Raw genomic sequence first — 283,079 nt, 5'->3', positions numbered from 1 at the left:
TTCACAAATACAATGATTCACTTAACAAATGTGGCAAGAAAAGTCGTAAAATAGAGCAAACTCCCTTAACAAATGTTTCACTTAGCAACACAAATTTTGGGCTCAATTATGGTCGTAACTCGAGGACTATCTGTACCTGCTTCTTACACGGCAGGGGAATGAGCGTTAGAGGATCAGTGCAAGAGATTGTTCAATACTTATTTTAAAAACATCCATGTGTCTTGGGGAACGACAGCCAGGTAACTTGTTCTGATGGATAAGACTTTACACGTTGCCTCCCTTACACAACAATCCATATGTATGTGTTCTAATTAATTAATTAATTAATTAATTAATTATATTTCTATACCGCCTTTCTCCCGTAGGACTCAAGGCAGTGTACAGTCAAGAAAAATATAGATACACAAACATCATAAAATTGCTAATTAAAATTATTATTATAACATAGTTTGGCCCAATTAAATAGAACCTAAAATTAGATAACATTTTAAAAACATTCACATGTTCATATGTTTAGCCCCGCCTGTTGGAACATCAGGGTTTTGAGGGCATGGTGGAAAGCACGGAGATCAGGGATATTTCGTATCTCAGGGGGCAGTTCATTTCAAAGGGTTGGAGCCCTCACAGAGAAGGCCCTCCCCCTGGGAGTCGCCAGTCGGCATAATTTGACTGACGGTACCCTGAGTAGTCCCTCCCTGTGAGAACGAACTGGTCGGTGGGAGGCTATTGGTAGCAAAAGACAGTCTCATAGCTACCCAGGTCCTAAGCCATGGAGCTGCGCCCATAATCACCCGCGCGGCTACATTCTAGACCAGTTGGAGCTTCCGGGTGCTTTTTAAGGGGAGCCCCATGTAGAGAGCATTACAGTAGTCCATACGGGAGGTGACTAGGGCATGAGTGACTGTGCGCAAGGCATCCCGATCCAGAAAGGGATGCAACTGGCGGATCAGGCGAACCTGATAAAAGGCACCCCTGGCCACGGCTGTCAAATGATCTTCTAAAGATAGCCGTGAATCCAGGAGGACACCCTAGTTGCGGGCCCTCTCTGTGGGGAGCAAGATCTCAGCCCCAATTGTCAGTGATGGTACCAGCTGACTATACCGGGACGCCGGAAGCCATAGCCACTCAGTCTTGGAGGGGTTGAGTCTGAGCTTGTTTCTCCCCATCCAGATCCGCACGGCCTCCAGGCAACGGGACATCACAGCAAGGGCATCATTGGGGTGGTCTGGGGTGGAGATGTATAGCTGTGTGTCATCAGCATACTGATGAACACTCACCCCGAAACCATGGATGATCTCACCTAGCAGTTTTACATAAATGTTGAACAGAAGGGGTGAGAGGACTGACCCTTGCGGCACCCCACAAATAAGGTGCCTCGAGGTCGACCTCTGCCCCCCTGCCAACACAAACTGCAAACTAATGAGACTCGCACCACTGCAATTATGAAATGGGACATTTGTTTTCCAACCATTTATTCAGCTTGCTTGGAGCCACCCAGAACATTTCTGGACTTGCATTATGCAGAAACTAAGAGATAAGGTTCAGAAAGTGAAAATAGCTTCTTCCAACTAGAGATTTTATTTGTGTCCCATCAAGTCATTTTCTACTCCTAGCTACCATATGGATTTTCTCTGTGACGATCTATCTCTAAACTCTTCTTTCAAGTTTCTCAGTGGTACACTCATTGCCACCCTGAGTCCATCCGCTTGCTGTTGGTTGTCCTGTTCTCTTTCCTTCCACCTTTCCCAGACAGCTGGATTCTTCACATTATGTGTCTGAAGTAGGATTGTAACTATAAAGAAAGAGGAAGCTAAATTTCTCCCCGCCCCCACCTCCCGCCCCAGCTGCTCAAATCAGAATAGAATCACAGTCCTTACATTTCAAAATTAAAAACATCGGCCAGCTTTTGAAATCACTTCTTTTGCTCCTAAATATAGGACAGTCTATTCGGTCTCATACTTTGGAATCCACTGCAAATCTGCAACATCCTATTCTCATTAATCACCGTCAGGAAAAGGGTCTCAACTGCCTTTGGTTCTGCCAGAAACTTTTTTTTTCATATTGATAAAGCAGCTGGCCAACCAGAGGAATTGGCTGGGGCATTTACTGTCTCGTGGCTCTTCCGAAGTTAAGTAAGGACACTCTATGATCAGACAGCATCTCAAAAGGCTGGAATCCTTGTGCCAGAGGAAATTGCAAGGTAAGGACTGAACTAATTACAGAAGGAAGTGAATTATACAATAGTAGGGGTGGGCCAGGACAAGGTTTTTCCAGTTTTCTACTTTCCTTGCTTTTGTGATCTCTCTCTCTCTCTCTCTCTCTCTCTCTCTCTCTCTCTCTCTCTCTCTCTCTCTCTCCCTCCCTCCCTCTCTTCCCCCTCCCTCCTTCTGTCTCTCTTTACATATTATTATTATTAGTCCCAAAAGTTAACAGGTCATTTTGCAAGACCCAGATCCTCAAAAAAGAATTTCAGTAACTATGTGACCTATCACTGAATTAAAACTGTTTTCCAGTTGACCTCAAAAACTGTGAAAAGATTAGAATGAAACAGTTATCCTGGCAATTGTCACAGCTATAAAATTATGTATTTTTGCTTCCCCCCCCCCCCCCGATAATTTGGAATGTTGCTTTTGGTGGGGAAACAACATATCCAGAAAAATATCAAAACAAAACAAAACAAACAAATAACATACATCCAGAAAAATATATAATGACTACTCTTCTACTCTTTTAACATTCACAAAGGATGCAGTAAAGGACCTGAGATTGTTTTTTTCAATATTTTCTCCTTTCTTTAGTGGCACATTCATTAATGCACTATGCATAAATATCCATTAATGCTGGTAAACCTGTTGCACTATAATGTAATATGAATTAGACCTAATAAGTACACAATGTACTCTAAACATGATGCAACAATTAGTTCTTCCTGGTATTTAACTTTCAAGCCAGATCTTTTCCCTCCCACACCTACACAAAAGAAAGAATCATCAGGTGGTGGAGTTTCAGAAAGTGTGTGTGTGCTTTTCTTGTTTGCTTTTGTATGAGGATACTAACGAAGAAGACAAACAGATGCAACAGCTGGCCTTGTGTAGCAGCAAATGTGCTGTGGAATTGATCACAATATGGTCTGGAGGAAAAACCTTTTGAACAGGCTTCACAAAGTGATCTTAAAAATTCTGTCAGTTGTCTCCCCACTGACACAACTTCATTATGGGAGATCATTTGATTGAAAACAACTTTGAAATAGGGTACCAGATGTCCCCTATTTAAAATATAAATAGAAGCCATTTATAAACACAACATCTTCATAGAACGCCCTGTAGCCTGCTGATTTATCTTCATCTGATTGGAACTTTTAATATAAGCTAAAGTGCTAGCTACAAAAAACAACTCGCTTGCCTGAGTTCATTGAATGCTCCCTGAATGGGAATTTTATAAAAAAAAAAATAGAAAGGAATTATCAACTTTAATTTTTGGTGTAGATGAGAAAATAAACCACTTCAAATTGCACTGAGAAATCATGAGATTGGATCACTTATTTTTAACCCTATAAAGTATATGGAAAAATAGATAGGTTTATGTACGTGAAAGAATAATCAGTTGAATGAGTAGCAAACATGCAGACCTACCAGCTGAACTCTTAGACTAAAGATGATGTTTTTGATAGTCACATAAAGGTGTTTCTCTCCTGTCATAGGAAATATAGAATTATAAATTGTGCTGGTCCAAGAACCTGTTTTTACCATGCCTCCACAATGAAACTAGGTAGTGCGGCTGCTCTCATCCAATTTAATGTGGGGAAGGTCAAGATTGCGATTAGTGGATTCTCTGCCAATTTTTTAACATACTTACACAATGTCATAAAATATAAGAATTTGCTTTTCTGAATATGTACTTTGGCAGGCTTGGACCTCCAAGCCTTAATTTTTACTTTTGTATGCTAATTTTGACACAACTATTGATCTCTCATAAAACTGATAGTCCTATGAAATTACTTTCTGGATGCTGAAATCTACAGGTTATCAGGATTATTGCAGGGCCTGGGAGTTTTGATAGTTCTCTTAAATAAATAGAAGTTTAATAAACCCATATCAAAGAGGCCCCCTCCAGAAAAAAAAATCTGCCTGAATTATCAGAAGACCTCAGAAATCAGAGTTCCTGCAATATTCTTCAGCCCTATGTCCCTTTCTTTTCTTTCTTCATCTCCCTCTTGAAGTCAATTTCCCTGGGGTTCATTTTTGCTCATGTGAATTTTCTTAGGATTGTATGTCCTATGTACTTTCCATACTTTAGGAACTTTCCAACACACACACACATTCGCGCGCGCGCACACACACACACACACACACCAGTGTGGGATTTTAAGCTGTCAATGCTTAACTTTACCCGGATCTTCTGAGCTTTTGAGAATCAAGTGTAAAGAGAATGGTCTCTCTTGCAGTTAAAAATACTTGCCGGGCGAACTGGAGTTTAGTAGATTATTGTCCCGTCATTTACTTATTTAAAAACTTATGTGGCCAACTATCTTACAGCAGATAATTCAAGGCAGCTCACATTAACACTAAATAAAAAGAGCAAACCAACCCAGCAATCCCACATATCTCAATGCTCAGCACTATATCATCATATAGTCACCACGCTCTTACATTTGCTGGGCTCACTTCTATCCTAGTTCAAAACCTGGGTGAAGAGCCCCCTGAAAGTTAAAGAGAGGACTCTGAATCTCAGGGGGTGAGGCTGTACTAAAGGGCTGGGATAGCCACAGAAAAGGTGTGTCCCAAGCTTGTCCTCAAGACTCATTAGATTGTCCTCCTAGGACATTTTGTGCTGGGAGAAGAAAAACATTCTTTCCAAACTAGAACAATTAAAAAGGATTCTGGGCTGCCTAAACTGAACAGAAAGTTAGGGGTTTTTTTCACATTGACAGAATACAGCTTGATAAGAAATAGCTGTATGAAAAAAAAATTAGCAAGAGCACGATCCAGGTAAAGTTAAGCATTTTTGCTTGATTCCAGTAAGAAAGTTCAGTACATTTAAATTATTTCTACTCAGCCTTAAAAAAAAAAAACAACCTCTGGTCTGTGATAGAAATATCTGTCTATCAACCTTAAAACAAATTAACTTTAGATATTCTCTTTAAATTAAATAAATATATTCTGTTTAAATATATTCTCTTTAAATAGAGAATATCTTTTTGCTAACAACAAAAACATGATTGCTATGTTGTTTTGTTTTGTTTTGTTTTGTTGCAAATGTTTTATAAATATCAGCTCATACCGTAAACTAGTCTTAAATTGATTTGAATGAAATAATCCAGAATCTTATTGTTCCATATTTTATAGAGTTTGTGCAAACAAACAATAAAAGCTTAACAAAGGCATGCCATGATGCGGTTTGGAAGACACAGCTTGGACTGAATTTATTCATACATTAATATAGCAATATATAAACATCTAAATGCATTTTCAGTCACATATTTTTTCTAAGAAGCTGCAGATCGAGCCTTGCCAGTTTCAACCAAAATCTCAGCTTGCATGTATTAAGTGTCTCAGCTATCAGATACAGCAGTAATCAAGTGGGAATATTAATGACTGCCCATGGGCAAAAGATTCTAGACATGGGAGTGATAAAATTCCCTCGTAAAGCAAAACTCCAGTTGCACAGGAGCAGCCTAAAATCATGCATCCAAATTGCAGCCTAAGATTTCAGCTCAAAACACTTGGGAATGATTCTTCGGGATTGCTCTGAAAGTAACTATTTTTTCAAGTTTGCAACCAGTATTTAGCATCCTAAGAGTATTAGTTGAAGGGTTTCAATTAAGAGGAATTAGTATTTGTGACAAGCCAAAGGCAAAAGGATCAAAATCACTTATATCAACAAAAATTCAACTAAAGAATGGGGGGGGGGGAGATAGTGGTTTGTTAAGAAAAACTGACAAATAATTCTGAGTGATTATGCTCCTAGGATCAGGATGTCATTTTTTTAAAAAAATTGATTTATATGCCGCCCTTCTCCGAAGACTCAGGGCGGCTTACAATGCATTAAGCAATAGCCTTCATACTTTTGTATATTTATACAAAGTCAGCTTATTGCCCCCACAATCTGGGTCCTCATTTTACCTACCTTAGAAAGGATGGAAGGCTAAGTCAACCTTGAGCCTGGTGAGATTTGAACTTGCAGTAATTGCAGGCAGCTGATGTTAATAACAGTGCTTTAGTCTGCTGCGCCACCAGGGCTCATGCTTTTGAGACATTTCGTGCTCATATTTCTTGATGTTCCATCATTTCAATTACATTAATTTCTTTAAAGTGTTTAAATTTACAATTGTGCTTTATTTAGCTTCCATCAGCCTATTACACAAACACACACACACACACAAATATATTCTCTCTCCACCACTGAAAGTTCTGAAACTGCAGCAAGTTATAAATTAAAACAATCAATTTGGAGTTGGAAATTTAAGTAGCAGTCTTACCTTATGTCAGCCTTCTGGCTGATCTTAATCTATTGTCCATCTCATATGTGGGTGGATTTCTGAAAGACTTGTATTGAATTGGCAACAAATTTCCAATCTTAGATAGGAATCATTACCAGTTGTCCAAAATAATGCCAAAGACTCAGAAGAAGACTCTTTTCAATACACACACACACACACACACACACACACACACACACACACACTCCTCATTGTGCTACTGATCCAGTAACACTTAGGTTGAATTTTAAAATACGGTAATTGTCTCAATTATTTATTGTGATGGTGGCTGTTGCAATCAGACTAACATTTCTTCCTGGGCTGGGTTGCACAGTATAATTTTACATGAAGATGCAGCAAAAGGAAAACATAGTAATGCTTATTGTAATGCCATAAAGGGTACCTAATGACCAGTGGAGGGCTGCTGCCGGTTCGGACCGGTTCTAGTGAACTGGTAGTTCCAACCATCAGCTGGCCCCACCCATGCGCCCCTGCCCTATCCTGTCCTATATTTCCTTCTTTCTGGCTCAGCTGATTTGTGCAGCACAGCTGATTTCCACGCTTCCGCTATTCTACTGACCGGGGCTGCCTTAGAAGGTAAGCACCTGAGCTTCAAATTGCTGTATTTTGAATGCTGTCCGCAAGCGCGCTAGGTGCGTGTGCACACAAAGTGTGCGTGTGGGCTCAAAGCGCACACTCACAGAACCAGTTATTAAACTGTTTGCAGCCCACCACTAATGACATAATCATGAACGTATCTCAAAATGTATTGCAACTGACTCTTGAACAGTCCCACAAATACAAAGAATAATGCAACCCCAACTGATGGCTAAAGTACAGACAAGGGAAGAACATTACAGAACATTTCTGCTGGCTGACTTCCAATGTTAGCATGGGTACCCACATGGGGCCAAAAGAGCAACTGACATGACATAATCTTCAATAATTTCATGAATGTTGACATGTGACATTACTGTATCATGGCTTTTACTGGGCATCTATGATTGCTAATATGCTTTCTTTCTCGTCATCTCTCTACCTTTAGGTATTTCTATCATTCAATGGCTTTTGTACCCCAAAGAAAATAAAACGCAATGAAAATTCCCCTAATAGAACATCAGAGAGATGCTCCACAAGTAATTGTCCAATTCACATAGTAATGCCCTTGTACCAGTGGTGGGTTGCTTCTGGTTCCGTCCGGTTCTATAGAGCCAATAGTAAAACTGGCAGGAGGCTCTGCCCACCCACCCCAACGTCATCATGGGTGATCTGTGCATGCGCAGAGGCGTGCGTGCGTGCTCCCGTTGCAAACCAGTAGTAAAGGTAAGTGGAACCAATCCCTGCCTTGAACCTTGACTGACTAGCAAATGGGAGGACCAAATGTTAGGACTTGGGATCCATGCAACTACTATAGTGACCCAAAGTAGAGTCTCTACTGTTTTCATGCTAATCGATATTTTATTACACATCATCTGATTGAAACTGTAAAATAGGTTGATATTCTGCACTCTAAGGTAACTAAAGAATGGTTACTCAGACTGCAATAGACCTGTTTGGGACGCAAAACAAAGCAAATCAACTATACATATAACTTTTATGATACGAAGCTTTTAAAATGCTACACAAGTGTCTAATTCTATTAAAGTTTCATCTAAAAACAGAGCCAACCTCAACCTCAATCCTACAAACTAGGTTTAAATTGCAGTTGAGCATTGTAAACATTAATTTCAGAATGGAAGGTTGATAGCGTTACACACTTCTAGCTATTCTAAGCAGAGAGAAACTTCAGGAGCTACGTGCATCAAGTTCAGGTTTTTAGAAGGTCGAGTTAATAATCATATTCTTTGTTTCTAGTTTTGTTTTTTCTCTGTAGCATCATTTCTATACCCCAAGATCTGCAAGCTATGGCTTTATAAGCATCTTCATCCCGAATCCTCAGAATAGAGAAGACAGGCAGGCAATGCCAATTAGCCAGAGTTCCCACTGTAAATGTGGAAAAAAACAACAACATTCCGTCATTCCTCCCAAAACACACTGCAGAAGCAACAAAAATCTGCTTATGCCCCCTCCCAAACAAATAAATAAATACCGGTATATGGCACATTTCCAGAACATACTGTGTGTGTTTGACCTTTTGCAAAACAAACAAACAAACACCTTTGCTACGAAAGAGTAGCTACCAAATACATGAGCCACCATTTCCCTCTTGCATTTAAAAGCCCTAAATCTACTGTTTTTCTGGGGAGACAGTCTCAAAGCAGTAAATGGCTCTTCATTCTTCCTTGCCACATGGCTCCTGCAGAAAGAGGATATAGTATTCTGATCAATTTTACTCTAGCCCCTCTTGAGAATAGTTGTGGTGCTCTGCAAAATGAAAACACGGCATCTCTTTTTCCCTTTTGGCATACATTATACTTAGGAATTTTGGGAATGGGGTGAGCAGGAGAAGATATACCAAAGTAGTTCTTAGCTTAAAACAGTGCCCGCTTTTCCTTTTCTGTAGGTGACTTTGCCCAAGAATAGGTCAGATTTGTTGTATGAACCTAGTCTCTGTGCTTCATTTGAATCATGCCCGAATACAGACAGTTGGATTAACTCAGCAACTTAATCACATCATAACACAGCCATGGTAGTCTTTTTGTAATTTCTTTAACAAAAAGTTGCAGTGGACAAACTTGATCCGTTGAACTCTGTGACTTTTACTCATTTATTTTACTCGTATCCAAATCTTAACACAGTTATTCAGGGTTTGTAACATCATGACCAAAGCAAATTTTCTTCGTTGCTTACTAAGCAAGCCCATCCACTTTCAGACAAAATTTGATTCAATGGAATTCATTCCAACACGGATGAGTTTAATAGTGTAGGTCCATGATAAATAGTGATAGACCATTAAGGATTGCCCCAAAATATTGCAGCATGGATTATCTCCTCCTGTTAGTATGCCAACCGGGGTGGGTTCTACTTACCTTTACTACCAGTTCGCAATGGGACCGTGCGCCAATAATTTTGTTGAGGACTATGGACTATTAAACCCTGGCATTTTTCACTGGATCTGAACGTGATCCTAGAGTTCCCTAGATAATAAATGAATTGAAAAAAATAATAGAAATTCAATTTTACCAGAAGAGGCCTAGAACAAAGATCCAATCTAGAAAATGTACATTTTCAAAAGACAGGACCTTGATTCATTAATGCCTTAATCTGAGCTTGATCCAACAAAAGTGCTGCTGTTTGGCATATGAGAGAGACACTTTGTAAATGGCCCTTCAAAAGGCTTTGTTCATAAAAACAAGAAATGTCCTCTGTGATGGAGAGGTGGCAAAGGTCAGACACCTTGTTATGTTTAATAAGTAATTTGCTCTAGGAAGGCTTATGGAACTGAAGTCAGTTTAGGGATCAATGTTGTATTATAACAGCCTGCTGCTTTCTTTTTCTTCCCCCCATCTTGGTCAACTGGGAGTTATAAAATGTCCAAACAGTTTGGTTTAAGGTGACACCTGAAGAGTCCAATGCCTCTTTTACAATGTTTCTGCTTCTATATTTCACTGTTTTATTAAATAGGGAATGTTTTCACTCAGGGCTGGTTCGGAGGCCATTTCAGCAACCCACACACAAGGATGGTAAACCAGACAGAGAATTACAAAGCCAGCTAGCAAAGTCCAAAGCTTCAACTTTGTCTGCCTTGGAGGCATGTGGAATTCTAGGTCTGTTTACTCTGCTGTGCAATTAAACAAATGAAATATTTTACATGTGAGTCACCCCTAAGTTACACACGCAGGTTCTTTTTTTTTTTTTTAAAGCTATTCTTGCATTGAAATCAGAAGAAGACCTTATTCATTCCTTGACTGTAGGCACTGCTGCTTCTGTGCAAAAGGTAAGTCTGTCCATTAACATCTGGATGATTATGTTACATGTCTTCTATGTTTTAACAATGGACCTCAAAGGTAACTATGATATGGCTAGAAGGTTAATAATAAAAATGTGTGATGATGGTCATAAACCATAATTAGTAAGCTAAGTGAGGTTGATGGCCATCATCTTCCTTAGTATGGTAGGTGAAGTTTGTGGAATGATTAACACTTGGAGAGAAGATCACTGTGAAATACTACTGCTTTAAGCTAGTCTGGAACAACAAAAGATATCTCAGAAGGGAATGGTAAATCACTTCCCTCTTATTGCCAACAAAATTGTATGGATGTCTTCCTGAAGTCGTGAAAGTTTACATTTTTTTCCTCTGAGAGCATAGTAATTGGGATTGAAACAGAGCATTTGCAAGGCTGATTAACTTTGAGCTGTTCATTTCTATATAGACTGTGCAGAAAGAGTTCCAATGTATATTTTAATAAATGAAACAGAAAATTGTCCTTGAAATGAGCTCTTATGTTTACTTTTCCATATAATCACCACCTTTTGCAACATAACTTCTGCAACGATGGATAAGCTACGAAAAGCTGTGATGAAAGAACTCCACACATTTTGTCTCTTCAGCCAAGTCCTGACAGTCATTTCCACTTTTTCATTTGAGTCACAAACAGGTGCCCATGGTTCCTTGAATTCTGGGAAAGGGGAACTCACATGGCACCAAGTCCGCACTGAAAGGTGAATGAGGTAAGATAGTGAGAGTCAACTTTGCAATTGCCTCCTGGGTGGCTTGTGGGGTGCAAGGCTTAACTTTGCCAGGTCACAGCAAAAATTTCCTGTTGTGTTTCTAAAATCTACTTAATCGTGTTTTCAAAGTTGCAGGTAGCACCCTGACTGATAGGGGTACCAGATTCAAGAAAATCCACATGAATAATACCCATGTCTCAAAAAAACCTGACCATTCTGCTGAAGCCTGGGTTTTGAATTTTGTTTTGTAGGAGAAACTTTGTGATATTATTCCATGGATTGCCACTTCATTTCTGGTTACAATGATGAGCCTATGTTTCATTAGCGGTCCCAATCCTTACCTTGATTCTCGTAGCATGACAACTGGCAAAGTTCGGTTAACTGGCAAATTTCAGCTTCTGACGCTTTCATGTCTGCTGCCAGCTTGCAACAAACCAATCTTGCCCAAATCTTTCAATGTGGAAGAAGATCGATGTGGCCCACGTGTTCCTGTGAAATATCAACCTGCATAGCAATTTCATTTTGAATGATTATCCTGAACCAGTTCACCTTCCTGTTATGAAACTCATCAGTTGCTGCTTTATTCTTGATCATACAAATCAGCTATTCCTGATTCACCATCTTTATATACACACAGTTACACAGGCCAACAGGATTAGCATAAATAGCTTACATTGTGTGGTAAATTTCAGCTGGAAAAACTCCCACAGTTAAAAAAAAAAAAAAATTCCAGTATGGCATGTTGCTTAAAGCATTGTGACAAGTTATTACAGGCTTCTGTTTCACAAACAATAGCAACACAATATTTTCTTGAAACATCTCATAGTCTCAAATGAAAGAACAGATGCTAAAGAACATGTCAGATTTTTTAGCACATCAGTACTGCCACCTGTTGGCAATTTATAACATTGGAGGCATTACTTTTCATTTGGTCTTCATAAAATCTTTATAATATGGGAGGAAGGTCATTTGGATCATCATTATTTTAGCCCCAATATGTATTCACACGCACATAGGCATATACAGAAAATCAAGTGTATGATTCTCTACTCACCACCCCTTATGATCGTGACACTAAACCTGCTCTGGTGGTAAGGATTTGATGTTTTAAAGGTCAAGGATATTCAAAATATTTTTATTTCCCCTATGGATAGAAACACTGGTTTATTCTATGTTGTTTCTAGCAGAGTTTGATTTCACAGTCCTCTTTCAGCATAATCTTTCCTATTCATTCCTAAAAACACTGCAGCACTTCAGTATATATATTTTTTAAAGGGGCTGTTGTGTAGCCCGGATTATGTAGTAATTCACTATTTATAAGCTAGTGTGCCATTTTAAGGTTAATGGCTACAATCCAGAAACCACTAACTACAAATAATCCAGATGGCTTCTCTAGTGAATAGCTTGTTTCAGGCTTGCATACAGTATTTGTAGAACTGCTGTTAAGCCTAATAATTAAAATCTGTTTCATAAGTAAACTGCACAGAGATGTCTAGGAATGACTCAGGAAATATTATTCATTTTGCATAGTATTGAAATTGTTTACTGACATAGCACAAATTTGACTTGAGAAACAAACTAGGGGTTTGCATTCCAATAAATGGGTGAGGCCAAGACAAAGCAATAGGTAGGGTAGTCAATAGATTAGTCAAAAGAATAGTCAAAAGTTAATAGACTAGTCAAAGAAATAATAAATAGTCAATTTATTTAAAATGTAAATATGTTGTTCAGTCGCTGGGTTGAGTCCTACTCTTTGCAACCCACATGGACCATAGCACACCATGCCCCACTGTCCTCCACTATCTCCCAGAGTTTACCCAAATTCATGTAACCTTCTCATTCTCTGCTGTCCCCTTCTTTTGCCTTCACTCATTCCCAACACCAGTCTTCCAATGAGTAAATATGTTAATACAATCTATATGGTATATTTGCAATATATTTAATGTTTTTCCTTCTGTGGTGTCAATATAATACTTATCATGCAGCAACTTTAGAGGTGGTTGGAAACCAGACCAAAGGCTTTGAATATCGTATGTGACTGTAGGATGTTGTTAGGATGCACATAATGAGTTCTATGCATTCAACTTTTTTTTCCAGCTGAGTAAGAATACAGCACTGCATACAAAATATTTATTATATGGCCACTTTGGGGGAAAGGGGGTTAAATAAAAGGAGCTGCTTAATTTAAAAACAAAAGGAAAAACCAAATATGCAGTAAAAAGAGAATTGGAATTCAGAATGGAGGGTGTTCTCTAGCTGAATATAGTGGGCTAGTAGAAACATGGAGTAGATACAACAGCAAAACAGAAAGAAAGTCTAATTTTTCCCATTGGCCAAGAAAGGAGTAACCATAAGTTGCTAATTACCCTTGATTTGCAGGGGAAAAAAGCCTCTTACTACAGAGCTAAAGAGGACTTTTCAAGTTCTGTAAATAAAACTTGGTCCCACAACATATTCAGGTCAGTGGTGACATTCAAATTTTTTCCCTACCGGTTCTGTGGGCATGGCTTGGGGGGGGGGGGGTCCTGTGACTGAGTGAGCGTGGGCGTGAGTGACATTGAGTTGGCCATGCCCACTCAATCACAGGACCCCTCCCCACCAAGCCACGCCCACAGAACCCGGTAGGAAAAAATGTGTGCATGAGCACGAGAAGAGCTCATAGTGAATGCCGGGGCAGAGAGAAGTCGAACTTTTCTCCCTCCATTCACAGTGGAGCTGCTGCTCTCTTTATGGTCCCCCCGGTAGTCCCCCCGGGGACTACCTTAAAGGGATAGGATGCAGCAGCTCCACTGTGAATGGAGGGAGAAAAGTTCGGATTCTCTCTACTGCAGCATTTAACATTAAATTATGTGGCAGGGAAAAGCCGAACTTCTCTCCCTCCATTCAGAGCGGAGCTGCTGCAGCCTATCCCTTTAAGGTACTTCAACCCCTGGGAGGCAGGGGGTCAGGGGGGACTATAAAGGGAGCAGCAGCTCCACTGTGAATGGAGGGAGAAAAGTCTCACTCTATAGGGTGCTGGTGGGTGGGCAGGTCGAGCGGCCGGAAGGGGTGAGCGGTGACCGGGTGAGTAGGCAAGTGGGCATGTGTGGGTGGGGCCAACCAGGGGTGGTTTTTACCAGTTCAGTGAACCAATTCAAAGTGTCCCTAATGGTTTTCCCGAGCCGCTCCAAGCCGATCGAATTTCACCCCTGATTCAGGTATTCTTTTGGGTGGTATTCCTACAATTCAGTCTGGTACTTTCCAGATTCCTTGGAATACACTCCCTGAAGCTCCCTTTCCACTTTCTGTTTGAATAGTTATCTTCATATGATCATCTGTATGTTTACTATGGCGAGACCTTGGGTGGGAAATGATAGCAAGACATGCCCTGTTGGCAGAGTTGATTTCTCAATTTTATCTTGGGACATTTGTCATGAGAAAGCTACTTTCCATAACATGATTGGGAAGGAGAGCTGTAGAAGGCAGTCTCAATCAGAAGGTTCTGTAGCAAGGGAAATCAATGATTTTCTTTGGAAGTTCATCCATAATGCCATCCACCCAAAAGGAATATCCAGATACTACGATTCTCCAGAGAGACTATAATAATACCCTGTTTTCCCCAGAATAAGACATCCCCTGATAATAAGCCCAATCGGGCTTTTGAGCGCATGGCAATAAGGCCAAGCACTTATTTCAGGGTTCAAAAAAATATAAGACAAGATCTTATTTTCGGGGAAACACAGTAATAACTTTATGTCATTGTACACAGTATACCCATACAATGAAATTCACTTAACACACAAAGACCAGGTCCAACACACATAACAATCCCCAAACACACTCCCACCCACCGCAAATTCCCCACCCCTAATCCACCCAAACATCCACACAACAGACCAAGTAATGCTGTCCAACAGCTCACTGATGGTGGCCCTTTAGTTCATTGTTGAGTGCAATTATAGCTCTGGGATAAAAACTATTCAGAAAACATGTGGTCCGAGTTTTAATTGTTCTACATCTTCCGCCAGAAGGCAACAGTCCAAAAAGATTGTAAGCAGGATGGGAAGAGTCTCTGAGAACATTATGCAACTTCCTCAAACAGCTAACAGACTAACCTTACGCATTAATTACAGGAGGGATTGAATGGCCTGAAATGCTTAACTTAAATGCATACCAAACAGTTTTAATCCAGGAGAGACATTAGCTGGAACTAGGATTTATCTTTACAGTCATATTTGCAGAGTTCTACTGCACATCTACACAGCTTTTACCCTCCATCTCTACAATTTGAAAGTAATTTGGCTTCAGGAATAGCTAACACAATCCTATAAAGGAGAGACTTGAATTGCACTCCCAAGTACACAGGGGGCACCCTCTTCAAAGCAACATGGTAGGTTTAAATGGATTACAAATACCTTCGCACGTGGCTTAAGAGATGTGAGAATTCCCTGCCAACCAAAGACCAATAAGAAAAACCCAACTCTTGCTACTTTACTCTGGCTAGCCTTCTGTTCAGCTTCACACCTATAGTATAACGCTCTACTGTATTCTGCTTGTAGGCAAAACTATGTGATAAGGGACAAGTACTGCTTTGCAGGGTTTTTTTCCTGATTCAATATAGTTGCATACCTGTGTGACTGATGGCCCCCTGTTTGGGCACCTCTTAGCAGGTCAAAGCCTGCAGGTCTTGAAAGGAGGAATCCCGGAGACAGACACACACAAATGCATACTGTCTTAGACAGCTTAAACCTGTTCAACCTGTTCTGTAGCGACTACTCACTGTTAAAGCAGTCAGGTAAAACTCCAAGTGAGAAGAGTCAGGATTCTTCCATATACCCAGCCATTTGATTAGCCGGGTCTACTTTCACAATTAAAATGCAGCAGAGATAGAATAGGTTTTCTCGCCGTATTCTTGCTATATACTACTAAAACTCTCATGCTTGTTACCTTTAATTGGGAGAAATGACATATCAACCCAAGTACATCAAATGGGCTAACTTATGGAACGCATCCAAAATCCAGAACCCACAACTCTTGTGGAACTGAAATTTGGCAAATGTTATAAAACTTTTTTATGACATAAAAATAAAGCATGAAACATTTCCTGTGGTCAGCTGCTGATGTTTAATTGTGCTATACAGATACATCTCTGAACATTATATACCCTGAGGATCAGGGGTGATATTCACTTACTTTCCCTATCGGTTCGCAAATGTGAGCACAAATGTGAGCTCCTGTCCACGCATGCACCCGGCCTTCCGTGCATACGCCCGGCCTCAAAAATGTGCCTAAGTAGGATGGCATAGAGCTGGGGTGGGTGGGTCCAAACCAATTGAATACCACCTCTGCTGAGTATATAATAAATATTTCCATACTACACATCTGCCAACTTGACAATCAATCAGAATATGACTTTCATAGATGTCTCAGCCACTTGTTTGTTCAGCTACTGTATAGCTAATAACTGAGTGCTTCACCTCACCTGTTTAGTTTTGCATATAAAAATAAATTCCTTCCCTCTCAATCAAATAGGAAAAGAGTAGAAATAAAGTAAAATGATGGGAGGCATTTCCTATATTTTTTTTGCCATTTATCTAGGCCTGCCAACTTGACATCATGCTAAGAGAACAGCCATTCCGTTTAACCAACGTGACCATCTTAGATAAACAAGTGAAGCAAAATTCAGGCATTTCTGTGACTGCAAATGGTTCCCCATTTAGCCTGGTAAATAATGCTACAGTAGAAAAGAGAGAACAATGGCATCACCATGTTGGCTGTGAAATTCTGGGAAGATGAAACCCACCCATCTTAAAGTTGCCAAGTTTGAGAAACACAGGATTAAAACTTCCAAAGACACCATAAAGGAGAAAGGTGTATTACTGTATTCTTCACACTATAAGATGCACCAGACCATAAGATGCACATTAGCTTTAGAGGAGGAAAACAAGAAAAAAAAATCTGCCTCTGCCTCCCAGCATCCATCCGGTATTCATCTGGCTAGCGTCCTTGCAGCAAACAGCCTGGTCAGCTTCAGCACGTTATCACAGCCCCAGCATTTGGCTCATCAGGACTCTGCTCCATTGTGCCCACCACTGGTCAACTGAGCTGAGCTGTTGCCGCTGCCGCGGAACGCTGGAGCCTTCACTGCCGAGCAGTTGATTGGCGGTTGGATCAGCCTCCCGGAATACAACTGATCAGCTGTTCTAGGCGGTGGAGATCAGCGGCAAATAGCAATGGTGAACGGTGGCAGCGGTGACAGGCAGCGGTGGTGGTGACACCAACCCCCATCCCCCCACCACAATATTCACTCTATAAGACGCACAGACATTTCCACCCACTTTTTGGGGGTGGGGGGAAAGTATGTCTTATAGTGCAAAAAATACGGTAGTTAAATCCCTACAATATATTTGTTAAGAAAGCTTAGTAAATACAAGGTACAGGTAGTTGAGTCAAAACCATTCATTTAATGACTGTTCGAAGTTACAATGGGACTAAAAAAAGTGACTTATTACTATTTTTCACACTTACAACCATTGCAGCATCCCCAGGGTCACACGATCAAAATTTGGATGCTTGGCAACTGGTTCATATTTATGACAATTGCAGTGTCTGGTGATCCGCTCTTGCAACTTTCTGATCAGCAAAGTCAATGGGAAATCCAGATTCACTTAACAACCTTGTTACTAACTTATCAACTGCAGTGATTCACTTAGCACATTTAGCAAGAAAGGTTGTAAAATAGGGCAAAACTCACCTAACTGTCCGGCTTAGCAACAAAAATGTTGGGCTTAATTGTGGTTGTAAATCAAAGACCGCCTGTACGCTTGTATTGATATTGTATTATTTTTATTACTGTATTGTATTAAATAGTGTACGTTTGCTAAGATTAAATGGTTAAAAAGTTCATTATTCAGAATATTCCAAATAGAAATATGACATTTGTAAGATTCTGGATGCATGTTTGTGGTGGGGGGAAACAGTGGTTCGGCCCGGTTCTGCCGAGCTGGTAGCGGTGACGATATGATGTCACTGAACCGGTTCTCTTTGTTCGGGAGCTGGGCTCTCCTGCCCCCCCGTGTTATTCTTATCTTTTATTTGGCCCCGCCCCCAATCTATTCACTGCTTCCCGAGTCCCAGCTGATTGGCTAGAAGGAAAAAAACTCTTTAAACTCTTGCCATGGGGCTTCAAAGGGCCGCCCTACAGCTGATCAGTGTTAAAAGGCAGTGTGGTGGTAGACCAGTGCGCTCGAAAAACAAATGGGTAGACCAGTGCCTCCAAAAACAAATGAGTAGACCGGTGCCTCCAAAAACAAATGGGTAGACCAGTGCCTCCAAAAACAAATGGGTAGACCGGTGCCTCCAAAAACAAATGGGTAGACCAGAACGCTCCAAGAATAAATGAGTAGACCAGTACAGCTCTGCAAGCAGTTAAAAGCCTGGTAGACCAGTACCTCTGCTAAATCCTAAAGAATTGTCACATGACCATCAAACATGCCCACAAAATAAGCCACGCCCACAGAACCGGTAGTAAAAAATTTTAGAACCCATCCCTGGGGGGAAACTCTTACCATTGGGTCATCTACAAAATTATTGTGGCATATACAGACATAAAATTTTCAGGGCAGCTTCACAAGCCTTTCAAAGGCTGTAGCTGCTTTAATGCTTTAGAGACGGATGTCTTGTAACATGCTTGCCCTTGGCAAAGCATGGCTTTCAGATGCTTCACACAGTACTGAATTCCATCTACAATTTCCATCTTGATTTCCATTCAGAATTGTTTCAGAAATCCAGCCCAAATTTTGGAATTTCTCATTTCCTCCTGCTCCCCTGTCTATCGAGATTCTCAGTCATCCAGGTCATGGTTGTCCCAAAGGTGCTTTTTTCAATAGGCAATCAGACTTTCTGGTTTTTCTTTGAAGAGGTTTTGCTTCTTATCCAAGAAGCTTTTTCAGCTCTGAGAAGTAAAACATCTTCAAAGAAAATCCAGAAAGTCCAGTTGCCTCTTGAAAAAGATCTTTGAGACATCCTGTTCCCCGCTTTTTGTAATATTTGATTGTTGAAGAATTCTACATGTGGACACCTGAATATTCTAGAGAGGCAGTTTTAGAACAAAGGTATTTCATCAGCAATGGATTATGGTTTTGTTTACATTGACCAAAATTATTACAATCCTTTATAATTAATACAATTATCTATCTTAAATAACTCCTTTATGGAGCAAAGCAAGAACTTTAATCTGCTTCTTCTTCTAAGTAAGCTTACTTGATCCAATGTAATTCCCTTTTTTCCCTAAGAATAGGCAGTCATGTTCCATGGTATGACTTTCAAATCACTAATGGGAATATTACAGACTCTGAAAAATTGATACTTGCAAATTCTTGTTCATAGAATGACTTACGAAAACCAAAATGAATTCCTTTAATGAACTGCAGAAAAGCTAGAAATAAATTCCACTAATAGTTTGTTTATGACACTTTATAAGCTCTTAATCAGCTAAAATCAACTGAAATGTGCTAATTAATCATAAGGACTAAATTAGATCCATTATTCACATTTGTAATCATACTTTTAAAGAAGCTAATATGAAAAAGCTGAGACAGACAGTAGTATGGATGCCTTAACACCCACATGCTCCAATCTCAATCAGAGGCCTTGTTATCTGTAGTGAGAAAAAAGCTTCTGGTGGTGTCTAAATTCCACTGACTTCCAATATGAATCAACTACAACTAATGTAATTTGAGCCCATCCCAACTATTTATTAATTTTGAAAATTGCTTTAGGTGTTTAAGCAACATGACCTGTCATTATAGACTTGTTATGAATCTGCTGAACAATTAATTATTGCAGTTTTGCAGTAATACTGTACACCTACAAGTCTCTTCCATACTCCCAGCTATAATTTCTGCTGAGCATTTCTCCCAATTATTCCATCAAGAGATTCCCCACTATCCTGTCAGAACTGAAGAAGCTTCTTGGATGAGAAGCGAAATGTCTTCAAAGAAAAAATAAGAAAGTCCAGTTGCCTCCTGAAAAGCACATTTGGAACCATCAAGAGAGGATACCACTGGGATGTCCTCCTCCTCCTCCCTCCCTCCTTCTTTACCCACAGGCGTAGAGCTTTTCAAATCAACAAATGCCATAGTTATGTCCACGTTAATTGTGTCCTGCCACCTTTGCTTTGCTCTTCTGTGTGGGCATTTACCATTGATGTTAAAGTGATAGGTGGTACAGATGGCGGTATGGGGTGCTACTTGTAGAATATGGTCAAACCACTATAGGCAGTATATAATTATTTTACTACATATTCTTTGTTTTTTCCCATATTTAAGAGATAAGGTTCCAAAAGTGTCATCACTTGCAAGCATTGCCAATATTCAAGGATGGTAGGGACTCTAGGCCAACAGAGTTGTCCATACTTGGCAATGCTTAGAATACAGAATGAGAAGGATCTCACATATACTAAAAGCAGATGTTTGTAGCACATTATGCTTATTGTGCTTCAGTGTTCTGGATCCCCCATCTGCTGCTTCAGTTTGGAATATTAGCCAAATGAAAAGAGTAGGAGTTGTCTCCTCCCATCATGTTCCAATTCTCTCCATTTTTTGGTTCTTTTCCCACATTCCTTTCCTACAGATCAACTAGAGAAAAGAGTTGAACTGCTTGCTATGTTTACCTTGTTTCAACGGCTGCTCAAACAGACAAATGGTGAATTCTTTGCAAGGACCATAAGCATAAATCCAATTGATAAACCAGTAAAAGGAAGGAAGAGATGTTTTCTTCACACATTCACCTATAGAACAGCAAAAAAAAATCATTATCATCATAATTTGGAATTTTAAAGAAATGTTTGACAGGGCAATTACCGTAGTACGAGCATTCCAACCACTTAATATCCCTTATCTTCTCTTGGGGAAAGAGATGAGAGTAGCACATAACAAATGGGTCCTAGGTAAAAGTAGGAAATGCATCTTCTCCTTCAAGGAAATTATACTATGAGGACTAGGGGGTGACATGATAGCAGTATTGCAGTATTTGAGGGGCTGCCACAAAGAAGAGGAGTCAACTTATTTTCCAAAGCACCATAAGGCAAGACAAGAAACAATAGATGGAAACTAATCAAAGGAGAGAAGCAAAACAGAATTAAGGAGAAACTTCTTAGGGTTAGGGTTAACCCTAATTTACCTGTGGGCTATATGTTCACAGCTGAACATATAGCCCACAAACCAAACAACCTGATCAAAGTAACTGCCAGAGCTGCTTTAGGGGTATCGTATTGGTTTACATTTAAATCTGATTAATGAGGAAAGCAAAGAGGTCTTTATCCAAACTTCAGCTTATTAGCAAATGTTAGCAGAAGACATTTTGCTCCCTGAGGCGATGGGCAACATGGCAAATTCCAGGTAGATTTGCAGCTGAATCTTCCTTACACATTGGTGATATTATTCACCACTACACTATTTTCAGGAACTCAAGAGTTTAGAGTTTATGTGGTCCATGCAGCTTTGTCATAGAACATTCAGGAGCAATTACTCATGTCTTTTAGCATCTAATGTCTGAAACAATGTTTTACTCTCTTTCCTGATACAATGGCTTTCTTCTTGGATATCAGCATATTTTCCCAGAATATGTATGTGTGTTTCCAGCTTATATTACATTTAGCCTTGGCAGTTCCATCATCACAGAAACACTCTTCTTCCACATGTGAGGGAAATTTGTCTCATCCTGAAGAAGAATGTTTTTCTCAAGATTTTCCTTTGAGGAAAAATAAAAGGTTGTTTTAAGTGCATGGCCTACAAAACCAGAGAAGGAGCAGATTCTCAGCAAATAAAGTTTGAAATAAATGTTTTGATGCAGCAAAGGAAATGTAATTCAAAGCCTCTGTCAACTGTGGAGCCATCTTTGAGTGTCTTCAGGGTTGCCACAGCAAGGCTGGATGAAAGGGATTTTGACTAAAGTAGATAGTGTATATTCTTCAAATAACTACAAGCTCAAAGGTTTGGTGCTCTGTGGAAGAAAAATGGTGAAGTATAGATTATTCTTGGTTGTAATTTATGAATCCTTTTATTAATATTGGTGTTGTGTTTGTGCTTGGTACTTGCCTTTTAAATTGTAACTAAATTATTTGATGGGCTGTTCACACCTATATAGATACGTTTGATTTTTTTTTCAATGGATAGATATTTCCTCTTCGGTGGTATGATATGAAAGAAACGGATTTTTTTTCAGATTTTCAAAATAAACTTCTAGACCAGACTGGACATTAAAGATTTGAACATTTTGATTGGTTTTTAATGTAAACCTATATTATACAGATGTGTGTGTATGTTTTTAATGTACTGACACAAAAATATGCTTCATTAATTCATTACATTTATTTTATGCTTTCAATATTGTAGACTGCTTTGAAGATTTTGTATGTTTGGGAGGATAAAAAGATGTTTTATACGTAAATGAACCTTGTACTCCATGCTGAAAGCAAAATGCAAATAACAAACTAAGGCTGGAAGAGGCTTGAATCCCAAACACTTTTTTTTTAACTTCCTCAAATGGATGAAATCTAAGAGTTAAATCCAGTGGTGGGATTCAAATAATTTAACAACCGGTTCTCTATCCTAATGATTTCTTCCAACAACCAGTTCACTAAGCTGCTCAGAAAGTTAACAACCGGTTCTGCTGAAGTGGTGCGAACTAGCTGAATCCCACCACTGGTTAAATCATTATCTATACATATTTTTTTTTCAGTTAAGAAATGCAAACATGGCTGTTTGAAATATATAAAAGACATTTTAAACAAGTGGCTAGAACAAATAAAAAACTTAGCAGACTGTTAAGCAAATTTCTGGGTCATACTTGCATTCAAGATAACCCAGTTCTTGGAAGAATATTTATCAAAAGTAGTATAGGTATTTGCATTATTAAGATTTTTGAATTGAATGGGAAAATATTAATGCAGTAACCAGCACCCTCTAGTGGAATAAATTTCCTCCTAACGTGCTCCTAACAGTTTGGGCCATATTATGTAATATATTTATTCATTTATCATTTTTAATTTGATCATTTATTATACTGCATTTCATCTGTTGTAGAGCCAATCTGCCACAGTATTCAAAGTCACTGTAGGTTCAGAAGCCAAGTGCAAGTGTGTTGCTGCTGAACAGGAAAGAGCAATTTAAAACATGCATTTTCTGGTAGGTTATGTAGTCGATTGTCCCCATCTGGTTCAGCCGGTCATCTAACCAGAGACTTTAAGATACAACACTTTCTCAGTTTTACATAGAGATGCAGAGGATTGAACAAGAAATCTTTTCCATACAAAAGATATGGACTATTAACCAATTTCTAGCTTAACAATGTTTTCCAGAAATTATTTTTTGTATTTTGCGAGGGAAGGGAGTGAACAGTTCATTTTCAAAGTTGGCAGGTAGATTCTCATTGATCCCCGAAAGAACACAACAATCCAGGTTATTTACTACATTTATTGTTCTCTGAGAACCCGAGGAGAGCATCTGTCACTTCCAAATGGGCCAAATGCAAACAGTTGGCATTTCTGTACAAGCCAGATTCCCAGAGTTAGAATGCTTTCATCTGGCTTCTTTTTAGCAAAGGCATATGCTACATGAATGAGCACTACTTTTACAGACATATTAGCAATTCAATTTACTCTTGTTTAACAGCTCCAGAGGGAGAAGGAATTGGGCATTCATGCAGGAGGATGTGCTTCCGGTAGGAAAAAGGGATTTGTTACTCAGTAAAGTGATCTGTTGCATTTAGAACAGTTCTTGCAGTGTTTTTTAAAAGGTAAACGTGATACTCCATCCCCAACTTTTGTTTAAATCAATGCCACAAAGAATATATCATGGGTGCATTTAAAGGTTTCTTTTGTTCCCAGCAATTACATCCGCATATATAGTCTCAAATATAGTAAACACTGAAATGTTTTCCCTAAATCATCTGAAAAATTGAATAAAGTTAATGGCTAAGTGAAACAGTCAATCTTTTTTATGTTTTTAAAATAAATTTCAGAAGAATCTCCTTCTAACTTATTTTTGTATTGCAGTCCAACACAGAAGTATCCGGTTATTATTAAAATAGAATTTACTTCACCTTCCTTATTTTTAGATTGTATCTGAGAAAATATCCAATTATCTGTCAGAAATCTGGATCATTTTTTAAAGCTATTAAGATATTTAACGAGGTATTAACCTTTAGTCTATTTGTAACTTTCTAAAATCAACACTCTGATTGCCCCTTTGCTGTTAATTCCAAATAAAATAAAATAATAAAATAAAATACCCTTTCATCACAAATTGAAGGAAACTCACCCAGTGAATTCCTTGCAACTTGCTGTTCCAGAGTTTTTTAATACTTGAATTAGAATTACAGTAATTTCTCTCTGACCCATATAAAAACTTTATTTAAGAGGAATCCAAATTTCAAATGTGATACATATGTATAGAGTTATAATCCAAAAAAGATTTCCAATTTGAGTTAATCAGTTACTTTTGAAATATGGTATTATTTTAGACATCATGGCATACTCCCAGATCTTGGCCATTGTTTTGCAATTACATTATTCCTTGAAAATACCAAACATCCCTTTAAAAAGTCTATTAAATTATCTGAAAGCACTTATATTAACATTATCTCTGAATGTTGTCACTGTTCTTGTATATCATCTAGATTCTAGAATAATTGAAATTGATGCAGTTTATTAAATAAATGAATAAACAAGATAACATTTCACATGAAGATCCAGCTGGATAATTTCTACCTGTTTAAAAACAATTCACTTCAAAATATAGAGGTACAATATATATAAAAACACACATCAAAAGTATGGAAGAAATAGTCCCTGGTAATGCTATATATCCATGTAATTTTCTTTGTCAATCAACAATTGAAGCATCTTAATCCTCCTTCTATATATAATTGTATTTCTATTTCATAAAGAATTGTATTCCAAAAATGGCATATAGTATGAAAGAAGTTCTATTTCATATACCATCAAAGTGGGACCAAAGTTTATTTTATATGCAGGCATATAAAAAGGGGAGAAACATCAAACATTTTTTTCTAATTACTTGAAGTGCCCATGAATGTTCCATCCATGGTTTAAACAGAAAAACAAAGCTTTTAAGACTGACATAACTAAAAAATAAATTTGGAAATATAATAAGAAAAACTACAACTTAAAAATCAGAGCTTGGAGATATTTTGCAGAGCAAATAACCTAAATATAAACTGAAACAAAAATCAATAGAAAGCCTTGAGTATACCATTGTATGAGTTAATTCATACCATGAGAAGTAGCTCTGAAGTTCCTAGGATATAAATAAGGTGCAATCACTTTTATTTCTTTAGAGATATATTTTAGTACTTTTATCAAAATTGGCTAAACAAACTTGGGATAATTATTGGACAACAGCAAGTCAATTTGCAATATAAAACCAAAGGAACAGTATATAAAATAAATAGGTTCACAGCCAGAAATTCTGTGTAAACGTCAAAAATTTGATCCATGATTGCAGACCAAGACAGGTCTCAAGGGGAAAGGCAAGTGGGGTTTAGGGAAAATCTAATTTAAATCCTGTTCACTTACTATCGTGAGAATATTTTCTATCTCCCTAAAATCATACTTTCATTTGTATGGCTGTTAGACTGTTTCTAGATTTAACTGATTATACTGAACTCCCTTGGAAACTATGAAGGAAAATATTTCTGAATTTAAGTATCCAAGTTATCACTAATTTAACTTATATACAATAAACACATTTGTTTAATACTACAGAGAAACAGTTTCAGTTACAATTTCAATCAGTGAAATTTGTAATAAATGTACCTTTGACACATGCAGCTTTATTTTAAAACTATTTACAAACATTTCAAAACAATTCATTTTCACCACAATGCAGTTAAAAACTCTCCCTCCCCCCAAAATAGCATTTTTATTAAGAAAAAATCTATCACAATAGTAGTCCAATAAAACAATTATTACATTTACATTTCACATATCATCACTGTTCATGTGTAGTACTTTTCATAATATTTGCTTATTGCTCCAAATATTAATCTTTAAATGCCAACAAATTTATATTTTGTATGTTAAGGTTCATAGTGTCACATGAATCTGTCTTAAACAGGAAGAGTATATGACAAACTTCCAAAGTCTTTATGAACAAAAATACTGTATTTACCACAACATGTTTAAAGAGTTGTGTTGCAATTAAAAGGTTTCCACTAGAAACATTTGCATTAATAGACTTGACATTTACATCAAACATCAATCAAATCAGAACTTTGACAACTTTGATTGATAAATTCATCAGTCTTTGCCCAATTCATCATTGCTTTTTCTTCTTTGGCTGCTCGTCAGGGTTTAATTTGCGTTTCTTAACTGAGCTGGGTTCATCTTTTTCACCATCTTCAAAGAAGAGACAGTGTACGTAAGCCAAAGTTTTCAAAAGCCACATGTGGAAAATATTATCAATAGTATCAGCTTTTGATGATTACATTGGCCTGGCATCCATGCAGTCTTATAGGCATCAATACAAAGGAAGTTCAAAGTTGTTGCCATTTCCTGGATTCCACCCCCCCAATGACCAAATCTAGACTACAGATCTGGGAAGTTTGTAATAATCAATCATCCAAATATTAATCAGGTCCAATTCTTCTTAGCCTCTTCATCATTGAACTGCTTTTATGATTAAGAAGTTACAGGAATGGAGATTAGGGAAATTTCCTTAGCCATAATAGTAGTCCAACTATGAATTCAATGACTAAAGGCTTTCCATCAATGGAAAGAGGCTAAACAGATAGCTCTTGTGGATATTTGAACTAAGGCTTCTATAACTTGGCTTACAACCTGATGCTTTCCAGGTATGTTAGACCAATATTTCTCAAACTTGACAACTTTAAGGCATGTAGACTTCAACCGTGGGGTTAAAGTCTACATGCCTTAAGGTTGCGAAGTTTGAGAAACACTTTGTTAGACTTTAACCACAGCCAGGGGCTGAGACTGGGAAAGGCTATTCTAGCACCGAGGTGGCATGAGCTTTTGAATCTTCCCCTTTTCTAAGAACTTATTGTTTCATTTAATCTTTAAATACTGTTCCTGTTTATTAAAAGCATGTTCAATTTCAAATCATTCATCATCTTTAGACACAGGTAGATAAGGCTATTCTTAGACATTAAACAGCAAGAAATATTATTAGTTGTTAGTAAAAAAGTCCCTAGGAATACAGGAATTTCATCTAGGGGATTGATGTATAAAATTGAATGCAATAATCATGCTAATCAAAATACACATAAGAATGTGCAAAGAAAAATTTTGACTTTCTACATTTCGTAGGAAGCTGCCATCAAGTGTAGGATTAAATTTAATACTACTAACATTATAACTGGATTCAAACTATTCTACATAATTTATGTAAGAGATGCCAATCTTCAAATAGAGAAATATACAAAAACAGCTAACATTATTTATTTTGAATGAAATTGAATACTGTTACCTGATTCAACAGTTTCTTGTTCTTCTTCTGGTAAGAAATGTACATTGTTTACATGCCTTGGAGCATCATCTCCATTATCTTCATAGATATTTGACCATTTGATTGCCATATCACGTTCAGGAGGAGGTGGAGGTTTTTTTTCTTTGATAGTGTAAGTCTCAGGGGGAGGCACAGCATTTGTGGTCCATGCCTTGAATTCCTTAGGAGGCTGTTGAAAAAAATATGAAAAGACCAGTACAGGAAATATTATATTTAAAAGGTATGACTCTAACAGATACAAATTATTCTTACTTTCTGAAAATGTAGCCAAGCTGTAATAAACATTTAACATTTATGCTAGTTCTATTTAGGTGTATAAATAGCTTAAACAAAATATTCACTGTAAGAAAAGTACTCTCTGTAAGAAAAAGTGAAAATAATACTGTGTTTCCCCAAAAATAAGAGTGGGTCTTATATTAATTTTTGTTCCAAAAGACACATTAGGGCTTATTTTCTGGTTAGGTTTTATTTTGGGGAAAATATGGCAATAGATGCATCCATCTGGCTGACATTCTTAACTGGGGCTTATTTTGGGGGTAGGGCTTATATTACAAGCATCCTGAAAAATCACGCCAGGACTTATTTTCTGGTTGGGTCTTATTTTTGAGGCAACAGGGTAAGAAATATTAATGTAAAAAAAATAATACTGATTTCTGATCACGTAGCAGCTAACTAAGGTCACTAGAATGGAAGGCTGATGGTGCCAAGCTTTCTTTCCTAGAGATCTGGCCTTATCACATTCTTTGCAGCTGTGATTTGGTATGTCCTGTGTTGACCATCTTTTTTTTCCTGGGGGGTATTCTATTTGACTGACATCTTCTATCCCTAGTGTTTGAGAGGGAGATGGCACAAAAAACACAGTCATGTACTAATTCTCTAACAATTAAAACGTCAAGATACAAAAAAGTGGAAATAATGTCTGTCGTGCCGTATCCTCATTATGTCGCATGGAGGTTGGTAAGTAAAGTGTTTTAGGTCTTCCTTTCCCCAGGATTGTAAATCAATCTCAAAACAGATAAGCAAAACCAAACTTTATTTTAAGAAGTAGATTAAAAAAATAAAAACTCCTTTAAAAATTTTAAATATTAAAATGCAAACATGCAATGTAGAAATATATAAATGATAATTTTTAAAATTACAATATCCTGGATTCAGAGATCACTAAACTCTTCAGTTCACCTAATCTTTCATGAAGTTTCAAATTGTTCACCCACTCCCACATATTATATGAAAATAATATAATAAATATTATTGTAACAAATAATACTACAAATGACAATAATAACAACAATCCTTAGGGGATGATATTGGCCACTTTAGGGAATACCACATGTTAGTGTTGGCAGCTAAAAATAGAGAGGATTCTCTCCAAGTAGAGAGTTCAATATCTCACAGGTCCCAAGAAGGTTCTGAAGAAAATATTGGAGACTTTTTCTGTCTCCAACCAAGGGAAGGGATGAAGGAACCTGGCTCTATGTATGATCAAGAGCCATGTCTCAGGAATGATGTTTATTGTGACTGAGCTTGTGCCTTTGATTGAGCGATGGGTGGCTATATATAAATGAAATAAAATAATCTGACAAGCAGAGAATGTTCACCTCACATCCTAAATTGCATTAACAGAGGGATACAATCAAGATCAAATGAGGTACTAATACCGCTCTATAAAGCCCTAGTAAGACCACATCTAGAGTACTGCATCCAGTTTTGGTCACCACACTACAAAAAAGATGTTGAGACTCTAGAAAAAGTGCAGAGGAGAGCAACCAGGATGATTAGGGGACTGGAGGCTAAAACATACGAAGAACGGTTGCAGGAACTGGGCATGGCTAGTCTAGTGAAGAGAAGGACCAGGGGAGACATGATAGCAGTCTTCCAAAACTTGAGGGGCTGCCACAGAGAGGAGGGGGTCAAGCTATTTTCCTAAACACCTGAAGGCCAGACAAGGAATAATGGATGGAAACTGACCAAGGAAAGATTCAACCTAGAAATGAGGAGGAACTTTTTGACAGTAAGAACAATCAACCAATGGAACAGAAGTTGCCTTTGGAAGTTGTGGGAGCTTCATCACTTGAGACTTTCTAGAAAAGATTGGACTGCCATTTGTCAGAAATGGTGAAGGGTCTCCTGCTTGAGCGGGGTGTGTGTGTGTGTGTTGGACTAGATGACCTATAAGCTCCCTTCCAACTCTGTTAAATCTTTCACATCCTGTAAGATTGGAAAGTTTCATGTCCCATAACCCACACAAAGTAATAATACTGAATGGAAAAGTCATTCCAATTTATTTAGCGCTTTGAGCTATTCAAAAATGTGTGCCACAGGGTCAATTTTTTTTAGTGTGGGCTGGGCCTTCAAGAGAACGCCAGTTTGGTGTAGTGGTTAAGGCATCAGGCTACAAACGGGAGATCTTGAGTTCAAGTCCCGCTTTAGGCACAAAACCACTATGTGTTTCATTGATGCCTGAAACGGAGATGCACGAAAACCTATCCCATATTACATAGTTAACCCGGGCTTAGCCAGGTCAAACGCTTTGGTGTTTCTGCTGCAATTGGCTAAGAAGGGGCAGCCTTCTCTCAAGCCTACCTAATCCTAGGGGCTTCCTTAACCATGATGGAGCCAGGCGCCTTCCCTGCCAGGAGAAACACGGAATAGAAGAACCTTCGCTAACCTCTTCGGGAGCTCGCAGGACCCGACTCTCCCAATCGATCTCCTTATGCAGCGGATTATAAAGGAAAGCCGGTCGATTCACGCTGCGGAAGAGCTCGTCGGGCCTAGGCAAGCGCGATTTCCCTTCGGGGGTGCCGTTCTGGGACTGCTGCGAAGACCCTTTGGTCCCCCGGCCGGAGCCTTCCTCGTCCTCAGCATCCGAGCCGCCACTCGAGCTGTTGTCGCTACCGTACGCCGCGAAGAAGCTGAGCGGGTCCTTCCCCTCCGCTGCTGCCATGGCAGGGACTCGTGCAACCGAAACACCCGTCCTCGGGAACCGGCGCACGCCAGACGGACGTTCCGAGTTCGTGGCGTATGCGGGAAGCCTCTCTGGTTCCTTCCAGCCTGTACTACCTGCCAGGGGTCCCCCCCCCCCGGCCGGATTCAGTGCCTCCGCTCGGAAGAATTCCCTTCTTCTCGACCATGGGTTTAGTACGGACTTAGTTTGAGTTTAATAATCCATTTATATTTTAATTTTAAAGAAAAATAATAAAGATTACTCTATCTTCTTTCCGAACCTTCAGTTCGATCGTTCCGAAGGTGCGTTTATCCATTCTAAACGTCGAAAAGCATCGAAACAGGGCTGCCGTATATAGGCGGCAGAAATCCGGACGAATGAAATGAAACGAAATTAAAACACAGATTTAAAATTCTTCATCGCTCCTTGTGGTTGTCCCTATTTTTGGAGCCCGGATGACAGCCCAAATTAAAAAGTATGCAGTCAGTTATATTGTTCTACGCGTATCTGTAAACGGTGGAATGAAAAGCTCCCGCCGTGTAGTCAGTCATTCGTTTGAGTAGAACTGAAAAAATCCCCTTGTTCCTTTACAATATTTATCAATAAGATCCTTCCATGTATGTTTACTCGGGAGTTGTGTTGTGATTAAAGTAGGAAGTGCTCAAACTTAGCCGCCTTGCGTGGTTAAGATAAAATACAGAGAGCACAGACATAGACAGTGGTCGAGCTCTATAACCGGATTAGAAGACAAAACAGAAAAGTAATAGTTTCAAAGACTATCTATAGAACTACAATATAACATTGGTTTAGTCATTCTTACTGTATAGCGGATAAACAAATACAAAGGAGTGTGGAAGCAGCAAGGGATGGTGGTCACTGTCATTGAAGATAAACTTGGATAGTAAGCAATAAGAAATGAAAGCATACCCACACATTTAGGATAAGTCTGTGGTGCTGAATTTATTGCACTATCAAGAATGAGCAAGCAATTATCAGTTGCCATTTTATGTGGATGCAGCAATAAGAGAAAATTCAGAAATTTCCAGAAAAGATATAATTCTAGAACAATTTAATTTTGTTGCTCGTTTGCCTGCTTAAATGCCATCAAGTCAGTGCCAATTCTTAGTGACTGCACAGTGATAATTCATACTTTGACAGTGTCGTAGCCAATGACATTCAAGACAAATCCTGTTGAACTTCTTCCTCAAAACTTGCCTTAGCAACCACATAGGTTGGTTTTCTTTAGGATGATTGCTGCCAACCTGGTTCTTCTGATTTTCCAGCAGTGGACCTATTACCGCTTTAATTGAATTCACCCACCTTGCAGCTGATTGTCTTCTTCTCTTTACTTCCATTTTTCCTAGCATGATAAAGTTCTCTAGAGCACTAGGTCTTTGTTGAATGTGTCCAAAGTGAGCCTGATCTTTTGTTTCATACAGAACAAGTGGAATAAGTCAAAACACATAGACTTGAGTAAAGCATATATACATAAACCTCAACAGTTAAAGTGATAAGCAACAAGACTTTGAATACTATGGCAACTTCTTGTAAAGAAAACTTATATAAAATGTTTTATAGATGGCATTTACTACCTGCTAAGTTAGCCAAAATGTTCAAAAATATGTCTAGTAAATGTTGGAAATGTAACCAAAAATCTGACACATATTTGTAGTGGACTTGTGCTAAAGCAAAAATATTTTGGGCAAAAATACAAATGTGGTTAGAAAAGATGTCAGGAAAACATGTAGATCTTAAACCTGAACTTTTTTTTTTATTACTGGTAGGTATAGTACCAGAAAAATTTGATTAATAAAGTGTATATTTAATATTGCATGTATTAACAGCAGCGAGGATTGTATTTGCGCAGCATTGGAAAAATGAAGTAATACCACTAGATGAAGAGATAATTAAGAAAATATTGGACTGTGCAGAAATGGACAGACTTACATTGAAGATTAAACAGAAAGAAGATACAGAATACTACTAAACATGGAATTTATTTTATCAGTGGCGGGAAAAAAGGGGCAAAGATTAGGAATATAATTTGCATTGTTAAGCAAACAAAACAACCCAGACAACATGTTTATTAAGCACTAATTAAATGTAATAGTAGAAAATTAATAAAACTTTTATTTAAAAAAAGACTTTGAATACTACCAAATTACCATCATAGTCCCCTAAATGATAGCAATAGCATTTAAGACTTATATATCACTTCCCAGTGCTTTACAGCCCTCTTTAAGTGGTTTACAGGTCAGCATATTGTCCCTAACAATCTGTGTCATCATTTTACTGACCTTGGATGGAAGGCTGAGTCAACCTTGAGCCCATGGGAATCGAACTGCTGGTAGTCAGTGCGATTAGCTTGCAATACCACATTCTAGCCACTGTGCTACCACAGCTGGTCAGTGCAGATTGGAATGAGTTTAAGTCCATTGAGCAGAACCTTGTGGCATATATACTTTTCTGTGGAAAGCATCTGCTAGTAAAAACTAACGTTAATCTTGGTTCCCTGCACCTAGCAAGGAATAAGTGCAGGAATGTGGACTGCCAGCCCTGATATAGTGGGCACTGCAATAGGACATAAGCTATTGTTTTGATGGTTGCATCTCAGCATATGCAATGATCTATTGACCTATTCCCTCAGCAGATTCAAGAATAGAACATGCCTACTTAATATAAATACTTTCTTAAAGTATTTTTAGGATAGTTTAAGAATAAGGGAGTGTACTATAAATCAGGAATCTCCAATCCCCAGGCTGCAGACCGGTACCAGTCCATGGCCTATTGTGAACCAGGCAGTGAAAGAGGCGAGTGAGCGAACCTTCATCTGTGGGATCTAGGTTGCGTGCAAAACCATCTTGCCCTTGGTCCTTGGAAGACAATTTTTCATCCAAAACATCCATAAATTACGAGGTGACCTGCAACAAAGGACCTGTTCTGAATATAGCAATAGCACTTAGGCGTATATACTGCTTCACAGTGCTTTTTTACAGCCCTCTGTAATCAGTTTACAGAGTCAGCATATTGCCCCCAACAATCTAAGTCCTCTTTTTACCGACCTCAGAAGAATGGAAGGCTGAGTCAACCTTGAGCCTGGTGAGATTCAATCAGCCAAACTGCTGGCAGCCGGTGATCAGCAGAAGTAGCCTGCGGTACTGCACTCTAACCACCGCGCCACTGCAGCTCTTAATGTATTTTTTAATATATATTTTAAATATATTTATAAAATACTTAGTAAAAAAAATTGCTTCCTAATAGTATAAGTACATAAAACTATTGAAGAGAAGCCAAGATTAGGACATGACATATACTGAGAAAACTATTTTTTAAAAATCGTTTAAGTTTATTATACAAATGCTTCACAGATTGCCCGCTTGTAAATATTTGTAAAGCATTAAACAGCAACCACAAACTTCCAAATATTTTTTTCAATTCAACATTGCTTTATATAAAGTATATACTTTTTAAAAGTATGATTTAAAAATATAATGATTTTCAAAGACATTCATTTAATAGAGCAGTATGTTATTTCTCAATATGTACCTATTATTCTTCACACAGGTTTTGGCATACATGAAATAAAGCACAATAGAGAGAGAGAAAAACCCTAATCTAATTTCAATACTAAGGCACTAGAATTTTTTTTAAAGAAAATATGACAAAGTAATAGGGACAATCAATCCATTAGTATGCAAATACAGTATTTTCTTATAAATTTGGCAACATCTGCAGTTAGTAATCAAACAGGGAAGTTCATGCTCTGCAAAAACATCATGGAAGTTTGAGCTGAGGTAGCATTTGAGTTAAAAAGCTGTCAACAGAAACTGTCAGATTACAGGAGACCCAAGACCTAGGGTTAAGAGAAACCCTAACCCTTTGATTGTGGCTTGACACAGTTCTGTGTCCTGAAACATGGGCAGTGCACTGTATAATACAACCTAGCACCAATTTGAATTCATATAGAACAGGTTTCGGCTCTGGACAGCTACTAACATGACCTCAAAAGGTTATAAACTTTCAACATTATGTGATTTATAAACATTAAGTATATATTTTATATTTGCTCTAAGACAATTCCTCTTCACTCAATGGGGCCCAGGCAAACCAAAAGGCTGATCACCCATGATATAGTCTTCTTAAAATACTGGGCTGTAATCTTATGCATGTCTAACTGGGAACAAGTTCTACAGAACTCAGTGAGATAGCTTTCTAAATAACAAGTGTAAACACAAAGCTACTTATTTAATTAATTTAGATAACTGGCTGCAGTTTCATCCAAAATGTTGTAGAAGAACATTTTTTTAATAAAACCTTTGCTGTTCCAGAAGCCCCACAGAAGTTGTTTTGCTTTTGGCTAGTAAAATTTGAATTTAATCTAAAATACTGTTATTTTAGATTACTGCTATGGGCCAAGAAACAAAAATGGCAAAAGATAAAGATGAAGAGAAAGAAATGCTTTTATGCTACCTAGAAAATAAATATGCTTTTAAGTGAATCTCTTCTTTACAGTGTTGCACCTCAATCAAGCCATGAGAAAAAAATAGAGATGATTTTATACTCCCTGAGATGGCATAGTAGAAATGATTTGTCCAACACAACATTGTTTCACCTTGAGAAATAAGCATAGAAATTGAGAAGTTTCATTTTAGAAATATTCTCAAAATTGTAAAAGTGCAAACTTAACATATATCCATTAGAAGTAAGCTCCACTGTGCTCAAATTGACTGTCAAGTAAGCATGCTACAGATATTTTAAGCTCCAGTTCTTAAAGAACTGTATACATTTAATGCCTAACATCTTATAAACTCCCTAATTCAAAAAGGATTTCTTAATGGCTATAGTTTTCCAAAAGTGTACTTGGAGAATTGAATCATTCAGAATAAAAGATAGTCCTTGCTTAAAAGCGGAAATTAGGACTTTCCATCAAGTAATGCTGGAAGGTGACTGCAGGGGTGCCACAACAACCAGAATTTGATGGATTGGTTAAGTACCACTCTACCAGGTCAGTGAACAAGCAGTTATTAAACTAGGAGCACCTATATAATATGAGACCAATCAATCTTCATATAGTCATAATGCTGTAATTCAGAAGATATTTTTCCCTCTTTGCTGAGGTACTCATTACTTCCTGATCCTTCTGTTCAAACAGAATACAATATTTTCTGAACATTAAGTGTTCAATTGAAAACTTTATTCCAATGTAATAACTGTAAGAGAAATAAGTCCAAACATCAATCTGGAGTTTCTCTTATGCTAAATAATTGTCCTTGTGATTGATTTGCATAATTAGATAAATCTAATCAGGAATCAGGAATCTATGTGACATAATTTCTGCAACTATTTTGTCTGCCACTATGTAAGAAGAAAATAAGTTGTCTGACATTATGAACTGAATGAACATAGTAAACTTTTTACTAAATGTAGAAATATATTAAATCTTTTAAGTATTCCCAATGTTTTTCAATATAGCAATCCACTATTTACTTACCTATAAATCCCTTTGAAATCAGTGGGGCTTACTTCTGAATTTCTATGTACAGGATTGTATTATTATTATAATATAATAAAATTATAATAATAATAAAATTATTATAATATTATAATTTGCATAATACAAGCAGCTTCATGATTAGTTAAACATGAATATTTTTTGGAAAACACCTACTTTCAGTTTTCAAAAGTAATGTAACCAAGTACAATAAGAAATTTTAAAGATGAAACATTTTTTGCAAAATTATATAAGGCAATATCCAGCATATTATCTTTTCAAAGTTATTCAAGAAAAGCAACTACTACGGAAGAATTGAGCGGGATCGTAAAGGTAGAAAGGGATTGTCACTGGAAGTGGTGGATATTTCCTCTTGCTCACTCTGCAATTCTGTTGGAACAGGAGGCGCTCCAGGATCTCCAGGTCCCGGAAGAGTAGAGAAAACTGAATTTTCCATGTTTCCAACCTCTGTAATAGGTAAATTCATTGAACAAAGAGAAGAGGCGGATACAAAAGCAGCTGTACTATATTCTTCTGGATGAAGGTATGTGTTTTCTCTGTCTCTTTGTTTTTCAAAAAAATTAGAGTCATTTGACTGCGATCTAGAGAGATTGTTTGCTTGCTCACATATTGAAGCCATGCAGTTGTTACAACGTGATCCTGTAAAAAATATATTGGATTGCTTAGTTATGATACTTGTAAAAGATATTTCAACCATTGCTATAACTTGCATCATTTTGACACATTTTTTATCTATTTAACTTCATTGCTTTTTTTTTGAAGTTTCAGATTTACGGGTATATAGAATTTTTATCCCAAAACTAATCACCCAGACTCACTTGACAATGAGGTGCGTGACATATAAATTTAATAAACAAAATTCATCTTAAGAAATAACCTCTATTATTAGAAATGCGACAAAATAAATAAAAAAAAAATGAAATGATTTGGAAAGAAAATGTCTGGAAACCCCAGTTATTATCCAGACTGCCCATATAGTCCTGTGGATCAGGTCGCTAAGTATTCATAAAAAATGCAACTTTGCTACCTCGAAGTTATTAATATAAAATCTTGTCCATGTGGAAAATTGGCGACCAATCCAGATCTTTTAACTATAGAGTTATACATAGCAACAATTTTGGATGATGCTTAAGAGGAACACCATATATAGCACACTGCAGTAATTAATATAGGAATTTACCAGTGCAAGGGGTAGAAAAAAGCCGTTTATGTCCAAGAACAGCGGTAGCTGCCATACCAATCAAAGGTTATGGAGTAATGAGCTTTATGTCCTTGGCATCTTAGAAACAATTAATTTATAAACTTTTCCTCTGCTGAACAGAGACCAATTCCACCAATGTCAGGAAAACTACCAGTATATTTTCAGGAACTTGGAATTAAGCATCCATAAAATTTTCATTTTAATAAAATTTAGATCTATCACTGTCATCCAGTTACAGACATCTCAATGTCTCTACAGCTTCTTTTGAAAGAAAAAAAACTGATTTCATGCCATCAACAAAGTGGACACACTGTGCTCCAAATGTCCTGGGGACTGCCCCAACTGACTTAACACTGGAGAGAAAATGTGTCAAAGTATCTTGTGATATTTCTAGGCAAAACTGCCAGAAAATTCCAAAACACCAACTAAGCCAGGGGTGTCAAACTCAAGGCCTGGATCCGGCCTGCGGAGTGTTTAGATCTGGCCCATGGGTCCACCTTGGAAACAGGGAAGGATCGGCCCGCAGTGCCTCTGCCAGAGAAAACAGAACTTGGGAGGGCTGCGTGTGACTCTCTTGAGCTCAGTTTTTGCTGGCAGAGAGTTGCAGGAGGCCATCACAGCTGAAAATGGAGCTTGCGATGGATGTGGGCGGCACTCCCACACTCTGTTTTCACTGGCAAAGGGTTGCAGGAGGCCATCGCAGTCGAAACAGAGCTTGGGAGCCTGTTTTCACTGGCAGAGAGCTCTGGCCGCCACAGGCGCCCCAAACACGAGTGACGTCAAGCTGGCCAGACTCACCCAAAGGTCAAACACAACCCTGATGCGGCCTCAATAAAATAGAGTTTGACACCCCTGAACTAAGCTAATAGGATTGCACTCTTAATGCTATGTTGTCTATTTGGGAAACCAAAGTAAAAAATCAGACCAGAACTCACATTGAAATAGATGTAGATAACCAGTTTCCTCTAAGAGTAACTGAAGCTCAACTGCTATCACCATTTTAATATCTTGTGTCCAAAAGAGATATGAACAACTGAGAATATCTTACTCAATTTTCTAAATCCATTGATCAGTGATGCACTTATCAAAATCTAGACCTATGCAATCTAGAGTCTGCATCTAATTACAATTAGCCATTAAGGAGAGGGACTGAAATGTCAGAAGGTTAATTTTACAACTCCAAGGATCTAAAATCTTATTTCTGAAATCTGTCCTTTTAGACATGCAAATATTTTTATTTTTGAAGAGCTCAATAGACTTTTTATAACTCTGTTTTATATATACATATATATCATCCCTGAATGTTAGTAACCTTTGAACCATTCAAATTAAAGCCACGATATACTACTAGTAAATGCAACAGAGGCAACAAAAGAAGGCTTCTGATTTAACTACTGTCATACAATAAACTTAACCACTTGTGACAAGTGCTCTATCATTGTCTAATCTACTTCAACATTCTCAATGCTTGAGAATCAGAAATATTCTATAAGGACATGATAATAATATATCACACCATTTCAGTACACAATAAAGACCTCAAGGGACTGAAACTAGGTTGTCAATCAAAGCATGATTTTAAAATCATTGTGTAGCTCTATTTGAATGATATCATTATTCCTAAATTTCTGCTCCTTCATTGATTCAAAGGCAAATTATTTTGACTTACCTTGTTTGTGACTTACCGAATTCATAGCAACATACTTAAAAATAAATAGGAATAGGAATAGGCTATGTAGCTACATATTTTATAAGCCCTTTTAAAATATACAATATTCAGTTATTAAACAATACCTTTAAGACTTTCAAGTTTTTCATTTTTTGCTTTCAAGACGGCATCAGTTATTTTTTCTAACAGGAAGTTTTGTGTTTTTTCACATTTGATAGATTCTATCAATGTGTCTAGTCCTTTTGGATGTTCTGCTAAATAATCCAGCAGTTTCCCGGCCTTTTTCCTACTTGAGGTTCGACAAGAGATTTCTTCAGTATCCTCTCTACTCAGTATTTTCTTTGAACGTAGGTAGTCAAAGTGTCTTTCTGCAATTATTTTGTCGCACAAATAGCGGCGTAATCTTTCTAAAACCTAGCATAAAAATAAGAGCATGTTAATAAAAGATTAACTTTATCAATGCATAAATTATTCTTTATATTACTATGAAGGAGCAATGAATCAAAAATAATCCCTGACAAATAAGTTTTAGTTAGAATTTGCAGTACTGTATCTTATCAAGAACGCGTTATTCATGTTTTGGATTCAAATTTTAATTCTGTTCATGAGATAATTTTTTTCCTGGTACTAATATAAGGATTCCTGAACTAACAATCAAATATCACAAAGTACTAACACTAAAAAGAAATGGAAGTTCACAATCTTTGGTAAAGACTACTAACATACTTTATATTATACTATCCTAGCTATACTCTCAATTCAGTAACATTTAACTGGGTGAAATGGTGCATCCTAGGGCAACAATTTTTGAACTAAGGTTCCTCAAATGGACTTACAGAATGCAAAACATGGGACAATTGCCATGGAACTGAAATTTAGCAAATTTTACAAAACATATGACATATAACATTTATGACATAAAAATTAAAACAATTTATGATACAAACATTTGGTATATAGTTTAACATGATGCATTTCTAAATGTCTTCCAACTTTTCCAATTCCTTTGCCAAACTAAAGCCAGTCTGTTTCACCATGCTGTGTCCATACAAAGGCTTCCTGACCCATATATAGGTTTTACATGAGGAGATGTTCTGGGATTCCTATTTTTTTATAGGCACATTCCACAGATTGATGCAATTGATATGATAAAGGCCTTTGAATAAACAATGAAGTACATACTGACTTGTATTTATTGGATTTCTCAGTTTTCCAGTGTGCATCAGTGACAATGTCTCATCTTTCTTGGCCTTTTTAAAAGCTCACTTGAACATCTGGCATCTCCTTCCCACATAGAACTCTGCATTGGATGAGCCTAAGCATTATTTTGCTAGCATGTGAAATTAAGAATATTGTGTGATAGGTTGCATGCTCAGTCAAAACTTGTTTTATTCAATTAAACCGCCTTCATTCTCAAAATTTGCTGATGTAGCTTGGTTAGAACTTTTACTGATTCTTTTTTTATTAATCAAATAAATTGGAGTTCAATGTATTATTTAATGTACTTAACTGTTTATTTAAGATGTAATGTATTATTCTCTGAATACAGTTCCAATATAAAACAATAAATACAATCTAAAAGATCACAAGAGAAATTAACTTATGATTGTGAGCAAAAAGTGAATATTCTATATATTGTAGATCTATACTTTTTGCTAGAAAAATAGGACAAAGGCAAAATCAACTTCCACTGATTCATTCATGTGCAACATTCAGAGATTAGGAAGGGGAATTCCTATAAACACTACAGGACAACCTGCTGTAACAGAAAAGCAGAATTTGGAGGAGACTTTTATCCATTAACGAAAACAAAGGCACTTGGAAGAACATGGAGAATGAATGGAACATTAAAAGGAAATCTAGTATGGTATAGCAGTTAAGATGCGAAATAAAGATTGTGGAGACCAAGAATCAAATCCATCCTTTGCCACTGAAGTTCCCTGGATGAGTTTTGAGCCACTTGTTATCTTTTATGTATTATCTGAGAAGGACTCAATTGTTATATGAAAATCTGAGGAGGAAGTGCTATAAACACCATCTGGAACTTCTAGGATAGGCTTACTTAAACTGTAAGGTGTTCATACCTTAGGGAGGGGTAAGAGAGAATTCAGGAGAGGTGTGAAGAACCTCTTTATTCTACATTATTACCATAAATCCCCCTTTCCAAAAATACTAGTTTCAAGTGAGTAACATAGTGACAGAGGAGGCAAAATCTTTTGTTTTAAACTTTGTAATTAAAAACAAAGTTTCATTGCATTGTTTTCTTTGTCCATTTTGGTGGATTTGGATTTTTATGGGCGGCGCATACATTAAGATTACCCTAAAAGGAGCTGTGATGGCAAAAGATTTAGGAGCCCCTGTTCTAAGAGTACAGAGGGATGGAAACAGAGTCCATCCAGTAACTTTTGAATGATTTCTTTGGTTGTTAACTGATGCATTTAATTAAAGTTTCTGGGAATTCAAACTGGGAGCTCGAAATTTATGTTGCTAAATCAGAAATTTGTCGAGTGAGTTTTGCCCCGTTTTATGACTTTTCTTGCCACATTTGTTAAGTGAATCACTGCAGTTGTTAAATTAGTAACACGGTTGTTAAGTGAATCCTCATTGACTTTGCATGTCAGAAAGTCACAAAAGAGGATCACGTGATCCCGGGATGCTGTGACCGACATAAATACAAACCACTTGCCAAGCATCCAAATATAAATCACATGACCATGGGGAAATGCTGTGATGATCATAAGTGTGAAAAACGGTCATAAGTCATTTTTTTCAGTGCCGTTGTAAACTTCAAACGACGGTCACTAAGCGAAACTTTGTAAGTGAGGACCACCTGTATTAATGTCAAAAAATAATAATAAGGTTCCCTCCCCAAATTGTAACATATTCCGTCCTTCTCCTGCCAGCAGATGGAGACAAAGCAGCATCCCACCAAGCGATGCTTGAAGCTTTCCAGTCAGAAGGGAGCCCCCACGCAAGGCAGGAATGACGTCACAGCGGCAGGAAAGGCCACACCTGGCGGAATTCCCCGCGCCAGCTACACTCGCCAGACCAACCGCCAATCCACCGCCATGCGGAAACTTGATGCGCCAACGCCATGGCAACCACGGCGCTTCCAGCCCCCCTCCCCTCCGATGTCTGCAGGACCCGCTATCATCACGGAGGGGGCGCCCCCTTTCTCCCAAACAAGGAACTCCAAGCCCCCTTAAGCCAAGCGCGCGCCCGCCAGCCCTAGTCGCGAGCTCGCCGCCGTCAGAGCAACTCCCCCCCCCCCCGCCGCTTCGCCTCTCTTACTTCCTTTTTCACCTCCGCCATTTCGTCTTCGGTAAGCGACCTCCCGGCCGCCGTCGACTCAGCGTCCGACATGGCAAAAATAGCAGAGCGCAGGAAAAGGCCACGAGGGAGAAGCGACCCTTCCGCGAAGCAAGAAAGGCTTGGCCGGAGGTGAACTCCCTCGGGAAGAACTCCACTTCCTGTGTCTTGAGGTGAGCGACGCCACGCCCCTACTGGCAGGCCCACGCGGAGGTGGCGTGCCTAGTATCGCGCATGCGCTTTCCACAGGAGAAGGCTCCCTTATTTGGCCGTGGATGTGGCTTTCCGTTCCAGTTTGTCACTCAGTCCTAACTTTAGAATTAGATTAGTAGTATCTCAGTGCTTAGTGTCAGAGTACTGTCTCTCTGTCTCTGGCGGGTCTCGGAGGCTAAGGACAAGGGAGATGATTATTCCCGTTGATAACTTTGGAGCTAGCCCTTTAGATTGCTTTATTATAATTATTTGAAGAGTGTGGCTGAATTGGTTTTACTTAACTATTAATTAATTATTCATAAAGTAGTAAGATGAAATGAGATAAGATAAGATAACCTTTATTATCACTTTTTTTCTGTGAACACACTGGCACACATTAAAAAATGAAATTCTGATGCCTGCTCTCATACATACATATATACATACATACATACATACATACATACATACAGAGTATGTGTGTGTATACACACACACCCATGTAAAGAATCTACAGTAAAGATAACTTAAGAAATCTTTTATGTTTCTTTTCTTTCCTAAAGCTGCTGTGCAGTTTGCTTCAGCATCCATGCATGCTTGGCTGGAGAATTCTGAGAGCTGAAATCCACAGGACTTAAAATTGCCAAGGTTGGGAAACCCTGAACTCCGTGGATGTGACACTCTTAATTTTTTTGGCAACATGATTTATTTATTCATTTGTTAGATTTATATAGCTGCCAATCAGAGACTCAAGGGAGTGTTTGCTTTGAAACACTACTAAAACAATCAGAGTGCAAACAGTGTAAGAAGTAAATAATGCTATGAGGAAGTGCATAAAGAAAAATTTCAGTCATCCTTGGTCGCTCATCAGTATGAGTAAACATTTCAGTTTATGGCCTGTATGAAAAGCTAAGTGTTGAGGCCTTTCTACTGCTGAGAGGGATGAGTTCAAATGGAGTTCTGGGAAAATAGCATTCTAAGAATGGCAACAGAGAAGGCACATGTCTGGGACCTCACAAGGTAGCATTGTTTAAATCGTGGGTGTCAAACTTGCCATGTCACGTTGCTGTCACATGACATTTTGCGACGTTTATCCCCTTCGCAGAGCTGGGGCCTGCACGTGATATGTCCGGCCTGAGGGCCATCAGTTTAACACCCATGATTGAAGGGACCCTGTCAAATCTTATAAGGTGAGCAGAGACAATTGGAGAAAGGCAGTATTGTAGATAATCATGTTGAACTTTCTGAATCACAACTACCAGTTAGAATTATACCTGGATTATCACTTGTAACTAGTGGACTCTAGTGAATCCACTAGTTACAAGTGAGCAGAAATATTGCATGGAAATACTAATGTACATCCTTAATTTTTTCCTTGACCACATTCTGGAGCAGCTTGTAAGGTCTTATTATACTGCTACTTTCACAAGATGAAAGTGTCTTCTCAGTTGCTGTTTTAACATCCCAATCTGCTTATCTTTCACACTAAGATCAAGGTTAATTGCTGCCAGCATTTAAGGCTTGTTTTGCAAACCTACAACTGTTTTCATGAGTGACGTTTTGCAATCTCAGTGGATGATAAGATTAGATTTGAAAAATAATTTAAAGCAAGCACAGGGAAACTGAACTCCCTTGGGGCCATGCTATTTCTGAATATTGGCAGCCAACTTGTCTTGTGTCATAGGCTTCTGTTTCCAATATAAAGGCTTAAATGAAATATGTGTTTTAGTTACAAACCTTAACACATGGGAAATAAGAACAGCCTAAAAATGATTACGGCTTATAAATAAATCTTGTCTTAACATTAAGTAGAATAATTCTGTTAAGTATTGCTCCAACATGTTTAAAATAATTAAGAGTTTTTGGCATATTAAAAAGGGATAAACAAATAGCTGTTTTTGGATTGCATTTGTCTCCAAGGATTCCAAAAGTTGTCATTTAATTAATTTCTTATTGTTATATCCTTATTTTTGTTCAGGAGCTCAAAACAGAATACACAGTGCTCCATCATCCCAATTTTATCCCACAAAAAATCTTTGAGGTAAAGAAGGTAAAAAAAAGAATGACTGGCTCAAAGTCAGCCACCTAATTAACAATCTTAGCGGAAGATAGACTAGACTCGAGACTCTATGCTAGTGCAGCACCTGGTAATTGTTAATGTGGCAGAATATTGGTATGGAATACCAATATGGAAGCTGGTAAGCTGGTACTGGGAAATGATAGTTGTTTGGGAAGGAATAGTGAAAATGAAGGAGTTTTGTCACTGGTGGAATTTGGGCATGTTAAATTTAATACTGGATGCTCTTTTAGTGAAGAGTGGATGAGCTGTTGGGAGGGAAAGTGGAAAAGAACAGGGGAAGAACAGAAGGTGTGAAGTAGAGGAAAAGATGAATGGGAATGCCAGTATTTTTCCTTGGATCAGCAGATTTGCTGTATTAATTAAAGAACATTGACGATGAGAGAACGAGTGAGCTGGAAAAGTTAAGAGAGCATTAGATGCTTTGGGCAACGTGCCGCAGTAGGACAGTATAGACAGTGGGATTGGGGTTACACATGTTTAGTTTTGCCCCTTGAGTTAGTCTCATTGCTGACATAGCTGTCATCTGATTACTTATGACTTTCCAGGAAAAAGGGAGAGCAAGAAGATGGCCATTCTGAGATCTGTTCTGGGGAAAAGAACTCCATTCAATTAAGGAGTGATATCGGAAGCATGGTGGAGGGTGCTCCAAGCACCATTGATGGATTCCGAACTGCCCGAAGAGAATGAAAAGAAAACTTGTGTCTTTCTGAGGAAACAGAAGAGTTGAAATGGAGTTTTGAGAAGAATGTACTTGGTAATGAAAGAGCGACATCTTTCTCCAGGTAAAAAGATGGATCATCTGAACAGAGTTCCTGGAGTGAGGGACCAAGTAAATCCAGGTGAGAGTGGTGCTTAGTGGAGCACAATTGGGGATTTTGGGGAAAGATGTCAGGTAATCTGGAAGGAGTTTGAGCCTATTGAGCCTAAGAATGTAGGCAGGGTTCTTGTTGTTCTCCTTTTGACAGCATAACACCCACTTCAAAATGGTTCCAATGAAACTAGGATTTCAATAAACAATCTTAAGCCACAGATGTTCCAAGAATTCTTATTGGAATGAGAGAATTGGTCTGTTCTGGAGAAAGCTTTGTTGGCTTGCCTTAGTCCTTCTTTAAAACATCATTTTGTATCATTGTGATGTTATATGCATCTAATTTATATCCCCTGCCTTGAATTCTAATGAAACCAAATTTAGTTTTTGTCTTGACTTCATTTACTTTTGGAATGGTGATCCCGTATACGTCATTCAAAACTCAAGTGCTGTTTTCTCCTGAGAAAAATTAATACAAGTTCCTTGCCTTAAAAAGGGTTAACCCTTGCATTGGGGCATACAGTCTAGGGAAGTTATGCTAAGATATCTTTCTCTTTAAACCACTGCTAAATGTTGGCTTGCCACTAGAGGTCTCTGCAGTTGTGTATAAAGATTTTTCCCCCTCCAGTCCCTTTGCCAAGTCATTTCTACAGTAGCAGAACTGTGCAGTGATCCAGATTAAAATAATGAGCATGGGCACACAAGTGGCAGCTATTAGCATTAACTTTTTATAAAAGTTGGGTTTTTTCCCTAGGAAAGCACATTTTGTTGAAGTGGTTGCCAACAGGTGCTATTTGCAGATTTAATTCTTGTAGCAATGGGTTCTTCTTCCTGTACTATACTAATTGTAGTGTAGTGCTATTGCTATTACTATACCATAGTTTACTACTTTAAGTTACTGAATTTTTAACGTAAGGTTAAAGAATTTCTGATATACAAATAAGGGAAACATGAGAAGAAAGAAAGATGTATCACTTAGGGTGCTTTTTATAACTTAAAAAATGTATTCATCTCAACTCCTGGTGCAGCGTTACAGTTTTCTTGGCAGCAGGATGGAAATCATTTCCTATTATCACCTTCTGGGACAATTATTGACCACCCAACTAGCTCATAATTTTCTTATGCAAGTGATACCAGGTATAACTTATACCAGTTAAGTAATGCTTGAAACAGCAGCATAGGTTGGAGATATGTGATGGTGTTTTATTTTTGGATAAAAGTAATATATAAGTTATATAAAGCTGATACTTTCAAATTTATCAATATATATAGATAGATATATAAATGGTAGGAAGATTGGATATGCGTGAAACTCCCATTATTACTTGCAACAATATATTCTGTTTATTTTAAGCATAGCTGCCTACGTTTTTAAATATTAGACTTTGGCCACTCTATATAGAAATTGGCACTTCCAGATAACACTCTGAAGCATTTACTTAATGTTCTGTTCCTTGGGCAACTGAGCTGACCGGGTCATTTTTCCCACTAAGATGCTTCTGCTTTTTAGTTTAAAGGCGCAAACTCTGGTGCTTTTTGCAGCCAACCAGATTTTTTTTTTTTTATCCAGTGAGGCACGAATGGGAGAGGGGAACATTGGCCATTTTTCCCTTTTATCATTTTTGCAAACATACCCAATTCTAAATAATAATAAAATATTAATAATTTAAATCAGCTTATTAAATTTAATTATTAAACAACAACAGCAGTATAGTAGTAAGAAGAAAATGAGGAGGTAGAGTTGGAAAAATAATCCCAAAACAGAAAATGCTTATGAGATATATAATATTTGAAACATCTATATTCAATATTTCTGTGAAGAATAGAGTTGTACACAAGAGCAATCCATTAGAAGAAATATTGTTGAAATAACTAAAATGTTGTGATCAAATCTGATGAAATGTACACCCCTTTAATAGCTTTTTGCTAAGTTTTTGGTGCTTATAAATGCTATTGAACAATGCCTCTTATAATTTGATTTTCCAGTATTTTGCATGAGCAACTAACAACAAGGTCCAAATCAATTTCTTATGCGGCAACAATTTGTATGCATTGGAAAACAGACCCTATGCCAGTTTTGTTTTCTAAGAAAACTTATGGGGTGGGACCCAAAGGCATACTTGGAGGGTAAAAATGAGGCTGGGAGGTGATGCATTATTTTCCAACATACTGGGTTTCTGTTTTTAAAATTAAAAAAGTCAGTTTTTAAAGGAAGTCAAATGGAGCTGGAAAGGTTTTATAAATGAAGCAATACATAATCCTCATTGTGTATTGGTTCCTATAGGATGCAATTGTTTTAATAATAATAGAATTCGGTCCTCACAGCCTATGAGATACTCTACATTTGTATCTTTCCCAAAGCTTCACCTGTGCACTCTCAGGCATGATGCGTTTCAACAGAAATTGTTAATATACTTCAGAATAAGGAGCCAAATTCTTTTGCGTTGACGAAAGAAAATACGTTGGACTCCAAGCATGCAAGATGCCCTAGTATTGTGCCTGGCTATACAGCTAGCTATAGCTATGCTTCTGTGCAAATCATTTACAAGGATGTTGAACCAAATTTTAAATCTGAGTCACTTATTCTTATCCATGGGTATAATGGCAATTTTTCTGGTTTATCTTTTACACACTACCACAGTTGCCTCAGTGAGATGGGTGTCATAGATAGATAGATAGATAGATAGATAGATAGATAGATAGATAGATAGATAGATAAGAGTATGCAAATGGCTACATGGAAGACCATGTAGCACTTCAGTGTCAGATATATCATTCACAACTGGTTACCCCTCAGAGTGCTTGAATGAGTCCTGATTCTTCCCTACCCCTTGTCTAAACTTAAGTCCATGTTATTTTTCTTTTACAGGCCATTGCATGTCAGTTTTTATTCCTGAAGAATGATTTGTATTTTCCACTAATATTAATGCTGAGAGTAACTCTTAAACTGAATTGTTCATCATGAGTGGTGTGTGTGTGTGTGTGTGTGTGTGTGTGTGTGTGTGTGAGAGAGAGAGAGAGAGAGAGAGAGAGAGAGAGAGAGAGAGAGATCCATGAACCACTCTTCACTGTACCTTTCTTCACATTTTCCCTGGAGGTTCAAGGTTTATTTCCATGGCATTAAAATAATTTGATTGCTTCTGGAAAAAGCCATACTTTCAATTCATCTTGTCACTTAGGAATATAGGAAAGAGTCTTAAGGAAAATTACATTGCGGATGCAAATGTCTGTCTAAATACATGTCACATTTTTGACCTTTGTCTGTTCTGCCAAAGATATTTTCTTGGAAATGTGGTAACAGCTTTCATCTCTGCGAATGTCATTTCTGCCGCATTAAATTTGACTCTGCATCATAAATGAACCATCTGTTTTTTATTTCCTCTCTGATGCAAAACTCATATTTGTACAACTAAATAACATACCCTTTTACAGCCATATATCCATAATGGAAATGCAGAAAGTGAATCCATAAGCACAATTTTCCTCAAACCTTGATTTACTGCTTCCATCATACTCAAGCTAGCTCACCAGATCTAGAGCTTATTGGCATCCCATTTTTCTTTTGAGGTGATACTGAATATTTAGTGGAGATCTTCCATAAATTACAAACTAACTATAGTCTTAACTATTGTATTAAACCCAGTTTAAGTGTAGTTCAGAGGAATGAAGTTTGGGGTATTAAGTTTAGTGTGTGGCAGAATAGATGACGTAGAACAGGAAAGATCCAAGACCATATTTGCTACAATGACCATAGCTTCCTTTTTAGCTTTAAATGTTATTATTTTCTTAGAAACTCCTGAATCCAAACTATTTAAAACTTACATTCTGAAACAAATAACATTTTTTATATATATTCCATTTTTTGCCAAATAATAGCACTAAATAATAAAAATATGAAAAGTATAAAACAGAAATGTGACCACAGAAATCAGTAAAATAGATCACATGCAACCAATTAAGCCCAACATAGCAGTTAACCAAATTGACACATCAATATGTGGAATGCTAGCAAGAGAACAGCTAAAAACAACTACTTTCTTAGTGAAAGAAGCACATTTAATATGTTTGGGAAAACATATTACCACACACAGAGGTCTAAAATAGAGCTAGCCTTATGAATATCTCCTTAAATGCAATTTCTGTAATGGTGAACCTATGGCAGATAAGCATTTATAATGCCTGCCGATCAAAATTTCATATATTCTTAGCAGGGGTTCCTGCATAGACCTTAGTCAAACACTTCCTTGGGAGTGTACATTTACCAGCAAAGTTGGTGATTGGCTACAGAGACTAAAGTAAGAAACAGTACCTTAATACAGTTGCAAGAATACATTGGGGGCCAAAGTAAAGGGACTAAACACAATACAATTCCTAGTCATAAATATTCATCACAAGAAAGATACATTCTGGGTCAGTTAAAGAAATTCTCTTTAACTTATCATCCAGATGTCCATTACAGGATGTGGAGAACTTGGGCTGAATTTCTAAGACCTTCCCCCTACAAACAGTCCTTCAAAGCGAGTACCGTTTGTATGACCCTACATCTCTCTTTGTCCCCCGTCCCCCCAAAATCACTACCAGGCAAAAGGCAGCCATTAATATCTCCAATTTTCCCTTCGGTTTATATGCTGCCACCCAGTCCTCTCTATCCAGGATCATATTCAGAACTGGAAGTGCAGAGAATAAAAACTGAATATAGATCTGGATGTCACTGGCACTCTTCAGAAGAATCAATTCAGTACTTGTCACTTTCCGTACAAAGCAAATAATTCAGTCAGAAAAGCCACCCAGAATTTCTTCCCAACGTGATGCATTGTTCTGGAAGTGAGCAAACTTTTTATGTATTTACGACAAAAGATAATAAATACTTGGCTTAGATGGGTACATTCTTTCCGTATCATTGGTGTGTTCTTTCCTTACGATGCATGTCCGGGAACACAGTATACGCCTCTCATAGTCCGATATTGCAAATGTTGTAATTTTCAGAAAAACTTAACTAAGAGCATTACTTTCCCAGCATATTTTTCTATTATTTAAGTTTTTCTAGCCAGTCACATTTTTACTGGTATATTTGTTGGAAGCCAATTATTTTTAGCAGCCATATCCAATTATAATTTATTGTGCAATCTTAATTTGGTATTCTTACAAGAATCCTCCCTTTATATTTTTCACCATTATGTAACTGGTTTTAATTTCTTCATTCTAAGCCTTCTAAAAACGCATGTTTAGATTGGCTACCCATGTTTTGCTAATAAAAGAGCCAAAGAGAGTACAGCTTTGCAAAAGATGTGTATCTGCTAATGCTGAGAAAGGGAGTACATACATATTAATCATGCTTTCTTTCCGGAATCAGCAAAATTGAGATTGGGAATAAGAATTAGTATGCCAATTAAATTAATAAATTAATAGTATGCCAATAATTAATAAAAAGAAATATATGAAACAAATTTATATCAATAGTATTTGCTGTGATTTTTCTATAATTTTTTTATCCTTGAAAACCATCCTTGCTTTCACCATGTCCAGTTATTAATCTTTTGTCTTTTAAAAAACCTCTTACTTCTACCAGTTTTATCCGCCTTTCCCTTCATATCAACAGATTCTCTTTTCCTTCAAATATTACTTTTGAAATGTAATCTTAGTGCATTTTCTCTATATGACTAAACTAATTTCTGTTTAATTAGTTTAGTCATATAGAAAAAATGCAATAAGATTAAGCTTCAAAACTAATATTTAGATATTTATTATACTGTACTGGTCACATTCTCATCATTTAGTGGAGAGTTTGTTTGTTTCCTGCCTTTATTATTTTTACAAATAACTCAAGGCAGCGAACATATTCAGCATATCTTCTTGCTCCTATTTTCTCCACAACAACAACCCTGTGAGGTGGGTTGGGCTAAGAGACAGTGACTGGCTCAAAGCCACCCATCTGGATTTCATGGTTAAGGTAGGATGTGAAGTCATGATCTCCCTCTTTCTAGCCTGGTGCTTTAACCACTACACCTAACTGGTTCTCTAGCAGTAACATGCAACTGCCAGTAACTTATAGGTTCCTACAACCCACCTAAACACCAGGTCATATTTTCTGACGCATCTTTAAACTCTCTCATTCATAATTAAACCTAATTAAATAATAATAAATCAATAATAATAAATCAATAATAAATCAATAATTAATAATTAATTAATAATTAAATTAATAATTAAAGTTCCTTGAACTTATCTATCAGTTTTACTCCACTGGATTAGACCATTTTTATTCAGATCACATTTAACATTTTTCTCTTAATTTCACAGACACAAAACATATCTTCCTTTTTCCTTCATGTTTTTAATTATTCCTCCACCATTAAAAGTCACAGACTTTCAGAAACGGTTTTCATCAACATACGTGATGATGACCATAGTTATTGACTTCTGCCTATGACTTTGGTCAACTGAGATTTTATATAACATTTTTATTAATATAGAGAAAGTATGTAGTAGGTTACCAACCTCAACAATGTAGAAAAACATAACTGCTTGATGGTTTAATCATACTTGCATGTCTGCCTTAGATTACACATTGAAAAAAATAATTAGCCACCTGCCTTTGCTTTCTTTTATAGGTGACAGTATAAATCAAAAGTCCTAATTTACAAGAAGTGCTATTTTTGAAGGACTGACTGGTTAGTCCAATTCCAACCTAAAGAGCCATAAGAAGAGAGAGTGGGAATCTTAGAATTGCCCACTGCCCATCAAGAGTTTTCTGATTCATCAGGCACACAGAAGTCATCTTGTTTGCCCATATAGAGACCTTTAAAGAAATGTTTTTGTATTAATACACACTTCCAGTATCATCTCACATTCCCCCTATTTGGTGAATTTCAGACAATAGTATAGCTTGTAGTACTTTGATTAGAGATTCTAGGTTGCCACAAAAGTGTGAGTATGTTGAAGTAAAGCTAGACCTATTCCACTTCTACCTTCTACTTCTATTTCTAATGGATTACTAGCCAAAATGTGCCCAAAACTGGTATTGTCCTTGCATATGGAATAGTGCATATGGCACAAGAAAACACAGCAAAAATGCCAGCTATATTTTATACTCGAATAGCTTGTGATAATATTTACATCAGTGAACACTAGATGGCAACAGATTGTTACCACAAACATCTCTTTCAAACATATTATGTTATTTTTCATATTTTAGCAGCACTTATACTGTATTGCTCTTTTTGTGCTCCTACCACATGTTGAATAAATTTCATTGGACTGAGATTTCACTCCAAGTACTACATATTTCTGGACTTGATTGAAAACGACGCTATAGAGCACTGCACTCCAGAACAACTAGACAGAAGAACAGTTTTTTCCAGAACGCCATCACTCTGCTAAACAATAATTCCCTCAACACTGTCAAACTATTTACTAAATCTGCACAACTATTAATCTTCTCATAGTTCCCATCACCCATCTTCTTCCACTTATGACTGTATGACTGTAATTTTGTTGCTTGTATCCTTACGATTTATATTGATATTGTTTCCTGATTGCTTATTTGTACCCTATGACTATCATTAAGTGTTGCACCTTATGATTCTTGATGAATGTATCTTTTCTTTTATGTACACTGAGAGCATATGCACCAAGACAAATTCCTTGTGTGTTCAATCACACTTGGCCAATAAAAATTCTATTCTATTCTATTCTATTCTATTCTATTCTATTGTATTCTATTCTATTCTATTCTATTCTAAAAGCTGCAAAGGCATGTATACTTAAATAAGTACAAATTCTCTCTTCCAAGTATATCGTACAGAGTTGTATATGCAAAAGCAAATGCTCATAAAATGCGATAGTTTTGTTTTCTATTTTATCTTATGTTTTCATTTAAATACAGGTAGTCTTCAACTTACAACTGGTCAGTTAGCAACCATTTGAAATTATGATGGATTGCTCGAAAGATACTTAAGACTGGGTTCTGAAGTTCTGACAGCTGGGTCTCCTTTGCAATTACGTGGCCATATTTTCGGTACTTGGCAACAAGCCTGCATTTATGGTTATTTGCAGCGTCTTGCAGTCACATGATTGCTATTTATGATGTTGCCAAAACCAGTCATTTTCTTCTGGTTTTTGGCAATAGCACCCTAGCAAACCCTGTAGTGAACAATGGGTTTGTTCAACAATGATGGATTCAATTAATGACTGCAATGATTTATCTATCCTGCAAAACAAGTCGTAAAATGGAATTAGTCATTTGGGTGACCCTCTATATAACCATTACAATTTATAACCATAATGACCATAAATTGAGAATTACCTGTATATTTTATGAATATAGCCATAAACTATCTTGCAAAAGCATATTTTTAAAAGGTAGCAATAAAGATTCTTATGTAAATAAACACATTATTTATATATGTAGTACATCCTTCTTTTCTTTTTGTGCATTCCCTTAGAATTTTTCACAACAATCCTGAATAGCCATCTTGGGATTTTTATTTTAAGTCCTTTGTTTCTCAAAAGCTCTATTTGCACTGGAATAACTTGGTGATCGGAATCACTTGGTGATTGCTGAGAATATGGGAGCAAATTTACTTTCAAAGGGAAAGCTTCCCTTTGCAAGAAAGCTTCCCTAGTAAGGCAGTTTGCAATAGCAGCTCATCATACTCTTATAATTGACTTTAATTGATTATAATTCGTTGTTTTCTAAACTTTTTTTGGATCACAAAATATTAGCAACTAAATTGAATTAAATAGAAGATCCAGAATGAAACTATAGTGAAGTTCTTCAAATGTTGTGCATCTTTGATAAAGTCCATTCAATTTTTCCTACTGAAATAAGAAGTCTGCAAAGCAGTGATATAGACTGCAGGCAGTAAGTCTCTGTGTTAGCAATGACAGTAAATTATAAGTAAACATCTATATGTTCCTAGATGATAGTTTAGAGTTCATCATTTAGAGAAGGAGGACATTCGAAGCAATGCCTGCTTCATACATTACATCATGGTATTGGTTTTAATCTTGAGTTTGATGAACAATTCATAATGATCCTATACACAGGTAGTCCTCAATTACAGCAATTTGTTTAGTGACTGTTAGAAGTTACAACAGCACTGAAAAAAAGTGACTTATGACTGTTTTCCACACTTATGACTGTTGTAGCATCTCCACTGTCAGGTGATCAAAAATTAAATACTTGGTAACTGACTCATATTATGTTATGATGGTTGCAGTGTCCCAGGATCATGTGACCAGCTTTTGGGACCCTCTGACGAGCAATATAAATTGGAAATTAAATTAAATTAAATATCAATGGGGAAACCAGATTCAATTTAACAACTGCAGTGATTCATGTAACTGTTGTGGCAAAAAAGATTGTATAATGGGGCAAAACTCATTTAACAACTGCCTTGCTTAGCAACAGAAATGTTCTGCTCACTTGTGGTTGTAAGTTGAGGACTACCTGTATAATAAAGCATACATTGCAATAAATATGATTGAAGGTATTTCATAAGTCTTTGAAACATCAGCCATGGAGCCGGATTAGATTTAAAGTTACATATTCTGTAAGGAGAGTTTAAATCTTTTGCTCTACATGCAGTGGCAGTTTTGTTCTTAGTTCCAATAGAAGGTTTCCACCTGGAGAGTCTCATATGTCTTGCGGGGGTGTGGGGGGAGTGGCTGAGATGGAGTTCCAATTTTGTTGGATCAATTACGTGGGAAAAAAATCCTGTTATTTTGATTCCAGTCCAGCTTTTTTCCCACCTGCTTGTATATGAAGTGCATTCACACTTTTGTCACTTACCAGTGGCCCATTGGTAAATTTCTGATTGGAAATTCATTTTCAGCATTTATAAAATGACCTTTGGGAAGTCCATCGCCACCACCCTTATCTCAGACATCGTGGAAAAAATAATGAGCTTTATTGTTTTTGCAGATTGGCCAATGGCTGTAATAAAATGTTTGTTGTAGGAATATTGATTTCCTGTTGGAATATTTCCTATTTGGATAAGAAGTTTATAAGGAATGCCCTGAGATAATAAATATAAACCACTATGAAATTTCCACAAGTTGCATACTTAATATGCTATTGATATTAACTTGCATTATTTAAAATAGTTTGGGAGTTGGAACTATTAAGCTACATTGATTCTTTTAATCATGGATTGAGTCCAGTTGGGCAGAGTGGTCTTATCTTTCCTGAACAGCTATTAGATGGAAGTAAAATTAGAATGAAAGTGTCCTTAGACTAGCAGACAGGAATCCTCCTATCATGTGAGCAGGATGCCCCTAGTAGATTTATGGAAAGTCTTCAGTGGCACTGAAGAATCACTATCCCAGGGAGGAGATAGGAGAGTGGATCTCAAGTCTAAAAGGATCTAAAGCTGATAACTGGATTCAGTACTAAGGAAATCATGAAGACTGATTTTAAATAATACCTGAGATAACTAATGCCCCTTTAGTAGCAATGGCTTTTTAGAGAGGTTCAGTAAATTAGCAGGGCTTGAATGGACAAAACCATTAGTTCACTCTATCCTGGCCTGCAGTCATGCTTTCCTTTTCGAAGTAGTGTTTTCTGACATGTATTGGTTTCTCTGCTGTGCTTCAATTTGATCTCAATATTTGTGCTCCTATTGAGCATTGTACAGAAATGCCAGCATTTCCCTTCCCTTTTGGTCACTGGGTGGACTTTCCACAGCCACTTTGGGGGATATCTACATCAGAGGACAGCAATGTGCAAATGTAAAACTTGAAATCCTGCCCTGCTTTCAGGGCAGTTTCAGGCATTACATGGGTTGTTTTTGTAACTCTGATATGTCGTGCTCAGAAAAATCAGTTCACGTGTACCTATCTGCATATGCACTTTGTGAACCAGCACCTAGGCAAGTGATAGGTAGCTGGTTAAAGAGAATCATCACTGGGTTGTCTAAGATTAATTAGACAATCAGTGAAACAGTGATGAGTTGTTTTTTTTTTCTTTTTAACAGATGAAATCGACAAGTTTCCACTTTTAACCCTAAAGAAAGAAGAGTAAACTAAGGTTTTTTTTCACAAGTCCACTGGTGAATATGCTAGACAGGAAGGGGTCAAATTTGATGGACTCTCAACAAAGAGTTAGAAAAGGTCTATTGGGACAACATGGTCTCCAAAACCTACTCGTGGAAAGTATCTAGTGCTCACTTTCTTGTCAGAGAAGGAGGTGGAGGATAAGGCTTAGGAAATTCCTCAATTAAAGCCCATAGTAGCCACTATGTGGATAGAACATCTGAGTAGCAAAATGGTCAAAGCTCAAGAATGGATTGAAATCTAGACAGCAGTATCTTAAACCAGCTTAATTTCTAGGCAATTTCACCATGTGAGACTAGTAACTTAAGGTTGCCATGCATAAGATCCCTTGGTCTAAATTCACTTTTTTAAAAAGTAGCAGCAGTAGCAATCATGCTTCATTTCTAAAAAATATGGTACAGTGAGAAAAATGAAGTTGGATCAATGAAGCAAAATGTATGAAAAAGAGGAATAAGTTGCTTCAAGTCTTATTCTAAATAACATTCATACAGTTTAGCTTCAGCTGACACTTTATTCGATAGTGATGGGTGTACATAATGTTAGAAATGCACAAGACAAAATTAAGTAAAATAAACAGCACTTTTTCCAGTGTTAACAGGTTATGGAATTTGGCAAGAATTTTGACACACAAAAAAAGTAGTTGGATATATTAAAGATAACACATTTGAATTCTGTGGTTAGTAGCTGCATGTTTGAAAACAAGGCTAAATACATTTCATATGTGACTTGAAACTACATCCTACATCACACATTTACAAGAAGCCTTTCTGGGAGTTCAAGTGAGGTGCCTCATATTTTGTTCCCAGCCACCTTACAGATTAAAAATGCTGTTTAAGAACTGCCTTTCATCATTAATGGATATGTACCAGCTCCTTAGAAACATTTGATTCAGATTAATTCTGCTCTTATGTTTCAATAAACAAGAGTTAACAGGTTTTGTTGTTGTTGTTGTTAAGGGAGAAGAGAGACGCATTTTGGACAGTTCTGTACCTAGCTGAACATGATGTTCTACAGGAGTTGTGATCAAATCTCACAGAGGCTGTGTTCCATATGTCCTTAAAATCCACACCATACTTCTAAAACATGGCATCTGTGAAAGATTGAACTAAGTATATACTTTGCTGTGTGGGAGGGAGTGGAAGGATGCCAAGTATAGCAGTATAAGGTACAGCATGTATAAACACTTCTCATTGGCACGTGGAAAGGAACCTTAGCTGACACTGATTACATTTTGTCCAACAAGGAAACCCATATATTGCATCACTTAGTTCACGCACACACCCCATAAAAAATCAAAACAATCTAAACAGCTAGGGATCAAATAGGGGTATCTATCTCTGGCTTCCAACTTTTAAGCTTTGAGACCAAAAGTGTAGAATTATAGAATACATCAGTGAGAGTTTTGCCTAGTGAGCTTTTCTCTTTAGTTAGATATTTTAAGTATGGAACTGGAGAACACGAAGGAAACCCATTTTAAAGATGTCAGTAATTTCAAGAGTGGTCTATGCCATCACAGAAGTGCTGTTGTGAATTAATATCTTTATTCCCCATTCTCTGCACATCAAAGAACATATTATATTTTGCAAGAAGGACAAGTTTATCCCATCTGTTGATATGCTACTTTTAAATACAGAGTCACTGCACTACTGAGGTAGTATTAGAAAAGGCTTTACAACTTCATAGAACTGATCGTATAACTTGCCTTTGGTATCCATGCTAACAAAAATTTAGATAGCATTGTTTAGGCAGAGGCTCAGTATCTAAGGCTGAAATATGATTAAATTTGGGGCATTATTCTTATCTTTTTTACATGCCTAAAATACCCAAGGACACTTAATTCGATGAAATTTCTTTAATTTTTATGGTCCTCCAGACAAGAACAGGGCTACTATAAAATAAGGCTGCATTTTCAATTATATAGTTCCAACCTAATGTAGCATTTTGATATTGAATTACGATTTGTAAATATTAATTCAGAAGTACAGATTGCATGAGAATAGAACAGAAAAGGGCACAAAATTCAAACTTAATAAAAGATTCACCAGCTCTATACATGTATTATGTACGTCAGTACAATAACAGTGATTCTTACAGATCACTGTGACAAACATCAGGAAAACTAAAAACATAATAGGCACTGCAGATATTTTATGCATAAATATAAACTATAAGCTATCCTGGATATTTAGAATAGTGTAGAATTCATTAGCACATAAAATTGCTGGATAGCTCAGCAGACTAATGCATTGTAATTTAACTCCAGCTGTCTGCAATTAGTAAGTTCGAATCTTGCCAGGCTCAAGGTTGACTCAGCCTTCCATCCTTTCTAAGGTAGGTAAATTGAGGACCCAGTTTGTGGGGGCAATAAGCTGACTTTGTAAAATGTACAAAAGTATGAAGGCTATTGCTTAACGCATTGTAAGCCGCCCTGAGTCTCCGGAGAAGGGCGGCATATAAATCAAATTTAAAAAAAAAAATGAAAAAATTGTCTGACACAGCCAGCAAACTATCCACTAACAGGTGACACAATTTACAATACTTCAGGTAGAAAAATATGCTTGGTGTAAGTCTACTGACAATGCAGTTGTCACAGCAGACACAAAACAAAGCAAAATGTAAAATCAATTTTACAAGTATTTTCTGGCTTTATTTCATTGAATGGTGGCCAACTGAAATTAGTTTAACATTCTTGATTAATGTATTAATGATGTAAAAACAAAGCAGAACATATATTCTTTGGGCTGTGATGTTAGCTTAAAAAATGAGCAACTACTGAAGACTTAAGAAGTGAATTCACACAACCATTCTTGTTATTTTGCAGAGCTTTTCACGATATCTCTAAAACATTTCTATTATTTTCTGTTATGAATTGAAATCCACATGGTAAAACAAAACCCTCATTTTCCAACTACATTTTTAAATATTTCCAAACTACCGATTAAGAATACGAATAGTTTCTTCTATTATTCATTAAGCAAATTTTGTATAAACTCATTACGCAGTTTTCAGTGGAATAAAATAAGAATGTGATCATTTTAGTGAAATAAAATAAGAACATGCCAGGAAAATAAATAATTTTTCATTTTAGGAGAAAATATTATTAAAGAAAGGAAGGGTCAGAAAAATAATTATAGAGTTTTTAAGTATAATTAATCCAGCTAAAAGATAATCAAAAGTTACATATGACAATTCCCATGTTGCATTTCCTGGATTCTACATATGTTTCCCTGTGTTTCTTACATATAAATAATTTCAACCATAGTTTTAATGTAATTGGTTACTTGAAGTTTGTGATACTCTACATTAGCCAGTTACCAGAAGTAGTGCCCAAAATGGAGAATTAATGGGAAACTGATAAAGGCAATGGCAAATCTTGACGAAAATTTACTTTGTTTAATTTCATCATTGTTAAAATGATTGAATAGGTTTTCTGAGAATACTACTTTATATTCTTGTTATATATATATATAAACATTTAAAATTTGAGAGCTGGTTGCTTAAGTATATTGCAAAATTTGCCAAAATAAACATTTCTTTCAACTGAATTACAGTTTAAATAAAGATATCCATTTCCAGGCACAGCTTGAATATTTAGACATATTAGTAATGGGAGTCTCTTGGAAGACATGGATATATAGAACAGGGAAACAACAGGACCCAAGAATGCTACCAAAGTACATTTTGTAGTTCTATCTTTTCTTAGTTTTTTTTCTCAGAAACAATATAAATGAAATTAGCAGCAGGAATACATAGGAGATTTACAAGTAAAAGGCAAAATCATCAGGGTCCTTCTGCCCCACATGAAATGTTATAAATGAGACAGACCATTGCACAGTAGAATATCTGGAAGAATCTAAGATCCCTTGCCATGTCTTGTTTACTATTTATGTTTTTCAAAAAGTTCAGCATTTGAGTTTGAATAGAAAAGAACTCTGCTAATCAAATGAATATTTAAAACCATAACAACAAGTACTTGCATGAAAGTACAATATGAGAGGTGGCAGTAAAATAAAGTGTTTTATTAATTTGTTAAAACTTTGTGAATCAAAACTTTAAAATATGTAGAAATTTTAACTTGTGAACAACCTGAATATCTACTGAAATAAAAAAGTGCAAATAAACAAACCAGCATTTTGGACACACAACTGCCTCAAACCTTCACAGTAATCCATCTACACTTTGTAATTAATTTCATTCACAGTTTTCTTCCAAGGCACTAAAAGGAAAATAATTTTCTACAATAATTAAAATTTGTTTTACACTACAGTTGTTACTAAAGGAAGAGTCACTGAATTTCCTTTTGGTTATCTATAACTTAGAACTCTAGAAGAGAGCTCTCTGCCCCCTCCTCAAAAAGCAGAATGCAGAACTAAAGAAGGGTGACCGAAAGTCAGACTAGATTAAAACTGGGCCAATTCCAGTATTACTTCTAAAATCCTCCAGTATTTTCTAAGACATTTTTGGATCCATGTTAACTACTCAAGCTACTTTCAACAACATTTTCATATAAGAGGCTGTTCTATTTAAACAGATGCCTTATTTTTGTTAAAGAAACACATATATAATATGGGCATTATCCTGTGCAGATTTCCCTCTCGTGTTCTAATCTAATTACAATTAACTTCCCCAAAGCAAGGAAAAGAAATTATTTGAGATGACATAAGAATAAATGCATGAAGATACCGGTATACGTCTCTGAGCCCTTATCTTCCTAATAGCCCATATTTGAAGACTAGCTACTGTGGTATTGTAAGCACTTGTAATTTTCCACTTTTATGCATTTTGCAGCTGGTAAATATTTGATGACTTATCAATGTCAATCCTGGAATTTATGCAGAGCAGTGGAAAAGCAGTGGATAAACTCTCCAGGGAGCATTATAAAGTTCCTGTGCCAAAATCACTAGCATTATAAAAATAAGTGTCTTACTCTTTACATCGTGGTGGAAAGAATTTGTTGATGACAAATACATAAAACGGATTGTGAGGAAGTCCAGTATTACATTTTGTATGGCATTTGGCCATATGTCTTCAATGACTTGATTTTAAAGTCAAGTCCTAGGATCTCAAAGTAAGTTATAGGAATGTTCAGCATAGTAGATATGCATCTAGTTGTTGTACCCCAGTCAAATGTGATGCTAGAAGTGGCCCCTACTTCTGCTTCTGAGATCATTTTACATCTACTACATAAACCATTAATTTTCATAACAATTTTTTGGGAAATCCAGACAAACATGCTTCAAATCTTTATATGTCAGGAAAAAGCATATACACGCACCTTAATTACGAGTGAAGGGGCACCATTGTAAACAAAGGTCAGTAGCACAGTGGTACAGTAGATTGTCAAGAAAACCAATACAAGTGAAATACAGATTCATTTGCCTTGCATGTACATTATTGCCATATACAAGGAAGGAAATCTGTAAACTCATAATTGTGAAGATTTATTAATAAGGACCGAACAACAAGTGAGTGCTCCATCTACTTTTTCTAGCTCGGTGTTCGCTATAGGGATCAACATGTGGTCCTTCAGTTTTTCAAATACCTATTAGGAAAGAAAATGAAAAGTTGTTACATTTATGAATCTTTTTTTTTACTGAATCTTTATCATTGGTTTAAAAATGTTCAGTCAGAATTTTGTATATCTTAGTAGAAAACTCTTAGCAAATAGTGGCATCTGACTGACCTTTGTGCTTGGAAACTAGCAAGCCTAGGTCTGAACAATCTTTGAATGTATTGGCACCAGGGCATCCCAAGGCTGTCAGCTACATTAAGACACTAGAAAAATATCCTGGAAAAAGGCCGTGGGAAATCACTTCTATTCTGTTGCTAAGTCGATTCTATTAACGTATCCATGCAATCGATAAGAGTCAAAATCAACTTGAAAGGAACCTTTTTAAAAAAAACCTTAGTAAAATAGTTGAGCCTCAAATTGGATTCTCTGGTTCAAAATTGGAACACTGGGCATTAACAAGACTGATAAATGTGCTATTGTGTCATATTTTAGTTCATAAGTCACTGATATGTCATATGGACTGAGTAATGCTGACTTTGATTTCTAATAAAATTATGTCTCAAGTGATGGGGAATATGTGACAAACCAGTCTCATGATTTAATGTCTAATAACAGCCTGAATAATGTTTATCCCATGCTTACTTTCTTAAGATATTATTAGTGGAGTTGGGGAACAGAGTGTTTTATGTGGTCACACCACAATTCTGTACTTTTGCTTCAGATCCAACATGTTGGGCAATAAAAATTGTCAAGCATAATGTTGCATATTCAGTAATATCAAGATTAATAAAGACCTTAGAGTAAGCTTTGAGTCAACCCAAATTATAAAGCCAAAGTTCAGGAGAAATGTCAAAGATTTACATTTACCATATTTGTTGGGGAGTGCCAGTAAGACAGGGGTCTCCAACCCCTGGGCTGGCATGTATGTGTGCACAGCTTGACTCACACCAGTCAAGCTGCACACACACACAGGCCAACCTACTGCTCACACAGCCTGGTTCCCCTCTATCGCTCAGTCGGGCCACCAAGCCACAGAGGTTGGAGACCGTGGAGACCACTGCAGTAAGGCACAACTAAGTCAATTTATACACATGGGATATCTATCTATCTATCTATCTATCTATCTATCTATCTATCTATCTATCTATCTATCTATTCCCCCCTCTCTCCCTCTCTTATCTAAATCTGTACAATTTATCCAGATATCCAAATAAATGTTCCCTAGAAACTCACATAATATGACATCAGATTAAATGCTTCACTTGGGCCCAAGTCATTTCCAAGCATATCATACTCAATAACACTAAATGATTGCCAGTGAATAAGAAAAATGGGCATGTTCAGCTTAAAACTATGTTCTGGTCCATTTGAATAATATACTTAAAACTCAGAGAGTGGCTCCTCTGACATGCAGTAGCATCACAACCAGACCAACAGAATACTGAAGTGCACAGCATTTCTATGCTAAGAATAGCACAAGCATACACGCATATTTCTGTATAACATAATTTGTTGAATGTCCAAGAAAACTTTTTTCACCTCAAAAAACTCAAAGCCAAAACAACAAAATGAGAATATGGGAAACCAAAGAGTGAGAGCCAGCTTGTGAATAAAGAATAAAAAAGTAAAGGTTTCCCTGTCAGTCATGTCTGACTCTAGGGCATGATGGTTATCTCTGTTTATGGGCTGAAGGAACCAGCATTGTCCAAACACAATTTCTGTGGTCATGTGGCTAGCATGGCTCTATGCCAAAGGCACACGGATCACTATTACCTTCCCACCAAAGTGGTACCTATTAATCTACTTGCATTTGCATGCTTTCGAATTACTAGGTGAGCAGGAACTGGGGTAAATAATGGGAGTTCACCCCATTGTGTGGAGCTCAGACTGTCAGCTCCACTGAGAAGCTCAGTGTCTTTAACTACTGAGCCATCCCCACCCTTGAAAAACAAATGAAGAATAACCAACAAAAAATCTGGTAGCTGAAATGGAATTGTTCTTAATCTTAGATTAATTCAGAATCTGATAAAGCAATGGAGAGTTGCAAATTACAGTTTGAATCCCTTATCCCAAGTAAAAGTTTAAAGTGATGGGTGACATAATAATTGTAAATGGTCTGTCAAGGAGCAAGGACTTGATCAGATTTCCGGCACTCTTGGGATCGAAAAAATAAAATATACAATATATTTTGCACCATGACATGTTTTTGAGAATAGTTGTTTTTATCTTTATCCAGATTATATAAAAGTTCTGTGGGGAACAAAGGGTGAGAGGGCAAAAAAAGGCAAGATGGTGGAAGCTTGACCCATTTTAAAGTGCATTGTAACAACACTTCTACCACCTAACCTTTTTTTCGCCCACTGTCGCCACCGGACAGTGCTGGTTTCTATTTATCAAATTGTTTAATACCATGCATCCTCAAAGTCCACCAGTATTATTATTATTATTATTATTATTTGCTACTTTCAGTAGAAGCAATGTTTGAAAAAAAAAAAAAGATTACAGATTCAATGCTTCTCTCCCAAGCAATCTTAACTTATAGCTGATCAGCATTTTATAAGAACAGGTCTAGCCTTTTTGCCGTTACCTTTGCACTTTCTGGATACTCCTCAGGGGCTCGATGCAACAAAACATGACCTTTGCCAGGAATGTTTAAATACACACAGTTTGCTGCTGCATCATCAGGAACTGTAAGTTTATCATAACGGTGGTCACTCATCTGCTGCATTGTCTGTTACAAAAAGATAAATAGGGATTACATAAAGCAGGGCTTCATTACTCTTCAGAAAATAGGGAGAGAAATAGTTTTATTTTTTAAAAAAAATCATATCAAAAACTGTTGATATGTGTAACATGACAGTTCCCAATAAGAAATTCATCTTATACAGGTTACAGGAAATAAAAGGGATATATACAAAAGGGTTTCTTAACACAAATTCCAAGATGCTCAATGTTTCTGAAAGGCAAGCATGTTACTATCTGGAATATATTAATCATGTATTCAAACTCGGAGTTGTCACAACTAATATAAATTTGTGCATCCTTTGAAATATTTACCTATAAAATTAAGGTACATAAGATCAGCCATTGTGAGTAATTCATACTATTCTGCTTTATTTAGCCAGAATTGCTAATAGAATCAAATAGTCCTATTAACAAACTCAAATTTTCATTTGTGAAAGGCATCATATTTGTTCCTAATAAACAATTTTGTTTTGTCCTATTTTGTTCTTAGGGGAGGAACATTTCAAAGTATCCTACATTTGTCATATTTGAGATTTCAGGAATACATCCCCTAAGGAAAAAGTTGGGCATGGAATAAAGGAATTGATAAAATTTATTCTAGTTTTATTTTAATTAGATTTGTATGCCGCCCTATCTCCATAGGACTCAGGGCGGCTCACAACAATTAAGATATACAATCTCAATCCAAGTAAGAAACATGTTAAAATACATATTAAACGCATATTAAAATACATTAAAAATCAAAACCCCATCAGTCCAGGCTGGGCAATTTAAACAGCCATGTTTTTAGTTTTACTTCCTAATTGAAGTTTTAAAGAATAAACAGTGTTATTGAAAAAATATCAGGCTAAAATTTTGGCTCAAGTTAGTTTTCATTAAAATTAAATACCAAAACTACTTCTAGACCTCCAGTGCACTATTTAAAGGGAAAGGCAAACAATGCATGTCAAGAATTCAGGCAAAAGGGAAAAAAAAATACCAGAAAGAAGACTTGCAGTACCATGGACAGAGCCTTAGGTGCAAGAGATTTGGTGCAACTAAGACAGTGCCAAAAAGCCCCCCTCCTATTTCATATTCCATTTATAGAGAAGGGATGTGTAAGTGCAGGAGATATGTTCAAAAATGATGATCACAACTAATAAATTGCCATCTTTAATCACAATCAGCATTTGCTGTTTGAGGTAGATGCCTCACTCTTCCAAATGGTAAGGCTAATTCTGCTTGTATTTCTTGCATGAAGACAATATACACATTTATTAACAAATATTATGATGTGCAGCTTAATTCACTGGATGACAGTGTTTAACTTCTATGCCTTTTGTATACCGGGTGTATATTTGTGTGTACATGTCTTATGGGTATAAATGTGTATATTGCACAATAGGCCTCTGGGAATATCTGTACCTGAATGAAAAATGGCATGTAATCTTTTAACAATACCATGGAATTTCTAAACACAAGAGTCTCATTAGCCACATTGGAGACTGAATCATAAGTATCCTGTGATGACTCTTAAGCAATGTCTTACATTTCTGAGGAAATGTCATCATTGTAATAGAATTTCATGTTTTGTTACTAATGAAATGTTTGTGTAGTTTTCCTACCATTGAATTTTAATAATATCTTATAATGTAAACATAAAAAATATAATCCTCTCTTTTACAATAATTTCCCAAAATCGCATAGCCTGGAAATTTCAGATTGTCCATGTGTGTTAAAATTAATAAAATATGTGCATATAAACATATTTTATTCCCAGGCAGAAAAATCTTAAAAGAGGAGATAATTTTTCCAGTATAATATGCACACATTTCTTTACAGTGTACCAATTCTGAAGATAAATTATTGATGATACAATGCCATCATTAAAGCAGAGCAGGCGTTCAGTTTCAAATTTAGCTAAAACAAACCAACATCACCTTTTTTCAGATTTTCTTCTTGCAATTCTACTCTTCAGCTAATGCTTTAAACATATTTGCTCTTTCAGATGAGCAACAGAGGAAGAAGACTATAACAACCAAAAAAATAAAATAAATTGCATGTAAGCATTTGTCGCTCAAATATTGCCTTTAATTCTCTGCATTAGAAAAGCAGTAGTTAAGTTTCCCAGTCTTGAGGTTAGTGGCAAAGTTGGCGTTCAGTACTGAAGGAGAAAAAAGCCACACCAGACATTATATATTGCAGTCTTTGTCCTTTGTTTTCTTAGAAATGAAGAGATAATTGAAATAAAAATGATCAGTGTATGATACTATGTATAATGACTTTGGAATAAATTCAGCTGAACTCACTGGGGTTTGCTTTGGTGTTTATGTAAGTCCTGAAAATATATTCCCTTCAAGTTTCGTGCTCTTATATATGTTGACATTTTCAACAGTAGATAAATCCAAGAATCATGCAACTAGGAGGATAAATTATGCAAAGTTTGCAAATATATGGAAATGTAATTTCTTCACATAATGCAGGATCCAATCTGGATCATTCACTGGATCCAATCTGGATCATTCACTGGACCAGAGATTTAGTCTTCTGAGCTTTACTAAGGGAACTTCTCTCTACTGGAATGCTTACATAATTATACAGATATTCCAAATTTTGATTCTTGGAGCAAAATCTGAATTGGCTTGCTTAATTCATAAAGGACTATATTAGCTCTGTCCATAGCTCCATTCATCTAGGCTCTGCTTATAATTTATGGTAGCATAATACTAATGTATCAATTCAGAAAAAATAATGGTGGGGACAAACTAATTATAATGCTCCCAAAAAACCCCAACAGGAAATGTAATCCTTCTCCCCCCCCCAAAATCTTTCTGTCAATCAAGTAAAGAATAGTTGTAATAGACTGGAATAATGTTATACAAATACATTGGGATAAAAAAGTTTGATCACAAGTGATTAATTCAATGCAAATGTCAACAGAACAAAAACAATGAACATTCATTTTGCCAGATCATGCTATTTGTAAGCAGTACTTTGAGGAAAATTTCTTTCTTTCTAAAGATTATAAGAATCACAAATTCATTTTATGTGAGTCTGATTTCCTGCCCAGAAAGATCTTTGCATGACGGATTACACTAGCATTTCCTGCATATTGATTATTTCTGGGAATTCTCTCTCTCTATAAAGAATCATTTTGCTGCATATTCACTAAAGCCCACTCATGCTTTTCTGATGTCTAGCAAATTAATCTGCAAACTCCCCAATCTAATTTTTCCTATTGTGTTTTGCAAACTATATTTTGACATGAAAGGTTTTGAGTAACAAGTAAATGCATTAAAATGTGATTAGGAAAGTTCCTAAAATAACCATCATATTCCTCTATCAGTTTGTCATCCTGGCTTTCATTGTGAGTTGAGACCCATTTCAGTAAGATTACTGAACAATATTTTAATTGAGAAACGAAATACAACCACAAAAGATCTTATTTAAGCTATTTTTTTCCAACAAAAGGAGGAACATATGAACAATTTGCTATGTGAAAAATATAGGGAAATTTTACAACTTGATTAGGCTCCAAGCTTGGACAGATAAATTAAATAATATTTTCATTGATATGAAATATTAAAAGCAAACCTGTATTGCTTTGGAAATATCTATATTATAAAAAAGTTAAATTGACTTTTAATTCAACCACTAAATGTCAAATTTAGTGACCTACCTGTATCAAAAAAAATAATAATTACTGAATTTAAAAGCTGTCAGATATCAGCGTAAAACAAATCACATCACAAAATACAAAACAATGAAAAGCTCACATAACAAACCAGTTGCATTAAAATGCAAATCTTATGAGATCAAGAACAACCAAAACATTTGATCTGATGCTCAGAAAGCTTTATTTGTTTCCTTTTCTCTTTACTATTCAGTTTCAGGCACTAAGCACCAAATACAATGTATGACCACAATTGAGCCCAAAATTCCTGTTCCTAAGTGAGACATTTGTTATGTGAATTTTGCCCCATTTTACAACCTTTCTTGCCATACTTGTTAAGTGAATCATTGAAGTTGTTAAATTAGTAACACAGTTGTTAAGTAAATCTGGCTTCCCCATTGATTTTGCTCATCAGAGGGTCACAAAAGTTGATTGCATGACCCCAGGATACTGCAACTATCATAAATATGAGTCAGTTGCCAATTGTCTGAATTTTGTTTATGTGACTATGCGGATGCTACAATGGTTGTAAGTATAAAAAATGGTCATAAGTCACTTTTTTCAGTGCCATTATAACTTTGAACAGTCACTAAATGAACTGCTGTAACTCAAGGACTACCTGTACTTTATTTTCTCATCTGTAGGCAAGAGTACCATACTTATTAATTTGCTTTTCCTGGAGTAGCCAATTCCAGAATGTGAAGCAGGGAGATTACTTCTCAGTCCTGGGTATCTTAAATTTGGGATCTGCACCTTCATTTTCTGAGATTTACTTGAATAGTAGGAGACAGGGCAAGCACAAAGACAGATTCACATGATGGTTGGCATCCTGTCCCACATCCACACCCACACCCACACCCACACCCAAAGCCTTAGGTGACGCCTTAGCTCATATTTCCTTCTTTATATTAGACACTTCTGAATAATATTTAAATATTTTTATTAGGTCCTGAATATAGGAAAAACAATTTCTCAAAACTGACATCAAGCTGTCTGGCTTTGACTTCTACCAGAATAATAGATATTGCTGCTTGTTTTTATGATCTATAAAAGTATATATTTCCAAAATGAAGACTTCTCCAGGAAACACACTTTTGTGCTCTTTGCCTAGATAATCTCTTCAGACAGAGTATTAAAAAGTCTACTATATCCTTATACACCTCTCATCTCCTTCCTTGTCTCCTTAGATTTGCAGAAATAGGCATTTTTGTGGTAACAATAGTTCTGCAGTACTCTTAATATGCCCTGAACTGCTTTACCTGATTCAAATAACCTTGAGCCAAGGTCACAGTAGTTACTCAGCATTGACTGCTTCATAAGAAGTTCTGCAAAAAGAAAAAGCCTATCCAGGAAAAGGCTCAAGGAAATGGCTAAAATTGTTGTTCTGCTGACAAAACTTAAGAATGAACATCCTGTTTCTTGGAATATGCACAAGGGAAGAAATAGGAAACTGATCCTCAGAAAAGCAAAGGAAAACGAACAAGAGAACAAAGTTCCTATTTACGTAAGTCAAACTGACAGCTACCTCCGCTTTAGATGCTTAAAGATGCGTAACTAAGAGGCTTCCTGAATTCTTTACATTCTCACAATAGTTGTACTTTGGAGCAGAGCAATGCCTATATCAAACCAAATCTGTATTACGGTCATAGATCAGCATTGGGAAGGTGGGGTATATTCATTAAAAACATAAAGGATACATCAAGAATAAAAAAAATTAAAAAGCTAGAAGATATAAAACATATAAATGAAAAATTACAAGTATGTATACAAAGTGAAAATCTAAAAGAAGGAATAGAATATTACATATATGTAGGGAATTATAAAGGTTAGAATGTGGAAGACTGTATCACATTATGAAACACTCTAATATTTTTTAGTTTTTAATGGTTATTAATTGTTTAGTTTTTAATTTGTTAATGGGTTTTAATTCGCACTGTTTTAATTCGGGCCAAAGTATATAATTCTTTTAATTAATTTTAAATTTTGTATTGTTATGTATTTTAGTTTTGGCTGTGCACCGCCCTGAGTCCACTAGGAGAAGGGCGGTATATAAATTGAATAAATAAATAAATAAATAAATAAATAAATAAATATTCTGTAGCATCCTAGGTGCTCATTACATCTAGTACAGGGGTGGGCAATTGTGGCTCTTTTACAACTTGTGGACTTCAACTCCCAGAATTCCTGAGACAGCTTGGTTGTAAAAGAGCCACAATTGCCCACCCCGATCTAGTATATAAAGTTGAGCCCCAAGCACAGATCATCATTCAATGAATGGGATGTCTATATTAATTACCACATTTGGAGTGTTGGTTTACAATTCTATATATTATAAGGGAAAGAAAATATTTTTTAACCCAATGACTGAATTAAAGATGTTATGCTAACACAGCTATTATTTATCTTACTCATTACTTGAGCCTAAAATTTATTAGAATTCTAGATGGCTCCTTAAGAGGGAGAACCACAATCCCAATACCTATAAAGATCTGTCCAAGAATACAGACACTTCGATTATGCCACATAGTATATTTAGTTTTAATAAATTATAGCATGAAGTGTCTACCCTTCCACAACTTTCACAAAATCAGATATAAACTCAATTTTCAATTAAGATAATCCATGTATATAGGTGGCCAAATGTTTCTCTGAAACATAAACCATGTACATATTCCCAGAATTTAAGAGCCTTGCATCAAAATAGTAGGAATAGCACTGTTGGATCAGGTTTCACTTAGGCAATGTAGACTTAAACTTCTCCCACTATTGTCCCTGCACAACTGGGTGTGTGCTGTCCTCAGCTCAGAGGTAGCCCTGAGACATCAAGACCCATATCCCTTGTTCTCCATGCACTATTTACTTTTATCAAGCTTTATTATATAAAGTCATTTCCAAACAAGACTGAGTCCAGTTAAAGAACAATGGCTTATGTACAGAGCCATTAACATGTTGAATGAAAACAATTTTTCTGAAAAAGTTCAGGAAGGGGAGAAAGAAATAGCAGCTGCATGGAAAAGTCCTATTCAAAAGCAATTAGTCAGGTCCTTTACACTTTTACCTCATTCTTCATAATTACATGTTAGGAGAAAGTAGTAATTTCCTGCACTTTCTGTTTATTTCCTGTTTATTGTTCCTTTTACCTTGGTAATATAGTAGCTATGTAACAACGCCTACACACTACCATGGCATTTTAAACTAAAAGTTACACCTTTTGGTAAGATGTGAGAAGAATCTCAATAATTTATTAAGGATTATGAATTCCAACACTATATATCTATATAAAAAAAACCCCAATAGATAATTCTCACTCTTGAAGTACATTAAGTTAAGGATATTTCCATGGGAGTACTGTATATCATTGTACATTTCTTTAACAGTCATTTGCTTATATTGTGTTTGGATAAGGATAAATCATGACAGGAATGGTTCAGCTCTGGCTGGAGATATAGCTATAGTTAAGATTTGTAACTTAAAATTATGCTAAATACTCTGCCTCATTAGCAATTTCACAGTCATGGAAGGATTTTTTGTTTATTTGGTTCTTGCATCTCTTATTTATGTTTCATACTTCATGGCCATCTTATTATCATACTGTAAAATAAAATTGTGAAAAATTGTGGCCTGTGAAAAATTGTGGTTCTTACAAATTTAGAAATGGTATTACTGAAATTAGCATCTTTGGCAAAAGTCTGTTTAGAACATACCAAAATAGCAGTAATCAACCACCCCCACACTGAAGTATGCTACAAAATTTATACATTATGGATAAATATCTTACATATTTCCTGGAGGAAACATCCTATCTAGATCCGTTCCAGTCGGGTTTCAGGCCCGGGCACAGCACGGAAACAGCATTGGTCGCGTTGGTTGATGATCTCTGGAGGACTTGGGACCGGGGTTGCTCCTCTGTTCTGGTCCTGTTAGACCTCTCAGCGGCTTTTGATACCATCGACCATGGTATCATGTTGCACCGGTTGGAAGAGTTGGGGATGGGGGGCACCGTGTTACGGTGGTTCTCCTTTCTCTCCAACCGGTTGCAGTTCGTGTTGGCAGGGGGGCAGAGGTCGACCTCGAGGCCTCTTATATGTGGAGTGCCTCAGGGGTCGGTCCTCTCGCCCCTCCTGTTCAACATTTATGTGAAGCCGCTGGGCGAGATCATCCGTGGCTTTGGGGTGAGATACCACCAGTACACTGATGACACCCAGCTGTACATCTCCACCCCAGGCCACCCCAACGATGCCCTTGAAGTGATGTCCCAGTGCCTGGAGGCTGTGTGGATCTGGATGGGGAGGAACAGGCTAAAGCTCGACCATTCCAAGACTGAGTGGCTGTGGCTCCCGGCATCCCGATATAGTCAGTTGACTCCATCACTGACTATTGGGGGCGAGTCGTTGGCCCCCACAGAGAGGGCTCGCAATCTGGGAGTCCTCCTGGTACTCAGCTGTCCTTGGAGGAACATCTGACGGCTGTAACCAGGGGGACCTTTTGTCAGGTTCGCCTGATTCGCCAGTTGTGGCCCTTTCTTGATCGGGATTCCCTGTGCACAGTCACTCATGCCCTCGTCATCTCTCGCCTTGACTACTGCAACGCTCTCTACATGGGGCTCCCCTTGAAGAGCACCCGGAGGCTCCAGCTGGTCCAGAATGCAGCAGCGCGGGTAGTGACGGGAGCAGCATGGCGCTCCCATGTAACACCGCTCCTGCGTGAGCTGCACTGGCTCCCGGTGGTCTTCCGGGTGCGCTTCAAGGTGTTGGTTATCACCTTTAAAGCGCTCCATGGCATAGGGCCTAGCTATCTTCGAGACCACCTGCTGCCACCGACGACCTCCCATCGACCCGTGCGCTCCCACAGAGAGGGCCTTCTCGGGGTGCCATCAGCCAAACAGTGCAGGCTGGTGACCCCCAGGGGGAGGGCCTTCTCTGTGGGGGCACCTACCCTCTGGAATCAATTGCCCCCAGAGATAAGGAGAATCCAAGACCTCAGTGCCTTCCACCGTGCCCTTAAAACTTTCCTTTTCCAGCAAGCCGGGCTGGCCTAATTTTTTTAAGTGTTTTTAATTGTTTTGTTTATCGTTTTTAATTAATGGGGCCAAATTTATATATATTTTTAATTGTATTTTAATATTTGTACTTGATGTTTTTACTTGGCTGTTCACCGCCCTGAGTCCTCAGGGAGAAGGGCGGTATACAAATTCAAAATAAAATAAAATAAAATAATAAATAAATAAATATCTTATATACCTCCCTAATAAAAATCTTGTCAAGCAATAGCAATAGCACATAGACTTATACATAGCTCCATAATGCTTTACAGCACTCTCTGAGCAGTTTACAAATATTGGCATATTGCTGCCAACAATGTGGGACCTTATTTTACCAACCTCGGAAGGATGGAAGGATGAATCAACCTTGAGTTAGTCAGGATCAAACTCCTGGGTGTGGGTAAAATTAGCCTGCAATATTGCATTTTAACCACTGGGCCATCACAACTCAGTATTCAGTACTGTTCTTGGTCATTAACAAGTCTCTATTTCTTCATCTCTCGTGCCAAATATCTAGACACAGGACTGATGATAAATGGAAGATAATGTTAGCTGAATCCTGCATAAAGGTCTATAAAGGAGGTAAAAAAAACTCCTGTGGAATAATATGCCATGTGTTATTCTCTGTTATAATAGCTTTATTTTTCTATGTATTTATTTTGTTTGATGCTGCCTAGAGATATTTGATGAGGTGGCAAAAATATGGAGAATAAGTAAAGTAATATAGAAGAACAATCCAGTAGTGGAAAACCTAATGATCTGCACCAGCCAAGCATTTCAGGTGTAAAATGTATCACTGTTTCAATTCTCATAATAGCAGCTGATGAACTAGAAAATGTCTGTTAGAAAGTATTCTACCAAAGAGGCATGAAAATATTAATTTTATTTGCTGGCATATAAATATATAGTAGTTCTTAAGTCATATTGGAAATGTAGATTGCAATACACAAAACCCTAAGTGTTTGAAATGACAGGTAGCTTGCAGCAAAAGGGATTTGTTCATTAGCATCATTTCAACTATTGCTTCAGCAGGGCTCTACAAACTACTAAAAATGACTCTAGGATCAAAACACAGGATAGAGTGACCATGTTAGGTAAAACATTAGCCTGGTGAAGAGATCTACTGACTAGCATGACATCTCTGTTTAGATACTTTAGAGCCCGTGAGAATGGTTGGTTTGCAAAAAAGAGCAGTGTGAAAAGAATTAGTCCCACTATAATGCAGGCTCTTCTGAAGTTAAAAAAAAAAAGATTTCTTACTCCTGATCTATTTTTTTTTTAAATTTGATTTATATGCCGCCCTTCTCCGGAGACTCAGGGCAGCTTACAGTGCGTTAAGCAATAGCCTTCATACTTTTGTATATTTATACAAAGTCAGCTTATTGCCCCCACAAACTGGGTCCTCAATTTACCTACTTTAGAAAGGATGGAAGGCTGAGTCAACCTATTCAGATAAAAGAATGCAAGTTACCATACACATGCAATCAAGGCACAATCATTGATCTGGGATTAAAATATCTCCTTATATACTCTCTGTATATCGACATTGAGTAAATGTTTATTCTTTTTCTCTCCATTCTATCTTTCTTCCTTAACTAAAAACAGTATGCACAATTGTCTCAGTTCACAACTGGGCAAAAATAGCATCATGAAAGCTGAATATTAAATGAAGCTAAGAATTTTAAGAATTCTTCTACATGTTTCTCCAACCTAGCACTCTCTGCCTGTGGGTGGAGCCACAGCTTCCAAAACTGCCAAATAAAAGCCAACCTGTGTGCAGGAGTTCAAGTTAAATTCTGAACATTTCAACTTTAGATTGCAGGTATAAGTCATATTTTAAAGCTCTGCCTTGCTATACAGTAATACTGTTCTAGAATACAGGTAGTTCTCGGCTTACAACAGGTTTTTTTAGTGACCATTCAAAATTACAACAACTCTGAAAAAAGTGACATGATGGTTTTTCATACAACCATTGCAACATCCCCATAGTTACCTGATCAAAATTCAGACACTTGGCAACATATTTACAACCTATAAATAAATTTTGGTCTCAATTCTGGTCGTAAGTTGAGGACTACATGCACCACATCAAGGAACAAACACACGTATTATGGAGTATTTCATTGGCTATAAGCAGAAGGAAAAGGCAAAACAAATGCTTGTGTGCATCTGTGAAAAATACAATTTTCATAAGAACTTTATTCAGCCCTTTCTGTTTAGGAGCATTTGTTCAACTTAGCTGAAAAACTCTTTCAAAAACAGCTATGGGATACTCTACACTGGTCAGTCACTAGATGGAGCCATCTATATTAGTTCTTATTCTTGTGAAATCTGAACGCAATCTTTGCATTCTTGGGGCTAAATTCCTTTCAGTCAAAGGAGGCATTATTCAGACCTTCAGGCACTATTCCTTGCCACACAATTTGTTTCCACATTTTGTGGATGGCACTTTCATCCAAAAACCGTCATTATCACCACCACCACAGGGCTGTATATTTATTTGTATACCCTTAACAAACAATAAAATGCTGATTCCAAGTATGCTTTCGTTAGAAAAGTATTTTAAGCTGGAACGTTGTTTCAGGGAACAGTCCTCTACATTTTTGTGAATGAAAATATTACTTCTGTTCTATCTATTATATGGAGAAGACTTTCATCTTGCCTACAGATAAATGCAGGCTGGTGTTAGGGGGTCCATTATTTCAAATATTTCAATTCCAAGCCATTTAGAGCCCTAGAAATAAGCATCATACTTTGAAATGGACTTTAAGCTGAACTGTCAACCAATGAAATCTTTCAGAACTGATAAAACATGACTGCAAACTAGATTTGGCTAGCCAATTTCCTATATTTGATACACTTTTAAAGCCATTTTAAAGACATCTTGCAAAAAATGCATTATGGTAATCTAATTTAGAGACTTTTCCAGGAAATACTGAGGCTGACAACCTAATGACACAGATCATTCGAAATTCTAGTCATAATGCAGAATCGAGGAGTAACCTAACCTGTACAACTGTTCCTTCAGAGTGCAGTGCCACCCAGAACAGACCGTAGACTAACTTCTTGAAAACAGTTGTTACCAATACACAATGCTTTCATTGTTATAAAATAATAGAGATAGAAGGGACCTTGGACGTCTTCCAGTCTATCCCTTGCTACAATTCTGGACCAATGACTATCCAGTCTTTTCTCAAATATCTCCACTGATGGAGCACCCACAATTTCAGGCGGCAGGATGTTTGTCTGTTTGCTTGCTTGTTTAATAGCTCTCACATTCAGGAAATTCCTCCTTAGTTCAGGTTTGGATCTCTCACCTTAAAAGATTCCACTCACTGATTTTTGTCTTACCCTTAATTTTAGCAAGAATAAATCTTCATATAACATGTGTCAAAAAACTGTTATGTTGTCTCCCCTTGGTCTTCTTTTCTTTGAGCTAATCATATCAAGTTCCTTTCACTGTTCTTCATAAGATTTAGCCATCATGCCCTTTACCATCTTGTTGCTTTTCTCTGAACTCTTAAAGGTACATTTTATAGTTCATCTGAGTTCTGAATATATCTCCATTAATCCCTAACACCATCAGAAAGTGGGGCACAGGCAGATGAACACAGATTCTGCAGCACAAGTATATCAAACAAAACTATCTATAGTACAAAACGTAATATTTCAGTTATCACTTCCGATACTTAATTTCTGCTCCAGTGTAACCACACATAGGATATACAATATTTTGTTGCAATGAGAAGCTAACCATGTTATTCTCTTCTCCTGCTTTTTCTGTTGCATTACCCAGCATAATAGGGTGGGTGCACTTCTGAAACAATGCCCTCTGATGAGAGCTATTAGATATGCCTTTTCTATTGTGGAGCCTTCAGAAATGCGTAAAAATCTGACTTTTTTCTTGGACTTTGGGCCTGGGTTGAATGGAAAGATATGAATAGAGTGATATGAAAGCAATTTTCTGGTTCACCTATTGATGCTTTGAATTAGACTGAACTTGTTTATTTTGTTTATTTTTATTTATTTATTGTACTTCACCCAATTTGCAATATTCAAGTTAATACATTGTGTAAGTAAATATGTAAATCAGCATTCCATTGATTTCACTCCCAAAGCAGGACTGTAATGTTAGATTTCCCCCTCCCCCTCATGACTGCAACCAGGGAGATTAGATTTATTCTCCATGCTTGCTGCTATTCTAATAATGAACAGCTTCCCCTCCCCCACATTTTGTGATTTTATTTATAACTTTAGAAACCTGCTTATTCATATAAACATGCATTGAACCATATCAGGCTGAATTTGGCGTGATATTTCAAGTTTGTGGAGACCAGATTTTTTATATTTGCAAGCCTATAAAGACTGTTTTTTTTAAACAGAAAATACTGCTATATAAACAACACACAGGCAATGTCCATCATGTTTACCTTGAGGGCTTTCTGTGCAACTTCACTTGAACCAATAGCAATGAGGTTTGGTCCAGCCATGCTGCAAAAACTTTTCAGATGCAAGGAGTCAGCAACAGGGACTGTAGAAACAGCATAATCCTGCATATAAATGAGGTGTTTGCAAAAGAATTGTTTAGATTAATCGTTCTATAAATTACCTAAATTAGATAGATAGTCCTTGACTTACAACCATTCATTTAGTGACCATGTGAAGTTACAGCAGCACTGAAAAAAAGTGACCTAAGACCGGTCCTTGTACGACAAATCATAGCATACTCATGATCACATGATCAAAATGAGAGTGGTTGGTAACTGGCATGTATTTTCAGTGTCTGAATATCTTCATATATTTTGGAGCTAAATAAACTCAGTTCTACAAACACAGCACATTTCACTGAACAATTATCTTTTGTATGTCATCATTATTTCAGAAAACAAATAAAAAATGAACAATTTTAAGAAAAAAACCCTGTACATTTACAATTTATATGAATTTTACTAACATCAGCTAAAATAACTATATCACAATATTGGAAAGCATTAAAAGCACCTATTCTTATGAACAGGAACCAGAAAAATTAGAAATCAGCATCATTTGTAAAACAAACTTATTGACTTTCTGTAAGTTAAAACACTTTTTGGACACTGTTCATCCTAGAAATTTCCAGTGAAAATAAACTAAATTCAGTAAGTTATATTGTTAGAATAAGTTTAGTATGATAATATCCTGAAAACCTTTGGTAATTTTGGATGATAATTTATTACATTTATTTTTTTTAAAAAGTAAGCATATAGCTCCTGGGTATTTTTACCTTACATCTGTAATGGAATCTTATTTAAAAACCATACTAGCTTATAGCATCATGTAGCACATTGCTTATTTTTTATCCTGCTGATAAATCAAGATAGAATACTGGCTTGGTTCACACATCACAGTAATTCCTAATTATTGTGTTCCACGATAATTCCTAATTATTGTTTGGCTTTAGTTTAATGTGAACCCAATGACAATTTTTGATACCATTGTATATGGCTTATGATGATGATGTGTGTGAATATATTTAATAAATCCCAGTTGGTTAAAATAAATCATACGATGGTCTGATATTGGAGAGCAACCATCCCAGTCAGGAGGCAGGCTCAAGTGGGGAATTGTACAAATCCCCATGCCTTTATACCTATATATCTATCCCCAGAAAGAACACTTATAAATCTGCTAACCTTAAAGGTGTCTGCCAGAATTTCTGCACCACGATGGTTGGTCCGTTTTGAAAGACCCACGAAAAATTCCCGACCTTAAAAGCAGAAAAGATACATTTAGCTTAAAAGCAGCATGGACTAGAAGAACCAAAGATCAATGTCAGAGGAAATTTTTTTATATCTATCATAATACATAACACGTAACACATGACATAATACCAGTAATACATTATATCTGTTCTCCTTCACTTGTTATTATAACAAGACCAAATTTTACCTTAGAAAAAGATTTACTATATTGAAAATCTAATATCAATGATAGGAAAGCAAATTTACTAATTTAATATTGTGTTAGGACAATTTGCACATATTATAGTAAGTGAATATGCTATAATCAATCTGTCTGCAGAATTCAAATATTAAAAAGATTTTTAACCTTACTATACCTGTAAATAAAACATCTCCTCCATCTAAGGTTGCCTGGTCATCTGTCATCTCTACAATATTCAGGCTAAGACTGTTAAGTGCTGTTTTCATTGCTTCAACCTGTTTGAAAAAATGAAACAAAACTTTGATTTAGTGATGCCAGCTTAAAATATCTGCACACTTCTGAACTTCAGATCTACTCTAACTGAACCACACTTCTTTAATAAGTCAGCACTGTTACTGATCCAAAATTCTACTTCATGTATTCTGGTTACAATAGATTAAAAAAAAAGACAAATTCAATAAACTATTTAGGGAAACATTTTTTTTTAAATGGTTCACTGTAAAATTTACAATGACTGTCTGAATTAGAATGCTGTCTTGAAGAATAATGATAATCGCATATTTTTGTCATATTTTGATGACAATAACGTCCCTGTGTTTCTGTTATATACAGCTTGACAATTTAAAATCTCTAGAGAAAATGTAAAAATGTAATGTGGATATCAAAGAAATATACAATTTCTTTGATATCCACATTAAAGTACTGCAGGTATTCTGACTCAGTTATACATTTACCCTGGTTTTGAACTAGAATATTTCTATGCCAAATCATATTTGAACTGTTTGTTTAAAAATGTCAACTATGTTAATGTATGGAGATATAAAAAAGAGCAGTACGTACAATAAGTAACTAAGTAGTCCAAGCTGCCCACTCATCAATAAATATAGAACTGCTTTGCTATAATTTTTGTATCAAGTCTAGCAAATTATTTCTTGAACTACAATTAGATATTCAATACGGTCAATCTTAGATGCTTTGGTGTGACTGTTACAACAATATTTGCCACTTCACAAAGAATAAATGGTTTTCAACTGTGCAATATTCTTCAATAATCAGGGATGTTAATTGCAGCTATATTACACAATATAGATTTCTACTACGCTCACAGTTTATATAAACTGAAAGGCAACATCATAAGCAGTATCCAAATTTTGTGTCTTTCATTGGATTGCATCCACACTGGACTGCATTCAGCATACTAAACTCACAAGCTTATGAAATAGTTATCAGGCTAACATAAAATGGGTGAAAGCAAAATTAGAGACAAATTTTTGTGCTGGTACATATACTGCAATGTCTTCTAATGGAAAGCAATACCAAGAGATGAGAGCATGCTAGTTTAGTCTGTTAATACTGAAAAAAGGGGAGACAAGAAATAAGAAGATAAATGGCACTTTTTAAAAAAAATGCTAGCAAAATTCAAATATGGAGCCATTTTAATATAGATTAATGCTGAATGTAAGTATATTCCTATATTAATCAAGTACACAGGGTAAAAAGCATTAAATTTATATTTAAAATGATCAAATCATCAGCTTGAGGTCTATCAACAATATCTTAGATGCACTATATCTAAGGATACACCTTCATTTTCTATTGGGCTAAACTAGATGTATTAAAAAACAGATATCTTATTTTATTCATTTATATTGTGTATGTTTTTTTTGGTCTACCCTTTAGTTTTATTAATTATACATATATGTATTTTTATTGTACTTTTCTTTGATGTAAAGGCTTTAGTAACTATGCAACAATAGTGGGAGGCCATGAATGCAACATTGGTAAAAAGGATTAAACTTTTCCTCACCAACACTGTTTACTGATCAAAATAATCAGTTCCTGTAATGCTTGTTCGTTTGTTTGCTTGTTTGTTTGTTTCAGTTTAGGTGTTTGCTTAATTTCAAAATGACTCTGGGCAGTTCGCAATATAATAAACCATAAAACCACAATGCAAAGCACAACAAGATGGGATTTGGTCACTCTTATTCAAAAACACAGACCAAAGATTTCTAGCAAGGAATTCCATTCATCTTAACACCTGGGACAGAACCAGATCTTTGAGGTCTTACAGAATGCCAACAGGGTGACAGAATTCAGATGGGATCTCATTCCAGAAGGCAGATATTGCAACAAATAAAGCACACTTCCCATTGTTTAATTAAGAGGCTCTGGAGCAGTGGTGAAATCTAAATTTTTTTGCTACCAGTTCTGTGGGTGTGGCTTGGTGGTCATGTGACCAGGTGGGCGTGGCCAACTTGATGTCACTCACGTCACTCACTGTTAGAGCCAGGACCTGCACATTCTGCCCTTCTGAAGCCCCCAATGCTTTGAGTTTCCCTCTAGCTTGACTGCCCAAGTGAACCTTGGAACCTTCTCTTGTCCCGCTCACCATCCCAGAGGGCCGCACATCCCGCCCGCCAAACCTCCATACAAACCGCCTGCCCCATTTCTGCAAAGGCAGAGCCCCCCCTTGCATGGTGATCGAAAGAGGGGAGGGGGATGCTGCAGAAAAGGCCACCTTCCACCTGGGCCTCCTCCTGCAGCCAAGCGTGCCCAGCCATGCATGCCCTTTCCTCAACTGGGCTGTGCATGGGGCACTTGGAGAGAGAGAGAGCAAGAGAGTTCTCCAACCTCTGTTTGTGTTTGTGTGTGTGTGTGTGTGTGTGTGTATGTGTGTGTGTGTGTGTGAGGGAGCGATCTGAAGTCAAGGCACCCAAATATTTGGCAGTGGCAGGGGCGGCTTCTGAGCAGCCCTGAGTCAGCGAGCTTCGCCTGACCTATTTCCTGAGTCTCGCCATTCTCCTTGCCCCCACCCCATTCAAGCAGCCGCAGGCTCTGCGGGAGAGCAGGGCCTCTCATTTTTCCCACAGCGCAGCATACGCTTGCTACCTCTGTTTGTCTGCTTGCAAGCAGCGATCTTCTCTGCTTCTCTGAGGACACTGGTACAGGCACCATCGTTGCATCGCTTGTCGGGGCTGAGCAGGGAAACCCGTCATGCCATTCCCCCTCGCTTCCCTGAGTGCAGAGCCGAGGCCGTGCGCTTCCTCTCCGGGCTGGCTACCGGCAAAGAGCCATGCAGCTGACAGCCGCTCAATGCCCCGTGCGCAGCATCACCCAGCCACCAGTGGGGACAGAGCAGCCAGCCCAGCTTCGGCTTGGGCTGGCTGGTTGGAGCAGCCCTGCAGCCTAGGCCTCCGTGCCAGCATTCACCAGCGAGCACAACTTTAGTCGGACCATTCAAGCCGCCATTGCAGGGCCAGCCGCCTGGAGCAAAACCTCATGGTTTTTCTCCTCCTCAGCTGAAGGAAGAAGGAAGAAAGCGAATGCTGGTGCCACAGCACATGCACATGTGACCTCCTGGAGCACCATCACCACCACTCTTAGCTCCATCTCAGCATCTGCATTTCCACCAGGGGCTGCCTGCCCACCCACTGGCTGGGCCGGGCTGGATGCCGACTTCAGAAGGCGGGTGTGGGTGTGGGGGACCACTGGGAAGGCAGCGTGGAAGGCAGGCAAGCATGGCAGGGCTGCAGGGAAGGGAGTAGGCTGCTAACTCCCTTCCCTGCAGCCCGGCCATGCTTGCCTGCATTCCATGTGGCCTTCACCACTTGCCTGCCTTTGCAAGCTGGCCACGGGGATGCCAGGAAGGCTGCATGGAAGGCAGGGAAGCATGGCAGGTCTGCGGGCCATGGACCGGTTCAGTGGCGTGGCCAGCCAGAAGTTTTCTACCAGTTCGGCGAACCAGCCCCAATCTCTGCTACCGTTTCACCCGAACCGGTCAGAATTGGTAGCATTTCACCCCTGTTCTGGAGCATACCAAATCTGGTAGCTACTATTAGATGGGTAGAAAACATGGGAGATAGGTGGCCCCTCAAATAATCTGGTCCCATGTCATATAGGGCTTTATAGGTATTGACCTTGAATTTCTCGAGAAAAATGCAGGCAGCTGGTGTAGCTTGTTAAACAGTGGTGTCACATGGACATACTGAGGCGTGCCTATCACTGCCTGCACCAATGCATTCTGGGCCAGTTGAAACTTCTAAGTGGTTTTCATGGGCAACCCAATATAAAGTGCTTTGCAATAGTTGAGTCATCAATGACTAGGGCTGTGATGTCGTACCTATGGCACACGTACCAGAAGTGGCACACAGCACCTTCTCTGTGGGCACGCAAGCCATCACCCCATTTCAGCTCCGCTGCGCATGCATCTCCAACAGCCAGCTGGTCTTTGGGTTTCATGACGCACATGGGGTGGGGTGTGTGTAGGGAGCCGTGTGCACATGTGGAGGGGTAGGGGATCTGTGGGGGTGTGCACACATGCACGGGGTGGGGCACATGTGGGGGATTGTGTGCACATGCATGGGGCAGGGGGCATGTGGGGGGCATGCATACAAGGGTCCCGTGTGCATGCAGGGAGCCCACGCTCATGTGGGGGGGCAGGGGCATGCATGGGGACAGTGCATGCATTGCATTTAGGGGGTTTGGGCGTGCTTTGGGCACTCGGTCCAGAAAAGGTTAGCCATCACTGGACTAGGGCATGCATACTGTATGAAGAATCGCCCAACCCAGGAAGAGGCATTACTATGGGATTAATTCAAGCTTATTTTTTTCATTAAATGTAGACCACATAAACACATATTGTTCCATCCAGGAGGATAAGAATATATGGAATAAGTGAGGAAGACTTACACTGTGTACTGAGCCAACATCCTAATACAGAATCTAAATCCATGATATGTCTAAACCCAGCTCCTTCAAGACTAAAATCCTCAAGCCTAGGTGCACCCATCCATCACCAATACAATGTACTGTATCTATTAAGAAATCATAAACAAGGATGATATGCTAGGTTTTAAAACACAGGACTACGCTTTTACTGCAGTAAAGCCTGAAATCAGGCTCAGAAAATATGAAATGTTTTAATTAAATAATTTAATTAATACATAATAAATACTCTGTGGAAGTTGTAGAAGTTAAAAGTTTAGGTTTAAGTTCTTTATTTTAAGTTCTTTATTTATTAGAATCTCAACAAGTGATTGAATTACCTCCTCTCTACCTTGTGATGCTGTCATCTACTGATAAGAGTATACTTTGGCAAAACTATGTAGAAAAAGGAATAGTAGGATAGGTTGGCTCATTGCATCCTCAATTCAGTTCTGCTTCAAATTCTGGTATTTTTAAGGCAACCTGATTAAATATCTCCAGATCTAATTTTGAAACTATTCCTTCTCAGATGTCCTTGCACAAAAGGGAATTGCTATTCATTGTTTAGGCTTCTAAACAATATTATAAGAAGTGTAGTTGACATTTTTGATTAATTTTTATAATACTTTTTTACATGTCAGGAAATACTGAACAATGTAAACAAATTCCTTTTTTGATTTTGACAATTAAAGCTTTACATATGCAAGACAATGGAATGATGCTTCAGCAGCCAAAGCAAACAGAAAGTAGTTCTGTTTGATTTGTTATCAATGGCTACTTTCATAGGATAATTGCTTTATACAGTGTACATATCTTAGATGAAGTACATTTTTTACTGTTTCTCAGTTTCTTGTGTTTAAAAACCATTCTTTGGTAGAATACAACTTGGCTTTTAACTTGTTATTTTGCAAGTCTTCAGTCTATATTTGACTGAAGATAAACTACAGTTTGGATGTAAACTCTTGTCATTGATTAAATGAAATCAATGAAACTTCAGTTGTGAATAGCTTGTTTCATTGATACCAATAGCTTGACTCTCTGTTTCATTAAATGTGGATGGTTCTCTAACATTGTAGCTTTTAAAAAAATATGATTTCACTTTGTGGACTTTTCCCACTGAAATATCATCATGCTGACCCCCACATCTTTTTCAAGTCCTCCATTGGAAGTGAAAATGCACATTTATAACAGCAGAGAAACTGTGTCTACCATTCTCTAAATGGTGCATCTGTACATATCCTTTACATGAAAGCTGCATATAGTCTCAGCTTAAGATAAAATACAAATATTTTCTAATAAGCATTTCCCACTGATATACCAAGCGCTTGAATGGTTAAGCCTTTATTGCTTTGTTCCCCGTTTCCCCTCCTTCCTAATAAGCACATTCCTGTTGTGAGATGGAATGTATCTAATCCATAATAAGTCTGGTTGAGAGACTCTGGGTTTAAGCCAGCTGAACTTTGTTTGAAGGAAAAGAATACTAAATGTATTTGATGGTATTTGTAAGAATCTGGCTTCTTCAATCCCTGGACTTTAAAAATGGAGCTCATTAGTCACTGCACAGATGCAGTTCATCATTTTTTTTTCAACTGCTGCATTTCAAATACCTGTCTCCTCTATATTTGTGCCAACATACTTTAAATGCAAGACATTTCTTAGAAATTATTTCCCGGTGCTCAGTTATCACAGCTCTGGCAACTAAACAAATGTTTTTCAACTGAAAGGAAATATGACAGGTTGATAAGCAGAAGGAGGAGAGGAAAATTAATACTTCACTGCAAATAGCATAGAACAATTTACAAAACGGGTTTGTAATTGTAATGATTATAAATATGTTTATAAAAATGTGGATCTACAATCAAGATGCTCTAGTTTCCTTTGCATGAATTCTTTGAAATGGTTAGCGCAATAACTCTATTGTAACCCAACCCTGTTGTAACCCCAACTCCTAAAAGAAATCTGAAATGCCATTTAATGGGGAATAAATTTGCCAGCACATAATTGCTTTGTCTGATACTTACTGATGCACTGCAGAATTGGGAAAAGTATGTGAATATCATCCTCGACTCCCAAACCACAGGTGAAATCCAGCAGGTTCTGACAGGTTCTGGAGAAACGGTAGTGGAAATTTTGAGCAGTTCAGAGAACCGGCAAATACCACCTCTGGCTTGCCCCAGAGTAAGGTGGGAATGGAGATTTTGCAATATCCTTCCCCTGGAGTGGGGTGGGAATGGAGATTTTGCAGTATCCTTCCCTGCCACACCCACCAAGCCACACCATGTCTACCAAGCCCCACCCACAGAACCAGTAGTAAAGAAATTTGGATTTCACCACTGCCCAAACAATTTTCAAAGAAGTGACAATGCAAGCTAGCCTATTAGTAACAAACACCACCAACAATAAAAATCAGCTTTATTTGGAATAAAAGGCAGCTTTACTTGGAACAGCTTACATCCTGAGACAATACATCTGCCTATCCCAGGTCCTTGGAAAGGACTCAATAGGTAGACCAAATCCTGTCTGAACATCTGGCTGAATGTGCTACTAACAATGACAATAATAGAAAACTGGTGAAGCAAACAGATATGTAAGCTTTTTTTTCATCATTATATATTCTAAAATGTTACCACTATCCCCAAATATGCTCCTTCCTCTAATTCAAACAGATATCACAACAGATCTACAGGTTATCCATTTAAGTTTTTTGGTGCTTTGAATGTTCTCATTTATAATTAAAAATCATATACATATGTATTAGCGCACAAACATGGATCTGAATACTACCCAGATATGTTGTCCAGTTTAAACTATCACCCAGTACACCATGCAGCACTCTGGACTCAGTTACAAAAAATTGTTTCAGAGTGTGCCCTTTCTGGAATCAAATCTAAAGTGCTCCATGAACTTACTACAGACTCTGCATTTTCCAAGAGGCCAATATGTACAAATGGAACTGTGCCATCTGGCTCATTCAGAAGGCATATCATACATGCCCAATCAATCGTTCCGGAGCTACATTTCTACATATCGATACATTTTTTTTCACATATTGCTTTTAGGCATGTCCTAGTACAGTAGGCTTCAGCCTTGTAAAACAATTAATCCTTGCTTAAGTACCCTAATTGGGACAAGCAACTCCATCATTAAGCGAAATGGCTGTTAACCAAAACACTTACATGACCGTCCTGCTTAGTGTTATTCCAGCAGTCCTGGTTGCAGTCATTAAGTGAATCATTCATAGTCATAAAGCAGCCAGGAAGGTCACAAGTGGCAAAATCACACAAATGCATGATGATGTGACTGTTATAACTGTATGACAGTTGCCAATAGCCCAAACCATGATCACGTGACCCCAGGGAAGCTGTGAGTGTTGTAAATGTGAGAACTAATCATAAGTCACTTTTTTCAGCACCATTGCAACTTGGAACAGTCATTAAAAGAATGGTTGTTATGCAAGGACTACTTAAATGATCATTCTTACCGATGGGAATCATTTCAAGGTCTAGCAATAGAAAAAAAAGGAAAAAGGAAAGTCTGCCTCTCTGTTTGAAGGAATGAAACAGCATCACAGAGGAAAGCATAATTATTAAGGGGGGGGAATTAACAAAAAAGGGAAAATTGTTTTTTTTTCATTCAGCAATGGTACTAATAACAAGTTAGTATGTAACATAAATACTGCCAAGACTTTTCTAAAGGGTCCAGGACAGTGGTGGATTCCTCCCGGTTCGGTCCGGTTCGGCCGAGCCGGTAGCAATGATGATATGACGTCACCGAACCGGTTCTCCCCCCTGCCCCCTCCACCCCCCACCCCCCCTACCCACATTATTCTTACCTTTTATTTGGTCCCACCCCCAATCTATTGCTGCCTCCTGAGTCCCAGCTGATGACTAGAGGGAAAAAAACTGTTTAAACTCTTGCCGCGGGGCTTCAAAGGGCCGTCCTACAGCTGATCAGTGTTGAAAGCAAACAAATGAGTCAGGTCGTAAGTGCGAGGACCTTCCAGAAATGACTCTGACCAGCTAGCCATGCCCACCTAGTCACATGACCTCCAAGCCACACCCACAAAATAAGCCACGCCCACAGAACCGGTAGTAAAAAAATTTAGAACCCACCCCTGGTCCAGGATACAGTAAATTAGTACCTTTTTCTAAAAGAAAAAAAAAGCATGCTTGTCAACATTATGAACTACAGAGAGAGAGCTATAATTAACAATTTTTTCTTTTTAACCCATAGAAAATAGTAGCAATAATGACCTGCAATACCATGAATGCAATTTTAATATATGCATAACACACTAATGCGTGATATTGCATTGTGTTTCTTGCCATATGTCCATGAGCAGCAATTAAATTGGAACAAATACTACCATGATCATAGCATACATAAAAAAGATATCATCCAAGTATCAAGAATGAAGTCACAGTCTCCACAGATCATAGCCAAACTAGTAATGTCAGTTTTATTTTCTTCTTCTTTAGTCATTTTTAAATATCTTCCAACAACAAATGATTGTTACAATTTATAATACATAAAGAGTGATCTGATCTTTAAACAAAAAACCAAAAACAGCACCTAGTTGCGTTACATGCTGTCATTAGTTTTCAATCTGTATTGCAGTGATGGACTCCAGATGTAGGCATGTATAGCCCTGGCCTGTATTTGAATGATAGTCAGAACAGAAGGCATTGCTCTGTCTGAAGAGGTTCTCTGTTTGAAGGATTGATCTGTTCAAACAACGACCCTGTGAGGTAGGTTAGGTTCAGAAAGAGTAACTGGCCTCCAAATCACCCAGCTGGCTTTCATGCCTAAGGAAGACCTGGAACTCTCAGTTTCCTGGTTTGTAGGCCAGCATATTAACCACACACCATACTGGCTCTCTTATGATGAATTATACTCCATTTTTATTTAGTGTTTACTTTATATTTTATGCATATTTTCTTCCTCTTTTGCGTGATGTGCCTCAGTCTGCAGTTATATATTTGTGCACACAATAAGAGAGAAAATTTCCATTCAAAACTGTAATGATGCAGAAGAACAAGAAAGATAGAACTCTAAAGAGTATCAAGGTAAGTTATGGAGAAACATTAAGGAAGTATAGAAACATTTCATGAGGTTCATTATCATACTGCAAAAACATCGGTTAAAATTGATTGAATAAAGATGATGGAAATAACAAAAACAAAAAATTAAGCCAGAGTCATGTATGCTGACAAAGCAATATTTTGAATACCTTTCTCTGCACAAAGTAACAATTGGCTATTTTGCAAGATGTCGAACTAAAGAGGCATAATCTATTCTGCCTGGACATGCATGGCAGGCCAAGAATGCACCTGCATAAACCAAGCATTCATTATCTTTTGAGACACCTAATACTAGAGTGACTGCTAATTCCAAGTGCACCATTGACCACATGCCATGTGCCTCCCCCTTTTGGAGGCAATGAAAAGTATTTAAAATTCATGAAGCTTGCTGAAAGCTCAGCTATCACATTCTACTCATTCCAAAGTGCATGGGAAAGAGAGAACATAATGGACATTTCAACTAGAGCTATTATTGTCCATGAATAACCAATATTCCATTAAATTGCTAATAGACCTGCTTGAAAATGTTGATAACAATCAAGCCATGTAAGAACATTCCTTTTTCCTAACAATGAGATGTTCTACAGTTCTGTTGTTTCTGGGTTGTTTGTTCAGAGCTTGACACAAAATATTCAGAACACTTACTCCTTTTCAGAGAACACTAGTGACTCTATTTTAACTGCCTGCTCTTCCTGCTCCTAGAAACTCTTCATATTGAGTCCTCCCTTTTAGTTACCATTCTTATTTAGAAAGGAAACTTTATAAAATAAATAATAAATAAGAATTCTTATGTGTAAAGCCAGACAGTAAGCATCTAGCATGGACATTTATCAAAAGGAAAACATTTTCTAAGATTAGCAACAACAACAAAAATCAGTGTATTGCCTGAGTTTGGGATTAAAATGATAGAATGAAGAATATGAACCAAAAATATTCTTCACATCTTAAAGATTTAAAGGACTCTTTCTCTAATCTGTATTTCATATCCAAGTTATGATTCATAGGAATGCATAACACTATCCAATACTGAATGTGTTCCCTGTGTAGATTAAACAGTACTCGCCTGAATCATGAAAATGATTCACATCAACTGACCAAGTGATAATTAATAGTTGTCAAAGACCTAAAAGGAAAATCTCGTAATATTAAATAACTCTTCCACTTTAATGACAATTGAACAGAATTTTTGGTTACAAAAATTACCAAGTTGGCAGCTACATATATTTGAAATGGATGTAGGAACATACTATGGTAAATATACTAAGACAGCCTTCCTTAGCAAGTTATCCTTCAGATGCACATACTGGATTATAGTTCCCAATGACTTCAGAACACATAAATGGAAGATGCGGTTATGTGTTAGGCCTGCTTTTCCAGAATCAGCATACATTTACCGTATAAATATATGGTAATTATAGTATAATTTGGTTGATTCTCTAAATGGGACTGAAGTACCAAATCTATAAAACATTTTTGTAGCATTGTGACAAATGATACTGGTCTGATTAAAAGAAACATGCTTCTGATCTTATCCACATTTGTCTTACATTCCAATTTAAAAATCAGCTAGCTGAGAATCTCAAACATGCATAAGACTGATTAAATGAGGTGTTCTAACTGGATTAGTTTTTTTTTTTTTAAATAGAAAGAGCATATAATGAATCCAATGGGTTTTTAGCAGGAGAAATAGATGAAAATAATAGAAAGGAATTTAACGAGAATCTAGACAAATGAGGAACAATTATGGTATGAAACATCTTATTTGAGAGTCTTTCCTATGGCTCGGTTAAAGTACTACCCATTCATTCTTAAGTCAGCAGAAAACTATATTGGCATAACATTTTGGGTTTCCACTGACAATTTTTACCCTGCCTCTATAGCCTCTGTTCTGGCTTGCCACCAAATGAAGGAGTGTCTATGGAGATTCTCAATCATCCAGGTCATGGTTGTCCCAAAGGTGCTTTTTCAAGAGGCAACTGGACTTTCTGGTTTTTGTTTGAAGACATTTGGCTTCTCATCCAAGAAGCTTCTTCAGCTCTGACTAGATGGTGGGGCATGGAAGGATTTATACTCCTTGAAGACAGCTAGTCATTTGCATTCTTTTAGCGTTAAGGCCACCTTTTATCTGTGTCATCAGGGTCACCTGAGTAGTGCAAATGGGTGTGGAGCCTTCTTGGAACTGTTAAAAGGCCTGTTTGTAGACGAGATAGATGATGTTGTATCCCTCCCCCTCTGTTGAGAGAGGGCTGTTCAATTTTGACATAGATGGCCTCTTTGACCCGTCTTTCAAACGAGTGGTCCTCTCTGTCCAAAACATGGACTTTGCTATCTTCAAAAGAGAGGCCTTTGTCTTTTAAATGCAGATGAACTACTAAATCTAGTCCTGATGGGCTTGTTCTCCTATGCTGTGCCATCTGTTTATGAAGTGGTTGTTTTGTTTCCCCAATGTACAGATCTGCATATGGCTCACTGCATTGTACTGCGTATACCACATTGCTCAGTTTGTGTCTGGGTGTTTTATCCTTGGGGTGGACACCTCTATCATATCTTCTCTTCCCTTTGTTTGCACAGAGCAACACCAGTTGAGTCATTTGAACTTGCTTCTCCTTGCCTGCTCAGTACTTGAGCCGTTGGGTGGGTTATGAGCTGTCAAGAAAACAGAAAATCCTTTCCACTTTATTGTATAATTCCCTTACCCAATGGAACAGCTGTAGATTTGGGGAAGGAGAGATGACAATAGAATATTAGAGCTAATTAAGATGCTGTGGTGGATTTATTTCTTTTTCCCACTTAAGTACAGGGCTTAAGATTAATATTATTTAATATTTATAAGGGCAGTATTTCCACAGAATCTTTCAAGTTCACTGAATCATGCATATTAGTGGAACAAAATATTCTGAAGCTTACTTGGAATGCTAAATGAAGAACATCCTTAATTCAGCACAGATCAAAGCCAATGCAAAATCCAACATACTATATGCATATACTGTAGAAAGAGACAGAGAGTCAGGCAGCATTAAGTGTAACAAACTATTACGGTGATGGATACATTTCCTAGTAATATATTTCAACAACCTGCTTAGGAGCAAAATTTGATCCTACCAAAACAAAACACATTAGAAAGTAGATCTTGCTACCTTATGTAAACCTCATAGAAGTAAGGCTTGGGGAATTTTTCTCTAGGATTGTGGTGACCGTCTTGATTTTCGAAGTAACAGTAACAGAGTTGGAAGGGACTTTGGAGGTCATTTAGTCCAACCCCCTGCTCACGCAGGAGACCTATACTAGGGATTCGAACCACTGACCTTTCTGATTGACAAGTTCAGTGTCTTAGCCACTGAGCCATCTAGGGAGCCGCCCATTTTAATTAATGAAAGCCAAGTTCAGACTCAAACAGCTTCTTGCTAGTTTAAACATGAAAAAGCAGTGAGACTGCTAAAATGAAGCTCAAGATAGGAAGGAAGAAGAAACAACACAGAGTCAAGCATTTTTTCTTTAAAGCAGTACCGGTATAAGGGCAAAGCAATATATTTCTTTTAACCTTGGTTAAAGAAGGTATATAGATTATAGAATTTTACTGTTGTTTGCAATTCTTTTTATTGTTTTAGAAATATTAATGTTTTAATGTTTTACAGCTTTTAATGTTGTAATCCAGCTAGAGTCACCTTGAGGCAAATAAATCTACTTGGCACTTAAATAAATCAAATAAATAAATAAAGATAGATAGATATATAGATAGATAGATAGATAGATAGATAAATAGATAGATAGATAGAATTTGCTTCCATTAGCAGATGGGAGTTTAAATAGTGAAATTCTACATGTTTATTCAACAGTAAATCTTACTAAATTAAATGAAACTTGTCTAGTAATGTGATTAGGATTATAAATGATTTTTCTATGTATATGTGTTGCCACAAAGGATTTTCCTAATTATAAAATTATTTAATTAATACAATTAAACCAGTGGTGGGATTCAAAATTTGTTACTACCAGTTCCGTGGGCTTGGCATGGCATGGCATGGCTTGGTGGGCGTGGCAGGGAAAGATACTATAAAATCTCCATTCCCACCCCACTCCAGGGGAAGATTACTGCAAAATCCCCATTTCCTCCTGATCAACTGGAACTGGAGGCAGAGAATAGATGGGGGCGGGACCAGTCAGAGGTGGTATTTACCGGTTCTCCGAACTACTCAAAATTTCCGCTATTGTGTATTTATTTATTTATTTATTTATTATATTTCTATACCGCCTTTCTCCCGTAGGACTCAAGGCAGTGTACAGTCAAGAAAAATATAGATACACAAACATCATAAAATTGCTAATTAAAATTATTATTATAACATAGTTTGGCCCAATTAAATAGAACCTAAAATTAGATAACATTTCAAAAACATTCACATGTTCATATGTTTAGCCCTGCCTGTTGGAACATCAGGGTTTTGAGGGCATGGCGGAAAGCACGGAGATCAGGGATATTTCGTATCTCAGGGGACAGTTCATTCCAAAGGGTTGGAGCCCTCACAGAGAAGGTCCTCCCCCTGGGAGTCGCCAGTTGGCATAATTTGACTGACGGTACCCTGAGTAGTCCCTCCCTGTGAGAACGAACTGGTCGGTGGGAGGCTATTGGTGGCAAAAGACAGTCTCGTAGGTACCCAGGTCCTAAGCCATGGAGCGCTTTAAAGGTGATAACTAACACCTTGAATTGCACCCGTAAGACCACCGGGAGCCAGTGCAGCTCGTGTAGGAGAGGTGTTACATGGGTGCAACGAGCTGCGCCCATAATCACCCGCACGGCTACATTCTGGACCAGTTGGAGCCTCCGGGTGCTTTTCAAGGGGAGCCCCATGTAGAGAGCATTACAGTAGTCCATATGGGAGGTGACTAGGGCATGAGTGACCGTATTGGTTCTCCAGAACTGGTCAGAACCTGCTGAATACCACCTCTGAATTAAACATGCTTTTGTTTTATTTATTCTTTTCAGAAAATATTTTTCTTTTTTAAATAACTGGGTGGAATATATATTTGGAACGGGTTAAAATAAATATTGTCATGATTCTCACTACAGGTAGTTCTCAGCTTATGACCACAGTTGGAATTAAAAAAACCCTTCATTCCATATCTCATCCCTTATCAATAAGCAAATTGCAAAAATACATCATTCAGTCCTTATCAGCAAAAGTCTATTAAGAGCAACTAGAACTATTAACATACATATTTTAATCTTAATAAAAAATCAATTTTCTAATCCAAATGTATCACTTTATCTAAAAAAGAAAGCAAAAACATCTCTCATAAACAGATCTTTAGAGTCTAGTCATTCAGTCCTGGTCAAAGGAAATCTCATTAATAACTGCCATAAACCACAACATACACATTTTAATCCCAATCAGATTCACTTTACAAAACTTTAGTTTTATTTTTAAAAAGCTTGATCTTTAGTCTCATCAAGTAGTGTCCCACATATTGATTTCTTATCATTTACTCTTTGTCTCTTTTCAGGAACAGCTTGGATAATTTCTCTTTATCTCTTCCCACAAAGAGTCTCCTTGGTTTTACACATTCCTTTTATAAATCCAAGATAAAAAGGCTTTCCAAGTCACTCTTCTTGATTTATTATTTGTATGTCCCGTTTAATTATTAAGACATCAACAGGTTTCATTTGTAAATTCATTTTGGCATTCTTTTTCATATTACACTCTGGAGGTTTTAAATTGATTTTCAGATCCACACACCCTCTTTTTCCATATCACTTTTGTATTATTCATTTTTAAAACTGTCAGTCCGCATCCAAATCAGTCTCAGTCTCTCTTTTATCCAATAAAATAAAATCTTTGTCCTTTTACTGTAAATTGTCGACTATAGTACCAAACAATCTTGCAAGTAATTTCTGGGTATATTGTTCCCAAACAGCCTTAATTTCTTCTATAGCCAAAATGTCCTGTTCGATTGGTTTTCAGCTATATCCAATAATTTTTTTCAATCATCAAAATCTTTGCCACATTATCTTCATATTATTTATTCAAAATATTAAAGCTTTACTTTCATTGTTAGCATTTGGGAGGGGGGGTTATCTATAGGTGGTCCTCAACAGTGGTGGGTTCCTCCCAGTTTGGCCCGGTTTGGCTGAGCCGGTCCCAGTGACGATATGACGTCACCGAATCGGTTCTCTTTATCCGGGAGCTGGGCCCTCCCACCCGCCCCCGCGTTATTCCTACCTTATATTTCTTTATTTTTAGCCCAGCTGATAGGCGCGGCATAGTGAATTGCCACACCACAGCTGGGCATATTCCTAAAGCGCTTGCGCGGAGCGATCACGCGCAAAGTACGTGCATGAAGAGAACCAGTAGTAAAGCCGGTTAGAACCCACCACTGGTCCTCAACATATGACCATAATGGAGCCTGCTTATTACAGACATATGTTGTGATGATAGAAAATAGGCCAAACATGACCAATCCAATTTTACAATGTTTTTTGTGGTGGCTGTTGTAAAGCAAACAGTGCAATCATTAAGTGAACCAATGTTCGCTATCAGTGCAGTTATGTCAAAAACTGGAAGTAAGTTCTGGTTTTTGGCAAAACTATTGTAAAATGTCATCATGTGACATGGGAAGCTGCAAACAGCTATAAATGCAACTGTGTTGCCAAATGCATGAACTTTGGTTACGTGATTATGGAGGTTGGGCTGATCTTTGGAACTTTGAATCTGGATTGTAAGTTCTCCTTTTCAGGGCACCTTTTTTCGCTAAGCGACTGATCATAAGTCAAACACCACCAGTAATTCTTCTTTATCTACTGTTGAATATTTTTTTTTTGTAATCCAAGATATTCTCAATAGTTTTCACCAACACAACACAAAGGTATCCTTTTGTCTTCATTCAGGCTTTTTGAGGGGCCATTTTTCACAGCTTTTCTTATGTTACAATTGCGCAAACCATGGAATCAATAATGCATATCGTTGTCATTGTGGCTTCCCCTGCACTGTAAACTCTGCACAACCAACCAAACAACCAAGAATAAAGAAATGAACATTCAGACAGTCAGTACACTACCTCTTGGAATAACAATAATTCCTTACCTCACTGCATACTAACCCCCCCCCCCCATCTCTGGCATATTCTTTTGCCTTTTTTCTAAAAAAACAAATGCTAGAAACTACTTGGACCTACTTCAATATTTAACTTTCCACTGAACGCCATGCAAATGGAAGAATGCTATAGTTGCACAGCCCATTGCTTTCCCCAAGTATTAGAACAATGGTTGTAATGTAGAATCTCCCTTGTTCAAATTTATAATCGTTTGTTTAGTGAATGTTCAAAGTTATGACAGTGCTGAAAAAATTATTTACCACTGGTCTTTACACTTACAAGTGTTGCAGTATCTCCCCAGTTACATCAAAATCTGGGTGTTTGGCAACTGGTATCATTTACAACAGTTGCAGTGTCCTGGGGAGTTGTCATATGATCGACATTTATGACCTTCCCAGGAGGCTTTGAAAAAAGTCAGTGGAGATGGATTTGCTTAATGACCACATGATTTACTTCACAACTGCTGTGATTCACTTAACATATGTGGCAAAAAAGGTCATGAAATCAAGCTCAATTCACTGAATGACTGCCTCATTTAGTGACAGAAGTTACAGTTCCAATGATGGATGTAAGTTGAGGACTACCTAGGGCGTGCAGCAGGGAAAGTACGCTGGTAATTTCCTTAAGCCTACAGGCTGAGAGATCTGGTATAGCAAGATTCCAAGCATGCTGCTTATATAAACAAAAGAGTCAAGTTCAGCTGTTTTTATTTTTTAACAGAGATTGTGACATTTGTGAAAGACTGACTAGAAGAATTAAGAGTGGCTTCAAAGCAAGACTGCCTGTGGAATCTCCAAGTTCAGGTGGCAAAAGATGCAGTGAGGAAAGAGCCTTAATGAAAGGGGAAGCTGCCTATTCCCAAGTCATATGGATCAGTGGTGAAATCCATTTTTTTTTTACTACCGGTTTTGTGGGCGGGGCTTGGTGGGCGTGGTGTGGCTTGGTGGGTGTGGCTTGGTGGCAGTGGCAGGGGAAGGATATTGCAAAATCTCCATTCCCACCCCACTCCTGGGGGAAGGATATTGCAAAATTTCCATTCTCACCCCACTCTGGGGCCAGCCAGAGGTGGTATTTGCCGGTTCTCCAAACTACTCAAAATTTCCGCCACCGGTTCTCCGAACTACTCAAAATTTCTGCTACCGGTTCTCCAGAACCTATCAGAACCTGCTGGATTTCACCCCTGATATGGACCTCCAGCATCCCAGATTGAAACATCAGAATGATGGGAGGGGAGATGAGTTCCAGCAAACTATGTTTAGGCTTATCTTCTCCAGGTAAATGACATCCTGTGAACAGAGCCTGTTGGTTTGTTAGTTTTAAGGAGGTAACTATTTCAAGGTGTTTTTAGGAGCACATTAAAGAAATTTTTTTAAAAAGTTTTAAAGCCACATTTTCCTATTTCTTTTCTTCTGAAATAAATGGAATACCCAAACGTTTTCTTATAGAACAGCAGTATTGGGCCATCTTTCTAGGAAAATCTAATTCAGGTGCAGATTTTCAGAACCAATGTGCAATTTCTTCCCAATATCACCATTCCCCTGTTCTTTATCTCAACAGTCTGTCTTCTTCTGGGTGGGCAGAAAAACTCTCATGCCCCTATTACTTATTTTAATGAAAAATCTTGGAGACATTTCTTATTAAAAAAATGGTAGCAACTGTTTTTTATTTGCCACATGTCAGTTTCATATTGTATGTGTATGTGTATGTGTATGTGTATGTGTATGTGTATGTGTATGTGTATGTGTATGTGTATGTGTATGTATATTCAATTCAGGTTAGTTATATTCAGTGGTGGGTTGCCTCCGGTTCGCACTGGTTCTATAGAACCGGTAGTAAAACCGGCGGGAGGCTCCGCCCACTGACCCCAACATCATAAAAACGCATGCGTGCGGCCCCGCTGCGAACTGGTAGTAAAGGTAAGTAGAACCCACCCCTGGTTGTATCACTGGAAATACCCATAGGCATCCTTACCTATTGCAATAAAACTCCCTTTTTATGACTCTGTAATCCCTATTTAGGGTAGAGTTCGGGTGACTGGATGGAGCTGAGCATTTACTGGCCAGATGCCCTTCCTGACACCTATGTGGAGTTTGCAGCAGATATTTTTTCATTACACGTAGGTGAGAAATGTCTGCTGCTACTTAGGATTGTACTCTCAATCTTTGGAGTATGAAGCAACCAGATTACCACACTGCTCATCTTACCTATTCCAATAGGAAACTGGGAGAAAAAGTGCTGTCCTAAATGGAGTAATTGTTTTTAGTTGCAGTTCTGAGTAATATGATTTGCAATGATATGTCTCTACAGATGTATTGTCAAGGTCAGCTCCAGGCTGTTTGTTTGCAGTTAAAATGTTGCTAAATTTGTCTTCTTCATAAGAAAGTAACACCATAAAGTGAGACATCAATCCAGTTTGTCTATTTCAATCATTAATTCCGTTCTCAGAAGTTTATCTCACAACCAAAATGTCATTCTTTGCATAAAAAACACATAACATGTTGTTTCAAATTAATTTTTTTCCTTCTCAAAGCAGGCCAGAATTAAAACTTCTTTGAATATTTTATAACATCTCAGCAATTAGAATGGAGCCAAATGCATGATTTATAATTTTGCTTAAAATGCACAGAAGCTTCTGCCAAATGATCTTGATGAACTCATATTGCTACACATTATGGTAATATGTACCCTTAATTCCTTTAAACTGTTATGTAACAGAAAAGTGAACTATAAATACTTTAACAATTCAGTCAATGCCAGAAAATACAATTCATCATGAAAATTCTGATTTTATGAAAAGCAGTTTACTTGATGATAGTACATTTCTATTATTTTGAATAACTGTACCTCTATCTCAGAATATCTCTGAACTTCTGCAAACTCTGAAGAAAGGAGAAATTTTGAAAATAGATTACAAGTAAATTGATTCAATAGAGGCAGTTTTATGGCTCTACTTAAATAACTCTGAATCATTAGGAAGATAAAGCCACAGTAAACATAAAATGAGATTGCCAAATTAATGCTGAGACCAAATGTAAATTCAACAATTTCTTTCTTTTCTCTTTTGCAAGCCATTGTAAGCAGCTGTAAAAGTAGATCTCAAAGCAACATTGAGAGAGCAGAATCTTGCCTTCCTAAAACAACCTCTGTGCTTGGGATCTGAATCTATAGGGACATAAAATGGGTTGGTACACTTTAAGAGGGCTGTAAATCCCAAACAAATGTCACAAATAGGCTATCACATCAGATCTCAAGATGTATCCTCCCTAAATACGTATGATCTTATTGGAATTCATAGAGATGCATATTTTCAAATCAACAACAAATCATTATTGTTCATGTATAACAAAACAGAGACAGGGAATTTATGGTCTACTAGATATTGTTGAACTCTAAGTCAGACTGCACTTTATACCATTTATGCAACATGCAGTTGATCTTTTCTAAATATTAATAGAGGAAATGTAAGCAGGGGAATTAAATCTTGTGGTACTTTATAGATTTGTGTTTTCCATATTTAGCAGTCAAACAGGAAACTAAAGCATCTTGTAACAACATCATAAAAGACCTAAAATCAACAGAACTATTTGACCACCTGTTTTGATTGGGGGCAATATTAACAGAATAACAGAGTTGGAAAAGACATTGGAGATCTTTTAGTCCAACCCCCTGCTCCAGCAGGCGATCCTATACCACTTCAGACTAGTGGTTGTCCAATCTCTTTTTGAAAACCTCCAGTGATGGAACACCCATAACTAATGGACACAAACCATTCCACTGATTAACCATTTCCTTTCCTTCTTTACCCAAGTCTCCTTGGGGTAGACTTTCTTTTCTATGGATGTCTCCACATAGCCATGAGCCTTTATTTTATTTTATTTTATTTTATTTTTTTGATTTATATACCGCCCTACTCCCGAAGGACTCAGGCCAGTGAACAGCCAAACAGTAAAAATACATAGATACAAAATTTAAAAAACAAAATAAAATCGAATTAAACAATTTGGCCCAGATAAATTAAACACCCCAATCATTTAAAAACCGATTAAAATGGGCAAGGCTCAAAAGAGTTTGAGTCTTGCCCTCAAACTCTTTGCAGTATTTTCAGTTGCTATGTCACTGTCTATGTTCCTGTACTTCATTTCCCCATGGAACTCAATGGTTCCTCCAGCTGGCCAATAGAAGGGTGAAAAGTCAATCAATGCATGTCCTTCATGCTTTCTTCACTGTTTTTCATTATGGAGAATTGGAGGGGAGATCCCATTTGGGTGCTATATAAATGAAGTGGCTCTGGAATTAATGGTGATAAAAAATCATGACACTTCTGGTAGAGAGAGGATTCCAGGACATGGAAGACAAAATGAAGCAGAAGTTCTTGCAAAGAGAAAACCACCTGCCCCACAGGAGAAACACGAAAAGTAACTAAGGCTCTTTCCCAGTGACTATAGGCCAATAGAATCTAGATAAAGAAAAACAAACTACAATAATCTCTGCACCCAACAGCTAGTCGGTATGAGAGGCAACAAATACTACTAGACTTCCATTTTTGCTTCTAGAGGGGATCATGCTTCTTAAGCATAGCAGAAAGATAGAAAAAGAAAAGAAAAAAGAACGAGAGCAGAGAAAGAAAATAAGAAAATCTACAGAAGTCTGCATATTTGTATGTAATGTAGTTTATATATTGTGGTAACCTAAGTTTTTTGAACCATATTTTATTGAACAACTCACAAATTAGCTGGGATTACTCAAATGACTAAATCAGAATTTGACAGAGTGACCTGATAGCAAGGAATCTAAAACTCAATGCTACAGTTTGGCTACAACCAAAATTATTTTTTTTAAAAAAATATACCAGGTTTAAAAAGAACTGCATCTATGTATAAGACAGTGACAGAAGAGAAAAACTATATACATTATTTGTTTCTGACTTCATAAATCATAGTAAATAACAATACATCTAAACTGCACTTTGACTCAAACTCAACTTTCACAGGTCATGTACAGTATGAACAATTAACATACTCAGAAGAAAAAGAAAGAAGTTTAAACATTATTAATAATTACAATGTTCTGCTGATACACTGATCTTTTCATCTATGCTACCAAAATGGATCATATAAAAGCTGAAGGAAAAGCAGAAAGGAGGCCTTAAAAAGCAGCCCTCCCTCCCTCCCTCCCTCCCTCCCTCCCTCCTTCCTTCCTTCCTTCCTTCCTTCCTTCCTTCCTTCCTTCCTTCCTTCCTTCCTTCCTTCCTTCTTTCCTTCCCTGGAAGATAATTTTATAAACCAGTCTCTCTTTTTTTTGCAACTATAGAGATTACTTCATAACTAAACTCTGAATATGAATTGCAACATATTGTGATGATCAGCTGGGGTTTGGAAAATCCTTCAAGAAATTCAAAATAGTCTGGCATTTGTAACAAAGCTGCTGAAAAAAACCCCAAGTTTAACATCTGGAATTAACATATTTCATGGAAGCTGAGGCTTGAAAGGCACAGAACATTTTCTCCTGCAGTAACTTCTAGTCTAATTAATATAATTAATCTTAAAGGATAAAACCAGAGCTGTAGATATACAGATGTTGAAATGTTTCAATTACAATAAATTATGCAACATGGGAATTTAAATCCTGTTTAATAATCTGAATCATGGTCACCAAAGGAAGCCTATTCTCTTGGATCAATACAGTTAATTGTGATTAATGAGTCTCATTAATTTCAAAGGTATTTATATACTGCTCCTGGTTTTGATAAAATTGAATCAGATCAATTCAATCTGCTATTCATCTGAATTCAATACACCAAGTTAACATGTAGATTGAAGAAATACAGAGAAATACAAGATAAGTTTTGAAAGCTGAGACCTGGATGAATGTTTAATTTATATAGTTTCTTATTTGTACAAAACCTCCCACTTGATAATTGAAAGTGCAATATATGGATTTATATATAGGATATATATAAATCCCTGTTCACATGTTATTGATTTAATGAAGAGAGATGTGAAGAGTGTGATTTAATCAGGAGTGTGCATACAATAACAACATATGGTTTGCATAACAGGATGCAAATGTTAAAAAATCTCAGAATTCTCTATCTCTATAGAAGAAGTTACATACCTACATAATCTCACTCTTTCATATAACCCAGCTGCAAGGCATTAAGTATTATTTTTTTTGATGCCAAAGTAGGTATCTATCAACAAATACTGATCCATAGTAGTCTAACTCCCATATATTCCTGAGAAAATTATGGCACTGCGTGAGTTCCACTACCATTTTCAAAACATTATTGAAGGGGGAGGTGTGTTACTAATCATATTCTCCCTCTTCTTTGATGGAAAGCCAAGGAAGTTTTTCCTTTCCTTGTACCAGTGATTACAGTGATACCATATATTCTCTTTTTGAACAGTACTATCACAATGTTATATATCTCTATATAATTGTTGACAACAATAATTTAAATAATTTAATGTTTCTGAAGTCAGAAATAAGATTTTAATCACCATTGCTTTCTAGTGGAACTTTTATCACCTAGCCCACCCAGATTAGAGTGTGCCAAAAGACAGCTCAGCAGGAAGAAGTATAATACCAGAGGAATAAACTACTTAAGCGCGGGTAAATGTAGCAAAGCAAAGTAGATAATTCAACATTAGCAAGCTGTGCCACATGTTATACGGAAAAGCAAAAGCACAGGAGCCATTTCTTTAAAAATGCAAAAATAGCACAATTTTTACCCTTTTACCCGCTGCTTTTTACATTTCCAGAAATACTGCATTCAGTTACATTCTTTGCTCTCTAATAACCAATAACAGGCAAGCCTCAAAGCTAGCTGGCAATCTCAGAAACACAGGATCTCACAAGAATTTCCTGCTTCTGGTTGGGCCAGAAAACAACAGACACTTTTGTGGTATTCTGGCACTTTTCTTCTGCCCTTATTTGTTCAGGCCAAAGCTCAGTTTCAATGGAAAATTTAATAAGTTAATTTATGATATTAGAATTTCCTTTTTGCCCTATTTACAATTTTATTAAAAGCTACTGTGTTGTGAAATTTATGGTTTCTGTTTATTATTAAAGACTAAGGAGAGGCGTGTCATCTAGAAAGCAGTTCAACCCTGTGTTTCATAACCACATTCACAATAAAGCTATTCTAGCACTATGATATTTAAATGTTGGATTCCTTAGCAGGCAGTTTAGGTTAAACTTATATCCGATTTATTTATTTATATCCAATTATTGATCCATTACAGAATTAACTCCCATTGTCTTCAATGAAACAATGATTTTTAATTAGAGTTAATATATTAATATAATACAAAGAATGAATAGTGAAACTGCTTCAAAGAAGTGCAGTGTACTCTTAACAAGCAAGAAAGAAGCTCTACATATATTTATATTTTTGGAGTCAAACAGAACATTAGTTAACAACCAAAACCAAAGTTACTAACACATTTATTTACAGTGCTTCATTGGTGGGTTGCTCCTGGTTTGGTCCGGTTCTATAGAACCAGTAGTAAAACCAGCGGAGCTCCGCCCACCCACCACGACATCATTATGGGTGATCTGTACATGCACAGAAGCGCGCACGCTCCCGCTGCGAACCAGTAGTAAAGGTAAGTGTAGGCACCCCTGTAGTGCCTACAACTCTTCTTGGACAAGGAACAGCTGACATTCATAACGTTTCATACTTAGGGATGTGCGAAGACAATGCCATAACTACCTTCCTCCAAAAGAAACATGATGCAGCATATCACATATTGGATCCTTTTAGAGCCTCAGACATGAAGGAGAGCATACGTGTGTGTGACAGGTTAAAAAAGAGCATTTCCATTCACATTTGGATGAACAGGAAAATGTATATGCTATTTTCCTTCAAGTATTTGGTTCCTTAGTTATGTCCTGCATATTCTGACTTAATATGTAATCTGTTATACATTGGAGTCATCTACCAATTATCCTTGGAGACTAGTCTTAACCTCTGAGTTATCTACCTCTCCAACAAACCAATAAAGTTTAGCATATCTAAATATTGTGTATATTATACATACAGTATATTAAGGCTGTCCTGGGCTTTGGAAGGCAAAAAGATTTGTCTGTGTCTCCTTAAAGCAAATGGATATTTTGCCAGGATCAAAAATCTGCTCTTCAAAGCTGCAGCACAACCCTGTATGTATCTGATTTATGTACTCACAGAGGTGGTAAGAGCACGCTCTCCCTCATATTCCAAAGCACCTTTCTGCCCATCATCATAACACACCCTACTTCCACCCACCATCATTTATACAAATCCATCCCCTTACAGGTAAGCACACTGTGCAAACTACAAAATACCCACTGTGCAAACTACAAAAGAATTAGCAAAGAAAAGAAATTAAAGGCATGAGAAGTGCTCAATCCATTTTGTAATTAAATCAGGCATTTGTAAAGATTAAAAGTTGCAATATAAGACATAAGCGGATTAACTTAAAAGTATTTCTAAAATTTAACATATATATATATTCAATTTGTCCATTATTGATTATTTTTTACTTTTTAGCTTTTCTCCCTTAACCCAACTCTTTAGTTTAATAATTAGTGTTAAATGTGAAAAAGAAGGGGAGAAAGAGACTGTCTAGGATTACTGGTAATGACTTCTCTCCTTTCTGGAAGCAAAAATAGTAAAGAGTCTTTTTTGGCCCTGTGCTGCCCACTCATAATTGGTCTTTACAAAAGCTACATCCAAGAGCTTCCAATACAGGAATCAGTACATCACCAAGAAAAGGAAAAAAAGTAAACAGACATCAATCAAGCATTTTTCCATTGGGTTTTCATAAGTTTCAGAAATGGGCTTTGCTTGAAAGCTTTTAGGAATAAAACTAAGGGAGCCTCCCACCCCCATGTAAACTGCTTTGTTCTAAAAGAAAAAAATATATAGGACATAAATGCAATAAATAAAGACATCATAATTCCTCCAGACAGGTTGGATAGCTCTGAAAATCCCTTCTGGCTACAGAGGGTAGAAACTCTACTATAGTCCATTTTAATTTTTCTCATGTCTCTGAATTAGATATTAGAGGGAACTATGCAGTGGTGGGATTCAATTTTTTTAACAACCGGTTTTGTGGACGTGGCTTAGTTGGGGGTGTGGCCTGGTGGTCATGTGACTGGGTGGACATGGCTAGCTTGTCATGTGACTGGGTGAGCGTGGCCGTTGCAGCATTCTTAACAACTGTGTCAGTCATTTCACCACTACTTCTTTTCACCACGGTGACAAGATAGGGCGCAAAACCTAAAATGTGAGGACAGTTGTAAGTTCAAGGACTGGTCAAAAGTGCAAGGACCGGTCAAAAATAACTTTTTCAGCCCTCTGAGTAGTCCATATGCACATAGGGACTACCCAGAGGGTTGAAAAAAGTGATTTGTGACAGGTCCTCGCACTTTTGAGTGGTCATCATTTATGCCCATTGCAGCATTCTTAATTAAATTAATTAAATAAAAATGACCTGCTGGAGCAGTCGGAGGCAGTCCAAGGCGGGCGTTCGGGCCAGCTGCAGGGCAAGGTGATACAACCAGGGTAGGTAGGCCGCTGTTGCCCAGGTGGGAGACAGGCACAGGCCGACAGGGCTGGCTGCAGGGTGAAGCGATTGGATGGGGAAGGTCAGGGGTCTGCAACCTTAAATACTCAACCTTAAACACAACCTTAAACCTGGGTGGGCATTGCCAACTCCATATTTATTTATTTGTTTGTTTGTTTGTTTGTTTGTTTGTTTGTTTGTTCAACTTGTATGCCACCTTTCTCCGAAGACTCAAGGCGGCTTACAATGCATTTAAAAAACATATATAAAAACATTAAAAATTAAAACATTAAAAACAATTAAAACCCATTCACACCATTCATGGCCGGATCTCGCCAGATCGCAACAGCAAGATCAAAGGCCCCAGGCCTGACGGAAAAGCCAGGTCTTCACTGCTTTTTGGAAGGCCAATAGGGTGGGGATGGTCCGGATCTCAGGAGGTAACTGGTTCCAGAGAGCTGGGGCAGCCACAGAGAAGGCCCTCTCCCGCAGGCCCGCCAGCCGGCATTGTTTAGCTGACGGGACCTGGAGGAGGCCAACTCTGTGGGATCTTACCGGTCGCTGGGAGCTATGCGGTAGAAGGTGGTCTCGAAGATAACCTGGCCCTGAGCCATGTAGGGCTTTAAAGGTAATAACCAACACCTTGAATTGTGACCGGAGACCAATAGGGAGCCAGTGCAGCTCGCAGAGAATTGGTGTAATGTGGGTGTACCTAGGTGCACCCACAACAGCTCGCGCGGCTGCATTCTGGACCAACTGTAGTCTCTGAACACTTTTCAAGGGTAGCGCCATGTAGAGCACGTTGCAATAATCTAACCGTGAGGTGACAAGGGCATGAGTGACTGTGAGAAGAGCCTCCTGATGCAAGTAGGGTCGCAATTGTGCACCAGGCGAACCTGTGCAAAGGTCCCCCTAGCCACAGCTGACAGATATCACTTACTCCCACCCAGGTTTTGTGGCTCCCAGTATTTTCTTTTAAACAGGTATCTCTGGGTGTCTCATCTCTCTCATCTTTCTTTCTCCCCTTCATCTCTCTTTCTCCCCCCATTTCTCTCCTTCATTTCTCTTTCTCGCCATCTCTTTTGCCTCTCCCCCTTTCTCCCCTTCAACTCTTTCCCCCTTCTCTCCTTCATTTCTCTTTCTCCCCCCATTTCTCTCCTTCATTTCTCTCCATCTCTTTCTCCTCTCCTGTCGCGGCAACGAACTTACCGCACCATCGGGTCGCCCCTCGGCTTGGAGGCGGCATCTTAAACCTGCTCCCTACTGCTTGTGCGCCCACCCGGCTGCGCTTGCAGCCGGCTCTTGTTGCTCTTACTGAGCTTCGCAATGGGGCAGACGGTGCTCCTCCTCCTCCTGGAGCCCATTATGATGCGGAGCTTCGGCTGCAGCCTGGGCAGCCAGTCAGGGGTGGGTTCTAAAATTTTTTACTACCGGTTCTGTGGGGCGTGGCCAACTTTTTTTTTAACTTTTACTTTTAAAAGCATTTTTTCTACAACCTTAAGAGGTTGCAGAAAACAATGCTTTTAGAAGCTTCTGACGATCAGTCAAATCTGCTGGGATCGCCAGAAGCTTTTAAAGGGATTTTTTTTCCTACAACCTCCTTGGCTGAGGAGATTGCAGGAAAACATGCTTTTAGAAGCTTCTGACGATCACTCAAATCTGCTGGGATCGCCAGAAGCTTTTAAGGGGATTTTTTTTTCCTACAACCTCTTCAAAAAATCCCTTTAAAAACCTCTGACGATCCAAGCTGAGCTGCCTGATCCTCAGAAGCTTCTAAGAGCATTTTTTTTCTGCAACCTCTTCTGCCTTTTCAAGGCAAAAAAGAGTGAGGGGGGGGACACACACACATGTGGCAGTGAAATATTCCGCAGCTCAAACCTCCCCCCACCGGAAACCTGGGAAGGTTTCCTGTCTCTAAACAAACAACTCCTGAAAATTGAGTGGCAGGGGCAGGAAAGTCTCGCCCAGCGAGGAAACAGACTGGATTTCGGAGGAAACACAGCTCAGTTTAAGGTTAAGGCAGGGCAGAGGGGCTGAGATGGCGATGGGGGGTAGGGGGGCAGCCTTTCCAACAAGCAAAGTCAATGGGGGGGAGCCGGATTCACTTAACTTAACAACCATGTGAATCACACCTTTCTGCCTAGCCTAACACAACACACACATACATATTCAAGAGACCCTCACCCCAGATGAGAGAGACCCAACCCTGGCAGAGCCAAGACAGGCAGGGAAGCCAGCAGCACAAAGGTTTGGGCAACCCATCCTTTTTTTGGGAGGGGGGATCTTTGCAAAGAAAAGGAACACAGATAAGGCAGGTTTAAAGACCTTCAGGATTCCCCTTGAAATTGATCTGGCTTCTCCATAGACCAAGAGTCACGGTCACATGGCTTCAGAGATTTTGTCTTAAGTTAACATCCCGATCATGCTTGATAATAGAACTTGTACAATTTCAGGTTTTTAGGCTGTGGCAGAATTCTTCAAAAATGTAGCTTCTCAGTCCTTTCTTTTCATTTTTGTCTTTATACAATGCCAGAGAACATTTATTTATGTTTTCATTTGCAGGCACTGAAGCAACTTAGGGGAAGGGAGACTTGTCAATAGAAAAGCAACATTATGTTCCATTCCTTCCAGAGGCTGGGCTTCTCCTCAAGCCACAGACTCAGCAATCTGATACTTTATGGTCGGTAATATTTGAAAACACACTGCCAGCATCAAGCCATAAAAACTGTTGCCTGTTTGAAACGTAATAGTGAAGTTATTGTCACTTGCATTACTATATTTGAACCCAACAGTCTAGCAGGAAATAATATGAACTGGATAAAAATTAATATTGTTTAAATTACTGCTTATGAGCAAACTGCTTATGAACATAAGCAGTAATTTAAATAATATTAATTTTTATCCAGTTCATAAGGCCATTATTTCTTTTTCAGTTCTTTCCACTATTTAATTTATGTTCCACCTTCTGTTCAATTTGAGCACTGTGCTAACAATTAACAACACAATTTTTCCCAACAATTACTATTATATTCAAAATACATTTTAATATAGTAGATAGTCTTTGACTTACGACAATTGAGCCCAAAATTTCTGTTGTTAAATGAGTCATTTGTTAAATGAGTTTTGCCTCATTTTATGACCTTTCTTACCACAGTTGTTAAGGGAATCACTGCAGTTGTTAAGTTAGTAATAAGGTTGTTAGTGAATCTGGCTTCCCTTTTGACTTTGCTTGTCAGAAGGCCGAAAAGGGGATCATGTGATCCTGGGATACTGCAACCGTCATAAATATGAATCAGTTGCCCCAGGCATCTGAATTTTGAACACGTGGCCATGGGGATGCTGCAATGGTCATAAGTGTGAAAAACGGTCAAAAGTCACTTTTTCAGTGCCATTATAACATTATAACTGTCCCTAAACAAACTGTGGTAAGTCAAGGACTATCTGTAATCATTTTTTTCTCTGGCCCATTTATGTAGCAGTTTCTATTATAACAAATTCTGTAGATAACTATGTGCTATTTAATTCAACCTCTCTTGCTTAAAATATTGCTACAAAGCCAGATGAGGCATTATAGTTTGAAACCTCACAATCAATGATTTATTCATAGAGAAATCCGTACATATCTATTAATCATTAGGATGAAACAGAGCCTGCAGATTTAGAGCCTGCAGTTTGAAATGCCCATAATTTTGGATGCAATATAATCAGAGGCTGCATCTTTTTTATTCCAAATAAAAAGGCACTTCCATATATGTTCTCTGTAAGTTGTTTTACCATTTCAGGAAGAGAACTATTATTTAAGAAGTTACCCAAATTAATAATAATATTAATATTACTCAATATCATGTAATCAGTCTGTCACTAAATGACTAAGTCTTCTTGAATGTGTATAAAAATAGTTTATAGAACAGAGACTGGAACTACAATGACAGTACCATGTACAACCTCCAAACCCTTTTTTCAATTCTCCTTGCTATTATGTTGATTTTTGATTATGTAATTACAAAAAGTGGTTTGTTTTAAGAAAATCCTTGACACGCCATTCCTAAAAATATCTATTCTGTCTGTCTTGTCTATCTAATCCATCCATCCGTCCATCCATCCATCCATCCCTTTCTCTCCATAGAAAATCACACTTCAGATTCCAAATACTAAACGCTAAATATAGTTCTTGCACCACAAAAAACTAAACACCCCTTCTATTTAGCAATGTTTTAGTATCTTTTGGTTTAAGAGAGTGAAACTTTAACACAGAAAGTGTTGGTATAGTTAGAATAGAAATTAGATGCAAAAACTTTATTTAACTTAGAGGATTTTAAAAACTCCTTTTCTTGTTAAAAATATGAAATACAAAAGAAAAATGTACAAGGAACTGTCATAATTTAAAACAAAAAAACCCCCTAATTGTTATGTTGAAAAAATTAAATACAACAAAAAATAGAATAAAAATCCATAACTAAGTATAAATATCTATAATGAAATTAATTTAATTGTTAAACATATTAAATCTGTATCGTATAACAATCTAATGAGTCATCTTCTCATTTACAGAGCACAGAAACTTTTCAAAAATAAATAATGAATTAATATCCTGGATCCATTACTTAAAATCAGAACAATGACTCCAGTTATATATAAAATTATCTTCTTTGCTAAACCTCATCAAATTATCTTCTTTTCTATACTTCAAGCTCAGTAAAGTTAAAGCTCCTTATTCCTTATTTTAGGAATAGAATTCAACATCATATTTAGATCTTTCAATAATATATTTGATTTCTGTCTCAGCTTTATGTCATACAATCCAAGATGTGTACATAATTTTTCTTTTACTATTTTGCACAATAACCCCAAATGTTGGGTTGGGCTGAGAGTCAACCAATTTCCTTGCCAATGTTTTTGCCTAAGGAAAAACTAGAACTCATGGTCTCCTAGTTTCTAACTACAGAATTACAGTCTAACACTGTAATTAACTACACCAGATTGGTTTTCTTCTTCTTCTCTAAATTATATTAACATAGACATAAATTTGAAGCCAACACAAAACTATGACCAAAAAACCTAAATTTGCTTATAAATGGGGGTGGCATCTAGGCAGATCCAGTTATTTAGATAGGAGCAACAGAATTTCATTAGAAGAACAGAAGAATTTTAGTGAAAAAAAAGCCAAAAGCATTTTTTAGGATTTGTTCCATGATCTTTTTATTTTTCCTTTCAGCATTATTTCCAGCTATATAGCATTATTTGTTGAGGTGTCATGTTCAGAAGGCTTCCAAATATAGTTGTATCATGGATTTGTACCAATTATAAGAGATAGTTTTGTTGGGATGGGGCTCCATTTTACTTGTTATTTATATGTTTAGAAGTTTTGATCTAATTATAATGAATTATTTTCTTATGTTTATTACTCTTTTTGTTGACTACGGTATATAACTTGAAAGATACCACCTGCGCTAGTGTTGCCATAGGACGTAATAACAGTAATTATACAAACTTGATCTTTTTATTGCTTAATGGTGCTTGTTTTTTATTTTTATTGCAAACATGAAATCACTGCCTGGCATGTCTTGATCTTGCAAACTTCTGTTAATGATGTGGAATCTCAGTAGTTTGATTTTGTAAATCCTTGCAATTAACAAAGATGTAAATAGCTACCGGTAGCTGTTTGAACTTCGACACTACTTTCAAGATGCATAAATTTCAAGATTATTTTTTTCTTTACACCAAGGTAGATTTATTTGGCAAGTTAACTACTTGTCCAGAACATTTTCATATGAAGAAACAGCTACAAATAAATACTCCTCAAAATCAAGAGTAGGAAGATGATGATCGAGAAAGGATCTAGAAGGCTTTTGTTACACATTTTTAATAGACAATTCTGACACATTCTAATTAAATGTGTTCATCATCACATATCTTAGTGAGCAGGAGACTCATTTTGTGCATGGACACGTGACGGCTGCTGTATGGTCATGCAAGTGTGTAGGTTACACTGAACATCAATTACCAACAATATACTGATGATACTTAGCTCTGTATGGTCATCTCTATGTCAACTGGAGATGCTGAAAAAGTCTTGCCCTGCAGTTTGGAAACTAATAAAGTCTGGATAAGTAAAAATAAATTGAAACTGAACCCTAGCAGGACAGTTCATTGCAGTTTAGTTCAGGGGTGGGTTCTACTTACCTTTACTACCAGTTCACAACGGGATCGCTAATTCTGTGATCCCATTGCTTCTGCACATGCGCAAATGGTCTATGATGACATCCGGGTGGGTGGGCGGAGCCTGCCCCTGGTTTTACTACCCGTTCGCAAGAACTGGACTGAACCAGGGGCAACCCACCACTGATTTAGTTGCCATATTAGATTGTAAAAGATGGGTAGTTACTCATTCCATATCATCACCAATTTCTACATTGTAGTCTACATGAAGATGCCTTTAAAGTCCACCCAAAATAAAATGGTGCTAGTTACTAAGGTCATATTACAGATTTTCTACAAGGTCTGCACTGGTTACCAGGAGGTTTCTGGGTTGCAATTCAAAGTGCTAATTTTGAGTTTAAAGTTTTACATGGCTTGGTACCAACATAACCCATATAACTGGAACTCTGATCAGAATTGAATGTGGTATGTCCAATGGTACCAGTGATTGAAGTAACTACCAGTTATATGTCTACTTCAGGAGGAGGTTTTGTTGTTTGTTTATTCAACCATGTGAGTTGCAAATTCTGTACCTGTTTTCTTCTGTACATCTGGTTAATGTATCAATATATACTCCCTACAGTGTATGTATGGATCTTTCTTTAATGTTTTAGGTTGTCCAATTTTTTGTAGATCAATTAGTCCAAAAGAGAAGTGTCATGTTTCCACATGATGATTACAACTTGTAAACAGCACAGTGCCATTCACATTGCATGATTGCTTGCATCTCTTCTGAAGTTATATTTATGTATTTCAGATTCTCCCCCCCAGTTTCCAATAGAGCAAAATATACAATTGGAAATTGTGGGGACAATCTGAAATACAGATAGTCCTAGAGTTACAACCACAATTGAACCCAAAATTTCTGTTGCTAAGGCGAGACAGTTGTTAAGTGAGTTTTGCCCCATTTTATGACCTTTCTTGCCACAGTTGTTAATTGAATCCTGCAGTTGTTAAATTAGTAACATGGTTGTTAAGTGAATCTGGCTTCTCCATTGACTTTGCTCATCTAGGACCCTAGGACACTGCAACAATCATAAATACAAACCAATTGCCAAGCACCCAAATTTTGATCGCATGATTGTGGGGATGCTGCAACTGTTGGAAGTGTGAAAAATGGCCATAAGTCACTTTTTTCAGTGCTGTTGTAATTTTGAACAGTCACTGTCAATGTTCCAAGTAATAGCCCCATAGAAAGCAGAACTCCAAGGCAGGTAGATTCCTGAAAGAACAGTTTATTGGAGATATCATATTGGCACAAACTGGTGAAAACTGACTCTGAAAGTTCCCGCAGTTTTCACCTGATTGAAAACAGTGAAAGTTCCCCCTTCCTCCAAATAATCAGTCACATTGTCCAATCAAGGTGCTAGCCAGTTGCCTGGGTACTTCACCCCTCCTTCTCCAGCCACCTGTTTGAATGTCCTCGGTTCCCACAGGAAACTATTTTGTTTTGGCTACACCCCCCCCCATCTAACTATGTTCGCCCTCCCTATCCCTTCTTCGCATTGTGGCAACCCTGTAGCCTCCAAAATGGCCCCAGCCAGGTGCGCTTCAGAGTTGACAGTCACTATATATGATTGTAAATTGAAGACTTCCTGTACTTTAAATTTTAATTATTAATTTAACGATTTTTCTTAACTTCAGATAGAATTGTCTTCCTCATCAATAACTAGCAATAAAACCAATTCAGGCATCTTTTAACAGTTCGGTACTTGGGTGCATAGACAATTTATGTTTGTTCACTGCAGTTTAGTTGCCATATCAGATTGCTTTTCAATGGAGTGGTCCATAGTAACAGCATTTGGTCTATAGCAGGGTTCCCCAAACTTGGCAGTTTTAAGACTTGTGGACTTCAACTCCCAGAATTCTGGAAGTTGAAGTCCACAAGTCTTAAAACTGCCACGTTTGAAGACCTCTGGTCTATAGTTTTCTGCCAAACTATCAATGCAGAAGCTACTCCAGAAACAAATAGGTTGTAAACCACAGGTGTCAAACTCGCCAAGTCACGTTGCCATCACAGACATTTTGTTACATTTTTCCCATTTGCGGAGCTGGGGTGGGTGTGGCCTGCACATGACACCTCTGTTGTAAACTCTTTGTATGAATTTTGTTGTACATCTTGGAGTTTCCATCCACAGTGGAAGGGATTACAAAAATATCCTTGAATCGAGGCAAAAGATATTGCTTAGCATGTAATAGTGAATCAAAAGCAGCTTTAAAACCACCACAAAACTCTGATTGCTCATTCATGCCAACAACAGGTGCCACAGGTGTAGCTGAGGGCTCCAACAATAACCTATAATAAGAAAATCAGCATCCATCAGATCTAGTTCAGCTTCTATGATGTAGATGGAACTCCCCTCCAGTAGCAACTTGTTCAGTCAATTATGAACCCAAAGGGCAGGCACACCTGCTTACTACAGGTTGCTGATTGTTGTAGTGCTAGAGTTAAGGAAATCATTCCAATAGGAATGTCTTTTCCCATGTTTGTTTTTAACTATATTTCTGATGATTTCAGATCAACATTTTTTCCAATATAACAGCTACTATGCTGAGTTCTTTCTCACTATGTCCACTCTCCACGACCAATTCTATATTATTATTCTTTTCATTTGTTATAATGCTTTTCCTTCCTGTTCAGACATAACGCAAAACCCACTTTTTAAAAACTCAATTCCACCATTGTTATAATTGCTGTGTCTTCTCTATTCATCTAACAAGTAAAACTAGAGACAGGAGTAGATTATTTTTTGTTCTTTTGTTTTTCTTGCTACTTGCTTTATCGAAATTTTTGGAAGAACACAACTAAATCTGCACGAATGACAATGTATACTGGCCTGCTGACTAACAGAGTAACAATACAAGTTCACAGGAACAATTAATTTATCAGCAATAACAATAATCTAATAGACCACAATACAGCTTGATAGTAACAATTCAAAGGGACTGAATATAGTTTGTTGATTGGTCCCCTCACCTTTGGAAGCTTATCACACTCTTTAAAGATGAAATTATTTCATACACAGAAAAAAAAAAGAATTTAAGAAGACCTATCGCTGTGGAGACATGTACACAATTTTTGTGAAAGTAATTTTTATTTGACCACCAAAAGGAAAGAGTGGGGAAGGGAGAGAGAAAGAGAAAACACGACTTTGTTTCAGATTTCAAACAAAAAAAAAGCAAAACTATTCAACAGTAAAGCAACAATCCTCAACTTTATTTTTCATTCTTTCCAATCTAATTGCTAACTCTCCATCGAAATGCACAGAACACAGAAAATCTATTTTAAATCAGCAATGTAATGAGATATGTTCCAGTACTAATGTAATACTTTAAAAGTCCATTATTTTCATTAAATCATAGTGAAATAGCATATGGTCAACACTTTCAATAGTTTTTCTTATTAACAACTTTTATTGTTAATTAACATGGAGCTTTCAGGGCATATAATGATGTCGTTCCAGTGGCATTTCATATATCTCAATATCCCAGGCCAGCATAACCCTGCTTGTCTTTTGCAAGGCAATAAAGATCTGGCTGTTACCCTAAATATTTGAGTGAGGTGGTTAAACAAGCTTTGCTGGTTCACTGGCTTTATTGTTATTCTTTTTCTGTTATTAAGTTGGAGAGAGAAAGCCATGGGTATATATTATATGGAGGATTTATTTCATTGTCATTGTTTAATTCTTGTAGACTGTCCGGAATCTTTGCTTTGAACTGGATAGACAAATAAATTGTTTAAATAAATAATTAGAAGGACAAAAAATAAAAATCCTACATACCAGTAGAAGTAGATCTTTAATGTTCTATAAAGATATACATTAAAAGGCTAATCTTCAGAGGTATCCACCAGTGTCCCAAAGGCGCTTTTCCAAAAGGCAACTGGACTTTCTAGGGATTTTTTTTTCTTTGAAACCCTTTCGCTTCTTACCCAAGAAGCTTCTCAGTTCTAACACCAGTGATAAGTATACCTATTTCCATTTCCATTACCACCATTATTTACACTACTACCCAACTACTTGTCTTCTATTTTTCGCAGGGAATGAAGGATGACTCCTCTTTCCCCTGACATACAACTAATTATGGGATGGTAGCCTAGCAGTTAAGATACCGGGCTTGTCGACTGGAAGACTGCAAGTTGTGGACCCAAGTATTGTATGATAGGATGAGCTCCCATTCTTGCCCCAGCTTCTGCCAACTGACCAGTTCGAAGGTATGCAAACGAAAGTAGATAGTTACCACTTTGGTGAGAAGGTAACAGTGTTCTGTGTGCCTCAGTGTACAGTCATGCCAGCCACACGACCATGGAAGAGGCTTTGGACAATGCTGGTTTCCTCAGTTAGTAAAGGAAGATGAGCTAGTGCCCCCTAGAGTTGCCTGGAGAGGAGAAACTTTTACCTTTACCTATGGAAGGGAAATCTAGTATTTTTTTGTGCTTTGTAATAGCATGTGGGAATGACCCAGGGAGAAGGAACAACAAGATCCAGTCAAAGGAATCATCAGATAAAATGCAGTTTAGCCTGTAACAAAGATGTGGATGAGGCAAGAACTGTGGTGGCGAAATGGTTAGAAGGCAGTATTGGAGGTTAACTCTGCTGACTGCTAGTAATTCATTCCTGTCCAGCTCAAGGTTGACACAGCCTTCCATCTTTCTGAGGCCTGTAAAATGAGGACCCAGATTGTTGGGGCAATATGCTGACTCTGTAAATCACTTAGAGAGGGCTGTAAAGCACTATGAGGTAGTATATAAGGCTAAGGGCTATTGCTATTGTAGTAGTCTTCCCTAGTTTCTTAGGCTGTAAAGGAGGGGGTGAGAGAGAATTACTTTCAGACTTTGCAAGATTCACTTAATATAACGTTACATAATATAACCTTAGAATTAGCTAATCTGGTCATGTTTCCTGTATGCCTGGTAAGCCTGACATACATATTCATATTGCCAATAATTTATTCCTCGTAATTATTGGGGTTGTACGATATTGAATTGACAGTGCCCTTATACATACCCTAAGACTGATCATTCAATTCACTGAGATCACTAATCTCTAGAATAGATTGAAATATATTTAAAACTAATAGATCATTTACTGAATCTGGTGATATGATAATCAGAGATACATAAGATTAGTCTGAATTTGGGTTCATTGCTATAAATCTAATAAAATAATTACATGATGTAACTCAAGAATTATTCCTAAATACTGATTTATTTTAAATACTTACATACAGCCTTTTGATCAATTAAGATGTCAACAAATGCAAACAAATAAGTTTAATAGAAAAAAGTATTTTAAACATATGATTCAACCCTTCAATTTACATTGTCCAAAAGCAAATTATCACATGTAAAGTCTAAATAGTGTACTCTTTTTACTTCCATTACTTTTTTCCTAAGGCTATTTTAATTTTCATTTCTACTGCTCAAGTGAATTATATGCCTAGTTTCTTCTAATATATATATACTTAGGGAATAAAAGCATACTTGGATACTTATTTTTACAGCTGAGTGATCAATTACTGTCATTGTTATGCTAATATTAAACTGGGAAAAACTAGTTTATTTCAGCTTCAGAAAAATAGATATTTATCATACAATTTCATGCATGCTTACACATCCTTGCATTCAAAGATAGACCATTAATAGATAAATGGTCTAACTCATTCTGAATCTAACTTTCCTAGAACTTCTGGAGAGATTAAATTTTCTCTGAGAAGATAACAGACCTAAAAATTAAAAACGAGACTTTAGGTGGAGAGCTTTTGCTGATGATCTTATAGGATCCTTTGAAAGGTATTGAATTTTTCATGAAAAAAATTGAAAGATTTTGGTGTATTAAACCGTTTTAAGATTAATAAACAGTAAACAAAGATGTTGGTTAGCAATAGCAGTATACAAGATCAAGATGGTATGATGAAGAAATATAGTTTTAAACCTAATAAAAGGTAAAATATTTGGGTGTTACTTTCACTAATATGAACTGCATGTTTCAAAATAACATCAATGTATGCAATGAAGTATAAAAAGATATGCTAAGATGGGGAAAATGGCAACTGTCTTCAATGGGAAGAATTTCTGTGATTAAAATGAATGTTATTTCTATTTCAGAAATGCTTATATTGACAACTGGTGTAATATTTAAGTAGTGGCAAGAAGATATTTCTAAATTTGTTTGGCAAAGCAAGAAAAAATAATTAAACACAAGCTGCTGTAGGATGCTAAAGAAACAGAGCGGTTATGATTACCAGATTTAAAATTTGCAGCTTCTTTAATTTGGATGAAAATGAGTGACATTAAGAAATACATGGTTATTGAGGTACCTGAGAAGAGGACCTAAAAGATTACAATTCTCGGTTGGGGAAATGAGTCTTCATCTTTTCCTTCTCACTGTTTGCTTTTTAAGAACTCCTGGTATGAACTACGCTTTTTGATTTTTTTTTCTTTTGGTTTTTACTTTCAAATATTAATCCGCTGGTTGAATGCTGACTTAATTTCACCTCCTTCTGGATCTTAAAATGTCTCTTTTTATGCTTTTTATTGTTTTATTAGCTGCCGTAAACCAATTCTGTCTTTTCCCTGTTGAAGCCATGGTAACTCTGCGTAGTAAAAGAGATCTGTTTTGATTTACATTACTATCATATTTTCACTACAGGGATTTTGCATTTTATAAATTTATTAAGAAAATTCTGTCTTAACTTTTCTTAATTTCTGATAAAAAATATCTTTTATCTGTTGAAAGCTCCTCACTGTTTTTTGAGCTCAATTTGTTACAGTGCTTTTACTGTCTTTGAGAGAAGCTGTTTACGACAAGTTGCAAAAGTTCCAGTTCTAGAAGTTTTACTAGTGAAATATTTTGGACTATGTTTAAGTATAGTCAAAATGCAAGCAATATACCAAGACAAAGCTTATTGGGAAAGCTGGGCAGAAATAATATTTTCCAGCTTACAAGTTCAATTTGAAAATTTGGATAAAAAGCTTGATAAAGTAACAATGATCTTAGAAGATGGTAAACAGACCCAAGTAAAAGCAATGCAACAAAATTTACAACTAGGTGGATTGAAATGCAACTCACAGCTCACAGCTCTAAAAGATGAGGCTGACTGGGAAAATATAAGTTGGTTAGAGGACTCTGAAAAAGGTACGGATTGTAAAGATTCAAAATTGACAGAAATGATCAGTGGTGAACTTCACTTTTCTAAGAAGATTGAGGAACGTATCTATTATACCAGTGGTCCCCAACATTTGCAGCTTGGTGGCTTGGCTGGGGTGGGGGAGAGACGAAAACTAGGCCACACGAGTGGCAGGTCAATATGCGAGCACATGCACACAACCCTTATGCAAGGGGTGGCTGGCGCACATGTGTACAGCTCAATTTACACGAGTGGCAAGCCGACGCACACATGTGCAAGTTCCCACCAGCCTGTTGCTCACGTGGTCCAATTCCAAATAGGCCATGGCCTGGTAGTGGACTGCGGCCCGGGGATCCCTGTATTATTTTCCAATCGGAAAATAAATGTTAAGACATGTTATCTTATAGGTTATAGGATATTTCTTTATGCAACAAATGCTGTGGAGATATACATAAGAGAGACTTATGACTTTGAGGGATAAAATCCAATTGTTAGAAAAGATCCCATTTAATATCATAAAGAAAAGTCCTATTGTTAAGAATCAACTGAGGATATTTGATCATGGACGGATCAGAGACAATGATTCCTATGACTCATTATAGATCAGAAGCCATGGTGGACTTTCTGTGAGTGAAATATAATAAACAGATTGTTAACAGATTGGGTTTAGAAGTTTAATTCTGCTCTTGATTTTACCTGTTAACTATGTTTTCATATATTACTATAGATGTCAGACTAAGTGATTTGGATAATATAGTATTGTAAAAGTTTATAAATTGTATGCCTGCTTTGCAAGGGGGGACAATTTATGTATATGCCTGTTTTGTTTTGTCTATGTACTTTTTTGGTGGTTTTGTTTAGCTTTGTTTTGTTTTTGTATTTTTTTTCCTCCTTTGGGGGAGTTTGTATTTTAATGTTTTGAATAAAATAAAAAATTGAGATAAAAACTATATGGTTATTGGAATTAGAAGGACATGATTCAAAATTTGATTGGCAGAATTATTTATGGTATGGTAAAGTTAAGGTTCATGTAGATTTTTTAAACCATTTTATTAGACGTGCATACTGAGGATTTGGAAGAGATATAAGGCAAAAATGTTTCCTAAAGTCCTTTTATGTCTGGTACCCAAAGAAGTCTTTTTTAGAAGGGAAATGATTAACCTATGGTTAAAAATGGTTAACCTATATTGATTTGCTGATTTTTTCCCAAACTTAGAATTTAAGTTATAAACAAGAGAAAACTTGGAGTTGGAAAATTTTACATGCTACTGATTTCCTAATGTTCAGCTAATGGAAAGATTTAAGTTGGATAAAAAGAATTATGAATTTGAAAATGCTAAGACTGAATTACATGTGAAACTCTGTACAAATGATAATCATATTATTTCTAAGATGTATAAACTTTTATTGAAAATGGAAATGGAAAATGAAAAAATTACAGATTGTACGATAAAATGGGCAAATAATTTTTGGATACAGTGTAGCCTTAGACCAATGAGAGAGAACGTGTGAGAAAAGGGTTGAAATTTACATTAAATTATAATCTTAAAGATACCCTTTATAAAATAATGTACTGCTGATACATGACAAATGGTCAAAAATCTATAAAGCAATTTCAAATATGTGTTAGAAATGTAATCAAACCCCAAAGTACTTTTTTTTTCATTTTTGGTGGACTTGCAAAGTCAAAAATATTCAGACCAAGTATGCATTCTGATTCAGAAGATTTTAAAATGAATGTACAATTGAAACTAAAGACTTTCATTTGAGGTCTAATGGATAAACAAATGGAAACATCTTATGGAACTTTGTTTTCATATACGTCAACAGCAGCAAGGTACCACTTCGGTGGGAAGGTAACAGAATTCTGTGCGCCTCAGCATATACTCATGTTTGCCACATGACCATGGAAGTATCTTCGGACAATACTGGTTCTCTCTGCTAAAAATGGAAATGAGCACTGACTGCTAGAGTCGGACACTACTGGACATGGGAGGCCTTTGCCTTTTTTTACAATGGAAGAATAGAAGGTGAAGGTGATAGAATTGGTGGAGGTAGCAAAATTGATACCTTTGATGAAAGAAAAAAAATTGTTTAATTTTATTTCTATTTGGAAACCACTTTTGGATTTTTTGTAAGAAACTGAAAGAAATGAAAAGTTGATTGTATGGAAATAATGTATATAGTTGTAAACCTCAGATGTATTCATATCCATACCAAAAAAAAGTCTGAAGTCATTCTTTTTCTATCTTTATTTGTTTTCTTTTCTGCACTTTTTTCTTTTTTTGAACATTTTTTTTTAAAATCCTGTTTATTTATCTTTAAACCTGTATTTTTATGAAAATCAATAAAAAATATACATATACTGTAGATGAGATGAACTTTTCTTAGTACTTTGCTCCTGAATCCCTGAATGCATGATATTCAAGTATTTTACTTATAATGTTTATATTCCATTCCTCCTCTTAAAGGTATTCACTCTTAATACCAGGGATTACATTTTGTCTTTGCAACAATGGAGCGAGCAACTTCTCGCTCCATATTAATTTCCAAATAAACCTCTGAGCTGAATAAGAAAAAAAATCAAATTAGTAAACCCGTATTCTCCACACATACTACTCTAAAACATTCCAAATTAGGTTTCACCTGTCAATTAGATGCAGTCTGGTTACATCTGAATCACTATGTATATTACCACATGTTATAACAAATTGTTTGAGCATCCTTAGTGAAAGAAGTTGATTTCTTGCTTTCTCTTTGAATAAATGACAAAGTTGTCAATATTGCACCAAACATATTTCCTTAGATTCTGGCTAAGTTCCGTTGTGGTACAAGCATCAACTGAAAGTCAGTGTACCCTTATAGAGCAAATTGTTATTACCACATTCTACAGACCAGAAAGCAAAATGGACACAATGTTTTTGCCAAGTTTCCTTGGTTTAAAACAAATCTTAACAGGAATCGGGATAAAGGCCTTCTAGATCCAAGTCCATCTCTTTTTCCAATGAATGCTTGGTCAACATGGCCATTCCATTAATGCTTTACCCAAAGTTAGTCTTTTAAAAAACACACTTTGAATAAAGCTGTCTTGTATTCTTTAACTATGGTATGTAATTTATGCTAATTACTGACCATCTCTTTCTTCGCCTCACCTCCGGCATCCAGAAGGGCAAACAGAAAAATTCAACTAACATATGAAAAATCAGGGATAGTTCCCAGCAGATTTAGTGAAAGATCTTTAGAATTTCAGCAAAACCCAGCATGATCTGAACATGTAGATTACTAGAAATAAATTACTGTGATCACTTATACCTGTTTATTAAATGTTTATCTATATTCCTTTGAAAAAAATCTTGATATATTCCATTGTGTAACAAGCACAGTGTGTTTAGGCTGATGCTTGAAATTTATAGAATGACATTTGTATATGTTCTGATTAGTATAATTATGTTATTTCAATACATAATGAACACAAATGGAAACCAAAGGATTATCTAATTCATAAACTACATTCTGTAACATATACAAAAGGCAGATTACTATATCACTCATTTAATTTCTTCCATTTTACTTTGGTTTTCATTTTTTCTTCTCCTTTGCTTAAGGCAATATTAACTGAGAAGACAAAATCATTAATCCATGAGCAAATAAGCCACATTTACATTTATGTTATGTAACATTGATTTGGCTTTGAAAATATGATTTAGTTTGCATAGGTATAAATGTAGCACTTACTGAGAAGAAATATAGCTTTTTTTTGCAGAATTATTCAACAAACTCAGAAAAAGATGCAGCTGGTTTAAGTGATTCCAACAGGTACCGTACTTTATGTGCTACCCAGAAAACTGTAAATCACATTTAAACTTCAAAGTTGCTACTAAATTCTTCTTAATTACAAGTAATATGATTTAAAATTCAAAAATAAGCCTTTCCACTTTTTATTTCAATAAAATGCAATTCAGTGCCCACTTTGGCAAATCTCTACTACATGTTGCCCGTGATCTCAGGTTGGGCTCTTCTGCTTTTAAAAATTAGATATGATGTAGATTCTAGAGGTATGACAGGTATCTACCCCAAACTGTTGTGTTTTATAAATGATATCTATTTCCCACCCTGAGTGAAGGCACTGAAGCATTGTTCTGTGTATCGCCACTGATTGGAAGTCAAATCAGAACATCTGAACATAAATTGAATTGAATAAATAAATAAATCTGATTGAGATACAGCCCCAATTCAATATCTAAAGTGCCTGAATCAATACATTATACCTGTTTCTATAGTTGCCAAAATTATGACCAAAAATTATCCCATTTTTAATAAAAATATATGACATTATTATAGATATTGATTACAGATCTTGAAGCTAATTGAATTTACATTGTATGTGAAAGTGAATAAAATAAATGAGTGTGTATGCGTGTACATATGAACATACTTTAGACTCAAAAGACTTTAATACGTTTTTTAGCATCTAAGCCTCTTGTAACATACTATCACATCCAAAGTATAGAATATCCAACCAGTAGAAGCAACATACCATAAAGAACTCAAAGTAATTTCGTTAATATTTGAAATCATGATAATTCAGTGAGACTTAAGTCCATTTAATTTTTCCAGGCTGTATTTATACACTTGTTTTTCTTGTTCTATGTCCAATTGTATTTCATTTATTTTGCTGTTGAATTATTAGGCAGCTTATTCTTAGTTAGCTATTAATCTGTTTTGGCTATGACCAAAAGTGCTGACTGCTTTTATTTCATTTTCCAGTTCACTGAGCTTATCTCTGTATGCCTGAACCAATTACAGAGTGGGTTCTGACATGTCCGTTTCTGTCTTAAAAGCGTAGACCATTCAGTATATCAACAAGCTGAAAAAGGTGAAACAAAATGAGACATATTTAAATATAAAATGATTTAATATTAACAAAATTGATTGCAAAAGCAAACTTTGAACATGTACATGTACCACTCATAAAGATTGAAGTAATCAGATTATTGCCCACTTCATTGCATCACAAACAGAATAAAGGAAAATACACATGATTTCTACAAAAATATTGGAGAATTTTCACCATGTATCTTTTTGCTTACAAAAATAAATAGAAGACTGAATTTATGTAAGATAATCAATGGAATAAGAAATGAAAGAACTCCTGTATACATAGTAGAGCAAGGATATTAACTATGTATAGCTAATTGTAATTCAACTAAGTAACCCAACCATTATTACTATTGACATTTGGCATATATAGTTGACCATGATGGGTAAAACCTACTTCTATTAAAATAAAAAGGTATACAAAAGTTTTCAAAACTGTGCAAGACTTATATGTTAAGTTTGCAATTTTACAAATACTTACCTTCGAATAACCCTTTCAGCATAGTTTATGAGCTTTGTACGTTAATTTGACCTAAGTCATTTTATTTGTAGTAATGTTAAAGCAGCTTAATAGGCTACAAATTGTTTAACAAAATCCTAATTTATTCCTTCATTAAAGCTATACCGGTGTAGTATCCATTATTATTCCTTTAAAGACTTGTATTTTAAAGGACATACTCAGAATTTGAAATATGATCTCACCAACATCCACGCCTAGTTTTCTCATTGTGTTTGCTAGGCAGATTTACTTACTACCAAAGATTCCTAGCGTCTGTAATAATGTCTGATCCCGCTTCTTTAAAAAAGAAAAAGAAAAGAATTTTACTGGACTTTAATTTGAATCCAGTTTCTCCTAAAAGCATAACTGACCCTGCAAATTATTTAAGATAATAGGGAGGGAGGGAGGGAAGGAAAAGGATGCAAACAAGAGAGGAGTCAGACCGACTAGACAAAACATTTCAGAAACAGGACACCATTCATCTAGGCTCAGCATTGAAATCTGGCTCAGGTAAGGAAAGGGCTTAACGCAGACAGACTTTTTCTCGGCATCCCAATTCGCCCAGAGTGAGCTAAATTGAGGAAGGTTGGTTGAACTGTTCAAGGCGGGGAGATGGCATTTTCTCTGAGCATCTTCCCTTTCCCATCACCTCTTCCGCCCTCTCGCTTCTCGCGCATCCTTCCACCGCCTTCTAGCACAGCTGCCACGCCTTACAATAATACCGCACTCCACAGCCAACGGGCGGGGGGGGGGGAGAGACTCGGGCTTTCCACAGACAGAGGCCTCCGGGGCTGCCCCTCCCCGTATAAATTGGGCCGAGCCGTCCTTTCAAGCCCCTACCTTCGCCTGGGTTCCAGCCCTTCCAGGCAAACCGTCCCTGTCAGTGGAGCAGAGGGAGACGCGGCTGGAGGTGCCTGCCAACCGCGCCGTAACCCCATCCAACCTGCACCCCTCTGCGCGCGCGCGTGCCGCCCGCATTCCCGAATCTCTACGGCGGGAAGTTGCTCAGAACACCTTCCCCAACTGCGGGAGGGAGAGAGAGGCAGAAGGGAGAACCCCCCCCCCCGCCCTCCGGCCGCCAACCAACATCGGAGGCGCCCACCCGCTCCTTCTCCCCACCCCACCCCACCCCGCCTGCCCATCTGTACCTCTTTCCTCCTGCTGGGCGCCCCCGGGCGCGTGAGGAGAGCGGTCTCTTCGCACACCACGACTACATCTTCCACAAAGACACAGTCGGGCAAGCTCTCGTCGCCGGGCAGCTCCAACACCTGCAGCCCCAGCTTGTTCTTCAGCACCCCCACGTAGAGCTGATGCTCCCGCTCGGCGCGCGCCAAGTCCACCTCTTTCGCCTTCTCCCGCCTCAGCGCCTGCTGGCACAGCGACTCCGGCAGCGCCCGCACCACGGCGTGGCTGCACCGCCCGAAGCTGAAGGGGCCGCCGCTCAGCCCTGCCATGTTCGCAAAACAGGGGGGGGGGGTTAGCCGGGAAACTCAACCCTGCCCTTGCAGTGTCTGGCTCCGCGCGCTGCCCGGCACCGCCGTAAGGAAGCGCAGCTTGCTGCCAAGCGTCCCCCTCTCTTCCCGGAGCCAGCTGAAATGGCCTCCCTTCCCTCCCAACAGGAGGAGGTGGTCGCGAGCGCGCTTAGGAGCCGGAGAGGCTGTGGATTGGCCACGCCTTGCTATATAGTACCTACATCATGCTCCGTGTTCAAAGAAGCGTCCATTGGCCGGTTATTTGGGTTGAGATACCTGGTTGGTTCAAACTGGTCGAAATTACCTCGCACCGATTTTATTAGCCTTGGAGGAACCTTGGCGAAACATGCTGGTTGTTTAATTGCATCCCGGTTCGGTGGCCCATCGGTGGCAGATGCGATGCCTGGGCTCGCCCTGATGGATGTACAAGAAGTATGAATGAAATGCATGAAAGTCTGTAGAGATTCTCAATCATCCAGGTCATAGTTGTGCCAAAGGTGCTTTTTCAGGAGGCAACTGGACTTTCTTGTTTTTTCTTTTGAAGACATTTTGCTTCTCATCCAAGAAGCTTCTTCAGCTCTGACAGGATGGTGGGGAATGGAAGGATTTATATTCCTTGCAGACAACTGGCCATTTGCATCCTTTTAGAGGGTCCTTGAAGCACTTGGAGGTTTATCCAAGATCCAAGATAAACAAGATACCTCCAAGATACAGATAAACTTCCAAGTGCTTCAACAAAAGGATGCAGATGACCAGCTGTCTGCAAGGAATATAAATCCTTCCATTCCACACAGGGGTGGGTTCTACTTACCTCCGCTACTTCTGTGGATGTGCAGATCATCCATGATGACGTCCGGGTGGGTGGGCAGAGCCTCCCTTCGCCGTTACTACCGGTTCACAAGAACCGGACCAAACCGAGAGCAACCCACCACTGCTTCCCTACTATCCTGTCAGAGCTGAAAAAGCTTCTTGGATGAGAAGCAAAATGACTTCAAAGAAAAAACAAGAAAGACCAGTTGCCTCCTGAAAAAGCACCTTTTGGACTTTCAAATGCATGTTAAGTTCTTCCTCAGCATAACAGTTTAGCCAGGCTAAAAAGAGATTGTGTACTCTCCTCCCTGCCTGGTTTCTGAAGATAGTTTGAAGGAGAGCTTGTGTACAAATATCACACTTGTTCCTTCTGGTAATATCACACTTTACAGATTTCTGCTTTGTGGGGTTTTTTAATTGGAAAGGGGGAAGGGGAAACCCTGCTAAAAGTGAACCGGAATGTGTCCAGATTGTCTTAGTAACTTGTGAAGAATAAAAATAAATTAACATCTGCTACGTTTGCGTATAGAATGGATGAAAACCAGCCTTTTAATCAACTTAATCAATGTTGCCAATATTTAAACCTGGTGACTTCTATTAATATATTTTTGTACTCTGTTTCACTATGAAGTGACTCATAAATCGTTTTATGTTTTAATTAAATTGTCTTTGTTGCTTAATGATTTCCTTTCCTTTCCTTTCCTTGCACTGTAACAATTCAGCATTATGTACATATATTCACACATACATCCCATTAAGTTCCATAGTTCAATTTCCAAATAACTACATGTAAATTTCAGCATTAATCTGTGTTTGGAAATTATGGACTTTTTATTTAAATTTTGAAGGTTGAAAATTGCCACCCCAGAAAGGGCTTTTTCTATAGTTTTCTGTAAGTGAATATAGAACATGTTCTCTCTTCTAAATCAATGTGTACCAGAGAAAACTAGACTAAAGAATTTTGCACTTCCCTGCTTTCATTTACTGGAAAACAAAATTGTTAGGTTATTTTTTTATTGTCCGTTCTGGCATAATATTCTTCAACTCTTTAACTCTTTATCTTTTCTGGATATACTTCAAAGGAACACATAAGGTTAACTTATAAGGATATTTTCATATAGTTCATTCCTCAACAATGGCAAGACACACAAAAAAAGTGATGTGTAACCCTAACATAAATTTTAAAAATGATTTAAACATCCCTATTCCCAAGAAAGAAGGGGAGTAAATTCAGGTCTCACCCATTAAGATGCAGCTCTGCAGACTTTGTGCTACCACTTAAACCACCATGGACTTAACCCTCCCTCTTCCCAATGTTAATTCTCCCATCAAAAGATTGCCCGTTCCTTGTTTATAAGAAATGTATATTGCATGAAAAGCCAGGATTCTAATCTTTGCAAGAAAAGACTAAAGTGGAACGTGCGTTGCAAGATGAGATCTAATTAGAGAACTTGTGACCCATTGAGTCACCCTTTCAGAGGCATTTCCCTACATAAACAGAGAAACTGAAAGTCCATAGGCAGATTGCTATTGTTTTTGGTTTAAAACCAAAGCAATAGCAATCTGCCTGTGGTCATTCTGTTTATTTAACTAAGGAAATGTCTTTGAAAGGATGACCTAGTCCTAGTGGATCATGGGTTGTCTTGTTAAATCTATTTACCCCTTTGTTTATGAATTCTCTCTCATACATCCTGACATTTGATATTATCTCTTGACCATGACTTCCCCCTTTCTTTCCACATGGTGTAATTTTGCTGACAATATTTATTTATTTATTTTAAACACAGTGCTGCACATTGCCATTCTCAACTCAGAACAGTTTAGAATCCTTGCCAACTTCTCCACTGAATTATAGGAAGCTGTCAGAAGAAGTTTAAAAATAGGATCATGTAACTTTCTGAGGGCTAAGGCAGGTCCAATCTATCTGATCTCTGATGGCCAAAGGAAGGGGCGGGCTACACTCAATTTTGGAGTAGGAAGCAGCTGATAACTGAAGCAGGATGGGCAAAAACTAAAGTATACTGGCTGATATACTTGATTGACACTAGAGAAGTCCAGTTTCTACTCCATCTGCAGCCACAGCTGTTAACTTGGTGACTTTCAGTCTAAACTACCTCACAAGGTTGCTGTGAATAAATATAGGAGGATGCAGCTCTATGTATGTGCCTTGAGTCCCTGAACAAAGATGGGATATAAATACATGTATATGTTTGTGTGCCAGAGAAGGGGCACATAAAGCAATAAAAAAATATCCAGGCTTTCTTCATGCACCTTAAACCTGTTGCTTCTTTAAGAGCCACATGATGAGTTAATTCTTTCCAGTTGGTGTGAAGGCAGGAAAGAAGTAGGGATTGCACACTGGTTGGGAAACTTCACATTGAACACTGAAAATGAAAGATCATGTGACTGCAGCAGTATCCAGTAGCACTAAAACAGCCACAACATTCCCAAATAATGTGAACGTTCCTCGGGAATAATTGGTCCTGGATTTTAGACACATTCTGTACATTAGCCCATCTGAGTTACATTGGTTCAAAAACTGCTGCCCTATGTCCAGTTAAAGGTCATGACAACAAGATTTTTATACGTGTTTTATATTCTTGGACCCAAGTCACAGAACTGGAATTGTGATCTGACCTAAGGCAAAAGCAGAACCAAAAAGAAATGTTCATTTCTTTCTCTGTGGATGAGTTCTGAAGTACAATAGCAGGGTCAATAATGCTCAGCTTCATTGACTGCAAAAATGCATGGCTGCTAAATTTGTTTTGGCTCCACAAACAGAAATTGAGAAGGTTTTGTGTTATGGTGAGAAACAGAGTCAAGAGTCTATAAAGGAGCATATCAAATCTATTTTACATAATACATATCTTGTGCATTCTTGTTTCTGAAATAGTGTCATTATTGGCTTTCCTTTCAAATATAGTAAGTTCTAAAAGAAACCATTTTGCCAAAACATGTATCTAAACATGAATAATAAAAATTATATGGGCTTGCTGGATTCTGCCTGATCTTCTGCCCACCTTTCCACCCTCATCTGCCTGGCCTTAAAAGCTACTTTAACTACAGAGACTCTATATGGGGCACACTCCAACCATAACAATCATTTAACAAAATATTCACAAGGTAACCATAAAATGCTGGGGGCCATATCTACTGTATTTTTCAGACTATAAGTCACACCTTTTCCCCCCAAAAAAGAGGGTGAAAATGTGGGTGCACCTTATACTCCGAATGTAGCCCCACCCAGCTTCTCAAACGGAGGTTTCAGAGGCTAAAAAAAAGGATGAGAAATGAAGCTTTAGAAAAGAAGCCCCCAAACAGAGTTTCAAAAGCTTTTTTTCTGAAGCTCTGTTTCAGAAGTTTCAGAGGCAGAAAAAAAAGCAAAAAAAAAAAAAAAAAAGCAAGGCACAGAGCTCACAACCAAGGAACCTGTTGCTAAAATTCACCTCTGGGAACAGCTGATTGGGGGTATTCCAGGAGGCCGATCCACCTGCCAATCACCTTGTTTCTTATTTTCCTTCCCCAAAATTAAGGTGCGTTTTATACTCTGAAAAATATGGTACTTTAGTTTCTGAAGACCTCTTGAATCAACCAAGAATTAGTAGCCTTCCTGAACTGTAAAAGGTTCTAAACTGTAAAAGGTTGGGAGCTGTTCTAATCCTAGAAGTATTCCAGAAGAATGAAGTTGTTACAAAGAAGTTTCATTTTCTTTAGGAGTAGGAAGTGTTACCAATATAACATTTTAAACATATGCTTTCAGTAACTAAAACATTCTTTTATTCAAATAACTCATTGTTAGATGCTGTTTGAATATCCAACAGGACTCTCTTGCTACTACACTGCTCTAGAATTAAACCTGTTCCATGCACACACACTGGTACATTCATGAAGTGATGGAGTTGCCACGGCAGTTGACAGGTTGATCCAGTTAACATTTAGGTCAACTGTTGATTCAGAAGATCCAATATCAGTCTTGCAGTATTTCCCTTGGAGCTATCAAATGGGCAGTTTCCTATTGACAGGATGCTGAATCACATTGCTGCCACCAACAATTCAGGTCAACAGTGTGACTTTCCGCATATGGTTGCCAAGTTTTATTCATTTTTCCTGTAAACATAGAAATACATTTCTATTGTAATATTAGCACCTTAAAGGAAAATAAATTATATTTTACAATTTGGATCCATACTTAATTTAATAAATTAAATGTGATTCAGTAATTCTAACAAGATTAGATAGAACAAAAATATTATTTCAATCTTTATTGTAAGAAATCTTTCTTTAGTGTGCTTTTTATTAGTTATGTCAGTTTGCAATTTTATATTGCTACAAAAAACAAGCTTTTAAAATTAAAATAGTACAATACAAAAAACAATAATATTAAAAAGTATAGTGCTTATACAATGAAGAATGAAAACCTAAATATATGACAGCGATTAAGATAACTTGATCATGTCCAAACCCCCCCCCCAATTAACAGAAAAAAACTCCACATAAAAAGTTGGAGCTAACAATAAAAATTAATTGAATTCTTAAGCTTATCTTGACCATATAGAAGCATATTGTATTATTTTATTTTTAGAATACAAAGACATTTCAAAAATAGATCACAAGTTCAGTTTCTGCATCTATTCCTTAAAAACAGAAGATTAAGTTTCTTTCAATTACATAAAATTATCATCTTTGTTGTGTCCCAAGCTTAATTAAAAACAAACCTTTTCATGTAATGACAAACTGCACATTTCAGAAAAATACCTCAGTATTGTATTAACTCAAGAGGACCAATCTGCTCTAGTTAAGAAAATTTCCTCAGCGGTCAAACCCCCTTGTACAAACCAGCAAGATACTTATGTCATATAACCATTGCCAAATTCCAGAGAATATTAACTTTAATACACTTCAATGCTCTCCCCAGAGTAATTTTGGACAGCCCATACAAAAAAGTCCCTTATCAGCTAAAAGCATGCTACTGTAGACAAGGGCTGTGAGCTGAAACTACAGCTCATATTCTGTTGCACTCTATTTTCCATAAGGATCCAGAACCCTCTATCTCCTTACCTGGTAAAATACCTGGGAAATTCTAATCTTTTTTATGTAGTTTTCATTATCATCAGTATGATTCGGTCTCCTTGAACATAGAGAAATTTTGTTATGCTGCTGTAAAATCCGATTTTGCCCATTGATGAACCTACCCCAAATTGTAATTTATTTTTATCCTGCCTTTATTTTAAATGTATTATTATGTATTATTTAAAATGTATTTTTATCTGTAATTTGGGCCTTTAACCTTAATATGAATACCGTAATTCTTCCCCTCATCTACCTCCTCCATAATATTTCTTCAAAAATTGTATTGATAGATAAGTGATTTGAAACCAAAACAGACTAGAGTTGGCAAGGTGAGATTATGTGAATTAAATAATCTGTTTAATTTTATACCATTAAAAAAATGTAATATCCATCCTTTTTAAAACATTCCTGGACGATCCAATTAACAAGTCATTCTGACAAATGAATTTTATTTTAAATCAGAAGTATATTTCACAGTTGATAAAATTTGTACCTATTGAGTCTCTAAAACTGGATATTCTAATTCTTTACTTCAGAATTGAAATGTAAAGCAAGAAAGTAGATTTCCTTTTTCTTTTTAATTCCTTATAACATTTAATTGTTGCTTTTCAGTAGATACAATTCTCCTGCTTTCCATTTTTTTAGAAAAAACAAGTTTTTGAAACACTGTTATCTAATTGAAAAGTTTTGAATTAAGATAAAATACCCCAGATTGTTGATAGTTTGCAGAATATAGTTTAGAGAAACAGCTGAAACAGCTATGTTTCAGGAATGTTCTTAATGGGGCAATAAAAGTTAATTAGCACTATAATTAGAGATATTTATTATCCCAAAAATAATATATACTTTTCCATTGCATTATTCATATCACTCTGAGATACAGACTATAATAAGACTGTAGGAATAACTTTGATGAGAAGAAAGAACAGCAATCAAAACAACAATCAGATAAAATAAATTTGAGTCTGAGGTAGGAATGTAATTTGAAAAAATGCCTCAGGTCCGACCATCCCAAGTTACTTCTAAAGGAAAGGAGAGGACAGGTACTTCCAAATTTACAAGATTTTGTTACTGTAACTATAATAAAAGTAGTATTAGTACAGGTTGTCTTCAACTTACAACCACAATTGGGGTCAGAATTCCAGTTGTAAGTCATTGTGGTTCTTACTCGAGGCATCACATGAACTGGACCTGATTTTTCAACCATTTTTTTTTTTAATTTGATTTATATGCCGCCCTTCTCCGGAGACTCAGGGTGGCTTACAATGCGTTAAGCAATACAATGCGTTAAGCAATTTTTATGGCAGTTGTTAATAAATCTTATAAGTCTAAATCCACTGAATGGGTATTTTTTGCCTTTCAACCAGAAGACTCCAAACCCTGCGCCACGGACAAGTCCGTGGCCTATTAGGAACCAGAACGCACAGCTGGAAGGGAGTGGCAGGCAAGCGAGCAAAGCTTCATGCAGCCGCTCCCCAGTACTAAAATCACTTCCTCAGATCTACCTCAAATTATTAGGCATCAGATTCTCATAGGAGCATAAACCCTTCTGTAAACTGTGCATGTGAGGGATCTAGGTTTCCTCTTCCTTCTCTTCTTCTTCCTCCTCCTCCTCCTCCTGTTGGTGGAAAATTTGTCTTCCACAAAACCAGTCCCTGGTTCCAAAAAGGTTGGCGATTGCTGCATTAAATGACTGGTCATAAGTCAAGGACTACCTGTATTCATAATTTTGGATTCCTAGACTGGTCAACCTCAAATTCCATATTAATTTTAAAATTGTTAATAAACATAATGGTTATACACCATGCTGTATTTGAGTAGTCACTATTATAGGTTTCCCCTATTCTAAGCTTCAAATGTGTTGTTTGACACTTAATGCTATCTGTAATTTTTCCAACTTGTTGCAAATTGGTCCCTTAATTTATTTTTATTTGAATCCATTTACAATGCAACTGACTATCTGAAGTACCAGATTTTCAGGTAGATAAAATATTTCAAGGTTAGTTTTCCAGCAAGACAGCCATTTTGTACTGTAGTAAGCATATGAAATTGTGGATAAATACAGCATAAAATATAAGATGGAAAAACTTTTTGGCTTAGGCTACTGTATGTCCATCTTTCACCACTCAAACCCTGGGAAGAAAGCTGAAAGTAGCTTGTAAATTCATAGCTATTACTCATTAGAAAAGCACAAAGCATGTTAAAATTCCATAGCAGCAAAGGGGTTTGCAAATCTTTTGATCTTACCTTCAAGAGTGAAACAGAATACAATTTCTTTCAAGTATAGGTACCAAAATACAAATCTTTCTATGAATATAAAGAGAGATACGAGTAGATTATAATTTTATGTTCATACAGTTTTAATGAGGTAGCTTGTCTTGAAGGTTGTAAAATATGATCTCTAATACTAGATACCTGAAATTTAACAATTACAGGTACAAATATCTGTGGGAGATTGCCTCTTGCTTTTAATCTGTAAATGTCCATTTTTCTTGTTTAAAATCAGCTGGCAATGAGATTTCTTTCATGTACCGTTCAGCAGACCATGTATATTAATTATTTTTGAAATATTTCTGAGCCCCCCCATACTATAAGTTATTCAGTTTATAAATGTGTAATGAGTGTACACACACACACACACACACTATGTTTTCCCGAAAATAAGACCCTGTCTTATATTTTTTTTACCCTGAAATAAGCGCATGGCCTTATTTTCGAGGAGGTCTTATTATTTTGGGGCGTGTGGGGCAAGATGGGGCTCCTCTTGCCATCTTACCTGATTTCCAGCTCTGTCTCCCTAACCCTAACCAGAGGAAATGGCAAGGACCGGCTGCGCGTGCATTTAAATATTTTCGAAGGGGTCTTATTTTCGGGGAGGTCTTATTTTCGGGGGGGTATTTTGAGTGCATGCGCTCAAAAGCCCAATTGGGCTTCTTATTGGGGGAGGTCTTCTTTTCAGGGAAACAGTACACACACACACACACACACACACACACACAATCTATATATGCACTTTGAAATCTTTCTCAAATGTCAAGACCCAAACTCTCATGCTTTTTAAAAGATGTCCCTGGAGCCCAAATACGCCAGTTTTCATAGTTGTAATTTATTATCCATCAGCTTACAAATGGACTGAAGTTTGACCATTAACTCAAGACTAGTTATTTGGTCTTGCTGAGACAGCAATACCTCAGGGGTTAATAGAGCTCTCTTTAATCCATTGCTCTCTACTCTTTATGCAGAATTTCAATAGAGTAAATTCACCCAGCCTTTTTTCTTGGCTTAAGATGTGCAGAGAGGAGCCATCTTCTTCATTCTATGAGGCATATTGTAAAAGTAGCATTATCTCCAAGTTATTTAAGACAAGCTGAGAAAGTCTGGGCATAAATCTCTCACTATTCAATTAACTATATAAGAAATTACATCTACGGTGTTAGAGTTGGACAAAGAGAAGCAATTGCCTGAAAATCATCATGAAATTAATCAGTAACCGGATCAAATATTAATGTTACCAAACATATTTTACAATACACCTATTCTTTTTCTTTGAAGGATAAAAGCATGAGCCATTTTTAATTGAAGCAATCAGATGTCAATTTGTTTTTTTTAATGTCAGCATAACCTGTTCCATAATTCTTTCTTATGAAGGTACAGGTTCTCATTTTAAGTTGCTGATTTCCCTGAAAGCTGAACTACTTGAGACTTGGAAGCATCTACATGTTTTGTGCTTGCCAATTACTCACAAAAGGTATTTATTGCAGTCATAAATCCGTAACACTAAGACATTGCAAAGTGCAAAATTTCTGCTTAGGAAATGAAAACATGAAAGCATACTTTTCTTTTTTCTTTTTTAAAATTATTTTTATTCAACATTTACATCTTTAAAATCGTAGTTACACTTTAACAGCTTTCCAATACCGGCATCTTTAGTAATATCCATTTTATCCTTTGGCCAATTATATACATACGCATTTTGTTTGTTATATACTTATTCATATAGTCACTACATAATATACATACTTACTACACATTAAATATGATCTTTTCATTATAGTATCTTCTCTTAACAATCATGATACATTGATTTTAGATTTCTTTTCCAGCCAATTATACCACCTACTCCATGTTTCATAGTAAATCATTTTCTCTCTCTCTCTTTGAGTTCCATCATTAATTTATCTGATTCTGCACACTCTAGCACCTTTTTTATAATCATCGTGTTTGAAGGAGCATATTGTTGTTTCCAGTTTTGGGCAAATGAAATTCTGGTGGCGGTAATTATGTGGAGCATGAAGTATTGAATATCTTTACTCATTTTCTCTTTTATAATCCCCAAAAGAAATAGTCCTGGTTTCATGTCAATTTTTTGTTCGGTCATTTCCTCCAACCACTTTTTGATTTTTAGCCAGTAATCTCCATCATAAATCTTTTTAATATTTTGTTTGGATCTGTAAGTAAGGCCACCAATCTATTTTGATTCCCTGTTCTAATAATTTTTGCTTAGATTTCAAATTCCCTTGTCCATCTAATAACTCTTTATAGGTTACCATTTTATTTAAGTCAATTAAATTGGGGTAGACCAAGGCTTCTATCATTGATACCCATCTGGGAATTTTTGTGTAAAAATTCCTTTTTATCTTCACCCAGATTTCTAACAAAGCTTCTCTCACCAGATGTCTCTGGAAGTATTTGTGGACTTTGTCCTTTCCCTCCCAGATAAAGGCATGCCAACCCCTCTGTAAATCGTGTCCCTCAATTGTTAATAATCTTCCATTTTTTAGATTTATCCACTCTTTGAGCCATGATATCCCTGCTGCCTGATAGTAGAGTTCCCAATCTGGGAGGCCAAAGCCACCCTTAGTTCTCAAATCTTGTAGAAGTTTTAGTTTAATTCTGGCCTTTTTCCCCAACCATATAAATTTAAGAATTATTTTCAGTTTTTCAAAACAAAACAAAACAAAACAAAAAAACCCTAATTTAATGGGTACTGTTTGAAATAAATATAAGATTTTTGGTAGGATATTCATCTTTATAGTAGCAATTCTTCCAATCAACGATATTTGTAGTTTCGCCCAACTCTCTAAATCTTTCTGAATTTGTTGCAATAATTTTAAATAATTATCTTCCTTTATGGATGACATTCTTGCTGTTAGCCAAATGCCCAGGTACTTTGCTTTTTTCACTACTTGAATTCCTAATTTCTCCTCTAATTTCTTGTTTTGACCCTGAGTAAGATTTTTGGTAATTATCTTCGTTTTATTTTTATTTATTTTTAAGCCAGCAACTATACCAAATTTCTCTATTTCCTGTAATAGCAATTCTCTCGTTTCCAGAGGATCCTCTATTTATTATAAAAGCCATATTGTCAGCAAAGGCTGACAATTATACTCCTCTTTTCTAATTTTTAACCCTTTTATTTCCTTATTCTCACTTACCTGAATCAATAAGACTTCTAATGAAAAAAATAAATAGGAGGGGAGATAGTGGACATCCTTGCCTGACCCCTTTATTTATACTGATTTTTTCTGTTAGGTCTCCATTTACCATAATTCTTGCTGTTTGATTTAAATATATTGCTTTAATCATTTCTATAAATTTCTCACCGAATTTCATCATAGTCAATTGAGTGATTAGGAACTGCCAATTTAGATTGTCGAACGCCTTCTGTGCATCCACCAATATTAATGCTAGTTGTTTTTTGTATTTTATTTGTCGTTTGGGTAAAAACCCATTTTGGTCCAAATGAATAATTTTGTTTAATATTATTTTAAGTCTTTCTGCCATTATTGTCACTAAGATTTTATAATCAGCGAAAGCATACTTTTCGATAGGCCAGAGTGACATAACACAGCTCCAGAAATGATCCAAGGGTAGTCAGATTTTTGTCCAAAATTCAGCCAAGTAATTCAAGAATTTTAAAACAGGATACAGGTAGGGTCACAGCACAGTGGGCTTACATGTGAAAGGCTGATTACCACAAAGTTCTAGTCAACCTGCAGTTTCTTTTATATAATCTAAAACTATCATTTATAAATAGTGAAAACATTGCAAAAACACTTTTTTTTATTGTTGTTATTAATATTAACAGTTACCAAAATAGTCATTGAACAACTAGAATTCTACTACAGGTAATCCCCTGGTAACGAGCGTTCCCTTAGCAAATGTTCAAAGTTATGCGATAAATGCCCCCTAGTATTTACGAACAAGTCCCAAAACTACGAATCTTGTACCACCATAGCAGTTGTTTGCCCTTATGAACAACCTCAATGCCTCAACAACATTTGTCCTGCACATTGCCGGCCAAAATAGAGGGGTGGATGCACCCCCGATGCTCCGTTCGGGCCTCTGGAAGCCTCGGCTGGCGCGTTGCAGGCTAAAATGGAGCTCCTGAGGGGCAGATCCACCTCTCTGACACTCTGTTCGGGCCTCCAGAGGCCTCGCCCGGAACGTTGCAAGCCGCCCCTCCGAACCTCCATTTCGGTCTGCAACATGCTGACTAAAACATGGGAGGGGTGAATCCGCCCCTTGGGTGCTCCATTTCAGTCTGAAACATGCTAGGCGAGGCCTGCACAGGCCTAAACAGAGCTGCAGAGGAGTGCACAGAGTTGAGAGGCTGGAGAGGAGACTGCTTGCTAGATCTTCACAAGGTAAATGACCCGGCGTGGCAAGTTGGCTGGGAGGGAAAGCAATTGTGGGGAGCATGAGGTATTTCAGTGGGTCGGAGAGGCCTTGGGTGGTCTTAGGCAGATGGCCTGTTCCATCACTAGGTCCCCCATGGCCTTCCCCACCCTGAAATACCTAAGGTGCCCTTAACGAGCCTTGTATTCGATTAGCAAATGTGTGGGTGAAAAGAGGGAGTGATCCTGTTCAAAGTACAAGATTCACCCCCCATGAATTCATGGGTTACGAATGGAATGGGCAAGCTCCATTTCATTTGTAACTCAAGGACTACCTGTAATATAATAAACGAAGGATTTTAAAAAATCTAATGCTTAATAATGTTGTCAAGAAAACTGCATAGAGGAATTCCAATAATCCCAAATAGGTGAGCTTTACCCAAGAGACTCTGTGTTCTTGCGTCTCATCCAAACCCTTTAAGTCATGGCTAATGTGAACTGGATATGATGACTTTCAGAACAGGAAATCTCAAACTGAAACAGAATATTTGAAGTAGCAGGAACTGATCCGCCCCTCCGAATCTCCATTTTGGCTGGCAAGGTTCAGGACAAATGTTGCAGAGCCTCTGCAGTTGTTCATAAGGGTGAAAAATTGCCGTGGTGCTGCAAGATTCATAGTTTCAGGAATAAACACTAGGGGGAGCTTATCACGTAACTTCGAACATTCACTAAGGGAATGCTCATAACCCGGGGATTAACTCAAGGCGGCAAACACACTTAATGCTCCTTCCTCCTTCTATTTTTCCCACAATAACCCTGTGAGGTGGGTTGGACTGAGAGAATGATTTATCAAAATTGGGTCATAAGTCACCCAGCCAACTTTTGTGTCTAAGGTGGGACTAGAACTCACAGTCTCCTGGTTTCTAGGCTGGCATCTTAGCCACTTCTACTTAATCATCACTTAAGGAAGTGATTGTCTTCTTCTGAGTTGATTTTTCCCCTTTTCAGCCTAGCCAGCAATCCTGGAATTTTCAAGTGATTCCCCCATCCAAGTATTAACCAGAGTTTGACATTGCTTAGCTTTTTCAAGATCATGTTCCTACCCATTGAAGGCAATACATTGTTATTAACTAGAAGCAGAAGTCAAAATACTCAAATCTATCCTTGTGCCACACACAAGAAGTCAGAGAGTAACGCAAAATTTCAGATAAAGTCACTAATTTTGTAAAATGACTCTATTGGCCCTATATATTCCTCTATAAAAGTAATGTTTAATTTAAAAAAAGTATGCATGTATTTTAATCAAATCCTTGAATTATATTTTACATAAATCATGTGGTTAAACATGAATGGATACAGATAATTCTGAAAATTCTGGAGTGAAAATTGCTGTTCCTCTTTATCTGTATGAAACAAAAGGAGAAAAATGTCTTATCTCATTAAATATAATTAATAATTATGAGATAATTACAGATAACAGTATCAGTAGCTTTCTTCTTTAATTGCACTGTGAAACATCTGACATATTAACATATTTTCCTGTTTCTGTTACACTCTATCAAATTTCTGACACACTTGAGCTAACATAACTAATTTTTTCTGTTTGGTTCCATATTCCTACAGGATCAATTTTTTGAAAGATAAAAATCATCTGCTTTATTAGGAAACTGACTTTTAATTAATTTTTAAAAAGTCTAGCTTCTATTTATTGGACCAATTAATCTATTACAACTGAATTTTGTCTTCTGTGAAAATAACATTATGTTTTTCTTTTAGTAAACAAACTTTATTATAGCCAAAGACCAACATAAAGTAATAGAACATAAAATGAGTATAGAAATATAAGACTATAATATGAAAAACAAGTACACAGGAGCCATCATAGAGAATTCAGGACATATAAAAATAACATTAAAATATAGTTAAAATGTGTATCTTTACAAAAACAAATATATATGTATATCCATATATATACTTTGTAAATAGATATACTGTATGTATACTGTTTATGTGTGTGAATAATGAATATATATGAGTAGTACATCACGCAAGTAAATAGAAATAGAAATAAAATATAACAATATAATGCAGTTAAAATTTATATCTTTACAAACATTTTTGCATGTATAAAATATCTATACATAGGAAAAGTATGAATGTGAAAAGAGACTCCCAAAGATGAAGAAACAGACAAAGTCAAATTGGACATAAGAGCAAATTGTGGAAACTGGCATGGAGAGAATAGAAGTCAAAGCCAAAAAAAGATAAAAATTGCAGGAACTTAGGAAGCCTTTCAGTGACCTCTTGGAAGAGACATAAAGCAGTATTATAATGACCTCTGTAAAGACATTGAAGACGTGAACAGACATGGAAAAACAAGGAAAGTCTTCCAAAACATCTCTCAACTCAGAAGGAGATTCTAACTTCAAATTGGTATGCTACCAGCTATAGGATAACCAGGAGCAAGATGGACAAATTCAGTTACAATGCCAATGGTGCACTATTAAAAGACTTGAAAGACCAGGTTAAAGACAGATCATTACGTAGAACAGCAGTCTTCAAACTTTGCAGCTTGCCAACCTGGCTGGGGAGTGAAGGGAACCTCATCATGTGGGTGGTGGGCTAGTTCACAGCTTGACTCGCACAAGCTGTGAGCTGGTGCACACGCACATGCCACTTGTATGAGTCAAGCTGCACACGTGTGCCTCTCATGTAGCTGGGTTCTGAATAGGGCACAGCCCGATAGTGTGCCACGCCCCAGGGGACCACTAATGCAGAAAAATGCAACTGCTAAGAGTCGATACTGGCTTGCTAGCATTCAATCAATCAATCAATCAATCAATCAATCAATCACAATTCAGGTTAAAAAGCTTCAGAAAATCATAACCCATTAAGTTTGGATCAGATCCAATGCCTTTAAGTAAGTGGGGGCATTCTTGCATTAAAGCAAGCAAGTTTGGTTCTTATATTAAAAGTGACTTCCGAATGTTCTTGTAATAAATTATGCCAGTTGCTGCAGGTTTGCAAAAGTTGCCTAGGTGGATAACTCGATCAAGATCCAAGTACTCAAATACTACAAAGTTCTTATATATTTAACTAAAATAAAATTGTTCTTAATAGAAATAAAAAAGATAGATTTTTCCTTGTTATATCCTCTTTAGTAATGTGTATATTTTTCCATCATATGAGATGAGGTCATTTTAGATTTTGGATTGAATAGCAACTTATGAATAAATCTGAGCCATCTTTCTATGTTTATGGGCTGTTAGTTCTTCTATCTTATCTTCATGTCAAATTATTCCAAAACTAGAAGCTTTTAATGCATCTATGAGCTCTATACATCCTTTAGTTAGTTTCAAGAAGCAGGACTTTGCCGTAGTTGACATTCTAATAATTTAACTCAAATTTGGAAGCAGCAACCACTTAACTCAGTAATTCCCCACAAGATTTTATAGAGTTCACTTCCTTTTTCCACAGTTTCTTAATTTCTCTTGCTTAAGTAGAACCTCTTATCTCTCCAGTCATTGCTTTTAATAATGTTTTCCATATCATGGGTACTCTCAAGACTTTAAGAACTAAGCAGAGTAGAATGCTCTGTTATGACCACATGCATTTTCTTCTTACTGCACCATATCATAATAATTGCTTTCTTCCATTTTTAAAGCATCTGTTAATATTTTGATTATATTTGCAGTGATTAGTTTTATTTCTTTGAATTACAGGAAGTCCTTGACTTACAACCAGAATTGAGTCTAGAATTCTGATCAAAAGTTGTGGCCACGTGACCATACCCAAGTTTACGACTTTTTGGCCGTGGACATTACATGAATGTAGCAGCCATTAATCTAATACAGTGATCATTAAGTAAACCCATTATCCCTCAGGGGATTTTGTGTTAATAATGAACTTTATATGTTAGCAATGTATTTTATATGTTATTACTGTACTTGCTCATATGCAATCCATCCTAAGATGAAAACATAAGAAATCAATGAAGTTTGTTTATTTATTTATTTATTTATTTATTTATTTATTTATTTCATGTATTTATATGCCGCCATTCTCCCGAAGGACTCAGGGCGGCGAACACAAGTTAAGAAACAAGTACAATAAAATCCCATTTTAAACCAAATAATTAATTAATAGTAAATAATAAAACCCAGAATCAGAGTCAGCCTGATTGTTTGAACAACCAAGTCTTCAGGTCCCAACGGAAGGAACAGAGATCAGGAGCCGTCCGGAGCTCAGAAGGTAATTCATTCCAGAGGGTGAGAGCACCCACAGAGAATGCCCTACCCCTGGGCACAGCAAGACAACATTGGCTTGCCGTCGGAACCCTGAGGAGAGCGGCCCTATGTGAGCGAACAGGACGGTGAGAGGCAGGCAGGAGAAGGTCCTGCAAATATCCCGGACCTAAGTCATGTAGGGCCTTATAGGTGAGAACTAGCACCTTGAAGTGGACCCGGAGAACCACTGGTAACCAGTGCAGCTCACGCAGGAGGGGTGTTATATGGGAGTAACAAGGGGCTCCCATAACAACCCGTGCGGCTGCATTCTGGATCAGCTGGATTCTCCGGGTGCATCTCAGGGGCAGGCCCATGTAGAGGGAATTGCAGTAATCCAAGCGGGAAGTAACCAGGGCATGAGTGACTGTGCGAAGGTCATCTCGGTCCAGGAAAGGGCGCAACTGGCGCACCAGGCGAACCTGTGCGAAGGCCCCCCTGGTCACGGCCATTAGATGGTCTTCTAGGGACAGCCAAGCATCCAGGAGGACACCCAAGTTGCAAGTCCTATCAATGGGGGCAAGTTTTTCCCCATCTATCAAAAGTGATGGGGCCTCTGAAACCTGAGATGCCGGCATCCACAGCCACTCAGTCTTGAAGAGATTGAGTTTGAGTCTGTTTCTGCCCATCCAGGCCTGTACCACCTCCAGGCAACGGGACATCACAGAAAGGGCATCTCTGGGGTAGTCTGGGATGGAGATGTATAATTGGGTATCATCAGCATATTGATGATATCTCACCCCAAAGCCACGAATGATCTCACCCAGTAGCTTCATATAGATGTTAAAGAGTAGGGGGGAGAGAACCGACCCCCTAAGTTAATATGTCTGTATCATTTCTGTTGTTGCTTTTTTTTATAATTTGTGTAATTTTACAAATAAAGTAAAAACTAAGTCAAGGTTGGCAGACATGCTATACGTATTTTATGTTTTATATTCCTATTTGTAACACCAGATAGAATGGCTTATTCTAAGACATTTTGCAGTTAGAAAAAGCAGCTTGATTATCTAGATTTTTTTTCCCCTCACCTTCCTTGTTTCTGATCATTCTGTTCCTATTATATTCATATTCTCTGATGCATAGCACAACTTCTGTCTGAAAAACCAGACAATTCACGAAAAAGAAAATAAAGAGTTTCGGCACTGTAATGAGCTATCAAATTTGAATGGATGTATGGTTTAAATTATTCATCAGTAAATGTGTTGCATTTTGCTTTGCAGACTTATTTTATAGTCTGAATGTGGCCCTCTTGTACAGAAACTATTACTTATTCTATTATGCAAAGCTTTCATTTTGGCAATATTCCCTGAAAAAGATTGAGTACTGCGCCCTCTAAATATAATACTTAAGCAGCAGCAGCTAAAAGCATATTATCTTAGCAAAACTTACAAAGTAGAAAATACATTGTTTCAGGGACATGAAAAATTAAGATATATCCCAGGTATACAAAGTTATTCATGATATATTTCCATATAAAACATTTTCTCTGATAGAAATGAAGCTAAATGAACTGCTTCATCTACTAACATGGCAATGGGCTATTTAATTGGTTTAAAAAACATATACTGGTAATTGTTCTGTGTTCTGGGGAAGGGTTGGCAACCTGAACATAGAATGAAGTTTCATCTTCAATTGGCATATTGTATATATATGCATATATCTGTGCATATCTAAACAAAAAATATAAACAGTGAAATTCAAAGCTCATGAAATGTAAACAGGAGCAATATGTTTATGATATTTCTGTACTGTTTGTAAATATAAATGGCCTAAATCAATATTAAAATCCCCAATTCTACAAATTCTGCTGTAATATCCTTAAAATCTATGTTTTAGAAATGTATATATCAGAAATTGTTTGGACAGAATACTATACATTTTCAGCTAAGTAGTATGTGAATTTTTTTTAAAGAAATGTAAAATGTATCTGGCAAGCAGTTTAAATACAAGAAATCTAAGATTTTCCTGAAATCTAAATATTTATTTCTAGTATTTATTTATAAACATAATATTTTTTTTACAATGATTCTAATCTCCATGACAAATATATTTTTCATCATTCAGTAGTCTTCATCTTCAAAGAGGTTTGGCAAATGAACCAAATTTAATTTGCAAAATGCATAGAGCTATTAAAAATGTAATTTCCTGTTTGGTCAAAATAACTGTAATAGTGTAAATGGAAATGATTAACAATAACTGTCAGAGACTATATTTTATATTCTTTTTTCATATAAAAAGCTGCAGGAAACACATGCCTTTCATACTAGTCTGTTTCAGGATAAGCTAGGTCAAGCAAAGTGCAAGAAAAAGAGTAATTCACAAAAGAATAAGTATGAAGTAAGTTAAAAGAAAATATAACTAAATCTGGTTTACACCAACTCAACTTATTGTATCTTTCTGTACCTTTCTCTCCTTATAAACACCCCTGATTCTACCATATCTCTATATAAAATCATACACTGTCTTTTGCTCTTTAAATGTCTTACATGTCTCTTTTTCAGAATCTATTCAAATCAATTCTACCCAAAAATTCTCATTTTTATTTTCTTCTCAAGACATTCTTTCTGACTTTATATGTTCCTTTTGCAATTAAGTTTTAATTTAATTTTTCTCTATATATAACCAATCCTTCTCAAGGTTTTTCTTTCAGGCTTTCATCTACATTCATTTATCAACCATTCCTTCTTTTCTGCTTTACTTCACATAATACTTAAATAATCCATTCTGACTGAATTCAACTTTAAATTTCTCTTGGAAGTGGATGCATTTTTGCCAGCCACTCTCTAACTAAGAGGCATATATAATATACTGAAAGATAGTCGGGATATTTACTAGTTCAAGACCTTGATTTCAGTGAAACTTACTTCTGCATTATATTTTTGTAAACTTGGGATAAGGTAGAAAGCTTCCTTAAACTCTTACCATGTATGACTACAGAACTTTGTTTTATTTATTTGAAAAATGTATATGGCTATCTGTATTATACAAAACAATCCCAGGCAGCTAACAAACCCAGAAATAATAAAAGCACAAGATCCCAGCACAGTGCTATAACAGCATCCCCTCAAAAAAACATTTTCACACTCAGAATGCTGGCCCCTCTCCCATCTTGGCTCTTGAAGGAAGAGTCAGTCTCAACAGTCTTCTGTGAGACAGGGAACATAAAGTGCATCTGTAACTCAGGGTAAAGATTCTTCCCTTGGTAGACACAGCTATGGAAAAGATTAACTTCCTAGGTAATGCTAGATGACAATATGTACCGATAGTAGAAAAGACCTGGAATAAGTCTACTCTGTCTGACTTGGTGGCTTGGACAGGTAATCTTGCAGAAAGATGGTTACCCAAATAATGTGGCTTTATATCATGCAATTAGAATTATTGGAATTCTACATATATAATTAAAGGTAAAGGTAAAGGTTCCCCTCGCACTTATGTGCTAGTTGTTTCCGACTCTAAGGGGCGATGCTCATCTCCGTTTCAAAGCCAAAGAGCCAACATTGTCCAAAGATGTCTCCGTGGTCATGTGGCCAGCATGACTAAATGCCAAAGGTGCACAGAATGCTGTTACCTTCCCACCAAAGGTAGTCCCTATTTTTGTACTTGCATTTTTCATGTGCTTCCGAACTGCTAGGTTGACAAAAGCTGGGACAAGTAACGGGAGCTCACCCCGTTACGCGACACTAGGGATTCGAACCACTGAACTGCTGACCGTTCGATCGACAAGCTCAACGTCTTAGCCACTGAGCCACCACGTCCTTCACATATATAATTATGTAGCACAATATAGCTGCTAGATAACTGAATTAAATACTACTGAACATTGAATTAAATAATATTGTTTTGTAATTGTATTAAAAGACAAACTTTCTCTAAATTTATTTAGGCCTTTTTGACTATTTGTTTCTGGCCTGATTTTCTGCCATATCCCTAACATCCTCAAAAAGATAACAGCCCAGATGAGTTTAATCAGTATATAAACACCCATTTGGTGGAAATTCTATAACTACATTAAGAAGGGAAAAAACTTCTGCAGCTCATAAATCTCCCAGGACCAGAGAATTTTCCCACTTTTTAAAGGATGTCCTGCAAATAAAAAACTAAATATCATAAAAAGCAAGTTAAGGCAAAATTTATTTTCCTTTGGGTCTAGGGATTACAAATCTTGTCACTTAATTTCGTTGCTTAGGTATTGTAGATGAAGATAAAGATATTATTTTTTTACTTTGCCCTGGCTGAGCTGTTGAAAACAAGCAGCATAAACTGAATTATCTAAATCCAAGACATTAGTCTTAATAATGCTGAGGAAACTTCTAGAATTTTAAATATATATTATATCATTGAAGGAAAAAAATAGGTAAAAAAAAACTTACGTCACAGAAAATAACAGGTTTCTAGAATTTCTTATTTGAGAAAGGTTCTTATAATTCCCAAAATTTCAAAAGTGTTAACAATCCTCATCTTAGTCTTTGAGGATAGAATCTAAATTGAAAAATCTATACATATATTTATCAGTGAGGAAGATGTCAATATACACATATTAAAATATAGATCAATCTTGGCATAAAACAACAGAAGGAAAGCCTCTCTAATGTGAAATGACTGGATTGAGTTGGTGTGAGGCACAAAAAAATTATCGGAAAACTTCATTTTATTCATTTTTACTCATAAACCTAAACTTATTATTGACTGTCCTTGAACTTTAAAACTAAGCAGTTATCTGTCAAAACATTGATTGAGCTGTCAATTGATTGATTACATGCCACCAAGTCAGTCTCAGCCTTTAGTGACTACATAGATAGATTCAGTGGTGGAATTCAGCCATTTTGCACCCATTCGGGAGAACTGGTTGTTAACTTTCTAAGCAGCTCGGAGAACCGGTTGTTGGAAGAAATCTCATTTTGTTTTCTTCCACTTTACAGGGCTAATCCTGTAAGGAAGGCAGGAAGGAAACATTCTGGTGTTGTTTCTAGCCTAATCTTTATTGCCCTGCTTACAGAAACTGCCTCCCTGGTTAACTATTATTACATTGTAACAGCTAAGGTGAAGCACCCATCGACATGAGCGACATTGAGTTGGCCACGCCCACATGGTCACATGACCACCGAGCCTCGCCTACCCAGCTGGTTATTAGGGCAGAGAACCGGTTGTTAAATTATTTAAATCCTACCACTGGATAGATTGATAGAAGATAATGTGACCCTAACTAGGTCCTTCAGGTCTTCCAAAATTTCTTCCACCATTTTTAGCATTAGTGCCTTCTCCAGAAAACTAGCTCTTCACATAATGTGCCCAAGTAGGATAATTTGAGCCTGGTTATTTGTTCCTTGAAAGATAACTCTGAGCTGATTTGTTCAATAATTCTTTGTCTTCTTGGCAGCTCATGACATTTTCAGGAACTTTCTCCAATATCAAAGTTCCAAAGCTTCAATACACTTCCTACTTTCCTCCTTCAAAGTTACTTTTGCTTCTATAAATTATCACAGAGAGTACCGTTGATTGCACTATTCTGATCTTTGTAGATATAGACACATCACAGTTTTTGAACATCTTTTCCAAGCCCTCATGGCTACTCTACAAGGAGTTAGTCTGTGGCATATTTCTTGACTGCTTATTTACTGTTGATGGTTGCTCCTAAAAAACAGAAGCTTTCCCCACTTTCATACCATCATTGCCAATTCTAAGGTTGGTTGTTCTATCTGATGTCATTAGCACGATCTTTTTTACCTCTCTCTTCTATTCTGTCTGAAATTCTTATTGAATTCCTTCCTGTCTCTTTTTGTCTTTGGTTTCCCTTCCTGGCAATTTCCACAGTTTGCTCCAATAACTGGTTTCTTTCTACCATTTCTTCATCTTTGGTACTCTCTTTTCATCCTTAATGACTTCTTTAAGTTCATTACACAGTTGCTCTGGTTCTCTATCAATAAGGCTCAGGGCTTTAAAGCAATTCCTGATGTTCTCTTTGAAAATATGTATATCTTCAAGATTACATCATGGAAACTGTTTGCCTTTCTTCTTCTTTAGCTTAATGTAGAATTTGCTTAAATGCAGAAATGGTTAAGTAATTCTCTTGCTTCATTTTGGTGTCCTAAGCCATGCAATCCAATTACATCTTCCTTTTTTAATATTTCTAATGTTGGCACTCCAGCCTCTAATAACAAGCAACACATCTTATTTGCATGTTTTGTCGATTTCAAATTGAACTTGATGATAAAACTCATTAATTTTTTCTTCTGCATCAATGGTTGGACAATAAACTTGAATGATCATTATATTAAAGGATGTCCACAAAGTCCAATTATGTAGTTTGGTCATTGATTGCATTGTAGTCAGGTACTGTTCTTCCTATACCCATTGTAACTACAAAAGCAACATTGTTCCTTCCTTCTTTTGTTTTCAAAAGAGGGTATATTCTGACTTAACTTGTTTAATATCAGTCCATTTCAATTCACTGATGCCTAAAATGTTAATTTACAGATGTTTCATTTCATTTTTCACTGTGCTGAGTTTTCCCATGCTCATGCCTCCTATGTTCCATGTTCCTACTGTAATTCTGCCTTTGCATCTTCAGATTTTCTTTGCCTGTATGGCGAAATCAGCCACTAGATGTCCTGAAGGCTTTAATCTAACTATGTCATAAGCACTATTAGTACTTTGAAAGATCCTTAGCTGTTCCTCAGAACTGCTGTATATTGAGTACCATCTGACCTAAAGGGCCCCTTATCCAGGCCCTGTGCATGGCCCTTACTCATCTTCTTCACTGTCAGTAATTGAAGCTACATATTCAGATCTTGTCCAGAACATGGTACAAGATCGGGGAAGCTGAAGGAACTAAAGTAGTTCAGAATCTGTCTCTCTAAAAGCTTACTTCCAAATAGTGTCTCACAAACAGGATAAACAACTGACCTAGTCAATAAACATTTGACAGTATCTATAAGCTTCTACTGTGTAACCTTCACTTAGATAAAAACAGACAAACATTGTTCCTGTCTAGGAGAAGAGATTGATTTTGCTTTTGAAGGCAGAAAGCTAACAAAGAATAACAACAATTATATTTTGTTCTAAATTATTGGAAACAACAATAAACAAATTAGAAAACAAGGAAAATCATTCTTAAGACTAGCTTCTGTTTTGATCTTCAAAATGGAATGAAATCAGCCTGCTTGCTCTATTTAGCATTAAGAGATTCCAATATAGTTTCACCCAAGAAGAAACTATTATTGCAGCGAAAGAAATAACATACTGTTTATATTTTAAACCCATAGGATTGTAGGAGATAAATTTAATACCATAATAAGACATACCGTGTTTCCTCGAAAATAAGACCCTGTGTTATATTTTTTTGAACCCCGAAATAAGCGCTTGGCCTTATTTTTGGGGAGGTCTTATTATTTTGGGGTGCATGGAAGAAACCAGATGAAATGGCAGGGACTGGCTGCTCATATGTTTAAATATTTTCGGGGACGGCTTATTTTCAGGGGAAGCTTATCCCAGTTGGGTTTATTATCAGAGGATGTCTTATTTAGGGGAAACAGGGTAATAATATGTCCTTTCCCCTTATTTTCTAACAGCAACCTGAGAAAAGAGAGCCACTCTCTATTGTAGCACACCAAGCTAAGCATATGTATGTAATATTTTAGCAGTCTTAGAGAAATTTCGATTTAAATGCTTTAAATAGGGCAATCAGGAAGAGCTGCCTTGGAGAATTTGCAAACTGTTTGAAAGCTACTCTGGGTGCCATCGACACTGAGCAAACCTTTCTAGCTTGCTATAGTTCTTTGGCAGCTCTAAGATTGATTGTGGTTCTGATAGTAATATTAATCTCCTGATAGTTTTAAATCTTTTTTTTTTCTTTTGTCTTGGAAGCTATTTGTGAAAAATCTATTCCAGTTCACTCTAAGAACAGATATTTGATCCTCCTCTGTAAAGTGGTCAAGGGAAAAAAAATCCATTTTCTCTTGGAGAGACTGGGAATTCCAACTGTATTTTACAGTTTCAGAACATCCATTATTGCAAACCATGCAGACTAGGTTACTCTGAGTAATGACAAGAAATCTTTAAATAAGTATACTGCAAGTTGCTCTCCCTTTTATGATTCAAAACCCTGATTTCACCAGGAAGGCATTAAATCTTCCCCCATCAAAATGCCATACAAAACAAAAAGCAGTACTGTATGAACAACTGATAGCAACAAAATAGAAAAATGGATTTAATAAAGCAAGGAAGCAATTAGTTTCAGCTGCCAAATGATTCCATCTTCTTCTTTCCCTTTTAGAGACTAAACCATGTCTAGAAAGCCATGTGCCAGCAGTAATGTGAGAGAGGTACATATAAATTTTATGTGCGTAGGAAAAACTTTGCTTGCGTAATAAAGAGTCTGCGGCTCCAACCGGTTTCAGGGGAGGTTTAACTGGTCAGCCTGATGAAACTTATTAAGATATCCAGAACAGCAACTAACCCTCTTGTGGGTTAAAAAAAAAAAAAGCTATATTGTGAGGTGGGCTACAATTCTGGCTTTATGTGCACAAGTTTATCTTGAGTTTTAAAATCCTGAGTACTAATAATAATTTTTATTTTTAATAAGGGTAACTCAGATCACCCTATGATGTACACTCAATTAGGCTACTAAATACAATCAATAATAACTTTAGTGGACATCTCTATTTAAAGCAGTGAGACTGGTGGACTTAGTAAATATACTGACAGAGGAACAAGTCAACTTTAGTATAATTAACCAGCTCCCAGTATAATTAACTGATGATGAAGAAATACCATATTTTCCAGCGTATAAGACGACTGGGCGTATAAGATGACCCCCGAATTTTCCTGTTAAAATATAGGGTTTGGGCTATACTCGCCGTATAAGACTACCCCTCTTCCAACGCACACCAAATAAAAATTAAAAAACATCAACTGGCTCACCCACAATGTAAAAGCAGCTGTGCTAGACCCAAAATGGCCCCTGCAACAAGCAGGAACCTCACACAGCCACAAAAAGCCCCAAAAAACAACTTTTACACTTTACACACACACACCACAACACAACACAACTGGCTCACCCACAATGTAAAAGCAGCTGTGCTAGACCCAAAATGGCCCCTGCAACAAGCAGAAACCTCACACAGCCACAAAAAGCCCAAAAACCCAACTTTCACACTTTACACACACAAAATTCCACATACAGCTTTGTGAGATTTTGTGTGTTTGTGTAGTTAGAGTGAAACACTACCAAAACACACTAAATCTCAGAAAGCTGCACAAATATTATTTTATTTTATTTTTATTTTTATATGAAAGCTAAATTTAAAACTTTCTAAACTTTAAATGGCTAGGTCTAAAAAAGAACAACTAAAAAAAACCCCAATTAACTATTTTTTTTAAAGATCCCAAAGGGGAAAAAAACTTACCAAATAGAACAGGGGTCTCCAACCTTGGCAACTTTAAGACTTGTAAACTTCAACTCCCAGAATTCCTCAGCCAGCTTTGTTTTGCTGGCTGAGGAATTCTGGGAGTTGAAGTCCACAACTCCCTGCCTGCTTGATTGCAGGCAGGGAGTTGCTTGCTGATGGAATGGATTCAGGCAAGCGAAGCAAGGCAAGCATTGCGACTAGCAGCAAAGGTAAACAAGCTGGATGGGGAAAACTTTTTTCCTTCTCCATGGCTCTGGCAATCCCAGCTGAGTTGCCTGATTAGCAGATCGTCAGAGCTTGGATTGCCAGAGCCATGTGAAAGGAGAAAAGTTTTTTCCTTCTCCATGGCTCTGGCGATCCCAGCTGAGTTGCCTGATTAGCAGATCGTCAGAGCTTGGATCGTCAGAGCCATTTAAGGCTCGTCAGAGCCTTTCGGGTTGGTCTGCCTGATTACAGGAGAACGACACCCGGCGTATAAGACGACCCCCGACTTTTGAGAAGATTTTCATGTGTTAAAAAGTTGTCTTATACGCTGGAAAATACGGTAGTTCAAAAAGCTAAACTCAGGTCTATATGCTGGTTTGGCTGTTTGTTTGTTTGTTTTTGTTTGTTTGTTTCCTCAGATACAAAATGTGGAATAAACTTAACAATTGATTGCCACTTATTCACTCTTGTTTACACACAAGTCATTTGTCATTAAACATGCCCTACATAAAATGGGTTAAACAACAATATATCCTTAGTCTACCTCTATATAAATTTTATATTAACTTGATGGTTGAATGTTTAACCAAAAATGAAACTTCACCTAAAATTGTACACTGGGCACACAATCTTGCAAGGACTGTTAGATGACACAATAATTCTTTCTTAGCTAATGACAGGGGTAAAAAGGCATAACACATAGATAGTCCTCAATTTATAATCCCAATTGAGCTCAACATTTATGTTGCTAAGCAAGACAGTTGTTAAGTGGGTTTTGTCCCATTTTATAACCTTTTTTGCCACAGTTGTTAAGTGACTCATTGCAGTTGTTAAGTTAGTAACCTGGTTGTTAAGTGAATCTGGCTTCCCTGTTGACTTTGCTTGTCAGAAGGTTGCAAAAGGTGATCACATGATCTTGGGACACTGCAACTGTCATAAATACATGCCAGTTGCCAAGCATCTGAATTTTGATCAGATGAGCATGGTTAAGTACTACCTGTACTCTAATTCTTTATATAGAGAATAATGTGGAGCTTTTAATGTTCTCTAAAAGATTAAGGAAGATTAAACTTTAAATAATTGATTAATTTTCTTCACTAGGTACATATAAAGCTTTATCAGCTATGTTGATCTGATGTCCCAAATAGAATTATAGTTTCATGTTATTAAAGCAGAAACTGGTACAGATTAACAGTCTGGCAGTTTTGTTTGCAGATTATGCATAATTAATAATCACATATTAAAACTTCATGCGTACAAGGCCTTTTAATGACAGTTTTACTGTGAATTATGAGCGCCAGTCAGTTTTTTCCTCATATTTTAATTTGTTGCAAAGTTTTATCTGTCTGACTATACTTAACAAGGCAACAAATGGAACTTAATTGGTGGCAGTGTCTGCATATAGTTAAGAAAATATTGGACCAATTTTGTTCCTGCTTGGACTGTAATTGCTTGAAAATACAATATCGTGCTTTTTGATACATAAAGTTCCTGTATTAACATTATCAATTGGTTATTTTACAGTGCTTTGCAAAAAGTATTTTTTAAAGAACCTGAATATTTCTTTTTCTTGATTCGATTCTCATATTTGTTCTAGAAAACTTGTGGGATACAATTTAACACACTTTTTACAGAAATAGCCTCTTTCCACCAAAGGGTGTCTGTAAAGGAAAAACAAAGCAAAACCATGGAAGCTCCCTAGGCTTCTGTTTTGGTAATGCAGTTTTCCAAAAAGGAAATAATTTGGTGCCCACTATGATGGTGATTTGTACTTCTTGGATATTTTCCACTTAGGACACCAGACAAAAAAAACAGCAATAAATCTATTATAAGTTAGTCAAAAGCTACATTGGTCCAGCCAACGAACTGAAAGCAAGAAAGAGGCTTTGGTTTCTAAATCCTTAAGATGTTGTGCCAACTGCTGTGCCCTTCCACAGAAAGGATAGGATTTTCTCTAGGTTGCCTTTTTTCAGATGGTGCAAGGTTGCTGTGCAAGAAAAGGAAAGTGAGCTAGCAGATGGCTTGTTTACTAACAACCAATACAGCTTTGAGGTAATGTCACCCATCTGCTTTGCTCAGTGAGGCCACTGAGAGTTTGTTTATGGTTGACCACTTCATTTTACTCTGCTACTGCCACAAAATGTTAGTATGGAGTGATCATCACAATAGCATTACAATATCAACTATGCAGCATAACCAGCTCTAAATTCAGCTGTGACCTGAAATTATATTACTCCTCAGTTCATCAGATTAATTTAGCCATTATTCCAAAATTCCAGTTTTCAGACAGCCTTCCTGACCCGCGGACGTGCAGTAGTTGTGTGAGATTTTAACTCTTCAGCAAGACAGACATATTTGGCAGAGTTCAGGATGGGAAAAGAGCGGAGTTTTATCTTTCTTATTTGTGTTTGTCTCCTTTTGTTGTCTTAAAAGTAGACAGAAAGAAAGCACTTCTTTCAAAATACTGTGCATGTTTATGAACATGAAGGAGAAATTATAGTTTTCTTGAGGTTTAATGTTATTGGTTGCTAGTACACATTCTATAATATGGCATTTTAACTTCATGAGTCACATCCCCACTCCGAAAGCCTTATTGAGTAGGTGTTGCAGGTGAATCATTACCATAATTATGGGAGTCCAAAGAAAACAAATGATAATAAACCTTTTAAGTGTTTGCAGATTTATACTGCTTTCTTTTTACTATGCCAGATGGGAGGAAATAGAATTAATTCAATCATTTTGTTTTATATTCATGAGAGTCACAGAGCAAAAGTCACTACGGCTGATTATAATGGGCTCTTGAAACCACTTCTGTTTATGGCATGAGTGACTTATATATTCCAGTTGTAATTTGAGTCATTTTGAGAAAACTAAGATTTCATTTTCCAGAACAGAACACCTAAATTTACAGCTGACATTTTCTTGAAGTTCCCACTATGGACGGGTGAGGTAAGGCTATAGTTTAAACTGTATATGATTTATATCTGAAGAGAAGGGTAATATGTGTTATTTCACACACAGATTTTCCTTTCCTTATGGAAGGAATAAACCCAGGGAAATAGAATTTTGTTCTTTTTCTGAACAATACAAATTAGCAGTGGAACCCAAACTGGATTCTCGGGTGGGGGAGGGGGAGGGGCTCCTGAGCAAGAAGTCAGCACAAGATGGGTTGTTTTACTATTCGAACAATCCCCAAAGATATTACCGTATTTTTCAGAGTATAAGATGCACCGGAGTATAAGACGCACCTACCGTTTTTTGTGAGGAAAAGAAGAAAAAGAAATCTCCCTCTGCCTCTGAGCAATTTTGCCTCCTTGTAGCAAACAGCAAACAGCCTGCTTTACTTTCGTTTTCATTTTCAGCATAGCTTGATTAGCAGAAGGAAAAAAAAAAAATCTGCTCCAGCAATTTACCTCTTTGCAACAAGCAGCAGAGCCCTGCGCAAAACAGCTGAGAGCAAATCAGCTGAGAGTCAGGAGGCCGAGCCAATCAACTTATGCTAATTAGGCTGTGCTGAAGCTGAAAGGAGCTGTTTCTTCTTGCTGTTTGCTGCAAGGAGGTAACTGCTGCGAGGCAGAGGCCAAAGGGTGGGGGCCAGTGGGTGGGCTACATTCAGTATATAAGACGTACCTAAATTTTCACCCCCTTTTAGGGGGGAAAGAGGTGCGTCTTATACTCTGAAAAATATGGTAGGGTTTTTTTAAAAAAATGTAGTAGAACAAGTGAAAGTTTTCCCTCCAATCTATCTCATTTGTATAACTTCATAATATACAGGTAGTCCTCGATTTACAATAGTTCATTTAGTGACCATTCGAAGGTACAACAGCACTGAACAAAGTGACTTATGACCATTTTTCACTCTTATGACGGTTGCAGCATCCTCATGGTCACGTGATTTACATTCGGATGCTCGACAACTGACTCATATTTATTACTGTTGCAGTGTTCAGGAGTCATGTGATCCCCTTTTGTGGCCTTCTGACAAGCAAAGTCAATGGAGAAATCAGATTCACTGGACAACCGTGTTATTAATTTAACAACTGCAATGATTCACTTAAAAAACGAGGCAAGAAAAGTGGAAAAAAGGGGCAAAACTCACTTAACAAATTTTTCACTTAACATAAATTTTGGGTTCAATTGTGGTCATAAGTTGAGGACTACTTGTATTACAAAGAATATACTGTAACATACAAAATACCTTCCCCCTTGAAAAAGAATGTCAAAAAACCTTTTTTTTTCCCTTCCAGGGAGAAAATTCCAAAACTGGGAACTGAAATAATAGAAAAGTTATTGAAATCAGATACTTACAGTTAATCCTGAGGATGGGTATCATTTTCCTGGAAAAGTTCCTGCATTTCGTATTCTGTACTGTGGTAAACCAAAATATTCAAGGGTCATTACTAGTTACCATAACATCCCACCACTTACTCTGTCATGCAGACAACTTACTCAACAAAAGCCACACATAAGACGAAATGTTGATGTTTAAGTAGTTTGAAATGTATTTTTCCAACCAGCAGATCATCATGACTTCTTTTTCCACAAACTACCTTTAAGGCCAACACCTCAAAAATAAATTTTGTCTTAAAAAAATTTAGAATGGGTAAGGAAAGATCTGTATATTTAGATTTAACAACCTCTGCCGAATACATTTTTCAAATGAGGCATTTCCTTCAGTCTGCTACTTCCTGATTTAAAGTTATATCCTGAAGTCTACTTTTTATAGTGTTTATTTTTTCTGGTTCTTCAAACAGCTTTTGGGACAAGACAGAAGAGTCAAACTAAAAAAAAGGTAGCAGCTTCCAGATGGATTCTTTTTACCTTTTCCAGAAAAAATATAAGGCATAACTATACTGTCTTTCTCTTCTTAGACAATTATCATAGGTATGTTAAAAAAAAGTAAAAGCAAAGATGATAAAGTATGAAAGACTGACAAATAGAAGATTATATTATCTAAAATGAGGATGCTGCAAAATAAAAGTTTCACCTAGAAGCACCCAATGTTGGCTAATTACTCACCCAATAATTAGTTACAGTCTATAGTGCTAGAATTTGGCAACATAAATGGCAGGTAACTTCTGGTTGACCAGCTGTGTGGTATAGTATCTGTATCAGAGGTGGGTTTCAGCAGGTTTTGACCAGTTCTGGAGAACCGGTAGCAGAAATTTTGAGTAGTTCGGAGAACCGGTAGTAAAAATGCTGACTGGCCCTGCCCCCATCTATTCTCTGCCTCCTAAGTCCCAGCTGATTGGGAGGAAATGGGGATTTTGCAGTAACCTTCCCCTGCCACAACCACCAAGCCACGCCCACCAAGCAATGCCACGCCCACCAAGCCACAGCCATAGAACCGGTAGTAAAAAATTTTGAAACCCACCACTAATCTGTATCAAAAGGATTTTCCAACATCAAAGCTCTGACTTTCATATACTTGGAAATTCATTTTATAAAGTACACATACACAATGACAAAAACCTGAGCAAAGAGAGCCGAAGATGCTTGCATTGTTATGGCCCCTAGCTATAATAAAAATTAAAACTTGAAAATAAAGTACACATTGAAAATGGACTGCGGAGACCACTAATTTGTATATTATTCTAAAGTTAAAAAGCCAACTGCCTAAATTTGAAAATCTCTTCTTCTCTTTGATGTCCGGGCCAAATGGCCCTCCCACCTGCATATGAATACATCTGTATGCAATTGCGAGTAATTCCTTTGGTACCTCAGTGCAGGCATGAGAAGAATTAAGCCAGAGGTCTTCAAACTTGGCAGAATTCTGGGAGTTGAAGTCCACAAGTCTTAAAGCTGCCAAGTTTGAAGACCTCTGAATTAGGCGAATATGTACAAAGCTGTATGTGTATCTGCTTCACCACATGCTATGTTGTATACATAAACAAGCACTACATCAAATGTCTCTGTATCTCCAGAAAGTCCAATTCAGTATCAGTGTGAACTATTCCAATGACGTTCTGTTACACAAACTCCTATTCTATATGAGCCTTGGCATTTCCCTCTACCACAGAGCAAATTCGAGCTAGGAGTACTTCTGCTTTCGACATCAAGCTGTGTATAGCTCCCTTACAGTGAATTTGTTGGAATTTTTATGTGGAGAGGCACAGTATGAGCACTTTGGTTATGTGTGTGGCAAGACATAGGAATGTTTGGACTGACATCTTCTCCTCCATTGCACAGCACTGTGTGTATAAACAGTGAAATGAATCAGCCTTTTATTGAGACAGAACATTGGTCCAGCCAATGTTTTCACACTGACTAGTAGTGGTTCTTCAAAGTTGGAAGCAGCCTCATTGCTGGAGATCCTGTTTAACTGGAGATTTAGAGGACATCTGCAATTCTACAGTCTTGATTATAGAGGAGAAAGTTAATGTATGGACCACACGTTGTTTCCACTATAACTTTGTGCACCTGTACAATAAGGCTGCTTCCAACTTTGAAGAACCACTACTACCAGTCAGTGTGAAATATGTCGAGGCCATATATTTGCAAAACTGTTAGTTAGAATACAATTTACATAATCCCTACTTAACTGCAGTCATTTCCCCCTAGGAATTATGGGAATTATAGTTCACCTTAAACAGACAGCAGCAGATCGAAGAAATCTGAAATAGTACTGTAAGTAAAGGAGCCAGAGAAGTCCAGTGAAACAAGAAGTGGCTTCTGGGTCATGAATGAAATATATTAAATAGTTTCTGAAATGTAAATAAGAATTTCATTGGTGTGCCATCTCAATAATATAGCTGATGACCACAAACCTTAGGAAACAAATGAAAATGAAAACATCTTTTCAGGTTTATTTCTCTAATATTAACGTTGTGGTCTGCTGGCGGCTTGCGGAGCTGGCAGCAGAATCAGATAGTAAGGAGGTTGGGGAGGAATGTGGGCCAGTCCTGGATCTGGGGAAGGCTCGGATGAGGGCTCTGTTTTGGAGGCAGAGAAAGGGCCATCTGGGAGGTACGTGCTGCTTCTGGAGCCTCCAGAGTTGGACCTCAGCGAGGCAAAGGAACAGGGGGAACCTGTTCCCAGTGCGCGCATGCACAGATCTGCCAGAAGGCAAGAACAGTTAAAACAAAAGGGACAACTCAGGAGTAGGGCTTGGAGATGATTGGCCCCTCCCATAAGACTTAAAAGAGGAGCAAAGGCACGTGGGCCTTTGCAGGAAGCAACGTTGTTAATTCTGTTCAGTTTAAAGTCTGAAGCTCTGTTTGATTCTGGACTCCATGTGGCTTTGCCAGTTAGGTCTTTGGCACCATGTCAAGGGAGATAAAGGTGGGTGATTATCAGCCTTATCCCGAAGGACTCTTTACAACTATTTGGGACTCATCTATAAATGAACAGAATTCACAGCTGTTGCAACAAAAGAGGTTTTTGGAACTACTCGTATGTTTTACTGACTCAGGAAGCTTAGGTCAGAACATTAACTTTGTCACTGTTACCAATATCAGAAGCAGTACAATATGCCTAAGACACCAAGATATTTGCTACTGAGTTGGAGAGCTACTTTTAAATGATTGTGACAAAATACATAAAAATCAGACCGTAAATATTTGTTTCGTGTTTTGTGAAACTGTAAGTCAAGTTGCTCACAATGGGCACTATTCTTCAGTACATCTTCTCTTTGCCATTGCTTATTTTTTTTTTTTTGCCTTTCTCTGAAATCAATGGGCACAATGTACAGAAAGACAAGATATCTGTAGACTGTCACTCCTTTCCCAGAGGTCTCTTGATTAAAGAGGGCAGGTGATCACAAGCACAAGGAGAAACAGGGCTAGTCTCCAAGAACTACTGGCACTCCTCTGAAGAACAGGTTTCAGTCTATCTTCCTTGATTCTGAGACCACAGATCAGATATCACTCTAAGCTCTGATCAGATATTTGACCTGTGAATAGGTCTATTAAAAATATCCCATCTCATCCTTATGGATGATTTGTGTCTTCCTCAGAGGCCTGGGAGTTTGAGGGTTCTGTGTAGTATCTTAACTGTTCTAGCACTGCACTCTTCTGGACAGAGAGCTCTAATGTTGTTCCTGGAATCTGTTTGATCCACTCTCCCAACTTAAGTTTCCAGTTCTAAGTGTTCTTATCACCACTGGGACCACTTTGGCATTTATTTTCCACACCCTCTCTTGCTTGCACTAGTCCTTTGTGTCTTCTCATTGTCCTGTATGTTCTCCCTATATTGTTCAGTTTCAACTATTGGTGGCTGTGTGTTTCTGTGTTGTGGCACTGCAGTTGGGAATATACCAGTGGTGAAATTCAATTTTTTTTTACTACCGGTTCTGTGGATGTGGCTTGGTGGGCATGGTGTGGCTTGGTGGGCATGGCTTAATGGGCATGGCAGGGGAAGAATACTGCAAAATCTCCATTCCCACCCCACTCCAGGGGAAGGATACTGCAAAATTCCCATTCCTCCCCACTCCTGGGAGAAGGTTATTGCAAAATCTCCATTCCCACCCCACTCTGGGGCCAGCCAGAAGTGGTATTTGCCAGTTCTCTGAACTGCTTAAAATTTCCACTACCGGTTCTCCAGAACCTGTCAGAACCTGCTGAATTTCACCCCTGGAGTATACCTTGCATGATTCTTTGGAGAACAGAGCATTTATCTTCTTGGCCTGTATCTCTCTAGTACACGGGTGTCAAACTTGCCGCATCACGTTTCTGTCTTGTGATGTTTCACAACGTTTTTCCCATTTGTGGAGCTGGGGTAGGCATGGCCTACACGTGACACATCTGGCCCATGGGCTGCCAGTTTGACACCCCTGCTCTAGTACATCTCCTTAGGCTGGTAGCCAGTGCTGTGAACCTTTGTTTAGCACTCTCCAGGTCTTCAGATAAGAGTCAGGCCCTTGTATTTTCTCAATAGCTGAGTCATATCCCTAATCTTCACACCCTTCTTTGATTCTACTAGTTGACAAACCTGTCTCTGACCTTGATCTTAGCTTCTAACCTCATTTTCCAGGAGGGTTATGTACTACTATTCTTCATGATTGTCTAGTCAAACATATCCAGGATTGCAGCAGCTATAGGATATACTAGTTCATTGGTTTGAGTTATGGTGGTAGTAGCAAATTGTGTGAAGGCGCTATTGGCATTTTGTAGCATACTATCTAATGGTACATCTTCAGTCAATCTTGGTAACCAGACTTGAGGGTTAAATGTAGCTAATTTATGATCTTATGTCTCACATCAGCAACTGTGTTCTGTAATAGAGAGGTCGTAGTGCCATTCAGGTATTGGCTGCACATCATTGTTCTATCTAGCATTGAAGAGCAGCTTCTTCTTCATCATGTTGAAGCATTGGGTAACTAGGTGTTTTTCAGTTAGTGTAGACATATATCTTCTGTCCATCCATAGTTCCCTCATATGTTTCATATATCCCTTCTCATTAGGTCTGCTGTTATAGTAGCATTCCATTGATTCCAGGTTCTATTATCCATTTATAGCTTGTTCCATATCTATCCAGCCTCTTCAGAGATTTCAACCTACATTCCTTGGTTCTGAAAATATAGATCAGCTATCACTCTAGGCTCTATTCATATATTTGATTTGTGAAGATACACACACACACACACACACACACACACACACAGACGCACATACATGTGTGTGTATGCGTATGTACATATGTGTATTTCATATGCATTTGAGGTCAATTTCCTTTCATATGCATACAAATTTGTAATTCTATTTGAACATTTTTTATTTTCCACTTTTGCAGGATTCAATTGCATAAATTTTCAAATGTGGCTACAGGAAAAGTATGAGGCCAGTGAGAATTATCCTGATCTCTCCACCCGTGTTTACAGTCTCTGTATGTCTTTATATTCCTCAGCAATTTTTCAGTTGCTAGGATGGCATCTCTCTGAAGGTCAATAATTAATGCTAATGGTGACAAACAGGAAATAACTGATGAAAAATTATTATTCCATCCTCAGAGATAGCACCTAAAAGTGCATTAGAGAATAAAAATACAAATAAAATAAGCTAATAAAAATATGTGCTGAAATGATGTACATAGGAAAGCATATTGTGTACAAAAGTAGCAAAAAATTGTACAAGTACTTGTGTGTACTTTATAAAAGAACAAATTGTCTTAAACAACAAATGGGAGACAAATTGTGAAACAGTATAAACTAAATTATAGCAAAGTAAACTATTTCCGGGCATGTAGCATCAATGAATTCTCTGCATTGCTCAACCAAAAAATCAAAATTGAATCTTGAAAAAATGTACATAGCTTGAAAAACTATCTCTATTTCTGTTTACTGTAAAAAAAGATTTCTTCAATGAATCTAAATCTAATCCAAACTAAGAGATTATAAATATGTTTGCTTATAAACTTATTTGTATATCTTTGGATCGTGACTAATTTATCTGTATTCCTGATATTATCATTATCTAATAATCTGGTGTGCAATTACTGAACATTTTTGTTCTAATAGGCAATCTGACACCTGTGAATAAGTGGAGGCTTATCAGCCCTTTGAGATAGTCCAGATAGGGTAGATATACATATGAGCAGTAACACTACCTTTATTGTAAAGTTACATAACAGAACCTTGCAAATCTGAAAGCGCTACTCCCCTTTCCTGTTTTTATTTTTCAGATAACTAGGAAGGGTCCCTTCTGAGATCTTTCTGCACCCTTATTCCTTCTTTGGACTTGGGTTTCTCTTATCAGACCATTGCTTAGGCTATGGTCCTTCATTCTTTGTCCCAAGGTTATTCTCACAGCCCATTACAAGCAGGGGTGGCCTGCTGGGGGTTTGCAGGGGTTCAGAAGAACCTCTAGCTAAGATTCTGTGCAGTTCAGAGAACCTCCAAGTCCCATTCCTTACTGGCTCCTCCCACCCCGCCCTTCCAGGAGTCCCCACACGGCCGATTTTGGATGCAGGTAAGTGCAGGGCGCGTGCAGAGACTCAGGGAAGGCGAAAAATGAGCCTACCGGAAGTTAAGGAAAGGGCCTCTGGAGCCTGGGGAGGCCGTTTTCACCCTCCCAGAGGCTCAAGGAAAGCCTCCAGAGCCCGGGGAGGGCACACACACCCTTCCCGCCATGGTGCAGGAGGCTGACTAGGCCATGCCACCATGGCCATGGCCACCTAGCAACTGGGCAGAGAACTTCTTGCTAAAATTTTTGAAGCCCACCCCTGATTACAAGGCCTTTCTCTGCATTTCTGAAACAATTGTGCCTATTTTTGGCAACATTAATGCACAGTGCTTTTGCTTGCTGAGATGACTCCTATTTTAAGAACACAAGTAATAGGCCAGGATGAGCCACAGAGAAAAGATTAAAATATTACATCATGCATCTTGAGTTAGCAGTTGGTAATGTTGTTAATCTGGCATTTGTCATTTGTGGTATCTTTGCAAGTATAATCCATTTCTGGTCAGCCATAAATCTCAATACCATAAGAAGTATAGGTAGTCCTCAATTTATGACCACAATGGAACCCAAAATGTTTGTTATTAAGCAAGATAGTTTTTAAGTGGGTTGTTAAGTGAATCATCTGGCTTTTCCCATTTGTTGGAAGCCAGCTGGGTGTGTTACGAATGGTGATCAGATGACTCCAGGACAGTACAATTGTTATAAATACATGCCAGTTGTCAAGGGCCTGAATTTTGATCACATGGTCATAAGTCACTCTTTTCAGTGCCATTGTAACTTTGAATGTTTGTAAGTCATGACTACCTGTAATAAGGGACGCACACTTGATGTCTCTTTACCTCCGATGCCACAGGTTGCCATGTTACCTGAGTTTTTCTTATTACACCATTTAATCCCAGTTGCATTTTATTTCAAAAATATCTGTCATAATATTTTTCTATACATCTCAGATGTTCCAAGTCAATGTATTTTTCAAAATGTTACAATAAAACAATGCCGCCTTTAAATAAGAACACAGTCTGATACTGAGATAATGTGATTTCTTCAAAACCTCACATGAAAACAATGTCAGCTTGCAATACAAACACCTGATCTAAATCTTTCTTGGACTGAGAATTTAGCTGAGAGTTCTCCCATCCACACCCCTGCCCAACGACTGTAATTGGGTGATTTCTAAAGTTGAGGCTCTGCAACTTCAGAAAGCATTAATCATGGCAAAGGATGCAAAATCTCTTTAAATCAGTAGGACTTAAACCACGATTAATATAAATTCTATTGATTTAGATAAATAAAATGAATAAAATGGGTGTTTATGACAAAAAAGAAATTCATTTGCTTGAGAAGAAGAAAGGGTTTTGCAAAAATAGCCACATTCTTACACAATATTGCAACCATGGTGGGAGGGGGGGGGCAAACCAATAAGAAGTTAAATGGCTGCTAAAAAAAATATACATCACTTGTACTAAACAGCATATGTCAGGTTGATACCAATAGATTCCATAAATTATGGACATTATCATCTCTGAGATGTCACAATGGAATGCTTTAGTAGATTACAGTATTAGTGTTGGGTAGAAAAATCAAAGAGAGATTTCTTTGCATTCTTATCATGAAGCCCCAAGAAAGAAATTAAGGTAACAACCCTCTTCCTTTCACTGCTTAATTAACCTCTCTTCTCTGGGTGTGATGCTGATATGAATGGTGAATTTTATTTTTTTAACAATAAAAAATGTTCATTAAAAGTCAGTATTCCAGGATTTTTTTTTTTTTAAAAATCAAACCGTATTTGCAATTTAACAAAATATGAAGTGAGATAATCTCTAACCTCCTCCAAATCCTCATAAAAGGAATAAGAAAAAAAATTTCAAAGGCTTTCTAAACATTCTTAAGAATGTTACTTTATACATATAAACATTTCTTTCTCCAATTAACTTTCTGAGTTGTCACAAAAAGACATTAATTGGGAAGAACTTGTCTGATGAAGATCCAGGAAGATTCTTTTGAAAGAACCAGCCTGTTGTTTCAATTTTGTCTTATTTATTCATTAAAATGCCATTAGCTTGTTGAAATGAATAACTGGAAGAAATTATCTCTGATCACTCATACAAATATTAACTGTCTGAAGTTCATGAAGTATTTAAAATAACATTTACCCACAGATAGCATGAACTTCTCATTAAGATTCAAAATAAAACACAAATGCTCCCTTGCATTGTTTGATGCTCCCAAAAAATTGAAGTTAGCATGTAACATATTTTATGTTAATGAAGTATTCTCTCCACAAGCTGTTTTCAAAATTACAGGTACATGGAAAAGTAAACAAATATTTAATAAAATATATGAACATGAATTACTTTAGTGAAGATGAAGTTAAGAGATATGCAAAAGAGAGAGGAAATTTATGTTAAATGTGGAGGTGTATGTGCATGACAACCCAATCGGCCAGCATGGACTGTGATGCAACATCCATCATCTTCCCTGTTTTGATCTTTCTCCATAGATGCTATCCGTCAAATGTATTCTGAGCATGAAATCTAACATGGTCACCCATTCGGCTCTTGTTCTACAAGATCATGATCTATGATCTATGCAGAGATCAGGGTAGATCACTACCAATTTGCAAACAGCTTTTCAAATTAAGTGATACAGGTAGTCCTCAACAGCTGAGCCCCAAATTTCTATTGTTAAGTGAAACATTTGTTCAGTTTTGCCCCATTTTACGACCTTTCTTGCCACAATGGTTAAGTGAATCACTGCAGTTGTTAAATTAGTAACACGGCTGTTAAGTGAATCTGGCTTCCCTATTGATTTTGCTTGTCAGAAAGTCGCAAAAGGTGATCACATGACCCCGGGACACTTGAAGGCACTGTCACAAATATGAATCATTTGCCAAGCGTTTGAAATTTGATCATGTGACCATGGGGATTCAGGAAAGGTCATAAGTGTGAAAAATGGTCATAAGTCCCCTTTTTCAGTGCCCTTGTAACTTTGAATGGTCACTAAATGAACTGTTGTAAGTCAAGGACTACCTATACATTCTGTAGATGATGCAAAAATCATAGCCAAGCTTTTTTCCTGTAATATCAAGAACATTTATATAAGATGTTATCAATCCAGGGGCTTTCTATTACCAGCCTATCATAGGATAAATGTTACATCCCATTCGTCACTCACGAGAATTTAGGGGCCTAAGCAGAGGTGAAATCCAATTTTTTTTTACTACCGGTTCTGTGGGTGTGGCTTGGTGGGCATGGCAGGGGAAGGATACTGCAAAATCTCCATTCCCACCCCACTCCAGGGGAAGGATACTGCAAAATCCCCATTCCCTCCCACTCCCACTCTGGGGCCAGCCAGAGGTAATATTTGCCTGTTCGCCGAACTGTTCAAAATTTCCACTACCGGTTCTCCAGAACCTGTCAGAACCTGCTGAATTTCACCCCTGGGCCTAAGGGCTCAGGGCCCAGTCCCCAAAATATTACCAGAGGCAAACTATGAAATGGTTTCAGTTAAGAACACCACAATTTAACTAGAGTATTTCATCATCTTCCTCACAGAGTTCCTCAGCAGAAGCCCTGAATAAGCATTTAGAACATTGCAGTCAGTTATGTTCTATTAATAGTCATACACATACACACACACATACACAACTAATAAAGCCTCACTTCATCTTCTCTGTATTTTAAGCAGTTTAAAAATTTATGGTGACAGCAGCAACTGCAGGTCAGGGTAACCATTCTTAACCAGGTTTTATTATTACAGCTTGCAGTACTTGACCCAAGGCCTTTGCCAAGAGATACACCCGATATAGTGAGAATTCCTTTCAAGACCTTGAGTCAAGTTCTTGTGTTACTTGAGAAGATGCTGTTCTTGGCTGATTTCATCAGATGGGAGGTGAAGGTGTAGAGGGGAAAGATCGCAGACATGTTAGCTGTCAGCTCTTCTGCTCTAGCCATGAAATGCTCAGTATGTGAAAAGCTTCAGATGTACATGAAAGGGGTTTTATTTCCTGTTCCACAGGAGCAAATGGTGTCAGTATGTGACAGGACCATTTCCTTTCCTTTAACATGCCTCAATTTATGGTGGCAACTTTCTTCTCTCTTATCAATTCTGGGTTGTTGTTTTTTGTTGTATTGTATGCATAATTAAAGAAACAGCAAGTATTCTTTGAGCTGTCATATAATATACTAAAAGATAAGTTATCTATACTATCAACATGGGCTGACAGTATTGTTCCTAGACTTCAAGATTAATTGGGGAGTAAAAGGGAGGGAGACTTTATACTAATAAAGTATTTCTAAGGAATAATCTTATATGAACTTGAATATTAGAAAGGAACATTCTGAATGTCCTTAGTGCACTGTGGGGACCTCAATGGACATTGGTATTTAAGAAACCTCTCTTTTTTTCTTTTGGTTCTGTGCCAGTTTGTTTGAAATTGGAGCATATCTTTTATTTATCAATACAGGAACCCTACAAAGCTTGTGTAGTGCTCAGTCAAGGGTATATGGTGCTACCTCACAACAACACAAATATTTATATATTTAAAATATTCAGGAGGAGGAGTGGTGTTGTCATCCTCTAAGCTTTGCACCCTAGACCAGTAGCTACTCAGCTTCAATTTAAAGCTGACTCTGAGTATTTCAGGAACTTTAATCTTACCCCACCTCCTAGCCCTGAACTTCATTTTCCCAATACCAGTGCCAGTGTTTACACATTGTTTAGAATGTTTTCCCCTGACTCCAGCTACCATAACAGCATGAAGTCCTGATTAGAGTTACTGGGAAAAGTCCCTGGTTGCAAATATGAAACCATGCTATCATTTAATGACCATAGTTTGCAACAAGCTTTTAAGTTCAAGAAGAAATTAAGCTTGGCGGCTATATAGCTCTTTCTTATAGTACATGTTCAAACTGTATGCAAGGCCAAGAGAGTACACACAGTGTAACTGAAAATGTGGAATGGGTCAAAATAAAGAGAGTCCAGAGTCTATAGTAGTTCCTAGAGCAGGATGCTGGTCGGATTATGTTTTTTACACTCTCATATTTGTTAGCTATATGGTAAACACTTCTGGCATTCCCTTCATATTCAAGAGTGGAAATGTAACGAAGTGGTTTTTTCATCTGTGGGATTCCTATAAGGCATATATAAAAAGAAGAGAAGGTCAAAGAACATGATGCCAACCCAGAAGAAGATAGAGAGATAACATCAAAGACACACTACATCAGTTAAGGCCACCAGAAAAGCAAGAACCAGAACCTTGACACAGAAAGGGGTAAAAGAAGAGGAAGAGCAGGAGGAGGAAGAAAAGGAAGAGGAGGAGGAGGAGGAGGAAGAGGAAGAAGGAGAAGGAGGAGGAGAAGAAGAAGGAAGAGAAAATAGGAAACAATCTGACTTCAAACTACTTTGTATGGTGTGGTAGCATGCTCCTAGAATTGAGAAAAAGCCCACCTTGTCTCTTATATTATTAGTCTAACTATCCTATAGGGTCAGGACAGATATACGAATTATTCAGTCAAACCCAAACCAAAGTAAATACATTACACCCAGGTACTGTTTTAATGCTGGTCACTAAAACTACTCTTTTTTTTAAAGAAAAAAGTCTTTGTGTCATTTATTATTGCTATTTTTAATTGTTTTTGTTACAAAAAATTTCTTAACATGCTTCTGAATGATCAAACTTGAATAGTCCTCCTGGAGTATTATTTCAAAAGCTTATTCTGCTTGCCGCTGCTATGAACTATGGAGTCCTTAGTGCTCTCTGAGCTTGATTGTTCGTTTGCTGACATTTTATTACTCAACTAGGTAACATCATCTGTGCTAGTGAGTGTGGGGTTTGCTCCCTGTTTATACACCCCAAGGACTCCACAGTTCAATCCTAAACTATACATATTCTCTTCTGTTGGAACCTGCTATGAATATTTATGAAATCTAAACATGACAAATGTCTTAAGATTTTTCTCAAAGGTATGAGAAATATTTTCTTCAAGAAATAAAAATACCTCTCTGTTACTGGTTTTTTCCTGTCAGATATCAGTGCTTGATCCAAAATGCTCTAGAAATCTCAGGTTTGTTTACAGCTTTGTCCTTGACAAGCATTTTTAGAAGCCTGCAATCAGCACAACAAGCCATTTGATCTGTCCTTTGGCACCCTCCAGCTGCTACTTGGAATTTCAACACTGTTTTATTGCACTTCTTGTCCTCTCAAAACTGCAATTTCATATGGGTTTCTTTTATCTCAGAAGAGATCACATGAATGGAGAAGCACTGAGGCTGACCAGAGATATTTCCCAGAAACATTTCAGGCATAATGTCTTAAGATAGATGACCAGGAAGTTTTACATAGAATAGGAAGAGTCTTAAGCCCTGCCTTTGAATTGGAAGATGTGGAATTAACCCTTTTCTCCCAGCTCCAATTCAGGTGATGAAGAATAATTTGTTCTGCATGGTCAGTACAGAAATTTAAAAAACACAAATAAAATAATGTCACATGTCACTTCGTTAGAAATGAATAGTTTTATGACCAAGATCATGTCAACTCAACTTTGAAGAGGCCACCAGCTCAGATTTCACCAACATTTTGTTCACTCAAATCTTACTTGGTAGCTGGATGCCTTCTAAGTACCCAAAAAATAAGTGGGATTATAGACTACAGCAATGCATTTACACACTTTTTATACTTGTGTGTATATGTGCTTCAAGCAGAAATAATGCTGAATGGAAAATTAGCTCATAAAAGGAAATATTCAACATTTCTTTTTCCAACATTTTTCTGTTCAAAATAATTTCTTGTGGGTTTTAGGACTAAACACGCTTCGAACCCACAATGTATATGGAATGTGGGAAAGGGATTTGGAGGCAGAAACATCAACCAAAGAATTAAACCTTCTCTTTGTAAATTGTTTACTGCTATTATAATGGTTGGTTGCACAGTCAGCCAGATGTTTAGACTAAATTTGGCATTTATATATACCTATCAAGTCCTTCCCAAGGACCTGGGATAGGCAGATATTGTTTTCATAGTATGAGAGGTATCATCGCATGACGTAAGCTATATTATTATTATTATGGTTCATTGCACAGTCAGCCAGATATTTAGACTGGATTTGGTATTTTCATTCACCTATTGAGTCCTTCCTAAGGATCTGGCAGTGGTAGGTTTCAAAGTTTTTTACTACTGGTTCTGTGGGTGTGGCATGGCTTGGTGGGCCTGGCTTGGTGGGCGTGGTAGGGGAAGGATACTGTAAAATCTCCATTCCCACCCCACTGCAGGGGAAGGATACTGTCAAATCTCCATTCCCTTCCCACTCCAGGGGAAGGTTACGGCAAAATCCCCATTTCCTCCTGATCAGCTGTGACTTGGGAGTCAGAGAATAGATGGGGGCGGGGCCAGTCAGAGGTGGTATTTACTGGTTCTCTGAACTACTCAAAATTTCCGCTACCGCTTCTCCAGAACTGGTCAGAACCTGCTGAAATCCATCTTTGGGACCTGGGATAAGCAAATGTGAATGTTTGATGGTTTTAAAGGCATTGTCACAGTTGTTGTTCCAAGTAAGGCTGCCTTTTGCAATTGACTTATGGTAATTTTGTCAGAAATCCATAAATTCAAGTAGTACTTCAGTTGTTTTGGGATTGCAGCCAAGATGCCTATTACTAAGGGTACTACCTACAGAAAGACAGTTTTGGGGTGGGGTGGGGGTTGTTGGAAAGGCTGAGAGCCACACATTGAATACAAGTAAGCTGGTAGAGAAGGGTTTGTAAAAAGAGTTTTGAAGTTTTCCTTGCTTTGCTAACTACAGTTTGCCTATCTGAGGGCTTACACTACAATTTGTTATATTTTCCCTTCTCCTGCCCTTTCAGTGTCTTTTTAAAATTGAATAATAAAAAGACCAAAGGCCAAAACTACAGCTATAGAGCTAGAAAAGAAAATAAATTAGTGACATAAAGCATTTTTATAACATCACACAACCACCACAGAAATGTTATAAAGCCTGACCTCATTACTGTTATTTTGGTACAACAATTTTTGAATTATTCTAGAAGACATAATTCACTTGGGGAAAAATGATGCAAGAACAAAAACAAAAGCAAGAAAGTAAATAAGTAAAAACTTTTGGGTAATATTGGAGTATAATATTTATATTCAATATTCCTATATAGCAAATTGCTTTATTAAGAAAATATTTAATCTAACTAAGAAATTCTAACCAGTTATGGATGAATGTTTCCTTGATTTTATGATTTTTCAAAGCTTTTTGTCCTATTTAACTTTTTATTGCAGCAATTTCCCACTCTTTTAAATACCACGGTCTCAAAGCTGCAGGAATCTGAGTGGCTTTGAGGCCTAGAAAAGAGAACTTGAGGAGTAGAGTATGAAGTATAGATAATCCTCGAAAAATCTTATCATATACAGGACACATTTGCCTCCTCACTAGCTCATGTTCAGCACTAAGTAATCTCCAGCCCCCTTATATGGCTTTAATATGATTCTAAAGATGTAGTTTAGAGGTGAACCAAGTCAAATTTCTTTTTGGAAACATCCTTTTGATGACAGGAATAGAAATATATTGATGTAACCAAGTGTCAGAATTGTTCTGTCCATGAGCATTCCAGTCAAGCCTCACTAATCATTCTTCATCAATTCTTTGCATGGAATGCCAGAGTTTGGTTTGAGTCCAATATTTTCTCTTTGTGAGGTCTGTCATTGCTACCATCCATGAATAGGGTTTGGCAAATCTATAATTTTTCCTCAAAATCAGAGCATTTGAGCAATATTTCTTCTTGTTTTATTTCTAATGGCAAATTCTAATGGCATAAAGCATGGGCATGATTACTGTGGAGAAGATTTATTAGGCATCCAAGATGCTCAATATAGGGCAAACTCATGAACTCTTTTTTTTTTTAAAGTTAAATTTTATAGGAGATGAAGATAGGAATGCAGACACAGGAACAGACAGACAAGTTCATACGGGAGAAGATGGCCTAAAGGTATTCCCAGCTGGTATTGATTTGGTTACATTCTTTACATCTTAAGAAATATGTTTAATTGCTATTGTTTACTTACTGCTTAACCTATATAAGCCACAGGTATGTTGCAGTTAAAATAACTATGGGGGAAAAAAAACCATTGCTTTACCTGAATTTGGCTGATTTCCAGTTACTGAGATTTCACATTCCTGCTTTTGTCCTTTTCGGTTCTTTTCCCTTTCTGTTTGCCTTTCATTTTCCCCTCCTATTGGTAATTCAGTGTAAATCAGGTAATTCTTATTTATGATATTAGCTTTGTCATTTGAAAAGAGGAATGCCACTCCATTACAGAGATATGAAAACTGATTTTGAAAATAGTTGAGTTATGAAAAATCCTGTAAATATGCTTTCAGCTCCATTGGAATAGATTTCAAAATTTTTGATTTTTTTTTTAAACTTGGAAAATTTTGGAAAAAAGTATTTCAAAAGTTTTTTTAAAAAATAATGCTACATTGTAGTGGCCCTCTATCCAATCAAGACCGATATTTGAGAGGGGGGAGGGAAATATTCTACTGATGTTCCTTAACATTTAACATTTGGTGGGAATCAGGTTGAAGTGTCTGAAGAAACTCAAAGAATGATTCAAGTCAAAAGTATCCTGTCTGTAACATTAGGGAGTTGTCAAATTCCTTCTTATAATTGCTGAAGTAAATAACATAAATCAAGCCTCACTAATGCTTACTACTTATGTAATTGAATTACCGTATTTTTCGGAATATAAGGTGCACTTCTCCCCCCCAAAAAAAGTGGGTGGAAATGTCTGTGTGTCTTATTCAGCAAATATTGCCGAAGCCCCGGCCACCTGCTGGCCCCCCCTTTGGCCGTTTTTGGCCTCTGTGTGTCACATTTTCGAACTCTGCATGCCCCATTTTAGACCCGTTCCAGGCTGCAGGGATCGCCACAGCACATTGCCGCCGATTGCCGCCTCCACACACCCCATTTTTGGCCTCCATTTTGGCCAGTTCCATGGGGCGGGCTTCCCTGCCACCTGGAACGGCCTGAAAACATGATGCACAGAGGCCAAAAATGGGGCCTATGGAGGCCAAAAACACGACACTGGAGACGGTGATGGGCTGTGGCAATTCCCATAGCCTGTAACAGCTGATTGGCAGTATTCCGGGAGACTGATCCAGCCACCAATCAGCTGCTCATGCTGAATCAGGCTGTGATAACGTGCTGAAGCTGACCAGGCTGTTTGCTGTTTGCTGTTTGCTGCAAGGACGCTAGCCAGATGAATACCGATGGATGCTGGTAGGCAGAGGCAGATTTTTTTTTCTTGTTTTCCTCCTCAAAAACTAATGTGCGTCTTATACTCCGGAGCATCTTATACTGCGAAAAATATGGTATTTGGAAATATGCGTAATGTGATCCCTTTTGTATGCATTTTAACATGATACACAAATACAGAAAGAGTTCAAGATTTAATACAAAGCATTCTTGCTTTTTAAAACTAGGCTTGTAAACAAGTCCGCATTACTAGCTCAGATCTCTGAATCTGAAAATGTTTGCATATATATCTGAAATTCTATACTGTATAACAAAGAAATTGGGAATAAATCATGCAAACATTGGGAAAACATATATATTGCATTAAATATACTTGAATGTGAACACAATATATGTAACAGAGAATTGCTTCCCTCTGCTTCTAACTTTCCTGGCCCAAGCTGCTGAAATTGATAAAAATATATTGTAAGAGACAACCTTCAATCACCAGGGACTAACCCTTATCATTAGGAAAAGTTTAGCAGGGATGGATAAATTGACTACTTTGATTAAAGACAAAAACACAACTACTTTTTTTTTTACTTGGAAGCCGCTTATGGACTTCATGTTTAAGGATGGGAAAAATTAATTTTTGATTTTTGATTCTACTGATTTGTTGTTATAGAACTGGCTAGTTTATACTATTGTGTAAAAATAAAAAGTCAAGGTTTGATGTTATTATATTATTATTCTGTTATTATCTTAGTCAATGATTTTTCTTTCTTTTTCTCCTTTTTCCTACACTTTTTCCTTCTGTTTTCCCTCCCCTATCTTTCCTACTTTTTTTTTTTTGTATTTTTGTATCTTATATTAGTAATAAATAAATAAACAAATGCGAAAAATGAGAATATTGCTACTGACAGCAGATTCTGGAAGGGAACACACTGAACTGAAAAAAACCCTGAGTACTACATGGCCTAAATCGTTTCTAAATCAGTTTCATTGCTTTCAAAGTACAATAGAAGAAGACTCCATAGATAAAGGCAACATTATTGTGAATCCCATCTGTTATTGGAATGGGAGATGACGCCATCTTGTTTTTCATCTTAAGTACAAAATCGGTTCATTGCCTTCAAAGTACAATAGAAGAAGACTCCATAGATAAAGGCAACATTATTGTGAATCCCATCTGTTATGGGAATGGGAGATGACGCCATCTTGTTTTTCATCTTAAGCACAAAATGTTTTGAGTCAATCTTACTTACCCCTAGCCAGCAGGGAAAATAGTTATATTGGAAATGGAGATGGAAGTGGTGATCTAAACCATCCGGGAGGGCAATTGTGAAAGAAAGATTGTGGAATACAAAGCTACTATATAGGATATTATATAAGAACAGCTAAACTTCAGGAAATAAGTAATGATGATGAAAAATATTAAATGTTTCCATGTTTGTTGAATAATTACGTGCTTAAGCCTTTTTATCAGCTGTTGAAAGATATAGAATTTCAGTTGTCCTCAGCTCCCAAGGTTCATGGCTGCCCTGGCATGTGACAGCCTCCAGCATTTAGGCTGCCAGTCAACTGAGAAACTAGTTAGGCAGAAGGAAGGAATACCAGAAGCTAATAGCAGTTGTTAAAATTAAATTGGCACTCTGCAAGGTGCTTGTCTCATCATTTGAAAGTTTCGGTTTAGATTTTAAAAGGAATTAACCCTATTCCATTTCTCAAACTTCTAAAATGTAACAGCAGATTGTTTTACTAGTTAAAATGAAGCAGGCTAATGTTAGAATTGGCATTTATTGTTGTCAAAATATTTCTGCAGATATGAATGGGTGTTGCATGCTGGTTTTAATCAATCTTAGTGTGCATACTTACAATTCGATATAATTTTCTTCATCACCAAGTTGTGTAGCATTATTGCTTACATTTGCATATGTTAGCACGCTAAAGACTAGGGTGATGTGAGATAAGCCATTTGCAAGCAAAATGAAAAGAAAATGCTGTACAAAATTATTTCAAGCCAGATACCATGCAATACACTTTAGTCTCATGTAAATTGGCTAAGAATGAAGCAGTTAGCTGGTGATATTTCGGGGGGTGGGGAGGACAATTTTTTAATTACTAAAAGTTTTGAAAGATTAGGAGATTCTTGGCATGAGCTTAGCTATATTAGGAAAGATTGCTGGGTGATACATAGTATATGGATTTATATACACAAATAGTGCAAAATCACTATTGCCCTAAATTGCTGCCTTCTGTAAAGGCATGTTGGGACATGTTGTCAGAGCAGTTTAGTGATTGGCAGATGGTAACACAGCTGGCAGGACATGGCTTATTCCAGTATTGCTGGTGTTATTTTATTTTCAGCGATAATTCTGGGAACATTTAAAATTGCACTTCCCTTATACTGATATGAGTTTGAGCATAATGTTGGCCATTTTAAATAGTCTATAAGATTAGCTAGTTGTTAAATGAGAGTTATGATAGATATTTTTATATAACTTTCTTCCACATATTATTGCTTTCCATTTTCATCTTATCAAGCCATAATTATTCATTAGTTTGGGAAAGGCTACAAGATTATATATTTTACTCTTCAATACTATTTATGTATTTTTTTAATACCCTTCCTTTATTATTTTTACAAATAACTCAAGGCAATGACCGCATCCAACACATCTTCCTCCTATTTTCCCACAACAACAATCCTATGAGGTGAATTGGGCTGAGAGAGAGTGACTAGCCCAAAGTTACCCAGCTGGCTTTCATGACAAGGTGGGACTTGAACTCATGATCTTTTGCTTAGTAGCCCGGTGCCTTAATCACTAGTCCAAACTGGCTCTCCAGCCTTCAACAGTCTCTTTTCACTATTTGTCTCTCTTCACTACTGTATTACCACTGAAACCATTTTGACAGGGGTCTCCAACCCTAGGGCCACAGCCCACGACCGGGCCTGATCCCTTTCGGTTGTGGAAGTGATAGTGGAAGGGATGTGCTCACCCACAGTTGTGTGCGCACATCCCCAGTTGCACAAGCAGTGGGCAAGCACATGCACACATGCTCCATTTGCACGAGCGGGTGGCCACGCATGCCTGCCATCGAGCAAATGGAGCTGCATGTGCCTGCCACTCGTGCAGAACCATCCCTCCCCCCGTCACAAAATTGGAAAGGTTGGGGAACTCTCCATTTTGATATTGAATGCAGATTTTTTTATTATTATCTCCATAATTTGATGCTTTTTGATATAGCAGGATTCTATTACAAGTTAGGAGCAGAAAGTGGAATTGCTTGGAGACATGGTTGCAATGCCCGCAAGACCTGACATCTACTTAAATATCTAACAAGCCATTAAACTTGGTGGAACAAAAGCAGAATTAGCTAGTACAATTGAACAGATTAAGATCTCAATTCAGGATGCACCATTGTTCTTTCTGTCAATTAATCTCAACACGACCACCTGGCATTTGTTTTCCGGGTACCATTTGAAATTATCTATTAATTTCAATTACTTAAAAATGCGTAAAATTACAAACATGTCCAATGGCACTGTATTCCCATTGCATAACCCTCTCTACTTGGGCACATGCATAATGAAAACCCTGTTGAGTCCATAATAAAATCCAGAGATTTTTCAAGTCTCAGAACTGAATGTTCAAATTTTGTTGCTTGCTTCTTTTTCTAACCAGACAGCGGAAGCTGCCAAGAAACTTTCTGGGCGTGCAGCCCCTTTCCGTATTAGTACAGGAGTGTATGTATTTATAGCATTTTACCGGAGTAGCTGAAAATTAGATCAGATGCTGATTGTTTTACCCTAATTAAATTATATTCTTAAGTATATGTAATTTTCTTTTCTCATACGCACATAGTTTAATATGAGAAGATTAAAGCTCTAAAGAGAGGAAGGAGAAATGGAAAGCAGAACTTTCTCTACAATAATTAAATCTTCAGGTTTCACTTATATATATATACTGTATATATAAGCCTTACTGAGGCCATCTTGTATATCTTCTAAGAAAGGCTTCCTAGAAGTTTTCCAATATGAGAAGGCATGCAGCTAGCAAATGAAAAACCCATATGTTATTTCCAGCGTTGGAACTCAGCAAGCTAAGAGAATGCTCACCTATTCATTTGATTTCAGTGTTAAAGTATTTATGACTTTTACATTAGTGATTAGTAATGTAGCCAAGAAATTAATAGGAAAGGTAATTGAATTTTATCTTCCTGGCTGTCCAAGTAGCAAAAAAAAGATGCAAATTTGTTTAATTTTAGAAGGCAAGGAATAAGTTGGTAATGGATCCAAGTTGGTAATAGATCCATACTAGCATACTAGCATTTACTAGCATATACTATACTATACTTAAATTTTTATTTATTTTATTTATAATTAAATTTATATACCGCCCTACTCCCGAAGGACTCAGGGCGGTGAACAGCCAGAAAGTAAAATATACATAATACAAACGTTAAAAACCATTTAAAATACATTAAATACTTTGGCCAGATTTAAAACACCCCAATTATAAAACCAATTTAAAAACAATTAAAAAGGGAGGTTAGGCCAGACCAGCCTGCTGGAATAAGAATGTTTTGAGGGCATGGCGGAAAGTGCGCAGATCCAGGATCCTCCGTATCTCCGGGGGGAGCTGGTTCCAGATGGCAGGTGCCCCCACAGAGAAGGCTCTCCCCCTGGGGGCCACCAGTCGACATTGTTTGACTGATGGCACTCTGAGAAGACCCTCTCTATGGGAGCATACTGGTCGGTGAGAGGCTATTGGTGGCAGAAGGCACTCTCGTAGGTACCCCAATCCTAAGCCATGGAGCGCTCTAAAGGTGGTAACCAAAACCTTGAAGCGCACCCGGAAGACTACCGGAAGCCAGTGCAGCTCGCACAGGAGGGAAGTCACATGGGAGCGCCACGTCGCTCCCGTAACCACCCAGTTGGAGCCTCCGGGTGCTCCTCAAGGGGAGCCCCATGTAGAGAGCATTACAGTAGTCCAGTATTTAACCAGCCATTAAACTTGGTGGAACAAAAGCAACATATACTAGCATTTAACCCATAACAATGCACAAGTCTCATCATGCACCAAATCTATGTACCCAAGCATGGGTCTCATCAGCTATGCTTTACCTAGCCCAGTATACAATTTGCAAAAGTATTCAGCTAAAGTACTCTGGAAATGTACAATTGCATTTTGCATTATTTCTCTGTACCATTTACCATTTACAGAGAAAGAGAGATTTTTTTTGCCTGCATGTGTATGGTATGTGTATGTAGTTATATGTGCTGTGTTAGTGAGCTTATGACAAACAGATAATTATATGTGCGTTGTCTTCTTTTGAGGTTTGTGGTATATTCCCTTGCTCTAAAATGTACAAATATTTCCTACAAGCTGTTCTTGGTGCTTAATTTCTTGCTTATGTAATACATTCTTTATGTGGTTTGGTTCCTCAGTGTGTAAATTATTATTTATGCTTTGATTCTGAAATAGAGCCAATAGTACTGAAACTTGGTAGCAAACTTGGTAGCATTTAGAAATATACATGACAGCTTTATACGTCAGTAGGTAAAGTGATGCCCCCTAGATGTTTACATGTTTCTTAATTTCTAGATAGCATCACTGATGGATGGGATTTATGGTACTTAATGATTCAAAATATTTGGAGGGCACTCCTACAACTTTGGGTGTAGCCTCCAGAGTCTTTCCAAAGTTTGGTACCAATATATAAATGTGCAGTGTTTAATGTGATAGAATATAACTATATAAATAAGGGGATAATCATATTAACTCTATGCAATCTATGTTCTGCTCTTGCCTCTAGCATGCCTCTAGCATGGCTGGCTGGGGAATTCTGGGAATTGAAGTACACAAGTCTTAAAGTGGCCAAGGTTGGAGACCCCTGCTCTAGAATGTCTCCCCCAGGACTAAAATAATAGAATCCCTCTGCTTCAGATGAGCACAGTTTATTCACCTCTTCACGCTCAGCCTGCCAGATAATTAAGAACAATTACATAGCATTATGCCCATTTACAAAGGACAGATCTTTAACTATAAGCAATATGTGAGATTTAGTTCTGTTGATAACATTACTATATTCCTTAAGACTGACTAAAATATCTTTATTTTGTAATTTGATGTTCAAGATAACCAAGGCTTGTGGGGAGTGTGGGGAGGAGGGAGCAAAATACTTTCCCACATCAGCAGAAACTGTAAAGGCATTTGGAAGCAGACAGCTGAGCCAGGCGGAGGATGAAGAGGTGGTGTCTACAGAATATAGATCTTCTTGACTTGGAAATCATGTTTGTTTTCACTGTGCTAGTTATGCACCACATGGACATGGACACAAATATTAATTCATCCTCAGAAGAAAAAGTGGCCTTGCAAATGCTATTTAATTCATTAAAAATCATAATAGCTTCATCCTTTTGAACTAAAACCCTAAATCTCTACAGCTTCTTTAAACTGAAATGAATAAATTACGGAGCCTGACACTTAATGTTCTTTGTTTGTTCTGTCTTTTAATTCTAAACAAACTGTTAATTTTAATGAAATAGATTTGCCACATGCTAGAGCAAAAAAAAAGTTCTGAACAAAACAGTGAGCTGTGTCCAAATAAAGAGAATTGGAAATATTTTAGAATTCAATATAAGATTAAAAAACCATGTACAGTTTAAAGGAATTTTTTCCCCATACTTTTTTTTTTTTAATTTGATTTATATGCCGCCCTTCTCCGAAGACTCAGGGCGGCTTACAATGTGCTCAGCAATAGCCTTCATCCTTTTGTATATTTATACAAAGTCAGCTTATTGCCCCCACAAACTGGGTCCTCATTTCACCTACCTTAGAAAGGATGGAAGGCTGAGTCAACCTTGAGCCTTGGCGAGATTCGAACCCTGCAGTAATTGCAGGCAGCTGGTCTTAATAAGCTTAATAACAGGGTGCCTTAAACCCCTGTACTACCAAGGCTCTTTACTTAATTCCGCGCACCACCAAGAAAGCTTCAATGAACTTTTATTTATTTATATACTAGTAGGATTGCAAGTAGCAAGTCCTGTGTTTGGGTGGTAGAACTGCCAATCAATGTGTAACAACATGGGGCAACCTCCTCACAGGAGAATAGAACTAGAGGGAGGGAGTTCAATAGTAAATGAAAGACAGGTCCAAGCTCTGAAACACTTTCTTCTGCAAGGTTAAGAATAATTTTAGATCTGAAGTTTGCTAGTATTGACCAGATATAAATACTTTGTAGAGTTGAACTAGTTTAAAACACATTTTAGCTATTTAATAAAAGAATTTATTCCTCTGTTTTTGTGTTAACCAAGGATTGGTGGTATTGTACATCTTCCCTGTATTAATCCTAACCATGTTACCATATACAGAAGTAAAGCATTTCTAATCCAGGCAATGAGATTAGCAAAACTCAAAGATAATAAAGGAAAATACTTTTCCCCAACAAAAACAATATATATCATAGTATATGATACAGTAATGCACTCCACATGGAGCTGTCCTTGAAGAGTATCTGGAAGCTTCATTTGGTTCAGAATTCAGCAGCCTGAATAGTTTTACACAAATCTAGTCTTGTGCATGTGTCACCTCTTTCAATTCAAGGTGCTGGTTATCATCTTTAAAGCCCTACATCATGGCTTGGGGCCAGGCTATTGGAAGGACTGCCTCTACCCTATTACATCTACCTGACCTAGCAGGATAGGAAGGCAGATTATGATGCAAGTCCAATCTATCAGAGATATACATCTGGTGGGACCACAAAAAAGGGCCTTCTTGCTGGTAGCCCCTTCTCTATGAAACATCATTACACACACTCCCCACAAGGTACGGATGTTCCCCATCCTGCTGCTTTTCCAAAAGTCATGGTTTTCCTAGTACACCTGGGGACTATGAATAGAGATGGACTTAATCAAGCATTTGTGGTTAAAATTCTCAGAAAGTGCATAACTGGCAAATGGAGATGCAAAAGAGAAGAGTATAGAGAACTTTTTGTTATAAAAGCTAACAAACCAGCAACTAGGTGTGCCAAATGTTGGTGAATGAACAAGGCAGTTCCAGTAAATGAACCTCAGAAGAGAGATTTTGCTTATGAGGCTTCTTCTTACAAAACAGACTATTTTATATGGCAGAAAATATAGAGATAGAGGCAGGTGAACAGATTCAACCAAGTAGGGAGCAAATATTTTAAATATTTTTTTTGGGGGGGGAAACCTATAGCGTAAAAAGAGATACCAACAAGTGAAATTTGAAATATTTGGGATAAAGTGCAGGAAGTGGTCTCATTAATAACAATTTATTAAAGTTAATCCTAAAGCCTTTAACTCACAGATTCCTCATGAGGACTTTTACAGGTTTTTTTTAATTACAGGTAGTCCTCAGTTTACGACAACAATTGAGCCCAAAATTTATGTTGCTAAATGAAACATTTGTTGAAACACTTGCCCCATTTTATGACTTTTCTTGTCACTGGTGTTAAGTGAATCATTGCAGTTGTTAAATTAGTAACACAGTTGGTAAGTGAACCTAGCTTCCCCATTAACTATGCTTGTCGGAAGGTTGCAAAAGCTGATCACATGACCCAAGGAAACTGCAAAGTTCATAAATAGGAACCATTTGCCAAGGATCCGAATTTTCATCACGTGACCACTGGGTTGCTGCAACAGTCATAAGTGTGAAAAACAGCCATAAGTCACTTTTTCCAGTGCCGTTCTAACTTTGAATGGTCACTAAATGAACTGTTGTAAGTCAAGGACTACAACTGTATCTTGAAAGGGCTGCCAAAGCATTGAAAGTTCAAGAAAAGAAATTTATGAAATTTATTCCTAGACTTATACAAGAAGAGTCAGCAGATATCAGTAATAAGATTCCAGAAAAACAGGATGGCTCATAGGAAAAATTCAGACAAGCTTTCAAGTAGGCCAGGATTTAAAACTTTACAACCAAAAGTTAACTTAGCTAGCTAAATAACAAGATTAGACCTTAATACAGTCAGTTTCCTCAATTGCTCCAGACATTATTTTGAAATTGGCAAAAATAGTAATTCAGTTAGCCTTGACAATACCCATGCCTAATTAACTGATCAGAAGTGAAGAAAAGACATGCTAAAAATTAAAAACATCCTTCCCTAAGATGCTGTTGGGCAGCATCTTAAGGTTTATTGTAGATCAGTAAAAACTTTAATAGATGTTTTCCACAATGATGGCATTATGGCTAATGACTCTCTGGAAGGCTACTCCTAGCTGTGTAGAATGATATCTTTTCCATCTGGTATGTTTCCCTGATGAGATATATAGCTGATTATTGATGTCCCACAATAGAAATCCACTTGTGAACATTTTGTTTTGTTATATATGATTATATATGATCATCCAGGCATCAATAAAATATATCTGGACAATGTAAGTGACATAAATCACAGAAACATGAATAGAAAGAAAGAAAGAGAATTACAGTGAGAAAGACCAATAATGGGAATCTCAGGCAGAAGATTAACTGTTTGGAAATGAAAAATAGTACAGTGGCGCCAGGGTGATACAAATTACTGAAAAGCCAAAGCAATAATGACTTCTTTGCTCTTTTTATATACAAATTAAGAGAGGGAGTTTTTAAAAGCTTGGCCCTTTCCTTGCCACCTTAACATTTGTGACTTCTTGGATTTTAGCAACATTCATAGGAAGACCCATTAAATTTTCCATGTGTTTAAGGAGGAAATGGAAGGAGTTAGGGGAAAAAAATCAGGATTTGTAATGTCATAAAATATGATCCAAAGTGAGGAATAGAAGAAGGCCAAGCTAATATTTTTTTTGTGCAAGGAAAACTCAGAATGGAAGCCAGAATTAGCTAAGAATATTCATTAGGAAAAGCGCAGCAAAGACTGAGAAGAGTTTACATAATATACTTATTGTAAATACATTTGGTCATTGTTGTTTGACAAAAAGTCTTAGACTCTTTTTATAGAGAACAAACAAGGTAACTAGACTCAGAAATTTAATGCAAAACTTAATACCAATTCAGAGAAGTATCTTAGTCTTTTGTTTCTTTTAAAGAAATCATGGCCTGACTCAATATAAAATTAAAAGAATATGCAAATGCTGTGCTTTGGGTTAAATGAGATGGCCAATAGTATATTTGTTTAGATGCAATTTCTCGCAGTAAGAGAAAAGAGAGACACTTCTAAAAAGGGGGTTAGGCAGTGGTGGGTTCCTCCCGGTTCCGCCGAGCCGGTAGCAGTGACAATATGATGTCACCGAACCGGTTCTGCCCCCATCCCATCCCCCGCGTTATTCTTACCTTTATTTGGCCCCATCCCCAATCTATTGCTGCCTCCTGAGTCCCAGTTGATGGGCTATAAGGAAAAAAACTGTTTAAACTCTTGCTGTGGGGCTTCAAAGGGCCGCCCTACAGCTGATCAGTGGTAAAAGGCAGTTTGATGGTAGACCGGTGCCTCCAAAAACAAATGAGTAGACCGGTGCCTGCAAAAATACATGAGTAGACCATTGCCTGCAAAAATAAATGGGTAGACCAGTGCTTGCAAAAATAAATGAGTAGACCGATACAGCTCTGCAAGCAGTTAAAAGCCTGGTAGACCAGTACCTCTGCTAAATCCTAAAGAATTGTCACATGACCATCAAGCCACATCCACAAAATAAGCCACCCCCACAGAACTGGTAGTAAAAAAAATTAGAACCCACCCCTCGGGTTAGGGTACCATTAACATATGGTAGCTTCTCATGAGAACAATAGGCTTGGCTCCTGCATTCGGGATGGAGAATTATTAACCCATGTGCTGCAATTTAGAAAGCACAACATTCAAAATTGAAAATAGCATAATCGGGAGCACTTTTAAAGTGTGTGTGTGTGTGTGTGTGTGTGTGTGTGTGTGTGTGTGAGAGAGAGAGAGAGAGAGAGAGAGAGAGAGAGAGAGAGAGAGAGAGGTGGGGGGGACTCTCAACTAAAGGGAAAACAGGGGGACTGAGGAAGTGCCTGACTCAGCTGCCAAATTCTTTGCCATCCTAACTTCCGAGTCCTAGAAATACAGTTGACCTCAAGTAATAAATTCCCCTAAAGCCTAGACATACTCTTGGCCTTATTCCCAAATTCACATAAGAAACCATTTCTTACTCAAGGATCTTATTCATACTTACTCAGCTCCTAAAATGTTTTATCTTAGGTGGCCCTTTTAACACACACCCCGCTACTGGATTAACTGCCTCTTTGCTTTAAAAGTTTCTAGCTAATCTAGTAAAATCCCATAAATATCAAGAGCCATTAGTTCCTTACATTCAGATAGGAAAAAGACTCAAGAGGAACCACATTACCATTAAAGTCATGGTAACATGCAGACAGAGGCTGGCAAAGCACTTGTTTTTACACCTTCCGTCAATGTGCCTGCTGTCGCTGACTTCAGTGAAGTAGAGAGCTTTCAAAACAGACCAAGGATTGAGGAAGACAAAATTACTTCAGTATACCATGTCCTAACATCAAGACTTGCTGTTCTCTGACCTTCATCAATGCACTGCTTACCATACAAATTTGATATTTCCTTCCATTCATTATACACACATACAAGGAGAGAGAGAGAGAGAGAGTGACGGAGGGAGGAACAGGGGAGGGAGGGAGGGAGAGAGAGATGCCCAGCTTAATTCTTACCATGAACAGAGAGGTTGCTAGGCTATCTTAAAAGAAAAACACAGGCAAGGCATTTTTTTAAAAAAAAAAAAATGTTTGCCTGATTGCATTGGAATCAATGATTTTGTTTATCCATGGGTTGGCTATTTCATGTGAACTCTGTCTTTATTGCATATGTGTTCCTTATTTTCAAAGCTTTTAGCCAGCTTATATTCAAAACCAAGAATAGCATGGGTGTAGTTACTACAGATAAGGTGTTGCCAATCCTTTTTAGTTAGGGTTACAAACTCAATTCTTGAGTGTGGTATTAGGGACACCAGGGGAGGGCAGAATTTTCAACTGAGGAGGAGGAGGATTGAATAAAATAGCTCTTAGCTAACTCATGGCTCTTCCAATATGGCCAAGGAAAGAAAAAGTCTATTTGTAGATAAATAAGATAAATACACATCTATCTTGCTGCTACAAATAAGACTTTTAGAAAACTCTAAGTTCTTAAAAAGAAGGCAGAGATGCAGCTCTAGTCTCTGGGTATATTTCCTTTGATTTTGATTTGGTTACAAATTATTCAGTGTCTACAAAATCCAGCTGCAGCTATGTCTCAAGGACAAAGGAGTACAAAAAAAGCAAGACATGTCTGAGGTCAGAGGGCCATTGATAAGATAATAGCACAAGATGTAACAAAAAAAAATAGACCAGGGTATTCAGAAGATTCAGCAAATTCCCCATATAATTGTTAACAGCTCTTCCACGTTCTAATTGTAGCATCTTCCTTATTAGGTAACAAAGCAGCAACTCTCAGAAAACAGAGATGTTTAAAACAAATATGTCAATAGTTTTTGTTCATTCCATTTCAACATTTGAAAAGGAAGTTCTAAATGGCATTTGAGAGTTTACCAGGCATTGCTGCCTTTCTGAAGTAGCTAATAAATTGCTAGGATATTCATCACAATATACTGAATTGTGCTTTCTGAAACTGACAGGAGCGCTTAAGGTAACATAGGATGGAAAAGTGTACTTGGGAAGTGGAGCAGAAAAACACACTTTGTGGTCCACTCCAATAGTGATTGAGAGATTACTAGAGACTGAAGTTGCCTGTTTCTGGTGAAGGGTCAACCAGACAGTGTGGCTAAACCCAAAGAGTCTCTTTAACCATAGCCCATAGGCAGGCAGTCATAGCCCATAGGCAGGTAGTGCTCTGGTGAAAGGTCATATGATAGCTGCTTGCTTCATCCAACACAACTAAAAATTGTCAGTATATAGCCAGTCCAGTAGCTAAGTTTAGATCATCAAAGTTTGCCAATCTTCAGCAAGGTTCTCTAGCTACCAAGAAAAGAGTTATATTGGATGCTCATCTAGGAGCTTAAAAGAGGGATTTCTGAAATTCCATAATTGCGAGTGTGAAAAAACTAGAATATGGCTATAGCTGAGCCTCAGTGATTTTTGATGCAAATACAGTGTTTCTCCAAAAATAAGACTTCCCTGGTTAATAAGCCCAGTCAGGCTTTTGAGCACATGTGCTAAAATAAGCCTCTCCCTGAAAATAAACCCTCCCTGAAAATATTTAAACACATGCGCAGCCGGTCCCGGCCATTTCTTCTGGTTATGGTTAGAAAAACAGAACTGGAAATCAGGTAAGACGGCAAGAGGATACCCATCTTGCTCCAGTGCCTCAAAATAATAAGACCTCCCCAAAAATAAGGTCAAGCGCTTATTTTGGGGTTCAAAAAATATAAGATGGGGTCTTATTTTCAGGGAAACACGGTACTTTTATAGCTACAGGTACAAAATCCTACTATAGAGTAGAAAACTCAGAATAGTTATTGCAGTCCTTCAGAACAAAAAGATTGCATGATTGACTTGAATCTTCTTTCTTCTTCATGAGGCATGAAATACTATATCTAGGTATTTAAAGTAACTGATCTTTATGGTACTCTTACCAATAGAATATATACTTGGCCTTTCAGGAATGAGCCTACTGCTGACACAATGGAATCTTACTGAAAATTATGATGGAAATTAAAAACGTTTAGTTTTTCTTGAGCTGCATTTTTGCTACAATTTGGAATATATTTATTGTGTAGGTTTATAGGACTCACTACTCCCTTGTTTAATTTTGTTGAGCATTATTAATTGTACTATTTTATTAAGTAGCAACTTTGACCACAGTTTGCCATGGAAAATCAGTTTATAAACACAATGATAATGTAATGGCTATGGTCATGATAATGATGGGGTAGAAACTGAAACTATTCAAGACTCTCAGAACTCATAATGGTCAGGGTGTGGTCAGGGTAATTTGAATGTGACAACTAAAGTATGCCTGGGCATATCATATAAAGGGCAAATTTACTTCTTGTTGGTTACTTAATGCCAAGAAACCACAAGGGAGCAAACTTGTAGACGTTGCTTTCAATTTATACAGAAAAAGAGAACAGAATCTTTAAAGTCATGGAATAATCAAAGGCCTGGCAATTCTATTGTATGGGAGCCGCAGATAATAAGCAGGGTTTTCCAAAGACAGTCAAACATCAGTCAAAGTTACTATCTTGCTTTCTCCTTTTTCCTGTTTTTCTAAAGCATGCTTTTTGTTTGTAGTCTACTTATTTAAGGGTTATAATCTGACTGCTTCCGGAACAGAGCCTGGTGGAGCCATTATTTTTTTTCTGTTTTTACATTCCCTTTCCTATGAATACAATGATATTGAATCTAGAAACATACTAGTCCCTTCTCTTGTATTAATATGACATAACTCAAATATAGTTCTGAGTTGTTGTTTTTCTTAGAAGAAAGTTTTTCCACCAGCTAATATTTACAGCACATTTTCCTGATCTAAAGAAGAACAAGTCAATGGAACTTTTTAATATTTTTAGAACATTCTCCTTTGAGACCACAAGCCAAACAGTATAGTATTATGCTACTACATGGAGCTGAATGTAGACAGACCGTCTACCTTCATTACAGAGAAAAATGAGGAGAAATATGGAGAAATAAATTTTACATTCAGAATTTTCCAAAAAATACCCAGATTCAACATTTAAAAGATATTACCAAAAAAATAAAGAAGCTACATTTTAAAATTTAAAATTTCCAGTACAAAGTCAGTATATTATATTACATTATTATATTATGTGTTGTGTTGTGTTACATTCACATACATATACACATATGTACTGAACATGCAAACTCTTAAACTATGTTGATCCAACTTCAGATACAAATAGTACAAAAGTGGCTTTTTATATTATTGGCAAAACTTTATGTTCTCCATAGTTATTGAATTGTCAAGAAGTCGGTGCTTGAATACAGACTGCTACTAGAGCAGGAGTAAAATAAGTTTCCAGAAATCAAAGCAATAGTTATATGCGTGAATAGAATGGACTCTAAATTACCTAGCAAAAAGAAAGGTCAAAAGTGTAACTGCATATAAAAGTGGATTGTTTTGAAAACTGATAGCTCTGAGTCAATTAATGTTTTCATTTATATGTAGGAGACATTTCTTTCATATCTGTTAGAAGAAACTGTCGCCATAGTAATTTAATATTTTAGTCATCTCTAACTGTATGAACCAACTACATTGAAAATACGATACTGAAAAATGCTTCAGGCACACTTTTTCTTTATGCTTTGACAATAAAGAGGAGTAAAACACATCTATAATAAAATAACTTTATTTGATAATGTAAAGTTGAAACAATCAAACAATTGTTTATTGGAAATTAAAGGAATAATTATCAAGAGAGTCTACAGAGCTTCAGCTCAGAAATGTAAGAATGATATCAGGAAGACAATCAGAAAAATGAGCTAAAGAATGCAAAGAAGACAAAATACATCAAGGCTTTCTTCAAATATGTCAAAAGCCAGAAGAAGTCAAAAAACAGAGAGGCTCACTGCATATTTAAAACAGAGAAATATTAACAGATGACAAAGAGCAAAGCTTTAGCTACAGTAGGATTTCATATTGTATTCTCCTTGGCAAATTGTTAATGTATCATTTGAATGGCTCTATAGTAAGATAGTTCATAATTGGGTAGCTAGCCATACTCAGTAATGAATATTATTGATAGCACTACATTCAATATTTTTATTAACGACCTAGCTCTGGTTATAAAATTTGTGGATAATACAACATGGTTGTGTATGTACATGTTAGGCTGTGAGGAAGAAGAAGACCTTCAATAGAAGATATGTAAGATAGTACACATGAGCCATCAGTGTAAGAACATTGCTAGAAGGTCTAATGCAGTTTCCAGCTGTATTAGGGGAAGCATGACAACAAAGGTTTATGCAGTCTTTATTCTACCCTGTACTGGGTAAAAATCTGGGCACCTCAGTTCCAAAATTATACTGATAGGTTAAAACAAACTATCTAAAGCAGGGCTGTCAAATTCCTGGACCACAGGCTGGATGTGTCATGTGCTGGCCATTCCCATGCCCAGTTTAGCGAAGTGGGGGAAAGTGCCGATACGTCACATGATGTCGCTGTGATGATGTGAATTTGACACTCCTGATCTAAAGGGAAGGCAAACTAAATAAGGACATGTCCTGGGAGTAAAAGCTGCAAGAGATTAGCTTGGGGGGAAACAGGGGTGAAATCCAGCAGGTTCTGACAGGTTCTGGAGAACTGGTAGCGGAAATTTTGAGTAGTTCAGAGAACTGGTAGCGGAAATTTTGAGTAGTTCGGAGAACCAGCAAATACCACCTCTGGCTGGTCCCAGAATGGAGTGGGAATGTAGATTTTGCAATGTCCTTCCCCCAGGAGTAGGGAGGGAATGGGGATTTTGCAGTATCCTTCCTCTGCCATGCCCACCAAGCCACACCATGCCCACCAAGCCACGGCCACAGACAGGTAGTAAAAAAATTTGAATTTCACCACTAGGGGAAAATATGGGGAAAAGAAGATCAAAAGGAGACTTGTCAGTTTTCAGGTATCTAGAAGGATCCCATAGAGAAGATTGTCAGTGTTCCATTAGAAACTAAGATTAGAAATTAATAGATACAAGCTGTAGGTACTTAGATTTTGCTCAAAAATAAGGAACAACTTTCTGATTACAATAGCTGTAGAGTACTGGAAGGGTCTACCTAAAACGGTGGCTTCTTCATCCCTGAAAGTTTTTAAGACGAGGCTGGACATCCTCCTCTTAAGTATGCTTTCATTTGTTTTCATGCACATTGCAGATAGTTGAACTACATGATCCTTGTCATCTCTTCCAGTTCCACAAGGCTATGATTTTATAACATGGTTTGTATAAAATGCCAGTGGAGTGTTACCATGTTTTCCTCCAGTTACTGGCCATGATGGTGATATACCTACAAATATTTCAACCACAATCATATTTCCTGCTTGTGGCTTTTGGAGCAGGTATAAAAATGTCTAGACTTGTTCAAATATATAGTGTTCAGTCTCCTTGCTGTGGTTCTACAGAATGTGTAAGGCTCAAGGGACATACTCAGCTGTGAACCAAATATATTCAAAGAATAAAAAAAGGCATCACATTGCTACCATAAAATAAATATAAATATGTACATGACAATTCTGTATCCATTTATTGGGATGGATGATTTATTAAACTTAATGGGACTCCTTTTGGAGTAAATATCGGTAGATTGGAATGTACTACTAAATAAGTACCATAATACACGCTAGGACTAAAATAGAATTGCCACAATTAACATTATATTTAATGTTTCATGAAGCAAATAAAATACATATATTCGGCCTTTTAAAATATTGGATAATTCAAAGGGACATGGTTTGCACACACATACCTTATTATGAAGATAACTAGGTCACAATCTTTCCCAATCTGGACCCCCCACAGATGTATTGGAATTTATAATGTACTTGGAATTCTGGGAGTCACAACACATCTGAAGGACACCTTCAGGCAAACTAGATTAGATTATTAACTGAATATATCAAAGTGAAGTTTTTGCCTCCTATAGTCAAATACTGTATAGTTAAAAACCCAGCTTCATAATTTGACTTCTTTGCTATACCCTATTTTAATCTGATAAAGTGAAAGAATCCCTGAGGATTTTACTCTGCTAGTTGTTGCTGACTATAGGGGGCTCATCTCCATTTCTAGGTCATTGAGCCAGCACTGTCCGAAGACATTTCCATGATCACGTAGCCAGCATGACATGATGGAGCACTGTTACTTTCCCATCAAACTGGTACATATTTCTTTACTTGAATTTGCATGCTTTCAAACTGCTAGGTGGGCAGGAGCCAGGATGAGGATGGGAGCTCAGCCCATCACAAGGAGCTCAGGTCTCAAACCTGGGCTGCCAACTTTCCAGCCGACAAGCCCAACATCTTAACCACTGAGCCACTGCTCTGTCTTAATCCGATAAAACAACTGTAAAATTTCTCTTCTCCCCAATTCACCCAAAACTCAACCTTCAACTGTATGTAGCTAAATTAAAAAACTTCCCTCAAGTATGAAATATCATTATGATTTGGAAACCAATCAAGGTAAGAGGTTACCATTCATTTAATTTATAGATAAATAGTACTAAGAAGGTGTGTGTGCATTCCTGAATAGAACGCCTGCATCAATAATAGTTCTTAAAATGCATATATTATTTTTGGCTACTAGCATGTCTTTCCTATTTTATCAGAGAGGGTGAGATGTTTACATTTCTCCTTTTAAGAAACCATCAAGTTCCTTTACAAGAACACAAAACCACTTAAAACTGAAGACCATTGACACTAAAAATACTCATTCTTTCCAAAGAAAGGCTTACAATATTTCCAGGGGGAATCCCATGATACAATTCCTCAAATCAATTTCTAGAAAGTAAGTTTGGTGTAGCAAAGAATCAAAGGCTTTGTGACACCTTAAAATCTAAGGCATAAAATGAAAACTACTACAGCAAATGTAATAGTGTAAGTCTTTAAGTTGCTCCAAGACCAACTGCTGTTTTTGCTCAAAGTATAGTGAATGGAAATAGGAGGAAAAAAAATCAAAGCAATACAGTGGGCTATTGGCGATTTCTGTGGATAACTCTAAAAGTATATTAAATAAATCTATGCAAGGTGTTTAGCTATAAGAGTTTTTGGAACTTAAGGAATATTGCCGCTGAACATCAATTGTTTGAAAATAAGTCAGAAGATTTACTACCTGCAGAATTCTGATATAAATCTGGTTGAACGTGGTGTGAAGCAAGATCCTAAGATTAAATAACACTTGGTCTGATGTAGCTCACTATTTTTATGTTCTTATTAATAAATGTTTTCATCTGCCCATGGTACAAGAAGAACTTTTGGACATTATGAGGGAAAAGTCATGTTCTTTTTTAATATACTGTATATAGCCAGCCAAAATAAAATGTAGTGATAGAAGATACTCTCTTCTGAAGTATCTATGGCATCACTAATCATATTGAAAGAAATATGTTTAATTGGGCATTAAGGGCCTCTTTTCCCATGCAGTCCTCAGTTCCCAATGTAGCTCTATGCAGCCCAGATTGTTCTCTCCTGCAGTCCCTTGGACCCTGACTCTCTAAAACATGGATCCTAATATTCAGTTCCTACTCTCAGAAGAAAATTCTTATCTCTAACCAGCAGCTGATAAAAATAATGGGCATGTCCAGATAAAGAGCCTCTCCATCTCTCAAGCCTTCAAATTCCAGCAGCACCGATTTAATAAAAGCTGAATGAATTATCTGGTTCCTCCCATCTCTTCCTGTGCATGGCAGAAAAGCTGACCATAGTTAATTAGCAATACACAGCAAGAAATAGAAGATAATATTTTTAGTTCGGGATTGAACTGTGAGGTCCTTGATGCTCTCTGAACTTGATTGTTTTCTTGCAGACTTTTTCATTACCAAACTAAGTAACATCATCAGTACTAATAGAGAGCAAGGTTTGCTCTCATTTTATATACTGGTGGCTTGCCCTGTCAGTGGTGGTGAGTGTGTTCTTGGTGGTTCCTTAATTGGGGAAGAATGTGTGTTTCATTGGAGTGGCCTAGAAAGAAAAAGACTGGTCAACTTTAGTGCAAATAAGTGCAAGTTTGAAGTTTGCCACCCACAGAAGTAAGAAGAGCACATCAAAATTGTATACAATTGCAGATCAGTTGTCATAATGTTGCCTTATTGCCTGAAGGTTCATTTCACATCAAAATTACAACTATACTTTTATTTAATTTTACTTCAAGACTTTTACTTAAACCAATCATGTACTTAACACAACCAGCTTCAGTTTTAGTTAATGGGACTTTCTAAAACTAACAGAGAGGTGGGTACACAATCTTACTCTCTTCTGCCCAATATATTAACCTTTTATTGAGCAATTGTCCCTTCCCCATTATGCAGATTAAAAATAGTTTTCTTTGATATCAAAGGGGGCCAGGAAAGAAAATATTATGTGCATGTGAATGAATGGTATGTGTATCTGTCAGTGAAAGAAGACTTTATGTAGCAATAACAATAGCACTTAGACTTATATATTGCTTTAGTACTCTCTGAGTGGTTTACAGAGTCAGCCTATTACCCCCAACAATCTGGGTCTTCATTTTACTGACCTTGGAAAAATGGAAGGTTGAGTCAACCTTGAGCCAGCTAGGATCAAATTTCTAGCAGTGATCAGAGTTAGCCTGCAATACTGCATTCTAACCATTGTGCCATCAAGGCTCAGAAAATAATGTAGAAGAAAAAATGTTGGGGCTGACTGCTCAGCTCATTGTGAAATGTCTGTCTATTTTGATCTGTGTCACAGCTGGGACATAATCTCCAATAAACTTGCTAAGAATCTAATTGTCAGAATGGCCATCTCATGTCTTCTTCTTCTTGTGCCATATCCATCATCGGACATTGGCGAACATGTTGCCAAACCTCATGTCTGTGCTTCGCAATCGTTCAGTGCCACTCTGCCATGGACCCTGGGTGGGAGGGTGGAAGGGAGAGTGAAAGCTTGGGGAAAAGTGAACCTGATGAAACTGATGGAAAGAAGCATGCCTCTCAGAAACAAGTCTTCAAAGTAGGTTATACGCAGCTTTAAGACAGCCTACACTCAGAGTGACTGTTTCACAAACATCTCTTTTAAAATTAATTGCATGATGGTGGGACCAGCAATGGGAAGTGTCTAAGAGGGAAAAGTTATACCTATAGATTTGGTGCACCAACTTCAGTTCTGGCTTTGCTTTATTGTATTCTGCTTGACCTTTCGTAAAACATACCTTCTTCACCAAATGAAGTCAAAGATTGTTCTTACTTAAAGGTTCCAGCTGATGAAGGCCTGACCCTAATCAGTATTCAGGCCAAAGTAAGGTTCTCTACTCCTACATTAAATGTGCATGTTTATTATCTCAACAGATTTTAAAATGCCTGCTCTAAAACAATTACATACATATTGTTGTTATTCTTGAATTTACACCAAAGTACAAAAACTTAGCATTATATATCCCTGAAAACATTAGATTCAGAAATGCTTGGGATAAACTTTTAAATTCTAAGTTAAAACATAGAATTTAATAGAAACTAGAAAAAGCATGTGTAACTTTTAGGGAACAGCAAAGCATAGAGGAGATGAAGTTAAAACCCAGATTCTTGCTTGCCCTGGGATATAAAGCAAATATTTAGAGACGTGAATATGAAAATTATTTCATGCATTCTGGAAAGGAAAACATAAGAACTGTGCATACTTACTTCAGAAAAAGTACCACTAGTCTCAGTGGGACAAAAATAAAAAAACAGTGGAAAAAGTTCTTTCAAATTCTATAAATTAGATTATAAGACTAAAGAAACAGAGATACCTTTCTTCTTAATGCATGCAAGAAGATTATCTGTTTTTCTGTCTGTCTGTGATTCATCCATCTATCCATCTGCTGTATCTATCACTCAACATAACATTTACTAATGTACAAACTTAGAGACATATGAATCAGTTTCTAGAAATTTTACTTATTTTATTTTTTAAAAAGCACAGAAACCAAGAGAGAAAATCTAGCAAATATATTTATATATATTTAAAATATATTTAAAATATATTGTCATTTGTCTGGAACCTTTTCTCTATCTTGTTTATTGTTGTGCATAATTTTTTAATAATAAAATTAGATGGTGGGTAGCAAATTGTAGTTGAAAAAAGGCCAGTAAGAGATAAGGAAAATAAAATGGCATATTTAGCAGAGATAGAACAAATCTGAAGACAGAAAAGGGACAGAAGAAAGAGAATTTTGAATATTTTGCTTAAGCTTTTTACAGATTAAGCCTTATTATTGAATCTGGGAGGAAAAGATTGCTGATTATTATCTAGATCTCTGAACAGCAATACATTTATTTTAAAATAAGGATGAATTGCTTTGCTAAATGTTCCACTTGCTTATTATTTATGCAACACCGTCACCTATTCCTATGTCAGAGTGTCATACAAACTACAATTAAGCAGCAAAATGCAGCACTACACTCCTTTCATTTAACAATGCAACCAAAAGAACCTATACAGATCATTTGTACATGGATATTATTTCCAGTGAAATAAAATTGAAAGACATAGTTGACATGCCCAGAGTAATTTATTTATTCGTATGCTTAATCCTATTTATAGAAGTCTCTTGTCAACAAGTACAAGCCCAGTGCTTCCTGAAATGAAATGATTCCATATATGTTAATAGTGACACATCTCTTCACTCAAGTCCTATTACAAATTGACCAAGCCCTACAGTGTTAGGAGATTTTTCTGAATTTTCACAGAAGAAACTCATTCATTGACTATGTTTATACAATCTCTCCCTACATGACCAGACTTTATTCATAGTCAACATATGAGTATGACAGTGAAAGCTATGTTGGTTTAGGTGACATCTGTGTCAGTGGAATTTTTTGAGGGGGAGGGGTTTCCTCAGTGGAACTCACAGGGCTTGATTAGGAACTACAGAATGGGGTTATTTAAAAAATCTTCACTAAAGTTACATATCTTTCCATATTAAGAATCACTATGCTTTGGACAATACTGGAGAGAACATCAATTGAATCTATGACTTTAGTGTTCTTCTATGAGTCTTTGTAGGACAAATGTAATGGATGGATGGATGGATGGATGGATGGATGGATTTCTCAAGTTTATAAACTCTTCCATTATCAAAGACACTGAGAAAGTAAACTTTTGGAATTACCAACAATATTAGCCATTCACATAGCTAAGGAGATCTACATACATTATTGTCATTTCGACAGTTGCGTCACTTTCTGGATCGGGACTTGTTAAATATGGTCACTCATGCCCTCGTCACTTCCCGCCTGGACTACTGCAATGCTCTCTACATGGGGCTCCCCTTGAGGAGCACCCGGAGGCTCCAGCTGGTCAGGAATGCGGCCACGCGGGTGGTTATGGGAGCGACGTGGCACTCCCATCTGACCCCCCTGCTGTGCGAGCTGCACTGGCTCCCGGTGGTCTTCCAGGTTGCGCTTCAAGGTTTTGGTTACCACCTTTAGAGCGCTCCATGGCCTAGGACCGGGGTATTTACAAGACTGCCTTCTGCCACCAGTAGCCTCTCATCGACCAGTACGCTCCCATAGAGAGGAGCTTCTTAGGGTGCCGTCGGTCAAACAGTGTCAAGTGGCGGCCCCCAGGGGGAGAGCCTTCTCTGTGGGGGCACCCACCATCTGGAACGAGCTCCCCCCGAAGATACGGAGGATCCCAGATCTGCGGGCTTTCCGCCGTGCCCTCAAAACATTCCTATTCCAGCAGGCCGGCCTGGCCTAACCTCTCTTTTAAACTGTTTTTAAATTTTTTAAATTTTAAATTTGTCTTATAAATTTGGGGTGTTTTAAATTTTGTTTTCTGGGCCAAATTCTTTAATGGTTTTTTAACATTTGTATTATATGTATTTTATCTTTTGGCTGTTCACCGCCCTGAGTCCTTCGGAAGTAGGGCGGTATACAAATTCAATTAATAATAATAATAATAATAATAATAATAATAATAATAATAATAATAATAATAATAATAATAATAATTTGGCTATGGCTCTTGTACGTTATCCTGGTTCTGCTTTTAACTTTCTTCAACTTTTTGAGTGGCATAATACAGTGTTTGAGATATAGTTTTGACATGGGCAGTGGCCACTTGATAGCTGAACCTGTAATAGTTTAGCATACTTCCATTATATAGTCATTTAATTACACTTTGTAATGGAAACATGATAATATGACTTCATATTTTAAAAAAAGATTTGTATGCTCTTTTATGATAGAACATGCACTATTTTATACATTTTGTAAATAATTGCTACTATTTTATATTTATATTATAAACAATAATTTAGAGCTTCAATAAACACTTCCATGAATAAGAAAAATTAAATATTTAAATAAAATTTATAAAATTTAGGAAGAATTATATAATTATTTTCTAGCTTTTAAAATATGAAAATTGTTCAAAATATGTAATTGTTCTTTGTGTGTGTTCAGCACAAAATATTACTATTATTAATATTACCTCTTCTGTCACATAAATTCACACAGTAATATTTTTTGCTTTGAACAGATGAATGAAGTTTACCTAATGTGCTTTATTTTTCATCCTTTTTCAATTTAATTTCTCCTATTGTTTGTCCTGGTCTTGCAGTCCCATCATGTGTAAAATTAGATTCTCTGCTCCTTGAAAAAAAAAAAAAGCACCTTTTCTGTGCTCAAAAAACTTCAAATGATTTTGAATTATGCAGGAAAATTATTAACATAAATGTTATATACTACAGGAAATGAAGAAAAGGTATTTCAATATATTACAATAAATGAATCCTTGAGGAAAAATACTCTCAACAGAATTGAAACTAGTAAAATAAATATTTGCCAGTAAAGACTAAAAGTGATTGTAGCAACTGAGTATCCCTTTCAGTTCAAAATATTGAATTTCTATAGAAAATGCCAGGAGTAAATTCAAAATGTCATAAGCATATTTTTAAATAGTTACTTGCCTTTTCTATCTAATAGCATTTAGTTTCATAATCACTATATTATTGTGCAATGATGTTATGGACTTTAAACTAAAAAAATAAGTATTGACATGTGTTCATATTTTTTCTAATATTTATTGAAAACATTTGTATACCATTTATTAAAATATATCTCATAGTATAAATGTTAGTCTTAAAGCTATGCCATACTGGTTCCTATCCAAAAAACACCCCATAGCATGTGTGCATAATTGGACATGCTTAGCCAAGCTTTCCAAAAGCTTGTCTTAAAGGTTGGAATAAGCATGTAGTGCATTTTTTTTTTAATTTGATTTATATGCCGCCCTTCTCCGGAGACTCAGGACGGCTTACAATGCGTTAAGCAATAGCCTTCATCCTTTTGTATATTTATACAAAGTCAGATTATTGCCCCCACAAACTGGGTCCTCATTTTACCTACCTTAGAAAGGATGGAAGGCTGAGTCAACCTTGAGCCTGGTGAGATTCGAACTTACAGTAATTGCAGACAGCTGGTGTTAATCACAATGCTTTTAGTCTGCTGAGCCACCAGGCCCTTGGATGGTGATAAGAGAAAACAAGCAATAAAAATTGTGGGAACAGAAAGGTTTTTGAGCAGTTATAGGTCCAAACTACCATAGGAGAGAGACTGCAGAGCTAGGGGAAGGAGTTAAAAATGGTATCAGTTTGGAATCATTACATAGACACAAAAGAACAAAGTCCGCCATCCCTCCCTGAACACTACTAACACTTACCTAGTTCTGTCCAAGCGCTAACAATAGACCGAGAAAATTCCTGTGGATAGGCTTAAGGAATAGGAGCAATAGCACTAGGCCTATATACCATTCCACAGTGCTTTATAGCACTCTTTGAGTTCTTTACAACATCAGCATATTGCGCTCCCATGTAACACCTCTCCTACGCGAGCTGCACTGGCTCCCGGTGGTCCTCCGGGTGCAATTCAAGGTGTTGGTGACCACCTTTAGAGGGCTCCATGGCTTAGGACCTGGATAACTACGAGACCGCCTTCTGTCACCGAGAGCCTCCCTCCAGCCAGTACGCTCCCACAGAGAGGGGCTCCTCAGGGTGCCGTCGGTCAAACAATGGTGGCCCCCAGGGGGAGAGCTTTCTTTATGGGAGCACCTGCCCTCTGGAACAAGCTCCCTCCGGAGATACGGACGATTCCGGATTTACGTACTTTCCGCCGGGCCCTCAAGACTTTTTTATTTCAACAAGCCGGGCTGGCCTAACTTCTCCAATTGTTTAATTTTAATTTTAAATTGGGTATTTTAATTGTTGGGCCAAATTGTTTCATATATTTTAAATTTTAAATTTCTGTATTTTATGTTTTTTATCTTTGGCTGTTCACTGCCCTGAGTCCTTCGGGAGAAGGGTGGTATATAAATTTAAATATAAATAAATAAATAAATAAATAAATATTGCCCTCAACAATTTGGGTCCTCATTTTATTGACCTCAAGAGGATAGAAGGCTGAGTCAACCTTGAGCCAGTCAGGATCGAACTCCTGGCAGAGGGCAGAGTTAGCCTGCAATATTGCATTTTAACCATTTTGCCACCATGGCTCCTGTAAATAAATCAGTTAATTAGCATTTACATATATGGACCTGGTTTTTCCTACCTGATAACTATAGAGTTATTTTCAAATATATTGACCTAGATGGGCAAAAGAGATATAAGAATTTAATTAGATTATAGACCAGGATCATATAATCAATATGGACCCCTAAGGATAAATAGCACTATGCATTATTGTTGTTGTTGTTTTTATTTGTAGTATAATTAGTTAAATAAGTATTCATTACATTATTTTCATATTATAAATGTTTGGGGGTTGATGAACAATCTGAAACTTTATGAAAGGGTCAATCAGCTGAGAAATTTGGGATTCTTGTTTTAGAAAATGGCTTACGGAAAAGGGAATAAGTTCTTATGATAATGCAATTGTTATAAAAAATATATTTACTTATAGTAATGCATAATGTCCTTCTCCATTTCTTTCACGGCAACTTGCTATTTTAACACTTCAGTTAATTTTAAGATGATTATTAAAATTTATTAAACATAATATAATTTCATAACAGATCTAGTTTATACTTCCTTACTCTCCATTTTCATCTCAACCAATACTTGCGACCAATTCACAAACATATATATCAAAGTTTCCCTGACTGAATGTCTGATGGAGATATTAAGTCTCAAATCTCCAGTGAGCATTTGACAGTCTAAAACACTCAGATTCCAGCCTGGAATAATCTGAAAACAGGATATTTGCATATCTGTTATAAGAAAGTAAAAAAATAGAAAGTTCATTCCAAAATGATTGCTACTTCCTGAAAATTGAGAAGCTGCAATGTTGAAACTCAGAAAGTTTGACAGGGAAAACTTGCTAACATTAGCTTTGAATTGGGATCTGGAGAATATATCACATTGCTAATGACAGAATCCAAGAGAGCTTAAATTCTCTCTTCCCCTCCCCCCACCTCTCCCTTTCTCCCTCTCTGTCTCTCTCTCACTCACTCAGTCACACACACACACACAACACATATGATTAGAACCCCAGGAAGAAAAGCATGAGCTCAAACCACTAATAGAGGCCAATGTGCCAATAGAAATCAAGCTGCAGGGTGGAAAGTTGTGGTTTGAGGCTATGCTACTTCTTTAAACTTCGATTTGAGGAGTGTTCACTTCCATAATAGCCTGGAAAATTTGTTTATTTTTATATAATGCGGACTTTGAGTTTTTCCTCACTAACAAATTTTAGTATAACCCAAGCTTTACTATGGCAATAGAAATAACCTTTGGCACAATGACACACTGTCCTAAGCCTTTTCACCATGTTATTTGTTTTGCAGAGAACAGGTGTTTTACAGTAAAGAGCAGTAAGATAATGCTATGTAAATCATGGATTCAGGATTAGACAAGGCCAGATGCTAGTAGATACAGAGAACATTGGGTTGCTAGTACATTTTGAAGAAGATGTGGTTAATTAATGATGAACCTATCTGAATCTATGCTACTAAAAAAACCTGATACACTTGCAGTGCTGTTGAAATTCTTTCAAGTATTCCCTCCCACCCCCCTCCAGTTGTAAAATTTCTCACTCACACAGTCCAAGATGCATTTATGTTTCATAAAATCTGAAGGGAGATAATTAGACTTTCACTCAAACTGGAGGACTCTAGGTATATCTCAAATAGATGAGGGACCTCCAGGTCACTTTGTAATCTGAAAATAAATACACGTAGAGCCCAATACAAATTGATTACTTAAAGCAATCTATATTAATGTGAGGTCTTCCCAGATGTGTAGATATAAATCTGAGAATTAATAGCACACCTGGTGGCATCAGGTTCGAAAATCTGGCAAGAAGTCTGCCAAGATCTGAATGTCCCCATTTTGCTGTTGTTTAGAAGTGCCGTAAAGACCTGGTCCTTCATCCAGACCTTTAGAGAGACAGATCCCCTTGCTTCATTGTATTTATGTATTGTATGTATTTTATGTTTTTATATTTGTTATGTTACTTTGTATTAATTTTATTTGTTGTGAGATGCTCAGAGTTGCTGAGAGTCAGCTTGCATTTAATAAATTATTGTGGTTGGTTGCACAGAGCTAGAGTTTTAGACTGGATTTGGCATTTGTGTCCTATTGAGTCCTTCACAAGGACTTGTGATAGGCAGATGTTGTTGTTTAATAATATTAAAGATTATTATTACTCTCTAGTGCCATTGTTATGATTCCAGAATAGCAGAGGGATCCAGAAGTAAATTTTTCAAAGGATGAAAGTTTAATGTAGGAATGAGCAACCAAAATAAAACCTCTAAGCAGTTCTTAAAACCTGTTTATACAGATGTTACAGAGGAAATATAAATGTATACATTTTGTCCAAAAGAATTAACTTTTCTGCAGAGCAAAGAAGTGAAAACCTGAAACCACATTAACATTAAATGCTGAGGTCATACTGTAGTTCCACTGTCTTTTCCTACGAATGTCAATGTTTAACTATCTTTCCCAGTTTTTCACCTCCCCAGTGAGTCATGGAACCGAAACTTTTTTAAAAAAAACTAAAAGGATGATTTAAGGCAGCAGGAACCAGTGGTCTGGCAAAAGCAGTAGGAGAGGCCTATTCTAAGCAGAAAATTATCTATGGAAAAATTGAAAAGGGGAGGGGAAGAAAAAAATGACAAAGAAAAAAACAGAATTATAAGGACTCTAAAGGCATTTTCTTTGTTTTAAACAAACATTTTCTAACGCAATGTTTGTTCACTGTTTGTCATATATACTCTTTTTGCATTTACTTTCTGGGTGTTCGTGCAGAATAAAATATAAAATCTGAAAGAAATTCCATAGAATTAGTGAAAAGAAAGAGAACTCAGGTGATTTAGAGATAGTCTTCAACTTCTGACCCCAACTGATTTCCATTGTTGACTGCTTAGAGAGGGCTGCAAAGCACTGTGAAGTGGTATTTAAGTCTAAATGTTATTGCTAAGTTAAGCAAGGCAGTTGTGAACTGAGCTTTGCCTTTTTGCCACAATTGTTAAGTGAATCACCAGTTAAGTAAATCCAGTTTCCCGCATTGACTTTGCTTGGCAAAAGCCGGCTGGGAAGGTAGCAAATGGTGATCACATGACCCCAGGACAGGGCAACTGTCATAAATACATGCCAGTTGCTAAGTGGCTGAATTTTTATCATGTGACCCAAAAGTGGGTTTCCGCAGGTTCTGACCAGTTCTGGAGAACCGGTAGCAGAAATTTTGAGTAGTTCAGAGAACCAGTAGTAAAAATTCTGACTGGCCCCTATCTATTCTCTGCCTCCTGAGTCCCAGCTGATTGGAGGAAATGGGGATTTTGCAGTAACCTTCCCCTGGAGTGGGGTGGGAATGGAGATTTTACAGTATCCTTCCCCTGCCACGCCCACCAAGCAATGCCATGGCCACCAAGCCACATCCACAGAACTGTTAGTAAAAAATTTTGAAACCCACCACTGATGTGACCATGGGGATGATGTAGCAGTTGTATGTGTGAAAAACGGTCAGATGTCATTTTTTCAGTGCTGTTGTAATTTTAGACAGTCACTAATGAAATGGTTTTAAGTCGAGGGCTGTCTATAGCAGGTTGGAAGAATAAATGCTGTAATGAAAAAAGGACATTAAATTGAAAGACTATAAAAACCTATAATAATAATAAAAGAGCTGCGGTGGCGCAGTGGTTAGAATGCAGTACTGCAGGCTAATTCTGCTGACTGCCTGCAATTTGGCAGTTCGAATCTCTGCCTTCATTTGTGAATATAAAAACCCTACACTGTGATGGTCATAAGTGTGAAAACTGGTCATAAGTCACTTTTTTCAGCATTGTCATAACTTTGCACAGTTACTAAACAAATAGTTATATGTCAAGGACCACCTATACTATCAAAACCAATCCTATCAAGTAATTAGATACTTTCTTGATATCTAGTAAATATCAAGGTTATACTATTACAAACTCAAAAGGTTGTAAGAATTAAAAATTGTATGGCAAATTGCAAAAGCTGATAAATTAGACAACTACTAAGGATAAAAGATAACAGTAAAGGTTCCCCTTGCACATACGTGCTAGTTGTTCCTGACTCTAGGGGGTGGTGTTCATCTCCTTTTCAAAGCCAAAGAGCCAGCGCTGTCTGATGACAATTCCGTGATCATGTGGCCAGCATGACTAAGCACCGAAGGCACACGGACCGCTGTTACCTTCCCACCAAGGTGATCCCTATTTTTCTACTTGAATTTTTACATGCTTTCGAACTGCTAGGTTGGCAGAAGCTGGGGCAAGTAACGGGAGCTCACTCCATTATGCGATGCTAGGGATTTGAACCGCCAAACTGCCGATCAACCTGAGCTTGTCGATCAACTGCTGATCGACAAGCTCAGCATCTTAGCCACTGAGCCACTGCATCCCCTTACAAAGGATATGGTCCCACTAATAGTTTATTGGAATACTAAATTTGGAGAAGTAGAGGAATCTCGAAGTACAAAACAGATTTGATTTGGGTAAATGAAATACTACTAGAGATTGTTCAGTAGAATTTTGTGAAGAATATTGTTGATTCTTAACACTTGCTTTAAGCAACATAAATGCATATATTGAATAACATCAGGTGGACAATTTCCAATCAAATTGATGACACAATAGGAGAAAGAATATAAAAATGTTAAATCCAGTTAGTTACGATGCTTCTATGTATAGGTTGTGGAACAATCTATGAATTAATTGATAATGAAATATGTATTAAATTTGGAAAATTACATAAAGTAGGAAAATAAAGTTGTTTTAAGAAGATTATGAAAGAATAGAAATATTTCTAGAGAATCCATTCACAAAATGACTCTACTAGAAAGAGAAGCATGAAACACATTGGCATCTGGAAGAAAGGGCAAGGGAATCAAATGACAATGTGTGCATGACAATGCCATTACACAAAATCATAATTTACAGAACTGCATCAGACATCGGAACACAAAACTATAATGCCAGCATGTGATTGGCATTGGATACATATTCAATGCCAGCATTTGGATATCATTGGTTACATGTCATCATTTTGGTATCTATGTAGTTTGCTGCGGACAACATTATTTGAGAAGACATACTGTAAAAGCATAAATATGGCATTGCTTTTGAACTGTTTCAAACTGCAGAACAAGCAGTTAAAGGACTCACAGCACAATGCCAACAAATATGGAATGAGACTATAACACCTAGAGTTTGGAAAAGAAAGGTATAAGCTGCTATATAAAAAGAACAAGATGAAAGAGAATGTACAAATTAACTGACTAATTATGTACCATAAATTAGCATTGACTCTTTTTTTAAAAATAGATTAATTTTTTTTCAACATTTAAAACACAAAACACAAATTTTCACTCATTACAGCATTTCCATATGGATCAATATCATCCATAACATTCATATTTACATAAATTCTATTTCTATGGTTCTACTCACATATAATCATATTATCATCAATATTATATAGTTCTTATATATTATATATTATACTTTGTACATCTTATGCATTAATTTTACTCCTATTCTCAAGCCAGGTATACCATCTACTCCAAATTTGGTAGTACTCAGATTCTTCTCTCTCTTTCAATTCCATAGACAGCCTATCCATTTCTGCACACTCATATATTTTTCTTATTATGATTGCTTCTGAAGGGATATTAGTCTGTTTCCAATTCTGCGCAAAGATGATTCTTGTTGCCGTTAATATGTGTAATATTATGTATTGAAATTTTTTACCCATTTTCCCATCTAAAATTCCCAAAAGAAATAGTTCCGGTTTCAATTCTATCTTTTGTTCAGTTATTTCTTCCAACCATTTCCTTATCTTATGCCAATACTTCCTGACTTTGGGACAGGTCCACCACATGTGGTAAAAAGTTCCCTGTTTATAACCACATCTCCAGCACTCGGGTGAACAGTTTGGAAACATTTTGGCCAATCTGGCTGATGGTAAATGCCAATGGTAGAACATTTTATAGATATTTTCCTAAGTTAGCATTAACTCTTAATAACTGCATAGATAGATTTTCACCAGGATTTGTCCCTAACTTGGTTTTTTAGGTCTTCCAATGTGCAACCATGGCCACCATCATGCTACTTCTTTTTCCTTCTGCCTTTCCCGCTATTACAGCTTTCTTCAGAGAACTAGGTCTTCGCATAAAGTGTCCCAAGTAGGATATAGTAATTTGAGCAAGGTCATTTTTGCCTTGAGTGAGATAATCCATTGGTTATTTTTCTTGGCTGTGCACAGTATTCTCAGGAGTCTTCAAAACCAGAGTTTGAAGGTTACTATAGATTATATTATTTCACTCTATTAATTAAAAGTAAAGAAGATTTTAAAAAACTCATCAAGAAACTAAAACTAGAATTTGAAAACTAGAATCTGAAAATATTACAAATTTAACAAGACAAAAATAATGTAAACCAGCATGTTTGATATTGAAAATTGATGGTAAAGAAGTGTAAGTGGTATTTATATTAATTTCTTTGGGATCAAGCATAGGCAACAACGAACAATATAGGAGGCAATATCAAGCTTACATAAAATATTAAATGTTAAGGCAGTGTCTATGACAATAGATATTAGAATAGTTAAAGCAATGGTTTCCTAATCATGATGCATAGATGTAAAAACTGACCATTGAGAATCAGTATAAGAAAGTACACTTCTGGATTATGGATTTGAAGATAAGTATTAGGATTATATGGATTACAAAAAGAACCAATCAGTCCTGAAAAAGATAAAGGCTGACTGCTCCTTTGTAACAATGTTTAGGTAACAAAAATCATGTTTTGAATGTATTATATGAGTGGATGAACTATGAAAAATGCTTGGTAAGAATGAGGGAGAAGAAAAAAAAAGAACAGATTGATGGATCTGAATGTAGAATGCCTTTAGAAAAGTTATAGCTTGGCCCTGAAGAGCCCAATTGCCCCATACAGAAGCTGGGACCGATGAGATAGTATCAAACTTTCCCACTTTGTGGACACTTGAAAAATGCCCCTAGGTACCTAAAGTTAACTGGTTTCATTAGATTACACTATAATTGCCATTTAACAGTTGTTAAATGGCAATTATATGTAATGAGCTGGAGAAGCTTCTTGGATGAGAAGCCAAGCATCTTCAAAGAAAAAACAGAAAGTTCAGTTGCCTCTTAAAACAACTATGACCTTGGTGACTGAGAATCTCTACAGACATTGCCATTTAACAGGTTTCCTTTATGGAAAAGAATTACTTTGCTTCTAATAATTTACATCTAAATATCAATCTTGCATGTATGGCATTTTCATTCCCTTAATGTTACCGAGAGGATGCCAGCATTTTCTGCATACAAGAAAAGAGAATGTACCATCCAGGTGATGGTTGAACTGGATCAAGACAGATATTTAATGAGTTAATGTAAAAATGTCAAGGGTGTTAAATGCATCCCTATTTTATGTAGGAATTGCTTCTGACAGATGTTTGTTCCTAAGGTTTGGAGCTACCTCTTAAGTACTTTTATAGATCTGGAGAATAAGTCAAGTTTTCACATTATTTCAAGAATAATTTAAGTGCCCTTCTCAGATTTCTTAGTGCTTGACTAGTGATTCTACAGTGATGTTTCCAGTCAAATTCCTCTGATTACTTGGTCAAGCAAGGCAGAAATGACTATAGTAAAACACAACATTCTTCAGAAGTTGTTGGACTGGCACTGAGATGTCCACCTTTATTCAACAAATATAAATGGTTCTCCATCTACCATTGGAACTCTGATCAAAGAGCAAAGAAAATAAAAGCATCATACCAAAATATGGTGTGTTTTTTTTTTAAAAAAAAATCAAGGTACTACAACAAAAACGACATCCCACACAATCTTGCTGGGCTCCATTAATAGCTTGGTCCAAATACTTGGAGGAAAAGCTAAATCTTCACAGTCTTTCATAAGGACGGCAATCTGAATCTACAAGAAGAGGATGTTCCATCAAACAGGTAGATGACAAGGAAGGCACATTTTGTGGGCCTCACTGCTTCACAAAGAGGACCTGAAGCCAGATGAAGTCCACCCAGAGCCATGGAAGCTTGCTAAGTGGTTTTTTTCCCCAGTTGCTTTCTTTTACACCAACTTGGCACCAATGTTGTGAGGAATGTTGTGAGGAAAATGGAGGAGAGAGAGGGAGAGAGAGAGAGAGCGTGCTGTGCAAATTGCTTTGAGCTCCTGAAGGAAAGATGGGATGTAAGTTCAACAAACAAACCAATTGGTGCTGCCAAAATATCCATCTCGTTTCTCTCCCAAGACTTCATTTATTTCCCACTCCTTGGCTTGGGATTCACAAATGAACCCTGAACAACCTAGACAAGGACTCATTGGTGCCATTCAAAGGCAGGAAATGGCTGCCTAGGAGCATTCTTTTTCCGTCAGGAGAGGAAGCAATATTCCTAACCCTCCAGGGAGAGATAAAACATGTTCTTAGAGATTCTCAAGTGACATGCAGCTTCGGTATGCAATCCAAGGTCCTTCTGAGCATTTCTGGCGGAGCTCCATCCCTCTACGCCATCGTCTTAGTAGAAGTGCCGATGACGAGGTCCTCTAAGCTTTCACCAAATATGGCGGGGGTTGGAAATTCCTTCGGTCGAAGCCGGAAATCACTTTGGCCGGCGCTTCGCCCTCCGCTCCGCATCCCACTCCCCGCTTCTCAGTCTTGGGTCCTGGGAGCCAGGCGGGAGAGGAGGGAGGCGAAGCAGACTCGCTCTTCTCCCTCTCTTCCCCACAGCCGGCAGCAACCGCACAACCCGGGCAGCTGAAGGGGCGGCTTTGCAGCGAGCTCCTGCTCCAAGCAGCCCCTTCGTTGCTGCCAATGTCTGGGGGAGCTGAAACAGCGTTTTCCCTTGGGGAGGGTATTCGTTCTGGAACAAGAGGAGAGGGCAGCAGTTGTGAAAAAAACGGGGGGGGGGAAAAAACCCAAACAGTTATTTTATCCCCGCTCTTCCCCCCCCCTTTTTTTTTTTTTGGCAAACTCGAGGACCAGATGGTTTCCTCATGTTGCCTTCATCAGGGCAGAAATAGATGGAGAGTGGAGAATTTCCTCCCAAAGATGGACCCTTATCCATCAGCCTCACGTCTGTTCTTTGGCAGAGGGAAGGAGACGTGTGTGTGCGGGAGGTGGGAGGGAAAGCTGGACAGAGAGATGCCTAGAACCAGGTTGAAAATATGTTTTATGTCTGAGACCAAACCTAGTCTGTTTGTGGAAACATCACTGGATTCGAGTCAGCCTGGGGCTTCCAGCCTCCACCTATACAAGACACTGGCTCTATTATACTGCTCCTACCTCCCTGGCTGCAGACGCACCCAACCCCTTTCCCCAAAGAGAGAGAAAAAAAGGAAAATCTGATCATTTCTAAAATTCAAGAAAACTGCCCCTTCCTTCCTTCCTTCCTTCCTTCCTTCCTTCCTCCCTTCCATTTTTTCCTCCCTTCCCTTTCTCACACTATCTAACAGATGCATACAGTTCTGTATATCTCTCTACACCTCTTCAAATTAAGACTCTGGAGCAACTTACCCCAAAACATGTTCACATCCCGGTGGCAGGTCTCCTTCCATGCACTACAACCTCCTTAAACTCTGGCAAGAGCAGGCGGCTTGGGTTTTCCTCTTCCAAAGCAGCAGTAGGGCTGGCAAGGGGTGAGTTTCCCTCCCCTCCATGGCCACCCCCCTGTGACTGAGTAGCACATGTAAGACACCAACAAGGCAGCCAGGTCGATCCCATTGCTTCCCCCTCACATCACCTCCCTGTTCCCCCTCCTGTTAATCACTTGCTTTTTTTTTTTCAAGTGGCAGGCTTTCTGCATATTGCTCTTCTGTTTTAATTGTTGAAAACAAACATAATACCTCTATTGAAAATAAATTAGCTACAAACTCAAATGAGATTCCTGTGTTTCACATAAAAGGAGCAAGCCCCCCCCCCAGCAAACCACTATTATTATTTCCAATGCTGTTCCTCCTAAACCATAATAGGCAGACCGCTGAAGAAGGGGGTGGGTGGAAGGTGGAAATACACCCCATCAGGAATTCCAAAGAATTTCCTGCCCTGGGAACAAAAGTGAAGTCTATATTTAACAGTATCTGAAGCTGTCAGGAATGCTTTGTGGTTGGATAACAGAGTAGAAAAATGTGCAAAATGCAGGCTACTGCTCTACCAAATATGGAAATATTGTTACGTCTAGTGTCTGAATCACCATCTGGAAATACTTACAGCCATGAAGTCAAATGGTAATAACAAAAACTAGGAACAACCGGCTCCCCCAGCTTCAAACAAGATAAGAATTGTTAACAAAGAGCATTAATTATAACTAAATATTATTAAGTATTAAGAGGAGAAATAGTCTGAAGATCTATTGTTGCTTTACATTACTGACAGGCCTAAAAAAACTGTTTCAGGCCCTCAACAAAATGTAGGATTCTGAAGAATTTTAAATAGTGGAGCTTTGGAGTCTCATGCATTTTGAAGATAATGCACATGTTAAAACTCTAAGATACAATATCAAGCTTTTTTTTCCAAAGTAGATATAGTTAAACAATTTATAATTTTAAAGCCATTGCTGTGATAACTAATGTGTAAATTGGAACATGCAATTTAAGTGTTTATTATATTTACTTAGGGTTGGAATAAAGGTCACTGCAAGTTCAACTGTTCTATTTGCACAGCTTTGAAGCTTTCACATTTGCTTTTATTGAAACCTCTTATTCCTCCCCACCTTCAGCCTGTATCCCAACCTGCAAACACATCAAGAATTAAGTGTCTTTTTAAAACCTTTATTTCCACAATGAAAGTGGAAAGCTAATTCAAAACATTTTCATCCAAGTATGAATGCAAAAATGAAAGCCAGTTTAGAACCTAGAATCATAGAACTGGAAGGGACTTCAGAGGTCTTCTAGTCCACCCCCCTGCTCAAGGCAGGAGGCCTTATAACATCCCAATCAAAAAGGCTGGTGTAGGATGAAGATGCTGGTTTAGAAAGTTCTAGACTTAGAAAGACCATGAGTTCTAGTTCCACCTTAGGTATGAAAACCGATTGAGTGACTTTGGGCCAGGCATTCTCTTTCAACCCAACCCACTTCATGTGGTTGTTGCAGGGAACAAGAGGAGGTAGGAGGAAGCATTAAGTTTGTTCACTGCCTCCACTTACTGATAAAGTAACAAAGGCAGGTTAAAAATCTAATAAATAATGGAAGACACTCAGATTTGTTAAAAGCACATCAGAACGTTTGCTTGGTAACTCGTGTTCCTTGCGATGACCTGGAATAGCGGGAACAAATCTTTCAGGAGCAGAAGGGCCGGATTGTAACTACAACCCCCAAATGTAAAAGGCAGAGAAACAAATATTTCCCTCCAAATGCCTTAAGAAAACGGGGACGACCAGCATAGAGTTTCTCCTCACAACCCCATTCATAAAGCTTAAACCACGCCACCAGGGTTTTTTTGGGGATACACCCTTTCGTTCCAGCCCTGGATCACACCCAAACGTCGAAAAAATTTGCATGGCTGTTCTACCCCCGTACCCTTCCCATCTCCCGTTCCCCGTCCCCCCTCCACCCCCCACCCCCCACACATACACCCCGCCGGCCTTTCTTCCCTCCAAGCTTCCCTGGCGTTGAAGCTAATTTAGCCAACCAGTCCACGGGATAATCGGCTAAAAGACACCGGCTTCCCAGGCCACAAGTGGAGGAAATACAACGCGAAGGGGAGAAAAAAAAAAAAACCAAAAACCAAAGCGGTGTTGTGAATGATGGTTTAATAGGTTGAAACTAAGGAGATGGGGGGGGGAGGAAAGAAAGCCCTTGCTGTAAGCTCTCCCTCCCGCCCTCCACCTCCCCAAAGCATAAAGCCCTTAGACAGGGAGGAGCTTGGATGCAAACCGCGCCAAGGAAACATTCCTGAGATGCTTTAGAATTCCTGATGCTTTAGAATCTGGCTCGACGTCAGCGGGGCTGCAGCACGCGGCGGCAGCGTTACGGTATATAAGGCAGCTCCCACTCCGCCTCTGCTCAGACAGGCAAAGGGCTCTCTGAGAAACGTCAGGCGGAAGAGCAAAAGGGGAAGGGAAAAAAAAAACAACACAGAACCCAACAGCCGAAAAGAGACCCGGTGCCTTCTCTCTCTCTCTCTTGCTTTCTGGAGAAAAGGAGTTAGAGCCGGTCGCCAAGGCGTTTAGCATTCCTCCAGGACTCGACCCGTCTTTGAAAGACACCGCCAGAGCAGAACAAACCTCCAACTCCTGTTGTTTTGCTCGGGTTTCTTCCCTCTCTCTCTTGTTTTCCCCCCCCCCTCCGCCTCCTTCCTTCGGTTTGAGCTAAGAAAAAAGGACCGTATATCCGCAGCGTCTGGAAACGATTGAAGATGAACTCGCAGAGAAGAACCAGCTGTTTGATCCTGGCTTTAGCCGTCTTTCAATTAGTAAATAGGGTAGGTGTGGATTTTGATTTCAAATTGGTGCAGGGTTTTTTTAACCCCCGTGTTTATTTTCGGTGAGAAATGTGCCCCTCTCTCTTTTAAATAAAGTTGCATGCAAGGGGAAAAAAAAAACACAGCATGTGTGAATGTGTGTTAGAACAGGGGACTCGCATTCCTATTCGGGTTTAAGAAATAACTCCAAAGTAAACCTATTCAATAACTTCCAGATGAAGAAAGTGCTTGAATGGCTGTAACTGAGTGAACTTCCTGAATGTTTTGCTTATTTAGGGCAGGAAAACTGATGGCTTTAACTATCTTGTTTACAGTAGCGATTGTATCTCATAGCTACGGTTCATTTGTTTCTCCTCCGCAGGTGATTTCTTCTTCCTGCTCAGACACTTGTGAATGTCCTCTGGAGGTCCCCAGATGCGCTCCAGGAGTGGGTCTGGTTTTGGATGGTTGTAAATGCTGTAAAGTCTGCGCTAAACAGCTCAATGAGGACTGTAGCAAGACGCAGCCTTGTGATCACACGAAAGGACTGGAATGCAACTTTGGCGCCAGTTCCACAGCTCTGAAAGGGATCTGCAGAGGTAAGAAGCTGGCAGCTTGGCTCTTTTAATATCTCATTCATGCAGATACATACATTCTCATTGTAAAGTTTAGCAATTTTCAGTCCATGTATGGTTATGCTTTGTTGTTGGTAGATTGGCAGAAGGGCATATTACTTCAGCAGTCTGGAATGCAATTCACTATGTCTGGACTGCAGTAACAGCACATAAGGAAAAGTGATTCCTGACTAACTTATTGTTCTAGCCTAGAGCTCTGGGGGATTGTAGGGCTCTTTACCCATAAACTGGATTTAATAGAGCAGGAGGTGGGGGGGAAACCACTCTGCTAGAGGAGACTTGAAGCCCGACTTACGGTTTCTCTCTTTTTTTAAACCTTTACAGCACAGTCAGAAGGAAGACCCTGTGAATACAACTCCAAAATTTATCAGAATGGAGAAAGTTTTCAGCCCAATTGCAAACACCAGTGTACATGCATTGATGGAGCTGTTGGCTGCATCCCGCTCTGCTCGCAAGAACTCTCCCTTCCAAATTTGGGCTGTCCTAACCCAAGACTAGTAAAAGTCCCTGGTCAGTGTTGTGAGGAATGGGTCTGTGATGACTCCAAAGATAACCTGGAACAGCTGGAAGGATTTTTTGGCAAAGGTTTTGATGTGGATGCTTCTGAAGGAGAATTGACCAGAAACAATGAATTAATATCCATGATAAAAAGAAAACTGAAAATCTTACCAGGTGAGTTATAAATATTGGCTACACATTTTCCTCTGCTACCAAGTGGTGATGGTGGTGGGGTTATCTATTGATATCTACAGGCTTTGCTATGCATGCTAAGTCTTAAGTATGAGAAACTTACTTTTTTTTTTCTTCCTTCTGTCTTAGTCTTTGAAACCGACATTCGCAGCCATTCATTTGAGAATCCAAAATGCATAGTCCAAACAACTTCATGGTCTCAGTGTTCAAAGACCTGTGGAACTGGAGTCTCTACGCGAGTCACCAATGATAATCCTGGATGTAGGCTAGTTAAAGAGACCAGGATATGTGAAGTGAGGCCATGTGGCCAGCCTAGTTACGACTCCTTGAAGGTAAATGGGTCTTCCTTAGCTTTACCCTGTTCTTGTGTCATTTCTAAGTGGGTGTGGTGGGTGTCTTTTAGTCAAAGAGTTTTGGCTAACCACACAATCTCTTTTCTTCCAGAAGGGAAAGAAATGCACCAAGACCAAAAAATCTCAAATTCCAGTCAAGTTCACTTATGCAGGATGCTCAAGTGTAAAAAAGTACCGCCCGAAGTACTGTGGCTCATGTGTGGATGGCCGATGCTGCACTCCTCAACAAACCAGGACTATCAAGGTCCAGTTCCACTGTGATGATGGAGAGACCTTCACCAAGAATGTCATGATGATCCAGTCTTGCAGATGCAGCTACAATTGTCCCCATGGAAATGAGGCGTATCCCAATTACCAGCTATTCAATGACATCCACAAATTTAAGGACTAAGTGGTGATGTGTACAGGCTTGAGAAGGAGGATTGTAATTAATATCTGACTTTATTTTTGAAGTACCAGTGTGGAAAAAAATGAACTCTTATTGAAGTGATGCCTTTACCCCGTGAAGGGCAACATAGAACAACAAGGAAGGACTCTGTGACTGGTTACTCTTACAAAAGTTTGAGCATACTTAAAGCTTCATAGTACTGGAGCAAATTTACTGCTTCAATTTTGGAGCACTTGTGATTACTGATTTCTGTTTCTATCTGTTTATGCAAAGTTTTGTCTGTTTGGGCAGTGAAAACCTTCAGTTTCTACTGTTCAGCATAGCATCATATTTTTGTTGTTTGAAAGTCATGTTGGAAGTTAACACTCCTTTCCAAGGTGGGCATTTTTGGAGTGCCCATCTATGGCAGCTATAAGCATCAGCTACATATTTCATATTAGCAAACAGAAATTGGATGTTTTTAAAGCTGAATATTTTATTTATCAAAATGTAGCTTTGTTTTTGGAGGGAGAAAAAAAACCTTAATACTGGAATAAGTTGTACATAATTTAATTTTATATTCAATGAATTAAAGTTTATTTATAGAATTAATCATTTAATAAAGAAATATTTACCTAATTTCAGTCAATATGATTCAAACTGACGGGAAGGGGGTAAGCAGGATCGTAACTCCATCTACTGTGTAGCACTTTTAACATATAAATGAGTCTTGCTTTCAAATAAACATGCCCACGATAAATATAAAAGTTCTGCCATCTTACCAGAGTCCTGGAGCTAATTATTCTTTCAGGAATGAAGTGGAAGAGTTAGGAATATTTCATAATAAGAAACTCTCTTTACCTGTAATCTTTAAGCACTCTGTTTCACAGATCAGTTCTTGATCTCTAATCAAGGATGTGCCTTCTTACCAAGATGATCAACCACTGCTTTTTGGTAGAGACCCTTTAATTTAAAACATGTTCTACTCATGATTCAGTGAAGTAGACAGCAGCAGCTAAGCAGGACAGTGCTTTGTATGATTTCTACGGTTACTTCCTGCAAGTGAATGGGCTCTTTGTGTGCTTTTCTACAGTCTGCAGGAGGTGGTTTCACTAAATTCAAATTTAAATGAGGGTGAAGCAATTACTGGTCTTACTAAAAGTAAACACGTTATTAAAGAAAAGAATGCCAGGAATTCATCTCACTTTTTGCTGCAGGCTAAGAGCTAACCTCTCCTTTTGCCTTTGATTTCCCCTTTACCTGCAAAAATATAAACCTTTGATCAGGCAAATAAGAGATGGGCACAGAAGGAAATATTACTTTTAGACATTTTTGTCCCATTTATGCCATGCAATGTTCTTTTCTCATTAATTTCCATAATAATTGAGCAGCAAATCTCATTAATATTTAACCTCCAGTTGCAAGGATTAGGACTGATGGATTTGGAATTCTTCTACATTATCTAATGGGGTTTAACAGCCTGGTGATTAAGCCACACACAATCTAGAAACTACCCTGTCTAAACTGGAACACATTAGTTAGTTGCCTCATTTACTCTAATTCTGATATAGATGTATTATCAAGTGTTTTCTTTTGCAAAAAGCCCTGTGTGGCCAATAATGCAGAGAGCATTGGCACCAGTCAGCTTGAGGGAGGTTGGAAATAAATCAGTGAAAATATAAACAGTTTAATACTTAGAAAGAAATTCTGGGAGGTACCTCTCTTCCAATAACCCAGTGCAGATCAGGTATGGTGATGGTAGATTGCTGGTAGCTCAATAGAAGAAACCACATGAGACTGGAATGGAATACAGAATATCTAACATGGCTAACTGAGTTGCATGCAGAATGGAACTTCACCCTACAATATTGTCCTCAGGTTCTATCCATTAATATTGTTACACAGATAAAAGTTGATTCCCAAGGCCCTTGTGGGATAACAGCCATGTTTAAGATATGGACCCACCAAATACCTATTATTCCATTGTTAACCCAGAGAGGAAAGGTGGGAGTATAAGGCCTTAAAAGTGGTAAACTTAAATGGCTCAAAATCCATGGGAACAAATCTATTATGGTTAACAATTGTGTTAGTTAAGGGGAATCCTCCCTGATTACTGGCAGTGTAGCTTTGAATAATTAGATGTTAAGGCAATCAAGAACATTGCTTGACATCTACTTTATGGCTTTTTGAGGTGTTTGACTGGCCTCTGTTGGTAGCCAGAGTATAAACGGAGTGAAAAATTATGCTAAACCTGGTTTACTAAATGACGGGGTAGTCATATCACTAAGCCAAAAAGCAACAAAATACACACATGTGAAAAGTTGCAGAGGGCTTCATTGGGCATTTGAAATATAGAAAGTATTGGTCAGCTTTTTCTAACTTCTAATTTCATGTTGATGCTGCCTATTCACTGCCTCCTCTCAAAAAGAGCAAATAGGAGCAAATATAATAATTGCTTGCCCTGTCCTTTCTCCAGGGCAGTGGATTACTCATTCTAGACAAGGATACAAGCTATGAAAGGAGGAATAGCAGGAATTAGGAGGATGTATTTACATTCAGGGAGTGGGCTCACTGACAACATCTTGTTCAAGGATCCCACAAATCGAAAATACTCACTGAAAGCATGCCTTTTTAAAAAAATAATAATAATTAATGCACCTCCCACAATTCTTACTGGAAAGCAAGTAATTCCTTCCAACTTAAAAAAAATATAATACATTTCCATCAAATTGTGCAGCATACACTTTTTAAAAAACTATTCCAGTGTGATAAAGAAACCTGGACTTAATAACAATGGACATTGTTCAACCCTCTTTCTTCAGGCTCTGCTTGGCTCAATTGCTCTTTAAACCTATTCAACCAAAGGTGGTATCCAATACCTTTGGAAGAAGAAGTAATAAAAAAAAATTCAGATTGTGCAGAAATGAATAGACTAACTTTGATGATTAAGGATAGGGAAGAGTTAGAATATTTCAATATATGGAATTATTTTTATCGTTGGTTGGAAAAGAGATATAAATGATTAATTTTATACTTATGTATAAAAACTCGACTAGAATATTGTTTTAGCAATGAGTTGTTATAATGGTTTGGATGAAGATCAAGATAGAAGAAACTTATGGAAGAAGAAGAAGAATTTTGGAAGATAACACTGAGATGTCACAGGGAAGGTATGACTAATGTATTAAATGTTTGTTTGTCTTAAAAAAATTATTAAAAAACAAAGCTATTTAAACCTATCCAGAGGTGGTATTCAGCTGCTTCAAACCCGTAGCAGAAATCGCCCACCTGCCCCAGTTCTATGCCATTCTATTTAGGTACGTTTTTGAGGGTGGGTGCATGCGTGGAAGGCAGGTGCATGCATGAACTGAGGGCACGCATGCACAAACTGACCATGCCCGTGCGCAGCGAACCTGTAGTAACATTGTGACAAATGTTACCACATTTGTTGACAAACATAATGTGAAACCCACCACTGTATCTAACCTAACATTCTGCATAGCATCATATCAGTTACTATATATATAGGACATGACGTTGCTACTGATAAAGAATGTTATTGTCATAAGATATCAACTTAGCATTTGTAATACTGCATATAATATTTACAATGATTTTCTTTTTAGAAATATGCATTCCTGGTATGTTAACATATAGATATAATACTTCATAATCAAACTACAAATTCTTTGAGGGAGATGGGCAGTTCAGAAATATGAAATATAAGCCAACCAACCCATAAATTCAACTGTTTGTCTCACTTCCATAACAACATTTAATTCAGTGATCAAGGTTATTTGGTAATTTCTGGAATTTAAGATAATCTGGCCCTGAGTCTTAACTGCATTTGAAACTGTCTATGCAACATTTTGTTAACAAAGTATGAAATTCAGTGGAGCTTAAAATGCTGGGTTTCCATTTAATCCAGAGAATGAAAATATATTCTCTGCATGTTGATCTATTTGTAAATTGGTTTCTTATGACAACATGGATGCATTCGTTGGCTCTATTTTTGCAGTTTGTTAATTCACAGAATGTCACTGTGAATTTCTGTTCCGCACTTAATCTAATTCATATTTCAGATTAAATTAAAACACTTCTCTTTCAGCCATACCTGGCAACAATGAACTTTGCCTTCCTGTTCTAGAGCTGAATGTTACTGAGAGTCAATGTATCAGTAACCAAGAATAAATTATCATGTACAGGAGCTGGATTTGGAGTCCTGCACACTTTAAAGGCTATAATAATCTTCTGCTTATCCAGATCAGCCGTTGGTCTACGGTCCAATATTTAGACTGCAAATGGCTCCCAAAGGTTTTCAGCAGAGGCGTTTCCTAGATTAGCTATCTGCAATGTTATTAAAACCCAAAGTGCAAGAGGCTAAACCTAAAGTGTTCACTGATCCTCTGCTGGACTGTGGATTCCCCCATTTTATGAGATTGTCTTTGGAAAACTATGTATGGGTGATTTTCATATTTCACTATAGGGATTGTTCTAAAAGCAATATATTAAAAAAGGCAGCGTGCTTATAGATAAGCCGGGATTTTTCAGCACAGAGATTCAGTCTGTTTGGAATGTGATTGTTTAACCTTGCTGGGCTTTTGTAACCACTCTGTCAGAAAAATTATTATACTGCTCTTGACATCCTTTTAGACAAAGCCGAAGTCTTAGTAATTTCAATGCTCTCAGTGCCTCCCACAGGCAAAAAGGTAAGTTGCAAATCTCAATACAGTTAAAATATGCATTTTCCAGGTTTTCATTCTAGCAGGAACAACCAATAGTAAAATATTCTCAAAATAAACCTGTAAAGAATATAACAATAAAATATAGGCTCGGTAGTATGAGCATCTTTAAAAATGAACTACATTTAACAACATTAATTTTATCAAAATTATGATCTGTTCAAGATCACAGAATTTCATTGTAAGTGTTGGCATTTTGCAGAGTTCTGTTCTGATATTTTTAATTGATCTGGCATACAATAGTACACACTTAAGTGTAGCTGTACAATCCTTATGTGGGATTATACAGGTAGTCCTCAATTTATGACAACAGAGCCCAACATTTCTGTTGCTAAGAAAGACAGTTGTTAAGTGAGTTTTGCCTCATTTTACAATCTTTCTTGCCACAGTTGTTAAGTGAATCACTGCAGGTGTTAAGTTAGTAACATGAGTGTTAAGTGGATCTGGCTTCCCCATTGACTTTGCTTGTTAGAAGGTTGGAAAAGTGATCACATTTAATTTTAATTTAATTTAATTTAATTTCCAATTTATATACCGCCCTTCTCCCTGAGGACTCAGGGCGGTGTACAGCCAAGATAAAAAACATAGAATACAAATATTAAAAACATTTAAAAATATATATAAATTTTGGCCCAAAAGTTAAGAAATCACAGACTGATTAAAAGAATTTAAAAATTTCTTCTTAAGCCAACCTGGCTTGCTGGAAAAGATGGGTTTTAAGGGAACGACGGAAGGCATTGAGATCATGGATTCTCCTTATCTCCGGGGAAAAATTATTCCAGAGGGTGGGAGCCCCCACCGAGAAGGCCCTCCCCCTAGGGGTCACCAGCCTACATTGTTTGGCTGATGGCACCCTGAGGAGACCCTCTCTGTGGGAGCGCACGGGTCTATGGGAGGTCATCGGTAGCAGCAGGCGGTCTCGCAGATAGCTAGGCCCTATGCCATGGAGCGCTTTAAAGGTGATAACCAACACCTTGAAGCGCACCCGGAAGACCACCGGGAGCCAGTGCAGCTCGCGCAGGAGCGGTGTTACATGGAAGCGCCAAGTTGCTCCCATCACTACCCACGCTGCTGCATTATGGACCAGCTAGAGCCTCCGGGTGCTCTTCAAGGGGAGCCCCATGTAGAGAGCATTGCAGTAGACAAGGCGAGAGGTGACGAGGGCGTGAGTGACTGTGCACAAGGAATCCCGATTGAGAAAGGGCCGCAACTGGCGAATCATGCGAACCTGATAAAAGGTCCCCCTGGTAACAGCCGTCAGATGTTCCTCCAAAGACAGCTGCCTATCCAGGAGGACTCCCAGATTGCGAGCCCTTTCAGTGGGGGCCAAAGACTCACCCCCAATAGTCAGTGATGGAGTCAACTGACTATATCGGGATGCCGGGAGCCACAGCCACTCAGTCTTGGAAGGGTTGAACTTGAGCCTGTTCGTCCCCATCCAGATCCGCACAGCCTCCAGGCACTGGGACATCACTTCAAGGGCATCGTTGGGGTGGCCTGGGGTGGAGATGTACAGCTGGGTGTCATCACGTACTGATGGTATCTCACCCCAAAGCCATGGATGATCTCACCCAGCGGCTTCACATAAATGTTGAACAGAAGGGGCGAGAGGACCAATCCCTGCGGCATTCCACAGATGAGAGGCCTCAAGGTCGACCTCTGCCCCCCTGCCAACACAAACTGCGACCGGTCGGAGAGAAAGGAGGAGAACCACCGCAACACAGTGCCTCCCACCCCCAACTCTTCCAGCCGGTGCAGCATGATACCATGGTCGATGGTATCAAAAGCCGCTGAGAGATCTAACAGGACCAGAACAGAGGAACAACCCCTGTCCCGAGCCCTCCAGAGATCATCCACCAACGCGACCAATGCCGTTTCCATGCTATGCCCAGACCTGAAACCCGACTGGAACAGATCTAGATAGGATGTTTCCTCCAGGAATTACAGAAACTGTTGCACGACCACACTCTCAACAACCTTCGCAATGAAGCGAAGGTTGGAGACAGGACGGTAGTTAGCCAATATTGCTGGATCCAGGGACGGCTTATTGAGGAGAGGCCTCACATGACCCCTGGACACTGCAACCATCATGAATACATGCCAGTTGCCAAGCATCCAAATATTGATCACTTGACTATGGTGTATGATGCTGCAACGGTCATCGTCATTTTTTTCAGTAGTTATAACTGTGAACATTTACTAAATGATTCTACCTATGATGAATAACAGTAGACACAAAACCAATTTACCAAAGATCTAGCATAATATAGAGATTAGTACAGAAATCCAAAACCAACCCATAACGTCTAAAACCCCCACATATTATGAACTCAATCTGCTGTACACAAGCATTGTGACAATTGACACACTGAAGCACGGCAAAGAAACAAGATAGAAATATGACCATTTTTTTTAAAAAACTCTTTTTCTTGAAAGTTTAATATTAGAGCCAGATTTTCCAAGATTGTAAAGTCTTGAAAGGCTTTCTTGCTGGCCTAGTCAAAAAATTATTTTGTGGACACTTTTGTTCATTGTTTTATTAGCAACTCTATGATGAAAATGTTTATACTTGGAAAATGTTCCTCTATATTGGAATAGGTAACATGGCATGTGATGAAGTCTGTCATGTGTATCTACAATTATTTCCACACTTAACTGACTCTCTGACATTTCAGCCATTTCTTATTCCTTGAAAAACATCATTGATGCAATGCCAAGCAATCGTATTTGTGCAGAATTCAAAGATATAACATCTTGGCTTCTATACTGAGAGAAAATTGTCATGATAAATGCCTAACTATTACTTCTCCCTGACCACCCGGTCCTTCAAGGGTTAACTAACCACATATCCCATAATCCCTGTAACCACTCCTTACCTCTTGACCCCTCCTCCTGGGTACAAAAGGGCCAACCACATGTTCCACAGTTGATTCCAGATGTATACCTGAAAGAGAAAGGTACAAGGTCAGTGACCTCCAGTACCAACAGATCAACAATAAAACTACTGACAAGAATTGGGTTATGTCTTTGAGTTATTGGGCTAGATCCAGTTCTTAACAAAATGGTAGCAGAGGTCGGTTGCCCATAACTCCAGACAATGACTGAACCCAACACCTATCCTGAAGAAGCAAACAGAGCACAGACCAGAGCTCTTACCAAGAAGATGGCTGAGAAGCTTGCAACCGAAGCCACAGCCATGGAGGAGACAGAAGCTGGAAGCGAACAGGACTCCAGCCTGGACTCACAATCAGATGAAGAGGGGCCATCCAAGGAAATCATCGCCCCGGAAGAAGAAACAGCACAGAAAATGAATAAATTCAAACTCTCCATCCTGAAACTGATGGAGGGAAACAGCAACAAAGAAAACCTCATCGCGGACCTTCAAAGCCTCTTCGAGCAACAAGAAACAGCGATCGAGGCCCCAAAGACCACAGAGAAAGAAAAGCCAGCAAAAAAGGGTAAGCCACCCCAACCCGATGACCCTGAGCCGGCAGAATCCATCTCCGCGCCCCCTTCCCGGCGGCCATCTTGGGACGAGCACCAGCCAATGGGAAGCCAGGATTTGAATCCCTTGGCGCGAAAATGCCCGAACCCCGAAACAGACGAGGGAGACTCAGAAAGTGACTACGAAGAGCCCAACTCTGAAAGCGACCACGAAGAGATCGCAATAACAAAAAGAAAAACGCCCACCGATCTCGAGTTGCAAAAGGCAATCGAGACCATCACCGCTGCCCTAGGCTCTGCTTTCGAGCCTCCCGCGGCACTCAATAAATCGAAGAAAAATCCCGGGGGGCACAAGAAGGCCAGGACAACCAACAGAGACCAGGCAACCGAGGCACAGCCCACCCATCAGGCCAGTCCACGCGACCAGGGACCAGCGACCACGAGGGAGGATCAGCCGCCGCCGCCGCCATTGCCGCCGAGCCGCCGGGAGCAGGAAGTCCTCAACCTACGACCTCCGCTGCTGCCGCGCCGCCGACCCGCGAAAGTCCTCGACTTACGACCGCGTCGCCCCCTCACCTTCTGCCCTTCTTCGCCGGGGATCCGGCCATCCAGCAGTGGTGTCCACCTCAGGGAGGGATCTTCGGACCCACCGGAGGCGGGTCCAGCCTCCCACCGACGGGCCTAGGCCTAGGCCTGGGAGCTCCAGCAACAGGAACCTCACCCGATGGACTCCAGCGCGGAATGAGCTTCGCGCATGCCCAGTACCTGCCTGTAATAAGAGAAGCAAGTTACATAGATCCAAGCAAGTACAGAATGGCCACAGACATCCCAAAGCCTTATTGTGAATTTAATCACAACTTGGACCATGGACAGCTCCCCCCAGTAAGTAACCTTACTAACATTTCTGGGGCAAATTATGCCAATTTGCCAAAACTGCAGTTAGATGGGGGTAATATTATAGAATGGAGCCAACAATTAAGAGTTGCTCTCATGAGAGAGAATGCACTGTTCCTAGCTAACAAACCTCCCCAAAAGCCCTGGTCACTGGAAATTGACTGCATTCATCACAGGGCATTTTGCATCATGTTAACCTCCATTCCATCCGCTATGTATCCATCTATTGAGGACAATCTAACTGTTTATGATATTATGCAAAAATTATGTAACCTGTTTTATAGCCAAAGCAGAGCCACCACCACTAGACTATCCAGGGAGTTCCACTCCACCAAGCATAAGGCAGGGGTCCCCATGAGTGAGCACATCTTAAAGATGAATGCTGCAAGGACAGAACTCATGCAGAGGGGGGAAATCATCACTGAAGAGAGCATGATAAGCATAATCATAAACTCTCTTGATAGCAGCTGGGACATATTCATGACCCAACTAAATAGCCTCAACATGCAATACCTCACACTAGGCTCACTGACCAGTCAGCTTGTTGCAGAGGACACCCTGAGGAGGGAACGCCAACTAGCCAAAGGGGACCCCAGACCCACAAAGAGGGTGGATTTCCAGGATAGGGCCAGGGATACCTCAGAATGTTATTCTTGTGGATCGAGGAACCACTTAAAGAAGGATTGCCCCAGGAACCATAGGGATAGGGGGCAGCACGACAGTAGAGGGGGAAGGTCACCTGAACGCAGGTACCCAAAGGAAAGGGGGCGAGGATGGTCACCCAACCCCAAGAAACACCACGAGCGCAGAGACCACTCCAGGGAGAGTAGCTCTGGCTCCATGTACGGGATCAGGCACGATGACCCAGATGACAAACACAAGATAGAGAGAAACTCATGGCTTCTAGATTCAGGGGCCACAAGTCACACTACCTGTAACCCAGAGCTGCTAGACTCACTCACAAAAATAGACTCAGAGATAAAGGTGGCAAACCAAAGCAAGGTCAGAGTAGTGGGGAAAGGAAACGTACACATCACACAGCTAGGGGACTTAAAGGAGGTACTGTACATACCAGAGATTCCCCACAATGTGCTAGCCATCACGAGGCTAACACGCGACACAAATATAGAAATAAAGTTTAAAGATGGAAAGGCACACTTGATCAAGCAGGGGAAAGAGATAGGAAAGGTAACCATACACGAGGGACTCCCCTACTTCACACCCAATGCAAGAGAGGAAGAAGGCATTGATACCAGCACAAACCACAGGATAGATAAGTATCCAGAAACAGAGGGGGTGCAGCAGGAGGCAGGAAGTAGCCATGAGAAGACAAGCAAGTCCGTATCTATCGGCAAGCCACTGCATGATAACTGCGCCCATCTCCTCCACAGGAGACTGGGACACATAAGCTTCCCCATTGTAAAGAAAATGACGGAATGTACCGAGGGTCTCAAAGTAAAGAACTGCGAAAACTACTTGGAGTGTTCAGTTTGTAAGCGTTCTAAGATCAAGGTTAAGGCCATCCCCAGGGGATCCAAACGAACCACGGAATACCCCTTCCAATTGGTGCATATGGACTTGGTAGGGCCAATGAAACCCTCTGTAGGACATAGGAAGCGGTTCTTCCTCACGATTGTAGATGACTACACCAGGTACGGGTATGTCTACTCCCTGAGACACAAAAATGAAGTGTTCCAAAGGTTTAAAGAATTCCACAGGAGAGTAGACATGCAACACAACATGAGAATAAGGCAGATAATGACCGATAGGGGCTCAGAGTTCATGGCCAAAGAGTTCACAAGGTGGCTGAGGGAACAGGGCATAGCGCATTACACCTCTTCACCTTTCTCCCCCTTCCAAAATGGAGTCTCAGAGAGAAAAAACGGGGTGTTGCAAACCATGATGAGATGCGCCCTGGAGGATGCTGGGATGGGGCAGCATTTCTGGTCAGAGGCATTACACTACGCCAATTACACCCTGAATAGACTATGGTCAAGCTCTATCAATAAGACACCATACGAGATGCTATACAACAGAAAGCCCAACATTGCTCACTTACACATATTCGGCGCCCCAGCTGATGTCCACATTCCCAGGCAGCTAAGAAGAAAGGGGGAAAAATTATCAAAAAGGTTAAGGTTCGTGGGTTACGAACCGGGCACAAAGGGCTACAGATTTGTCGACAACAATAACCGTTTTGTGGTTTCCAGATCAGCCAGTTTCCACGAAAACGCAAACTGGTCGAGGGTACACTCCAATGACATCCCAACCAATAGGGTCACGTTCGAGCATGACCAAGGGGAAAGGGAGGTCAGAGAGGTCACAGGGCACAAAGCCAACCATCGCAAGGCAAGCGTCAAAGGTTGGAAAGAAGGGCACCCCTCACTGAAGATAGATGACCTAACGGATAATGAGGCAGACAACATGCAGGAAACCGAACCAACCCCCAGCAGGCCAATCAGAGGAACCAGAAACAAGCTACCAAAGAAGTTAGAGGACTACGTTATGACCATCCACAATACCCATTTCACGCCCAGCTCATATGAGGACATCCTCGGGCTCCCCCAGGAAGAAAAAGAAAAATGGATGTCTGCCATGGAGAAGGAGATGGAAAGCCTAAGGAACCTCCAGGTATACTCACCTGCCCAAGTTCCAGGGGACAAAAAACCAATAGGAACCAAATGGGTGTTCAGGGTCAAGACATTAGAGGACAACAAGGTCCTATACAAGGCAAGATTAGTCGCGCAGGGTTTCGCCCAAAGATACCCCGAAGACTATACAGACACCTACTCGCCAACCGTCAGGGCGGAGAGCGTCAAAAGCGCCCTGGTGATAGCCACCATCCTAGGCTTGGAGGTCTTCCAGTTCGACGTGCAAACAGCGTACCTGCACGCCGAGTTGGACAAAGAAATATACGTCAAGGCGCCGCCTGGGTACAACAAAGGCGAGGACCAAACCTGGCTGCTGAACAAAAGCCTGTACGGACTCAAGCAGTCAGGCAAAAGGTGGTATGACTGCCTGGCCAAGGCCCTCAGATCCATGGGCTTCGAGGCCACCTCAGCCGACAAATGTTTCTTTACGAGGAGAGAAAACAACACATTCGAGGGTGTGCTCGTTTACGTGGACGACATCTTGTACATCAGCAAACACAAGGACAGATGTGACAAGTTCGCCACCGACCTGGGTAGCCACTTCTCCCTAAAGTCACTCGGGAAGATTGACAGGTACCTAGGGGTCCAAGTGATAAAAACCAACAAGGGCTTCCGCCTCTCCCAGAGAGAAAAGATCATCGAGCTGCTGTCCAAATGCAACATGTCCGAAGCAAAACCCAGCGAGACCCCCATGCAGCCTGAGTTCCTAAAGACCATGTATGAGGAATCTGAACCCTTCACAGACAACAAACTGTATAGATCAACGATAGGGTCACTGCTATACATATCCAACTGGACCAGGCCCGACATCGCCTTAGCCGTCAATCTACTGTCCAGGAATGTAAGCAAGCCCACGTTAATACACTGGAACGCCATCAAAAGACTACTCAGATACTTAAAATTCAGCGCGGATGCCCTACTCTGCCTAGAACCAGAAACATCCGAGAAACCAAAGCTAACCTGCTATGCTGACGCTGACTGGGCTGGGGACATAGGATGCAGAAAAAGCACCTCTGGCTACGTGCTACTACTCAACAATTGCCCCATCCATTGGTACACTGGAAAGCAAAAACTGGTGGCCACATCAACCACGGAAGCAGAATTTGTTTGCCTATCAAAGGCCGCAAACAATTTAGTATGGTTCGATGACCTGCTCTGCGACATCTGGGCTGAACCCTCATATCCAATAGTTATCCACGAAGACAACAAAGCAGCAATAGAGATCTCTAGGGCCGATGCCATAGGTCAGCGTTCTAGACACATTGACATTAAATACAAACACGTCAGGCAGTTTTCAGAGATAGGATTCATTAGAGCAGTACACTGTGACACAGAGGAGCAAACAGCAGATATTCTCACTAAACCCCTACCACATAAACAACATGCTTACCTAATGTCAAAAATGCGTGTTTGCTTGTAATTCATGTCTGTGCTTGTGTATTTCCTGTATGTGCGCATACATTACCCCTGGTATCCAGTTAGGCATTTAGAGGGGGTTTTGTCATGATAAATGCCTAACTATTACTTCTCCCTGACCACCCGGTCCTTCAAGGGTTAACTAACCACATATCCCATAATCCCTGTAACCACTCCTTACCTCTTGACCCTTCCTCCTGGGTACAAAAGGGCCAACCACATGTTCCACAGTTGATTCCAGATGTATACCTGAAAGAGAAAGGTACAAGGTCAGTGACCTCCAGTACCAACAGATCAACAATAAAACTACTGACAAGAATTGGGTTATGTCTTTGAGTTATTGGGCTAGATCCAGTTCTTAACAAAAATATTACTGGGAAAATATTGGAAGCAGCACGACTTTTCATGAAACTGCTGTTCCTGAAAGGCTAATAACCATCAAGTCCTCTTGCCTCTTCATTGATGCTATGGCTACTGGCCAGCAGTGAAATGCACTTTCCTTTGCTACCGGTTCGGGAATGGTGAGTATACGCGCTCGCTCGCTACGCTCCTGCGGGCCTCTTCTGCACATACACAGAGAGTCAAAAACGGGATGTAATGACGTCTTGGTGGGTGGCTGGAGTCTCCCGCCACCGGCGCTACCAGTTTGTGCAAGCCTGATAGTTCCAGCTGAATTTCACCACTGCTACTGGCCCTTCAGGGAACAAAGGCCTCCAGAAAAATAAAAACACAATTCTAACATTGACAAATCGGTGGTGGAATGGAGGAAAGGAGATTTTCCTTCCTACTCTTAGCTATGTAGATCTACTTTAGGCTCAGCTATCATGCAAGCCTTAGGCCATAGGGGTTGAAGAACTTTTGTCTACACTAAAGTGAATGTAAGAGGTAGAAGATGCAGACCAGAAAGACACAAAGCATATGGTATCCCTACTCCATGGCATTTAGACAAGGGCAGCACAGGTCATCATTTAGAGCAGGGGTGGGGAACAATGGCCCTTTTATGACTTGTGGACTTCAACTCCATAATTCCCGAGCCAGCATGGCTAGCTCGGGTATTATGGGAGTTGAAGTCCACAAGTCATAAAGAGCCCATTGCTCCCCACCTCTGGTTTAGAGTTTTCAGAAACAACCCAGGACCTCTTCAACTGTGGTGCACCAAAGAGTATCTTTATCATCCAATTGGATTGTGCCAGGTCACCTAGCATGCTAACTTTAGCTTGGAAAGAATTCTTTTTACGTCAGATGTTCTGTTTCTATGTAGACCCCATATAGATCAACCTCTCTTGGAATTTTAGCAGGCATAATTTGCTCTTTCCATCCTAAAATCAAAAGCAGATTCACAGACATTTTCTCAGTTATGAACTTAAAGGAGGGAGGGGGGAATCACTGAGGTTAGAATGGCAACATTCCTGGGAAATATGCAGTTTTCTCCCATTATTCAGGTGCCATTCTTCTTGTCTCAACACTCAAATACATTATCTCCTTACAGTTTTCTCACTTCTGATCATCTTTCCCCACTGCTCTAGACCCATATTTATTTTGGAAATATTTTAATGATTACTTCCTAACTGGGAATTGTAGTTCTATGAGTGATTAAGGTAATAAAATGATCACTATTATCACCCAGCTGCAATTCCCAAGAGTATTTGGAAGGAAAGCAATTTCAATTATGAGATTTTTGATGTATACTTTTAACGTTGGGCGAGACCTATTTAGTTCCTGTATGTGGGGCTGATTGAAGGGAAATCCTGGGAGTAAGAGTGGGTTTGGATTTCAGCTCTAAGGATAAATGAGAAATAAGAGTTTCCTTGTGGGCTTCTATTCAATATTGAGTTGGCTGGGAGCCACAAGGGGCCACCCTTGTTCTGCAACAGAGTAAAAGAGTAGAGAAGCCTTTTCATTAAGGCAATGTGCTAGATCATGTCCGTTGAAGCAACACAGTGATTTACTATTGGGTGTTTATGTGATGTCACTGAATAGCAGGGACTTCCCTCCTCCCTCCGTTCTTTCCTCCCAACATTACAAATTACATGAAGAATTTTATGTTGTCATTGTAGAGGATAAACAGGAAAAAACACACAATACCAGAACACCCAAGCCTTCACTTACTCACTTGTTTTATCCACAATCATATTCATACACGTCACTTGTGCTGATTCCAACATTTGGGCCAGAACAGAGTAAATCTCTTAATTTATTAAACCTTATTAAACCTCTGCAATACACTACATCTTTGGACATGCTTTCAAGGAAACAAGACATCAGATAGTGTTGAATTGTTCAGACTGCTTAACAAGTGTACTGATTTGTGTAAAATTGTATCAGAGGGGAGAGAAGCTGGTAAGGAACAAGTTTTGGCAATTCAACATCCCTCTCTCTGCCTTGAACAACTAAGAGCTAAAATGATCTAGCTGCAAAAGTTAGCTGAGGTTCTGTGAAGGCCAAGTTCATCTCCAGAATCTTTGCCTTGAGATTGAGGCAAAAACACCCAAAGTAACTCTTCATGGCCATGATTCAAACTCAGTAGTACCATAGTTAAGGTTTTAGACTGCACATGGGGAGACCTAGTCAAGTCTGCCCTTCATCATAGGGTTTATTAGTAACTTTGAGCTAATCTCTTAAAGTTAGGTTACATTTATGGACATAAAATACATATAAAATATGTTTTTAACTGTTGATTTTATTACACTTGGTCTTAATTTTGATATGTTTGTATTGTAAACGATGTAAAATTGGTCACTGGCAATGAAAGAGTTAATAAATAGCAAATACATGCAGATCTGATCTGATTCAAAATGTTGATTCACAGTGTTCATTTGATCTGACCCAAATTGTTTTGGAAAATGTAACTGGTTTGATAAAATGAAAATGCATCCAATCTGATTATTTCAACTTCCGATCTGATGTCAGCTTGATTTGTAAATTGGATGAAATTGGCTCTGAATTACATCTCCTAATTACATACTCTTGGAAGAAATGTCCATCTGGGTTCAGTTCCAAGTGGGGAGAAAGACACTGGAAACATGGAGACTGCTTGGAAAGATAGTTTAATGGTGGACAGGGCCACATGGGTTTTTTGGGTCCTGGGCAAAATGGGCACATGGGTGAGAGAGACATTTATACCCTCTCTTGAGCCCTACCTTGGAGCTTCCTGTTCCTATGTAAGAAATGTATTCTGATTGGTTGTCAGACTTCCATGAGGCCATGCAGGGATAACTTTGTAGGTTGTATGGGGTCCCAGGGTTGGTTGAATCTTGCTGAGTGATGCAATATCCCCAGGTGCCATGTGGTGAGTTCTGTTGCTAGATGGGTAGAAGGCTAATCCTATCATGTCCTGAGGGCCATGTCTTAATCCTACCACTCTGGAGCTGCGGGGGGGGGGGGGGCAGCGAGCTGCTTTGTCTTTAAAACTTGTTTCTCCTTTTCTCATCCAGGGAAATATAATATCCTGCCTTTTTTTTAATTATCTTTTTTATTTTCAAACAAAAAAAAACCCATAAAAGCATCATCCTTTCAAACAATTACAGACAGTGTTTCGGTTGGTTAAAATCTTTTTGTGCTCACAAACTCTTCAAGATATCAATATATGACACATGTTTATTTTCCACTAAGAAACAATCCTGTGCTTACCCTTTTTAATATTTCCTAAAATATTACATTCTCCTAGGAGAGGGGGTGGGTGCTAACTATCTTCAATACTATAATCCTGATGAATCATGATGTCTGAATCATAATAGTCATGATGTAAGGTTACTTTTCTTTGAACTATGGTGCTGGAGAAGACTCCTGCGAGTCCCTTGGACTGCAAGGCAATCAAACCAGTCAGTCCTAGAGATCAACCCTGACTGCTATTTAGAAGGCCAGATCCTGAAGATGAAACTCAAATACTTTGGCCACCTAATGAGAAGGAAGGACTCACTGGAGAAGAGCCTAAAGCTGGGAACAATTGAGGGCAAAAGAAGAAGGGGACGGCAGAGAATGAGGTGGCTGGATGGAGTCACTGAAGCAGTCGGCATGAGCTTAAATGGTCTCTGGGGGATGGTAGAGGACAGGAAGGAGGAAAGTTGTCCATGGGGTCACAATGGGTTGGACACAACTTTGCAACTAAGAGCAACAACACAAAGGTTATTTTTTTTATCCTCTTTCATTCTTCATTCTTCTAAGGCAGATTTATTTTTTCTGCAATATTATGTATTTAATAGTACATGTATTCACAGTGGCCAGAATTGTATTTGCACAACATTGGAAAAGTGTGGAGATCCCCACAGATGAGAAGATAGTAAAAAAAATACTAGAATGTGCAGAAATGGAAAGATTAACACTTGAAATCAAAGAGAAGGAAGATACGGGATATTTTGAAACATGGAATTCGTTTTATCTATGATTAAATATCAGAAACAGAAATTAGAACATTTAAAATTATAAGCGAATGATTAATTTTACCATGAGGGTTTATTATATGTTTATTATCAATATGATTTAGTATTAACAATTAAGTATTAATATTATGTGGAGAAAATACTGTTATTATATGATCACTACTAATGGACATTATGATGATGACTATTGCTCAAATTAACTATAACCAGAACAACACAGTTTATATAGACATTGAAATTGTTGCTCTTTCTTTATATAGTAAAAAGAAAAAAATATTAAAAAAAAGAAAAAAGTAACTATATACCAATTATTGTAGCCAATTAAAGTATTGTTGTTATTAAATTATTATTATTATTCTGTAAAAGTAGTTAAAATTATAAATATCTTTTCAATAATCAAATATAAACAGGTTTTGAAAAATCATTTGTATTTCAATACCAGGTCTCCCCACTCTCTATGTGTTTTGTCTGATATTAGTCCCATTCTCACAATTTACTTATTCATCAGTTAAATTCCTAATTGGTAGTTCTGGTATCACAGAATTACCCTGACTGGACTCACTTTAGGACTAGGATATCAACTTACTTTCTTCAAGAAGAGGCAGTATCCCATGAGCTTTTGTGCCAAGACAATACCGGCAAGCTTTCATTACATCAATATGTACCTCTTTTCTGATTGGCTAAGCAAGTAATGAACAGGCATGGCAGGATTACTTGTTAGAATCAAAGTGTCTATACTTTGGCAATGATATCTATAAAAGATCAATTAGTCTGGTGGACCAATGGACCGCTTTTTATTCTTTCCAACCGGGGTGGGTTCTAAATTTTTTTACTATCGGTTCTGTGGGTGTGGCTTATTTTGTGGGTGTGGTTTGATGGTCATGTGACAATTCTTTAAGGTTTAGCAGAGGTACTGATCTACCAGGCATTTAACTGCTTGCAGAGCTGTACTGGTCTACCCATTTGTTCTTGGAGCGTTCTGGTCTACCCATTTGTTTTTGGAGGCACCGGTCTACCCATTTGTTTTTGGAGGCACCAGTCTACCCATTTGTTTTTGGAGCACACTGGTCTACCACCACACTGCCTTTTAACACTGATCAGCTGTAGGGAGGCCCTTTGAAGCCCCACGGCAAGAGTTTAAACAGTTTTTTTCCTTCTAGCCGATCAGCTGGGACTCGGGAGGCAGTGAATAGATTGGGGGCGGGGCCAAATAAAAGGTAAGAATAACGCGGGAGGGGGGCAGGAGGGCCCAGCTCCTGAACAAAGAACCGGTTCGGTGACGTCATATCGTCAGTGCTACCGGCTTGGCCGAACCGGGTGGAACCCACCACTGTTTCCAACCTAACAAAATTTGGGAAAGAATTATGTAAATAGACTCTGTTTTTCTGATCGTGAGCGGGATGACTCTCCACAAATTGAACAGGATGGGACAAAATGTGGTGTGGCAGGAGAAATCAGCAAAAGAACATTTGAATTTGATAATGAGCCAGATCTGTCCAGGAACTCCAGAAGAAAAATCCAGAAGAAACATCCCTTGAAATGCTCCTAACTGCTTCATTCTAAGCCTACCCCCTGCTTGTCAGCAGAGAAGAAAATATAGACTTCTATTTTGGTCACTGCTGGAAAAGGGATTGGAAAGAATTCCAGAAGCCATATTCTGCATCCTTTCCCTACTCCGTTGATGTTTCCATAACACTTCCTCACCTCCACCCCCCACTGACCCAGTTAACTGTGGGAACAGGGCTCAGCCTTTGCTGAAAACGAAGATCATACAAATCAATCATTGGAGTCTAAACCAAATTAAGAATGAATTACCAATTAGATGATAATGAGGGGAGTAGCTGTAGCGCTTCCAAATTATTCTAACAAAGATGCTGATGCTTTCCAGCACAAAATGGTGAAGCCACATGGTTGTTTTTATGCGCGGATAGGGAGTGACAATTGTTTTGGAAAGGGGATGTGTTTGTTGGAACCTAGTATCCTGACTCTCAGCTACTGATAAAATGGTTTGGCTTACAAAACAAAATAATAATAATCAGAGATGTTAGTGATTTCTTCTGTTCTGCATTGTAGAAATTACAGATCGAAGTGTACACCGGCTGCTGAAATAAGCCAATCATGGAGGGAAAGAAGGATGGAAGAAAAGAAATATGTGAAATGGTCATGTTTGTGCCGAAGCTTCCAAAGAAGTCAGTCTGCTTATTCTTGTAAAAAAAAAAAAAAAAAAGACATGTGAAGTTATAGGTAATCATGCCTATAATGGAACTGCATGCATTGAGCATTGTTCTTTGGAATCTGTTCAGCAGGATAGAAGAGAATTGAAGACTAGCCAGTGCTGGGAAACTTAACAAACTGGTGAATCAGGGTTTTGCAGCTCCTTGCATTTTGGAAGAAAAAGAAGGCTAATGGCTAGCATTCTGGAATGATAGAACTCTAGCCAAGGGGCTAAATTCAGGTGAGAGTTTGGGCAGAATAAGAATATACATACAATACACACACATCCCTCCTCATGTTGTATCCATGTGTTTTTGTCTGTATTTATACACTGGAAAGCACAGGATTGTTTATATACTGGTCTGGTTTATGGGACCAGAAATGTAGGATGTGGGATAGCTTAGGTTACAATATTCAGGTCAAGTCAGGTCAGGAATATTCCATAGTGGCCAATTAACTATGTTATAGGGATATAGGGCTTTTACAGGTGTGTTTTTTTAGCTGCCCTCAGAACTCAGGTAATTTTGGTGTTGGGCTGTAGATCACCTTTTCTCATATCAAACTGGTAAAGTTCTGTTAGGCTTTTGGAGACTTATTCTGCTGACGGACAGAAAAAATCCTGAGCTCATCCATATAATTTTTTCCTAATAACTCAGTGGATTAGGAAGAATAAAAATGGCAGTTAGGTACAGTTGAATACTATAGAAATATGGCTACCACCCCAGAAAAATATACCAAGATAGGGTATCAGAGGGCAAACTGAATGGTAGAAGAGGTAGCTCTGAGACACATTACTTATCTTCTGGTTAGGGATAGCCATATTGTCAACAATCCTGCTTTCTATAAGTTCCCAAATTCTACACGTGTGTGTGCTAGGACCAAAGAGCATCATCTCTCTGTGATTTAAAAAGATTGCTACGAGTGTCTCTTGCTTTTTCTATTAGCCCTTATAGCTGCTACAACTTAATATAAGTATTCTAGTAATAATTTTACATCACTTGCATAACAAACTGTCTGAATGGCTCTCTGATCCTCCAGACCTTATGGAAGCAAACTATACATAGTTAATTTTATATCTTTACACAACACTGTGATGTATGTGCTCAAATGAACATTAAAGAATATAGAGGAACTATACATAGGTATATATAGCCTCCATTTTAGTGAGGGGATTATGCGCAGACTATTAATGCAAACAGTGCTTTTTATACACTGAGACAATGCTTTCCTTTTTCCTAAAACAATACATATTGCCTGAACAGCGAAACCTCATAGTTATGACTGCATTCTTCCAGCATCATTTGGAAAATATGCTTATTGACTAAGAAATATACTGAATCTTATCATAGAAAGAGTAAAGTATGAAGGAAATTCTGATAATTCCCAGAAATTTGCTGTTAATGGATATAATGAGGGAATTAATAAAAATGATCTGCATCTTAGTCTAAGCATTCATAAATTAGTATATACATTCATAAATTAGCTTATGTTGTTTTAATCAGAAAGTACATTAAGCAAGTGTGTGTGTGTGTTTCTCAATAGGGCCTGCTGTAAAGATAACTTGCAGAATGGAAATGTCTGTGGTTCAATTACCATTCCGAAGAAAGCAGACTTGGAAGGATGCCAATGTCTCATAGTTCAACACAAACATCTGACTTAGCATTATATAGACAATAGGACACTCTTTCTTTGTCTATTAATAGAAAGTGGCGACTTCAATGGCCTGTTATAGTATTAACCATTAGGCAGGAGTATCTGCGCTCTTGCGTGCTTTTACAGGAGAGCATTGTGTTGGGAGGGAAGGAATAATTTAGTAGTAAGGATTATGTTAACTTTTCATTTAAATGACAAGAAAAAGCATGTTGTACCCAATACAACCAGGATCTTCAGCTCAAATGGTTAATATGGGAACTGCTGACCTCAACAACCAAAGTATTACAAAAGAAGCCATTTCTAATGTAATGGGGCAAGGCAGAATTAAAAGGCTGGTTAGCCAATCATACAATTCAGCAGAAAAAAACGCCTACCTAATCCAAATGATAATTTCTTTGCTTTATCATCTGTGACCAAGCAATCAATTTGTACATTGACATACTGCGGCATTTATTGTCATTTCTTATCTGTTTCTCTTGTAGGCTGATTTTCTTCCACTTCATTGCAAATCTTCATGAAATAAAACCATACGCTCTTCCATAGCAACATTCTAATACAAACACAGACTAAACTTTGTTTGCTGGAATACACAGTTTCTCTCTCTCTCTCTCCCCCCACCCCCTTATTAACACAACCTGCATCTGCATGCAGTTCAACCAAATTCCATAGCAACCATATAAATAAAAATGAGTGTTTTTTTTAAAAAAAAATTCTTTAAAAATATTAAAATCTATTTTCCTGGAAATAGCTTGGAACATAAAAGGAAGAATGCAGTGTTTGTAAGCAAAAAAACAGCTTGAACTGAGCAGCAGCATCACTGGTTATAAAAGGATTCTTTGCAACTTTCAGCTATAAAATACTGTTATGCGGCCTTAATTTGCATTAACTAGAATTACACAAATTCTCATCACCGTTCATCTATTACATGGGTATTGTTCCAAAATAAAAATTACAAATAGCATTTTTAAAGAGAAAAGCTACATGTTTGGCTTGAGAAAACAGTTATGCTTAAACAACCGATTTTGTCTCCTACCATAACTAGTGAGATATATTAATTGTACATACAATATGTTTAAAAGAAACAAAAAAGATGGAGGTAAAACTACTACAGGCAGAATTAGGCATCAAAACTTGAAGTTAGCTCAAAAAGTAATTTGAAAATTAAATAAAATTAAATAAGTATTTTGGTACCTTTTTAAAAAAGTTCCCAACCTTATTTTAAAACACATATTTTGAAAAAATTATATGGTTGTATTTGTCTACTGTTTTGGTAGGATAAGGGAATTCTTACAGCATAGTGAGTTCCATAATATCCTACTGCAAAAATATTACTATCAATAATAATAGTAAGACTATTGAAATGTTACAAGGGGTGAACAGCAGTGCTGCTATTTAATCTCTCCTATCCCCGTAACATTTTGGCTTTCCCATACTGGGTAAACCAAAAGGAATGACAGGGAAGGTCCTCATATGGTCCAAATCTGGGTGGGTTCAGCAAATGTTACAGTAGATGATATTCCACTTTCTTTCAGTTATGTAATACTGTAATTATTTTTTTCAGCTCATTTCAAATGCTGCTTCTTTCAAGTGAGTTCAAAAGTGACTTCATCAAGAGGACCAGTTCATTCAGTCTCTCCCTCTGCAAAAGATCTGACAAACAAGGAAAACAGTTCCAGTAGATGGTCCAGAAATACTTCTGATGAGTCAGAGGCAAGACCTGACCCTCCTTTCCTCCCGCCTTAATGGATCCCTACTACTAATTAAACTTATTATTAAACTAACCCAGGGATCTCCATGAAAGCTCCCAAGTAAGATACTGGGGAAATCACCTAGAGCGAGTGCCGATAATACTTTGTTAAATAGTTCGTGGGCCCAAACATATAAATGATGTTCACATTCTTATTCCTTGGGATCCTCTGAACAGGCAGTTAATCTAATAAACAGGCTGGAAAGCCATTAAAAAGCTTGGCTGCTGCTTTGGTATTTCTTTGTGTCCTGGAACAATGAAGGGCTAAGCTACATTACCCACTCTCCCCCTTTTTATAAAAACAAGACAATAAAGTTATCATAATAAATAATATTTACTCACCCTTTCAGGCAAGGACAGTGAGCTAATGTTTATTTAGTATCTTGAAGCTACAAATGTACCAACCCAAGAGCTATTGCCACAGCAGTTTTTCCAGTGCGTTGTCCAATCTAGCTTTAAATGACTCAGTTAATGAGATGCTCATCATTTCCCCAGAGAAGCCACTGCATAGAAGAGCAGTTAAGTTATTGAGATGTTAGGTTATTCATCAAAACTCTGTCAGCTGCTTTTTAATTATTTATTTGAAGTCCATCCTGAACCAGCATGTCCATTTGGCAGATAAGAGTCAGGGCACGTGGGAGTCTTTTGCTTACTATAAAGGATTCCCATACTATTCTCCTTAATAATACGGTAAAGTATGATAGATTGATTCACAATCTGCTGAATGAGACATCCAAAGTACTCCTTATTAGCTCCATTTTTGGCTTGGATTGAAGTATTGAATAAGGTCCCCAGGACTCCAAGTTGTAGATCCTGTGCTATTCTTCATCTTTATCAATGATTTGAATGGCAGGGTTGATGGATGCGTAGCAAGTCTGCAATTGACACTAAGCTGGGAAATCTGGCTAAATACTTATGAGAAGTTGTTAAGCGTCCCAGACTGACTTGAGCTATGAGATGAAATGAACAGAATGGAATTTAACAGCATCTAGACAGGAAAAATATAAGGCACAAGTCTAAGATCAGCAAGGCTCGGTTTGGTATTTGTTTAATAGAAAAGGATCGTATTCTTGTTAATCACAAGCAATATATGAACTAGCAGAGGGATGCAGATGCTGAAAGGGCTAACAATATCCTGAGATACATTAACTGGATCCTAAATCACAGGAAGTAATTGTTCTACTCTATTCTGCCCTGATTTGAATGCACCAGTTCTTGCACCCTTGTTTAAAAAAGTCTGTGAGAAACTGGAGTGAGTTGGAAAAAAAAATCAAAATGTAAGCCAACATTTTGTTGATTGTTGATGCCCAATCTTTTTTCTATAGGGCAACTGGGCATCTTTATTCTATAGTAGAGATGGCTGAAAGAAGAAACGATGGCAGTCTTCAAATATCTTAAGACAGAGTTAGCATATTGCAGAGGGAGTGGACTTATGTTCTATTCCCGAGTGCAAGATCAGAACTATAACTACAAAGAAGTAGATTCAGTGGTGAGTTCTCCTTCCCTGGAGGTCATCAAAAAGAGATTGAGCATGTATTAGACACGCTGTGGGGGAACTTGCATGGAATAGGTTATGACTAGAACATAGAATAATAAGAAGGTTGGAGAACTTCTAGTCTGATCCAAGCTGGAGACCCTATGCCATTCTGGCTTCTTGGTCTCTTCTTGAAAACCTCCAATGATGGAGCACCTACAACTTTTAGAGATAAGCCATTCCAATTGTTCCATTGTTATGAAATTTCTCCTTAGTTCTAGATTAGATCTCTTTAATTATCTTCCACTCATTACAGGTAGTCCTTGACTTATCACAGTTCATTTAGTGACCATTCAAAGTTACAACGGCACTGAAAAAAGTGACTTATTACTGTTTTTCACAGTTACATTTGCAGCGTCCCCATGCTCATGTGATCAAAATTCAGGTGCTTGACAACTGGTACATACTTATGACCACTGAAATGTCCCGAAGTCATGTGATCACTTTTGTGAACTTCTGACAGCCAAAGTCAATGGGAAATCCAGATTCACTTAACAATTTACCAACTGCAGTTATTCCTTTAACAACGGTGGCAAGAAATGTCACAAAATGGGACAAAACTCACTTAACATAAATTTTAGGCTCATTTGTGGTCGTTAGTCGAGGACTACCTGTACACCTGAGCTCAGGACAAGACCCATTTCATTGACATCCTTTCCTCTGTGACAGCCCCTCAAATATTGGAACACTATCATATCACCCCAAACCTTCTTTTTGTTAGATATACCAAGTTCCATCAATCGTTCATCATATGGTTTAGCCTCCAGACCTCTTATCATCTTTGTTGCTCTTCTCTGCACTCTTTCTAGGATCTCAACATCTTTAGTTATTTTGATGACCATATCATTAAGATATCCTATAACTCAATGAATTTATGCGATAGCCAGTGACTAAAAAAAAAATAGTAACATTTCAGTACTATAGCTATAGGTCATTACCCCAGAGGCATGCCAGTGTTGAGCTGAATGATTGAACTTGTTTAGTAGTTTAATATCATACCTTTGCAAATAATTAGAGCTGTTTAGATTTTTCCAGCTATTCTAGGTTCCTTCCCTACATTCCAAAGCTGGTACATCAACAACAAATGACCCGAGAACAACAACAAAGGCAACAAATGGATTAACTAGATTCTGACTCATGATCCTCAATAACATTCCCCCACCCCCAAAATGTCCTGTGGTAAATACCTTTGCCACAACAAATGGCAACAATTTGACCTTGAAAAATTGAAGTGTCACATTTCTTCATTTTGTTCACTCTGCCAATATGGTTATCCAATACCTTCTTTAAAATAGCTAGAACTTTCTTGAGAGTAAAACTGGATGTGCTTGTGATTTACTAACTAAAATATGTTAAAGCTCACTGGTACCGTCCTTACTGTTAGTAAAGGATGCTGCATGTGGAACCCTTGGTCTTTTCTATCTTATTAAAAAGTATGATGTGAAAGCTTCAGTTGATCAAAGGTATGATGGATAGGAAAAGCTAGTATTTTTAACTCCTTAAGGCATGTGGAAGATTGTAACATGGAATACAGGAGAAACATACCGTATTTTTCGGAGTATAAGACGCACCTTAGTTTTTGGGGAGGAAAATAAGAAAAAAGCTGATTGGCAAGTGGATCAGCCTCCCAGAATATCCCCAATCAGCTGTTCCCAGAGGTGAATTTTAGAACAGGTTCCTTGGTTGTGAGCTCTGTGCCTTCCTTTTTTTTCTGCCTCTGAAACTTCTGAAACTCCTTTTCAGAAAAAACTTTTTTTCCTGCCTCTGAAAGAGATCTTCACAAAAAAAGCCTCTAAAGCTCTGTTTGGGGGCTTCTTTTCTGATGCTTTTTTCAGCCTCATTTGAGAAGCTGGGCGGGGCTCATTTGGAGTATAAGATGCCCCCAGATTTTCACCCTCTTTTTTGGGGGGAAAAAGTGCATCTTATACTCCGAAAAATATGGTAATTCATAAAATAAAATTTAAAAATTGATAAATTGTGAGTATGTGAAACAAGAAGCAAGGGGAAACATACAATAGATTTGAATTGAAAATAGTTAATTTTGTGGAGTGAAACTGAATACAGACAGGAAAGTAGAGATGTATGTGATAATGGAAGATGTGAGTTCACTTCCAAAAGGTATTTTGAGGTCTTCTGAGTTAGTGTTTCTCCACCTTGGCAACCTTAAGATGTATGGACCTTCTTACATAATAATCTCTGGAACTGAGCATGGCTAGTCTGGTGAAGAGAAGGGCCAGGTGAGACATGATAGCAGTCTCTCAATATTTAAGGGGTGCCACAGAGAGGAAGGGGTCAAGCTATTTTCCAAAGCACCTGAAGGCCAGACAAGGAATAATGGATGGAAACCGAACAAGGAAAGATTCAACCTAAAAATAAGGAGAAATTTTCTGACAGTGAAAGCAACCAACCAAAGGAACAGAAGTTGCCTTCAGAAGTTGCGGGAGCTTCATCACTGTAAGCTTTCAAGAAGAGACTGGACTGCCATCTATCAGAAATGGTGTAGGGTCTCCTGCTTGGGCGGACGGTTTGACTAGATGACTCACAAGGTCCACCTCTGTTAATCTGTTAATTAAAAAAAGAATTATGAATTAAAAGATATGTCAAAGAGTATCAATTTAATGATTGTGGATTGACGCATGTTTTGCTCCCAGGAATGGCTTTATTAATGGAAATATTTGTGAAAAAAATGTGCAATATTAATGCAATCGACAGGAAAAATATTCTATTAGATGATGTGAATGAATGGATGAGAAATGAAAGTAGAGAAGTGATTGAGCCGTTTAGAAATATCTTGGTGAATATCTACTTTAAAAAAAGGTTTGCTTTGAATACATGGCTTAAGCATAAAGGAGTACAAAGAAAATCTAAAAGCTGACTGAATGTTTGAACGTGATGAAAACCATAAATGATAGAACTTTATGGAATAATTAACAAGTGCTTGAAAATAGAGATGTGATTCCTCATTCTTTAACATATTTATGATATATCTAAAGAACTTGAAGCTATGTTGGTTAGGGACATGAACATACAACAAATATTTACACTAACTGAGATCAAGAAATGAAAATAAAGCAAGCTTGCAAATTCTATAAAATTCTATTGTACAGTTGATCCTTTAATCTTTATTGAATTTATTTGTTCAGTCTGTACTTTTTCAGTGATTATAGATTTTGAATTTTTTAAATGTAAAAAATAACATTCAAAACAAATATATTTGCTGAATATTTCCTCAAAATGATACATGTAATATAAAATATTCCAATTTATATTCCACTGATATCTTCAGGAGCTATCATGGATTTCCCCTTCTTCCTCAGAAGAATCTTCCTTAATCATGTCTTCGTTAGATGTATTGATTTCTAAAGGGGAAAAAGAAATATATTTATACAGTTTTTGTTATTTACTCAATCTAGTTGCTAATGGGACTATCTAATAAGCATGCCATTATTAATAAATAGCTTGTCACAAGGTGCAGAAATTCTGGATTGCTATAAAATTATAGTCCTCAAAATAATACAGGTAGCCCTGATTTAGCAAGTGCCTTGCACAACAACTTTTCAAAGTTAATGATGATGAAAAAGTAACTTTGGGATCTATCCTTACATATAAGCCCTTCCTAGGTCTGTAAAACAAAGGAAAGCTGAAGTAAGATCATAAGCACAGTTGCTGTTTCACTTAGCAACCACTTCACTTAACAACTGAGTTGCTTGTTCCAAATTGTGTTTGCTAAATGAGGACTATCTGTAAAAACATTGCTAACAGTAAAAAAAAAAGGTTGTTATCCTCTGATCAATTAAGATAGTTTCAAATATTTAATCTAGGGGTGCATGCTAATGTCTTAAAACTAACAAAGTGGGGAACAGAGGAAAAAACAGAATGAACTATACAACCCATTTGGGTCATTGTTTCAGCTAAATAATTGTGCACTAGCCCCTCTGCTCAGTCGCACAACCCCATGCAACATTCTTGTACCCCCTCCCTGCCCTATCCCCCCTTGATTTATGCTGCATCCTTGCCACACTTCTCAGGTAATCTCCCTGGCTCTACACATTGCACACCCTGTCCAATCCCTGCACTACCTTGTTCCCTCCATTACATGGCAGCAGCCACTTACTTGCCTACTGGCTTTAAACTTGCAATTTCCTGCGGTCTTCCCCACTGATTTTGCTTGTGGAAAGCTTGCAGGGAGGGAAACTGCAGGGCAGATTACAAGTTGCTTGGGTAAGTCTCCCCCACCTGTACACCATTCCCCAGTCCCCCTACATTCATGCTGGCCACTCACACACTTTCATGCACTGTCCTGACCAACAGGACATCCTCACGCACTTCTCCAACCTGTGCTGCACCCTTGCTACACTTCTCACGCTTTTGAAAGCTTGCAGGGACATGAGCGATCACAACTGAGTTTAGACTGCTGGCTTCCCCAATGAATTGTGGAACACTGTCAGGTAATTTGGAAATGACAATCACATTTCCTGCTCTGGCTTGTGGGAAGCTGCCACAATTTTTAAAAGTTTCAGCCCCAGGGGAGTACCGTGCCCCAGATTTTAGACACATTCTAAAAGCTAGCCACTTAAAGTAGCTTGGTCCAAAAATTGTTGCCCTATGATGCGCTGTTTTGCTCAATTGAAAATTAGAGACACAAGAGTTTTAGCAGTATATAGATACTATGTCAACCCTGTCCCAAAATCAAATCTGTGCCAATAATCAAATGCCCCTAATTATTGACAGCAGTTTCTTAAGAGCTGATTTCTAGGAACTCACTCATCCTCTACTCTATGGATCAGAATGCTTGCAATAGAACTGTCAGAAAGTAATAGCACCAAAGTAGTGGTAGATATTCTGTGGGCTTGGTCAGGCTTCATGAAAAGGATATCTATTTTTGATAAAGATCAGCATTCCTTTTACTATTTGTTTTAAGTTCTAAAAAAATATTATTAATTATTTTATCCAAGATGATTCATCCCCTCTCATATTATTATGTATGCTGGAAAGGTTCTGGGCAGAAGTTCTGTGAGATATAATTATGACATTTAGGACAAAAACTGAATACGATTACTATGCCAGAGAAAACCTGGTATTTCCTTTTCCTGCAATTTATTCTGATAATCTGATATTTGGTGTCTGAACTCAAGCTTTAATGTCAAAAACTTCTGTGATGTGAATCCTAATGACTGGAATTTCAGAATCACATTGAATTTCAACTTTAACCCCAGATGGAAGGGTGATTTGGATCATTATTCAGAAAATGACCTTTCATTCATTTGAGATTGATACTTGTCTATTTAGTCTCCTATTCTGTCAGAATTTTGAGCAGAATTCTGTCTGCTCAAAGAAATGGAAGATTTGAAGGCTTGCTGAAAGAGATTATATGTTGATCTGATATTACCTCAGGAGCACTTTTCTTTTCTTACTGTATATTTTCCATTCTTACAGTCCTATTTTCCCACTCTTTATTTAGCTGGTAAAACTATTCCTATAATCAAAATAAAGAAATATGAAAATGGAACATATGCCCTTTACGCTTCTCCCAAAGAAACTATTAACGTGTGATGTAGGAACTCCGGTGTCCTCAGTTGAGAAATCAGTAAGGGAAAAATAATGTCTCTGTTTCAATAGGTCCAATGAGATATGATTATCTGCTATGAGGCATCTCCATATTTGAGAAGAACGCAGTCCATCAGAAACCCAGTGTGCAAGGCAGTGTGCACACTGCCTTGTGTTTTGGAATGACAAAAAGGTAGATTAAAAATGTTAAGTATTTTTCTGATAGAAACATCCCCCCCCCCCGGCAATAATTGTGGATGACATAAAAGGGTTCCTCTCATTTCTGACAGATGGACGTACATACAAATATGTACAAACGTATACTAAGAGAATCACTTCCACGGGTTTATGACTGAAGGAAATCTCTAGTTGAGGTTTCAGCTGAAATAAAAATGTTTGGCCTGCCAAGTTGGAGACGTTGCACAGAATTACTTTCTTTTGTTATTTTTCCTTAAGAGGTCATCTAAAATTGCTTTTCTTTCAGGGCAATACCTTTGTGGCAAAAAGTCACAGAAATCAGAAATTATGACACCACTATGTTTCACTGCAAGTATTAAGAAAGCAACATATGCAATTTTTTATAACAGCTAATAAAATAATTTTGTCAGGTGGTATTGCATTAAGGATTTTCTTAAGATTTCTAATTCATGCAGAAAACTGTTGAATCCTGGTATCGCTGCACATTTCAATATTTCAACAGAGTGCTGTGGAATAGGAGCCAAAGATATCGTAATCAGGACTGCCTAATGCCTGGCTGTTGATGTCATAGTGTGATCACTCATTTCCTGATGTGCTCATCACCTGGCTCCTTGTGCATTTCAGCTTACCCCAATTCTCCTTTCATAGCATTATTAACTCTTGCTCAAATGAGGTCAAGTAATTTTACATAAAGAGAGGAATCCACACCCCCTAGTAAGGACCACTTATTTTACTGAAACAGAACTAATGGAAAACTTACAGGAAATAATGAGCACTGAGAAACAGAATAAAAACTAGAATGTCACCAACATCTTGATAATTCTATCAAGAAACATCTTAATAACTATACACCAGAAATGTACTGGATTGATCAGAAAAAGAAAAGCATACAAGGTCTTTTTTTTCTGAACTGAGTCAGTTTTTTTTTTTTTTTAAATGTATAGTGTATCAAGAATAGAGAGATTGGTTTTTCTGTAAAATTTATTCTTTCAACTGGATAGCAATACAAGTGGGGTTCAAGCATCCAAACAAAATTTGGATCTTCTGGCTTCTGCTGTCATATAATTTATGAGAATTCAGAGATTCACCATATGCTGGCAACAGTACCATTACTGTTGAAATGAGTGAGCTTCCCCTAAAATATGTTTGCTGTTAAATTTTTCACAGTTAACCAAGAACTATCCTTAAAATGTACTGGAAATCTCTTATAGCTAGCATAACTTTTTATCTTTTTAGTGCCTTTGCCTCTTCTTTTCTCTCTGGATATCTGTGCTGGTTAGATAGATCCTATGCTATATCATTTTCTTCCTTTGCATAGTGCTAATTCACCTTTATTCCATAAAGACAGAAGTGTATTTCAGGAAACTAATGGAAAATCCATAAAATTTACTCAATCCTATCAAATTCAAATACAATTTGCTGATCTTTTTTGGTGCTCTTCAGTCACCTTGGAATATATAACTCTTCAGCAGCTCAAGACTGCCTATTTCTTTGTATCCTAGCCCTATCATTCCCAAATTGTGCTCTATGGTGATCTGGAGCACTGAAGAAAATTCACAGGGGTGCCACAGGATATTTTACAACTTAATAAATTATTTAAAATATGCAAATAATGTTTTTACATTGTAATCCCCCCAGAGTGCTGTAAAGCACTATGGGGTGGTGTATAAGCCTAAAATACTACTGCTATGCTATTACTACTGTGTTTCCCCGAAAATAAGACCCTGTCTTATATTTTTTTGAACCCTGAAATAAGCACTTGGCCTTATTACCATACGCTCAAAGGCCCGAGTGGGCTTATTATCAGGGGATGTCTTATTTTGGGGAAAACAGGTTATTAATAAACGGAACAGTTGGTGAGTTTGTTCTGGAACCATGGAATGTGGCACCATAGAATATCATGAAAAACAGTTTGAAAACTACTAGGGATGCTGGGAATCAAGGAAGTTTAAGTACCAACTGAATTGAATTGAATACCTTCCATTTTACCCATTTTTCTTTTCTCCCTCCAAGTCCAATTCCAACACTAGTAACTTCCTGTCCCCTTCTTGCTCATGTCAATTTTCCTTCCTGTCTATAAAAAAACATTACTTTTCATCCCCCAGCTCTTTCTCAGCCTCAGATTATACGACATATAGTCTGAGATCATGTGACAGGATGTCAGAGAGTATATATATTTTATTCATTCCATCACACTAATTCTACACTACTAGTTTTCAACTTTTATTTAAAAAATTAATGGGCAAGGCCTTTTAGTAATTGCTGAACTGTTATGAGCATCCCTGGTAATTAAAGTTTAATAGCCCTTGAAGGCACCCTAGGTTCTCAACTTTAATGGTTTCATCCTACACGAAGCAGAATTTATAGCCAGACATAATTTGAACATTTGAAGCTCTGTGTAGTACATAGACCTCCAATTAATCATTTGTTCTGGAAAACTGGGTCCTTTGTTCTGGAAAACTGCATATTAAAACACATGCTACACTAGAGCATTATCTGGAAGAATATTTGTAAGGCATCTATCCTATAAAATTCAATTACTTAGAAATCAGAACTGTAACATCTTGATATATTTCCCACAAAATAAATGAGCAAATAGGGGGGAAATGTTCTAGTGAGTTATTGCAACAATTAAGTTACATGAAATGTAAGTAGAAAGAATAAACATATATGCCAATCATGTATCTGCTGTATATGATTATGACATTCATAGACCACTACCTAAGTATATGTTTATTCACTGCATCAGATATTATTTAGAATATACAACAAATACCTTTGTTTACATTCTGGCCAAGAATCACCATATCTATTGTGAATTTCCGCAATACCACATGCAGAATTGGATATTCAATGACAATCTTCCCTTTCAAATTGTCTAGAAGGCTTTTATTGGCATCCAATTCTTGATACCTTTTGGAAAGGATAATAAGCACAGTAAGTATTATACAGAGATTTGATTATTCCAACATAAACAATATGACTTTTTTTAGGAACAAATATTCATTTGCTCTAATCAGATGTCAGCCTTAAAAAAAAGGGTGACAGGTTTGCTGATCAAACTTCAGCTTTCTAGGACATGTGAAAATATGTTTAGTACTTTGATGAGTCACTTTACAAGACCTATTTTAATGCAGTGCTAATTCACCTTGTATTCCATAAAAAGATATGTGTATTTCAGGCTATCAAAGGAAATTCCCTAAAATTTATTCAAATATGAGGTAATAATAAATCTCGTACAGCTCAACATTCTGTTGCAATGTGCAATTTCATATTGTTGGCCTTTATAAACAGTCCATTTTTAGGATGTTCCAACATAAGTTTTTTTTTCTTTTCCAGCTACAGGAATACCTAATTTGGGCTTTGCTTATGATGTTGAAATAACTTAGCTATGTAGCATTGTCTGAAAGAAAGGGGGAGGGAGGAAGGGAGAGTTACAACTGTTTTATTTAACATTTCTTTAGTAAAGAGAATGCCTTTGAGTAAATATGTATCACATTTCAGATTTTCAGGCCATGAAGGCTTAATCAGTGGATTTAAATTTTGAAAAATGTCTCTCTCTATATATATTTAGGATTTTTCAAATAGCAAGAATACTTTTAGCATTTTTATTATAATTCTTGCCAAATTTCAATTCACTTAGATGAAAATATCTTAAAACAGTAGGCCATTTCTTTCTGACAAAGATGTAGGCATGTTCCATATTTAGTTTTTGTTTGAAACAAAAAATTGGAAAGTATTTTAGGTGATCAAATCCAATCTCTCTGCTCAGTGCAGGAATAAAATCAATCTGTATGCATAGAAAAGCATACACCACATTAAACATGATTGTATAGCTAACAAATAATTTAGCAATTTTAAAATACAGAACATTTATTCATTCATTTTGTTTTACAGATTTTATAGGCTGCCTAACTCAGAAGACTCTGGGTAAGTTACAACATGCTAAAATTATAAGCAGCAGTAGAAATCAAAATGATAAAAATAACAGTAATGTTATAAGGGAGAAATATATAAAGTGCTTGAGATGTTTTCTCCTACATGTATATTTCCACATGGAACACAAATTAAAGTCTTCTGTTTGTGCTAGAATGCACCAAACAGATACATTGAAGTGCCTATTTGTTGTTAATGTAATGTGAATTGTAATAATAGACAAAGATAGACATGTAGTATGAACTGAACACACATAGGTGGAACACAAATAAAACCGATACATTTCTCACTATGAATGATGCTAGGTAGGATTACAAGTGCCCCTCCTACAACTTTCTGCAAATAGAAAAATGACACAGTAGTCATACCTTACTCTTTTGCTATGCAGGAAGTTGCAAGCAAGAGCTTTTAAACCAACATTTGCAATTTAAAGACACCCCATCATGTAATTTCATTTCATTTCATTTCATTTCATTATTTCATTTCATTTCATTTCATTTCATTTCATTTCATTTCATTTCATTTCTAGAGCTTATTGAATCTAATAGCTCACCATTATTGGCAATTTATCGGATCTAACAGCCCACCAAATAAGATAATTAATAATAAAAATTACTCTAATGGCTTTGATGCTGTTACATCTAATCCTTTGACTATCGAAGCAAAATGAATGTTACTACCTTAAAAAAATTGTATGGTGGCCATATAGCTGAAAGCATCTTTTAAAAAGGTTTTATTATCCCTTTATCTCACTGGATTTTCTAGAGATAGATGGGCCCATAAGTTATATACCAGCGATGGCTAACCTTTTTGCCGTCAGGTGCCAAAAATGGGGGGAGCGCAGCCATTGTGGGCACACGCACGCAGGTTGTGCGCGTGTGTGCCCACATCCATAATTCAAAGCCCCCACGCGCATGCACATGTGACCCCCCACACACTGCCCCCGCTTTTGGCACACGATGGCACGGTGGGCCTGGTAGGCCCGTTTTTCGCCCTCCCCAGGCTCCAGAGGCTTTCTAGGAGCCTGGTGAAGGCAAAAACGGCCTTCCCCCAGAGGGTCCCTGGAGGCCAGAAATAGCCCATTTCCCAACTTCCGGTGGGCCTGGAAGGCCCGAAAATCAATTGGCCGGCGCGCTGGAGCTGAGCTAGAGCAACGCTGACGTGCCCACAGATATGGCTCTGCGTGCCACCTGTAGCATGCGTGCCATAGGTTCGCCATCACGGTTATATACCATTAGAAAAGCAGAAAGAATTCAAATTGCAATACTGTAACTTAGTTTAACCCTGAACTTCTCATACCAACAACTGCAAACGGAATTCCTCAAAGAAAAATTCCATTCGTGTTTCTAGAATTATCCAGATGACTTGGATCTAACACCAATTCCATATACCAGGTACCTTCGCCCCTCCCTCCGATGATGCATTAACAGCAATAACTAAACAATATAATATTTCTAAATAACTATAATAATTTGTATTTAGCCACTTTTTTTTTTACAATTATCAATGTATCAAATACTACACTTCAGAATAAGCTTTTCATAGGAAAATAATGAGAATGCCAATGTCCCAAACCCCAAATGAACAGACATACATTCCTAAGCAAAATTATAATTATAAAATGACTACCATGCTCTTAAAACCATTATGGGAGCAGGGAGTCTGAAGGATCCAGAAGGCACCAGGTTGTCCCTTTCAATGTCAAATATGCAATTATCCTAATCTGGACTTGTATAGACTAATTTCTGCTATAGAATTCCTTAACAGTAACGACAGGGCACAGGTTAGTATTTTTGATAAAGTTCACAGAGTTAGATCTTAATGGCCCAAATTCAATTAAAATACAGTAATGCAACTTGCATTTCCTGGTTTGAAAAGAAAGAACTTTATGCAAGAGTTACTTCCTTTCACTCCAACTTCAATCATCATGAAAATAATTTGTTTTATTTTTTTACCTCAAGTAATTATGACCAGTTCTTCCTAAACCCATTTTTTAAAAAAGGATAAGAGTATTTTAAATTCAAAGAGCGCTTTCATAACATTTGGAACAGCATATGAGGAGAAACATATTTACTGATTTATTTACAGTACTTTAATACAAAGTACGGCGGTACCTTTCCACTGGCAAGAATCTCCATGCATTCTTTTCTGGTTAAGCAAACATTTACCACCAAAAGGCTAAAGTCATTCACATGCCACAATACACTTTCCATTATCTCATGTTTTAGACAAAACATCCTTAGCGTCCAGCTTGGCAGAGCATAAAACATTTGTACTTTAAACTATTTTATGATAGTAAATTATTCAAGTGTTAGATCACCAAGGCCTAGTTTTAAGTAAACTTCATTGGTTGACAGACAGGGACAACTTCTGGCTAATACCCAAACTTTTGGAAGAGTGTGAAGAGCTAAAGAATTATAAGAGAGAAGAGTTTTTCTTACAGTAATGTCACTAACTAAACTTATTGCCCTGTTTTATTTTTAATTCCTTGGTTACCCCTCTTTCCATTAAAAAGATACTATTCTGTTTCCCTGCAACATAAATTTATTCAGCACTTAAACAAGCCTTGAAATACCTTGTTTATTCAATTTATCAATTTACCTCAGACTTTCAACACTGCTAAAACAACAAGCCTAGGTTTAGGTGTTTAAAAGTAAACTACAGGGATGACAATATCAGATTTGACCTTTTTTTATATTAGAAGAAACCACCTCTACCCACCCACAGCTTTTATAATAAAGTTATATCTCTTACATTCTTGTTGACATCTAATTTCCATGATCAGCGGGAAGGAAGGAAGAGATGAAAGGAAGCTAAGAAAGGACCAGAAGGTTATATATTAATCTTTAGCTAATCATGTTTGGCTAAACATGACAATGTCTCAAAAGATAGGATACAACAAGTATTTACTGCTGGATCATAATTTGTATTCTTTAGTGCTGTGCCATTTGACTCACAGCTTTGTCCTTGTTCTCTTTTAAAGCTTTTGCTTCCTTCTCTCTCTGAAGTTTTTTTTTTTTTTTTCAAAAGTTGGTTACTATCTGCTCTGTCTCTTTCAACCTGGGCTTTTTAAGCTTCTTAATCTTCTCCCAATTTGACAGAAAATTTTCTGAGATAAATGAAAGATGCAAAGGTGTTGTTTAGTTCACTTCAATCTCTCCTAATTTTAGTTTTCACAGTACCCATGGTAAAGGTGCATTTTTTTCATGTCTCTTTATACAAAACGGTCTTTGTTAGTTTCTAATATTTTACTTTATAGATGATGCTATTTCCAGTAAATTTTAAAAACACATATCCTGCCTCTCTGTCATGAGGATAAATGGGTAATTATTTTTTAAATAGTTTTAATGAAGTTTTTAAGTGACCACAGTAAAAACAAATCCAAAATAAGCCACAAGGAAAAAGAAAATTTCAAGGGAATTCAGGTGCGGGGGGGGGGGGGGGAGAGTAAAAAGTAAACACAATGATAAAGAAGTAGCATCTAACCTTCAGCACACCAAGCATAAGCTAATATAGCTTATTGTAATTATAAAATGGGTTAAAATATAACAGACCTTTTTTTCCCATAGCCTAACTTTTATCTACCAACCCATAAATTGTCATCTTTTCAATGCTGCTTCAATAAAAGGTCCAGTAGAAGTTACCAGAAATATTGTACAAATTGTTTATCTCTGATCAAATAGTACAACTTTAAATTCTTTCTTTTCACTCCTCACAATCTTTGTCCTTTAAGTCATTCCAATGGCATTGCAGGATTTAATCTTTCATCAATCTTTGGCATTCAACAGTTTTAATAATGGAAATTTTGTAGCCTGTGAATGATGATAAAGATAAAAATCTTATGGAGTTGCTCTTCATCTTGCAGAGTACTCAGATGAATACTGCGCTTGGGAAAAGAATTCTTGAGTAAGAATTTTTTAAAATATTCTGATATCAGCATATACTGACAAAGATGACTCCTGAAAGCAGTCAATCGGTTAGCATTATATTTTATAGACTGGTCCTCAAGGAAATGAATTTGGGAACCATGTGTGTAACATTTCATAAGATTCAAGAAAAAAGACATGTTTATTTCCTTACTTGCTATATTTGTATCTCACCTTTCCCTTAGGAATTCAAGGCGGCCCTTTGAGTAGATCAGGGTGAGAGAAAATTACTGCTCAAAGCCACCCAATGATCTTCCATAGCTGAATATGAAGAAGATGAATGAACTTGGGTCTCTCTAGTGAAAGCATTCTGTTACACTGGCTGTCAAAAGCAGTGCATTGCTAGTAGAATATGGTCTACTAACAATAATGTAGAATATCTGACTTCATTTCATGAAGTAGGAGAATAGAAGGAACAAAGAAGATATATATATATATATATATATTACAATTCCTTTCATGTATTAATTCAGAGGAGCTGAATTACAGCAGAGATAATAACTAACAGATGGACATTCATTCCTAAGTGGTGAATAAACCTTCCTTGTGGTTATGATTTCTAAACTAGAATACATCAAGATTTACTCCTCAGTTGTACGGCAAGGGAAAAAACTACACACTGGATTGTAAATTTAGTTTATACAACTTATTTAAAATTTTGTGTATATATTTGTCTCAATACTAATTTAATAATTCAGAGAGAAAGAATTAAGATTGTCAATCTTTTTCAAGATGATTTATAAAGAACACTGGCACCTGAATGATTCTTTGGCTGTAATCCCCATAAAAAGGATTCAAACACTAGATAAAATGCAATTTCCTGAAAAACACTTTGTCAACTGAATTACCAACTGTTTCCCCTCAGCTAACCTCTTTAACCACTTCCATGCTTCTCAACTGAAGTTGTAAATCAACACACTTTTGGATGCAATTTTTGGAAAAAAATGGATCATGTAATGTAACAGTTATCTTCACTGTTAAACAACAATTCATTTCCCTGATATACAGTGAGGCAAAAAAGTATTTAGTCAGCCACCAACTGTGTAAGTTCTCCCACTTAAAAAGATGAGAGAGGCCTGTAATTGACATCATAGGTAGACCTCAACTATGAAAGACAAAATGAGAAAACAAATCCAGACAATCACATTGTCTGATTTGGAAATAATTTATTTACAAATTATGGTGAAAAATAAGTATTTGGTCACCTACAAACAAGCAAGATTTCTGGCTCTCACAGACCTGTAACTTCTTCTTTAAGAGGCTCCTCTGTCCTCCACTCATTACCTGTATTAATGGCACCTGTTTGAATTTGTTATCAGTATAAAAGACACCTGTCCACAATCTCAAACAGTCACACTCCAAACTCCACTATGGTGAGGATCAAAGAACTGTCAAAGGACACCAGAAACAAAAATTGTAGACCTGCGCCAGGCTGGGAAGACTGAATCTGCAATAGGCAAGCAGCTTGGTGTTAAGAAATCAACTGTGGGAGCAATAATTAGAAAATGGAAGACATACAAGACCACTGATAATCTCCCTCGATCTGGGGCTCCACGCAAGATCTCACCCCGTGGGGTCAAAATGATCACAAGAACGGTGAGCAAAAATCCCAGAACCACACAGGGGGACCTAGTGAATGACCTGCAGAGAGCTGGGACCAACTTAATAAAGGCTACCATCAGTAACACACTACGCCGCCAGGGACTCAGATCCTGCAGTGCCAGACGTGTCCCCCTGCTTAAGCCAGTACATGTCCGGGCCCATCTGAAGTTTGCTAGAGAGCATTTGGATGATCCAGAAGAAGATTGGGAGAATGTCATATGGTCAGATGAAACCAAAGTAGAACTGTTTGGTAGAAACACAACTCGTCGTGTTTGGAGGAGAATGCTGAGTTGCATCCAAAGAACACCATACCTACTGTGAAGCATGGGGGGTGGCAACATCATGCTTTGGGGCTGTTTCTCTGCAAAGGGACCAGGACGACTGATCCATGTACAGGAAAGAATGAATGGGGCCATGTATCGTGAGATTTTGAGTGCAAACCTCCTTCCATCAGCAAGGGCATTGAAGATGAAACGTGGCTGGGTCTTTCAGCATGACAATGATCCCAAACACATCGCCCGGGCAACGAAGGAGTGGCTTCGAGAAGCATTTCAAGGTCCTGGAGTGGCCTAGCCAGGCTCCAGATCTCAACCCCATAGAAAAACTTTGGAAGGAGTTGAAAGTCCGTGTTGCCCAGCGACAGCCCCAAAACATCACTGCTCTAGAGGAGATCTGCATGGAGGAATGGGCCAACATACCAGCAACAGTGTGTGCCAACCTTGTGAAGACTTACAGAAAACATTTGACCTCTGTCGTTGCCAACAAAGGATATATAACAAACTATTGAGATGAACTTTTGATATTGACCAAATACTTATTTTCCACCATAATTTGCAAATAAATTCTTTCCAAATCAGACAATGTGATTGTCTGGATTTGTTTTCTCATTCTGTCTCTCATAGTTGAGGTCTACCTATGATGTCAATTACAGGCCTCTCACATCTTTTTAAGTGGGAGAACTTGCACAATTGGTGGCTGACTAAATACTTTTTTGCCCCACTGTAGTGTATATTACCATAATCTGAAGAATGGCACTTTCTAACTCTCTTTATAAAGGATCGTGCATATGTTTATAATGCAGTGAACTCTGAAATTCATATTTTACTTAGGTAAATGACAACATTGCTGAAGAAAAAGGTTCCTATACAATGTATCTAGATTTGTAGACATTTGTAGAACAGATGTGTGTTGTAAAACATGCCATGAATGTATTCTTAAAACATGAAAGTAGTTGGCTATGCTACTTCAGTGACTGTTTAACCCAATTTCAGACACACAAATACACTTTGAACATTTCAAAAATGTGATCCAGAGAAGGAAAATGTTGAGACTTGGCTTTGACTATCATAACCACAGTGGCTTGAAAATTCAGTTAAAGAAAACCCTCCTAAAACATTCATTTATGCAATAATTCCATATTTAAAATTGCTTAAGACAATTAAAATTAAGGCCCCAAATATGTTCCTTTTACAATTATAAGGACAACAGATTTTAGAAAGAAAAATAATAAAAAAGAGGGAACAGATCCTCCTGGGAAGAAGTTGCTCAATTTTGGTGCATACACCAAGGAGGCCATGTTTTGAGTTGCCAGCTTTAAATGCCAATGGAATAAAGACAACTTTTCAAAATTATACAACACATACTGTATGGGAGAAAGACAGATCTATTAAGATTGACTTACATTCTTCACTTTCCACTTGCCAGGTAAACCAATGACCCTCTTCTGAAATTACTACCTATAGTAAGCAGCATATCGCAGCTGTATTCTGAATTAAGTGCAACTTCTGACAATATTCAGAATTAGGCCCAGAGGGACTAATAATTCAACCTGGATATCACTGAAACATATCTTTTTATTAGTGTGTCATTCTTGTTCAGAAAATTTGAAAAAAAAGAAAACATTCTTCCCAGTGAATGGCTCTACTAAGGACCTTAATATTCAAGAGCAACACTGAATCTAAGGACGCACAAACTTAGTGTTAACATGGAATAGAATGCCATGAAATGCCTGAAAATTAACTGCCAATTCTACTACCAGTCAGATTTTCAACAGGTTGTTAATCATGTATTTGTTGGTTACTGTCTCAAGAAGTGCTTATCATATACCTTAACATGGCTGCTAGGGTTGGACATGACATTTCAGGCGTACAACACAGTGCAGCTAGACAAGTTACTGCAAACTAGAATGAAGCGATACCAAACTGCTGATTGTCCCTTTTTTACACAAAGATTTTAAACTCATTGCTACTTCTCCCCAACCTTCCCACATTTCAGCTGATTCCTTGCCCCTCACTTGATGGTTCTTGACCAGCAAGGGAGCAACTTCCCTTCCAAGCAGTATTGTTTTCTACTGTTCTTGAAGCACCGAGGGGGGTGGGGGAAGATAAAGTTTAATGCAAGGTGCAAAGTACAGAAATGTGACCGGATTTACACTGCAAGTCATATATACATAGATAGTAGCAATTCAGGCTTACTATTGAGAAACCTGAAAAGGACGAAAATAACTCAGGCCATCTGTTACCAGATCTACAGATCTATAAAGATTCCAATGAAGTTTAAAAGTCACAGACCGGGGACAGATAGAGCAGCAGGGCTAGGAGCAAAAGTTTGAATAAGGAAAGATAACAGTACAGCATTCAATATATGTATTTTAAAGAGTAAGACCAAAGTCCATGAACAAGCTCATTCGAAAGCGATTGCCAGTGAGATAATAAAGAATAGTACCAAGAATACCGTTTCACTCATTAAAGGTTGTTTTAATGAACGCAGCAGGGCAATGGGACTGAAACTCAGGAATGTGTACAGTAGGAAAATATGCAAAACTGAGACACAATAGGAGGAAATGCAGCAAGTTAGGAAGTCCCAGAAAACAACTATCAACTATTCATACATTTCCCTTTTCAAATGTAATAATATGTGACAGGGTTTGCAGACCCTAAAGAATTTTAAAAATTAATATGAAACTGAATGGAATAAAGAAAGTTCACATCTTCTTAGGAAAAGTTAAAAATAACTGAGTGGATAGACTGGAATTAAATATTCTAAAAGGAAATAACATTGATAGAGAAAGGATAAACACATTCCATGCTAACAACTTGTTTTCAGTTGGGTATGTTCAATTTTGTTTTGCATTTACTAAAACCAAGTATGGTATTACACAAAGACCAGGATTTTTTTTTTTTTTTTAGCACAGAAGCATTTTCCAACCTGGCAGTCTCCATAAATTCTGGTTCGACAAATAACCAGCATTTCCATCCAAGATGGTTGAAACCTCTGGAGGATGTAGTCCCAATACAAGACTAAGAAAGGAAGAAACTAAGTTAGGAAAGGCACTATGAGGACATACAGTATTGTTTTTGAGTATTCCGATGTTTATTACTTCTATATGTTCTGAATAATCAGTGAGACAAAACTCTTACGTATGTGGTCACATAATCTAAAACTGCTCTGAAGTAAATTTGAGGTATGGTGTCACCATTAACTAACACAAACTTCTTGGAAACACCCCTTTAATTAGAAGTCCACAATTTTAAATTTGTGCAGCTAGTTATCACTATTCCCAACATATATACATAGTAAAGAAATTTGTTTTGTTCCAATGCTGTAGCTTCAGCAATTCCTTACAGCTTTGAGTTTTATTCAAAAGTTCTACTGATGTTTGCTAAGGAGTAAATTCAGATCTTATCCAGAAGCAGGGCAAGATAAATTAATTGTCACTTTGCTTTCCCACAGATGTCTTTTAAACTATAGTTTTAGCACTCTTCAGTTATAATTTTGGAATTTAAAACAGGGTGGAAATGGTATCAAAGACAGCACTGAAGGGGCAGGCTATAAAACTACCGATTAATCAATCATTGTGGAAGATTCAATAATCCATTATAGCAAAACAGTCTCTAGAACCACACGTTTTCTTATTTTCTTCCCTAATTTATTTATTTATTTATTTATTTAATTTGTATACCGCCCTTCTCCCAGAGGGGACTCAGGGCGGTGAACAGCCAAAATTAAAAAACATACAAATACAAATGTTAAGATAATTAAAAAAGAATTTAAATCATTAAGAAGGAGCCTCAGTAAGGACCTCAGTTGGTCCTTACTGAGTAATTTTTAAGAGTTATGTAGCTACACAGAACTTTAGCTGAAAAAGTATCTGACACAATGGCTTCTGCAGCTGGCAAATTCATGCAGACAAGCTTGGATCTATATCACGAACTCCAAACCTGCAAGTGGTACATAAGTTTCACTCTGCCTACCAATGTGCCCTTTTCACACTCCCAAATAAAGTCTAGTATGTGGATTTTAATTTAGATAAGATAGATATAGAAATAGTCTGATGTCTTTGCCAAATTATACTTATGATGAATTATGATGAGAATATAAAACCAATGCATTAGAAATTGTGTAACTTTTATGATGAAATAGAGTGAGAAAATAAATCAGATATATCAAGTATTGCATAAATTTTAGTTATTCGAGACAAGGACCTTTAAAAGAACAAAGTCTCTTTTATTAAAAGTGCTGTTAGGCCATGTATTCATCGTACCTGGCAAATGTCCCTTCATGAATAAAAGTCTTCAATTAATATACAATAGGTTACATTTTAAAAAAAATCTTAAATTCCACATTCCCATGAGGTCTTTGCATTCTTATAAAGTTTTTATTTGCTGATCGCCTGCCAAAAAGCCACTCACTTTTGAAAACAAACATATTCCAATGGCTCTGCCAATGAAAGGTCAAACCTCTCATGACAAGGTCAGGAGAACAATTCTAGTTCATTTCTGTCAGTAAAAGATAAACAGGGGGATTCCCTTTTGGCAAAGAGAAGTGAAAATGCACAAAAGCACAGCAACACACAAAATTCCTACCTCAAAAAGGAGAAAGAAACAATTCAAATTATTGATGATAGTCCCAATTATTCTTCCACTTTTATCGGTTCAAATTCTACAATATCTACATACTTTGTAGTATTTATCTTCTCACTGGTATACACTGAGGATAGCTTAAAAAGTTTGGGGCTCATATGAACTTTTTTTAAAATCTGTCACAGAGTCATGGTAGAATCAGCTTGGTACAAAACAATCCTTGAAACGTTTCATTATTTATATGCTAACAAGTAACTGCTTGTAAAAAAAAAAAAGACTAGAGTTTTTTTAGCTATTCTGTCAACCATTTGCCGTTTAAATTTTCCTTTTAAGAAAATGAGGGCTTTTGAAGTAGTGCTGGGAACTACCAGGTTTGGAAAAAAAAATATTGCTGGCATATACTGACTATAGTATATGAATAAATGACTGACCAATATTAGGCAATTATAAAAGGTTACACATGATGGGATAAGTTGTCAACAACTGGTGAGAAAATATGAAGCTTGAACATTTCAATTCTAAAAATCCTTCTTTTCTCTCTCTTTTTTTTGGGTGGAATTTTTCCTGAATTTATCTGTAAAAAACAGCCTTAATTTCTAGGTAATCTAGCAAACTTTTTTATCTTTTGGTATTTAGATATGTATTGTTGGTGCATTAACCTTCAAAAATTAAATATGTATTTTTTGTAGGCCGTATCCACCCAGGTGTGTAGATATGGTGATTAGCACAGTTGGATTGCATGGATATAGGAAATGCTAAGCCCTATCCAATATGGGTATGCAAATGATCCATTCCCCATCTTTCCAAATGTTCTGGAAAGCAATTCAGCTTCCAAAGTGGGCTATTACAATACAGGATGTCCTATTTCAGGATTAGAATGTTCTGTTAGAACATTTTGCATGCCTTAAATATCCAGTAGTAGTATTGACAAGAGAAACAAAACAAAACACAGGTTAAAATTCAGGATATTCAACTCATTTTGTAATTTTTAGTAATTTCATTGTTTAGGTGCAGAAAATGAGAGGTGTATCTGAATGTAAGTACTACGGTACCTATTGCTAACATTCCATTTTTGATATTCAAGATGCCAATCTACAATCTTGTGCAATCTAAGGAAACATAAGGTATCTATTTATAGTACAATTGCAAATGGAGAAGAGCGAGCACTGTTTGTTGAATGAATTTAGATGACTGTTTTTCACTCAAGAATATAATGGATTCCTGATAACTTAGCACATTAAAATATATTGAAATACATAAGGAAGTATATCACTGAGCAAATGAGGCAAAACAGGCTCTCAGCATAAAATGGAAATACTGATAGAATCCTGTAAAAAAAATGAGAAACGTGAACAAGGTTTCCTTTTAGCTATTCATAGCTTTGTAGTAATAAAAAACCAGTGTAATTCTTAAAAAAAATAATGTAAATAAAAATGTAGTTCTTAAAAAAGTTTCTTCAACATATTACTTTAAAAATTGCAGGTAGCTTAACGGTTACTAAGTAGTTACAGAATTCTATGATGGTAAGGTTCATTAAATTCAATTCTTAATGACACATTAAAAAAATTGAATAGTGCCCATTACTTAATAATTGCTCATTTAAAGATGGACAAATCCAATAGCATTGACAAAACTGAAATCAAACTAAATTATAGCAAATTTAAACAAATGCCTTTGGGAACAAATAGGGATGACACAAGTTAGTTCTGAAAGAAAACTCTGAAACTATGTTTACATTGCACTTTCTCACCAGACGAACATCGTGGAAAATATTATAGTGATGTGGAATAGTAGGAGTAGAAATTTGAAGATTGTAAAAGACTAATGAAAACTATCACAAGTTTAAAAGAAAGATTGCTGTAATATTGGTAATGGTTCACACTGGCATATAATGACTGGAAATCCTCAAGACAGATTTGGCAATGAAAGAAAAAATAAACTCCAGTATGTTCAGCTATCCATTACCAGCTATCCATTAACAGGTAAGGACTAGCTCAATATTTAGAATTAATAATAATATTTAGGTCTTTAAAACACAAAATAAGGGAATATTCTTCACAACAAATATGTGTGCGCCTAAGAAATATCAGGATGATACACAACCCAACAGTTTAGTTATCATACAAAGGAACTGAAGTTCAACATTAGTCCTTCACTGACATCTTACTATAAGTGCTCCTATAACACTTCTGAAGGAATATTTGAAGCCATACACATATAAGTAGTGTACATAAAAGTTTATCCTTATTAATTACTTGTGATTCATGATGAGGTGTATGTATGTATGTATGTATGTATGTATGTATGTATGTATGTATGTATGTGTATATATATATACCGTATTTTCCGGCGTATAAGACGACTGGGCGTATAAGACGACCCCCTACTTTTCCTGTTAAAATATAGGGTTTGGGCTATACTCGCCGTATAAGACTACCCCTCTTCCAACGCACACCAAATAAAAATTAAAAAAACATCAACTGGCTCACCCACACTGTAAAAGCAGCTGTGCTAGACCCAAAATGGCCCCTGAAACAAGCAGGAACCTCACACAGCCCCAAAAAGCCCCAAAAAACAACTTTCACGCTTTACACACACACAACACAACACAACACAACACAACACAACTGGCTCATCCACAATGTAAAAGTAGATGTGCTAGACCCAAAATGGCCCCTGCAACAAGCAGGAACTTCACACAGCCACAAAAAGCCCAAAAACCCAACTTTCACACTTCACACACACAAAATTCCACATACAGCTTTGTGAGATTTTGTGTGTTTGTGTAGTTAGAGTGAAACACTACAGAAACACACTAAATCTCAGAAAGCTACACAAATATTATTTTATTTTATTTTATTTTTATTTTTATATGAAAGCTAAATTTAAAACTTCCTAAACTTTAAATGGCTAGGTCTAAAAAAGAACTAAAAAAAAACCCAATTAACTATTTTTTTTTAAAGATCCCAAAGGGGAAAAAAACTTACGTACCCAATAGAACAGGGGTCTCCAACCTTGGCAACTTTAAGACTTGTAGACTTCAACTCCCACAATTCCTCAGCCAGCTTTGTTTTGCTGGCTGAGGAATTCTGGGAGTTGAAGTCCACAACTCCCTGCCTGCTTGGTTGCAGGCAGGGAGTTGCTTGCTGATGGAATGGATTCAGGCAAGCGAAGCAAGGCAAGCAGCTAAGGCAGTGGTTCTCAACCTTCCTAATGCCGCGACCCTTTAATACAGTTCCTCATGTTGTGGTGACCCCCAACGATAAAGTTATTCCTAAAACCATCAAAAATATGTGTTTTCCGATGGTCTTAGGCCAGGGGTCCCCAACCTTTTGGACCTCAGGGACCACCAACTTCATAATTTTAAATTTCGCAGACCACTAATACGAATCCAGTGCCCCGCTTGCTGAAGCACCTGGACTCCCAGTACGGGATGGGGTCCTTCAGGCACTCTCCATCCTCTCTGTCTCTCTCTCTCTCTCTGTCTCCCACTCTTTCTCTCTCATTCTCTCTTTCTCTCTCTCTCATTTTCGCTTTCTCTCTCTCTCCCTCTCTTTCTTTCTCTCCCACTCTTTCTCATTCTCTCTTTCTCTCTCCCCCCTCTCTCATTCTCTTTCTCTCTCCCCCTCTCTTTCTCATTCTTTCTTTCCCCCACTCTTTCCCTTTCTCTCCCCTCTTTCTCATTCTTTCTCTCTCTCCCACTCTTTCTCTCTCATTCTCTTTCTCCCCCCTTTCTCTCTTTCTCCCACTCTCTTTCTCTCCCCCCACTCTCTCTCATTCTCTTTCTCTCTGTCCCCCTTTCTCTCCCCCCCACTTTCTCTTTCTCCCTCCCGCTCTTTCTCTTTCTCTCTCTCCCCCTCTTTCTCTCTCTCCCCACTCTCTCCCTCTCATTCTGATTCTCTCATTCTGATTCTCTTTCATTTTCTCTCCCTCTCTTCTCATTCTCTCTCTGATTCTTTGGTTCTCTTTGATTCTGTCTCTTTCTCTGTCTCTCATTCTCTCTCTCTCACTCTCTCTGATTCTCTCTGTCTCTTTCTCTCATTCTCTTTCATTCTGTCTTTCTCTCTCTTTCATTCTTTGTCTCTTTCTCTCTCTGTCTCATTCTGATTCTCTCTTTCTCTCTCATTCTCTCTCTCTCTCATCTCATGGGCCAGCCAGTGTCTTGGGGCTGAGAGGAAGTCAAGCATCTCCCTGAGAGACTGAGGGCCGGAAGAAGTGTGGGAGCGAAGCACTACTTGAACTTGTGCGGCATGAGCATTCCGCCTTGGTATATTTGTGTCAGGAGTGGCGCAAGGCAGCCTTTGTTTCCTGCTGCCTGGCACTCAGAGTGGTAAATAGCGTCTGATCCGGAGAGCTGCTGGATTTTGCTCTCTAATCCGGCTGCCAAATCGGCCCCCTGCAAACTCTCGTCTCTCAAGGAGCGCTCCCTGAAGCGGGGCTGGAAACTTTGGTTGGACTGCTTGAGAGAGGAGAGCTTGCAGGGGGGCGATCTGGTGTCTGCAACGGAGAGCGGCATCCGGCTTTTTCTCTCCGCTGTAAGAGCGCTGTAAGAGCGGCAGCCCTCATCTCCTAATGCTTGGGACTGCAAAATCCAGCTGCTCCCCGGACCAGTCACCATTTACCGCTCCGAGTCCCAAACATTAGGAGATGAGGGCTGCCGCTCTTACAGCGCTCTTATAGCGGAGAGAAAAAGCTGGATGCCACTCTCCATTGCAGACACCAGATCACCCCCCTGCAAGCTCTCCTCTCTCAAGCAGTCCAACCAAAGTTTCCAGCCCCACTTCAGGGAGCGCTCCTTGAGAGACGAGAGTTTGCAGGGGGCCGATTTGGCAGCCGGATTAGAGAGCAAAATCCAGCAGCTCTCCGGATCAGACGCTATTTACCACTCTGAGTCCCAGGCAGCAGGAAACAAAGGCTGCCTTGCGCCACTCCTGACACAAATATACCAAGGCGGAATGCTGCTGCCGTACAAATGAAAGTAGTGCTTCACTCCCACAGCTTCCAGCCATCGCAAACACCACTTCTTCCCGCTTCTGCCGCCCCCTCCCCCACCGCCACAACAGCACCATTCATTCCGGATGGCGAGGGCTGCGCTCGTTTTTCTGTATTGCACCACCATCAAAACCCCTGTGAAAGGGTTGTTTGACCCCCCAACCACTGAGCTAAGGTAAGCAAGCCAGGAGAATGCGCTGCGCACTCCCACCCTTTGCCTGCGAGCCCGGACGCTGATCCGGACGGCTGCAGAACGAACTGGGCACTGGCTGTCATGTCTTTTCTGCTGTGCGGGGTTCGGCACCTGGGCTCCCGGGGTTTAAGCCTCTGGGCCAGCCCGTGCTGCTCCATGATGTTCGCTTCGGGCTCCTTGGAATTGCTGCTGGGCGCTTCTTCCCGTTGGGGCGATGGTGGGTGGCTGCGAGCCTGGAAGAGGTGGTGAAATGCAGAGCAATACCTCGTGGGGAAGGAGTCCGCCGTGGCTCCCGCAGTCCACTCACCATCGCCCCAACGGGAAGAAGCGCCCAGCAGCAATTCCAAGGAGCCCGAAGCGAACATCCTGGAGCAGCACGGGCCGGCCCAAAGGCTTAAACCCCAGGAGCCCAGGTGCCGAACCCGGCACAGCAGAAAAGACATGACAGCCGGTGCCCAGTTCTTTCTGCAGCCGTCCGGATCGGCGCCAAGCCAGGAAAGTGCGCTGCGCACTCCCACCCTTCGCCTGCGAGCCCGGGCGCTGATCCGGATGGCTGCAGAAGGAACTGGGCACCGGCTGTCATGTCTTTTCTGCTGTGCCGGGTTCGGCACCTGGGCTCCCGGGGTTTAAGCCTTTGGGCCGGCCCGTGCTGCTCCAGGATGTTCGCTTCGGGCTCCTTGGAATTGCTGCTGGGCGCTTCTTCCCGTTGGGGCGATGGTGGGTGGCTGCGAGCCTGGAAGAGGTGGTGAAATGCAGAGCAATACCTCGTGGGGAAGGAGTCCGCCGTGGCTCCCGCAGTCCACCCACCATCGCCCCAACGGGAAGAAGCGCCCAGCAGCAATTCCAAGGAGCCCGAAGCGAACATCCTGGAGCAGCACGGGCCGGCCCAAAGGCTTAAACCCCAGGAGCCCAGGTGCCGAACCCGGCACAGCAGAAAAGACATGACAGCCGGTGCCCAGTTCTTTCTGCAGCCGTCCGGATCGGCGCCAAGCCAGGAAAGTGCGCTGCGCACTCCCACCCTTCGCCTGCGAGCCCGGGCGCCGATCCGCTTGGACTGCGGGAGCCACGGCGGTGCTGGCCGGGCTGGGTCTGGTGCGGTGGGCGGAGATGAAGGAGCAGCCTCGGCGGTAGCAGCAGCAGCAATTACAACGGGAAAAGCTGTGGGGAAAGGAGGACGAGGAAGATCTGGCAAGGCGGTGCGAGCACTTCATGGCTCCTCCGGTGAGCGGATTGCGAGAGCTGCGCGACTGGGGCGGAGACATGCGAAGTCGCATGGGGCTTCTCATAATGGAGACGCAGAGCCAGGTGTGCAAGGCGCTGGCCCAGGTCGACCGCGGCGCCGCTTTCACCGTGGACTGCTGGGAAAGGAAGGAAGGTGATCCGAATTCCGGGGTAGAGTGGGGACGCGTTCCTTTCTCGTGGGCCCCGCACTGCCTGGCACCTCTTGTAGGTTGGAACTAATTCGGAGTACAGCTTCCCCTCAATGTTGCCGGCGCTCCCAAAGTGTCATCGGTCAGCGCCAGCAACTCAGATTCGGGTACCCGGCGTATAAGACGACCCCCGACTTTTGAGATGATTTTCCTGGGTTAAAAAGTCGTCTTATACGCCGGAAAATACGGTATATACATATATTGTATGTATATATATATATATTATCCCAAACACATATTTTTTTATTACAATAATTTCTTTTACTCACAAAACCTTTTCTGGAAAGTCACTTGACAAAATAAGAAGATGTAGTTCCTCAATCAGATTGTATTATTTGGCAATTGGTTCTTTCCTTTCCTTACTGGAAAAAGCAATAATCCTACCGTATGAAATCATTACTAAGGCATTCCAAGCATACTGTGTTGGACGAAAGGATTAATTCTAAAGAGGACAAATAGCTATATTTAACAGGAATTTAAAAAACTGCAAACATAACCAAGGAACAATAGTGTATTCTTCCTGCTCTGAACTGTTAATTAATAAGGTACTTGTAACTCTCGTGTAACCTTCATCTGTATAACCAAGTACCGTATCTTCCCTTCCCTTTGACCATATCCTTATGAAACATCAGTCTAGCCAATCTAGGCATCTAATGAAGGGAGGTGCAGTTCATGAAAGCATTTTAATAAACACATTTAATAAAACGTGTTAACTGTAGTTGAAAAGGTGCTGCCAAATTGCTTCCGATTTCTCTGCCACCAATTAGGAGTAATATAGCAACTTCACCATTTCCTCTAAACTCTGCCTGCTTTCTTTAAAATCTCCCTTCTCTTTTCTTTTTGCCTGACAGTGAATTAGCTTTTTTTTATGCTGTATATTTTGCTTGTGAGGATGAGTAAGATTAATCATTTGTGGATTCTCCTAATCTCTGGAAGCATTTATGTTTTTTTCCCTCTGTCTTAGACAAAGAAAAAGGGGAAAAGGAAATAAAAAGAGAAAAACGCTCTATGAATAAATGGCACATCTATAGGTGGAATGGATTTGTTATCTGTCAAGCAAATTTGCTTCTACAACGTTGATTGGGTTTTAATGCAGAGATGCCCAATTTCCATGCCGCTCGCATGGAACCAACCCCTCTCCAACCCGCCGACCCGCCAAGCTGGAAAGGTTGGAGACCACTGTTTTAATGTGTTCTGTGTTCTTAACCATCAGTCACACAGTTTCAAAAAAAGATCCAGAGAAACTGCAAACACTATTGTTTTTACCAGAGGGAGGACTATTAAACACATTACTGTACTGAGTAAACAATTTCTGAGATGACCCAATATGTTCAATAACATCATCCTCATCCTCACCACTACCACCATCATCCATTTTGCATGGAAAACGAAAATATTACAGTTGACCAAAAGGAACTGCCAAAGCTATGCATGGAAGAAGGAAATAATTTATAACACTCAGGCATAGACGAAGGTGAAGAGAAAATAAATTCCTTTCACCATCCACAATAACTAGAAATACATTTTCCGGATACATGGGAGTTGCCTTACACTGATTAAGACCATTTGTATATATAGCTTAAAGATTCACAGTCATCTTCATTTTTAAAAAATAGTTTTACACAAGTATTTTTCCAAACCCAACCCAGAATCTCAGGTGGTTTATGTAAAGTATGTATTCTAAATAAGCTGTAGGCCTTCTTTGAAATGTTACAATTTTGAAGAAAGAAAAATCCAAGTTTGTACAGTGCTGAATCTCTCTTTTTCTACAAAATCCAATCTCTAATCAATTCATAGTTAACCAACTGATTATTTTCAAGCTCAGTAGATACACTGTTTCCTTTGATAACAATAAGATTAAAATTCTTACCTGACAGAATTATTTGGCCTATTTTCTACTTTCATCAAAATTTGTATGTCTGACTGGGGAGATATTGTGTAGATTTTTAATCTGCAATAAAAAATGTAACATTTAAGAAATATTATCACATAACAAAAAATATTTTTTTAAAAAAATTATTGATTCAGCAAGAGAATCCAACTGAAAAAATAATAATATATTATACTAATTTACTGAAATAATAGAAATAATAGAACATACAACTTGTAAAAGAAAGTACCTTTGCTGCTTGACAGGATCAGATTCTTGAGGATCAATATATGTCTTCAAAATATCACACAATGGTTTATCATCTGGTACCCTTTGTCCAGAAATACAAATTATCAGTGAAGATATTAATAGGAATCTACAAACCAGTTAGCGTCACATTAATATATACTGTATGCAGTTTTATTAATTACTCTTTTTCAGCTACATAAGGTTCATTCAGAGATATATACAAAACATTTAGGAATTCATATCCAAGATACCAAAAAGATTGTCTGCTAAATTCCAATTATTTATTCCAAACTGAAATAATTCTTTCATATCTTTAAATAAGTTTTAATGTAGATCCATCTTCCTGTTGTATATTCTGTTCTAGATAGGAAACTGAAATAAATACTTGAGGGATGATATTTACTTGGTTACATACCAAAATTGTAATACAGGATACAGCCATGTAAGAAATATGTACAATAAGCCATATTTTCTCGATTTAAAGCTTCCTAGATTACACAGATAAAGCTAGAAATATGTAAGATGATATGTACGGTAATTTTAAAACAGCTCAAATGAAATATCCCAATAGTTTGTTTATTCAGAAACCTGTGCATTCTTTCCAAACAAAACCCAAATGTAATTGTAAACTATAATCCAGTAATTATTTAAATTAAATAATGTAATTACATAATTATTTAAACTTCATGTGAAATTAAGTTTGCTGGCAAGTGTGTATGAATACCTTTGTTCTGTGAATTTAGCATGACTCTGAGGAAATATAAGCTTCAAGTGCCAATAGAACTTTTGCTCCCTGAAAAAAAGAAAACAGATTCTTAAAATTCTTTTTATTACAAATGCAAGGGCTACTGCTCTGTATAGAGAAAATTCAAAACAAGAAGTAGGAGAAACCTGTTCAGGGCTTGTTCACTTGGGAAGGTATTGAAAGTCTTAAAATTGTTCCCACTTCAGATTTATTTACACAACCAAAATATAACCCATAGGCAGGAAAATCAAATACTACACTATAGCTCCAAGTGCAAAGTTTCTTCTACATTTTAGTATGGCTTAAATTTAACTGCTGCTTTCATTGTATTTAAGAATTGATGTTTCTATTCCTATTCCACGTGTATGTATAAACGTAAGTATCACAAGTATGTTATTAATAAATAAATAATAACAGTGCTACGGGGATACAATTATTTTGACCTCTGGTTAATAAAACAACAATCTATCAACAGATCACAAACAGAAGCAGTGTAGATCAGTCTGTTCCCATGTATGATATATTACGTTCAAGTTGTTGGATGTATCAGTATGGGAATATTCACAGATTTTGCAATCTTTACTTAGAAATAAAGATGCATGTTTTGTTGGGATGAAAGAAAATAATTTTACTTTATAAGTTGGCCAAGCAGACTGGAAATATTCTGAAAAAGAATGATCTTTGGAAGCAAGCAACTAGCATTTTTAGAAAGGAGGGAAATTGACTCATGACTAGAATAAGAAGTTGGTACATATCAATAGAAGGGGAACAAAGGGAAGAAAGCACTGCAAAGGGGTTCTGAAGACTTCTCTACAAATACCATGTCAAAGAAGTAATGGGACTTGGAGACAACAGGTTGTATGTATGCTGAAGCTGTTCTCCAAAAGTGTGAACCTCTTTATTAGGATAGGCCTAACAATGTACAACTAAACACTGGAATTATGAGATCTGTCATGTAGGACAATAACAAGGTGCTTTTCCAGAGTTACGTTTCTGGGAGCTAATTTATGCAAATGATCAATTATGCTTACTGACATAATCTCATCAATCTTGTGATACTCAGATGAGCAAGATTTTAACATCCACGAACATCTAGGCAGAATGCAAATACAGGTTTATGGCGTCCAGGTGTAATAGTACTGGATGCTGTTTGGTTTGGCACATAGTTATTTAAAACAGCAGTAAAGAGTCAGATTATGTATTTATTTACATAAATTTAAAAACACCTCCGGCTCTATGGTACAGAGTACCTTCAGGGTTGCCTGTTCGCCCCTTAACTGTTTCAGGAAATTTTGCTTACCCAATCTCTTTCTATTGTATTAATTAGCAATAACATAGGATTATGAAATTATCTTTTCAATTTCCGTTCCACTGACCAAATGTAGAAGCCTTTTGCAAATCTTAATTTATCAGTGCAGTGCTATTTCTCCTTATTCCAAAAAGGCACAGTTTATACTTCACCTCCGTTGGTATGTAAGGGAAACAAAATTTGTGCTGGGACCCAGCGTTTTAAAGGATTTTATCATTTCTATATTGTATCCATTTGCAAATCCATCATCCTGCAATTCTTCTTTGTTGGTTGCTTCTTACATTTAGATGTTTTTACTTGATGCTTTCATTCTATTAATGCACAGGAAAACTGTCTCCAGAAATTCTTAGCAATATGCAATTTTGCCAGCAATATTAGAGCCACAATAACTGAATTTCAGCAATAAGGATGGGAATAAAAGCATTAAAGCCCTTCTCCAAATATAGAGACAACATAGAAAAAAAAAACATAGAAACCTACTTTATAGAAACGTATTTTTTTTACTTTCAAGAGATTTATAAACTAGACATTAAATCAGGGCCTCCAGTTGTGAGTCAGGGACTAATAATGTGTGAAAGGCTTTACACAGCCTACATCTGATAATATAAATTCCAGCTTAAACTGTAGAATTTTTCGAAAGTGGATGTTGATATCCTGTAGCTCTTTCTTTCTAGGGCTCTGTGGGTATTAGTGAAGCATGTGTGAATCAACACACAGAAAGACAAGGGGGGGGGGTTTAAACATTCAGGAAACTGCACCAAGCCTTCCAGATGATGCAGTGACTAATACTTGGAGGAGAGAAGTTTTGCTTGGGCTTTACCATTTATGAAGTTTCCTTTGGAATGTGTGTTTCACCCAGTTTGTTGTTTTGCCCAGTGCCACAGTCTCCCTTTTTCTTAGAAGAAATTTGGCATGATGAAAAAGGGAACTAATTAAAGGGAAATTCACAAGATTATGGAACAAATTTAGCTGTTTTTAAAGTAAGAACAATTACAAAATTCTTTAGGCAAAAGAAAAAGAGATGAAAATATGTGGAAACTTTAACCAGAAATTATTTATGTCAATTTTTGTATTTACATGGACAGCAGCTTAAGAAAGAGTTAAATCAAAGTAATCATGAATGAGGTTATTCTTTTTAACTACTGATTGGTTGATATAAGCATGAATCATAAGTTCACTGGACATAAACCCTTTACCTGCCAAGCATCTTTCTTTCAGCCAATTTGATTATGTGTTTTTTAGGAACTCTATGATGTTGCAAAACGTACTATTGTGGTTCATTAAACCAACAATCAAACCCATAGGAATGGGAAACTTGTTGCTGTATATTTAAGGAGTATTCCACAGAAGTCTGTGGACTCTGCCAATGGAAACCAATGGGAAGTAGCAGCTCAGGGAGAAATAAGCAATGAGCAAAGTAACTTCCATTCCTAACTCCGATTCATCAAAACTTATTTATTAAACAAACTTACATGGCTGACCAACTCCCACATGATGACTACAAGCAGCGTGTGAACCTGCAAAATGACTTTAGCTGAAGCCATTCTTTTTCATGTTTAGTCCTGCTTTGTTTCTTGATTGCCATTCATTGGGGGCGGGGGAGGGATGGGGGAATTTAGGAATGTGGTGCCTCAGCTGCTAGTCAAAACAAAAAACAAAAACAAAAAACCTTTCCAAGGTTATGTCAACAGACACCTGTCGAAGCTGAACAGGAAACTCTGGCTGAATTGATTGGCCCATATGACCTAAAACACACGGGTGGGGGGGAATCCTATTCTTTTAACTATCTCTAAGTGCAGGAACTATTTAGAGTTACCTTCGCCTTTCTAAATGGCGAGATGATGTACTCAATAAAGGGTTTCTTGAACCTGAACAAAGTGTCAGCGTCCTGACTTCCCGGAGTTCATTACTCGGAATGATGACAGAGCGTACAGCAGTAAAAAGCCACAATTACCTCATTTTCCAAAAATATTATCTTTTATGATCTTCTAAGCCTCAGTAACACTGATTCAGCCTCATTAAGTGATTATGAGGCATGACAAACTGTCAAAAATCTTTTAATTTTTTTTAGCAACACTACATCCCTGGAGTACGAATATGATAGGTGAAATTCCAAGACCATAATCATTATTAGAGGGGCCCCATATCAGTCTTGCATGTGACTGTGTGGTCTGTGCTTTTGGCCACAGAGAGTTTTTCCCAGAGAGAGAGCTGGATTATGAGACCGCACAGTCCATAGCTGGATGGAAGAGGCGGGAAAGAGGTTCAGGGTAGCCACATCCTAGAACCTCTTGGAATATATCTAGTAGATTAGAAGTTTGTATCTTGAGTTGAGCAAGGTTCTACTCATTAGGCATAAGCAAAAAGGACTGGATCCAACTGTGTCATCTCTGAGCTTGGGCCTGACATCAAGCTTGCCAAAAACATGGCATAACCTTCTAACTTATTAGATACATCTTGAAAGGTTCAAGGTTCTACTCTGAACCTCTTCCTCCTCCTCCTCCCCATTTCAGCTCAGAAATGTGCAATCTCTTAATCTGGACTTCTCTCTGGCAAAGCTCTGGTTTGCCAAAACTGTTTCCTGTCGCTTCTCTATGTGCACATTCCTACCACTGTGAACAGGGGAAATGTAGCATTAAAAAATGTTCATAAAGAGAGACAAATCTCTCTTCAGCACAATTTGTCCCCTAACTGCCATGTTGCTACCAGGATACTGAATTTGCCAATTTCTCTTAGATTGTAACATTCTGATGAGAAATACTAGATTATTCTTTCAACATGTTTTTGGGGATGAGAACAATGGTTCAAATTGTATACCAAAACAGTTATGATGCCTGATTAGATCTAGTAAGACTACATAACGTTCTGATATAATTAGACATGTCAGATTTTTTTTTAGCAACCAACACTACTATTTTAGGACTTCATCAACATTTTTTCTCTACAGGCAGCATCTGAAATAAATATTTAAAAGATTTTAAATTGGACAGATCATTGTATAAGCAAAACTTTTTATAAGTGATTACCTTATTGCTACAATGATCTGTATTAACTCACTGAATTGGATCAGAACCAGGGTGGATTTTATTTAAATCGAGTTGATTTAAATCACAATTTAAATCATGATTTAAATCACTAGTAAAAAGGCTTGATTTAAATCAACTCGATTTAAATCATAATTTTTAAAGAGCAACTGTCATCTCTGCTACTCCTTTGACCCACTGTTGACTCACCGATAGTCCCAGTGTTGCAGAATATACAGCCTCATGCTACATAACTAAGCTCCATTTCATGCTGAATAAACTAAATTATTTATGTATCTTAAATAGAAAAAATCTTATGATAGATTTTTACCCCCAAAGTTTTTTATTAAAATAAATTCGATAAAAAAAAAATCCGATTTAAATCAAAAAAATCCAATTTAAATAAAAAAAATCTGATTTTTTTGATTTTTTTTTAAAAAATCATTGATTTTTATCCACCCTGATCAGAACTGAAACCTATGTTGGTGAAAACAGGAGCAAGATCAGCACATTTCTATTACAAAAATTACATTTACATTTGTTGTGGCAAATTTTAAACTGACATTGTCTTATTAAAGTTGAGATTTTTACACGTTTTTGTGATATTTTGTGATTAGTTAGATTTCTACTTACAACATAGAAGTATACTGTCCAGTATATTAATTTCTTCTTGCAAATGCCTTATAGTAACATGAAATATTTGCAAGAGAGCCATCTATTGGTTTGTAGAATTATAGCCAATTTAGTCTTTGCAAGAAACAAAGAACCTTGTGCATAGGTTTTGTGGATCAACATCTATTTCATCCACTGAAAGAATAGTTATTAAAACAGACTGTGCAATGGTGACAGATTATAACATTTGTATATAAATATGCAGACATGATTTATAGAGAAACAAATATGTCTCTGTTGTTACACAAAAGCTCCCCCTATCTAATTCACAATTATACTCCTTGAAAACAATGAAACGTATTAGCATCTTGTTGGCTGAAAAATCATCTTTCTTTTCTATCATTCTCTGGAATAAAGCTAAAAAGCTTTTATCATTCTACTGTTAATATCTCAATATAAGGAGTACAAGGTTAGATGCATACATAGAGAGTACACACCAAGAAAACATAAATATAAATCAGTCAAAGGGCAACTGTATTCAGAATGATGAAAAGCAATCAGAACTCCTGTGGGTCAATGAGGAAAATAATTCAGATGTTATAGCCGGATAACATCTTATTAGGATCAATCAAGAAACCCTTTCAGACTTGTGTTGTGATGCTGTGCACCAAGTAGATAAGCGGCAGAATATATCCAACATTGCAATGAATTTCATCGCTTGCTTGCCTTAAGACACTTACATATAAAAGCCATATTTAGAATGAGGGGTTTTGCTAAGCTAACATCCAAGCTAATAACAGCTAGAAACTTACTTATTGCTGTAAAATGTAGAATTCTCTCGTCTCTTTGTGAAGCCAATTGGTAAAGTTTGTAAGCAGATCTTGCACCTCCGAGCTCGGTTTCTCAGAAAGTTTACCTGACGGAAGATGCAAGTTTTTTTGTTTTTTTTTAAATTACTTTCAAATATGAACTACTTTAAAGAATTATTTTGAGAAACTGTGGTTTAGTACTACTAAGCTTCGCACTCAAGACCCAATTTTTTTTTTTTTTTGAGAATCATAGAATCTTTTGCATTCATTTAGTATCATGTCGAAATCTTGTTTTAATAAACCATGGTGAAGATTAAGCTTATATTTTAGTCCCTAAAACAGAAAAAAACTTCTAATCTCCTCATGGCCCAACTATAAAACATAGGAGTGCAATATTTACAAGCTTATTTTTTTAACAGTAAACTATAATTGAATGTTATGTTGAAAGCAGATGCATTATGTTTCACAGAATAGATTAGACACTCAAATCATTTCTATATGAGGATCTTTGCATTCACGAATATGTGGGCCTTAATCACTAAAGGCTAACAAGATTGGAAACATATTCAGGATATGTATTGCCTATCTGGGTGTATAAGGCAAAGCATAGCAAGTATCCTATACAAATAAAAAACAAACCCCTGAAAACCTATTGCTATATTGCTATAATTGCAGTTATTTCTTGCATTTCTAACTGAGAAACTTCCACTTTGCCAGCTGTCATTCCCTTGTCTTTATTCAGCAGAACTACGTTGAGTTTTTACTTGTGCCTTCAAAGTGTCAGGCACTGCTCCCAAACAGATGCTTCCAAGTGAAACCAAACAGCTTAACCATTTTCCTTTTTACAGTCATTCCCTAATCATTCTGCAGACGCACTTCCTGCTTCTCCCAAGCAGCAATTATCAAAGAGGAAAAAAGAAGGTAGAAAAACACCTTTCAAACAATAAAATGGTTCTTCCATTGGACAATGCTTCCTACAAAATTCTTGTGTATCACTTGTTTTATGCAGAATATGGGTTTATTAATAGCTCTAGAATTTTACCATTGTAACAAGGAGAAATGCTCTCCATTTTGAAGTGTCTTCAGTACATTAGCTCCTCCAAGGACATTCTAGTAATTTCTGCTATTTCTCTTTGTTCTTTCCTTTCTATTTCCCTCAAACTTAACAAAGTTAAGAGCAGGGGCTTCCATGCAGAGATATATGCAGTCCTTCAGTTATGACTGGCCACTTAGCGACTGTTCAAAGGACTTAGGACCTGGATTTGAAGTTCCAATGGTCAGCCTTTCTTCATAGTCATGTGCCCAATCTTTGGGTTCTCGGCAATACAGCTGCATTATGGTTGTTTGCAATGTCATGCTGTCATGTGACTGTGTTTTACAAAGGTTTTGCTGAAAACTTACAAATCGATTACTTTTGGGTTTATGAGAAAGAGTATCTCGAGCAGCCCGGTCAGTCATTCTTCCCCCGTCTTCTAGAAACCGATAGTCTGAAGAAGAAAATCAAGAAATAATACATAATACATAAATAATACATATTTAACATTAAAATGTTCAGTGTGCATAAGATTAAAAGATTCAGTGTATATAGGTTAAGATTTTGCAATACCATTTAAATAAAGCTATTATTATGATCAAAGTCAAACACAAACCTACCATATAACCCCAGGAAAAGACAAATTTAAGGAGAAGCTGAGATTTCGTGTTTTATTTTGATTTTTTAAATTCTTTATGCTGTTTTGTATGCTAGATCTGACTAGTCATTGACTGTAAATAATTTTTACTATTATTATTGCTGAGAAGTATAGTGTACCAATTCCATACCTGTTTTCAAGTAGTTTTTCAAGATTTGGAGTATGAATATCCCTGTTTTAAGCTGTTGGTTTGAGCTCCAAGTTTGGCAATTTGGTTGCAAACGTTTCATAACCATTCAAGGAGACATTCTCAGTGCATTTTGAGTTTGAGTCAGCAATACAAATGCATTATGGTTATTTTCAGTGTCCTGCAGTCATGTGACTGCATTTTACAAAGGTTTTGCTGAAAACTTACAAAGTTTTCTTTTGGGTTTATGAGAAATAGCATCTTGAGCATCAAGTCATAACACACTGATGATGTCTCCTCGAATGGTGATGAAACATTTGCAACCAAGTTGCCAAACTCTGAGCTCAAACCAACAGCCTAACTACCAACCCGAGCTACTAATAGTCAAACACATTTCATCCCTATTTTAAACTGTGATTGAAATATGCTATGCATTTGATGAAATTTTAAGTATCTCTATATGAGCTAGGATTGTTTTTCAGTTAAGAAAAATACTTACATTGCCTCATTCTCAGTCCAAAACATTCTCAACCTATCTTTGTATTCTATCCAACATACTTTATTGTGTTTGTTTTAGGATACTAGGGCAAACTACACTGCTAGTACAGTAAGAAGGAGCTTAGTATTGGCATAGTAGCAAGAGTTTATTAAAAAAACAAATTTTAATTTTATAATTCTTATATTTTTTTTAAAAAAAAACTACATAGCACTATACTAGTCTAGGTCACGGGTGGGCAATTGTGGCTCTTTTACAACCTGTTGACTTCAACTCCCAGAATTCCTGAGACAGCTTGGCCTAGGTCATTGGTTACCCCTGGTCTAGGTCATTGCTTATCCCAAGCCCTAAAATACCTTGAGTAGTTTTTGTCACTGTGTTTTTGTATTTACCAGCAGAGCTCATTATTTCTGGACTGTCAGACTTTCCGTAGCTTGCCAATTTTGTTATCAGTAAGCTAACTACGTATATCCGCATTCCTTTCTTTCTATTTCACTCTTTTCTTTGTTCTCTTGCCAAGAGAAGTCCGGCTGCAGAGATGTAGTCGGTAGGAACTTTACCAAAATGTAACAATTTAATTATTTTAAATCAGTAAGATGTTTTATTTTCTTCTTTACAATAAATATGAGTTTAAGTATTCCGGTTTTATTTTTCAAAAGTATACACAAGGAAAATGCCACGATCCAGGCAATTACCCCAGGAAGGTAACGGGACTAATTGCCTCTGACAGTTTTATTGGACTAATACTAATACAAGAGCCTTGGTAGTACAGGGGTTTAAGGCACCCTGTTATTAAGCTGGTTATTAAAACCAGCTGCCTGCAATTACTGCAGGGTTCGAATCTCGCCAAGGCTCAAGGTTGACTCAGCCTTCCATCCTTTCTAAGGTAGGTGAAATGAGGACCCAGTTGTGGGGGCAATAAGCTGACTTTGTATAAATATACAAAAGGATGAAGACTATTGCTGAGCACATTGTAAGCCGCCCTGAGTCTTCGGAGAAGGGCGGCATATAAATCAAATTAAAAAAAAAAAAACTCTTACCACTTAGAAGAGTTAAGTTGCTGAACTCATTCACTGAAACAAAGGCCGCCTTTTCTCTGATTCCATTACAGCTGTATAAAGCTTTATGTTTTTTTACACAAGCCAAACTGAAAACACAAAAGCAAAGAAACATTGTTATTTTATTTTCAGCATCTAATTTTTTTTTTAAAAAAAATGTCTTTGATTTATACCTACCTGCATGAATATTTCATACATCGAGGGCATCTGTATTTTGCTATTTCTGTATTACACAGTTCGCATCTAAAAAAAATGAAATTTGAGATGCTACACTTACAGGTGAACAGCACAGAAAAAAGTCTCTACACAGGGGAATATTGGAAAAGGCAAACTAGTGAAGAAAAATTACCAGAACTTTTCACTTCTGTTTAAGTGCAAATTCTCATTAGCAGCCTTGGCTATCTCCCCAAAACTGATTTATTACAAATTAATAAACCCTCTCAGGATGTCTTTGCTATGACAGCATTCCACTGCATTTCCTGCAAAAGGTGTTAAAATACTGTTACTGATAATCTGAGCCCCTTGAAGCTTCCAATGAGAATCAACACAACAGGATTCCACATCCTGTTAATGGCCGCTCTCAGAATTCTGTCTTATCGTTTGTCAGCAGCATCCTGGTAAATGCTGCTTTGTCATTTCTTGCCAGTAGAAGCAACTAAACAATAGAAATTCTTTCCCATGGTTTGTTTAGCACGAAATAAAATTGAGTAACTTGGACTGGTGCCCCATCAGCTAGAGAAGATGCATCAGAGCTCCAATTGGCACATCATACTAAATCAGAAATACACAACATGAACATCAGCACTTTGTGATCTGCTCTACAATCAGTTCCTGGCTGGGTCTTGTAATTGATAGCACACCTATATTAAATTTAAAAAAATCAAATCCTAATGGTGGGTTTTTGTACCACATGAAATCAAATAGTCACAATATGTGAGCCTGGGCATTGGGATGCCACTATTCTAAAAATCTGTATGTTTAAAAAACACCAAATTCACGTGATTTTGTGTCTTCCTGTTTTACACAGTATCTGATTACTTAAATAATACAACAAATTCTAGATGGCTACAGAAAGGTACAGAAAACTCTAATTTCTTGGGGCCATCTAAGTTTTCCAGTTTTTGCAGCCCAGATAAGGTAGCGTTTCCCCTCGTTAGGTATATATCATCTTCCAGCTCTCTGACAGATGATGGTTAATTTTTTGCTTACTAAGTAATTTCACAAGAGTTCCATTCAATTAAACATCCTTTTTGAAAGTCTAAATCAGAGGTCTTCAAACTTGGCAGTTTTGAGACTTGTGGACTTCAGCTCCCAGAATTCTCCAGCCAGCATAGCTGTCCACAAGTCTTAAAGCTGCCAAGTTTGGGGACCCCTGGTCTAAATGTATAAGCAGCCAAACAAATCTTTTGGAGCAAAATAAGCCTGATCACAAGCCATACCCTTTCTTCTATACATTGCTTTATGTATAAAATCAGAGCATGATGACCTTGTTTACATGGAACTAACTCAATTTTTAATTTTAACGGCTGTGAAGTTTTTCCTTTCAGAAAGGCCAAGCGTCAGGTTGCTGACTTAGCATTTTCTGAATTGTGCTTTGAACCTATGTCAAACTGACCCAGACATAATTCAACAAAGTAAATGCTGAGAAACCATTTTTAGATACAGGGAGAACAGGACATCTTCAGGATTGTCACTATAGAAGTATAGTCCTAAAGAAGTCCTGTTCTTCTTCATATCTATAAATGGATTATTAGTTGTACTTGCAATTCTCACTTGTATGTTAAGATAAAAGCCTAAAATAATGATGACTAATATTTGTGAAAAGCATAAGAGCTTCAATAGAACAAAGATGCCTTGATGGGAAATAATGCAAAGTAAGCAGAAGAATTTTGTAAAAACAGTATGCTTAATGATTTTGCTTTTTAAATGTGTTACATCTAATATTTATTTTATTTTATTTATGTAACTATATTTATAGAGCGTAATTGTATTGGGATTTTCACCATGAGTAAATGTACTGTGGTCAGAGGGAGCTCAAGGTGTTACATGTTACAAAGATCATAGACTGCCCAGCTCTGAGCTACAAAGTGAAATGTAATTTCAATTTCTGTTCAATGATTTCCAAAATGGATTGGCTGATTTTTTCCCCCAGAACAGCATTTCTAAAATTTATACTGCAGACATGACAACTGTGATGATGCTTACATGAACATATTCAATAAAAAAACCCATGTATGTACAGTATACTCCAAAATGAATATGATAAAGAAACCATGTTTGCCTGTCATATGCACAAAGCAGCCAACAAGAAGTCTTTGAACTGAGCACACATAATATCCTTCTGTTTGTTCATATCTTTTTAGGAGCATTCATATGGGATATGCAAAAGTTCAAGTCCATCCATGTTAGATGTAAAAATATAGCACCAAAGTACAATAGTCCAAATAAATACACAAATAATATGAACTTGTGCCATGCTTCTGTCACAAGCATCCTTCCTGATCAATATAGTCCACATATTTAGACAGCTATGGTCACCTAAATCTTTGTATACCTAATTTGAATATTGGGAAATGTTTTATTTCAAAAAATCTCTTACATTTTATACATTTATCTATTTGTTTATTTATTCTTTTTCCAAAGCCATAAGACCAAGTGACTCTGGGCTGCTTACAATTCTAAAATTCTAAAATAATGAAAAAACATTTAAACCCTAAAAACACCCATAAATAACTACGAACAGCAGCTGTGATGATTAATCAACTAATAATAAAGCCAAGTACAGGTAGTCCTTGTCTTACGACCACAATTGAACCCAAAATTTCTGTTGCTAAGTGAGATATTTCTTAAGTGAGTTTTGCCCCATTTTATGAGTTTTCTTGCCATAGTTGTTGAGCAAAACATTGCAGTTGTTAAAGTTAGTGACCTGGTAGTTAAGTGAATCTGGCTTCCACATTGACTTTGCTTGTCAGGTCACAAAAGGTGATCACATGATCCCAGGACACTGCAACCATCCTAGATATGAACCACCTGCCAAGCATCTGAATTTTGATCATGTGACCATAGGGATGTTGCAAAGATCAAAACAGTGAAAAATGGTCATAAATCATTTTTTTCAGCACTGTATTAACTTTGAGTGATCACTAAACAAATTGTTGTAAATCGACAACTACCTTACATAGCCAAGTTTTTAAAGCTTTGTGAAAAGCCAATAGGGTCATTATATTTGAATATTCTAAGTGAATAACCTAAGGGTTTAATCCAACTAACACAATTATTTGGCTCCAATAATAATGTGTCTCTTGAGGAATTCTACACTTAATATGGACATCAAAAATTCTTGCACTGCATAATGTTCAATTGCTCTCAAATATTTCCATGTGGTTTTCCCCCTTCAGCTTCTTATATTTAACTGGTGTTTGCTTTAGATATTGTCCTGTTTATATAAAGTGTATACAGTACAGATAGTCCTCCTCCTACGATCACAATTAAGCCCAACATTTCTGTTGCCGAGCGAGACATTTCTTAAGTGAACATTGGTCCCATTTTACGACCTCCCTTGCCACAGCTGTTAAGTGAATCACTGCAGTTTGTTAAAGTTAGCAACATGGTTGTTAAATGAATCTGGCTTCCCCATTGACTTTGCTTGTCATAAAGTCAAAAAAAAGGTGATCACATGACCCTGGGACACTGCAAGAGTCATAAAAATGAGCCAGTTGCCAAGCAGCTGAATTTTGATCACATGGTCGTTGTACTGGTCGTTAAGTGTGAAAAACAGTCATACGTCACTTTTTTCAGTGTAACTTCGAACGGTCACTAAAATGAACTGTTTTAAAATTGAGGACTACCTCAGTATGAAATACAGAGGTAGCCCTCCACTAAATTGTTTAGTGACTGTTCGAAGTTACACTGAAAAAAAGTGACTTATAACTGTTTTTCGCACTTAACGACCATTACAGCATCTCCATGTGATCAAAATACATATCCATTAAGCCTGGGGTTGGGAGGAATCATATTTTGCTGCCCTTACATCTGTGCAAGCCAGAATCCTTCAAAAGCAGCCGATTTCTTGAAAGAAACCGAGATCTACTTCCTCCGCTAAAGCTACATTATTGTAATTTGTACTCTTCCCAGGGAAGCATTCAAAGCAAGACGCAACTCCCGCCTCCCACTACTGGCTTGTAAATAGCAGCAGAGCAGCCGAAGCGAGGCTACAATGGAAGCTTGAGAGTCACAAGGTTTGTTTTTCCAATCCTCCATCAGTTTCCGCCTTGAAAAGCTCGGGCCCCGCCGCCGGCGAAGCCAGCCGGCCTGTGGCGAAGGAAGAGGTCGGAGGAAAGGGAAAGGCGGCCGGGGCCTACCTCCGCAGCGACATCTTCCGCTGAAGACGCTCGTCCGCCCCGCTCGGAGCGGCTCCCGTCGAGCTCGCCATGCTTGGCGCCGCGCTTGCCTCGCAGCCTAGAATGGCGCGACGCGGCTCGTTGAGAGCGCGAGACACCGCCCCCTAGCGACCGCGCGGAAAAGAAGCACTGGGGGGGAAAAAAAGAAGCCCCGCCCTTTGGAGGCCGCTGCGCGAGTTTTAGGGTTTCTTAGACCGGCCTCAGGTGTTTGGAAGTGGGAACGGATGGGGGGAATCGTTCCTGGCAGACCCGGGTAGGGAAAAGTGATGGAGGAGGAGGAGGTTCCTCTTTCCTTGTGGAGGAATCATGCGTGCAAAAGTGGTGCTTTTGGCCGTAGGCAGAGAAGACTGCAATGAGTAGTAATTTGTACTGAGACCAGGGAAAATAGGTGAGTCAACCCTCCCTTGAATCAAGGTGAATTCTGGATGAATATACAGTAGTGGCCAGAATTGTGGGAGCCTTTTTTGGGAAAAGTGTATTTTCTAAAACTAGAAAATACTAGCTAATAACTCCATTTTTGGAGGAGTAGTACCATAAAATTATATATCAATGGAAAGATAATTTAATCAAGAATGTAATGCAATAACTTTTATGAAGGATTTGCTGTTAGAATAGCAGTTACAGTATAAAGAAGAAAAGTAAAACAAGTAGAAAATCCGAGATATAAAAAACTTATCAGGTCGGTTAATACTTAGTTGTGTATTTAGCATGAATTAGGGCCTTAGAAGGTCTTCCCATGGAGTGAACCAAGTCTTTTAGTTCTGCAGCTGTTATAATGTGAAACTAAGATTGAATGATTGCTTCTATTAACTGGGTTTTATTGCTGGGTCGCTTCTGACTAACAAGTTTCTTTAGTTGGCTCCATAGATTTTCAATTGGGTTAAGATCTGGGCTATTCCCAGGGCATTCTAGCAGTGGAATATGATTATCTTGAAACTAAAAAAAAAGTGGTGGTGTTATTAGCCATCAAACCTCAAAAGTACACTTTTCCCAAGGGGTTTCCACAATTTTGGCCACTACTGTATGGATTGGGCAGAGTGGTTTTTTGCCAAAAATACAGAAGGGATTTTCTGTGCCCCCCCCTCTCAACTTCCCAGTCTAGTTTAACAGCCCTGGAATTTTTGGGTGCTATCCATCTGTCTATCAGATGCTTCCAACATCAGGCAAAGGTGGTAGAGGGCCACCATGTAAAAAAAAATATATCTTTGAAAGCTTGTGCAAAGAATCTCCTGGGATATGCCTGGCTCTCATTGGGAACCATGATGCAAGAAGGGAAGCAAAGGAGAAGAGTAGACCTTTGACTCTGATCAGCCCAAGTCAGGATGTCTTCTCCAGATGTTTTGGTGCCTGGCTTTTGGGAAACATCTGGCTGGCCTG

The 283,079-nt window shown here is 37.8% G+C and overlaps 5 protein-coding genes and 2 long non-coding RNA genes across 7 annotated transcripts; 2 read left to right on the top strand and 5 right to left on the bottom strand.

Moving 5' to 3' along the window:
• Nucleotides 1-24,757: 24,757 nt before the first annotated feature.
• On the bottom strand, nucleotides 24,758-30,746 carry CUNH1orf52 (chromosome unknown C1orf52 homolog). The gene is given in 4 exon segments (XM_070939418.1): nucleotides 24,758-26,489; nucleotides 27,577-27,784; nucleotides 30,284-30,694; nucleotides 30,696-30,746. Coding segments are annotated over 4 exon segments (750 nt in total). The 3' UTR covers nucleotides 24,758-26,409.
• A 3,190-nt stretch (nucleotides 30,747-33,936) lies between these two features.
• On the bottom strand, nucleotides 33,937-42,416 carry BCL10 (BCL10 immune signaling adaptor). The gene is made up of 3 exons (XM_070939417.1): nucleotides 42,233-42,416; nucleotides 39,067-39,355; nucleotides 33,937-36,710 (listed from the first exon to the last, which is right to left on the bottom strand). The coding sequence occupies exons 1-3, from the start codon at nucleotides 42,302-42,304 to the stop codon at nucleotides 36,355-36,357; spliced, it is 717 nt and encodes a 238-aa protein (XP_070795518.1). The 5' UTR covers nucleotides 42,305-42,416; the 3' UTR covers nucleotides 33,937-36,354.
• Nucleotides 42,417-44,423: 2,007 nt separating this feature from the next.
• Nucleotides 44,424-52,100, top strand: LOC139313932 (uncharacterized). The gene is made up of 3 exons (XR_011600165.1): nucleotides 44,424-44,483; nucleotides 45,068-45,361; nucleotides 51,942-52,100. It is a non-coding gene; the product is annotated as an uncharacterized lncRNA (long non-coding RNA).
• Nucleotides 52,101-61,810: 9,710 nt separating this feature from the next.
• On the bottom strand, nucleotides 61,811-125,836 carry DDAH1 (dimethylarginine dimethylaminohydrolase 1). The gene is made up of 6 exons (XM_070939416.1): nucleotides 125,531-125,836; nucleotides 79,433-79,532; nucleotides 79,008-79,081; nucleotides 77,766-77,885; nucleotides 64,485-64,628; nucleotides 61,811-61,927 (listed from the first exon to the last, which is right to left on the bottom strand). The coding sequence occupies exons 1-6, from the start codon at nucleotides 125,834-125,836 to the stop codon at nucleotides 61,811-61,813; spliced, it is 861 nt and encodes a 286-aa protein (XP_070795517.1).
• An 8,177-nt stretch (nucleotides 125,837-134,013) lies between these two features.
• Nucleotides 134,014-209,087, bottom strand: LOC139313929 (uncharacterized). Its single transcript, XR_011600164.1, has 3 exons — nucleotides 209,026-209,087; nucleotides 156,554-156,613; nucleotides 134,014-134,041 (listed from the first exon to the last, which is right to left on the bottom strand). It is a non-coding gene; the product is annotated as an uncharacterized lncRNA (long non-coding RNA).
• Nucleotides 209,088-211,530: 2,443 nt separating this feature from the next.
• CCN1 (cellular communication network factor 1) lies at nucleotides 211,531-214,573 on the top strand. The gene is made up of 5 exons (XM_070941230.1): nucleotides 211,531-211,929; nucleotides 212,291-212,507; nucleotides 212,868-213,215; nucleotides 213,363-213,565; nucleotides 213,678-214,573. The coding sequence occupies exons 1-5, from the start codon at nucleotides 211,864-211,866 to the stop codon at nucleotides 213,975-213,977; spliced, it is 1,134 nt and encodes a 377-aa protein (XP_070797331.1). The 5' UTR covers nucleotides 211,531-211,863; the 3' UTR covers nucleotides 213,978-214,573.
• A 27,148-nt stretch (nucleotides 214,574-241,721) lies between these two features.
• On the bottom strand, nucleotides 241,722-281,758 carry ZNHIT6 (zinc finger HIT-type containing 6). The gene is made up of 10 exons (XM_070939414.1): nucleotides 281,664-281,758; nucleotides 277,480-277,545; nucleotides 277,285-277,391; nucleotides 275,332-275,417; nucleotides 273,934-274,037; nucleotides 268,157-268,225; nucleotides 267,434-267,514; nucleotides 267,184-267,264; nucleotides 247,149-247,285; nucleotides 241,722-241,986 (listed from the first exon to the last, which is right to left on the bottom strand). The coding sequence occupies exons 1-10, from the start codon at nucleotides 281,732-281,734 to the stop codon at nucleotides 241,910-241,912; spliced, it is 879 nt and encodes a 292-aa protein (XP_070795515.1). The 5' UTR covers nucleotides 281,735-281,758; the 3' UTR covers nucleotides 241,722-241,909.
• Between the last annotated feature and the right edge of the window lie 1,321 nt (nucleotides 281,759-283,079).

Source organism: Pituophis catenifer, unplaced genomic scaffold, assembly GCF_029215685.1.
Source record: "Pituophis catenifer annectens isolate HBS135680 unplaced genomic scaffold, rPitCat1.0.hap2 SCAF_3, whole genome shotgun sequence".
NCBI lineage: Eukaryota > Metazoa > Chordata > Lepidosauria > Squamata > Colubridae > Pituophis > Pituophis catenifer.
This window is presented reverse-complemented; position numbering and strand designations above follow the sequence as displayed.

What these genes read in the sequence shown, in the direction of transcription:
- CCN1 (XM_070941230.1), top strand. Translation starts at nt 211,864, where the DNA reads ATGAACTCGCAGAGAAGAACCAGCTGTTTGATCCTGGCTTTAGCCGTC. An exon ending in TCTTTCAATTAGTAAATAGG is followed by an intron (nt 211,930 to 212,290) that starts GTAGGTGTGGAT and finishes TCTCCTCCGCAG; the next exon opens with GTGATTTCTTCTTCCTGCTC. An exon ending in TCTGAAAGGGATCTGCAGAG is followed by an intron (nt 212,508 to 212,867) that starts GTAAGAAGCTGG and finishes AAACCTTTACAG; the next exon opens with CACAGTCAGAAGGAAGACCC.
- DDAH1 (XM_070939416.1), bottom strand. Translation starts at nt 125,836, where the DNA reads ATGGCAGGGCTGAGCGGCGGCCCCTTCAGCTTCGGGCGGTGCAGCCAC. An exon ending in AGGAGATGTTTTATTTACAG is followed by an intron (nt 79,082 to 79,432) that starts GTATAGTAAGGT and finishes TCTGCTTTTAAG; the next exon opens with GTCGGGAATTTTTCGTGGGT. An exon ending in TTGCACAGAAAGCCCTCAAG is followed by an intron (nt 64,629 to 77,765) that starts GTAAACATGATG and finishes TTTTTGTAACAG; the next exon opens with ACAATGCAGCAGATGAGTGA.
- ZNHIT6 (XM_070939414.1), bottom strand. Translation starts at nt 281,734, where the DNA reads ATGGCGAGCTCGACGGGAGCCGCTCCGAGCGGGGCGGACGAGCGTCTT. An exon ending in CGGAAGATGTCGCTGCGGAG is followed by an intron (nt 277,546 to 281,663) that starts GTAGGCCCCGGC and finishes CATTTTTTTTAG; the next exon opens with ATGCGAACTGTGTAATACAG. An exon ending in GATCCTGTCAAGCAGCAAAG is followed by an intron (nt 267,265 to 267,433) that starts GTACTTTCTTTT and finishes TTTTTATTGCAG; the next exon opens with ATTAAAAATCTACACAATAT.
- BCL10 (XM_070939417.1), bottom strand. Translation starts at nt 42,304, where the DNA reads ATGTCGGACGCTGAGTCGACGGCGGCCGGGAGGTCGCTTACCGAAGAC. An exon ending in TGGCGGAGGTGAAAAAGGAA is followed by an intron (nt 39,356 to 42,232) that starts GTAAGAGAGGCG and finishes TTTTTATGCTAG; the next exon opens with GTTTTAGAAAGATTACGCCG. An exon ending in AAAACTTGAAAGTCTTAAAG is followed by an intron (nt 36,711 to 39,066) that starts GTATTGTTTAAT and finishes TATTTTTTACAG; the next exon opens with GATCACGTTGTAACAACTGC.